This window comes from Hemitrygon akajei, chromosome 22, assembly GCF_048418815.1.
Source record: "Hemitrygon akajei chromosome 22, sHemAka1.3, whole genome shotgun sequence".
NCBI lineage: Eukaryota > Metazoa > Chordata > Chondrichthyes > Myliobatiformes > Dasyatidae > Hemitrygon > Hemitrygon akajei.
The window spans coordinates 41,038,724-41,280,177 of record NC_133145.1 but is presented as its reverse complement, the minus strand read 5'-3'; the positions used below and the strand labels follow the sequence as shown (position 1 = coordinate 41,280,177).

Genomic DNA, 241,454 nt, shown 5'->3' with positions numbered 1-241,454 from the left:
TAGCTAATACCATCGTTGAGTAGGTACGGGCTTGTCGGGTTTACGACAGAGGTTTGGGCGCAGTTTATCTGCCCGTCTGCTCTTCCACCCGTGGAGGGCGGTGTAGCAGAAAGTGCGTGAACAGCTTCGGTGCGATGAATTCTCTAACTTCCGGTAATCTCCCGCCCCTCCCACTTCACCGTTCCCTTTTCCCTGTCTCCTTATCTCCTTACCTGCCCATCATTTCCTCCCCCTTTTCTTTCTTCCATGGACTTCTGTCCTCTCAATAGAATCCCCCTTCTCCAGCTCTGTATCTCTTTCACTAATCAACTTCCCAGCTCTTTACTTCACCCCCCCATTTCACCTGTCACCTTGTGTTTCTTACCCACCCCCCCCCGTCTAACTCTGACTCCTCATCGTTTTTTCTTCAGACCTGATGAAGGGTCTCGCGTGGAACATTGACTCTTCACTCTTTTCCATAGATGCTGCCTGGCCTGCAGAGTTCCTCCAGCATTTTGCTTGGATTTCCAGCATCTGCAGGTTTTCTCTTGTTTGTGGTACATATTTTGTCACTCATCACTCTTCCTGTATTTGATTGTGGAGATGGGAAACAACTATTGTGCTCAATGTTCACAAATGGTTATAAAAATGGGAGAAATGTAGTCAAGTCTGATTTGCATGCTTTGTTAATTATCTAGGATTTTAGTACTTGTTGGTTCCCCAGTTATCAGAATGGGGTTTATTAGTGAAGCACATGCTTAGATCGTCCTTGCCCCGTTTGAATATTCTGATAATAAATGAATTATTTCTGATCCATTACTTATCCACTACTGATGTAATTATGTGTAATTACAACACAATTAGTACATGTAGGGTAGATAAAGAGGGTGCAGTGGATGTTGTATATTTGGACTTCCAGAAGACCTTTAAAAAGGTGCCACACATGAGGTTGCCTACCAAGTTAAGAGTCCATGGTATTACAGGGATGTTACTACCATGGTTAGAGCATTGGCTGATTGGTAAGAGGCAGTGAGTAGGAATAAAAGGATCCTTTTTTTGGTTGGCTGCCAGTGACTAGTGGTTTTCCACAGGGATCGGTGTTGGGACCACTTCTTTTTATGCTGTACATCGATGATTTAGAGGATGGAATAGATGGCTTTGTTGCCACGTTTGCAGATGATATGAAGATCGGTGAAGGGACAGGTAGTGTTGAGGAAACAGGCTGCAGAAGGACTTAGATTAGGAGAATGGGCAAGAGAGTACAATGTTGGAAAAAGCATGGTCATGCACTTTGGTAGTAGAAGTAAATCTGCAGACTAATTTCTAAAGGGAGAGAAAATCCAAAAGTCTGAAATGCAAAGGGACTTGTGAGTGCTTGTCCAGAACACCCTGAAGGCTAGCTTGCAGGTTGAGTCAGTGGTGAGGAAGGCAAATGCAATGTTAGCATTCATTTCAAGAGGTCTAGAATACAAGAGCAAGGATGTGATGCTTTGACTTTTAAAGGCTCTAAGAAAAGATGTGCTGGCATTGAAGAGGGTTCAGAGGAGATTCACAAGGATGATTCCAGGAATGAAAGTGTTCTACAAAGAATGTTTGATAGCTCTGGGTCTGTACTCGCTGGAATTTAGAAGGGGAGATCTCATTGAAACCTTTTGAATGTTGAAAGGCTTAGACAGAGTAGATGTGGAAAGGATGTTTCCCATGGACGGGGAGTCTAGGGCAAGAGGGCACAGCCTCAGGATAGAGGGGCATCCATTTAAAACGGATGCGGAGAAATTTCTTTAGCCAGAGGGTGGTGAATTCGTGGAATTTATTACCACAGGCAGCTGTGGACGCCAGGTCATTGGGTGTACTTAAGGCAGAGCTTGATAGGTTCTTGTTTGGACATGGCACCAAAGGTATGGGGGAGAAGGCTGGGGAGTGGGGCTGAGGAGGGGAGAAAAGGATCAGCCATGATTGAATGATGGAGCAGATTCGATGGGTTAGATCTGCAAGGATGGGATACAGAACAGTACATAGGGCAATAAGAAACCAATTTACCATTAGTTTGAGATGATGAAAATTTGCCTGTTTTTTTCTTTTTTTTCCCTTACAGGTGGTTTATATGTTTATTTTTCCCTCAATCTCGGGTCCTCTACCAGAGGCCTGGGAGCTTGAAGGTTTGGTGAAGTATCCTTGCTGTTCCTAGTAGTGCGCTCTTCTGGACCGAGATCTCAGATGTTCTTCCTGGGATTTGTTGGAGCCACTCTCCTAGTCCAGGTGTCACAGCCCCAAGTGCTCCTATCAGCACCGGGATTACTCTGGCTTTAACTTTTCACATCCTTTCTATCTGTTATTTCAAGCCCCAGTATTTTTCTAGCCTCTCATATTCTTTTGTCCTGATCTTGCTGATATTTGGGATTGCCACATCTATTACTATTGCTTTCTTTTATTCCTTGTCCAGAATAACTACGTCTGGTTGGTTGGCTGGTATCTGCTTATCAGTCTGTATTTGGAAGTCCTACAGGTTCTTAGCTCTGTTATTCTCCACTGCCTTCTTGGGTGTTTACCATTTGGATTTGAGAGTGTCCAATCCATACTCTGCACAGATGTTCCTGTACACAATTCCTGCAACTTGGTTGTGCCGTTCAGTGTATGCTGATCCTGCCTGCATCTTACACCTTTCTACTATGTGCTGGATGATTTCAATGGATTCCTTGTACAGTCTGCATCTGGTGTGATAGACCCCTGCTTCTATTGTTCTTGTGCTCAGCGCCTGTTCTTGTGCAGCCATGATCAGTGCCTCTGTGCTGTCCCTCAGCCCCGCCTTTCCAGCCATTGGTATGGCTTTCTTATGTCAGCCATCTCTGATATCTGGCGATGGTACATCCCATACAATGGCCTGTCCTGCCATGGTCTCTGGTCCTCTGGCTCTGCTTCACCCACTGCCATTTCCATATTCCCTGCCTGCTGTCTGAGTTATTCTCCTAGCAGGTAGTCCTTTGGGACCATCGTCCTGACGTACTCATGGATGTTTTGTATTTCTTCCAGGACTTTGGCCTTGACACTTCTAGGTCTTATGCTGGTAGAGTGGGGGGAGTGGTTAATGGGTTGTTTAACAGAAATATATATATATCCTCCCTTTTAAAGCCCTTTCTGCAATCAAGTACTTTTTGAAGCTTAGTTACCATAAAGTCAAACTGACTACCAATAGGAAGATCTATTAGAGTATCCAAAATTAGAAGTAATAATAATTTAATATCTATAAAGCAGAATACAATCTACCAATTAATAAATTGTACATATAATTAAAAATAAGAACTTTATCTTATGCAGACACAAGGAAATCTGCAGATGCTGGAAATTCAAGTAACACACAGAAAGTGCTGGTGGAACACAGCAGGCCAGGCAGCATCTATAGGATGAAGTACAGTCGATAGCTCGGCCCAAAATGTCGACTGTACTTCTTCCTATAGATATTGCCTGGCTTGCTGTGTTCCACCAGCATTTTGTGTGTGTTATTTTATCTTATGTACTGCTGTGCGAACTTCCTCAAGAAAAAGTTTAACTTTTGAAGACTAGCTTTATTTAATTATTGCAACAAGCAATCTATTGAAGGAACTCAACAGTTCAGGGAGCATCTGTGGAGGGGAGGAAGGAATTGTCATTTAGGGTTGAAGCCCATTAGGTCCTGGTACAGGGTCTTGACCTGAAACATTGATCATTCCTTCCCTCCCACACCCATAGACACTGCTCAGCTCAGAGTTCCTCCAGCAGACTGTTTGTGGCTCCAGATTTCAGCATCTGGAGTCTTGTGTTTCTTATTTAATTATTGCTCTCCACTCTTTAAAGTATCAAGAGATTAATTCAGTACATTTGCTGTTTAAACAATATAATCTTTTCCCCATCTCAACTCTATAAATGCATATAGCTTGGGATTCACCAGTGCCAGGATCTTTTGGAGTTATCCAAGTAAACCTGCAATGCAAAACACTGAGTTTTCCTGCTGTAGTCCCTATCTATTGCCGCCAGCTATGTCAATCATCCTGAGTCGTAGAAAGATCAATGACAAATCTATCATCATAGATATAGTCATATTGCACAGAACTAGGCTCTTTGTCTGTCTATCAAGCATCTTTCAGACTCTACTGCTTACCCACATGCTATGGACAATTTATCATGGGCAATTAACTAAAGAACCAGCATAGCTGTGGATTGTTGGAGGAAACAAAATCTGGATGTGAAAACTCCACTTAGGCAGTACCTGAGACCAGGAGGGAAACCAGTTATTGGAGCTGTAAGGAATCAATAAATAATTTTAATAGTCAGCCAAGAGAGTTAATCATTCATTACCCCAGTACTACCGACAAATAGCATCTGGAAAAATAAGCTTTAAATATGGTAAAAATATTGGTGCTTCATAGGAGGGTTATAATACAAAGTTAAATAAGTATGTCAAATTTTAAAATCAATTTCTGGTGCAGATCAGTAGATATTGGATGACAGATAAACCAGTTTTGGGTTTGAGCTTGGACTTGCGGGAGAGGTCATTCCTTTAAGTGTACAGAGTATTGTATATAGTAGGTTGAGTAACAACCCAAAATGCAGGATGAACTCAGCTGGCAGCAGCTGGGGAGGGAAATGTACAGCTGATGTTTTGGACCATTCATGAGGATAGTATTTTTAGAAATATAGTAGGTTTGTATCTTTGCCTAATCAAATCTAGATGTTACATGGATAAAACTAGCGGTAAGAAATGATTGTTTTGTTAGCAGATGAGCAGAGGCAGTAGAGTCAGGAGAACTGCATTGGTGGAAATGGCAGATTTAGTGATGGGGGAGATTTATGTTCTAAACTCAGCGGAAATATTACATCAGTGTAACAAACAACCTAGTTCAGCCTCCTTTTTTTGTATTATAGTGAATGTTCAATATCTTGCTTGGTATCAAGGTCCAGTTCTGGAAGTTAATCAATATCCTGCTTAACTGGAATAAGGATGCACCATACATCATCATGCGCCCCGTGTTGTATGACGTGGATGATAATAATCTTCTATCTGTCTTTAACCTGAGAAATACTAAAAGATTTTCAAAACTTTTGCTGGTCCATCCCTTGATGTAACTCATGAATATCATGCGCTGTCGACCGCGACTTTTTCCTCTATCAATTTTTCCTGTTACTGCAAGATATTTGAGCTTCTCTTTCCTCAGTACCCAGAAATTCCAGCTGTCATTTCCTGATTGATAATATCGGCTCTCTTCTTCTTCTTCTTCTTCTTCTTCTAGCTTTTTGCAGCACTTCCTCATTTGTTACTCTGTCCTTCAACAATATTTTCATGGTTCTTCTCAAAAACCACATTTCTGCAGTCTCAAGTCTTCCTTCATTTTGCTTTGCTATTGTTCAACATTGCCTTCCATATGTTAGTGAGAAATGGATGTAACACTGCAACACTCTTAAGCTTTGTACCCATAGAAATTATATTATTCTTTAGTATCTTGCTCAAACACTCGAACATACATTTAGCATTACCAATACTCCTCCTAATTTCAACATCAGCCCTCTGTCATTGTTGAATTTCCATGTTTGTTTAATTGTTTCATGGCCCACTTTCAGTTCGCATTTCTGTATTTCTTTCTTCTTTGTGACAACCATACATTTGTTCTTCTTGCAGCTGATGGCCAATCCTCTCTTTGCACTTTGTTCAACTTCCAGTATTTTTTGGAGATTCTCTTTAGAACTAGCTGTCAGCACTGTGTCGTCTGTGTATCTTAGGCTGTTCAAATTGTATCAACCAATTATGCCTGGAGTACTGCAAATTTCTCTTAGAATTGTCTCGCTATAGAGGTTGAATAAGTCAAATGAGAGAACACAACCCTGTCTAACTTATCTCTTATTTTGGACAAAGTACTTCCTTGCACCTTGGGCTCTTAGCTCTCAGTGGAGCATTGGCCATCGATGACCTCCCGTCTCCATCATCCTTTGTTCTGATGCAGTATCTCGAGGGTGGACTGGGAGTGTCCCCATCATTTAATTTCAGCCTCAATGTCTCTCCTCTGTGTGTTCTTTGAACGTCCCTTTTTCCTCTTTCTTTGTGGATTCCATTTGAATGCCTGCCTGGTGATGTTGATTGGCTTCCTTAAGATGTGGCCAATCCATCTCCATTTCTATTTATGTACTTGTATCCCTATGGATTTGTGGTTGGTTTTTTCCCACAGAGTCTGGTTGGTTACTTTCAATCCATCTAATGTTTAGGATTCTTCTCAGGCACTGGCTGATGAAAGCCTACTGTTTTTGCAGAGTCTTTGTTGTTCTCAAGGTTTCAGAGCAATACAAGAACATAAGAGATAGGAGCAGGAGTAGGCCATCTGGCCCATTGAGCCTGCTCCTCCATTCAATAAGATCATGGCTGATCTGACCACGGACTCATCTCCACCTACCTGCCGTTTCCCCATAACCCTTAAATCCCCTACTATGCAAAAATCTATCCAACCTTTCTTTAAATGTATTTACTGAAGCAGCCTCCACTGCTTCATTGGACAGAGAATTCCACAGATTCACCACTCTTTGGGAAAAGCAGTTCCTCCTCATTTTTGTCCTAAATTTACTTCCCTGAATCTTGAGGCTGTAGAAGCAGTGTTTTAACATTTGAGTTGAAGATTCTGATTTCGGTTTTCCTTAACTTGAGAATGGATGGTCACAATTTCTTCAAGATGTTGAATACTGGTCTGGCTTTGCTATCCTCATCCGTTCACCATAAATACTGGACATAATTGCTTGCCTCATTTTCAAAACTCATTCTTGCTCTTTGTTCCCATTACAAGTTTCTGATGATTCTGGTATCTTCCTCATCAATGTCCAAGTCCTGAAGACTTTTTATAAGCTCTTCATGTCTCACCTTATCAGAAGTTTTGGTATAATCAATGAAACGTAGGTATAGGTCTTTCTGGTCCTCTACGGCACACTCACATATCACTCTAAGGATGAAGATTACATTTTGCATTCCACTATCTTCAATGAAACCATACACTCTTGTGTGATCTCTGGTTTTATGCTTTTTCATGATGGTACTCAGGAGGACTTTCACAACATGACTCATCAAAGTAATCATGTGGTGTAACTTGCATTCAATGGCTCTAAGTTTTTCCGCAGTGCAATAAATATTGACCTGTTCATTTCCTCAGGTATTTCCCCACTATCATACATTTCATTCAGTAAATCTGTCAACCTTGTACCATACAGTTCTATAATATCTCTGCAAATTTAAGTTAACTGCATTATATTTGTCTTCCAAAACATCCCAAGAAAAGAACCTGTATTCAACAAAAAAAATCCCAAATGGCAAGAACCTTCAGTAAATCTAAAGGACAGTACTGTTTTATATTATAATTTATGGTTTTGTGCCATACCATAAGGATAAAAGATCAACTTTTTTGCCATATACATTTACATGTACCAGGAAATTGCTGCGGTGTGTTGGTCAAGGTGCAATATGTAACTAATAACTAACATTCAACAATCATAAAGAATTATTTAAAAATAAAGTTAGAGGTCAATTACACCAATTGGATCTTTAGTACTTATTTATTGCCTTTTGATAATAGTTCAAAGTAAATCTATTATCAAAGTACATATATGTCACCTGAGATCCATTTTTTGTGGGCATACTCAATAAATCTATAGAATAAATCTAAATCTTTTAGAGGGATCAGAAGTGGAGAGAGTGAGCAGTTTCAAGTTCCTGGGTGTCAAGATCTCTGAGGATCTAACCTGGTCCCAACACATCGATGCAGTTAAAAAGAAGGCAAGACAGCGACTATACTTCATTAGGAGTTTGAAGAGATTTGGCATGTCAACAAATACACTCATAAACTTCTATAGATGTACCATGGAGAACATTCTGACAGGCTGCATCACTGTCTGGTAGAATGGTGGGGGGGGGGGGGGGGCTACTGCACAGGACTGAATGAAGCTGCAGAGGGCTGTAAATTTAGTCGGCTCCATCTTGGGTACTAGCCTACAAAGTACCCAGGACATCTTCAAGGAGCAGTGTCTCAGAAAGGCAGCGTCCATTATTAAGGACTTCTAGCACCCAGGGCATGCCCTTTTGTCATGGTTACCATCAGGTAGGAGGTAGAGAAGCCTGAAGGCACACACTCTGCAATTCAGGAACAGCTTCTTCCCCTCTGCCGTCCGATTCCTAAATGGACATTGAAACCTTGAACACTATCTCACTTTTTAAAATATTTGTTTTTTGCATGGTTTTTAATCTATTCAATATTTGTATACTGCAATTTATTTATTATTATTTTATGTATTTATTTTTCTTATATATTATGTATTGCATTGAACTGCTGCTGCTAAGTTAACAAATTTCACAACACATGCCGGTGATAATAAACCTGATTCTGATTCATAACTATAAAAGAATCAATGAAAGATCAACCAACTAGGGTGTTCAACCAGAGTACTGTCATCTACCTGTGAGATGCCTGAAATATAGTGTTATCACTTTAACTGCACTCTGTAAATTCTGTAGGAAATGTTACATTAAATGCCTAAGAATGTATGTATTGGACTTTAAATTTTGTATTTTCCTACTGATTTTATTCACTTTCTGTTGATGGCTATGGTCATAAATGTGTTATATTAACCATAAAAATGTAATTTTATTTCTGCAAAGCTGGAGGATTTAACACCTTTCTCTTACTCTTTTGAGTACTTAATATTTGCTGACTAAATCAGATGAACAAGAAATGGTACAATGATTGTGTCTAATCCATACGGTAACACATACATTTGGGGAAAGTTTGATTCTCTCTTGTTCTGTTATTTTGGGGGAGGGGGGAGTCCTCATTTGGAAATCGGACTATGTAGCAACAGCTTTTTATGTGCTACACAAAACCATTTCTATAAGTAGAGGAATGTAATTGTGAAGTGTGCTTAAAGATCTTGTTTTCAAAGTCCATGATATTCAGTTTGAGTCCTGGGTACTTTGACATCCTGTGCATGCACAGCACCATCTTCAGTGTGTAATTCATGCCTGGACACCACATCCAAGATTTTATTGATGCATATGTGCTCTGTGACTTCCATGGGTCAATCTTTCAACAGCTTACATTGCAGCACCACGAGGACCTGCTTGACCAGTACTGATTCCCAGCGTTAGAAAGCCGACTAGGGAATTCCTCCATAAGCTGGGAACTTCCTTGACTCTCTGTACACAATTCCCTTTCCTATCACTGCTGACTAATTTCCCCTTTCTCTTCACTTTCCAGGAATCACTCACCCGTTACCAGGTTCATGATCCTCTCATGTTCATAAACTCACTGGCTTAACATGATCCTGATTATATGTCTTTATAAATGCTGACTAATTTCAAACAGGAAAAAAATCTGCAGATGCTGGAAATCCAAGCGACGCACACAAAATGCTGGAGAAACTCATCAGGCCAGGCAGCATCTATGGGGGAAAAAAGTACAGTTGATGTTTTGGGCCGAGACCCCTCGGCAGGTCTGGAGGGGAAAAAAAGCTGAGGAGTAGATTTAAAACGTTGCGGAGGGAAGAGTGAAGCACCAAATGATAGGTGAAACGTGAAGGGGGAGGGTGAAGTAACGAGCTGGGAAATTGGTGAAAGAGATACAGGACAGGCCATGGAAGAAAGAAAAGGGGGAGGAGCACCAGGGGGAAGGTGAGGGAGGGAAACGGGATGTCAAGTGGGTTGTATATGAGCATGCGCGTATTTTACAAGTTCACCAGCATGCACATGTGGTGGAAGGGCAGTTTAACTTCAGGGATATGTGCACACATGCGCGTAGATGCACCATTCCCTTAAATATTTTGTTCGCGCATCCTCTTCTTACTAGTAGTTATACAGCATAGGAGACTCTCGCCCAACTGGTCAATGGCGACCAAGATACCAAACGGAGCAGGCGTTATTTACTCGCGGACAGCCCCTATCCCATTACGCCCTTCCTACCCACAAACCTTTACCGCCGTAAAACAGAAATGGGAATCGGGCAACGATTTTCTTTTCATACCTAATCCACACTTGCCTTTCCACCGTCAGTGATATCAACTGCCCTGCCTTTGCAGGTGCGTCTATGAAAGTAAACCTGTTCGGTTCACAGTAAACCCGACCCCAGGTCGCGCACCCCTGAATAAGTCCAAATTAGGGATCTTCAGTGAATAGGGAATATCAGGAGCAAATTCCCCTTTCAGCTTTCTCTCTCTCTCTCTCGTTTCTAAAGTCAGTAATAAAAAGAAACAAGTAGAATAAATCAGATTTTTAAAAGACGAGGTTATAAAGCCTAAAAAATGACAGAGCACTTTCAAGCATCGATATAAGAAAATGTAACCGGGTGCCATTAATCTATGAAAAAGCGGAGTCAATTATGTAACAAGCAGCCATTTAGAGGAGGCGGGTGTGGAAGTATGATGACTCTGTCCAATCCGGTCTGACGAGTTGCTGCAATGCAACGATGGGCTGATGTGGTGTTATTGTTTAAAGGGGAAGGGCTTAAAGGGCCGGGCCGGGTGTTACAGGAATTAGTCAATATGTTGTGAACGGAAATTTACTCTCGGTCATTGACCCTGGAACACGCTGATTCAGGATAAAAAACTGTAGGGTTACTAAAAAGCATTTACACCAATAGTTGCAAAGCTTGACAAAAAAGCTGTATTATAAAAGGACATCCCCCCCCCCCCCGAAATAACAGCTATTTAACATGCACTTACTTGTAAAAGGAGCAATTTACAACATTAATGGCAAATACTTGAAGGTTTAATATTGGTTTTCTTTTGGATCTCTGGGAATGGCTCGTTATAATTGGAGAGGCAGGAGTCTGTTTATTGATTCCTTACTATTCCTGCACTGCAGTGCTTTAGGTTTGAGACATGAACTATGTTATTTTATTTGATAGGTTTACAAAATTTGTACTGGTAGAGTACCTGATCATGAAAGTATACATTTCTGCTTCTAAAAGTTCCAGACTGGGAGAAATAGGCTGGGAAAGTGACTAAGTGGTTGTGGTTTGCTAGTCAGTCCTGTGCTTCTGACAAATGTAAGTAAGTCCTGGAAGTAAACTTGATCCAGGCCAGTTGGGTTCAGTGTGGTAATTCAAGTTATCAAACCCTTTCTAATCAAATGTCATTGAGGCTTACAATACTGAAATAGTCATCTTCCTGCTTCAGATGCTCATTTTAACAATGTTGTGAGGGTATTGCCTCCACTATCCCCTCAGAACCCAACACCCTCTAAGTCAGAGACCCCTTTCTTAATGGTATTGGGCCTTGGCATAAAAGTGTTTGGGAACATCTGCATCTAGGTAAAAGACAAAAATTGTTCCTCAATCACCTCTAAACCTCCAATCCCTTACCATAAACCCATGCCCTCTCGACATCGATGTTATTGGGAAATCTGACCTAACCATGGCCCTGACAATTTAGTACCTTTGACTTCTCTGACTAGTCTATAAAAACACCTGTTCATAATGTATCAAGTCCACTAATAAGTCCCAATAAAACCTCAGGGGATAGAAGCCTTGGCCAGTTTCCTGATTTGATTCTGGAAGAGGCCTAGCTCTCTTTAGCTTACCATCAAAATAAGAAACGCATTGCTATATTCTTAAAAAAAAAACAGAAAACATGTTTTGGCCAACAAACCCCATGAGATTTTAGATCCTGCACTGAGAGAATCTGATATGTCAATCATGGTGACTTACACATTAGTGTTTACGACTTCTAACACTTGAGTTGGGAAGCTCTTGCCTCTGTTTTGTGCTATGACATCTGTCAGGGCTGGGTATTTGCTTCATTGTTGACTTTGTTTTGCATTTTGGCTTCTGTATGCTTGGGTAACCACACACGATGTGTTTATAATTGGGATTCTTATTCCTATTGCTTCTTGCAAGAGTGGTTGTGGGTTCAGATTTTTATGAATTGAAAAGCAACTTGAATATAGAAGTTGCAGATTCTCTTTGCAATTTCAAGGAAAAGCTCCCTGGACTAAAAGATCAACTATCTCAATTTCAATGAGCAATTCTTCATAGCATTGGATCAGATGTGGACTAACTAAATTTGAAAACACAAGAGATTCTGCAGATGCAGAAAGTTTTGGGCAACACAGGTGCTGGTGGAATTCAACAAGTCAGGTAGCATAAGACAAGGAGGCATTCTCCAGCTTTCTCCCATACCTTTGACACCCTTACTAATTAAGAACTTATCAATTCCCACTTTAAATATATCCAATGACTTGGCATCTACAGTGGCAACGCATTCCACAGATTCATCAACCTCCGGCTAAAGAAATTCCTCCTTATGTTGTTTCTAAGAGACATAGTTCTGTTCTGATGCTTTTCCTTCCGGTCCACTTTGAGGAACATTCGCTCCATGTCCATTCTATCATGGCCTTTCAATATTCAATGAATTTTAATGAGATCCCTACTCATTCTTCTAAGTTCCAGTGAGTACAGGCCCAGAGCCATCAAACATTCCTCATACGTTAACACTATCCATAAGACCATAAGATATAGGAGCAGAGTTAGGCCATTTGGCCCATCATCCCCTCTGCCATTTCCTTCTCAGCCCCAATCTCCTGCCTTCTCCCCTGTAACCCTTCATGCCCTGCCTAATCAAGAACCTATCAACCTCTGCCATAGATATAATGATATGGCCTCCACAACCACCTATGGTAACAAATTCCACAGATTCACCATTCTCTGGCTAAAAAAATTCCTCATCTCTGTTCTAAGTGGATGTCCCTCTTTTCTGATGCTGTGCCCTTTGGTCCTAAAATCCCCCCACCAGGAAACATCCTCTCCACACCCACTCTTTCAAAGTGTTCAACATTTGATAGGTTTCAATGAGATTCTCCCCTCATTCTTCTGAATTCCAGTGAATACAGGCCCAAGCCATCAAATGGTCCTCATAAGATAACTATTTCATTCTGAAGAACCTCCTCTGAATCCTCTCTAATGTAGACACACACTTTCTTAAAATAAAGTGCCTAAATTACTCACAATACTCCATGAGGCCTTACTAGTGTTTTATAAAGCCACAACATTACATTCTTGCTTTTAAATTCTAGTCATCTTGAAATGAATGCTAGCTTTGTATTTGCCTTCCTTACCACTGACTCAACCTGCAAACAAACACTCCCAAGTTCCTTTGCACCTCAGAGTTTTGAATTTTCTCTCCATTTAGAAAATAATCTACCCTTTTATTTCTTCCATGGAAGTGCATGACCATACACTTCTCAACAGTGTATTCCATTCTTTGCTCATTCTCCTAATCTAAGTCATTCTGCAGCCTCTCTACTTCCTCAACTCTACCTGCCCCTCCATTTCTTCATATCATCCACAAACTTAGCCGCAAAGCCGTCAATTCTGTCATCCAAGTCATTGACATATAATGTAAAAAGAAGCTATCACATCTCAGACCCCCGCCGAACACTACTAGTTACCGGCAGCCAATCAGAAAAGGTGCCCTTTATTCCTAGTCTTTGCCTCCTGCCAATCAACCATTCCTTTTTTGATTTGTCAGGCAAAAATTTCCCTTAAGGAAGCCATGCTGACTTTGGCCTATTTTATCATGTGCCTCCAAGTACCCCGAAACCACATTCTTGGGCAGCACAGTGGCAAAGTGGTTAGCACAGCACTTTATAGTACCAGCATGTGTTGAATTCCCACCACTGCCTGTAAAGACTTTGTATATTCTTCCCCGTGAACTCATGGGTTTCCTCAGGTACTCCAGTTTCCTCCCACATTGGAAAGATGTTACAGTTGGCAGGTTAATTTAGTGATTAGACTAGGGTTAAATTGGGGGAGTCTGGGCAGTGTGGTTCAAAAGGCCAAAAGGGCCTATTCTGCGCTGTATCTCAATTTAAAAGAATTAACAGTCGACTCCAATATCTTCCCAACCACTGACGTCAGACTATCTGGCTGATAGTTTTGTTTCTTCGGCCTCTCTCCCTTCCTGAAGAGGGGAGTGACATTTGCAATTTTCCAGCCCTCCAGAACCATGCCAGAATCTATTGATTCTTGAAAGGTCATTACTAATGTGCCCACAATCTCTTCAGACACCTCTTTCAGAACCATGGAGTGTAGATCTTCTGGTCCAGATGATATGTCTATCTACAGGCCTTTCAGTTTTCCAAGCAGCTTCTCCCTAGCAACGGCAACTTCATTCACTTCTGCCCTCTGACACTTTTGAATTCCAGCATACTGCTAGAGACTTCCACGGTGAAGACTGGTGCAAAATACTTATTCAGTTCATCCGCATTTCTTTGTCCCCCATTACTACCTCTCCAGCATCATTTTCCAGTGGTCTGATATCTACTTTTGCTTCTCTTTTACTCTTAATATATCTGAAGAATTTTTTTGTATCATCTTTAATATTACTTGCTAGCTTAACTTTGTATTCTATCTTTTCTGTCTTTATGACTTCTTTATTTATCATATGTTGGCTTTGACTTCCCTTATCAGCCACAGTTGTGTCATCCCACCTTTAGAATTTTTTTCTTTGGGATGTATCTATCTTGCGACTTCCAAGTTTCTCCCAGAAGTTCCAATCATTGCTGCTCTGCTGTCATCCCTGCTAGTGATCCCTTACAATAAACTTTGGCCAGCTCCTCTCTCATGCCTCTATAATTCCCTTTACTCCAGTATTATACTGATATACTGGCATTAGCTTCTCCGTCTCAAATTGCAGGGTGAATTCTATTATATTATGATATCTGCTTCCTAAGGGTTCCTTCAACTTAAGCTCTCCAATCAATTCTGATTCATTGCAGAAAACGCAATCCAGAATAGCTGATCCAGTCGTGGGCTCAACCACGAGTTGCTCTAAAAAGTTCCCCCTCTGGTGATCTAGCACCAAGGTGATTTTCCCAGTCTACCTGCATCACGTCTTAATAAGCTGGTAAGGAAGGCGGGCTCTGTCGTGGGCAAAGTACTGGAGAGTTTAACATCGGTAGCTGAGCGAAGGGTGCTGAGTAGGCTACGGTCAATTATGGAAAACTCGGAACATCCTCTACATAGCACCATCCAGAGACAGAGAAGCAGTTTCAGCGACAGGTTACTATCGATGCAATGCTCCTCAGACAGGATGAAGAGGTCAATACTCCCCAATGCCATTAGGCTTTACAATTCTACCGCCAGGACTTAAGAACTTTTTAAAAGCTATTATTAATGCTTTTTGAGATAGTGATTTAGATGCATATCATATTTTTTACTGAGTTAAGTATTGTATGTAATTAGTTCTGCTACAACAAGTGTATGGGACATTGGAAAAAAAGTTGAATTTCCCCATGGGGAAGAATAAAGTATCTATCTATCTATCTATTGAAATCCCCCATGACTATCATAACACTACCCCTTTGACATGCCTTTTCTATCTCTTGTCGTAATTTTTAGCGCATATCCAGGCTACTGCTTGGAGGCCTGTATATAACTCCCATCAAGGTCTTTTTACCCTTGCAGTTTCTTCACTCTACTGACAAAGGTTCTACATCTTTTGATCCTATGTCAATCTTTCTGAAGATTTGATTTCATTTTTTACCAACAGAGCTACCCCACCTCCTCTGCCTATCTGCCTGTCTTTTTGATACAATGTCTAGCCTTGATGTTAATCTCCCAGCTATAATCTTCCCTCAGCCATGACTCAGTGATACCCACAATGTCACACCTGCCGATTTCTGACTGTATTACAAGTTCATCTGCCTTACTCTGTATACTGTGTGCATTCAAATATAACACCTTCAGTCCTGTATTCATCTCGATTTTGTCCCCTTTTCACATTGGAACTCATCCTGCTAACTTGTAATCTTACTGTGCTTGCTGGCAGTCTTGCTACTCTGTTTGTAAACCAACTGCCCCATCCTCAGCCCTGCGGTTCCCATCCCCCTGCCAAATTAGTTTAAACCCTCCCAAGCAACTCCAGCAAACCTGCCCACAAAGTTATTGGTTCCCCTTGGGTTCAGCTGTAGCGCATCCCTTTTTTGTACAGGTCATACCTTCCCCAGAAGAGATCACAGTGAAACAGAAATCTGAACTCCTGCACCCTGCACCAGTTCCAAGGCCATACATTTATCTATCAGAGGCTCCTATTCTTACCCTCACTGGTGCATGACACAGGCAGAAATCCAGAGATCACTATCCTCACATTCTGCTTTTAAGCTTTCTACCTAGCTCCATAAAATCTCTCTTTAGGACCTCCTTGCCTTCCCTACCTACGTTATTGGTGCCAATATGAACCAAGGCTGCTTATTCTCTTCCTTTAGAATGCCATGGATCCAATCTGAGACATCCCTGACCCCGGCACCATACCATCTGGGTATCTCTATCCAATAGTCTATTGCGTCCACAGAATCTTGTCTATTCCTCTAACTATGGAACCTCCTATCACGACTGCAGTCCTCTTCACCCCTCTACTCTTCTGAGCCACAGTGTCAGTCTCTATGTCAGAGACCCAGTTGCTGCAGCTCCCCCTGGTAGTAGTTTCCTTTCAACAATATCCAAAATGGTATATTTGTAGGCCACAGGGGTGCTCTGTACTGGCTGCCCACTTCCTTTCTTGTCCTGACAGTCACCCAGTTACCTGTGGCTGACTACCTCTCTTTAGCTCTTATCTATCAGTTCCTCAGTCTCCCATAAGAGCTGAAGGCCATTGAGCTTCAGCTCCAGTTCCTTAACGCATTCTCTGAGAGCTTCAGCTCGACATTCCCGAGTTCATTCTTGTGTGCTTCTTCTGGACCCTCTCCAATGCAGCATATCCTTCCTTCAATAAGGGGCCCAAAACTGCTCATAAAAGTCCAGTGCAGTCTGACCAATGCATTATAAAGCTCAGCATTACATCCTGCTTGTATATTCTAGTCCTCGCATTTGCCTTCCTTTCTACGCACTCAACCTGCAAGTGAACATTTGGGGAATTCTGCATGAAGACTCCCATGTCTCTTTGCACTTCTAATTTCTGAACTTTCTTCCCGCTTATAAAATAGTCTACAACTTTATTCCTCCTACCAAAGTGCATCTCCCTATACTATATTCCATCTGCCACTTCTTTGCCCGTTCTCCTAATCTGTCTTAATTTCTTCTGCTGACTCCCTATTTCCTCAACAATGCCTTCATATCATCCGAAGCGTGGCCACAAAGCCATCATTTCCATGATCCAACTTGTTGATATTTAACGTGAAAAGAAGTGGTCCCAACATCGACCTCTGCAAAACACCACTAGTCACCAGCAGCCAAACAGAAAAGGCCCCCTCCAATTGCACTCTGCCTCCTGCCAATCAGTCAATCTTCTGTCTACTGTGGGAATAAACAGCCGACATTTCAGGCTCTGATGAAGGGTCTTGGCCCAAATCATCAGCTGTTGCTTCCCCTCCATAGATGCTGGCTGACTTGCTGAGTTCCTTCAGCATGTTGTGTGTGTGTTGCTATCTAACATTCAGCTGCGCTTGTAGATTCTGTGTTTTCTCACCTAAAAGTCATTTTACATTCTGCAGCAGTAATTGTGGAATTGCTGTCATTTCACATATTCTCACCAGGACAGTGTCACGGTTTTAGTTTTTACCTCTCTTTTAGCAAGAAGAGCAATCTTGCTTAAATGGAAGGAGTCTACCCCTCCTACACATCTTCAATGGCTACGTGATATTATGTTGTATTTAAATTTAGAAAAGATCCACTGCTCAGTCTTAAATTCAAAACAATCTTTTTATGATATTTGGGGACCTTTCCTAAATTACTTTTCCAATTTATAAAGTTTAACAGTGCACAGACTTTTATGTATATTTTTATCTTCTCTTCTTAAGTGAATGTTTTTTTTTCTAATTATCCATTGTCATCCATCAGCTTTTTTCTTTGGTAGTTGGTAGGGGGTTGACTTTTTATATATATAAAAAATTTCTTTTATGATGTATGACCTATCTTTAAATTTTTGATTACAGAGTGGTATACCTTTATGTGTTATGCTATAACATTTTGATCAATTTTATTACAATATATGAATGTACACAAGTTATGTTGAGATGTATCTATGTATTGCACTCTGTAAATCTTTTTTTTCTTCTGAATAAAAATATTGTAAAAAGAAAGGACAGTGTCACTTATCAAAATTATCACATGCAATATCTCATCTGTTTAAACGTCTGCTTATTTTCAAGCTCAGCAGCCATATTTGCAGTGTGTGCCTCTATACTGTTTTATTGTTCTGTTTTCAATTTAAATGCTTTTTATATTTCACTTTTTTCCTGACATGACTGATGTTAATATGTAACTCAATTAATTACCATATTTAATTTCTGCACTGAAGGTCTGTTTTTGATTCTAATTTCGAGAACTGGAGTTGCTTTATCTTAAATTCAGTGGTTTCTTGTCTCAGAGCCAAGGTGTCAAACTACTTCGACCGTCTCAGCTAGATAATAAATTTGACTATGACTTTGCTGAGACAATGTTCAGATTAGGGCTCAACAGTGAGTAGTAACATTGTAGTGTAATATCTGAAATTAAAATAGGGTTGTCCTCCAACAGTCCCCCAGTCTAAGCAAGCAAGTTCAGTTGGAAAACAAGCAAATCATGAGGCAGTCGGACATGTAACAGTAAAACGTTTAGTGATGTAGTAAGATAAGATAAACTTGTTTGTGACAGGAAGGCAGCTCAGTACTGGTGAAGTAAATAGCTTTGTTTCTGTGTTAGGGAGGAAAAGTGGAACCGTCCCTTTGGGCCCCTGAGTCCATACCCGACAATTTGCATCCATTTGCACTAATCCTTTGTATTCTTCCAATATTCCCATAAGTATCATCAAATGCTCTTCTAAACTCCGGGGCCAATTAATGTATGAAACTGCAGATTTAGACATGGAAGCAAGCCAGAGCATCTGGAGAAAACTAATGCTTTCATAGGCAGGACATGCAAACTCCATCTAGCACTGAAGATTTGGGTTGAATGCAGATCAGAGGGACCATGAGGCAGCAGCTGTACTTTGTTGCGTTGGCCCAACTCCACACATATTCTGGCAAAGCCCACAATAATTTGTTTGCATTCATCGAGATCACTTCCTATTTTATACTCAGGATCATGTGTTTCTTCTGTTGAATCTCAGATGCTGAGCCCATCATCACAAGAATCCATCTAGCACGCTCCCTCAACTGTGTCCATCTTTCCTTTGGTAGGAGATCAATATCCAAACAGGGCTCTGCATAAAAATAACAAGATATATCAACTACTGTGCTCAATTTAGAAAAAGCCTACCTCATACCTGTACCTCAACCCTTTGCCATCAGGCTTCTGAATGGTCCATGAACTCATAAACTCTACCTCATTCATCCTATTTCACACTGTTTATCTATATTTAAAATTGCAATTTATATATTTTTTGCTTTGCACTGTTGGCGATCATGGTCTAAAGACCATGATTGTTCCTGGCAAATTTTTCTTCATAAGTGGTTTGCCATTGCCTTCTTCTGGGCAGTACCTTTACAAGACGGGTGACTCCAGCCATTATCAATACTCCTCAGAGACTGTCTGCCTGGCGTCAGCGGTCACATAACCAGTACTTGTGATTTGCACCGGCTGCACGAACAACCATCCAGCACCAGCTCCCATGGCTTCACGTGACCTTGATTGAGGGGAATAGCAGGTGCAGGAGCGACCTGCAGGCTAGCGAACAGAAGGAGCTCTTAGACCTCCTTTGGTAGAGATGTCTCCCGATTAGTCTCCTATAATTTAAAAAAAAAAGTATTCTATCTTGCCCTTTCTTTACCAAAAATCACCTTCTAGCATTTGGTCCACTGGTCCTGCAGTTGATGGCTCTTCACGTATACAATATGTCCAAGTATGTTATAACTGTGCTAAAGTTTCCTGATGCAACCATCCCTTTAGACGTGAGGTTTTGACCTCCAGCACTTCCTGGGTGCAAATTATGTTTCCTCTTCTCTCTGATTCTTCTTCTAAACATTTCAAATTCATGCCTACTGGTTTTTGACCCCTCTTGTAAGGTAATCAAGCCCATCCTGTTTTGTCTAGGCACATCAATGTTATCCCCCAACCCCTCCCCAGTGAGACTCTCCTCAGCCTCCTCTGTTCGAAAGAAAGAAACAGCTCTAGCTTATCTAATGATTTCCCCATTGCTGTAACTTTCCATTCCTGGCAACATACCCAAACCTCCTCTGTACGCTCATATTTTGCCAGAAATCTGGTGACAATATGAACTGTAGCAGTATTCAAGTTGTGGTTCCACTAGTCTTGTAAATCTTCCTGCATAACTTCCCCATCCCAGTATTTTACAAATTTGGTCTGTGTTTTAACCACCTTTAGTGATCTGTTCTAATACCTTTTATCTGTTGACATATATATTCCAAAGTGCCTTTGCTTCTCCACACCATTCAATTACACCCTCTTTATTTCCTGGTATCTTTGCATCTCCTCAAATCCATTAATCACACCACATCTCCAGATTACACCAATTTGCCACATTTTCTGCCACATATATTTTTCTGTAGAACTTAACTTCATAGGGTTTCTAGTCAACTTGTCAACCAACTGTTTTCTAATTAGACGGAAACATTAATACCGTTTCCTTCCTCCCAGATGCTGCTCAATTATTTGAGTGTTTCCAGTGTGCTGTATTTCTCTGCCATTGCCTGGCCTAGAAAACAATAAGAAACAGTTCATCAAATGCAAAATAGTGCAGGTGCTAAGAAACTGAAACAAGAATGGAAAATGGACTGGGAAACCAATCTAATGTTTCATAGCAATTATCTTTAGGCAAAACTGGAAAGTGTTGAGATAATAGCTGTTACACAAATATAGAACTTAAGTAAAGATAGGAAAAAAACCAGAGGGAACGGTCTTGTAGGGAGGAGGGAAAGAGAGTTCAACTAACAAAATGATATTGTCTTATAGTCCAAAGGCTGAAAACTGAGGGAAAAAATAGGTGGTTAAACATAGTAAGGTACAAATGGTTACACAATAGCAGAGTAGCATGTAAATTTGGCAAAAGATAGGGAGAGCCCTGGGTATAGATTCACTCTCTCTCCTCAGGGACTATTGTCAACAACAATCTGGATACAAGAAAGAATGGGCACAACCATTTTCTTTCTCTGCTTGAAAAAACTTATGTAAGTATAGTCTTCAGAGCTTTTTTCTGTGAATGTCATTAACTATAAACTTCGTATTCTCATCCACAATTTTCCCCACTGTGAGTGATATTTTCACAAGGTCATCCTGTGTTACACAATGTTCTTCAGAAATACTTATTAATGTTGGGAAAAATGTACATACTTTAGATGGTGCAAAGATCTGTGTTCTAAAAGGCCTTTTTCAAATCAAGGTCAGTCATAGAAAATTCATGATTAGTTTGTATGGATACATCCTTGTGTCTTTACTACTTTTGTACATTTTAGAAGTCAGTAGTTTACATTATGTCATTATGTTCTTACCTTATTTTAAAATTGCTTTGATTTTCCTAAAAAGTGTTTTGATTGGAATGGTAGTTAATGGCGAATATATGTTTATAATTGAGTTACAAAGTTAAAGTTTCACTAGAATTTCTGTGTTAAGTAAGTTTATTAAGAAAAAATAAAATGCTGTTATAATGAACAAATAAAGTAACAAATAGGAATATTAAGTAATGTTTCTTACCTGGAACTTGGTTTTTAAGCATTGGAATTCTTTTCCCACCTCATGTTTTCCCTTTTATGATGTTCCTTAACAAAGCTCCTGGACATCTGCCCAAATATTTCCTGATGGATCAGGGTTACATTTTAATTGATAAATGAATGTTCCAATGAATTGTCTTGGGATATTTTGCTGTGCTGACAGAGGTGTACAAATTTAGAGTATGTTGTCGGTGTTTGCCACTTATTGCCATAGACACATAGAATATTGCAGGCCCTTCATCCCATCCAGTCCATACTGGCCTGGTTCTTCTGCATAGTCCCATCAACATACACCTGGACCATATGCCTCCAATCCCCTCCCATCCATGTATCAATCCAAATTTCTCTTAAACGTTACAACTGAACCCACATCCACCACTTCTGCCTTTGCACCACCCTCTGAGTGAAGTTCCCCTTCAGATTCCCTTTAACCTATGACCTCTAGTTCCAGTCTCACCCTATTTATACCCCTCATAAATCTGTATACTTTTAACAGTTCACCCCTCATTCTCTTAGTCTATTCACCCTTTCCCTATAGCTCAGGTCAAGTCCTGGCAACATCTTGTAAATTTTCAAAATTCAAGATTCAGAATCAGGTTTATTATCATCAGCATGTGCCGTGAAATTTGTTAACTCAACAGCAGCTGTTCAATGCAATACATAATAGAGAAGAAAATAAATAAATAAACAACAACAACAAATAAATAAATAAAGCAATTTATAGTATATGTTGTTACGAATGAGGAGCAAATCTGATGGACAGAAGGGTCCAGAATTGCCAATGCCCGCCCCCCCCCCCCCCTTTTGAGGATCGCAAGATCGCTATTATTTCGGGTCTGAGACCCAGGAAATGAGAGAGATACACAGCATGTCGGTAATGAGAGAGACACCAGAACAGCAAAGGCAGTTGTTATAGACACCGCAGAATACACAAAGTTTGGAATGTCTCCTAACAAACGCGGAACGGAACCACTGATTACTGCTATTGTCTCTTGGAGAAGGAATTGTGTATTGAGTACTGTACTATTCATTGAAACCCCTCAAGGGACAACCAGAGTGGTCTGGTTGAGGGATTGCATCATCCCAACCTGATTGACATCTGAGACCCCGTGAGTGAGGATAAAAGGAGGGTCTGGGGAAACACCCCTCAGACGCACCAGGAGAAACGTACGAGACCGGTGGGGGGCTTGTGTGTGTGTCCATCCTTGCCTGGGTAACGAGTCCTCCACGGAATGGTCTAGCTAAAGGACGGATACGGATCAAGATTGTAACCAGGAAAGCCAGCAAGTTTTTCTATTTCTCTCTCTCTCTCCAACAATTGCAACACAGCGACAAACAAACAACGGCTGCAGCCTGTATGAACTGAAATGAACTTTAGATTTCCATTGGGCAATTCATTATCCCCTAGACAACGATAGAGCTTGTTTCTTATTGATTATTATTATACCCGCACTTTTAGGTTTAGTATTGACGACGTATATTATTTGTATATTTGTATTGATACTATTTTTGTGTATGTTTGCTAATAAATACTGTTAAAAATAGTATCATTAGACTCCAATGGATGTCTCTATCTTTGCTGGTAAGTAACCCAGTTACGGGGTTCGTAACAATGTATATTGAATAGATTAAAATTGTGCAAAAACAGAAATAATATATATTAAATAAGTGAGGTACTGCTCATGGATTCAATGTCCATTTAATAATCGGATGGCAGGGGGAAGAAGCTGTTCTTGAATCACTGAATGTGTACTTTCAGGCTTCTGTACCTCCTACCTGATGGTAACAGTGAGAAAAGGGCATGCCCTGGGTGCTGGAGGTCCTTAATAATGGACACTACTCCTAAAAGATGTCCTGGGTACTTTGTAAGCTAGTACCCAAGCTGGAGACAACTAAATTCAGAACCCTCTGCAGCTTTTTTCGGTCCTGTGCAGTAGCCCCCCCCCATACCAGACAGTGAAGCAGCCTGTCAGAATGCTCTCCACGGTACGTCTATAGAAGTTTTTGAGTGTATTTGTTGACATAACAAATTTCTTCAACCTCTTAATGAAGTATTGCCACTGTCTTGCCTTCTTTTAACTGCATCGATATGTTAGGATCAGGTTAGGTACTCAGAGATCTTGACACCCAGGAACTTGAAACTGTTCACTCTCTCCGCTTCTGATCCCTCTATGAGGATTGGTGTGCATTCCTTTGTCTTACCCTTCTTGGTCCACAATCAGCTCTTTCATCTTATTGACGTTGAGTGCAAGTTATTGCTGCGGCACCATTCCACTAGTTGGCATATCCCACTCCTGTTGAATCCTATCATGATTCAAGTTGTCACATGTACAATGAAACATGCAGTGAGAGGGATCAACCAACACACACAATGGTGTGCTGGAAGGCAACCTGCAGGTGTTGCCACACATTCCAGCGCCAACCCACAATACCTGGCAGAACAACATCGAACACAAGAAGCGATAAGCAATGACAGCAAGAAACAAGCTCCCTTTTGCCCTCCCACCCATATACGTACACAGTCCTTTAACACCAGGACAGGCCCCCAGCTTCAGTCCCCAGCAAACACGATCTCCCAGCACACTAACGCACTATGAGAAAACTCATACTGCAGACTATAGGAACTTCTCAAACACTGAGTGTTCTACAAGTCATGGTGAAACTTTCTCCAATGTACATTGTAAATACATACAGGTATTTATGTACTAATGCACTTTTTATGCCATGTCTGTACTTTAACCTCTAACTTATTTTCATGTAGATTTTTATTTTTTATAATGGTCGAATATTGTTTTGAATTGAATGTCACACCAAAACACCACAGCAAAATTCCTAATGCATGTAAAATGTATACGTATAGTGAATAAAGTTTCAGATGGCGCTACCTAAGATATGTGACAGCTTACTGGTACATCATAAGGTAACAGATTTGACAAAAAACATTACTTATAACATCTTTTCTGAAGCAAATTGTGGTCAACTATCACCACAGACAGTGAGGAGGCAGGTGGAAGCGAGTTTGGTTCGAGGGATGAACCGTGCTGCGGCATTGCAAGGCGCAAGGTATTCTAGCCAGGGAGCAGATGGAGTTTGTATCACTGTTGGAGATGGAGTGAAACTGCTGATGGAGTGATTTGGAGAGGAAGTGAGAAATGGGCTGATTTCACTCACACTCCTGTGAATGTTTATTCCTTTCTCTGCAGCACCGAGGCTGTGAACTAATCTGGTTGCTGTGCGTTTCCGCCCCGCTGCTGTGATGAACTGGGGACTGAGGCTCAGGCCTACTCCAGCTACTCCAGGAATGGATCTGGGATTCATTCTGTTTTGGGATGCTGTTGGATTGCTTTTATTGTTTGCATGATGTGTGTTCCACACTGCCCTCCCCACCCCCCGTGCAGTGGTTTTAGGTCTGTTTTTAAAATTTTTCTGATTTCTTGCTTAGTGGCTGCCTGTAAGCAGACTAATTTCAAGGTGTATAATTTATACATCTTTGATAATATATGTGCTTTGAATCTTTGAAGTTGTTCCTTGGTGTTCTGAATACCTCGGCAGAACATTTCAATATTTAGCAATGTATTGCTTATTTTTGCAGTGTAAATACTTTATAAAGTTGTGGTTGACTTCTTCCATACTTCCTACACATAGATTCACAAGGTCTAGTTAAGGATGATTATTTATTCTCCTCTACCTCCATCCATCATTCCTCTATCACCATTGCCTTTTGAGGAACAGCTCCTCCAAGTCCCTTGTTCCTCAGATTCACTCAACGCTTCCCTCTTGATGCTCCAATGAAGCACAATGTAAAGGTTAACTTTTCAATTTTGCTATGAGAGCTCACTGCAGTATTGGTCCACTCTTCATACAAAAAAATTTGTGGCACTTCACAAATATGAGAAGAAAATTCTCCCAAGTGTCCCAACCAACATTTATCATTCAATGAGCCCTAGCAACTACAAATGATTGGGCATTTATCTCTGCTTTCTTGTGTTTGCAAGATTCTGTAGGACCTTGTTAATGCAAAATACTGTGAGTATGATGAAGGGTCTCGGCCTGAAACATCAACTGTACTCTTTTCCATAGATGCCTCCTGAATTCCTCTAGCATTTTGTGCGTGTTGCTTGGATTTCCAGCATCTGCAGGTTTTCTCTTGTTTGCAATTAATATGATTTTGTCCTTGATACTATGTATGCTTTACCTAGTGTTGAAACTAAAATGGTTGAAAGCATGTAACTGCAGTCAGCATTTTGTTGAAATTGTTCTTGCTAATAGATGAATATGGCTTTTTATTTTTCCCTTTGGAAAGTAAGTTAACAGCAGAAAATCATCTTGTCATTTCATTCTCTGGTGACATTTCTTTATGCTGAACATCATTCAGCCATCTGAAGATATGAATTGTAAAATGAGTAACAAATATTTTCGAGGGAGTTTTAACTTTCCCACTAACTCACTTGCCAAGTACTATCTTTCACTCTATCTTGTTTCTCACTCAGTAGAGAAAATGGAATTGTAACTGACTTCAGGTTATCCCTGTTTGTAAAAGTTTTTAAAGTATCAAATTGAACAGCAGTTTATTAGAAGTCATATTTTAATTGGGCTAAATAGAGAATTTACTAAAAGTTGAAAGATCTAAACTGCATTGTGAAATTAAACCTGCCAGGATTCTAAAATGTGCACAGTAAAACACTTGGGACTTTGAGGTTGACCAACAGATATTCTGGATTTCTGAATTTTATCACAATTAATACTCCCAACAGACTTTTAATTCACTTTTATCTAATGCTACATAGTAGTGTAACAAATTTTCCAATGAGTTTAGTTACTTTAAAAGGAGTGTGCAAAAGAGAACTCCATTGAGTGAAAAAAAAAGAACCAGATGAGTTTAAAGGGACTGCAAAACAGAGAACAGCAGACTGCGACATATAACTAGGCTTCCCAGTTCTGTAACACAAAACTGTTTAAAAGAGGGTGCAGAAATCAGGGTGCCATGGAATCATCAGACTTCTACTGTTACTGCTGTATGGAATGGTAGTTTGCATTTTTGTGATAATTGGCATGAAACCAATCCTTGTTAGGTCTTTGTAACACTTCTCCAGTTTGCAGAGATTTCAGTTCATGTGAGTTTTAGTTATGGATATTGTAATACATGAAGTTTCCAATTTATCATTGAATGTTTTAGATTTGTTCCAGAATCAGTAGTATATATGATTTTTGATATCCATCATGAGGTTATATTTTCCCAGTACTAACTTCTGACCTGAGGTTTAATTTTTAGCTATTGAGGAAACATCTTCACATAATGGAATAGTTTGAAATGTGTGCAGATGATTACAGGAAATTCTCACAAAATATGAAGAATGACCAGTAAATGCATCTTATTTCACTGTTGATGGTGAGGGAGGAATGCTGGCCACAATACTAGGGCAGTTCCTGCAAATCGTCTACTAATGTCAGTTGAATTCTCAGCTGAATCTTTGGAATAGAGCATTTTTAAAAATTCTCATTCAATAATTGGAACCCCTCAAAGTGCTGCACCCTTCATCTGGTATGTCTGCCATTATTACATGGAAATAGAATCTCAAGTTACAAACCTCTGATTCAGAAGTGATGCTGATTCTAATTTTACCATATGAAGGTACTCAGTTCCAATCTTGAAGAAGTACGCCCATACAGATCTGGTCGTTTCTGCTATGAGCTCTAAGTAGTCTGATGTTACCAGTTTCAGGTGGTCCAAGGTATTCCTGAAACTTGGCAATAATTCTATCACAGCAAACTACCAATCACATTGAAAAATTCTCACAGATTGGAATTTAAAAGATTTGTTTTTAACTGACATTTAAAGTAGTCTACCAATTTTCATGAAGATTTTAACATAAATAAAATTAAAGTGAATTCTGAAATATTAACATTTTCATAAATAAAACTTAAAATCTATTGTATTTAGATTAGTTATCAGGGGAATTACAATTCACACACAAAATTATTTCTTTCAGACTGAGCAGTTATTCAGCATTTCTCTAGTTTGGTGAAGAATAAAAACACACATACTGTACATCTCATGTAACAATTTGTAAAATTTTCTAAGTTTTTAAGCAGCAGAAGTATGATAAACTAAACCAGAAGCTGCTGGAAACATGCAACGGTCAGTCAGGTAGCATCTTGGCAAAGAGAAATAGGATAAACATGACAAATTAACGATTAAGTTGCATCTCTAGTGGGGACAGAAAAATGGACAGGACAAAATGAATACTTCTGAAAGGATGAGGCCAAGGACACCTACATGATCTTAATGACTCCCAAACTGTCTGTTTAACACTGGGTTCCCAACATTTTTTATCTCATGAACCCCTATTGAGGGGTCCATGGATTCTTAACAGATTGTAATTGCAATTTACAACCCCAGACTCATCCTATAATATATTCCCACCCTCTCTGTAACTTTAACTGATTTGATATCTCATTTTACTAGTCCCATTGAAGGGTCTTCAACTTGTAATGTTAATCCCTTTCCTCTTCGTACTGATGCAAATGGCTAGCAATTTCAAGTTTTTATAATTTTAGCATTTATAGGTGTTTTGTTTTTCAATCATTTCAGAATATGGTAAAACACTGGTTATCTGGAACATGCTGGATTTGAGAGGTAGCATTTAAACAAAATTGCCAGTTAACCTGATGTTGCCTTGGGTACTTCCTCAGTAATGTCCACGTTTTGTCACTGCACTTTCCAAACAGCTAATTACTGGAACATTTCACTGGTAACGCTTGTAAAAGACAATGTTAGTGTATGTATATAAGAATTACATTAATAGCTGTTAACGTAATTCATATATACCTTAAGTTGTCTTTTACAAGCGTTACCAGTGTAATCTTAAGAAAAGCAGTATCCCCTGTAGAGTAGCAAGGCCTCAATGAGAGCAATGTCTGGAGTTCCCTGTTTAACTGTACATGTCTACTGCAGAAACCACAGGTGGTTTTATATTGAAAAGACAGGAAATGCTACCCATTTTGCTCTTAACTGCAAAATGTTGATCTTTATATTAATATGCCAATTTAATTTTATAGAGTTGTTGACATGCTTGAATCTGTGCAAGGGGAAGACAGAAGAGAGGCTTTCTTAAGGCTGAAGGTGTTCCAAGTAGAGTTTTACACATACAATTCCTATAATGTAGCAAACCAGCAGATTTTTTTAAAAGTTATGGAACTTGGTCACATTTATTGCCCTAATTGCACTTGAATGTGGTGCTGAGCATCCACCTTGAACAACTGTAATCCTTCAGGTGAATGTGGTCCCATTGTGTTGAGATTACAGTCTTACAGGTGAGCTGAGATGGCTGCATGTGCTGCTGAGTTTATATCTCATACATTCTGCATCCTGTTTTGCAGTGAAAGAAATCATACTTACTGCATTCTTGCATATAGTAGAGCAATGAACATAATTTTAATAACCAGTGTTCACAAAAATAGTACTTTTGATGGAGGGGTGTTATTTTTGCAATCTACTCAATTGTTTTACATTTTTTTAAAAAATTGCCTTTATCTACATTCTTAGTGATACATCCATCATGTACTTTACAGTTAAAGCTGTATTTCTAAATACACATCCTCAATTACTGAAGTTAGAATCATTTTACAATGTTCAGTATGAGTAAACTACCCAATCCGGTATTTGTAACACCTTATACTTTTTGCTTCAGAATTTAGTTCACACTGTCTTTAATCACGTAGATTATAATTTCTAATCTTTGCAGTTTTTGTTGAATGTTTCTGTTTTGTTCCTGTACCTTTTACACAATAAGGTTTTGTCTTGATCTGTACTTCAGCTTTAGACCCTCGAACGGTGAACCTTGGGTCCATTCCAGCCTTTTTTATGGCAACATTATCTTGCAGAGACTGCATTGATATTGATCTTATACCACCATCAGCATTATCATCTAGGAGAGAAAAAATATACATTTCAAAATGAATAACTTGAGGATGGTTTGAATTAAGTAATTTCTTAAATTAGACAAGGATGTCCCTTGGTGTTATATAGCAGAGATGAAAATCCAATAAATCATGAAATAATGAAGCTCATTTCAAAGTGCCATTAGCTTCCTGCATTAACTCTATCACACATCTGTCTGCAGAAAACTTTTTAATGTAGAGTTTGTAATTTGAAGCCATTTAGATATAATATGCTGTAGTTGTAAGGGTGAGGTGTATCATAATTGTAGATAAAGTCAATCAATCACAACTAAATAATATAATTTTTTAAATGAGAATTGCGAATAACTGGGGTACAATTACTTCTGTTTGGTAATATTATTTAATGATAAGAAAATGTATTTTCTCCAGTTCTCTGGGGGTTTAACATTGAATTCACTCATTTTCCAGATTGCAACTGAGGGTAAGGATGATATTTCATGCCAGTCTTTAATTGTCCTGAGAAAATTATAGAGATTTTCTTTCTTAAACAGCTATTTTTTTTTTTGCAGTAGTTTGATTTAAACAAGAGCAGCTTGCTGACATAACAGTTATGTCAGAGTCAAACAAAAACTCCAGGTGTGTTTTTACAACAACTCAACAAGTAAATAACCACTTTTCATTTTCACTTATAATAATATTTTATTTCCAGATCTCATCATAGAAATTTGAGTTCTTTCCTTAAGATTACTGGATTGGATCTCTGTCTCAATCACACTACACCATGTTCCTAATATTAGCAATGTATTAAAATAGTATTATTGTATTATTCTACTTTTATTAATGTATTAATACAATAAAATAATATAGTATTAATGTATTATTCTACTTTTGCCACATCTTCCCTTCTCCTTAACTGTCCAGTCAAAATTTCCCCAGAGGTTCCTATTGTGATAAACATAATTCTCAAGAACTTCTGCCATCTCCAACAGGATCCCACCACCAAGCACATCTTTCCCTCGCCTCCACTTTCCACAGGGATCGCTCCCTACGTGACTCCCTTGACCATTTGTTCCTCCCCACTGATCTCCCTCCTGGCACCTTTCCTTGCAAGCATATTGTGATACGCCTGCCCCCTACACCTCCTCCCTCACTATCATTCAGGGCCCTAAAGTCCTCCCAAGTGTGGTGGCACTTCACTTGTTGGGGTCATATACTGTATCTGGTGTTCCCAGTGTGGCCTCCTGTATATCGGTGAGACCCGACACAGATTGGGCGACTGCGTTGCCAAGCACCTACGCTCTGTCCGCCAGAAGAAGCAGGATCACCCAGTGGCCGCCCATTTTAATTTCATTTCCCATTCCAATATGTCAATTCACGGCCTCCTCTACTGTCATGATGAGGCCAGACTCAGGTTGGAGAAACAACACCTTATATTCCATCTGGGGGGCCTCCAACCTGATGGCATGAACATTGATGTATCGATTTCTCAAACTTCTAGTAATGCCCCCCTTCACCATTCCCCATCCCCTTTTCCCTCTCTCACCTTATCTGCTTGCCTACCCATCGCCTCCATCTGGTGCTCACCCTCCCTTTTCTTTCTTCCATGGCTTTCTGCCCTCTCCTATTAGGTCCACTTCTCCAACCCTGTATCTCTTTCACCAATCAACTTCCCAGCTCTTCACTTCACTCTCCCCCTCCCAGTTTCACCTATCACCTTGTGTTTCTCTCTCCTCTCCCCCCACCTTTAAAATCTATTCCTCATCTTTTTTTCTCCAGTTCTGCTGAAGGGTCTCGGCCCGAAACATCGACTGCATTCTTTTCCACAGATACTGCCTGGCCTGCTGAGTTCCTCCAGCATTTTCTGTGCATTGCTTGGATTTCCAGCATCTGCAGATTTTCTCTTGTTTGTGATCAATCATTCTCTAGTTTCTTTCTCATATCGTCAATGCTGCAGGCTCATTTTGTCCATTGCACACCTCTTGATTTTTATTCCATCTAAATTAATGATCACTTGGCTTCTCTCCTCCTTCCCCACCAATCTTGTCCATTATAGCTGATATTACTTAAACAACCCTTAAATGTATTGTTTTAGCAAGCTACACTGTGTAACCTTAACCTCCCTTCTTCCTGAAACCCTTGTGGATGCTGCCAACTTTCTAATCTACATTCATCTTTTCTGTAATCCATTCGCTCCAGTCAGAATTCTGCTTCAGCCAGGTTAACATCAATTTCCTGTAAATGGATCTATCCTTGGCCCAGTTTGATTTCTCATCTTTATGCTGCCCCTTCTTGACAATATCTAAAATCCTGTCAGGTTCTAAGTGTAACATACAAGAAATGCTGGAGGAACTCCCTAGATCAGGCAGCATCTATGAGACAAATGAACAATTTACGTTTTGGGTCGAGACCCTTCATCAGGACTGGAAAGGGAAAAAAAAACAAAAGTCATAATAAAAAGGTGAGGGGAGGGGGAGGAGAATGAAATGGTGGGTGATAGGTGGATCCAGATGGGAGGAAGAGAAAAATTGGGAATACTGTGAGAAGCTGGGAGATGATAGGTGGAAGAGGAAAAGTCCTGAAGAAGAAGAAATCTGATAGGAGATAACAGTAGACTATGTTTCTGTGTGCATAGCAATGATACTCAACTACATCTCAATATTGCCACTCTTGACTCCTCCAATTGTCAGCCTTTGATGGTTGACATCCAGCCAGGTGAGGCACTATAAACTTTCAGTGAAACATTGTGAAGACAAATGACATTGCTTTTGGGCAGAATCTGAATACTGCACAATGGTGTTTTATTTAACCTTGAGCTGAGCTTTCAAGTCTTCCATCTTTATGATATTCAAAGTCTATTCTTGCTTCCTGACCATGCTTTTATTTCTAATAGAATCAATTACTGCAATGCTCTTCTGATCTCCATCACCTTATAAAATGGAAACTGTCCAATACTCTACTCACACATCCTAATTCAGAATGCAGATCATTCACCATCTCAATGATTATGAATTTACATCAATTATCAGCCCCTAAAATTCAAGTTTCTCTGTTAGCTTTACCATACCTCCTCAGCCATCCTCTATTTCCTTTACCATACCACTGAGCAGCCATACCTCATTACCCAGGTCGTAATAATAAAGTTCTATCCTTAGAACTTTCTACTTCTCTCTCTCTCTACATTTTGTTTTAACACTTGCCTTCTGACATTGCTTTTTTGGTTCACTAATTTAACATGCAATCTTTTTAATATGTATCCTTATGAATAACTATGTTACCAGCACTATAAATGCCAACTACTATTTCATTAACAAATGCTCGGGTTGCCAGGTAACTCTTCTTCCAGGTAAAAGCCAAATTGGATTGGTTGCTTTTAAGTCATTTACCACTTTTTCTTGCTAGAATCAATTAAAAAGGATACTCTAGTTGGAAGAGGTAAAAACACCAGCAATTCTGCACACACCTCTAATTACTTTTATTACTTCAGTCTCTGAAAACAACTTTTTTCTCATTTATTATCACTAATGTACATGTCATGAAATTAGTGGTCTTGCAGCAGCAGTACATTGCAAGCACAAGGTTACTATAAATTACAAAATAAATAGTGCAAAAAAAAAGTACTGATCATCGGTTCATGAATCAATCAGAAATGTGATGGTGGAGGGGAAGGAGGAAGCTGTTCCTAAATTATTGGGTGGGTCTTTATGCTCCTGTACCTCCTCCCTGGTGGTAGTAACAAAAAGAGGACATGAACTGAATGGTGTGGGTCTTTAGTATCAGATTCCAGGCTATGATACAACCAGAATGTTCTACACTGTATATCTATAGAAATTTACAAGAGGTTTTGGTGCCAAACCAAATCTCCTCAAACTCCTAATGAAGTATAGTTGCAGGCCTGTTTTCTTGATTGAATCAATGTGTTGGGCCCAGCATAGATTCTCTGAGATACTCATGCCCTTTCAACCACTGACCCCTCAATGAGAACTGATGTGTGTTCTCCCTGCTGACAATTATCATATTCAACTAACTTAAGTTAGGTAAATAAGACCATAAGTTATAGGAGCAGATTTAGGCCATTTGGCTCATTGAGCTTGCTGCTTCATTTCATCATGGCTGATCCATTTTCCCTCTCAGCCCCAATATCCTGTCTTCTTCCTATATCTCTCTTCATGCTGTAACTAACCAAGGATCTATCAACCTCTGCCTTAAGTAAACCCAATGACATGGCCTTCACAGCTGTCTGTGGCAACGAATTCCACTGATTTAGATTAGATTAGATTCAACTTTATTGTCATTGTGCCGAGTACAGATACAAAGCCAAATGAAATGCAGTTAGCATCTAACCAGAAATGCAAAGAATAGTGTAATTTACAAAATAACTGCAAATAAAAAGTACTACAGCACACAAATATAAAAGTACTGAGACAGTACAATATGGGTGCAATACTGTTTAGTGCTGTGATGTGAGGTTCAGCAGGGTCACAGCCTCAGGGAAGAAGCTTTACCTGGATGGGAGGAGAGTAAAAAGTCCATGGTTAGGGTGAGATGCATCCTTGATAATGCTTTTCGCCCTGCCCAGGCAGCCTTTATGGTAGATGCTCTTAATAGTGGGCAATTGGGTGCCGATAATCCGCTGGGCAGTTTTCACCACATGCTGGAGTGCTTTGCAGTCCGATACGGGACAATTGCCATACCACACTGAGATGCAGTTGGTGAGTACGCTCTCAATAGTACAGCAGTCAGTATCCTGGGACAGAGGTGAGCTTTCTTGATACTCCGCAGGAAATAAAGGCGCTGTTGCGCCTTTTTGATCAGGATGGAGGAGTTCAGGGACCAGGTGAGATCCTCGGAAATGTGGACACCAAGGAACTTGAAGCTTGATACAGCTCCATTGATGTAGATGGGGATGTGCATGTGGCTCCTCGCATGCCTGAAGTCCACAATGATCTCCTTGGTCTTCTGGATGTTAAGGGCCAGGTTGTTGTTGGCACACCACGCAGCCAGGTTCTGGACCTCATCCCTGTAGGCCGTCTCATCATCCTCTCTGATCAGGCCAATCACCGTGGTGTCGTCTGCGAACTTGATTATGGAGTTAGAACCATGTACAGGAACGCAGTCATAGGTGAAAAGGGAGTACGGAAGAGGGCTCAGCACACAGCCTTGAGGGACACCAGTGTTCAGGTTGAGAGTGGAGGAGGGGAGGTTGTCTAACTTAACAGATTGGGGTCTGTTAGTCAGAAAGTCCAAGGCCCAATTGAAGAGGGATGAGCTGACACCAAGCTGGCGAAGTTTGACAATCAGCTTGGGGGGGGGGGGGTGTCACAGTATTGAATGCTGAACTAAAGTCAATGAACAGCATTCTGATTTAAGAGTTGGGCTGTCCAGGTGGGTCAGGGCAGAGTGAAGTGTCGTGGAGATGACATCTTCTGTTGACCAGTTGGTGCGATAGGCAAATTGATGGGGGTCCAGGGTAGTGGGCAGACAGGATTTCAGATGTGATAGAATCAGTCTCTCAAAGCACTTTGCAATGATGGGGGTAAGTGCAACTGGACGGAAGTCATTCAGGCCCGTGGCAGTGGAATGCTTCGGCACTGGCACGATGGTGGCAATCTTGAAGCTTGTGGGGACAACTGCCTGGGCCAGGGACAGATTGAAAATGTCCATGAAGACCCCGGCCAACTGCCCTGCACAGACTCTGAGCACACGGCCAGGTATTCCATCCAGACCAGCTGCCTTCCGTACATTCACCCTGCTCAGGGTGGTGCAAACATCAGAGGTGGAAATTGAGAGAGGCAGTTCACCAGGTGGAAAATCTGCTTTGAGGGTGACCTCCTTGTTCTCTTAGTCAAAGCGAGCGTAGAAGTAATTGAGCTCATCAGGGAGTGAAGCAGAGCTGGAAGGGGGCACAGTAATAGGTGATTTGAAGTCTGTAATGACCTGTATGCCATGCCACATGCGCCGGGGGTCTGAGGAGCTGAAATGCTCCTCAATTCTCTGTTTGTATATGTGTTTAGACTGAAAGATTCCCCTCTTCAGGTTGGCCCTGGCTGTGCTGTAAGCCTCCCGGTCTCCAGACCTGAAGGCCGAATCTCTGGCTTTGAGCAGGAAGTGAACCTCTCTGTTCATCCATGGTTTTTGATTGGGGAAAACTTTTGTTTTTGTGATGTCACTCTATCTACACACTTGTTGATGTGCTCAAGGACAGAGTTGGTATATAAGTCAATGTTAATCTGAGAGTCTGTGGTGGCATGGGCCGCTAATGTGCTCCAGTCTGTGTGCTGGAATTGGTGCTGAAGAGCAGAGTCAGCACCCTCCAGCCAGATCTTAATAGTCTTCATTGTGGGTTTCACACGTTTAATGACCGGGCTATACTTGGGAAGCAGAAACAATGAAAGGTGGTCGTCCTGTCCCAGGTGGGGGAGGGTAGTGGCTTTGTAAGCATCAGCCACATTTGTGTAGACATAACCTTCCAGCATCTGCAGATTTCCTAGTGTTTGCTCTTTTTATTTCCCCTTGTGGTGCATGATACATTTTGGTAAAATCTTGGAAGGTTATAATGATTAAAGTCCCCAGCGACAATTAAGACTCCGTCTGGATGCAATGTCTGCAGCTTGCTAATAGTGGCACTGAGGGCTTTCATGGCTACTTTAGCATTAGCATCCAGTGGTACATAAACTGCAACAGCAATGATGCATGTAAACTGTCGCGGTTGATAAAAAAGGTCTGCACTTAATAATCAGGTATTCCAGATCAGCAGAGCAATAAGTGTCAGCAATGGTAGAGTTAGTACACCACGATCTATTCACATAGATGCATAAACCATCTCCCCTACTTTTACCTGTCACTGTTGCAGCTCTGTCAGCCCTGAAGACCAAGCGCCCTTCCAGTTCCACCACGTTGTTTGGGACATCACTGTTTAGCCATGTCTCCGTAAAAAACATGACGGAATTTCTGTGGCTAAAGAAATTCCTCCTCATCTCAGTTCTAAAAGGAAGACCCCCTATTTGGAGGCTGTGTCCTCTGGTCTTAGACTCCCCCACCATAGAAAACTTCCTTCTTACATCCACTCTACTGTGGCCTTTCAACATTTGATAGGTTCGTTGAGGTCATCCCTCATTCTTCTGAATTCCAATGAGTAGAGGTCCAGGGCCATCAAACGCTCTTAATATGATGAGCCTTTCAATCCCAGAATCATTTTCATGAACCTCCTCTGAAGCCTCTCCAATGTCAGCACATCCTTTCTAAGATAAGGGGCCCAAAACTGTTCACAATACTCTAAGTGATATCTCACCAATGCTTTATAAAGCCTCAACATTATATCATTGTTTTTATATTCTAGTCCTCTTGAAATGAATGCTAACATCACATCTGCCTTCCTCGCCACAGACTCAACCTGCAAACTAACCTTTAGGGAATCCTGCACAAGGACTCCCAAGTCCCTTTGCACCTGGATTTTTGAGTTTTCTCTCCATGTAGAAAATAGTCTATCTTTTTATTTTTTCTACCAAAGTGCATGACCATACACTTTCCAACACTGTATACCATCTGTCACTTCTTTGCCCATTCTCCTAATCTATCGAAGTCCTTCTGTAGCCTCTTTATTTCCTCAAAACTATCTGCCCCTCCACCTATCTTTGTATAATGCACAAACCTGGACACAAAGCCATTAATTCCATCATCTAAGTCATTGACATCTGATGTAAAAAGAAGCGGTACCAACACCAGAGAAGGCTCCCTTTATTCCCATTCTTTGCTTCCTGCCAATTAGCCAGTGTTTTATCCATGTACACAACATCAACCAATTCTCCTTTGTCTGTACTGATTGTTATTTTTTCCAAAGAATTCCAATAGATTTGCCAGGCAAGATTTTCCCTTGGGGAAACCATGCTGACTATGGCCTATTTTATCACTTGCCTCCAAGTACTCAGAAACCTCACCCTGAACAATCAACTCCCAACACCTTCCCAACCACTAAGGTCCGACTAGCTGGTCTATAAATTCCTTTCTTCTGCCTCTCTCCCTTCTTGAAGAGTGGAGTGACATTTGCAATTTTCCATTCCTCTGGAACCACGCCAGAATCAATTGATTCTTGACAGATCATTACTAATGCCTCCACAATCTCTTCAGCCACCTCTTTCAGACTCTGAGGTGTATACCATCTGGTCCAGGTGACTAATCTACCTTCAGGCTTTTCAGTTTCCCCAAGAACCTTCTCCCTGGTAATGGCAACTTCACATACTTCTGCCCCCGATGCTATTAAACTTTGTTATACTGCTAGTGCTTTCCACACAAACCTTATTACACAAAACCTGACCACAAAAAACCTTATTGATTCAAGCTACTTGCAAGTTTATTGTATCAACTTTGTTGCATCAATGCAAATATTCACACAAGCTATGTTGACCCTGCACCAACAATTTCTTAATACATTTGGTCTTTTGTACCAGTACTCACTCAAACCACTTCTACTTAAAACACAAAATAAGAGATCTCCTGTTGGCCAAATGATTTATTCTTCTTCTCCAACCCCAGGAATGGAAGTCTTCCTTATGATAGTTACACTCTGGAGTTCTCATTGCTCCACCTCTGAAAATTCAATATTATTATTTTTTTCTCTATCAGTTCTGCACCATTATACTGCAATTCTGTTGGTTCTGATTTATCAGGCTAGCCTGCATCCACTTTTTTTGTCTCTGTCCCAAAGCTACAGCTATTAGCTCACTACTCTTTTCACAAATAAGGAAATGCCTCTGCTATCATTCCTTTGATTTTCCACCTTCTATTAGCCCATTTAACACCAATTACATCCAGCTGAAGTCAAACACTGGACTCAGGTTATTTCAGTTCATGGACACAAATTATTCTTGTCATAAACCTGTGCTGATTCTTCCACCTTATCAAAGGGCATCTCACAAATACCTTCTTATTTATCTGGTTATCGTTCTGACCACTTTTGAATGCTTCAATCCAGTTCACAAGAAGGTGGTTGCAAGAACAGTTCCAACAAAAGGACAGCCTGCATTCTTTCACCACATGGCAAAAACAAAGATGTTTGTTAGGTCTATTCATCCACTGCCCTTGGACTTCTTACAGCTAGTTGTTTTGCATATTTTAAATTTCTTTAGGCGAACATTCAATGTGAGAGCATACGTCAGGAGGGTGAAACCATGGAAGGTATCTGGTCCAGATGGAGTAAGATACTAAAGGTCTGTGCTGACCAACTGGCTGCAGCGTTCACCGATATCTTTAAACTCTCACTTTGATATTCTGAGGTACCCACCTGCTTCAAGCAGGCTTCAATTATACCAGTGCTAAGAAGTAAATTTATTATCAAAGTACATATATGTCACCATATACAACCCTGAGATTAATTTTATTGCAGTGAATATTCAATAAATCTATTAACCACTGTAGAATCAATGAAAGATTGCACAAACGGTGAACAACCAGTGTGCAAAAGACATCAAACTGTATAAAAACAAAAAGAAAGAAAATACCAAATAATAATAATAATAAACAAATGAATAATAAATATTGAGAACATGAGATGAAGAGTACTTGAAAGACAGAACATAGGTTGTGAAAACAGTTCAGTGATGGAGGCAAGTGAAGTTGAGTGAAGTTATCCTCTCTGGTTCAAAAGCCCGATGGTTGAAGGGTAATAACTGTTCCAGAACCTGGTGGTGTGAGTCCTGAGACTCCTGTACCTCCTTCCAGATGGCAGCAGTGAGAATAGAGCATGATCTGGGTGGTGGGAATCCCTTATGATGGATGCATATTATAATGAAAAACGTGGTAACCTGCCTCAATGACTATTGTCCAGTAGCACGTACACCCTCTGTGTGAAGTGTTTTGACAGATTGGTGATGAAACACATCAATTCCTGCCTGAGAAGAAACTTGGATCTGTTCCAATTTGCTTTTTATCGCTATTTCATTGTTTCTTCACTCAACCCTAGATCATCAGGACAGCAAAGATGCATAGATCAGTATGCTCTTTATCAACTATAACTCGACATTCAACTCTATCACCATCTCAGACTTAATCAATAAGCTTCAAGACCTTGCCCTTAATTTGTCCTTGTGGAACTGGATCCCTAATTTCCTCATTTGCTGATCCCAGTCAGTTCAGATTGGCAACAACATCCCTTTCACAATATCCATCAGCACTGGCTTTGTGATTAGACTCCTACTCTACTCACCTTACACTTATGGCTGTGTGGCTAAGCACAGCTCCAATTCCATATTTATGTTTGCAGATGTCACCACCGTCATTGGCCAAATCAAAGGTGGTGACAAATCAGCATATAGGAGGGAGTTTGAAAATCTGACTGAGTGGTGTCACAAAAACCTCTCAAGACTAAGGAGCTGATTATTGACCTCAAGAGGAGGAAACCTGAGGTGGATGAGTCAGTCCTTATCGGGATATCAGAGGCAGAGAGGGTCAGCAACTTTGGTGTTATCAATTCAGAGGACCTGTCCTGGGCCCACCCCATGTAGAATTTTGAGGAAAGCACGGCAGCACCTCTACTTCCTACTTTTCTGCCAGATGCTCCAGATCACAGGAACAGGACTAAGGCAGAAATATCACACATGCGCCTTTGCTTTTAAGATACTATCCATGCTTATTGTTAATATTATTCAACTACATATACTGTAGATCATATCACTGTTAAAAATTAATAATGGTGTTTTAAAGAAGATTTAAGATTTGCCATTAGCTCAGTATCTGCAGAATAAATAAATATCCAATTCTCGATCCTACTGAGGTAATACACATCTGCTTGAACACCAAGGGAAACCTAGTTTATTTACATTTGATTAAACAACCTGAACAGCATGTACCTAGGGGAAGGATCAGGCTGGATTGTAAGTGCTTTGATTAGTGATACTATATACAGTCACTGTAAAAGATCACAAATTAATAAAGGAATCTCAGCATGAACTATCAAAATCTGGCAGGATCGGCTGAATTGTACACTAAGGTGAACTAATTCCTCTCAGAGTAGAAGGTAAGAAAATTGCTCATAAGAGCAATTCTATCAAAAGTGCTATAAATAAATAAAACTCTAAGAATTTTATAGGTGGCATGGTAGCATAGCGTAATACATGTTCCTGAGACCCGGGTTCAATTCTGCCATTGTTTGTAAGGAGTCTGTATGTTTTCTCCATGAGTGTGTGTGTGTGTTTCCTCTTACATTCCTACGGGTCAGTAGGTTAATTGGTAACATGGGTGTAATTGGGAGCCATGGGCTCATTAGGCTGGCAGAGCCTGTTACAATGCTGTATCTCTGAATAAAAATAATAAATAAATTAAAAGAAAACTTAAATAGAAATTGGTCATTCAATTTCTCGGGTCTGCTCTGCTATTCAATTAACTCACAACCTATTCAATTATTCACAACTTCCCTGCATTAAGCTTCTTTGATTTTCTTGGTATTACAAAAATCTGTTTTTCTTTATCTTCAATATACTAATTAAAAAAATTATTTAGCAATACAGCGTGGAAAAGTTCCTTCTGACCCTTTGAGTCACTCAGCTCAGTAACCCTTAATTTAAACACCGTCTAATCATGGAAAATTTACAATGACCAATTAACCTACTAACCAGTATATCTCTGGATTGGAAGGAAACCAGATTGTGAATACAAAGGAGCTGGTTAAAAAGCCTCGGGAAGACATGGATGAATGGAGTGAGTGGGTGAAAATGTAGCAAGATGTGCTGAAAACAGAAAAACAGAGCAGTTTTAAAATAATAAAGGTTGGGTAGCAAATTCTGGTCCTGCTCATTGATCTAAAGCATTTCTCTCTGCTGATGCCGCTTGACTTGCTGACTATTCCAAACGTTTTCTGTTTTTAGTTCAGATTTGCAGTAACTTTAGTAATTTACTTTTGGTTCACTTTTTTGTACTTTACTTGAAATTATAGTGAGAATGTGGGATCCATTGATATTATTATGAACAATTGGGTATCTACCTCTGCATATTTTCTACATATCTTGTATACTACAATTCACTGACTATTACCAGATCCCACCAATTTATTTACTCAGGAGAACTCCATTTTCATAATTTCTAATTACTTAATCATTAAGCATGTAATTTTATTCATTTCTGAGTTAGTTCTGTTTTCAGCTGCATTGGAACATAAAACTGACAGATGCAACAGCTTCACTTCCAAATAACGGATTTCAATCCAACTGTCAGTTTTATTATGTCCTATTTCATTTTACTTCCCTTTGCCATATATGATCTTACTCAAAAGGAAACACTTTTTAAATTGAAATTTAAAAAACTACAGATAACACAAAATCCAAAATGAAAGCAGGAACTGCTGGAAATATTCAGCGGTTCAGGTTGCACGTGTGGGAAGCCAGAGTAAATATTTCAGGTCAAGGACCCTTTCTCTTCCTTATCTCATATGGCACCTACTGGAAATTTCTAACCCAAACCAGACAGATTTTTTCCAGACAGGACATTTTTTTCAGACTAGGTTCATTCCTATTAGTAGAAAGTGCAGAATTTCAGAATTTACATGTAATTGTAATCATCTTTCAATTTTTTTTTAGTTAAAGATTTGTATCTTAAAATTGCTGAGCTTACAGAAATAAATAATGTATATTTTGACTGGGATAGTGCTGTGTGGGAATTTGGAGAATAATATAGTGTCTTTCTTTTAAGTTGTTAAATTGAAATGGTTTGGTGTTTTAATAAAGGACAAAACTGGAATACAAAAGCCAATACTTACAAAACAACAGTCTTGGAAATGAGTGGTGATTGCTTCTGACAAGATTACTTATGCAGTTACAAAATGGTTTAGTTTGGATTTGCAGTGTGGTATTTCTTTCATCAGTAATCTTACATTGTTACATAATCTACCTAGTGTAAACAAGCATATACCCAGATTGCTAATAGCTAGTGTATTGAACCTGAATTCTGCTCATCCCACATTTTTGATTAATGATTTATTAATTTGGGTTGTCTGCTGATATGGCAATGTAAATTGCTACCTGATTACTTCAGATGGTCTACAAAATAGATAACCTCTCCACCCAAAGAAAAATATTGAGTAATCAAACTGTCCCTGATTCAGAAGTCCCTGAAGATCTAAAACAAACATGCTACAAAGTAAAATTCAAACCATTCCCAGGGATAATGCTGTAATTTTGTTGCAAAATTTTCAAGTTTTGCACATTCATGCATGAAAATCAAAGTACTTTCCAGTGGGGTAATGAATCACTCTGGACTAAGGAGAACTTGTGTGCCATTCAGTAAGGAAGCAATCTTGGCAAGGAATTTTGTGGGATTTCTCCAATGATCGATGAAATAGTACTAAAAGGAGTAACCATGCATGTGGCTTTGCCTGCGGACACCTGCAAAGCTCAGGTATGATTTCCCCTACAGTCAAACTGTCCTCATTGTGCACACTCATGCTTGAGCACGCACATGGGTTGGAGGCAGGGAAATGTGTGCACCTCTTCAGAAAGTAGTACTAATGATGGCTAGGAACAGAAACCAGCAAATTGTCAACAAACCCATCAGAATGTTTTTTCTGACATGGATCAAATGATCATCATCCTATATGGCAATATGATTTCAATCCTACATCAACCATGCACCTTATCTATGTCTCTCATAATTTTAAACATTTGTATAAAGTTTCCCCTTATTCTCTGATGTTCCGATGAATAAAGACCTAACCTGGCCAACCTCTTCCTACAACTCTGTCATTTTAGTCCTGCTAACATCCTTGTAAATCCTCTCTGAAGTCTTACCAGTTTAAGCATAACTTTCTACAATATGGCGAAGATCAAGAGGAAAGAAGTGTCCTCAAGAGTGAAGGCACAATTGTTGGTGAATGTAGGGTCCAATTCTGCATCTGCAGACTCTGGAGCTGAGACTAATGCAGAACAAATGGTGGACTGCCGTAGCAGAATGAACGCAGCACCATGCAGACACTTGCAACACTTGAGCCTTCTATGAATTGCTACACGTAGTGTATGGTCCGACTCGTCAGATTCAAACCCCTCTATGCTCATCCGACAGCTCCAGCCTGCTGTCGGTGCTGCACACTGCTCTGTATTCTGCCTTGGCTGCTTGGCCAAGACAGCACCACTTGATGAGAGGAGTATTTCTTCTGGAGCAAGTTATGGATTTCAACATCACTTTCATCAAACCAACCCTTGTTTCTTCTTGAGGAATACCCAACTACATCAAGAGCCACATCTTGGATGGCAGTCTTTAGGTGCTCCAATTTCTTTCCTGTGTTGGAGTCTGCACTTGGGGTGCCATTGCTGTTCAGTTTCTCCCTTGGCTTGATCTGGAATACATCTCAGAGTCCAAAGAGCTTATCCAACAGGAGTCTCTTTGACTGTGGTCCCTTTTTCTTATTGCTGGCTTGGCAGCCGGTTTGACTTTTGCCCCGACCAGTCTGTGATTCATATAAAAGGCTCCACTCCGCATGATCCTGATGTGTAGAACGTCCTTTTGGCACACCAGGATGTAGTCCAGGAGGTCCCAGTGTTTGGATTGGGGATGCCTTCAGGTCGTCCTGAATCTAGCTTTCTGTTGAAATAGTGTAGTTGTTACAATCTGGCCTAATTCTTTGCAGAACTCCAGAAGTATCCTCCCATTGTCATTGAAGTTTCCGTCACCCTGATGATCTAAGACTTCCAGCCATACTTTAACATCTCTACACACCTTGGCGTTGAAGGTGCCTAGGATGATGATCTTGTCTGCCTTATATGTTTCTAATAAGAGGGACTTCAGCTCTCCTATGAATGCCTCTTTGACAGTAGGGTCTGCTGGCAGTGTGGGGGTGAAGACGCTTACAAGGGTGATGAATTGGGTGTCTGCAGCAGGAAGACCCTGGGACTTAAGTCGATCTGAGTGTCCGACTGGTAGACTTTGAAGCTTATTGATGATGGTGTTTTTGATCATGAAGCCCACCTGAGAGTCTGTTCTCATTGCTGCTTATGCCTGACCAGAAGATGAGTGTAGCCTGCAACGTGCTCTACTAAAAATTCTTGATTAGTAAATTGTACTTTGTTTATAGCTGCGATATCAATGTCCAGCTGAGCTAGATCTCATGCCACAAGCACTGAGTATCTTTGGGGTTGGTCACCTTTTGTAGAATCCTGCGTTGTGCATACATTCCAGCACACAATTTTGAGGTACGTTGACTTCTTTGATATATCTCCCTTTTTCTTACTGCTTCAGTGGGAGGCCCATTGGCCACAGCAAACCAACCAGGTGGTGATGAGGCAAGTTTTCTCTTGGACCACCTTTTCTAGGTCCGGTTCCATTCAGAGTAAGCAGTGCTATCCTTGAAGAGGGCTGCCAAATGCTGTTGTTGCCTCAGGTCAACAGACGACCCATGAGTCTGAGCCGCCTACATGCAGAGTTGTGGCTGTGACTTTCAGAGTCACACTGAACCTGTTGTTTTGCTCCTTCTCCATCACTGGAGGATTTTTCTTCCTGCCAACACTCCTAGGCTAGGTTTATAGTAAGGAATGGTGCACATGGACTGATTCCACTCTTTAGGACGGGGGATGTTCCCCAATGCGATGACTAAAGCAACCACAACGCTGTAGGTTGAGTATTGGAGTTTTCCTTCTCCTAGGCAAACTGTCTGGCACGGCTAACGACACCTGCCCAGGTTTGGAATCAGAGTTGTCCTTCTCCTAGGCTGGCTGCCAGCCAAGGTTGTTGAGACCAGCCTGCCTGCCCAGTTATACTGCTAGACACTTGGTCAGTAAGAAAAGGGATGCCACATGAAAGCACTGCTATGGGCACAGTAGCATAGGAAGGCCATATGCGAGTGACCTCCTGTATGGCAAGCCAAACAGTGGTCCTGCAGTGATCACTACACCTGGAAAGGACAGACTATGGGAGATACTTCACCTTTCTTAAGTGAGCAGGACGTCCAGCCCATGAATCACCCGTCCCCACTCTACGTGCAGCCCAACAACAATTTATCCAACTGTAACATAATGTCCCAATGCCTATACTCAATGCTTTGAAAGATGAATATGTTTTTCACCACTCTACCTACCTGTGACACTGCTTTCAACAAGTTATGAACTTGTACTCCTGGGTTCCTATATTCCATTATACCCCATCGTGCCCTATCATTCATAGTGTCAGTTCTATGCTTTCCACAGTGCATCACATCGCATTTATAGTTATTGAAATCCATTTGCCATTCCTCAGCCAACTTCCCTAACTGATCAACCTTCTTCACTATCAGTAACACCTCATTATTTCATGTCATGTGCAAACTTACTATTCAAACTTTACATATTTGCATCCAAATCATATATAACAAAGGTCCCAACATCACTAGTCATGGACCTTCATTCTGAGAAACAATTCTGTTTCCTATATCTGAACCAACTAGCTTTCCCTGGATTCCATGAGAGGTAACTTTCCAGACCAGTTACCAAGCAAGACCATGTTGAAGGCTTTCTTAAACTCCATTGTCCACCCTCATCTACCTTTTAGGCTAACTTCTCAAAAAACTCTAGGAGATTAGTGAAGTGTGACTTTCCATGCACAAAGCCATGCTTATGCCATCTCATTAAACATCGTCTGTCCAAATGCTAGATGATGCTGTCCCTCAGAATTCCTTCAAGTAACTTCCCCATCTCTGATGTCAGGATGACTGGGCTGTAGTATGGCTCGTCCTTACTACAGTTCTTAAAAAACAGAATGACTTAAGTCACCTTCCAGTCTTCTGTAAGTTCACCAGTGGCTAATATTGATGTTAATATCTCCTCAGTTTCTTGATAACCTCCCACAATGTCTGAGGATGTACCTGGTCAACTCTTGGAGATTTAGTAGTATGAAATTTATCCAAAACATCTCTACTTGTTTTCCTTGAACAACCATGATTTTCTCTTCAGTAAATACCAAGTAGAAATATTCCTGGAAAAGCCCACCAATCTTCTGCAGCTCAAGACAAAGGCAGCTCTGCTGATCTACGCTCTCCCTAGCCATCCTTTTACTCTTAGTATAGTTATAGATCCTCTGACCTGCCAGATCTGTCTCATACCCTATCTTTGCCATCCCGATTTCCTTCTCAATTGTGTTCTTAATCAAGGGATTTATTCATCCCTAATCTCCTAAACCAAAAGGTATCCTTCCTTCCTTCCTTTAGGTATTTTCTTCATCAGAACCTCAATATGTCTCATCAGCCAGGGGTAGGTCACTTTAGAGATCAGCAGAAGCATCTTTCTCCCAAGCTGCAGAAGATGGGTGGGCTTTTCCCCAAACTTGCTAAGTTTGCCCTTCATCCTAACAGGAATATGCTGTCCTATACTCTTAATACCACATGTTTATAGGCCACCCCCCGCTTAACATCTATTTCTTTTCTTTCAAACAGTTCACCCAATTGACTTCTACGGAAAATCCTACAGAAAGTAGTGGCTATGGCCCAGTCCATCACAGGTAAAGCTCTCCCAACCATTGAGCACATCTACGTGAAACGCTATTGTGGAAAAGCAGCATCTATCATCAGGGAACCCGATCACCCAGGACATACTCTCTTTTGGCTGCTGCCCCTCAGAATTCCTTAAAGTAACTTCCCAGTTTCTGATGTCAGGATGACTGGGCTGTAGTATGGTTTGCCCTTACTACAGTTTTTAAACAGTGGAATGGCTGTTGCTATCAGGAAGAAGATACAGGAGCCTCAGGACTCACAACACCAGGTTCAACAACAGTTATTACCCCTCAACCATCAAGCTCTTGAACCAGTGGGGATAACACTACTCAACTTCACTGAACGTCATTGAAATGTTCCCACAACCAATTGACTTGCTTTCAAGGTCTCTTCATCTCATGTTCTTCCTTCCTTCCCTTCTATTTATTTTTGTATTTGCACAGTTTTTTTGTCTTCTGCAGTCGGATTGAATGCCCAAGTGAGGCAGTCTTTCATTAATTCTGTTATGGTTATTATCTATAGATTTATTAAGTATGCCAACAAGAAAATGAATCTCAGGATTGTATATTGGGACATGTAGGTATTCTGATAATAAACTTGGTTTGAACTTTGAACTTTAGATCTTGCTTAATTCCCCCAAAATTAGCTCTGATCCCTTTTAGGACACTAAACTGTGGACCCATCCTATCCTTTTCCATCACTATCTCAAAACTAAGGACAGAATTCTGATCACAGCATCTTAAGTATGCACTGACATACAAATCTGCCAGTTGCCCTACCTCATTCCCTAGGAAAAGGCCCAGTTTCACACTTTTTCTAGTAGGTCCCTCTATATATATTGACTCAGGAAACTTTGTTGGACACATTTCACAAATTCCACCCCATCCAGGCCCTTAACACTGGGTGGCCCAGTCAATATCAGTAAAATTAAAATCTCCCAATATACATCCCTATTATTCTTACAACTATGAGCAATTTGTCAACACCTCTGTTCCTCAAGTTCCCACTAACCGCTGCAGCATCCAAACAAATGTGTAAAACTGTCCAGTTCTGGCTTACAGGAAAGCAGGAAAAAGACCACAAGACATAGGAGAAGAATTATGCCATTCCACCATGGCTGCTTTATTACCCTTTTCAATCCCATTCTCTTGCCTTCTCCCTGTAACCTTTGATGCCCTGACTAATCAAGAACCTATCAACCTCTGGTTTAAATATACCCAATGAGTGGGCCTCCACAGCCATCTGTGGCAATGAATTCCAAAGATTCACTACCCTCTTGCTAAAGAAATTTCTCCTCATCTCTATTCCAAATGGACATCCTTCTATTCTAAGGCTATGCCCTCTGGTCCTAGACTCAGCCAATATTGGAAGCATCCTCTTCGCATCCACTCTATCTCGGCCTTTCAATATTCAATAGGTTTCAATGAGATTCCCCCCATCATTCCCTTAAGCTGCAGCGAGTTCAGGCCCAGAGCCATCAAATGCTCATCACTCTTTAACCCTTTTATTCCTGAAATAATTCTTGTGAATCTCCTCTAGACCCTCTCTAATGCCAGCACATCCTTTCTTTCCTAGATTGGGGGCCCAAAACTGCTCATAATACTCCAAGTGCAGTCTTACCAATGCCTTATAAAGCCTCAGCATTACACCTTTGTTTTTACATATATTCTAGTGCTCTCAAAATGAATGCTAACATTGCATTTGCCTTCCTTACCATTGACTTAACCAGCAAGTTAACCTTTAGGAAATCCTACACAAGGACTCCCAAGTCCCTTTGCACCTCTGGCTTTTGAATTTTCTCCTGTTTAGACAATAGTCTATGCCTTTATTCCATTCTACCAAAGTGTATGACCATACACTTCCCCCTACAATATATTCCATCTGCCACTTCTTTGCCCATTCTCCCAATCTGTCTAAGTTTTTCTGCACCCTCAACACTACCTGCCTCTCCACCTATCTTCATATTGTCCGCAAATTTGGCTACAAGGCCATAAATTCCATCATCCAAATCACTGACACATGCACTACATGAAAATAAGCGATCCCAACAACGATCCCTGCTGGAACACCACTAGTCACTGCAGCCAACAAGAAAAGACCCCTGTTATTTGCACACTTTACCCCCTGCCAGTCAGACAATCTATCCATGCTAATATCTTTCCTGTAATACTATGGGCTCTCATCTTATTAAGCAGCCTCATTTTTGAAAATCCAAGTAAACACCATTCACTGATTCTCCTTTGTCTATCCTGCTTGTTACTTCCTCAAAGAATTCCAACAGATTGGTCAGGCAAGATTTCCACGACAGGAAACCATTCTGATTTCAGGCTATTTTATCATGCACCTCAAAGTACTCTGAAACCTCATCTTTAATAATGGACTCCAACAGCTTGCCAACCACTGAAATCAGGGTATCTGGCCTATAATTTTCTTTCTTCTGTATTCCTCCCTTTTTAAAGAGTGGAGTGAGATTTACAATTTTCCAATAAGCTGGAACCATTCCAGAATCTAGTGATTCTTTAAAGATCTAATCCCTCACAATCTCTTCAGCCACCTTTTTCAGAACCCTGGGGTGTAGTTCATCTGGTCTGAATGGCTTAACTGCCTTCAGATCTTTCAGCTTTCCAAGCATCTTCTCCTTAATAATGGAAAATGCACTCATTTCTGCTCCCTGACTCTCAAATTTCTGACATACTGTTAAAGTGAAGTCTGACACAAAATACTTACAACACACACAAAATGCTGGTGGAACACAGCAAGCCAGGCAGCATCTATAGGGAGAAGCAATGTCGACGTTTCGGGCTGAGACCCTTTGTCAGGACTAACTGAAAGGAAAGATAGTAAGAGATTAGAAAGTAGTGGGGTGAGGGGGAAATGTGAAATGATAGGAGAAGACTGGAGGGGGTGGGATGAAGCTAACAGCTGGAAAGGTGATTGATGAAGGTGATACAGAGCTGGAGAAGGGAAAGGATCATGGGACGGGAGGCCTCAGGAGAAATAAGGGGGGGGGGGGGGGAAGCACCAGAGGGAGATGGAGAACAGGCAGAGTGATGGGCAGAGAAAGAGAAAAAAAAATAAACAACTAAATATGTCAGGGATGGGGTAAGAAGGGGAGGAGAGGCATTAACAGAAGTTAGAGAAGTCAATGTTCATGCCATCAGGTTGGAGGCTACCCAGCTGGTATATAAGGTGTTGTTCCTCCAACCTGAGTTTGGATTCATTTTGACAGTAGAGGAGGTCATGGATAGACATATCAGAATGGGAATGGGACATGGAATTAAAATGTGTGGCCACTGAGAGATCCTGCTTTCTCTGGCGGACCAAGCGTAGGTGTTCAGTGAAACGGTCTCCCAGTCTGCGTCGGGTCTCATCAATATATAAAAGGCCACACCGGGAGCACCGGACGCAGTATACCACACCAGCCGACTCACAGGTGAAGTGTCGCCTCACCTGGAAGGATTGTCTGGGGCCCTGAATGGTGGTGAGGGAGGAAGTGTAAGGGCAAGTGTAGCACTTGTTCTGTTTACAAGGATAAGTGCCAGGAGGGAGATCGGTGGGAAGGGATGGGGGGGGGATGAGTGGACAAGGGAGTTGCGTAGGGAGCGATCCCTGCTGAAAGCAGAAAGAAGAGGGGAGGGAAAGATGTGTTTGGTAGTGGGATCCCGTTGGAGGTGGCGGAAGTTACGGAGAATTACACATTGGACCTGGAGGCTGGTGGGGTGGTAGGTGAGGACAAGGGGAACCCTATCCCGAGTGGGGTGGCGGGTGGATGGGGTAAGGGCAGATGTGCAGAAATGGGAGAGATGCATTTGAGAGCAGAGTTGATGGTGGAAGAAGGGAAGCCCCTTTGTTTGAGAGCAGAGTTGATGGTCTTCCCACCCTGTCTCTTGCAAAAATGCTATCCCCTTCTCACAATTCCTCCGTCTCCGTCACATCTGCTCTCAGGATGAGGCTTTTCATTCCAGGACGAAGGAGATGTCTTCCTTTTTTAAACAAAGGGGCTTCACTTCTCTCTCATGCCTCTGTAATTCCCTTTACTCCACTGTAATACTGATACATCTGACTTTAGTTTCTTCCTCTGAAACTGCAGGGTGAATTCTATCATATTATTTGAAATATTGTGGAATATTATCATATTATGATCATTGCTTCCAAAGGGTTTCTTTACTTTTAGCTCCCTAATCCAATCTGGCTCATAACTCAATGCCCAATGCAGAATTGCCTTCCCCCTAGTGGGCTTAAAAACAAGCTGCTCTAAAAAAGCACTTTTTGGAATGTCTAGTAGGCATTCTAAAAATCCCCTCTTTGGAACCAGCACCAACCTGATTTTCCCAATCTACCTGCATATTTAAATCCCCCATGATTATTGCAACATTGCCCTTTTTACATGCCTTTTCTATCTCCTGTTGTAAGTTGTAGCCCACATCCTGGCTACTGTTCGGAGGCATGTATATAATTCCCATCAGTGTCTTTTTACCCTTGCATTTCTTAACTCTACCCACAAGGATCCTACACAATCCCCTTCTATGTCATCTCTTTCTAAGGATTTAAATTTTTTTTTCATTTTTTTTTTACCAATGAAGCCATCTGCCTGTCCTTTTGATAAAGCATGCATCTTTGGATGTTAAGCTCCCAACTATGATCTTCTTTCAGTCACGACTCAGTGAAGCCTTTGACATCATACCTGCCAATCTCTAATTGAACTACAAGATCATTTACCTTATTCAGTGTACTGCATGCATTCAAATATAACACCTTCAGTCCTGTATACATCACCCTTTTCAACTTTGCCACTATGTTTCACTTTATCTCATCCCACTGACAGCAATTTTGTCAGATATTCTGCCTGTCCTTCCTCACAATTCTCACTGCATCTACTTGTATGCCAACTGCCCCATCCTCAGTCCTGTCACTCTGGTTCCCATCCCCCTGCCAAGTTCATTGAAACCCTCCCAACAGTTCGAACAAACCTGCCTACAAGGATATTGGTCCCCCCCCCCCCCCACCCTTCCAGGTTCAGGTGTAACCCATCTTTTTTGTACCTTCTTTTGTGCCTTCAACAAAAGAGATCCCAATGATCCAGAAATCTGAAACCTATCCCCTTGACAAATCATCCTATTCTTACCCTTGCTGGTGCAAGGCATAGGTAGCAATCCAGAGTTTACTACCCTGGAGGTTCTACATTTCAGCTTAGTATCTTCAGGATCTCCTTGCTTTTCATACCTATGTCGTTGGTACCAAAAGGTACCATGACTTCTGGCTGTTTACCCACCCCCTTTGGAATGCCGTGGACTCAAACTGAGACATCCCTGACCCTGGCACCCAGGAGGTAAATTTACCATTCTGGTGTCTCTTTCACATCCACAGAATCTCCTGTCTGCTCCTCTAACTACTGTACTCCTCTTCTCCCCCTTTCCTTCTGAGCCACAGAGCCAGACTCAGTGCCAGAGACCCAGTCACTGAAGCTTCCCCTGGTTAGGTCATCCCCACCAACAGTATCCAAAGCAGTGCACTTATTACTGAAGGGAATGGCCACAGAGCTACTGTGCACTGGTTGGCTATCCTCTTTCCTTCTCCTGACAGTCACCAAAGTACCTGCCTCCTGCAATTCAGGGGTGACCACTTCTCTGTGGCTCCTATCAATTGCCTTTTTATTCTCCTTTATGAGCCGAAGGTCAATGAGTTGCAGCTCCAGTTGCTCTAAGGAGCTGTCACTCAATGTACTTCATGCAGAAGTGATTATCAGGGATTCTGGGGGTCTTCCAAAATTCCCACATCTCACACAAAGAACATACCACTAACCCTGGACCCATTCTCACTTCACTAGCTACGTACTAATATAGAAAAAGAGAGGGGGAAAAAACCAATTAACAACTTACTTCAAGCCTATGCCTGTTCTCGGCCTATATTCACCCAAGCCTGTTAAGCCAGGGCCTATCCATTCTAACTCCAGCAATGATCTTTGCTGAGTGTCTAATAAAATCATTATGATTGCAGACTGCCAAAAGGCCCGAGCTCTTTTTAAACCTTGCACCACCTCAGCAAAACAAGAGACTGCTTGTGATGACTATATCCCGCCAAAGATAATTTGGCTAATTAAAGTATAGACCATCAGGCTCAAAGATAGCTTCTATCACGTTCTATCACTATTGAATTGTCCCTTAATATGATAAGGTGGTCTCTTGACCTCATAATCTACCTCATTATGATCTTGTACTTTATAACTAACACTTCATTCAGCATTCTGTTATCGGTTTCCCTTGTACTACCTCAATACTCTGCTGTTATGAAAGTATCTGTATGGATGGCAGTTAACACAAAGTTTTTCACTGTTTTGTGTGAGAATAATAAACAAATTTATCTTATCAATCTGCTGAGTTATCGGTAAAATGATTACAAGGCATCATCGATAGTCCTGTAAAATGATTATTACTTAACAAAAACCTGTCAATCAAAACTCAGCTTTGGTTCTGCTGGGAACTCTCATGAATCAAAGTACATTTGTTATCAAACTACATTTGAAATACACAACCCTAAAATTTGTCATCCCACAGACAGCCACAAAACAAATAAAACCATACAACCCATTCAAAGAAAGACATCAGCCTCCACTCCCCAACATGCAAAAATAAACAAATCATGCAAACGGCAAAAAAAGAACGAGAAATACAGAACGTAAAACACAAAATAGAAAATGTCGAGGCATATTCAGTTCAGCTCATTTCAATCTAGCACTGTGTCGTTCATTATCTGTAGGCTGCCCCAATCAAAATCACTCAAAAGATCAATAAAAAAGATGTGACCACGAACCAGAAACACATCATAATGTGAACCACAGAGTCCAATCCACAAACTGCGTCGATTAAACCTTGTCCAAGACTCAGGACTTATATTTTTCTCTCCTTACTGGAGGAATCTAGTGCTTTTGTAGTGTGAAGTGGGGAGTGTAACAAAAAGACTGTTTTCAAATCTGTACTGCTACAAACAATATATTGAGTGGTTCTCCAAGACTGCCTCAGCATACAGCCTAATAGAATCTTTGAAAACTGAAAAATGCAATGTTGGACTAAGTGTGACATAGCTGTGTCTGATATTGACATAGCTGTGTCTGATATTGACATGAGCCTGATAAAACAAATTCTAAAGTTAAAAATTCAAAGAGAATTTATTATCAAAGTACATATTGGTCACCATATACAACCCTGAGATTCATATCCTAAGAACCATAATTGAGTCAATGAAAGCCCCCACTCAAAAGGGCAGACAAACAACCAATGTGCAAAAGACAACAGGCTGTGCAACTACAAAAAAAACAAGAAAGAATAATAACAAATAAATAAGCAATAATATCAAGAACATGAGATGAAAGGTCCTTGAAAGTGAGTCCATAGGTTGTGGGAACTGTTTAGTAATGGGACAAGTGAAGCTGAGTGACGTTATCCCCACTGGTTCAAGAGGCTGATGGTTGAGTGGTTAACAACGGTTCCTGAACCTGGTGGTATGAGTCCTGAGGCCCCTGTACCTTCTTCCTGATTGCAGCAATGAGAAAAGAGTATGGCCTGGGTGGTGGGGGTCCCTGATGATGGATTCTGCTTTCATGCAACAGTGCTCTGTGTAGATGTGCACAATGGTGGGGAGGCTTTACCCATGTTGGACTGGGCTGTATCCACTACTTTTTGTAGGATTTTCCATTCAAGGGCATCGGTGTTTCCACACCAGGCTGCGAAGCAATATACTCTTCACTATACGTCTATAGAGGTTCGTCAAAGTGTTAGATGTCATGCCAAATTTTTGCAAACTTCTAAAGAAGTAAATGCTCTCCTGTGCTTTCTTCATAATTGCATTTATGTGCTGGGCCCAGGACAAGCCCTCTGAAATGATAACACTGAGGAATTTAAAGCTGCTGACCCTCTCCACCTCTGATCCCCTGATGAGGACTGGCTCGTGGACCTCCAGTATCCTCCTTCTGAAGTCAATAATCAGCTCCTTGGTCTTACTGACAGTGAGTGAGAGGTTGTTGTTGTGACAGCACTCAGCCAGATTTTCAATTTCCTTACTATGTGCTGATTCTTCACCATCTTTGATCTGGCCAATGAAAATGGTGTCATCAGTGAACTTCAATATGGCATTGGAGCTATACGTAACCACACAGTCATTAGTGTAAAGTGAGTAGAGCAGGGGTCACACAGCCTTGTGGTGATGGAGGTTGTGGAAGAGATGTTGCCAATCCAAACCTTCTAGTCAATGTATACACAACTTTTAGTGATTACCTTCAAAGTTCAGAGTTCTAATATATTATGAAAATACAGTACTGTGTAAAAGGCTTAGGGGCATATATATAGTTAGATATCCTGAGACTTTTGCATAGTACTGTAAATTAAGTCTTTCCAGTTACCAAATAATATTACTAAACTAATACAAAGCAAAACATTCTTATTTGTTTGCCATCCACCATCCTGTTTTAACCAATATACTGTGTTGTTCAAATCTTAGGTAGCCTAGCTATATATATGTGTCTAAGAATTTTGTATCAATATACAATCTTGATATTCATCTTGTTGCAGGCACTCACAAAACAAAGAATCACAATGGAATTCATGCAAAACCACATATAATGAAGAACGCCACATATCCAATGTGCCAAAGAGGCCAAATTTTGCAAATAGTTTAAAAAAAGTACACAAATAACAAATGGAACATGAGCTGCAGAGTCAGTTCAATGTAAATGCCAATGTAACCAAATTGATTGTGGTTATATCTGCAAAAGCAAACATCACTGAATTTCAGGTATAATTGAACTTTGTGAAAATAAAAGACAAATGTCCCATTTGTAACTAACGAAGATGCAGGAATCTCCATCAAGGGCAAGTTGTCTCCTTCCTTGATTTGAGTAATGTGGGATAGATCTTATCCAGGGGATCTTAAATCTCGAGGATTATACATCCCACCACATCTATCACCTCCTTAATAGGGACTTGGTCCTGTAAAGGAAGATATTTTCCAAAGAACAGTGTGGGCTAAAGGAGAAAGACTGTAAGATCATGAAAAACAGAGTGAGAAATTCAGAATTTGGGGCAGCTGTTTATGGAGAATCAGAATCACATTTAATATCATCGGCATATGTCCTAAAATTTGTTAACTTTATAGCTTGCAGGACAATAAAATGCATGTAAATAAATAGAAACAAAAGACTGAATTTCAGTAAGTATATATAAGTCTATAAAACAGTTAAGTTAAAATAAGTAGTGCAAAAAATAGAAATATAAAAGTAGTAATGTAGTGTTCATAGGTTCAATATTCCTTTAGAGATTAGATGGCAGAGGGGAAGAAGCTGTTCCTGAATAGCTGAGTACGAGCCTACAGGCTTCTGTACCTCCTTCTCAAAGGTTAACAGTGTGAAGAGGGCATGTTCTGGGTGGTGAGCACCCTTAATGATGGACACTGCCTTCCAAAGGCACTGCTCCTTGACGATGTCTTGGATACTACAGAGACTAGTACTCATGATGGAGTTGACTAATTTTACAAGTTTCTGCAATTTATTTTGATCCTGCACAGTTGATAGGGACTGGTAAGGACCAATATACATAGGGATAGCTAGGTGATATTCTTGCATATGACTTCCAAAAAAGCTGATTGGAAGAGGTAGGATCGAGCAAAACTAGGAACATAGAACAACTAGTAGGACAGATTATTTTCTGTGATCAATGATTGGTCAATGTGTGTTGTAAAACATGAAAATACATAAATCAGACTCCCAAGGTTGTGTTCCAATAGTATTAGATGAGCTCTCTCATAAGGGCAATGACCACAATTTTTCCCTTCCTCTTCCTTCTTCCTCTAGTCACCACTCTGGTCTTTTACCTCTTCTCATCTGCCTGTTACTCCCCCCTGGGTCCCTATCCCTTTCCCTTTCTCCTATGGTCCACTCTCCTTCAGATCCCTTCCTCTCCAGCCCTTTACCTTTCCCATCCACCTGGCTTCACCTATCACCTTCCAGTTAGCCTCCTTCCCTTCCTCCCACCATTTAATTCTGGGGTTTCTCCCTCTTCCTTTCCAGTCCTGAAGAAGGGTCTCGGCCTGAAACGTTGACTGTTTACTCACTTCCATAGATGCTGCCTGAACCTGCTGAGTTCCTCCAGCATTTAGTATGTGTTGCACCACAACTAATAAACAGTTTTATGTGCACCCGTATTTTGCTGACATTTTCTATTGAAAAAATATTTTCTTAAATAACTACTGAGCTTTATTATTTTTCACATTCACCACTGGGCACAGAATTAAGCTAATGCTCTACACATTCATTCCTCACTGTTCACCTAGTTCAGCGTTGCTCTGTGGCGTAGATACAGAAGGACTCAGCCCTCCCTCCAACATCTTCCAGACATCTTGAATAGAACTGTCAGCTCCATAGGATGACATTAGTTGTTCAGACTGGTTGTGTGAATTTTGCATCAAGGGTTGTGACTGGCTGTGTTCTGATGTAAGTGAATGTGACTGACCAGCTTCCAAGAATTCACATTCCTTTGCTTTATCAAGTGTAATTTTCGCTATACCTACAGCTCGGCCCTGTGGAGAAAATAAGAAAAATAGAAAATAAGAAAATTAGATTTAGAAAATGCAGATGAAAGATTTAACTCACCTTTTCTTTTTATACCTTATCTATGTTTCCTATTCTATTTCTTCGCTATCGAACATGGTGTCTCTTTGCTGACGGATAGCTCCTTAAGTAACAAACACCTTGCCTAAAGAGCTACCCATGTGATTTGACAGGATATTTGATTATTGGAAATAATAAAGCAAGAAATGATGGAAGTCCTGAATGAACTTCACCAGTCTTTGAGACTAATTAGAGTTCCTAAAACCTCAATCAAGAACTAATTAACTCAGCAGAGACTTGGATATGAACCTCGTGTTTCTTCTGATCTGAGTGGCTCAGCTGCTCTTTGAATAAATGTGATCAGAGGCAATGTCGTAGAATCAGAATCAGGTTAACACTGACATACAGTTATGTTGTGAAACGTTGTTTGGTGGTAGAAGTACAGTGCAAGATATTAGAAATTACTACAAGAAATTAATAAATAAATGATACAAAGGAGGAATCATAAAAACATAGAAAACATACAGCACAATACAGGCCCTTCGGCCCACAATGTTGTGCCAAACATGTACTTACTTTAGAAATTACTTAGGGTTACCCATAGCCCTCTATCTTTCTAAGCTCCATGTCCCTATCCAGGAGTGTCTTAAAAGACCCTATCGTATCCGCTTCCACCACTGTCGCCGGTAGGCCATTCCACGCACTCACCACTCTCTGTGTAAAAAACTTAACCCTGACATCTCCACTGTAGCTACTTCCAAGCACCTTAAAACTGCGCCCTCTTGTGTTAGCCATTTCAGCCCGGGGGAAAAGCCTCTGACTATCCACATAATCAATGCCTCTCATCATCTTATACACATCCTGAGGAAGTGTTCAGGGGTTCATAGAAATCTCTTGGCTGAGTGTGCATTTTTAGACTGCTGTACCTCCTCCTTGATGGTAGTAATGAGAAAAAGGCATGGCCCAGATGGTGAGTGCCCTTAATGACGGATGCCACCTTCTTGAGGCATCACCTTTTGAAGATGTCCTTGATGGTGGGGTGGCTTGTGCCCATGGTGGAGCTGAGTCTACAACATCTACAGTCTATTACAATCATGTGCACTGGAGCCTCAATATCAGGCAGCAATGCAACCAGTCAGAATTCTCTGCATGGTATTTCTGTAGAAATTTGCAAGAGTTTTGATGAAGTTTAGCTGCTGATATGCCTTTTTTTGTGATTGCATTAGTATTCTAGGCAGAGGATAGATCCTCTAAGATGTTGACACCAGGAACTTGAACCTCGTCACACTTTCAACTGTTGACCCTTCAATCAGGACTGGTGTAGGTTCTCCTGACTACCCCTTCCTGAAATCCTCAATCAGTTCCTTGGTCTTACTGACTTTGAGGGCAAGGCTGTTGTTGCAAAAACACTCAACCAGCCAATCTATCTCACTCCTGTATGCCTTTGTTGTCATCTGAGAATCTGCCACCTAAAATGGTGTCACTGGCAAATTTATAATTGGTGTTTGAGATATGCCTAGCCACACAAAGTGTAAAGAGAGTAGAGTAGTCGGCTAGGCACACCTCCTTGTCCGTGTCTGTACTGACTGTCAGCGAGGATATGTTATTTCCAATCCACGCTGATTATGGTCTCTTGATGAGGAAGTTGAGGATCCAGTTGCAAGTACAGAAGCCCAGGTTTCGAAGCTTGTTGATCATTCCCAAATGCAAAAGGAATACTGTCCTTCCCAGGAAATCATTCAACCATGATGGTGTATCAGAATCAGGACTATTATCACTAGCAACACACACAAAATGCTGGAGGAACTCAGCAGGCCAGGCAGCATCTAAGGAAAAGAGAAAAGGATTTCCTGCAGCATTTTGTGAGAGTTGCTTGGATTTCCAGCATCTGCAGATTTTCTCTTGTTTGTTAATATCACTGGTGTATTTTGAGAAATTTGTTGTTTTGTGGCAGTGGTACAGTGCAAAACATTATAATAAAATAAATATAAATTACAATAAGAAATATATAATAAAATTTAAGTAGTGCAAAACGAAAGCAAAACTCAAAAAAAATTGTGAGGCTGTGCTCATGGATACATTGTCCATTCAGAAATCAGATGGTGGAAGCAAAGACCTGTACCTAAAACGTTGAATATGTGTCTTCAGGCTCCTGTACCTCCTCTTCGATGGTAGCAATGAGAAGAGGGCATGCCTTGGGTAATGAGGGTCCTTAATGATGGATGCTGCCTTTCTGAGGCTTTTGAAGATGTCCTTGATGCTGGTGAGGCTAGAACCAATGATGGAGCTGGCTGAGTTCACAACTTTTTCCAGTCTTTTGTAGTGGCCCCTCCATACCAGATGGTGACGCAACCAGTTACAATGCCCTCCATGGTAGAAATATGCGAGTGTCTTTGGTGTCATACCATGTCTCCTCAAGATGTTGACACCCAGAAATTGAAACTGCTCACTCTTTCCACTGCTGCTCTCTGGATGAGGACTAATCAGATTCAGATTCAGTTTATTGTCTTTTAGAAACCACAAATGCAATGCAGTTAAAAAATGAGACAACGTTCCCCCAGAATGATATCACAAAAGTATATGACAAAACAGACTACACCAGAAAATCCACGTAACGTTTGGCAATCCCCAATCCAGAGTCCGGAGAGGCTGCTGCGTATTAATATCACGCTACCCTCTAGCGCGTTCCCTGGAAAGGAGCTCCAAATCCACCAGACAAAAACAAGACCAAAAACTAAAGCTATAAGACCTGCACAAAACCACATAATTACAACATTTAGTTACAACAGTGCAAACAATAGCATAATTGATAAAAAACAGACTATGGGCACAGTAAAAATAGTTCAAGATGTTAAAGGACTGTAAGTTCAAAAGAAATCACCACAGTTTCCACAAGTCCCCAGGGTCCCGACAGACTTGCCATCCCACGCCGGCAGCAGAAGGGAATACCCCCGCTATGGACTTCCAAGGCGCCGCCCTACTCAGCCTCGCAGACGCAGCACACAATAGAAGCACCGTCGAAACCAGCCTCGCAGATGCAGCACACACTGAAAGCGACCTGAGTCCGTCGAACCTCCGAGCCGACCATCCCCTCCGGCACAGCTTCTCCGAGCACCATCCTCTGCCGAGCGTATTAAGACGGCCATTGGCAACGCGACCCCGAGGACTGGGGGCCTGTTCTTCCAGCAGAGTCCCGGACCTCACAGCAGCAGCAGCAACGAAGAAGGTCTTCCTGGAATTTCCCGATGTTTCTCCATGCTTCCACGTCCGTTTTCAATCGATTATGATTGCGCACGGCACCCCTTGTGTTCCCTTGACTTCCTTTCCTTAAGTCCACAATCAATTTCCTGGTCTTACTGATATAGAGTGCAAGGTTGTTGATGCGACACCACTCATTCAACTGCTCTATCTGACTCCTATACACATCCTCATCACCATCTGAATTTCTGCCAACACTCTTTGGCCGATTTATAGATGCCATTTCAGATGTGTCCAACCTCATAGACGTGGTTGTAGAGAAAGCAGTGAGCAAAGCACGCATACCTGAGGCATGCTAGTTTTGATTGTCAATAAGGAGGAGATGTTATTTCCAATCCTCACTGTCCGTAGTCTCCTGATGAGGAAGTCAAGGATCCAGTTACAGAGGGAAGTATCCATACAGGCACCAGCTACAAAATTTAATGTCTCCAAAAGAGTTGTTTCTAATAATTCTAGTAACTTTCTTAAACACAGTCAATTTTTAAAAAAATGTGTTGGGTTCCTCCATCTTCTTCATTCTCTCTCAAGTTACCAATTAGGGTGCTATTCTGTATTTCAAAAGACAAAATGTTGATTAAATATCAAAATTGTCTTATTTACATATATGTTTAGACAAATACCAGTTGATTTATCCCATCCCTAACCAAAGAGACACAGAGGTCAAAAACTGTCTGCTTAGATTCACTGAAACGTGGCATGCCATTTTAATAGCTTGGAATAAAGTCATTCTATGTTGTAAGGAAATTTTATGCAGTTATTTTAAAGATCAGAAAAATGGAAGTGATAAGAATTATTGAAGCAAAATCCCTGAAAGTTTTAGAAAACAATGGTAGCTGTTAGAAGCACCAACAGCATCCACATTTGATCTGCTGAGTACTTCCACCATATTTTGTTGCTGCAACCAGAAGAATACATATTTTATATTCTTGAATCTTCAAGCATTATTGATTAGTTTGATAGGGTAGCAATTCCCTGAGAGAAATCACTTATAGGCCATTTCACCGGGCAAGCATCTTGACAATCTTGAAGGAGCAAAATAAAAGTGAGTGGTAATTTGGCATTTTAATCCTTCCAGTGTGGAACCCTGCCAATTTGCTGTGCACAATGGTAATCCCAAAGCACACTAATAATTCTCTAATTTAAAAGGTTGTGTGTATTACCAGTCTTGGAAAAAGATACTTACGTTTTTAGCTCAATTCTGATCCACTATCTGGAATTTCATCAGGTTCAAACTCAACTAGAAAGGCTATTTGGCACCACCTGCTGGCTAAAGTAGTGACTACATCTGAAAACTACACGACCGATCATAAAATGTATCCTTTGCCAATCCATACAAAATGGACTAACTGCGTTTAAAATAATTAAAAATTTTTGAAGTTCATATGAAAGTATACCTTGTCATTCAAGTTCATGGCTTATTTGTCTGTGATGCATTTTCCTATCTTGTCCGTTAAACTGTTAATTTACGCAGAATTTCAAAAATCTATCCCAGCTTTGAGTATATTCAAATGGATGAGACAGTGCTTGACTGATTGCCTTTTCATTCTTACTTTTTAATCACAGTGGAAAACCAGGTGAGGTGACCAAGATTGTTTTGCAAGGTAGAGGGAATGCAAAGCAACCATCAGGCCTTAGGTGGTGAACCAACAGACCTTGCTCTCAGAATATCCTGACACCTTACATGTTACTGTCAAGAGCTTTTGAACTGTTTTAAAATACTCATCAGTTTTTAAAATAATTTTTAAAGATTTTATTTTTATATGTTATGTAATGCCTTTTAACTATTTGCTGTTTTAAAATGAAGTAATGCAATCTTCTTCGATAAATTCCTTATTAGTCTTTTCTGCCATAAAGTACCTGACTGCTCTCTTCAGCATGTTAGTAGATTTTTGAGTTATAGGAAAAGGCTCAATACTGCAACAATAATGACCATCATGCCTATTTCTACTCACACCATTACTCTGCAAAAATTCCATATATTTGTGTTTATATTCACCAATTTCCATATCCATACAATACAGCTTATACTAGGGCTTGCAAGTAATTAATTTTATGATGTTTTTTCTCCACATTGCAGAAAAGCAAATATGGTTTTGGTCAACAATGTTAAAGAGCTGATTTTTGGCTATAGGAGAAAAAGCTGGAAGTCCATGAACAAGTCCTCATTGGGAATCAGGGGTGGAGAGGGTCAGTAGCTTTAAATTCTTTGGTATTATCAAATCAGAGGATTTGTCCTGGAATCCACTTGCAAATGCCATCAGCAAGTGGACACGGCAGTGCCTATACTTTCTTACAAGTTCCTGATGAATTACCTGGTAAGGTTCTGAAAACCTATGCCGACCAACTAGCTGGAGTATTCAAGGACATTTTCAACCTCTGACTGCTACGGGCAGAAGTTCCTACTTGCTTCAAAAGGGCAATAATTATACTAGTGCCTAAGAATAATAATGTGGGCTGCCTTAATGATTATTGCCCGGCAGCACTCAGATCAACAGTGATGAAATGCTTTCAGAGGTTGGTCATGACTAGGCTGAACTCCTGCCTCAGCAAGGACCTGTGCCCATTGCAATTTGCCTATCGCCACAATACATCAATGGCAGACGCAATCTCAGTGGCTCTCCACACAGCTTTAGACCCCTTGGACAACACAAACACCCACATTAGGATGCTGTTCATCGACTATAGCTCAGCATTTAATACCATCATCCCCACAATCCTGATTGAGAAGTTGCAGAACCTGGGCCTCTGTACCTCACTCTGAAACTGGATTCTCGACTTCCTAACCAAAAGACTACAATCTGGGCAGATTGGTGATAACATATCCTCCTTGCTGATGATCAACACTGGCGCACCTCGGGGTATGTGCTTAGCCCACTGCTCTGCTCTCTATATACACATGACTGTGTGGCTAGGCATAGCTCAGATACCATCTATAAATTTGTTGATGATACAACAATCTTTAGTAGAATCTTAGGTGGTGCCAAGAGGGCATACAGGAGTGAGATAAGCCAACTAGTGGAATGGTGCCACAGCAACAACCTGGCACTCAATGTCAATAAGACGAAAGAGCTGATTGTGGACTTCAGGAAGGGTAAGAAGAAAGAACACATACCAATCCTCATAGAGGGATCAGAAGTGGAGAGAGTGGAGAAGTTCAAGTTCCATGGTGTCAACATCTCTGAGGATCTAACCTGGTCCCAACATATTAATGTAGTTATAAAGAAGGCAAGACAGTGGCGATACTTTATTAGGAGTTCGAAGAGATTTGGTATGACAGTCTTTGTTTACCTTATCTGCAGTTTGTTCTTCACTTCCAGTTTTCCCGTTGATAGTATTCTGGCCATTTTCACTTTCTGATGAACTCTGCTGCACAGTGATGGGAACTTTTTTGAAACGTGTCAGCTGTGCATATTGCAATTCCTGAAAACAAACAGCATTCTTTTTTAATTGAAATATTATAATAGCTACATGCCAAACTAAATTCAAATTTCAAATAAAGGAGTAAAACTTAATTGCAAAGGTACTTGACAAAGGATACCAAAGGAATAGTATATGGCTAAGGGAATCTGAAGGTTAAACAAAAACTGTAATAATGAAGTAAATAAGTTTAAAAGCAAGCAAATTTATGATAAAAAGCATTCTGGGATTTGGAGAGGAACTTTGAATATGAAATACTACATGCACAGTGAATATTATTACCTGGGTAGTGAGTTGGTATTGTAGGTGTTCCAAAGCAGACAGGCGATTCTGAGCTTCCTCTGCCAGCTCTCTCGGTAACTGAGTAGGTAGGTCCAAATGGCTCACTGTGACAGATGGCTGAGAAACTGTGAGAGAAAGGCATGATTACTGATGGCATAACCATATCTGTGAGTAATCACAGTAGGTACACAACAGGGAACAGTTACACGTTATGTGGCTGGATGTGGAAATGGATTGTGGACTTCATGTCCAGTGCAATGATGGAATTTCCTACTACCCTGTAGATTACTTGCTTTGTAATCTAAAAAAGGATTTGTGTAGTAACTGGCCACATACCACTTAATCCAGATTTAACCAGTTCCGCACGGAGTCGATTGCCTATCTCAATCAGCTGCTGTTTGTCACGGGATAGCTGACTGATGTAGTGAGCAGCCTGCTTTAGTTTGGATCGCAAAACCAATACTTTAGAGCTTTGCTGTTGTGAGGGGTGGTTACTTGACTGTGAATGAATCAGTTGTTTTCGCAGTTGAAGAATTTCTCCTTGAAGTTCTTTGACAAGTTCATCCTGAGTAAAAGAGAAACAAGATAGAATTCACCATCTACTTCCTAAAAATAACATTTCAGAGCATTTGATAATTGAAGCCAATATCACTAGCCACATTGCTTGACGTAGTTGCTTCCAAATTATTTCAGAAAAGAAGGTTAAAACTGATTTCACTTCTCTGGAGAGTTACCATAACATCCTCACCACTGTACAAGTTGTGCCCCAATTTTTAAAAATATTTTTTTTTTATTGAGATACAGTGTAGAATAAGCCCTTCTGGGCCTTCAAACCAATCTGCTCAGCAATCCCCCGATTTAATCTGAGCCTAATCATAGGTCAATTTACAATAACCTATTAATGTACCAACTGGTACATCTTTGAACAGTAGAAGGAAACCAGAGCACCCAGAGGAATCCCCCACAGTCACGGGGAGAACATACAAACTTCTTATAGGCAATGGTGGAACTGAACCTGGGCCGTCTGTACTGTAAAGCACTATGCTAACCACTACGCCTCCATGCCTTTATGGATGTCAATTTTAATAAAAAATACTTAAATCCCCAGTAGCTTTTGACAAACTTCTCGCTGTCCATGAAACTCAGAGCTACTCACTCTGAAAACCTACATCCCTTTCTGCTCTTCACAGATGGTGGCAGAGTAAGCAAGCAAGGTACACCTTCATTATCAAGGCAGTGAGAATGGAGACACCACAGGAAATTGCAGAAAGATTCAAAATTACTCACAGAATAAAATTAAAATATCAGAAAATTCTTTAATTTATTATTACAAATTACATTAAATAGAACAAGATCTGAAATTTCTTTACAATTACAAAACATATTATAGAACTGCAGAAACCCAGACTTTAACATTTTTCCTGTAAATACATGTTAACTCTCTTTTTTCAGATGATCAAATTTAATTTCTCATACTTGACTCAGAATGCATTGATGGATTACCCCATCCAATCAGATAGGTTAAGTGGACTTCCCGTGTTATAGAAGGTAAGTTAGTTAATGAGGTCTTAACTGTAGTGCTTGAGCTTGTGTGGTACAATGTTGCTGTAGTTAGCATTACTGCTACAAAGTTCTAGCAGTCAGGTATTATCCTAAGCTTGGATGCTATCTGTATGAAGTTTGCATATTCTTCCTTTGACAACATGGGTTTCATCTAGTTTTTATTGGATGTTGTGTTGAATAATAACAGTGAAATAACTACATACCTGTTCAACAACCACTGGGACACGGCCACTCGCCAAGTCCAGTTTCAGAGCTGAAACCTGCAAAAATGATTCATTTCTTGAAATGTACTTTGTAACCTTATCCTTTTAAAAACAATAGGTTGCTGCACACAGATGTGGCAAGCAATCTCCTTCTTTGCTTTCAATAGCCATTTACAAACCATGATATGCCCTTTTGGGGCATTGCGACTTCTTGAGGAGACAAATTTGATTTGCATTAGAACAATTAGAACAATTACTAACCAAGGTCCGTAACTTGCCTAGAGGTGAACTGACCCTCTGAAATTACAACAGCAGTATGTAATAAAACAACTAAGAGAAAGCTACTTCTGAAACAAAAAAAATCTTGAAGATTTTTAGGGATGCATTTTGACAGATCCAAAGAATGGGGAAAAAAACACACACACACACTTGGATAGGTGTATTTTTTCTTCAACTCAAGGCAGCAACAACTTGCAGTTATAGCAAATTTTTAACACAAGGATGGGCAGGAACTCACTGGCAAACCTCTGTGTCAAAAACCCAGTATCTACCCTTGTGAATGCCAGGGAATATGGGACCCCCATGCAAATTCTCAAAATCCTAACTCACTTCCTGGCTGCACTCCAACAACAGACTCCATATCAAATCCAGTGAACTGTGGCAACTCCACACCTGTTATAGAGGGATATCTGTCCCACCATGTGAGCTGCTGCTTTACTGAGGCAGACCGTTTAACAGCAATTCACTTGAACTTCTAATTCAGTACATTGGCTCTTCAATGCAATGAGGAAACCCAAGTGCAGATTGAATAACTGCTTTTCAAAACACTTGCGTCCTGTCCGCAAGATTGCACCTTGTGCCTTCAGTTGCCCGCTCCAATCCTCCATTCCACTTTTATTCTGCCTTTGTCTTTGGCATTCAACATTATTCCAGTGAAGCCCAATATAAATTCAATGATAGCACATCACCATTTAGAACAGCACAGCCCCAAGGATTTATTATTGCATTCAACAATTTCAGATAACCATCTTTGGCGTCAGAGCTGGTCGGTTCTTTTGTAAGGTCATCCAGCTGTTACATTAACTCAGTCCTCTCTCTCTCTCTAATAGCAGTACCTGACCTGCTGAAACATTTCTGGCACTCTCTTTTACTTCTGATTTCTAAATACAGCTGTGTTCTGCATCTTATGGCTCCAGTATGTTTGTTGTCTCTCTCCCTACACCCCACATTCCTCTTCCTCTATTTGTCTTCATCCCGAGTGATCAAATTGGATTATCATCATTCATTTCTTCTGAGATAGTATCAGAAGCAATTACATCACCTTGACCTATACCCTATGACAAATGTTTTTGTTCCTTTCATCTCTCACCTTCTCTGCAACTTAAGACACATTCATTTTTTACGCTTTTCTAGTTCTGATGAATAGTCATTAACCAAAATAGTAACAATTTCTCTCTCCATGGATACTACCTAGTATAACTCAACATTTTCTTTTTCAAGCAAATGTAGCTCTTATCTCTTTGAGGGATTTCAGAACATTGCAGGAGTGATTCAGGCTGGGCTCCAGCTGTTGGTAAGTTTGGAAATCAGGAAGCAAAGTTAAAAATTGAAGCACAGCCAAATCAGGAACTAATAAATGTCAGCAAGCTGAGGGAAGAATTAGAAGAATTTTCAGTGTGTTTAAGCTATGGAAGAAAGAAGCTAGGAAAGCATGCCAATAATTGACAGGAGCAAAGACAAGGAGGAGGTGCTCAGTATCAGATGCACTGAGGTAAGCAATGTTATATAAATGGAATTAGCCAAAAAACTCAGGGACAAGTAGGATGTCAAGAGTGTGAGAGGTTCAGTTCAGCCTTAAGCAGTCACCAGAAAGAAGGATGGTGTCACAGAGTTAGGAACAAGGTGATTTTTTTTTAGAAGGTTTCAAAAACAAGGGCAATCAGTCTACTCACTTGTTTCTATTTTTCCAGGACTGGTTGCTTCACAAGAGGCAAACTAGTTCAAACACAGTGTAAGATTTGAGAGATGGTGATGAAGTAGAGCTCAACATTGTCAATGTGTACATTTAGTCATTTCTTCTGTTTTAGATTATTTTGCCATGAGGCAGTTTGCAGATAAGAAATATAAAGAGATCAGAGGTTAGGGGATAAATTTGCAGGAGAAGGAAGTGAAGTCGTTGAAGATAATCCCCTTTTTACAAATCACCTTATTGAACAATGAAGGAGAGTCACGAGATTCATAAAATAAAATAAAAAGTCTCAAAGGACAATATATTTATTTTGAGGATTATTCAAATTAGTGAGTAATGGGCTTACCTCATTGCCTAAAGCAACAGTTTCTAAGTTTTGTTGAAGGTTACCCTTAAAATACTCATCTGCTTCTTTGTGTGCTTCAGTCAACTGTAACTCCAGTTCAGCAATACGTTCATTTAGTCTTAACATTTCTGAACCAGTTCTCTGTTGCTGACTGGTTAATTCATATCGTAATTGATTAGTTTCAACCTGTTTCTGGCGTGTCTGTGAAGGAAGAGAAACAGTATAGAATTCTACATTTTGATATGTAGCAGATGTAAGAAAGTTTCAGAACACCAACTGACTTGGTGTTTATGAAACTAGACATTACAAGGTTCCCTTATAATCTGAATGGCAGTTAATAGTGAGTATTCTGCACTGTGCACTGGATTAAATGACACGTAACAAGGTTAGACTATTTGGAGCCTTGCGCCTGCTTCACCATTCAATAAGACTGTAGTGCCTGTTTCCTGCAGCAAGACCATAAGGCATACAATAGAAGCAAATTTAGGCCTCTCAGCCGATTGAGTCTGCTTTGCCATTCCATCATGGCTGATTTATTATTCCTCTCAACCTTATTCTCCTGCCTTTTCCCCATAACCTTTGTCCCTCTGACTAACCAAGAACCTATCAACCTCTGCTTTAAATATACTCAAAGACTCCACAGCCATCCATGGCAATTAATTCCACATTTTTGCCATCCTCTGGCTAAAGAAATTCTTTCTCATCTCTGTTCAAAATGGACATCCCTCTGTTCTAAGGTTGTACCCTCTGGTCTGAGACTCGCCCTAAGAGTGTGGAAATATCTTCTCCACATCCACTATATCTAGGCCTTTCAATATCTGATAGGCTTCAATGAAATGCCCCTGCCCCTTCGTTCTTCCAAACTCCAGAGGGTACAGGCCCAGAGACATCAAACACTCATATGTTAACCCTTCATGGCCAGAATTATTTTCATTAACCTCCTCTGGACCATCCGTAATGCCAGCACTGGAAGGGCCCAAAACTGCTCAAAATACTCCAACTGCGGTCTGACTAATGCCTTATAAAGCCGCAGCATCATATCCTTGCTTTTATGTTCTTGCTCTTTCTAAATGAATGCTAATATTCTATTTGTCTTCCTTACCACCGTCTCTACCTGTAAGTTAACATTTAGAAAATCCTGTACAAGGACTTCCAAGTCCCTCTCCACCTCTGACTTTTGAATTTTCTCCCCATTTACAAAACAGTTCACACCTTTTTTCCTTCTAGCAAAGTGCATGACCAGACACCATATTTCACCTGCTAATTCTTTGCCCATTCTCCTAATCTGTCCAAGTGCTTCTTCAGACTCACTGCTTCCTCAACACTACCTGCTCATCCATCTATCTTCATATCATCTGCAAACTTGGCCATAATTCCATTATGCAAATCGTTAACATTTAACCATGAAAAAAAGCTGTCCCAATACCAACTGTTGTAGAACACCTCCGCCAATGAGAATAGACCCCCATTATTCAGATACTATGCTGCTGCCAGTCTGCCAATCTTCTATCCTTGCTAGTATCTTTCCTCTAACACTATGGGCTCTTATCTTGCTAAGCAGCCTCGTGTGTGGCACTTTGTCAAAGGCTATCTGAAAATCCAAGTAAACAACATCCACTAACTCTCCTTTGTCAATCCCTCCTGTTATTTCCTCAAAGAATTCCAACAGATCTGTCAATCAAGATTTCCCCTTAAGGAAACATTGCTGACTTTGGCCCACTTTATCATGCACCTCCAAGTACACTGAAACCTCATCCTAAATAATGGACTCCAACATCTTCCCAACCACTGAAGTCAGGCTAATTGATCTATAATTTCCTTTCTCCTATCTTTTTAAAGAGTGAAGTGATATTTACAATTTCCAGTCTTCCAGAACAATTCCAGAATCTAGTGATTCTTGAAAGATCATTACTAACGCCTCCAGGATCTTTTCAGCTACCTCCTTTAGACCCTGGGGCGTAGTCTATCTGTTTTAGGTGACTTATCTACCTTCAAACCTTTTAGCTTCCCAAGTACGAGGGGTGATTGATATGTTCGTGACCTAAGGTAGAAAGAGTCAATATTAGAAAACCTAGAACATTTATTTTTCAACATGGTCCCTTCCTACATTTAACACTTAGTCCAGCAGTTGTGGAGCATACAGATCTTGGACCTCCAGAAAGTGTCCACAGATGGGTGATTGATAAGTTTGTGGCCTAAGGTAGAAGGAGATGAGTTATACAGCTCTCGTTACATGCACATGTAGGTCAACTCTTTGATTATGCAGAAAGTTTGAAGTTAATAACTCATCTCCTTCTACCTTAGGCCACAAACTTATCAATCACCCATCTGTGGACACTTCCTTGAGGTCCAAGATCCCTATGCTCCACGACCGCTGGACTAAGTGTGTAAATGTAGGAGAGGCCTATGTTGAAAAATAGATGTGGTAGGTTTTCTAAAATTGACTCCTTCTACCTTAGGCCACGAATATATCAATATTATATCAATACCTTCACCTAGTAATAGCAACACATCAGTAAATATGTCTGCATCAGATGATATCCTTAACATCTAAGAAACCTTTTGATCTTTGTCTTGGATATATTTGATGACTGAGCCTCCATAATTGGGTGGGAAGATAAGTCTTATGATTCACTATTCCCTGACTGAAGAAGTGTGTTTTCACCTCTGTCCTAAAAGGCTGATTCCCCATTTTCAAATTATGATTCCTGGTTATTGACATCCGGACAGGGAAAACAATACTCCCATGTGAAACTTATCAAAAAAAGTTAAAATTCTGTGTTTCAATGAGATCATCTCTCATTCTACTAAATTCAAGGGTCTCAACCCAGATTTTTAACCTCTCCTCACTTATGTCAAATCCACCATTCCAGGAATCAATTTGATGAACCTTTGCTGAATATTTTTCACAAGTATATTCCTTCCTGAGGCTGGGGACCAGACCTGTACTCAATATTTCATATACACTCTCAGCAGAGCAATGTATAAATGGAGCATCATTGTCTCTTGTCCTCAAATACAGCTGTATAAGGACCATTTGCCTTCCTTTACCTGCTATAACTTGTTAACTCCCAGTGATTTGTTTTGAAGGACACCCAGGTCCCTTTGAACATTTCTCAACATTTATAAAACACTGTATGTTTCCATTTTTTAGAATATTCCACCTTAAAGGTGTTTGCCCATTCCCTTAGCCTGTGTGTGTTCTCCAACTGACATCAGCAAATATTGATATTTTACACTTAATCCCTTTATCCAAATCATTGACGAAGATTGAGAACAGCCTGGATCCCAACACCGATCCCATGCAGTATCTCACAAGTCACTATCAACCTGAAGATGATCATTCATTCTCAATGGGCGTATTCTGTTTATTTAAGCAAGACTGAATCCACCGATGCACTAGTTTTCCCCATCTATGCTACTTATTACACTCTCAAAGTTCCAACAGGATTTGTCAATTGTGAGTTCCCTTTTATTTATCCACATTGAATTTGCCTAATCTTATTATAAATTTATGTGTCCTGTAATCACTTCCTTAATAATAGATTGTTGTGTGGTATTTATGTCAGCCTAACTGGACAATAATTTTTCTGTTTCCTCTCTTCCTCCGTTCTTAAAAAGTGGGATTAACATTTGCTATCTTCCAACCTGTGGTAACAGTTCTAGAATCTATGCAATTTTGGAAGATGACAAATAGCTAAGTCTTTGAAAAATTTTACCTTGATCTGGGACTATATCAGCTTTCAGTGTCATTAATTTCTTCAATACTTTTTAAAACTAATGTCAGCTTCTTTGTCAAAACCTATAGTTCTCCATTATTTCTAGGAGGTTTCTTTGTGTGTCTTCCATGATTTTTTAAATTCATTTATGGGTTATGGGTGTTGCCAGCTAAGCCAGCATTTATTGCCCATCCCTAACTGCCCTTGAGAAGGTGGTCATGAGCTACTTTTTTGAACCACTGCAGTCCCTGAGGTGTAGGTACACCCACAGTGCTGTTAGGGAAGGAATTCCATTATTTTGACCCAGTGACAATGAAGGTAAGGCAATATGTTTCCAAGTCAGGATGGTAAGTGACTTGGAGGGGGATTTCCAAGTGGTAGTGTTCCCAGGTATCTGCTGTTCTTATCTTTCTAGATGGTAGTGGTCATGGGTTTGGAAGGTGCTACCTTAGAACTTTGGAGTTTTGATGCAGTCCATCTTGTAGATAGCACACACTGCTGTAACTGTACTTTCAACAGTGGAGGGATTGGATGCTTGTAGAAGGGGTACCAATCAAGTGGGCTGCCTTGTACTGGATGACATTAAGCTTCTTGAGTGTTGATGGAGCTGCACTTATCCAGGTGAGTGGCAAGTATTCCATTACACTCCTGACCTGAGCCTTGCAGATGGTGGACAGGCTCTGGGGAGTCAAAAGATAAGTTACACACCTCAGGATTCCTAGCTTTTGACCTGCTCTGTAGCCATGGTGTTTATATAGCTAGACCATTCAGTTTCCTGTCAATGGTAATCCTCAAGATGTTGATAATAGGTGATTCAGTAATGGTGATGCCACTGAATGTCAAGAAACGATGGTTAGAGCCTCTCTTGTTGGAGATGGTCACTGCATGGCACTTGCGTGTCTCGAATGTTACTTGCCACTTGTCAGCCCAAGCCTGGATATTGTCCAGGTCCTGCTGCATTTGAGTATGAATTGCTTCACTATCTGAGGAGTCACGAATGGTGCAGAACATTGTGCAGTCATCTGCGAACATCCCTATTTCTGACCTTATGACAGAAGGAAGGTCATTGATGAAGCCGCTGAAGTTGAAGAATCCATTTTCAAAATATGTGTTTGGCTTCTCTACCATTTCATCAGTCTGTAGCATAACTTCTCCAATCTCAGTCTCTAAGATATCCACATTAACATTTGTTAATTTTTTCTTTTCTTTCCTATCTGCAAGATCTCTTACAACCTGTTTTAATGTTTCTCACTTCTCTATCCTCATATTCTGCATTATCTTTCCTTATCAATGACCTAGTCCTCTTCTGCTGAAGTTCTCCCAAACCTCGCCTTTCCTGCTTTTTGACAAAGCTACAAGCCTTTACCTTGATTTAGTATTTTGCTTAACCTCGATACCTACAGCTGGAGTTCTCTTCCAGTTGTTTTGCCTTAAGATAACACATAGTACTTGTAAATTATAGTTTAAGTTTTTAAATTGTTAGCCACTGCTTCCTTTGCTGTCACAATTATCCAATTTATCATAGCCTTTGTGGTTGGCATTGTTCTGATCTAAGACTCAAGATTCAGACTGAACTAAGGCACATTATAAGGATGATGCCAGACTGTGATGTTACATCTCTGTGGCCTGCCAACATCCATTAAGACTTTGAAATACGGGCCACTTGAAACTATACCCCAGTATGTTGTTGATGCCTCAGGAAAAGGAAAAGAAACCAACTTTTCCCAGTTGTGTGTTAATCCAAATAATGGGCAAAATTTACAGGTATTACAATAAGAGTATGATGAGTATTTGGTGTTGATAAACAGCAATGTGCACAGCCATTTTATAAGTATGATCATGCACAACTAAGGACGGAAGTAGCAAAGCTGCACTCAATAATTCCTTGCTTCTACAGAGGGTGCACTGCTTTACAACACTCACTAGCACATCATTGAGAAATCAGAATCAGATTTAATATCACCGGCATTTGTTGTGAAATTTGTTGTTTTGTGCCAGCAGTACATTGCAATAGATAATAATTACAATGGTAAGTATATATAAAAAATAAAGCAGTGCAAAAAGGGAATAAAAAAAGAGTGAGGTAGTGTTCATGGGTTCATTGTTCATTTTGAAAACTAATGGCGGAGGGGAAGAAGCTGCACCTGAAACACTGAGTGAATATCTTCAGACTCCTGTACCTCCTCGATGGGAAGAGGGCATGAACTGGATGATGGCGGCCCACAATGATACCGCCTTTTTGAGGCATGTATTTTTGAACGTGTCTATGATGCTGGGAAGGTTAGTGCCCATAATAGATCTGGCCGAATTTACAATTTTCTGTAGCTTTTTCCAATTCTGTGCAGTCGCTCCTCCATACCAGATGGTGAGGCAACTAGTTAGAATGTTGTCCCTCGTACATCTGTAGAAATTTGTGAACATCTTTGATGATGTATCAGGCTAGTGTTATGCCTTATTTGTAATTGTGTGAATATATTGGGCCAAGGATAGATCTTCAGAGCTGTTTATACCCAGGAACTTGAAACTGCTCACCCTTTCCACTGCTGTGTATTCCCTCGACTTCCTCTTCCTGTGGTCCAGAATCAATTCCCTGGTCTTACTGATGTTGAGTGCAAGGTTGTTATTGCAACACCACTCAACCAGCTGATCAATCTCACTCCTGTACACTTCCTGATCACCATCTGAAATTCTGCCAACATTAGTTATGTCACTGGCAAATTTACTGATGCTGTTTGAGCTGTGTTCAGCTACTTAATCATGTGTGTAGAGATGGTAGAACAGTGCACTAATCATGCATCCTTGAGGTATGCCACATTGATTGTCATCGAGGAAGAAATTTTATTTCTGATCCACACTGACTGTGGTCTTCCAGTGATGAAGTCAAGGATCCAGTTGCAAAGGGAGGTACAGAGGCCCAGGTTTTGGAGCATGTTGATTAGAACTGATGGTATAATTGTGTTGAATGCTGAGCTGTAATCTTTAAACAGCTGCCTGATATATGTATTGCTATAGTCCAGGTAACCCAAGGCTAAGTGGAGAGCCAGTGAGATTGCATCTGCTGTAGATCTATTGTGACAATGGGTAAATTGCAACGGGTCCAAGTTCTTGCTTAGGCAGGAGTTGATTCTGGCCATGAACAACCTCGCAAAGCGCTTTGCCACAGTAGATGTGAGTGCTACTCAATGACAGTCATTGAGGCAACTCATGCCTGCTCTTCTTGGGCAATGGTATGATTGTTGCTCTTTTGAAGCAGGTGGGAAACTGAAGATGTTCTTGAACATCCTGCTAGTTCATTGGCACAGGTTTTATGAGGGTTCACCCTCTTGACAGATGCTCTGATGCTGGCCTCTTAGAGAGATCACAGGGTCACCAAATGCTGCAGGGACCCGCACACACATAGTTTCAGTCTTCATTTCAAAGCATGCATAAAAGATGTTGAGCTCATTTGGAATGAAGCATCACAGCCATTCATGTTGTTAGGTTTCGCTTTGTTGGAAGTAATGGCCTACAAACTCTGCGAGAGTTGACGTGCATCAGATTCTGTTGCTAACCTCAATCACAATCAAAGCAGTGTGTAAAAAGAGCTACTTTTCAGTCAGATCTGAACAGAATCTTTTCAGTTCACGATTTAAAAAGCTTTTTCTCTGAGTTGGACAATCAACATGATGGCTGTGTAAAAAGAGCTACCTTTTAATCAGGAGGGCAATCGAGATTTAAAAAGCAGAGCTTCATGGCATTTTTCTCTAAGCTGGACAATAAACTTCAGGGCTGTTAAAAGGAGCTAACTTTTAATCAGGATAGCGATCAAGATTTTAAAGACAGAATTTTGCAGCATTTTCTCTGAGTTAAGGAGCAACCAATCAGCAAGAGGGATTCATTAGAAAGGACGGAGCAGCCATTCTTGTGAGTGTGCCAGTCTTTAGAGTCTCCTTGGCTCATCAGGTTTAGCGAGATCAGGTTCAGGTGAGGTAAAGTATCTCGTAAGTTACTCTCTCTCTCTGTTCTTATTTGTTCATTCCTCATATGTTAGGACATAGTAATTTCGAGAGAATGGCTCCAGGGGCCGTGTTTTGTACTCTGTGTGGGATGCAGGAAGTCTGGGAGACATCCAGTCTCCCAGATAAACACATCTGTACCAGGTGCACCAAGTTGCAGCTCCTGAGAGAACGTATTAAGGAACTGGAGATGCAGCTCGATGACCTTTGACTCACATGGGAGAACGATGAGATGACCGGCAGGAATTACAGGAAGGTAGTCACCCAGAGATTGCAAAGGACAGGTAGCTGGGTGACTGTCAGGAGAAGGAGGGGAAATGCACAGCCAGTACAGAGTACACCTGTGACCATTCCCCTCAATAATAATTATACAACTTTAGATACTATTGAGAGGGACGACCTACTATGGGGGAGCTACACAGACTGGGTCTTTGGCACTGAGTCTGGTGCTGTGGCTCAGAAGAGCAGAGAGATGAAGAGACCAGCAGTGTTAATAGGGGATTCCTTAGTCAGAGGAACAGAAACGAGGTTCTGTGGGCACGATAGAGGTACCCAGATGGCATGTCGTCTTCCTGGTGCCAGGATGAGGGATGTCTCAAATTGGGTCCATAGCATACTTAAGGGCGAAGGTGAGCAACCAGAAGTCTTGGTACATATTGGCACCAGTGATATAATGATGAGGAGGTCCTGAAGAGAGATTTTAGGGAGCTAGGTAGAAAGGTGAGAAAAAGGACCACCAGGGTAGTAATCTCTGGATGCTGCCTGTGCTACGTGCCAGTGAGGGTAAGAATAGAATGATTTGGCAGGTGAATGGAAGGCTGAGGAGCTGGGGCAGGGGTTTAGATTTATGGATCATTGGGATCTCTTCTGGGGAAGTTATTACCTGTACAAAAGGGGCAGGTTACACCTGAATCCAATATCCCTGTGGGCAGATTGGCTAGAGTTGTTTGGCAGGGAATAAACTAATTTGGCAGGGGGATGGGAACCAGAGCAAGAGTGCTGAAGATCAGGTAGTTGGTTTACAAACAGAGCCAATGTGTCATGAGACTTCTAGCAAGGAGAGGCTAATGATAAGGCAAAATTGTTGTGAACAGGATGAGTTGCGATATAAAGGGCGGGCAAAATTGAAAAGGGAGAATACAGAACTAAAGGTGTTATATTTGAATACACGCAATATATGGAATAAGGTAGATGAACTTGCAGCACAGCTACAAATTGGCATGTATGATGTTGTAGGCATCACTGAATCATGGCTGAAAGAAGATTATAGCTAGGAGCTTAATGTCCAAGGATACACATTGTATTAAATGGACAGGCAGGAAAGCAGAGTGGGTGGCATTGCTCTGTTGTTAAAAAAATTAAATCAAATCATTAGGAAGAGATGACATAGGGTCGGAAGGTGTTGAATCATTGTGGATAGAGCTAAGGATCTGCAAGGGTAAAAAGACCGTGATGGAAGTTATATAGAGACCCCCAAATAGTAGTAAGGATATGTTCTAAAGATTGCAATGGGTGATCGACAATGCATGCTAAAAGGGCAATGTTACAATAGTCATGGGGAATTTCAATATGCAGGTAAATTGGGAATATCAGGTTGGTGTTGGATTTCAAGAGGGGGGATTTGTAGAATGCCTACAAGTTGGCTTTTTGAAGCAGCTCGTGGTTGAGCCCACTAGATGATCAGCTGTTCTGGATTGGGTATTGAGCAATGAACTGAAATTGATTAATGAGCTTAAGGTAAAAGAACTCTTAGAGTGTATAACTTAAGAGTAGAACTCTTAAAACTGCTCTCAATACTCCAAGATAGACATAACCAGTCCTTTCTAGAGTCTCAACATTACATCCTTGCTTTTATATTCTAGTCCACTTGAAATGAATACTAACACTACATTTGCCTTCCATACCATAGACTCAACTTGTAAGTTAACCTTTAGGGTGTTCTGCATAAGGACTCCCAAGTCCCTCCGCATCTCATATTCCTGGATTTTCTCTCCATTTAGAAAATGGTCCGCACATTTATTTATACTACCAAAGTGCATGACCATGCATTTTCCAACATTGTATTTCATTTGCCATTCTCTTGCCCATTCCCCTAATCTGTCTAAGTCCTTCTGCAGCCTACCTGTTTCCTCAACACTACCTGCCCCTCCACCAATCTTCATATCATCTGCAAACTTGGCAATATAGCCATCTATTCTATCATCAAAATCATTGAAACACAGCATAAAAAGAAGCGCTCCCAACACCAACTCCTGTGGAACACCAGGTGCATAAAAGCTATCAAATGCTAAAGGCCTTGATAGAGTGGATATGGAGAAGTTACTTCCTATGGTGGGAGAGTCTAAGACTAGAGGACACAGCCTCAGAATAGAGGGGTGTCATTTTAGAATGGGGATGAGGAGGAATTTCTTTATGCAGAGAGTGGGGAATCCATGGAATTCGTTGCCACAGGCAGCTGTGGAGGAGAAGTCTTTATGTATATTTAAGGCAGAGGTAGATAGATTCTTGAATTTTTAGTGCATGAAGGTATTCGAGGGGAAGGCAGGATGTTGGGGCTGTGAGGGAAAATACATTAGTCAGAATTAATTGGCGGAGCAAACTTGCAGGACCAAACAGCCTAATTCTGCTGCTTTATCTTACGGTGTTATGGAATTGTTTTTATGCTCTAAAAATAGCCTATGATAGGTTGTACTTGAATTCCTTTATAGTTTTGGTCACCAGTCTTGAATGCAGTAGATCTAGCCCTCAGCAGACTATGAATATCTTGGCTCATCCATGGCTTTTGGTTTGGGTACAGTATGTCCGGTATGTTTTTGAAAGCACACACTAATCCACACAGGTCTTGATGAAGTCAGTGACAACTGTGGTGTATTTTTTCAGATTCAAAGATGATTCCCTGAAATCATGACTTAATGAGAACTCTGGACATCTAAGAACATTCTTGCCATAAAAGACACTTAAAAATTGTTTTGTTATGGGAAGAGTAAGTAAATGCATAGTGTTATACCAAGTTATTTCGCTTTCGGTGTGTGCTGCGTCTGCGAGGCTGAGTCGGGCGGCGCCTTGGAAGTCCATAACGGGGGTACTCCCTTCTGCCGCCGGCGTGGGATGGCGAGTCTGAGGGGACCCTGGGGACTTGTGGAAACTGTGGTGATTTCTTTTGAACTTATAGTCCTTTAACATCTTGGACTATTTTTACTGTGCCCATAGTCTGTTTTTTATCAATTATGCTATTGTTTGCACTGTTGTAACTAAATGTTGTAATTATGTGGTTTTGTGCAGGTCTTGTAGCATTAGTTTTTGGTCTTGTTTGTCTGGTGGATTTGGAGCTCCTTTCCGGGGAACGCGATAAGATGGTAGCGTGATATTAATATGCAGCAGCCTCTCCGGACTCTGGATTGGGGATTGCCAAACGTTACGTGGATTTTCTGGTGTAGTCTGTTTTGTCATATGCTTTTGTGATATCATTCTGGGGGAACGTTGTCTCATTTTTTAACTGCATTGCATTTATGGTTTCTAAATGACAATAAACTGAATCTGAATCTAACCATCTTTGTGACACTAGAAGACTAATTCCTTATAATTCTTTCAATTTTCTGTGTGCTTGCTCTTCAAAAGGATGACTCACTGATTGTAAAATACTTTGAGCTAATTGTGAACAAAGCTATATTAATTCAGGCATTTATTTCTTCTTACTGTTACTATTCAGGATTGCTAGAAATTTTGAAACTATGGCCTAGCAGATAGAAGGAGCTCTGAATATACTTGGACATAGGTTCATATAAAATATAAATATTTAGGAGTTGGGATGTAATGTTAAAATTGTACAAGGCATTGGTAAGGCCAAATTTGGAGTACTGTGTACAGTTCTGGTCACCGAATTATAGGAAAGATGTCAACAAAATAGAGAGAGTACAGAGAAGATTTACTAGAATGTTACCTGGGTTTCAGCACCTAAGTTACAGGGAAAGGTTGAGCAAGTTAGGTCTTTATTCTTTGGAACGCAGAAGGTTGAGGGGGGACTTGATAGAGGTATTTAAAATTATGAGGGGGATAGATAGAGTTGATGTGGATAGGCTTTTTCCATTGAAAACAGGGGAGATTCAAACAAGAGGACATGAGTTGAGAGTTAGGGGGCAAAAGTTTAAGGGTAACACGAAGGGGAATTTCTTTACTCAGAGAGTGGTAGCTGTGTGGAACGAGCTTCCAGTAGAAGTAGTAGAGGCAGGTTTAGTATTATCATTTAAAGTAAAATTGGATAGGTATATGAACAGGATAGGAATAGAGGGTTATGGGCTGAGTGCGGGTCAGTGGGACTAGGTGAGAATAAGAGTTCGGCACGGACTAGAAGGGCCGAGATGGCCTGTTTCCGTGCTGTAATTGTTATATGGTTATAAAATATGAAATTTTCCAAAAATCTTCACCTGCTGTGTGAGCTGTGTTACCAGAGAATCTAAATGCACAATCCTGGCTTCATACTTCTTGGCAGTTGCAGCTGTTGAGATCTTTTCAGCACGGAGACCAGCTACAATAAGGAAAGGAAGTGAAGGATGAAAGGAACATTGCAATTTTGGAAGAAATAGTATGTTTTGTCTGATTAAGACATTAATTTTAGTTTTCAAAACAAGAATAAATCACATCTTATAAGAATGTATTTGTTTTAAATATATGAAGGACAAAGAACGGGAATAAAAATAATATGGGTAATAATGCTGAAAACTGTTTCCTGCAATTGATTAACAGCATCATAGTGCATTGTGGTGTGCATCTTCACAGTAGTTTACTTTAAAAATGTACTAATAAACTTATTAAGGAAATCTGAAAATGCATACATATATCGTCAGAACAGAGGGTCTTTGTCATTTTTGAAATCTGGAGAACTGACGCGTCTATGATCTAATGGTTAAGTAATTTAACCATTAATTGTTGGGGAGGAAGCATTAAGAAGAGGGACGCCTCACGTCTTAATAAGCTGGTAAGGAAGGCGGGCTCTGTCGTGGGCAAAGTACTGGAGAGTTTAACATCGGTAGCTGAGCGACGGGCGCTGAGTAGGCTACGGTCAATTATGGATAACTCTGAACATCCTCTACATAGCACCATCCAGAGACAGAGAAGCAGTTTCAGCGACAGGTTGCTATCGATGCAATGCTCCTCAGACAGGATGAAGAGGTCAATACTCCCCAATGCCATTAGGCTTTACAATTCTACCGCCAGGACTTAAGAACTTTTTAAAAGCTATTATTAATGCTTTTTGAGATAGTGATTTAGATGCATATCATATTTTTTACTGAGTTAAGTATTGTATGTAATTAGTTTTGCTACAACAAGTGTATGGGACATTGGAAAAAAAGTTGAATTTCCCCATGGGGATGAATAAAGTATCTATCTATCTATCTATCTATCTATCTATCTATTTAACTTTGGACATTAATGAGAATATGGGCACTGTTTGCACATGACTCTGAATATTTGATTCCACTAACTTCAATGGAATGAAAGGTGCCAAGATGATGATTGATATTTTTGCATGTTTTTCTAGTTGAACTCAGATGAAATTTTATCCCCAATTTTCCAAAAGGACCCATTTCCCCTTTATTACAGCATTCTCACCTATAGTCTCATTCAAGGTCCGTGTGTGATTCTGGAGATAGGCATTATCTGCAGTCACTGAAAAGCCTGAAGGTTGAATCTTGATCTTGGTTGAATCTTTTGACATGTCCTCCAGCTGTTCTTCCAACTTCCTGCACTTCTGTTTAAGTTCATGAACTTCATCTTCCAAAGATTTAGTATATTCTGGAATAAAACACTCATTTCAGTGCAGACATTTTTTTCAGGCTTATAGTTTTCATATTCTGTGTTTTCGCCCATTCTTTATTCTTTTTTTTGTGCAGGGAGAGGGGGATTTGGGGGTCAATGCTCCTGTTGCATTGTTAGTTTTCTGTGCAGGGAGAGGGGGATTTGGAGACCAATGTTCTTGTTGTGCTTTGTGCGGGGAGGGGGTTTTGGTGGTGGTGGGGTTAATAATCATGTTGCCATTCTTTTTTGTGCAGGAGATGGGTTTGCTGTTTCTTTCTAAACTGCCCTCCATTGTTTTTCTTCATTTTGTGGCTATCTGGAGAAGAATAATCTCAGAGTTTTAGACTACACACATACTTTGATAATAAGTGAACCTTTGGACCTTTGAAGTACATAGTAGTTTCTCTTTCAAAAGAACATTGCATCACTTTGTGGAAATTTGTGGAACCACAAAAAAAAATCATAATAATAATATTCAGAAAATCAGGAGGCAGCTGGGAAGAGAAGCAGAGCTAACATTTTAGGTCACTGATTTTTTTTCCAGAGTACTGATGATGCTTGACCTGAGTACTTCTACCAGTTTGGGTTTTCATTTTGCATATATATTGTCTTTAAGCAAAATAAAGACCCTCAGATCCAGATGTGGTTCTCAGCCTGTTGTAAAAGCCCTACATTCAATACCTGATCTTTGCAGAAGAAGAAGAATTCAATGAATTTCCCAAATTAGAACAAGCCAAATATGAAGTCAATTGGCTAATGTTTCATTTCTTGCTCTAAGGAGCTCCAAGAAACATATAGGACTGCCAGTCTGGTTAAGGCCATTTAACTAAAATCAGGCTAAGAATCAAAATGTGTACTTAACATTTGGTTGTATGTTAATTTAATTTAAAGAGCTTTCTTTTCTTTATCAGACTGCATGAAAAAAATGGAAGTAATACTTAACTACCTAGGGCTGGAAAGTCTTTAGACGACTCCTGGGGGCTCTTGAGTGATCCTGTGTCATCAAATAATTTGCCCGTGGATTGATTGGCAGGAATTTGCTCGCTCAGGATTTCCATTTCTTTCCTCATTTGGGTGATAACTGTTCTCAGGTTTATATTCTGCTGTTGGAGGTTCTGTATAATATCTGAAGGGAATTCGGCATCACCCATAGCTCCTTTCATAGGTTTTGCAAGCTGAGAGGATGAAATCAAAATATAATGATTACACATTTAGATAAATATACTAACTCCTTGACTAACGCACATTTGATTTACAAGTTTTTGCTACAATCTCAATGCAACTTTGGTGTCTTCAATTCACTAAACTATTTTTCACTATCAACCAATGGTGTGCCACTCTTTGTCCACAGGAGTACACTGTAGCAAAATGCACATAATGCATATTGTCCAGCCTTTGCTATTTGTGAAAATTTGCTTATGAAAGGTTTTCTAGGAATGCATTTCTTTTGCAAAAATTGAGACACACCTGCAGGCCAAACCCTATGTAAATAAATTAATAAATCAAATGCATATACAAAGAAACATAGCCTCAAAGTGGTGTTAAAGTTACAGTTGTCTATGAATAGCTGCTACATTTTCTGAGTTTCATAAAGAATTCCAGCAAATTCTTAAGTATTCTGTGACATCTTTTTGAGAAGCAGTCCAGCATAGCTTGCCATAGTTGTGAATGACATAAAATGATACGACAGATAAGCACTTAAGCCCATCTGAAATCTTTTTAAAGTTGGAAAGAAAAGTAGGCAATAACAATGCTAAAAGAGACAGGATAAAAAAAGACTTTATGTAAGAATGACCGAAGAATTAAAAGACACAATAATACAGAAAAAGTGTGATATTATATCATTGAGCAATGCTCATGTTAACTTTATTCCTCCTTGTATACTACATTTCCTCCTTTGAAAGGTCAACCCTGCGCTGTAATTGCTTGATGGCCAGCACGAGACTATGCATGAATAGTTTGGGATATCACTGGCGGCCCAGGTTTTGCTGACTGCGGCGCACTCCTGCCTTTGCCACTGAACTACAGTGACATTTTGTACTGACCTTGTCTGCAACTTGAAAAGTAATCTTCCTCACCAAGATGATCTGGCACCAACAGGTGAGGCCCCACATGGTGCCAAATCTCGTTAAATGTAATCGAGAAATACGGTACAGATGGACCAGAAAATGGCCCATCTACATAACCCCTATGGTAAAACTTCTCTTTGTGACAAAGTTACATCTCTCCAACTTTGCTATGTGTCAAAACTAAATGTTTAACAATGATTTTGAATGTATTAACACTCCGAAACATAAAATAATTTAAAAAAAATCTTCATATAAATGAAATAAAATCTCTTCATAGTTAAAATATTATTGGAAGCACTGACAATTAAAATACAAATGATTCTGCAGATGCAAAAAATCTTGAGCAACATACACCAAGTGCTGGAGGAACTCAGCTGGCCAGGCAGCATCTTTGGAAGGGAATAAACAATTGACGTTTTGGGCTGAGACTCTTATCAAGACTGGAGAGGAGGCGGGCAGAAGACAGAGTAAGAAGGTGTGGGTGGGAAGGGGTACAAGCCGACAGATCATAGGTAAAACAAGGTGAGAGAGAAGGTGGGAGGGGTGAGAGATGAAGTAGGAAGCTGGAAGGTGATTGGTGGAAGAGGTAAAGGAGTGAAGGGGAAGAAATTGAATAGGAAAGCTCAGTGGACCATTAGAAAAAGGGAAGGAGGAGGGGAACCAGAGGAAGGTGATGAGTAGGTCGGGAAAAGAAAAGGGGTGAGAGGGTAACTAGAATGGAGGGGGAGGAGTAATTACTGGAAGTTAAGAGAAATCGATGTTCGTGCCATCAAATTGGAGGCTATCTAGATGGAATATGAAGCATTACTCCTCTAACCTGAGCTTGGTCTCATTGTGGCAGTACAGAAATGGCAGTATATGTTTTTTATAGAAAGCAATTCCTAAGTCTTCCATTGGGCTTTGGGACAACTCCAAGACATTTTGAACTATTTTTATTTTGTATCCTGGGAAAAATACACACTCAGGCCAACAAATACTTTTCCGGGTTTTTAATTCCTTTTTCCGTTTTAGATGCTTCAATGCAAAGAGGTATCAAAATAAAAACAACAAAATAAATTTTAAAAAACAGCTCCTACTGTGACAACCTCAGCTTAATTTTGCTCCTCACACTTGTGTGTCAACTAGTTATGTATGCAGTATGAAAATAAATAAAACTAAATATACAAATATACCGTATAAGCTGACTTGGCCTCCGCAGCCACTCGTCGCAACAAATTCCACAGATTTGCCACCCTCTGACTAAAGTAATTTCTCTGCATCTCTGTTCTAAATGGACGTCCTTCAATCCTGAAGTTGTGTCCTCTTGTCCATGGGAAATAAACTTTGCCATATCTAATCTGTTCAGGCCTTTTAACATTTGGAATGTTTCTATGAGACCCCCCCTCATTCTCCTGAACTCCAGAGAATACAGTCCAAGAACTGCCAGATGTTCCTCATATGATAACCCTTTTATTCCTGGAATCATTCTCGTGAATCTTCTCTGAACCCTCTCCAGTATCAGTACAACCTTTCTAAAACAAGGAGCCCAAAACTGCACAGAATACTCCAAGTGTGGTCTCACAGGTGCCTATAGAGCCTCAACATCATGTCCCTGCTCTTATATTCTATACCTCTAGAAATGAATGCCAACATTGTATTTGCCTTTGTCACTACCTACTCCACCTGGAGATTAACCTTTAGGGTATCCTGCACAAAGTCTCCCAAGTCCCTTTGCATTTCTGCATTTTATTCTCTCCCCATCTAAATAATAGTCTGCCCATTTATTTCTTCCACCAAAGTGCATGACCATACACTTTCCAACATTGTATTTCATTTGCCACTTCTTTGCCCAATTCCCTAAACTACCTAAGTCACTCTGCAGGTCCTCTGTTTCCTCAACACTACCCGCTCCTCCACCTATCTTTGTATCATCAGCAAATTTAGCCACAAATCCATTAATCCCATGGTCCAAATCATTAATATATATCATAAAAAGCAGTGGTCCTAACAGCAACCCCTGTGAAACTCCACTGGTAACCAGCAGCCAGCCAGAATAGGATCCCTTTACTCTCACTCGTGCTTTCTGTTGATCACCCTTGCTAGTGTTACGAACCCCGTAACTGGGTCACTTACCAGCAAAGATAGAGACGTCCGTTGAAGTCTGATGATACTATTTTTAACAGTATTTATTAGCAAAAATACACAAAAATAATATCAATGCAAATGTACAGATAACATACGTCATCAATACAAAACCTAAAAGTGCGGGTATAATAATAATCAATAAGAAATAAGCTCTATCGTTGTCTAGGGGATAATGAATTGTCCGATGGAAATATAAAGTTTGTTCAGTTCATACAGGCTGCAGCCGTTGGGGACCGCTGTGTTGCAATTGTTGGAGAGAGAGAGAGAATGGGAACATTTACCGCTACGGGTTCTGCCAACCTTCCTTTTATGATTTTGATCCGTCAGGTGTCTTGTTGTCGTGGCCGTTCAATTGTGACCTCTCCTTTAGCTAAACTGTTCTTCCATGATGAGCCCGCCACCCAGGCAAGGGAGGACGCACACGAACTCTCACCGGCTTTGGCTATAAAATGCTGTCCCTGGATCTCTAGCGTTTCTCCTGATGCGTCTGAAGGGGTGTTCCCCAGACCCCTCTTTTATCCTTACTCACGGGGTCTCAGATGTCAATCAGGTTGGGATGATGCAATCCCTCAACCAGACCACTCTGGTTGTCCCCTGAGGGGTTTCAATGAATAGTACAGTAATCAATACACAATTCCTTCTCCAAGAGACAATGGCAGTAACCAGTGGTTCCGTTCCGCTGATGTCAGGAGACATTCCAAACCTTGTGTATTCTGCGTCTCTCTCCCTCATGATGTGTATCTCTCTCATTTCCTGGGTCTCAGACCCGAAATAATAGCGATCTTGCGATTCTCAAAAAGGAGGGGGCGACTTTGTACCCTTCGGCCCCTCAGAGTTGCTTCACCTTCGTAACACTAGTAACTCCCCTGTAATTCCATGGGATTTTATGTTGCTAAGCAGCCTCTTGTGTGGCACCTTGTCAAAGGCCTTCTGAAAATCTAAGTACACCACATCAACTACATCTCCTTTGTCTACCCTGCTTCTAATTTCCTCAAAAAATTGCAGAAGATTAGTCAGGCAGGATTTTTCTTTCAGGAAACCATGCTGGTTTTGGCCTATCTTGTCATGTGCCTCCAGGTGCAAGGTAATCTCATCCCTAATGATCGATTCCAACAACTTCCCAACCATTGATGTCAGGCTGACAAGTCTATAGTTTCCTTTCTGCTGCCTCCCACTCTTCTTAAATAGTGGAGTAACATTTGCAATTTTCCAGTCATCTGGTACAAGGCTGGAATCTATCAATTCTTGAAATATCATTGTGAATGCCTCCACAATGTCTCCAGCTACTTCCTTCAGAACCCGAGGGTACACTCCATCAGGTCCAGGAGATTCATCCACCCTCAAACCATTAAGCTTCCTGAATACCTTCTCCATTGTAATTTTTACTGAATGTACTTCACTACCCTGACACTCTTGAATGTCCAGTATACTGCAGATGTCTTCTACTGTGAAGAATGATGCAAAATATGAATTCAATTCCTCTGCCATCTCTACATCTCTCATTACAATATCTCCAGTGTAATTTTTATTGGTCCTATATCTACCCTCAATTCTCTTTTACTCTTTATATACTTAATAACATCACTTCTGACTGCAGAAAATGATGTTTTTCCAATTTCACCTTCAGACCAGTCTCCTTGAGACGCTGAAACACCGTGTCCAGTCTCTCTAAGTGTTCCTGGAAAATCTGTGAACACGCCCAAATATCATCCAAACATAATTTGGAAGGCTAAGTCATTCACGGTTGTCTGTATATATCCTTGAAAAGTTGCAGGCCCATTGCAGACCCCAAATGTCATGTGAAGATATTCATATAGATCAAGCAGGTCACAAAAGCAGTCTTATACCTATCACACTCCTCTATCACCACATGGTGGTAACCACTCACAAGGTCTATTGTTGAGAAAAACTGTCCACTCCCCAGAGCATCAAAACTCTCATCAATATGTGGGAGTAGCAACACGTCCTTTTTGGTCTTAAGATTGAGTCGCCGATAATCTACACACAATGTTATGAAACCATCAGCCTTCTGTACCAACCCTACAGATGAGTCATATGCACTATTGCCCTCTTGAGTCACACCCTTCTTCAACAACTTTGAGATGTGCTCTTTCACGTCATGGTACTGTTTGGGTGGAACACAACAATATGGCTATGAAACGGGCTTGTCATCAATTAACTGAATTTCATGCTTGACTTTGTCGGGGTACCCAAGGTCTTCATCTTCTACTACAAAGATATCCAGGTACGTAGCCAGAAAAGCTCTTAGCTGAGCTTGTTGTTCTTCACTATCCCCAACGTCGAGTCTGTCTAGAATTGACTTTAAATTGTGGTTACTGCATTCCTCCTTTACACCAACCGTCACTTGTTCAATGCCAGCTGAGATCCACTGAGATCTTATAGCACATTGGTGACCACTATCTATGCACTCTACTTTTGACAGTATACCCAGCCAGGTTCTAGGTGAGAGCCATACATCTTCTAGACAGAGGTTTAAAACCTGTACGACAAGAGCCAATGAGCATGGCCTCCTCTTGCACTTCTATTATTGAGGACTCAGCGTTGTTCTGCGCGTAACTGTGGAACTCCTTTCTAAGAGAAGGATCTCTGATCCCCTCTATAAATTGATCTCTGAGCACCACCCTCTCATTGGCCACAGCATCAGCAGAACGGTTCAGTAGCAAGTTAAGAGCTTGTGCTAGGGCATGTGAAGACTCACTTATGTTTTCAGCGTCATGCTGTTTGCGATTATAGAAGCTATGTAACAGCTGGGATGCACTATGCTTGTCTCTAAAAGCTTCCCTGAGATAGGTGAACGAGTCATCAGCCTGGTCTTCCCCAGCATCACTGCGCAGACTTGCTTCTTCTAGGGCTGCACCCATGAGTGACATAACAAAATCATACTGATCCTGGTCAGACTGATTTCTAGCACAAAGCACGCATTTGGCTTCTTCAATAAAGTCATCAATAGACCTCCCATATTTTTCAACATCACCCGTAAATGGAGCAATGTGTCTTTCCCTTGACCTTTTGCTTAATTTATCTAATTACCATGGGTTCCTCATGCCTACTACGCAAGTCTCTAATTTGTTCATTCAAATCAGGTTCAGTTTGTTCATCCTCTGAATGTAACCTTGTGAATGCTCAAGTTCTTAAGGTCTCTACAACAAGCCTGGAAAATGAGTTGCCACACATCTCCTGCAGAAAACATGATGATTTCATGGCCACAGTTGCTCTGTATCACCGTCACAGTTCTACACCTTGGCATCAGTCCCTGATGTCCCAACTCAGTCTCAAGGCAACCATGGTCCATGCAACACCAGGCTCCCCTTCTGTCTCATGGGAACAGTTGTCCTGTTCTTCACCACTACTGTATTATGTATTAAATATTGTTCTGCATACAAAAATCAAAAACTCTCTAAACTGGCTTGGAATTACCCCAGTCCTGGTACCAAATTTTGTAGCCTGGGGAAAATACACACTTGGGAGAACAAATACTTTTTCGGGTTTTTAATTCCTTTATCTGTTTTAGATGTTTTAATGCAGAAAGAGGGTATCAAAATAAAAACAACAATAAATATTAAAAAACAGTTCCTGCTGATACAAGCAACACACACAAAATACTGTCCTGACAAGCGGTCTCGGCCCGAAACGTCAACAATGCTTCTCCCTATAGATGCTGCCTGGCCTGCTGCGTTCCATCAGCATTTTGTGTGTGTTGCTTGAATTTCCAACATCTGCAGATTTCCTCATCCCTGCTGATACAATCTGAGCTTAACTTCGGTCCACACACTTGTGTGTCAACTAGTTACATATGCAGTGTGAAAATAAATAAAGCAAAATATATAAAACCAATATGGTGGTGGCAATTTTTGGCATATATGTGCTTAACTTCCAAACACATATGGCTAGACCCTGAAACAAACACTCCTCGCTCATGCTACTAGGCCAATAAGGAACTCACACGGCCATGCCATTCAGCGGCAATAACTTACTCGCAAAAATCTTCCCTCACCATGCGACCAGTACTCCTGGGGGAAAAGCAGTCCCAGTTCTTGATGTTTATCTTTCTAGAACATTATAACTCTTTTTTTCTCTAAGCCGCACATGCATAATGACGTCACTGTTTTCTCTTAAAGGCACAGGCAGCTATTTTAGCATTAGCAGGGTGAATACATAAGTGAACTTTCAACAATAAAAAACATGATATTCATCGGTCATCTGGCTGCATTTGAAAAGGTGTCTAATAAACTAACTTCCTCTCAAGCTGTTGTAAATACTTGAAGGGCTTATCTTCAGCTAGAAACTGGCTTGCCTCGAGTTCTTCACTGATATCGCATATGGCCTTTATGTATGTCAGCATGCTTCATTATTAACTGCACAAGGTCATCTGAGTTTTGTCAAGCACCATTTTGGAATAAGAATTGGTTTATTATTGTCACATACACCAAGACACAATGAACAGCTTGTCTTGTATTCTGTTTCATTCATAGTCACTGACTGATGAAGCAGTACTTGCATCTGAAACAAGTCTCAGTCCTGAACACAAGTAAATAACCTTCTGTACTAACATATCGTTACATTACTTATGGCTGGAGTAGATTTAGGAGCACATTAATATGGGAGCACTTAAGGGACCAGCGGATTACCATGTCATCAGACACTGAGGCAGTAGACAGCTTTAGTCATTAATCAGCTATCCAGGAATGTGCTTTTGACTTATGAATAGCCTTGACATATGTGACCGTCTTAAAACAAAAGAATAACAGCAGCTGTCTGAATACTGTTCACTCACAAGCACTAGATGCTTTGTACCTACCAGCTGTGTATTAACACAATTATATTCCTGTTTAGCACAAAATCAGTACTCTCAAAATGGTGAGTGTATTTTATGTAAGTCTTGTTAACAGCATCTGCCAATATAAAGAGTAAATTAAATAAGTTGAGCAAACACAAGAGGCTGTAAAAATGCAGGTCATGACTACTCTGACAGGAGGTCATTTGCTTCATGTAGTATTGAAAACTGATTATAAATGCAACTACTATGGAAAACATGGGGCATAGAAAATAATGTTGCAGTGACTTCTAATGTCATAGCAATGCTAAGCTTCTGATAGCAGATGCCCTAAAGAGGACTAATAAGCTAAAGACTAGAGATTTAAAGATGAGCTTTATTTGTCACATCTACATTGAAACAAACAGTGAAACATATTGTTTGCATGAACGACCAACAGTCTGAATGTGCACTGGGGGCAGCCCATAAGTGCCACTATCCTTCCAGAGCCAACATAGCATACCCGCAACTAACTAACCCTTACAAATGCACATGGCTTTGGACGTTGGGAGGAAACCAGAGCACCTGGAGGAAACCCATGCAGTTGTGGGGAGAATATACAAACCCCTTACAGACAGTGGGAGGAATTGAACCCTGATTGTTGGCACTGTAAAAGTATTACACTAATCCCTACGCTACTGAGCTTCTCCTCACGCTACCAAGCCACCCCTACACTACACTACTGCGCTGGCTCTGCACATTATAGAAACATAGAAAACCTACAGCACAATACAGGCCCTTCGGCCCACAAAGCTGTGCTGAACATGTCCTTACCTTAGATCCCTCTGATCCTCCACACTGCCAAGAGTCTTACCATTAATACTATATTCTGTCATCATATTTGACCCTACCGAAATGAGCCACCTCACACTTACCTGGGTTGAACTCCATCTGCCACTTCTCAGGCCAGTTTAGCATCCTATCAATGTCCTGCTGTCACCTCTATCCACAACACACCCACCCTTTGTGTCATCAGCAAATTTACTAACCCATCCTTCCACATCTTCATCCAGGTCATTTATAAAAATCACGAAGAGTGGGGGTCCCAGAACAGATCCCTGAGGCACACCACTGGTCACCAACCTCCATGCAGAATATGATCTGTCTACAACCACTCTTTGCCTTATGTGGGCAAGCCAGTTCTGGATCCACAAAGCAATGTCCCCTTGGATCCCATGCCTCCTTACTTTCTTAATAAGCCTTGCATGGGATACCTTATCAAATGCCTTGCTGAAATCCATATACACTACATCTACCGCTTTACCTTCATCAATGTGTTTAGTCACATCCTCAAAAGATTCAATCAGGCTCGTAAGGCACGACCTACCTTTGACAAAGCCATGCTGACTATTCCTAATCATATTATGCCTCTCCAAATGTTCATAAGTCCTGCTTCTCAGGATCTTCTCCATCAACTTACCAACCACTGAAGTAAGACTCACTGGTCTATAATTTCCTGGGCTATCTCTACTCCCCTTCTTGGATAATGGAACAAGATCCACACCCCTCCAATCCTCCAGAACCTCTCCCAACCCCATTGATGATACAAAGATCATCGCCAGAGGCTCAGCAATCTCCTCCCTTGCCTCCCACAGTAGCCTGGGGTACATCTCTTCCGGTCCTGGTGACTTTTCCAACTTGACGTACCGTTCATGCACTTTAAAATGCAGATGTAGTTGAATGTCTAAGAGAAAAGGTTATAGTTATTCTAATACTTATGGCTGAAGAAAACTGCCTAACAACTGCTGCAGAGAAAGAATTAGCTTAGTAAAATCCCCAGACATGCTTCAAGTATCTTTTAGTGGCAAAGTTTGAACTAAACATTATTAGAGAGTCTTAGTAATTTTTTGCATCTCTCTTCCTATACCCAACAACATTTTTATTATAAACACAAAAAAATCTGCAGATACTGGAAATTCATCCAGCATCTTAACATTTTTTATTAGTTGCAAAAGTTTAGAATATTTTCAGGAAGGTTGCAGAGATCGCAGGGAATCCAGTGGTGTCATTTATATATTTAAATCCGATTTGCAGAGAAGATGGAAAAGCCTTAGAGGTATATGGGCTAAATACAAGCTAATGCAACTAACATCTTGGCCCAAAGGTCCTTTTTCTGTGATGTATAAGTCTATGATTTTATGATTTAAGATTTTGCTAGGAGTCATTCACAGGCGATTCAAAAGATGATTTTCATTTAAACTGCCAGGGAATAATGCCTGCTTGTGTTAAACATTTCCACCCTTGTACATTCTGAATTTGCCACAAAGTGGATAAAATTATTGGAGGAATGTTTCGGTCTATATCCAAGCTCAAAAGTTTTAGGTAAATCACTCCACCAGAGGGTACTGTCATTCTATATGCTTAAAAGTACAAGGACAAGATGGCCCACAATTCAATAGAGAGAAGACAAAATGCTGTACTTGGTTTTCTTTGTATTTATTTTATTTATTTAATTTGTTTTGGAATTCATATCTTCCCTTACTAATTTTCACTTCTTTTTGAAACACATTGGCCATCTTGGCAATTTACATGACTTACACCTACCCTGAACTATCCTGGTGGTTGTCCAAGCTGCAAAAATACTTGTGATCTTTAATTCCTGCATAGATGCACTATGTGACAAGGTGTCTCACATCTGAGTTTGTTTGAATTTCAACATAAAGTTTGATCTTGTCAGTTCAAAGCTTCATTCATGTTATTCTTATTTCTTCTCATGTGCTAAGTTATCACGGACATACGACTTTATTAAAATTATTTGATAATTCAAATCTTTGTAGTCAAGTTGGTCATTAGTCAGAGAAAGAGTGCATATGAACATTTCTACCAAGGGATATCCAATGAACAAAGAGATCAATTGAATCTGTATTGAGACACAATTTCCTGATAGCATTTCCTCACACCGTTTCTCTTTGTCATACTACAGAGCATGCATATTAAAATAATGAAACCAAGAACAATGCTGTCTAAATTAAGTCAATCACCTCTGTCTGCTCCCGTAGTTAAGTCAATCACCCCATCAATATCTTAACTTTTCACTGTATCTCTGTCTAATAAATGAATAAAGTATCTATCTATCTATCTATATTTATCTTATCAGCTGCAGAATCTAATAACAAATCACCTTAGCATCTGCTCCATGATTTAGACACCCTGGACCTGTTAGACCAGTCTACCTATTTTAGTCCTGATTGGCATCTTTCCCCAGGGTGTACTTAATGTCTTTCCCAGAGTAAGTTTTTTCATAATTTCTGATGACTTTTGATCTTCAGCTGTTCTAGGCTTTTGTTAACTTGCACTATCACTTCTTTGACGTTTAATCTCTTCTTTTATCCCCCCCATACTTTGACAGAAATTCTTAATTATTATTTAGTCCCAGTGTTTCCACCCCTTTTTTCTTGATTTCCCTAAATCTATATTCCACCATCAATTCCTATTTCAAATGAATCTCCCCGCAATCCCAATTCTGATGCAACATTCAAATATAAAATAATAGAGGCCAGAAATGTAAAATAAGTACATAAAACTCTGGAAATATTTTGCAAATCAGACAGCATCTATGCAAAGAAAATCAGAATTAACTTCTCTGGTTGCTGAACTTTTACCAGATTTGGAGAAAGTTCGAAGCAATGCAAATTTTAGCTTGCATTGAAGGTTGGTAAGGGCTTGAAGAGAAATATAGATAATAAGAATTCAGATGAAATAGAATGACACGGCTGGTCATAGTGCCAGCTAAAAGAGATTGGTAAAGATATGCCTGGAGGAGATGCAAAAAGAAGTCCAATTAAATCTAAACTATCATAAGAGGAGAAAAATAGTCTGAATGGCAGAAGTAGGACAGGATAAAGTTATGGACCGTCTGATTGTTTGCAAGTGTTTAATTTATCGTTGAATCTTGAAGTGAATGTGTACAGTATAATTGCAGTGCTGTTGCTTGAACTACAGTGAACTTCATTGGAATAGATGGGAGGCCAAGCAGTGTGGTCAGATTTAATAGTGAATCAAAATGAAAAGCACATGAAAGTGGGGAACTATCTGCTGCCTGTGAGGAGTTTGTACGTCCTCCCTGTAATCATGAGTTTTCTCCGGTTGTTTTAGTTTCTTTCACAGTCCAAGGATGTACCGCTTGGTAGGTCATTGTAAATTGTCCCATGAATATACCAGGATTAAATTGGGGGATTGCTGGTCGGTGTGACTCGACAGGCGAGAAGTGCCTATTCCATGCTGTGTCTTAATAAATAAATAAAATAAATCTCTGGTACTAGATTACATCAAATATAAACAATTTTACCTGAGAATCCCGTTCTGGAATAACACCATGCTTCTGCAGTGCAGCTATTGCTTGGTCTCTTTCTAGGGTCAAAGCCTGGACCAATGTTTCCACCTCCTGTAATTTGCGCTCTTTTTCTTGTAGTTCTGCTGTAACCTGCAGAAAATCATGCGGCCAAAGAATCACTTTGGATTTGGATTTTCAGCATCGGCAGACTTTGTTGTGTTTAACATTTAGTTTTGATTGTTTTTGAAAATACTTTCATCTGGTAGATTTACTATATATTTTGCTTGTAATTTTCATACGATTATTTGTTAATATCCCATTACCAGCTTTAAGCAAAGAAGGCAAGACAATGGCTATACTTCATTAGGAGTCTGAAGCGATTTGGCTTGTCAACAAGTACACTCAGAAACTTCTATAGTTGTTTTGTGGAGAGCATTCTGACAGGCTGCATCACTGTCTGGTATGGAGGGACTACTGTACAGGACCAAAAGAAACCGCAGAAATTTGAAAATCTAGTCAGCTCCATCTTGGGTACTGGCCTCCAAAGTACCCAGGACACCTTTAGGGAGTGGTGTCTCAGAAAGGCAGTGTCCATTATTGAGGACCTACAGCACCCAGGTCATGCCCTTTTCTCACTGGTACCACCAGTTAGGAGGTACAGAAGCCTGAAGGCACACACTCAGTGATTCAGGAACAGCTTCTTCCCCTCTGCCATCCGATTCCAAAATGGACATTGAATCTCTGGACACTACCTCACTTTTTTTTTAATATACAGTATTTCTGTTTTGCAAGTTCTATTCAATATACGTAATTGATTTACCTGTTTATTTATTATTATTTTCTTCTCTCTGCTAGATTTTGCATTGCATTGATCTGCTGCTGCTAAGTTAACAAATTTCACGTCACATGCCAGTGATAATAAACCTGATTCTGATACTTCTTGTACCATTATGTCTTTTGTCATTAAATTTCTTAATATCTTCCTTTTGCAGTCTTTCTTATTGTTATCTTCTCCTTTATCCCAACCTCTTCAACACACAACATTTTTATCTCTAACTTTACCCTACGCCAAAAATTTACTAAGTAACATTAACTCCAAGTCTCCTTCCATAGATTGTACACGATCCGTTGAGTAGTTCTCGGATTTTGTGTTCATAATTCAGATTTTCATCATCCACAGTAATTTGCCTTGATATTACCATCAGCCTAATATTCATGTATATATTACAGAGCTGGCTTCTGAAATTTTTCTTGCCAATCAGTCCTTGTGACCTACTCCTCAAAGGCAAAGAGAATCATGCAATGTCCATTTAAGTAATAACATTTTTGCTAAAAATAGGTTACTAGTTTGAAAACATTACCAAATTTAGTTGAATTTTCTGTAAATGGCAATATTCCAGTAAAGCACATTAAATTCAAAGCCTCTCAACACAACATTACTACACTGCAGTAAATCACAATATCCTGGATTAAGAACAAAACTTCAATCTCAAATACCCTCTCCCCATCCCTACAGTGGGACCATAACCTGAAAGCTAATTATAGATCTGCCTCTAATTCCCTGAGCTTTATTTGTTTCCTTGACAGTACACAATACACAAGGCTTCGAGAATGAGACATGGAACTTGATTATGAGGTACAGAGATCTTGTAGCTGTATAGTTAATTCGATATCATTCTTCACGTGTTCTTCATCTAAAAAAATCTGTATCTTGATAGCAAATTCACAATATAGAGACTGTGACAAAACAATGCACCTTTACTTAAATCTTGTTTCCTTTGCACACAACAGGGGCCAAATACTTTCTCCTCTTGACAGAGGGACTGATAAGGCAAACTTTTGGGTAAATTACCATTTGCTAAACAAATAAAGCCTCATCACCTGAACCTTTTGTGGGAGGACACACACTAGCATTTTCAAGATGTTAGTCTAACCATATTTCCTTACTTTCTTTAAGCAAGAATAGTGTGAGTTGGATGATTAGATGTAAAAGTGGCAATAATTCACTCAGTGCAGGAGAGAAAGTAATGAAAGCCTATCAGAATTTAAAAACAATCATGAGGCAAATGCAGATTGTATATTATTGCTATGCATTTCAGAAGCATATTTTGCTTTACACCCTCAATGAATTTCTAGGCATTTAGAGATACTTGCTTGACCCTTTATTAAGTGAATGTGTGTATTTAGTGATTGGTTGAGCCATAGCAAATGGAGAGATCTCATGTTTAATTCTCCAGTTTATGTAGAATTAATTGATTTCTACCAGAACAGAGGCTGAGTTGGTGGTCAAGTTTCTGGATGTACAAGAGGGTGCACAATAACACAGTCTGAAAATTATAAACACTGGGTCAAATGTGATGCTTCCCATTAAATCAATTGACAAAAGTCACCAGTGAAATATAAATAGACAACTTGAATAGTCTTTATATCCAGGGCCAACAGCAAGGGAGAGGAGGAGCATAACATCATGAAAATTATATCTACAAAACTTCCAAAATATCACTATGACAACAAAATATTAACACATATTTCCAAAAATATTTGTCAAAATTAGAAAGAAATGAAACAACTTCTTGAGAATAATAGTGAGAACTGAATTGCTTATTTTACCTTAGTGAAACTCTGTAGTTCCCTTTCAAACCCAGACCTTCCTCAATTCTTGAACAACTTACAACCAAACCCCTTCCCCCAGAATTTCTTTGTAGTCCACTTGGCCTCCACTGTTCTCTCTGCGTGCTTATCATTATTCCACCAGAAGAATATTCTTCCCTTTCATTGTAGTTTTTCTTGAAATATTTACGAGTTGATGAACAACAAATTACAGTTCACACTTAAAAATACATATATCCTAAAATAACCTGGAACTGGTTCAAATATTTCAAATGAAAAGAAATTTTGAAGTGAAAAAGTACTGAATTTCATTTTCTTTGCCTTACCTGGTCTCGGGCTTGACTCAGGCTTTGAATAAGTTCTTCTGATTTTAGGTACTGTCTTCTTTCTATTTCCTCACAGCGTTGTTGCCAGTCCAGCTCTGCCTGTACTTTCATTTGCTCGAGACCCCTCTCCCTCTCTACTGCTTGGACAAGCTGATGTTTATATCTAAATAAGAGCAGAAGCAGGATATCCACCTTCTTTGTTATCTATAACTCCACCAATTTTCAAGTTGTCTGCAAATTTACTAATCATACCGTTTACATTCTCAGCCAAGTTATTTAAATATCTTACCAAGAGCAAAGGTCTCAGCACTGATCCTTTCACTGCACTTGTTACCTGTTTCAGTCAGAAAAACACCCATCCACCATTACCCTGCGCCTGCTTTCAGCCAGACAGTGTTGTGTCCAGTTTGTCAACATGCCTTGCCTGCACTTAAATGTTCTGGAACCATTTCAAAACACGCACGACCATGTCAATGTAAAATCACATCTACTACTTTGCCCTCATCAATTTTCCAACTCATCCTAACCAGTCCTTAGCTCTGCAGAAGGACTAGGGCTGATTAAGAGAATGGGCAAAGAAGTGGGAGATGGAATGCAGTGTAGTCAAGTGTATGGTTGTGTACATTGGTAGAACGAATAAAGACATAGACTACCTTCTACATGGGGAACAAATCTGGAAATCGGAGGTGCAAAGGGACTTGGGAGTTCTCATGCAAGCGCTCCTAAAAGTAAACTCGCAGGTTGAGTCAGCAGTAAGGAAGGCAAATGCGATGTTACCATTAATTTTCATAGGACTAGAAAGGACTCGAATATAAAAGCAAGGATGTGATGCTGAGGCTTTATAAAGCACTGGTCAGATAACATTTGGAGTATAGTGAACAGTTTTGTACCACATTTCAAAGAAAGGATCTGTTGGCATTGGAAAGGGTCCAGAGGATGTTTATGAGACAGATCCGGAAATGAAAGGGTTAACATATGAGTAGTGTTTGATGGCTCTGGGCCTTTACTCACAGGAGTTTAGAAGAAATGGGGGAGGGGATTTCAATGAAACCTCCCCCAATATTGAAAGGCCTAGAAAGTGGATGTGAACATTCTCCAATCACAGAGAAGGTAGGCTGAGGGCACAGCCTCAGAATAAAAGGACCTCCCTTTTGAACAGCAATGAGGAGGAATTTCTTTAAACAGAGGGGTTTGTATCTGTGGATTTCACTGCCACAGATGGCTGTGGAGTTCCATGCTGTATGTCTAAATAAATAAATACAATAAATGGGAGTTAGAGGAAAAATAGATCTGCAATGATCAAATAGCAGAGAAGGTTTAATGGGCCAAATGGCCCAATTCTGCTGCTATGTCTTATGGTCTTAATATCCATTTTCTGTCAGTTACTGATTCTCAACTCACATCAGCAGTAGTACTGCATATCCATGCACTTTGAATTTCTTTAATAATCTAATAGTATCTTATGGAATACCTTTACATAGAAATACACCACATCAGCTGATTTACCTTTTCTTCTCTGTTAGTTACAACAGCAAAATTCAGAAAATTTTCAGTGCAAGGGAAGTAATAGCTTTTGATTAATCTTTTAAGAGCTATAACTGACAGCTAGCTCTCGTAAAAAAGAAATTGAATTTCATGGGAAATACTTATAACAGTGAATATCTGAAACCTCAAAGTTGTTTTCCTGACAGATTTCACACCTCTTCCACCCCTCTACTATTATCTCTGTTGGAGAAATCAGTTAGTGGGGAGGTCTTGAAGTAAGCCAACATTTTTTCAATACCTGCCACATCCCTCCTTGTAGAGTTCTGCAATTTGAATTAAAAAATGCAAAAGACTCTAAATGCATGTGGAATCAAAGCAAAAGTTAGGAGAAACCTTTGGCAATAGAAAGTTTGGCATTGAAAGATAATACCTTAATAAACAACATGGATATGGTAGGTGAAAGGGTGGTTTTCAGTCCTTTATGACTATGAAATGAAGAAACAAATCAAAGCAAATGTTTAATTATCCTTTAAACACAGCTGGGGGTGTGGGGATGTGTGGTGGGTTGGAGTTACTCTGCTGATGAATGTCGGCTCAGCTATAATTGGTTAACAGAAGTATGCTCTCTGCTAAGAAATTTGAATTACATAACAATTGACATCACATTCTTTATTTAGTGAGAGAGCGTGTGTAGACCCTTCCATCCCTGCGAGCCACATTGCCCTTGCAACCCCACAATTCTGATTAACCCTAACGTAATCATGTGACAATTTACAATTAATAATTAACCTACCCAGTATGTCTTTGGACTATGGGAGGAAGGAAACCGGAGCACCCGAGGAAAACCCACACATTCCACGAGGAAGACATACAGAGACTCTCTACTTAGCAGCGCCAGACTTGAACTTCGAACTCCAGAACATCCCGAGCTTGTAATAGTGTCACACAACGGTACGGTGGTGCCAACTTCTGAAATAAACCTCACTTCTTTACTTCTAAATAAGGCTCACCTTGCATATGCCTTTAAAAAATGTGTTTCTGGCTTAATGTGCTCCAAAAATTATATTCAGTCTGGGTAGCCTCCAATCTGATGGCATGAATATTGATTTCTCGAACTTCTGGTTATGCTTGCCCCCCCCCCCCCCACAACATTCCCCATTCCCATTTCCCTCTCTCACTTTATCTCACCTGCTCATCACCTCCCTATGGTGCTCCTCCCCCTTTTCTTTAACTTTCATGGCCTTCTGTCCTCTCCCAGCAGATTCCCCCTTCTCCAGTCCAGTATCCCTTTCACCAATCAACTTCCCAGCTCTTTACTTCACCCCTCCTGGTTTAATCTATCACCTTGTATTTCTTTCCTCTCCTGCCCCCCCCCCCCCCACCTTCTTACCCTGACTCTTCATCTTTTTTTCCTCCAGTCTTGATGAAGGGTCTTGGCCTGAAACATCAACTGTACTCTTTTCTATAGATGCTGCCCGCCCTGCTGATTTTCTCCAGCATTGTGTGTGTGCGTTACTGGGAAAATGTGATGTTCTACTTCTAAGGATACTTGCATTGCCTCAAGCATAGGATCTAATGTTCCCGAATTTTCCCTATAATGTTCCAACTGACTGCATTTCCTTGCTACCTAGATTTACTGTTTTATTATTAAACTGTTAATAAAAAATCTCATTGTTACCATGCACACCCAGGCTACACAGTTGTCATGCAGCGTATAAATACAGCCATTGACAGATATGTAGCAGAATGCTTATACCAGTGCAGCAGGTATTACCACTGCCTCCAGTGACCCAAGTCTATGATGGCTGTGTGGAATTTACATATGCTCCCTGTGAATGCATTGGTTTCTGTCAAGTTCTGTGGCTTCCTCCCACACCCTCCAGAAGTTTAATTGGCTGCTGTAAATTACCTGTGACGTAGATGGGTGGGGATTTGATGTGTATGTGAGGGATGTTACAAGAAAATAAGTGGGAAATGAGAATGACTGATTGCTCTTTCAGCTGGCATAGGTTCAATAAGCTGAATTGGTCTTTTTGTTTGGTGGTATACATGTGTATGATTGAATGACAATAATCTGAACTTGAATTTGAACTTTTATGTCAAAATGAACCAAGAGAAATAAAAAAGCTTGTCTCCCACAATGTGTTCACATCATTCTAGATTACATGTCCGTTTCACCAATTTCAGTTTCATTGTTGTCACTCCATAAGTAAGAGAAAGGCTGTTCATATTTTCCACATTTTATGATGCAACATATCCCAACTCTGTGGCACTTAACTAACAGTCTCAGAGCTCTTAAAAATAAAATCTCCAACTGTGATATGCAAGTTGTCCTGAAAATTGTGATAACTTTGATCAGTTTATTCTTTACAAAAGAAGCATCAATTTCATATTCCAATTAGTCCTTAATGGAATAGAAATTCTAATTCCAATGTTTCAACTGGAACTGCGAGTATTTCAAAAAGCTAAGCATCCTTCATTTCAAGTGAGGAAGATGTAGCATATTACAGCTGAAACACAACACAGCTTACTTTTCCACGTCCTCTTTGTGCCGTGCCATCTCAGCCCTCAACTTTGAATCCTGCTCCTGTAACATTTTAATTTGTATGTCCTTAGCAACGGTCTCTTTGGAGATCTGTGCAATGTGACCATCCCACCCGACTTTCATTGTAGAAAGCTCGGCACGCAATCTGGAGAAACAAAAAGCCAAAACCCAGAATATTTCGCAGGCCTGTTACAAAACAAATCAATCAGGCCACCTTCAAGCCACTGTGAGATGAAATGCATAATGATGCATTAATAAATGTTCTACAGTGCTCTTTCAGTGGCAACAACAATTATACCACTAAACGGATTTTGTTTTAATACTGTTCTGCCCTGATTTTCTTTTCACTGATTATGTGCACTTAGAAGGAATCCTAACTTGATTAAAATTAATGAATGCTCATTTTGTTCTATTTCACCCTGTGATAGCATGTCCTGGTTTTATTAATAACTGGACAGTTCTGTTGTTCAGCAAACTGCTCACTAATCTAAACAATCATTACATTTATTAGAATGTGCTCTCCTAATTACGATCCTGAATACAGATTTACACAAAGGTCTTCAGAAAACTTTTTTGTACGTGAAAAATTAGTCTCAGCAGCTTCCAACCGAAACTGACATCTATTGTACCGAGTTTGCATAATCGTAAGCTGCGTGTGTGTGGGGGGGAGGAGGTGGGAGAGGAAGGGTTGAGGTGAACGTAGATATAAAGTTGTTTTTTTAAAAAATGTCATTAATTTTGGTTTTAAATATTATTTTTGACAGAATGAAGTTAAGTGCAAAGGGTCTGTGAGTAATCCACACACAAAGTGCCAAAAACAAGTGATTCAAGATGTTAGAGATAAATGGATTGTAAATGATTTGCTTAGAATTTCTATCATCTCTTCTTAACACAAACACATACTGGTGGGATTCCACACACTCTAATGATCAGGGAGTTTGTCTTCATAGAGTATCAAGTATTTGAAAATATACACCTAATATTCATCTGTTTACTGTCACTTTGCAACAAGGACTACTGGATTCCCCTCCCAGGAACAAAGAAAATAAATATGATGTTGTTTATGCAATCTTACATTAAGTCATATACGTTCCCACAGAAATAGAAAATTGGGGAGGGATCCCTCTATAGGGTGAGGTCAGGTTGTTGAAGTACTTTTATGTTTATGGAATTGTCTGGTTAAAAGATTAATAAGGGTACTTGCAGAGTGACTAGTACAAACTAGTACTCATGTTATATCTGTTATATGCACATTCAACTTGTTGATGAACCTGAAACTGGAAATAAAATGATTCAAATACTCACCTGAAGTCTGATGCTAAGAGAAAAAAAGTTCCTTAAAATTGATGAACCTTGTGGTTCTACTGTAGTCATCTAAATGTAGTACTTACTCAATTAATTCCCTTTCTGCAAGCATTGCCTGATTTATTGGCCATTTCCAGCTTTCTTCCTTTGATTTTTAGGTTCCCTTTGTCCTATCCAGCCCTCCCTAAAGCTCATTATAAATTTGGTTTTCTCGTTGCCTGGTTATGATGAAAATTTAAGCCTAAATATTAATTCAGATTCTCTTGCCACAGATTTTGCCTGACATGTTGAACACAAGCATTTTTATCAAGCATTTCACATAGGTGCATGTAGAATAAACCATCCCTGAACAACTACTCAATTTGTTTCTAATAATAGAGTATCCAATAATAGACTTCTACTGTTTTAGGAAATATAAGCCACATTGTAATTGGCATTACAATCATTCATAGGTCAAATTCAGGCATACATCTGAGGTTTAAGCAGCAATGACTTGTTCAGCAATTGCACCTGATAAAAATTAGCTTTCAATTCTGGACCCGATTGTTTATAGGACCTAGTTTGGCAATTTGTTTAGCTTTGAGATTCATTATCCCGGATCCATTATATCACAGTGCAATCTGCATTTCATACTATAAAACCTGCCACTTAATTCTTTTGCAAGAGTTTTATTGCCATATAGAGCTTCAATGAAAAATCAGCAATCAATTTAGTACTGTCAATTGAACATGGGAAAGAAAAACACAGCTGGGCATGCAGTGTGACTGAAACCTAAATAATAGCAAGAAATTTGCAATGTAATAATGGAAAACTATTAATGCCATTATAAATGTGAAGAAACTGATAGGAATTTGTGGCATCTAGGTGTGCCATTCCAGGTAAAATTCTATAAGGCAGGGGCCTGGCCCAGTATGATTCAGCTTAATGTAACTTACTTCTCAATAACATCCTCCTTCTCTTTTGTGGCATCTATATGGCTCCATTCCATTCGCCGTTTTTCCATTTCAACCGTCTCCAAGCTGATCTGTAAATCGCGTATCTTATTGTTCAGTTCCCTTATCTGTTCTGTGTGTACTTGCTTTACAGTAGCAAGTTTTGCATCTCTCTCACGAGCAAGACGATCCAGTTCAGAATGTCTAAAGAAAGATGTGACCTTTTAAATATAATGAACTAATCATTAAATTACTCAATTATGAATAATCAAAAATATCTTCCAATTTGTCCAGTGATAAGAGGAACTCTGCATGAGAAAAACACAATCCAAAGCTTTCCTAAAGTCACTGGAATACTGCATCCCAACAACTATCACAGAAAAGACGACTTTTGTCATGGAGAATAGCTGCTAAATTAGCATCTCCAAAACCTTCTCCAAATTCTTGAATGAATCTCCACACTTCTCAAGTTTCAACACTTTTCATCCCTTATTTTAATGAATAGTGAATGTGACTATGATGACCATAATTTTAAACTTCAATCTGCTTTCTATCCTTTAAGATGTTCCTTAATAGCTATCTCTTACATCAATATCTTGTTAGTATGTCCTTTTGTGGTTTAGTGTATTTCTTGAATTTTTTAGCTACGTTAAATATTCTATGCAAATAAAAGTTCTAGTTATTTACTTATTGATCCATTATGGAAATTAATATAGGAGAGTTTGAAAAATAACCTGGAAACACTATTCAGTTACATTATCCTGTGATATACTTGATTTTACTTGATGCCAATTACATATATCATTCTCCTCACTGATTGATCTCAAAGTATACATGACAGCGTGTAAACACTTGCACATGGAGATTACTCTGACAGAAACAAATGACTAAACCCAGCAGTTCTGTTTAAGCCTCACTTCTGAAAATACAAAATTCTCTTCTCAAGTTTTATGATTTGTATAGTAAGAAGAGCCAAGCATTCCACTACTTCAAGATGGTGGGCTTCACAGATGAGTGATAATAGATGAGTTGTTTGGGGTTGGGATGTTGAATGTATTGATGGGGGTGAGAACTGGAAGAACGGCCCCACTATTTGAGATTCTATATTCAGGTTGCCCTTTACAGATTGTTCATTTAATTTCTATAACACCAAGTGCATCTGAACTTGAATCTTAAGCTTCTTGGCTTATGTGGGAGGCCTGATGCTTGGTTCAAAAATATCATCTCATTTCTTTAGTCTGCTATTCTGGGAAAAAAGTGTACATGCACATCTGGTTTTTAATTTTATGACTAATGGTGTTGCACCATAGCATGGTTCTATTTTTAGAACAATGGTAAAACTAAGGTCTAAAGGAAGAGACCTGAATGTTACAGAAGAATGGCTTCCTAGCAGTACATGACTGCAATTCCTCTGGGAGGACTAAGTAAGTACATTGCTTGATATTTTAAACTCTAATGTTTTAGAACATAGAATATAGAAACCTTCGGCCCACTATGTTGTGCCAACCATGAAACCTACTCTAGAAACTGCCTAGTATTTCCCTACCGGATAGCCCTCCGTTTTTCTAAGCTCCATGTACCTATCTAAGAGGCTCTTAAGAAACCCTTTTGTATTTGTTTCCACCACCGCTGCCAGCAGTGCATTCCACATACTCACCAATCTCAGTGTGAAAAACTTACCCCTGACATCCCCTTGGTATCTATTTCCAAGCACCTTGAAACTATGGCCCCTCATGTTAGCTATTTCAGCCCTGGGAAAAAGCCTCTGGCTATCCACACAATCAATGCCCCTCATTTTATACACCTCTATTAAGTCATCTCTCATCCTCTGTCTCTCCAAGAAGAAAAGGCCAAGTTCATTCAACCTCCAATCCAGGCAACATCCTTGCCAATCTCCTCTGCACTCTCTCTATAGTATCCACATTCTTGCTGTAGTGAGGTGACCAAAACTGAACACAGTACTCCAAGTGGGGTCTGACCAAGGTCTTATATAGCTGTAACATTACCTCACGGCTCTTGAACACAATCCCACAGCTGATGAATGTCAACACACCATATGCCTTCTTAACAACACTGTCAACCTGCACAGCAGCTTTGAGAGTCCTGTAGACACGATAGACACGGACCCCAAGATCTCTCAGATCCTCCACACTGCCAAGAGTCTTACCATTAATATTATATTTTGTCTTCAAATTTGATCTACCAAAATAAACCACTTCATGCTTATCTGAGTTGAAGTTCATCTGCCACTTCTCAGCTCAGTTCTGCATCCTATCGAATGTCCTGCTGTAACCTCTAACAACCCAGACTATCCACACGTTCCCAACCTTTGTGTCATCAGCAAACTTACTAACCCATCCTTCTACTTCTTCATCCAGGTCACTTATAAAAGTCACAAAGAGGAGGGGTCCCAGAACAGATCCCTTCAGAACACCACTGGTCACCAACCTCCATGCAGAATTCAAACCAACTACAACCAGCCTTTGCCTTCTATGGGCGAGCCAATTTTGGATCCACAAAGCAAGGTCTCCTTGAATCCCATGCCTCCTTACTTTCTGAAGGAGCCTTGTATGGGGAACCTTATCAAATGCCTTACTGAAATCCATATACATTACATCCACTGCTTTTCCTTCATCAATGCGACTTGTTACATCCTCAAAGAATTCAATCAGGCTTATAAGGCACGACCTGCCCTTGACAAAGCCAAGTTGACTATCCCTAATCAGATTATGTCTCTCCAAATGCTTATAATTCCTGCCTCTCAGGATCTTCTCCAACAACTTGCCCACCACTGAAGTCAGACTCATTGAGTTATCTCTACTCCCTTTCTTGCACAAGGGAATAACATTTGCAACCCTCCAATCCTCTGGTACTTCTCCCGTCCCTATTGATGATGCAAAGAGCATCGCAAGAGGCTTAGCAATCTCCTCCCTCGCTTCCCACAGTAGCCTGGGGTATATCTCATTCAGTACCGGTGACTTATCTAACTTAATGCTTTTCAAAAGCTCCAGCACATCCTCTTTCTTAATGTCTATATGCTCAAACATTTCAGTCCACTATAAGTCATTTTAGTCAGAATATTGGTTCCTGTATTCTTGCCATGCTACCACACTAGCAAATGCACTATAAATCTCATTTATAAACACACAGAACAACTCAGACTATCCAGTAATAAATGCAGTCATCAAATTTTAAAATAGGAAGGGTATGTGAGTCCATAACAGAAGCCAGTGTCCACAAGGATGGCATCTAATCTCTGCTGGTAAAGGAAAAAATAAACATCTAGCAGAGCATTATCATGTTAAGATTCAGAAATCACTAATAAGGTAGGCAACAAGCCAATTAATTTAAATATCATCTACTTCAATGTGCTTTTCCATATCTTTTCTAATATCAAAACTTCAAAACCAATACCTTTTGTCAGGACAAAATATTTTGTAAAACTTCAGATGTACAAGTTGTAAGAGTTTATTTAATGTCAAATTTGTAGTGTAAATGCCCATACTCTGCTTGCAAGCACAGATGGAAGAAGTGTAATGAATGTAGAAACACTACACAAGGTAGATGACCTGAGCATTATTTACTTGTACCTGATGGAAAGTTGCTGGTATATTTTTACAGCTTATATTTCCTGAATTACAACAGTGACCACAATTCAAAAGTATTCATTAAGTTGTACAAGGCTTTGATATCTTTAAAATTGCAGGTACCATAAAAATCAGAATTTCTTTAGCTTCTTCTGAAACAACTTACTAATTATATCATTACTTACATTTTGATATTTGACAGTTTTTAACAATTTGGTCAAAGTTCCTTAGTTGAAGAGGGTAACAGGGAGATACTGGGTCTCTATGAATGTGCCAGTGCTTGCACAGGGTCTCTCAAAGAAAGACTATTGCTGGGTCAAAGAAACCTGAAAAGTTGTAATCCAGGCCTTCTATTGAATTGCAGTACCTTCAGTTTCAGAAGTTAATTTGAAGATATATGTGTTATCATGTAATATAACCTACTTGATTTTGCTCTTTCTCCTTGTACTTTTGTATCAACTTGCTGAAAGTAAAAAAAATAGCTTTGCTTAAAAAATACCATAACAGATCATTCAAGTGCAGCAATGTAATTGTGGTCTGAAAGAAAAGTTCCTGATAAATGTAGCATGCAGTATTTACAGTCCAATATCGAGCTACAGGATTTAAAGCTGCGTAAGCTTTCGTTAAAGTGTTTCTGAAGATCAGCAATGTTTACTTATACAACTGAGGTCATTATTTACTGCCTGTAAACAGAAAACAAAGTTTATATTATATTTTTATATGCAGCTCTTGTACTTTGTTTATTTACACTTAACAAGTTTCCAAGCAATAACATTGTTAGCTGTGCTGAACACAGCTGCCAACAACAGAAGTATTTTTGAACCATCAACGGTGAAAATAAAGCTTTTATATCTTAGCATTATATAGAAGTTATATTAAATTTGTTAATGCATTTTTTTCTGAACAGAGCTTTTTAAAGTTGTATGCTTGAGTATTAACCTACTGAATCTCATAAAGCTCACCAATTCTTTGGTTAATACTCATGACATTAAAAGGAATTAGGGATGATGACTGAATACTACCCCACTTATCCAACTGATACACATGATATAAATGTCTGCAACAAAATACCAAAGGTCAAATAAAAAATTATTGTCATAATACCATTAAGTACATTCTTCATGAACCTCAAATTTGATAAAATGCTTACTGCATAACAATAAAAGTACAACTCACTACCATAATCCAACCAAATCCAGGGGATACTAATTATTGTTTCCATGCTATATTAAAGTGGATCACTGAAAACTGACCTAGCTTTTACAGGCCTCACAAGCAAGAATATCACTACAGTCACATCAAGTCGAACACTGGATTTCTCCTCCATTTCAATTTTTTTCTACCCATTCTCTTTACAAATTTTTACATAGTAGGTTGAGTTGATAACTTTAGTCAATGACTTCAATGCGAGCATCATTTTGAGCACAACTGAGGAGCTGATTTTTCCTATTATGAGATGAAACACTAAACAACACATCAGACCAGCAATACTGCTGAAAGCCGAGCATTGCAGCTTGCACGTAGCACCAATACATTGAGAAAATACATTTTATTAAGACACAAAAAGCTATATTTACTTCACATTAAAGGATGGTTGATGGTATCAACTCCACTCTCAGACAGCAAATTCTGGGGCATTTTGAGCAAAGAATCTGGCCTGACACTGCAATGTCAGGAGCTTGCTTGTCCAAAGTATGTTTTTTCTAATGAAATGTTAAATGCACACACTGCTTTTCAGGTGAATGTAAAATATCCCAAGGTACTATTTACAAAGGAACATTAAAATCCTTCCCATGCATGGCTATCACAGTTTCCTTAAACCAAAACAAGTTATCTTTGATTTAATATTGAAACAGGTTTGGATAAAACATGACTGACCTAAAACATCATTTCAATTTCTGTCTCCACTGATGCTGCCTGTGCTGTTGAGCAAGACCAGCACTTTCAATTTTTATATTTAAATATTTATCTGTATCCGGGCCATGACCTAAATAAGCTGTGAAATATTTGAACCTATTTTTAAGGATATGAGGATCAGGATATAATTCTCCTTATTTCTTCCAAAATAATATGTAAGAAAGTTAAACTGACATCCATTGAAATAATCTACATAGCTCTGGTGTGATAACTATATCTTACAAATAAATGGATATGTATACATTATGAGGTTGATAAGTATTTTGAAGATTTTCTTTACTCTTTAAGTCTCTACATAAAAGTACCTTTCAATACTTAAAGGGAGATAGTAAAGTTGCCAGCTAATGGAAATACAGAATTCACGTTGACCTTGGAACTGCGTGAAATACCTCCATATATATAAAATCACTTCAGGTTTGATTTCTCTCATTTTGACAAGCACTTCATTTTCTCTCTTGGTGTCTTAAATAGTGATCACTAAGATTCTTCCAATTTTTGTTGGCAACAAATTATTTATAATTGGAGCCCTCCAAGTAGTTCAGTTGGTTAAGCCATAAATAGCTGAGCCATAAATATTTAGAAGGCTTCATGGTCAATATAGAGGTTATAATAAATTTACAAGAATACAGGGGAGCAGTAATAACAGTATGGAATTTAAAAATAATGAATATATCTAAAAAGGAAAGTACTAGAAAAATAGGAAGAATGAAAGCCAGTCAGTAACTTGAATCTCTTAGCCTGCATCAGAGGGTACTCTACTGCTGGTGGACATATTAGTGATAATGCTTCAAAACTTCCGTTGTTTTGAAACTGTCCCGACAGATTGGAATGTGACAAGTATTTCAGTTATTTAACAAAGAAGGAAGAAAGAAAATAGGGAACTGCTGGTCATTTAACTGGATATCAGTTGCTGGTAAAACACTAGAATTTATTACTGAGGAAATGAAACAGGTACTCAATACTAAAATATTAATCCAGCTAGTTGAGTGGTATTGCAGCAACACTCGTACTCAATGTCAGTAAGACAAAAGAGCTGATTGTGGACTTCAGGAAGGGTAAGACGATGGAACACAAACCAATCCTCATAGAGGGATCAGAAGTGAAGAGAGTGATCAACTTCAAGTTCCTGGGTATCAAGATCTCTGAGGATCTAACCTGGTCCCAATATATCGATGCAGCTATAAAGAAGGCAAGACAATGGCCTTACTTCATTGGGAATTTGAAGAGATTTGGTTTGTCAACTATAACACTCAAAAACTTCTATAGATGTACTGTGAAAGGCATTGTGTTAAGCTGCATCACTGTCTGGTATGGGGAGGGAGGGGGGCACTGCACAGGACCAAAAAGAGCTACAAAAAATTGTAAAGTTAGTCAACTCTATCTTGTGTACTAGCCTCCACAGTACCCAAGGTATCTTCAAGGAGAGGTGCCTCAGAAAGGCGACGTCCATTATTAAGGACCTCCATCACCTAGGGAATGCCCCTTTGCATTGCTGCCATCAGGACGGAGGTACAGAAGCCTGAAGGCACACACTCAGTGAATGATGAACAGCTTCTTTTCCTTTGCCATCTGATTCATAAATGGACATTGAACCCATGAACACTACCTCACATTTTTTAAATATATATTATTTCTGTTTTTGCACTATTTTAATCCATCCAATATACACAAACACACACACATATATTTATATATTTACTGTAACTGATTTACTTATTTATTTATGTTATTTTTCTTTCTATATTATCATGTATTGCATTGTACTGCTGCTGCTAAGTTAACAAATTTCACGACACATGCCGGTAATAATAAACCTGATTCTGATTCTGAATAATTAATCTGTTCTTTATGAAGTATTTGTATTTGTATTTGTATTTCATAGGTCACTGGATAAGATATCACAAAAAAAGTGAGAAAAGCAACACACACAAAATGCTGGAGGAACTCAGCAGATTAGGCAGCATCTATGGAAATGAACAAACAGTCGATGTTTTGGGCCGACACCCTTCTTCAGGGCTGAAAAGGAAGGGGGAAGATGCCAGAATTAAAAGGTAGCAAGAGGGGAAGGAAAGTAGCTTGAAGGTGATAGGAGAAACCAGGTGGGTTGGAAAGATCAAGACTGGAGAAGGAGGAATCTGATGAGAGAGGGGAGTGGACCATAGGAGAGAGGGAAGGAGGAGGGGACCCAGGGGGAGTTGATAGGCAGGTAAGAAGAGGTAAGAACCCAGAGGGGAGAATATAGTAAGAGGGGAGAGTGAAGATTTTTTTTACCAGAAGGAGAAATCGATATTCATGCCATTAGGTTGTAGGCTACCGAAACAGAATATAAGGCATTGCTCCTCCACCCTGACGGTGGCCACACCTTGGCATAAGAGGAAGCCATGGACCGGCATGTCACAGTGGAAATGGGAATTGGAATTAAAATCTTTGGCCACCAGAAAGTTCCACTTTTGGTGGATGGAGCAGAGGAGCTCGACGACACGATTCCCCAATTTCTGATGGGTCTCACCAATGTCGAGGAGGGCGCATCAGGCGTACCAGACACTATGGACAACCCCAGCAGATTCACCGGTGAAGTGTTGCCTCACGTGGAAGGACTGTTTAGGGCCCTGAATGGAGGTGAGTGAGGAAGTGAATGGGCAGGTGTCACACTTTGGCCACTTGCAGGGATAAGTGCCAGAAGGGAGATTAATGGGAAAGGATGAAAGGACAAGGGAGTCACAGAGGGAGCGATCCCTCTGGAAAGCAGAGAGAAGGAGTGACATAACGATGTGTTGCTGGTGGGATCCCTTTGGAGGTGGAAGTTAAGGAGGATGATGTGTTGGATGGGGAGGCTCATGGGTTGTTAGGTAAAGGCATGGGGAACTCTATCACTGTTAAGGCGGCATGAAGATGGGGGTGAGCATAAACATTCAGGAAATGAAGGAGATGCGGATGAAGGCAGCATCGATAGTGAAGGAAAGGAGATTCATTGTTTGAAGGAGGAGGAAATCTCTGATATTCTGGAAAGGAAAGCCGCATTCTGGGAACACATGCAGCGAAGACGAAGAAACTGAGAAAAGGGAATAACATTTTTACAGAAGACAGGGTGGGAAGAGTATAGTCAATTAGTGTCAAAGGTTTCATGGGATAGAAATTGGTAATGACAGAAACAAATGTACCTTTATCAGGTTGGCAGCCTGTTACTAGCGGGATCTGTGTCAGTATTGGGCATTCAAGGGTGCAGTATCTACATTTAATGACTTACTGTAGACTTACTTACCAATGTATTTGAATTAAATTTCCAACTTGTTGATTAAAAAAAGGCCCTATTAATGTGTTGCCTCAACATGCTGACTTTCTTAAATTACAGGGTACTTAAACAGAATATTTGAAGTTTTAATTGAAATAGAGAAAGTTTTCTAACAATTTTGGAATATTCAAAAACGCAGTCTCTTATCTTGTGAATGCTTCTGAGCTATTCTGATAACGTTCTGACCTAATGTTAAAGTATATTTTAGGAAAATTTACTTTTAATAAATTTACTTACTTTCGTTGGAACATTTCCTCTTCATTTTCCAAGCTAACTTTCATTCTGTTTATTTTGTCCTCAAGTTCCTTTATCCTGATAAACAGATAATGAGAAACTCAGAATTTACAATATTCCGCACTAACTCGGAGGTATCTTCAACTTCCAGTTTACAAGAAAATCAGAACATTTGTTTCTACCTTGTCAGAGAATAACAAAATAAAAATTGTAGTTTGTGTTACCTGGGCTACTCCTTGCAACATTTTCAACTCTGTATACAGATTACATAACATGTATCTACAAAATATACAACAACTAGCCAAAAGATTAAATGTAATTGAAAAAAGGTAATTGAAGTCAAACCTGAAGCAAATAAATGTTTAATTATACCAACAAAGGACAAGAAGCCATATATTAAGGCAACTGTTCGTTCTAAACACACAAAAGTAGCCAAACCTTACCATTCCAGCTTGATGCAAAGATTCAAAGAATTCTGCAATGTATTTCTAAAGTGCAAATTGTGAGTTGAAGTGAATGCAGAAGGGTGGGAGTGTATTTGCTTAACTTTAATTATATATATATATACTTATCTCTAATCCTTTGTGGTTTTATTGTATATAAGACTCAAGATATTCACAGTAAAGTCACAAATTTGGCTCCTGAAAGTCTAGATTGATCCAACAAAAGCCTTTGGAAGTCTTAATGCTTAACTCATTCGTCTGCTTTGTATATCTCAGAACTCATCCCTTAAAAAAGATCTTTGCATCAAACACAAACAGATTAATATTTCCTAATAACTGCAAGCTGGTTCTCTCGTGGATTTCCAACTAGTGAACAGGATTGAGATAAAGTATAGAAAGGATTAACAGGAGCAAAATGGGATGTTTGTAGACAGACAAGCAGTCACCTGACGTATTTCATGACAAGGAGTGTAACTTCTGTGCAGTTCTGTCATAATGTAAGGCTGACACAAGATAAATAAAGATGATAAAGACCATATAACCATATAACAATTACAGCACAGAAGCAGGCTATCTCGGCCTTTCTAGTCCCTGCTGAACGCTTGCTTTCACCTAGTCCCACTGGCCTGCACTCAGCCTATAACCCTCTATTCCTTTCCTGTCCATATACCTATCCAATTTTACTTTAAATGACAATACCGAACCTGCCTCTACCACTTCTACTGGAAGCTCGTTCCACACAGCTACCACTCTCTGAGTAAAGAAATTCCCCTTCATGTTACCCTTAAACTTTTGCCCCCTAAGACAGAACTACATTCTTGCATAAGGGGATGATGGGACAAGCAGTATTTGCAGCCTGTGGCTACATTGGAAAGTTAGTTGGACTCTGCAGACCCTGCTTGGAGATCAATATGTCAAAGTAGAGACTGAAGACAATGAAAGGAGCAGGCAAAGCTTGGCCATAAAAGACAGCCTGTCAGCAAAGTCACTGAAGTCAGGCAGGGATGACCCAGACAGTCACCAGAAGGTGTTTACTGACTGGCCTCTGAGAGAGGGACTATAGTTAGGAAGGGATTACCTGGCTAGTTCCACAGGATTGGAAAATTGCAAATGTCAGTCCACTCCTTAAGAAGCAAGGGAGACAAAAGACAGGAAGTTGTAGGCAGCCAGCATTGAAACATGTTGGAGTCCATTACTAAGAATGAGGTCTTGGGCTCCTTTAAGGCATATGATAAAATAGGCTGAAGTCAGCATGATTTCTTTAAGGGAAACTCTTGCCCGACAAATCTGTTGGAATTCTTTGAAGAAACACAGGCAGGATAGATAAAGGAGAGTAAGTGGATGTTATTTATTTGGATTTTCAGAAGGCTGACATTATAGAGGGTCCAGAGGAGGTTCACAAGAATGATCTCAGGAATGAAAGGATTAACAAATGAGGAGCCTTTAATGAATCTGGGACTGTAGTCACAGGAGCTTAGAAAAATCAAGGGGGGAATCTTCTTGAAACCTATCTAATATTGAAACACCCAGATGGAATGAACATGGAGAAGATGTTTCCTGCAGTGTGAGAGTTTAAGACCAGTGTGCTAAGACCCTGTATCAGAATATAAGGACATCTCTTTAGAACGGAGATGAGAAGAAATTTCTTTACCCAGAGGGTGGTAAATCTGTGAAATTCATTACCACAGATGGCTTGGAGACCAAGTCACTGAATATATTTAAAGCAGAGATTGATAGGTTCTTGATTAGTAAGGGTGTCAAACTAGGAGAATGGGGTTATGGGGGATAAAAATCAGCCATGATGGATTAGCAGAGCCAGTTTAATTGTTGAATGGCCTAATTCTACTCCTGTGTCTTATGGTCTTAGTAACCAGAAATTCCTTAGTGGATCATCAGCTTATAGATTATTGATATGGCTGGAAATATGTGGAATTAAGCTTGTAAATTACACAGTGATGTCAGGTTGCATTATACTTCTAAACACTGAAATCAAAATAATAAATATTCTTGCATTGTCATTAATAAATCCCTGGGCTGTATTATTGCAGAGTGATAGCAGTTTAATCTCCACCAGTAGACAATCTAATTAGGCTTAGTAGACAGACTCCTCCTACAAATGAATTAATAAGTTATTTTAATGTTGTCTTATTAATTAAGATCAGCAGACTTGGCATTAGTTCAGAAAAACTGCATTTAAGGAGGGTGAATGATTAAGTCAGCACTGAAGGAAGCTGATTGCAAAAAAAGACTTTATGTAAGTGTAATGTGGTCCAGTTCTATGGCTTGTTTCCATTTTAAAGAAAACAACTAATGATCTGCTCATTGTTTGATGAGTGTGGTTTATTGGGCACTGAACTCCTAGACCAAAGTCACTCCATTCCACAGCATCTGTAAATACAGTAATCAGTAAATGCACTGCACAGTCCCACAGGATTCTATGGCATTTGGCCTGGTAAGCCACTCAGTTGAACCACTACAGCAACGTTCAGACAATGATTTGCAGCAGTTCCATGCAGTAATTCACCACCAGCTTTTTATGAGCATTTGGGAATGGGCAAAAAAATCTTGCCTTGTAAGCCCTGGAAAATGAATGTTTTCAAAATTCACTCCCACTCGGCCCAGTAAAACACATCAATAAAAAGATTCTGTTAATCTAATTCTAAATTGAACCTTAGCATACTGATTTAATTCCCCAGGAATTTTAGGAATATCAGTGTCAGGGATGTTAGGATGTGGAACATTTTTATGCTCTATGTTACCATCAAGTCTACTATGTCTCATTAATGTGTACACTTCTGAAACACAACAAACATGCTCTGACCTCTCTAAATGAGGTTCCCAATTCCAGTTAAGTATGGAAAAGATGTAAATCTATTCCCATCGGAAGCTCATCAAAAATGTCTGAACCTATTGAATCTTTTAAGCTTTAATTTTATTTGACTACAGCTACAGGTGAAAGGCCAGTGTTAATCTTCTTACATCACATATATCACCCATTTTGCGAAATAAACTTTTTAGATATAACCAAGTACCAAAATTCAGCAAACTACTGTACATCCACTATACTACAACTATACATCAATAAGACATTTTATAAGGATACAGAGATACCTAAAATGTTTTTTTATGAGATTAGGTTTCCATTGCTTACACTATGCATCCATACACAGTAGCTTTGATTTAAACACTACTTCTTCTGACAATGTGGATTAGTGATTCAATGGAACTGTATTTCACTATATATGTGCACTAAGCTCAAAGGTTCAGGAATGAAGTCCTTCCCCCCCCCCCCCCCACCCCATCCCCACATAAGAGTCGTATCTCAAAGATTTTCTAAAACAAAACTAAAGAAGCATTTTCACCAATGCATTACCTGGCATCTTTTAAGGCAATTACATTTTTTAATTCAAATTCTTTTCTTTGAAGTTGTTTTGCCATTTGGTGGTTTGTTTTCTCTGCTGTCTGAAGTGATTCTGCAGCCTTTGTTCCTGTTTCTTGGAGCAGCTCCAACTCTTTTGACAAAAGTTTCACCTGTGATAGTCAATTATAACAGTTAACACAGAAATATTATTTTCGAGTTAAACTATAGCTATTTCTATTTGAACAGTAAGAGTTACTAAATAGAGCTTGCGACTAGTTAGGTATAATTTAAATTCCTATTGCCAAACCCCAAAACTTACATTTCTCTGAACACTGGATTTTTACACAAATTGGCTTTCAAATGCTAAGCTTCTCCAGACCAAGTACTGCCCTGGACTACACCATAGGAATCAGCTTGTGGTATCCCTGATCTGTTGTGTAGTAGATTCAACTGTGACAACTTACTATGTTTGGCTTGTTACTATTTAAACTTTTCTTTCAGCTACAATCAGGGTTTACAGACACCTTTGTTTTCTATTTTCCCTGCATCTTATGGAAACCACCAACTTCACCATTTGAACTTTTACTTCCCTCTTCTTTTAGAAGCACATCTTTCAACACATCCTCTGATTGTACTAACTACCCTTCAAATATTATATTCACTTCCCTGCCATACTTAACAAGGCAACAAAACCTTCATTCAATACACCAAACTTTTCCAAATATTATCTGAACTTTTTTTAAAGATCATAAAAGCTCAACAATTTAGAAATAATTTCAGAATGTACAGGTAATTCAATGATAGTTCACATACAGAATGAAAAACTCAGAATACCATCAAAATGGCAATGAAAATTCTCAACAAACCTTCAATTTATTGCTAAGTACCACATTATTCATTTCATCTCTTCGGAGTGTAAAGTCATGTTCTCGATGTCTCATCTCAGCATCAAATTCTGCTAACAACTCCTGGAAGTAAACAAAGAGTAGAAATAGATATTGAAATAGAAATAAGCCCATAAGACCTAGATGCAGATTAAGAAATTCCGCCCATTGAGTCCGCTCCACCAGTCCAACGTGGCTTATTTATTATCCCTCTCAACCCCATTTTTCAGCCTTCTCCCCATAACCTTTGACTCCTTGCTTAATCAAGAGTCTATCAACCTCCACCATAAAGATACCCAATGACTTGGCCTGCACAGCTGGCTGTGGCAACAGGTGAGGTATCAGAAGATAGTCAGAGGATAGTCAATGTTGTTCCACTGTTTAAGAAAGACTCTAAAAATTACCCATGAAATTACAGGCTGGTGAAGGTAAAGTTATTGGACTGGATATATGAGCATTTGGATAGACATGGACTGATTACGGATAGTCAGCTTTGTATGTGGTAAGTCATACCTAACCAATCTTGTAGAGATAGTTGAGGAGTTCAAGGGTCAAAGGTTCATTTATTATCAAAGGATACAACTCTGAAGTTCTTCTTTTCCAGGTAGCCATGAAACCAAGAAAGAAAAGAAAGGCAGTACAATCATCAAACGGCACGATTGTGTGTAGTTTTGGTCACTTATCTACAGAAGAGATGTAAATAAGGTTGAAAGAATAGAGAGGAAATTTACAAGGATGTTTCCGAGTCTGGAGGAAGTGAGTTATATGAAGAGACTGAATAGGTTTGGACTTAATTCCTTGAAACGTAGAAGGTTGATAGGAGATTTGATAGAGTATACAAAATTATGAGGGTTATTGATAGAGTATCTATAGATAGCTCGAGGCAAACATGAGGGGAAATTTCTTCACTCAGAAGTTTATGAGAGTGTGGGATGAACTACCAGTGCAAGTGAAGCATGTGAGCTGGATTTCAATGTTTAAGAGAAGATTGGATAGGTACATGGATGGTAGGGTATGGAAGGCTATTTTCATGGTGTAGGTCGATGGGAGTAGGCAGTTTAAATGGTTCAGCACGAACTAGATCAGCTGAAGGGCCTGTTTCTGTGCTGCATATCTCTACGACTCTTTAACTGTCTATCCTGCCTGTTATTTCCTCAAAGAATTTCAACAGATTGGTCAGGCAAGATTTTGCCTTTAGAAAACCATGCAATTTTGCCTATTTTATCATGTGCTTCCAAATACCCCGAAATGTTATCCTTAATAATAGACTCTAACATCTTTCCAACCACTGAAGTCAGGCTAACAGATCTATAATTTCCTTTCTTCTGCCTCCCTCCCTTCATAAAGACTGGAGTTTCTCAAAGACATTCGCAATTTTCCAGTCCTCAGGAACCATTCCAGAATCAAGTGATTCTTCTAAGACCATTATTAATTCCTCTATAATCTCTTCAGCTACCCCCTTCAGAACCCTGCATTGCAGTGCATTTGATCCAGGTGAGTTATCTACAGTGGTGCTAGAAAGTTAGTGAACCCTGTAGAATGTTCTCTATTTTTGCATAAATATGACCAAAAATGTGAGCAAATCTTCACGCAAGTCGTTAAAATAGATAAGTCGAACCCAATTAATTAAATTAAAGTTTAAAGTCTGTCCCGAGTCTTACAGGCTCATCAGGTCGGTGCCTATGCCGGTTTCCATGGCGACTGAGAGTACGAGACTCCACCCCCCTACCCACCCCCCCCCCCCCCGGATAGGAAGCCAGTCTGTCACGAGGGTAACCCCCCAGCATTTTGCCAGTACCCATTTTCAGCTGGATGGACTGGAGCAATGTGTGGTTAAGTGCCTTGCTCAGGGACACAACACACTGCCTCGGCTGGCCTCGAACTCATGACCTTCAGATCGCTCGTCGTCGTGCCTATCCCTCGAGGTCGAGGATAATGGTCTTCATTCTGTTGATCTATTTATGGGCTTTCAAGTGGCTTATGAGTCCAATCTTGGCTTTGAAAGTTCTTCCGCATTCAGGACAGGTAGTTCCAGATGTCAGATCGGGGTTTGGTTGTTGCTGCCTCTCTTTCCATTTTCTTCTCTTTTCTTCCAATTCTGCACATCTGTTGGCTTCGAAAGTTTCTGTTCCTTCTCAGATGATGGCTTGCCAGAGTTTCCTGCCCTTGGCATTGGTTTCCCAATTGTTGATGTTGATGTTACATTTCTTCATATTGGCTTTTAAGACGTCTTTGAATCTCTTCTGTTGTCCGCCTCTTTTACGTTTGCCTTCTTTAAGCTGGGAGTAGAAGAGTTGTTTCGGCAGATGTTCGTGTTTCATCTGAGCAACATGGCTGCTCCATCTTAGTTGGTTCTTGATGACATAGGCTTCAATGCTTGTTGTTTTTGCTTCATTTAGCACACTGACGTTGGTTCTTCTATCTTCCCAGCTGATACTTAAGATGTTTCGAAGACAGCGTTGATGGAACTTTCCAAGTGCCTTCAGATGTTGTCGGTATGTTGTCCAGGTTTCTGATGCATACGGGAGCATTGGGATTACCACTGCTTTGTACACTAACATTTTGGTGTCTGTTTGGATGTCACAATCATGAAAGACTCTTGTTTGGAGACGTCCAAAAGCTGTTCCAACGCATTTAAGACAATGTTGGATCTCGTCATTAAGGTCAACATTGGAGGAGAGGTGACTTCCAAGATATGGAAAGTGGTCCACATTTTCCAGGGTTATTTCGCCAAGTTGAATTGATGGTTCTATCCAATTTGTCTCAGTTGGTGATGGTTGGTAGATGATCTGAGTCTTGATCACTAGTCCAATGCCTTAACTGCTTGGCCATGCACCACAATTAATTAAATAAATAACACAAAAACATTATACTTGTTCATTTATTTATTGAGAACAATGTTCCATTCTTGAAAACAGTAGGCTCTGTCAGTAACCTGAATTTGTGTGTTTTTTATTATAGGGCAGGGCACCTCTAACACCCACATCTCCAATCTCATCTCATTGATTAGAACACATGACTCCAAATAGCTTTTGTAGGAGGCAAAATCCCAAAGGTTCACATACTTGGTCCAACAAATACATATAATATTGGATCATTTTTCTCATTAAATAAATGAACAAGTATAATGTTTTTGTGTTATTTATTTTATTAGGTTTTCTTTGTCTTGTTTTAGGACTTCCGTGAAGATCAGATTACATTTTAGGTCATATTTATGCAGAAATATAGAAAATTCTACAGAGTTCACAAACTTTTTAGTACTACTGTACTTTCAGACTTTTCAGCTTCCCAAGCTCCTTCTCCTTATTAAAAGCGACAGCACTCACTTCTGCCCCAACACTCTTGAATTTCTGACATTTTGCTAGTCTCTTGCATAGTGAAGACTGATGCAAAATACTTACTAAGTTCCTCCGCCATTTTTCATCCCCCATTACTATCTCTCTAGTGTCAATTTCCAGTGGTCTTGTCTCTGTTTAGCTCCTCACAGATTTGAAAATTTTTTTTGTATCGTCTTTTATATTATTGGCTGTCTTACGCTCATATTTCATTTTTCCCTTTGTGTAGCTTTTTTGATTTACTTGTTGGTTCTAAAAGCTTCCCAATCCTCTATCTTCCCACTAGATTTTCCTATATTACATGCCATCTCTTTTGCTTTTATGCTGCCTTTGACTCTCCTTGTCAGCTACAGTTGCCTCAGCCTCCCTTCAGAACTCTTCTTCATCTTTGGGATGCTTCCTTGCCTATGCTTCTCCAGAAACATTAGCCATTGCTTTTCTGCCATCATCCCTGCCAGTGTCCGCTTCCAATCAACTTTGGCCAGCTCCTCTCTCTTGCCTGTGTAATTTCCTTTACTCCACTGTAACACTGATACATCTGATTTTAGCTTCTTCTTCTCATAAACTGCAGGATGAATTCTATCATACTATGATCACCGACTCATGAGGTTTTCTTCAATGTGCCTTTAACTAAAACAGATGCTGTTGCGCATGCAAAAGACATTATAAACATTAATTTTACTGCATATTCTTTTTAGTATGTTTCCCCTAATTGGCGATGCCTTCCATTCACTAGAGTTCTGTGAATTTTGGGTTGACTAATGTATCCTCTGCACGACTGGAAGATTCTGCTACAGAAGGGAAGTTGGTTTTAGAGGTAGGAACTAGTGGATGGATAATTTGCATTGTTGTTGTCTACTTGCACTAATGAGTTTGGCTTCACATGCTCCCTGAGAAGTAAGTATTGTTCAGTCCTTTCCCAAATGCCTCTCTAGTAGATCTTCCTCGTAGGCTAGGGTCTGAAATTCTCACAAATGATGAGGCTGTTACACATTTCTAATTTGAGAGCATGCTTGAAGCATTTCATTATACCCCTGGAAACCTTTTGATGTCATTGTGTCGCTTGTAGCTGATTGTAGCCAGTACACTCGTTTGCAATCAGAGGCTCCAAGCTAATGATACTGGTAGATACGACGGTAACAACGTCCATTTGGTTCCCCTATCAGATTTGATGAGTTTTACAGAAGCAGCTTTAATGGTAGTTATCTGATTCTTTGGGAAGTTTACTCTAATTTGCCCATCCAATGTTTACTCTCACTCTCACGGAAGTCAGAGAAGTCAATGTTCATGCCATCAGGTTGGAGGCTACCCAGCCGATATATAAAGTGTTGTTCCTCCAACCTGAGTGTGGCTTCATCTTGACAGTAGAGGAGGCCATGGATAGACATATCAGAATGGGAATGGGACGTGGAATTAAAATGTGTGGCCACTGGGAGATCCTGCTTTCTCTGGTGGACAGAGCGTAGGTGTTCAGCAAAACGGTCTCCCAGTCTGCGTCGGGTCTCACCAATATATAAAAGACCACACCGGGAGCACCGGACGCAGTATACCACACCAGCTGACTCACAGGTGAAGTGTCGCCTCACCTGGAAGGACTGTCTGGGGCCCTGAATGGTGGTGAGGGAGGAAGTGTAAGGGAAGGTGTAGCACTTGTTCCACTTACAAGGATAAGTGCCAGGAGGGAGATCGGTGGGAAGGGATGGGGGGGACGAGTGGACAAGGGAGTCGAGTAGGGAGCGATCCCTGCAGAAAGCAGAAAGGGGGGGGAGGGAAAGATGTGCTTGGTAGTGGGATCCCGTTGGAGGTGGCGGAAGTTACGGAGAACTATATGTTGGACCTGGAGGCTGGTGGGGTGGTAGGTGAGGACAAGGGGAACCCTATCCCGAGTGGGGTGGCGGGCGGATGGGGTGAGTGCAGATGTGCGGGAAATGGGAGAGATGCGTTTGAGAGCAGAGTTTTTGGTGGAAGAAGGGAAGCCCCTTTGTTTAAAAAAGGAAGACATCTCCTTCATCCTGGAATGAAAAACCTCATCCTGAGAGCAGATGCGGCAGAGACTGAGGAATTGTGAGAAGGGGATAGCATTTTTGCAAGAGACGGTGGGAAGAGGAATAGTCCAGGTAGCTGTGAGAGTCTGTATAGGCTTATAGTAGATATCAGTAGATAAGCAGTCTCCAGAGATGGAGACAGAAAGATCAAGAAAGGGGAGGGAGGTGTCGGAAATGGACCAGGTAAATTTGAGGGCAGGGCGAAAGTTGGAGGCAAACTTAATGAAGTCAACAAGCTCAGCATGTGTGCAGGAGGCAGCGCCAATGCAGTTCTCGATGTAGCGAAGGAAAAGAGGGGGACGGATACCCGTATAAACTTGGAACATGGACTGTTCCACAAAGCCAACAAAAAGGCAGGCATAACTGGGACCCATGCGGGTGCCCATGGCTACACCTTTGGTTTGGAGGAAGTGGGAGGAGCCAAAGGAGAAACTATTGAGAGTAAGAACTAATTCCGCCAGACGTAGGAGCGTGGTGGTAGAGGGGAATTGGTTAGGTCTGGATGGCATGAACATTGACTTCTCTAACTTCCGTTAATGCCCCTCCTCCCCTTCTTACCCCATCCCTGACATATTTAGTTGTTTTTTTTTCTCTCTCTCTGCCCATCACTCTGCCTGTTCTCCATTTCCCTCTGGTGCTCCCCCCCTCCCCCTTTCTTTCTCCCGAGGCCTCCTGTCCCATGATCCTTTCCCTGCTCCAGCTCTGTATCACTCTCGCCAATCACCTTTCCAGCTCTTAGCTTCATCCCACCCCCTCCGGTCTTCTCCTATCATTTCGCATTTCCCCCTCCCCCCTCTACTTTCAAATCTCTTACTATCTTTCCTTTCGGTTAGTCCTGACGAAGGGTCTCGGCCCGAAACGTCGACAGTGCTTCTCCTTATAGATGCTGCCTGGCCTGCTGTGTTCCACCAGCATTTTGTGTGTGTTGTTTGAATTTCCAGCATTTGAAGATTTCCTCGTATTTGCAATGTTTACTCTGTCTTTTTTACAGCTGTGGATCAACCATTGCTCTGAGTAGGAAATATTTTTTTTCTTACACGACCTGAGAGCTGGACAACAATTTAAATGCTTTTTTTGTAATATGCATACAATGAATTTTTTTTAAAAAATCACACTTTTGATCTTATTTATTAATTGAAGTGTATAGTGAAATACAGTACAAGTAAAATCTTTCATATTTCATTAACTTTTTCTCATCTGTCTTTAATATAAACCCATTTATAAACACTGTCCAGATTAATTTTGCATTCAGATGAAAGACACATCTCAGTCCTCATTAGATCATCCAGATGTTGTACTTCTAGTCTGTTTCTGCATTTACATTTGATTGAATCCACATTCACAGTCAGCACTAGAAGCTTGGAATATTCTAACAATGTCAACAAGAATTGACAGCTCTTCAAATTCATTGTTTCTAAGCGTGTAGTTCAACACATCAGTGAACGTCTTAAGTGAACAAATCTCAGCTTCCTCGGAAATAGCAAATCTGAAAACACAGCATTGCTGCAATATTTCTTGAGGCAATGCTTTCATCATAGTTCTTAATAGTAGTTGAGTATTTTTTTTGTCAGTCGTATAACTTGTTCTTTTCCATATTTAAAATAGACTGTGTTTGCAATACCAACAGGGTGGTTTTGCAAAAGCTTGCCAATCTCTTAACTCTACGTCAGGAAATCTGTTATCAAAGAGATTACACACATGATAAATGAATTGAACAATAGGTACAGCATCAGTCAGAACTTATAGACACAAGCAGATCTTTCATTTTCTCACTCCAATGCATAGTATTGCCAAGCCCTACCGACTTCTATTCAATATCAGAGAATGTATACAATAAAAAACCGGTTCTTGCTCCTCACAGACATCCACAAAAACAGCAGAGTATCCCAAAGAATTAGTGACGGGTAAAATGTTAGAACCTCAAAGCCATTCTTGTGTTTATTGTTACAATTTCTAAGTGTTGTATGGAAACACTGATAATGTTCAAAGTTCAAAGTAAATATATGTCATCATATAGATAGTTGAGATTCATTTTCTTGTGGGTGTACTAAATAAATCCATAGTAGAATAATAACCATAATAGAATCAATGAATGACCACAAGATACAAACGAGCAAACACAAAAAGAAAATAATGGTAATAATAAATGAAACAAAAATAAATATCAGGAACATGAGATAAAAAGTCCTTGAAAGTGAGTCCATAGGTTGTGGGAACATTTCAGTGATGGGACAAGTGAAGTTGAGTGAAGTTATCCCCTCTGGGTAATAACTGTTCCTGAATCTTGTGGTGAGTGTCCTGGAGTTCCTGTACCTTCTTCCTGATGGCAGCAATGAGAAGAGCGCATGACCTGGATGGTGCGGTCCCTGATGATGGATGCTGCTTTTCTGTGACAATGCTGTGTGTAGATGTGCTCAGTAATGGGGAGGGCTTTACCATTGATGTATTGGGCTGTATCTACTACTTTTTGTACAATTTTCCATTCAAAACCATTGGTGTTTCCATACCAGGCTGTGATGCAGCCAGTCAATATACTCTCCACCACACAGCTATAGAAGTTTCTCAAACTTTTAGATAACATGCTAAACCTTCACAAACTCCTAATGCTGGGGAAGACTGAATGAGTTTGTGGGAGGACACTTGTCTACAACTGTTTTTATAAAGTCTGTGACAACTATAGATGGGTCCTTGAATATGGCCCAGTCCAGCGACTTGAAGCAATCCCACAGCCACCCCTCTTTGCTGTCCTAATTTCTGGAGACTTGCCCTTTTGCCTCTGCCTGTATTCAGACAGGAAAAGGACAACCATGTGATCAGATTTCCTAAAATGTTGTATTGGCATGGAACAATAGGCATTATTTTTCCTAATGGTTGGGACCTCTGGTATAACAGGTTACATGCTGATGGTAATTTGACAGGGAATTCTTCAAACAAGCCTGATTGAAGTCCTCAACCATGATTTGAAATGCATCGGGATGGGCAGTTTCTTTTTTGGTGGCGGCATCATGCAGTATCTCAAGCGCTTGATAAATTGGTAGTATGTAAACTGCGGTCAGAATCATGGATGAGAACTCTCTAGGTAAATAGAATGGATGGTATTGATTATTTGGTGTTCAAAGTCAGGGGATTACGAGTTCAATTAAATCACCACAGCGGAGCACCACCAAGAGTTTATCATGAAACATACACCTCTACCTTTTGCCTTTTTCAAATCAGCAGTTTGGTCTATCCTATGAATTGAAAAGAGTTTGGGTCTGATCACCATATCTGGCATGCTGAGTGTAAGCCATTCTCAGTTAAAATAGTACATAACAATCTCTCATTTCCTTTCAAATCTTGCCCTCAGGTCTTCAGTTTTGTCCTTCAGTGACTACATATCTGCTAACAAGATGTGGGATAGAAGGGGTGTCATTCTTCTGTGTTTCAGCCTGGCTTGGATTCCCCCACTCCACCCTCCCTTTATACCATGAAAATGAACCTTCATCTGTTTTATAGGTGCTGTACCTGCTTGTTTGAGAGTTAAGTCTGCCTAGTCCTCCAGAAGATCATGAAATCTGTAGTTCATTGCGTCAATTTAAAAATACATTGCTTAAAAGAAAATTACATGCTGCATATTGCAGTGAGAGTAATTCAGAAAAGGTATATTTAGAAGTATTGTAAGTAACAGCAGAGCATTGCTATGGTTCACCAGAGCCATCTTGAACACTAATGTAAATATGTTGAAGCTCTAAAATGTTTCAAAGTAAAGGCTGTGGTAGTTCGTTATTTATAAAATATATGGATTATATTCATTAACACATAATACAATTGTGAAATACCCTGTAATGAACGTAGATTTTAAATTATCTTAGCATAATTGCAGAATTATATTAACATTATACAAAAGAAAATTCCAGCTGTGCGGCAACAAGGCTGTGTGTGTGGGAGTGCTTTAGTTACTGCATGACTGTGCAGCTTAGAGGACACAGTGCCCATTGACAATGGGACATTTCAGGAGGGCAGGGATCAGTGATGTTCAAGTCCTTGAATTCAGTGTGGGATCTGGGGTCCTGGCCTTTGAAAATGCTTTTCCCCTAGCAGCTGAGTCTATGCAGGTAACTGAAGACACTGATAGAGCCATTAGCATCTATCCTTACTGAATGAAACTTCCTAAGATATAGAAAATAAAGTAAGATGTTCACTGCTTTGTCATGGATCTTGATTATTCAGAAATGTAATGTGCGACAGGGCAGTTAGGTAGGAAGCTACGTCTATCACACTTAACTTTGATGAAAAGTTAGAGTGACTTTGGTTCTGGAAAGAATGTAGGTTAAAAAGTTTGTCATTAATTCTATAATCATCATAGATAGGTAAACGTAAGAAATAGAAGCATGAGGAGGGTATTGGCCTTTCATACTTGCTCTTCCTTTGAATGGAACTATGACTGATCTTTTACCTCGGTATATCTTCTTTGCACTAACTACATTTCTCTCCATTCTCTAAATAAATATATCTATCAAACTCTGCCTTGAATACACTTTGTAATTGAGTCTTCACAGCTTGAAAATTCTCAGATTCATTGCCACCTGTGTGAAGAAATTTCTTTTCATCTCAGTCCTAAGACTGAAGCGACTGAGATGGCATGAGAGCAAAGTAGTTAGCGAAACACTATTAGTGTCAGTTACTGCAGGTTCAATTCTGCCACTGTTTGTACGTTCTCGCCACAGCCAAATGGGATTTTTCTGGGTGCTCCAGTTTCCTCCCACAGTCCAAAGATGTATGGGTTAGTAGGTTAATTAGTCACATGGTGTAACTGGGTGCTGCGAGCTTGTTAAGCCTTTAAGGTCTTTTACTGTGCTGTATCTCTAAATAAAATAAATAATCATAAATAATTGGCAGACACCTTATTTTTTAACTGTTAAACTGGATCAAGTGAATTGACACCCTACATCTACCCAATCAAACAATTTTAGAACCTGTTTCAATGACATTGCCTCTCAATCTTCTGAACTCAACAGAGTATAGACCCAGTCTGTACATTATTCCTGCATAAGAAAAACCCCAAATTCCAGGAATCAATCTGGTCACCTTTGCTGCACCATGTCATAATTTGATCCAAGAAGTTCAGGTACGACCTACAGAAGGCGATCATAAGAACAGAAAAGCAATTCCGATTGAAGTTAGAGACAAAATTGGATGCATGAAACCTGTGGCAGGATTTGCATATAATTACTTCCAATAAGGTAAAAACTTACATCATAAATGGCTGTATTTCCTCACTCCAGATAAATTCAATGTCTTTTATGCACGCTTTGAAATGAAGAATAAAAATAATCTCCCTGCAGCATTTAGTGGTCCTGTGATATCTGTTTCAGAGACCAATGTCAGAACATCTTTCAAGAGGGTAAACTTGGTGATAAGACATCAGGCCCCAGTGGTGTTCTTGGCAAGACACTGAAAACCTGTGCTAACCTACTGGCTGTAGTGTTCACGAACATCTGCAATCTCACACTGCTGCAGTCAGTGTTTCCACCCGATTCAAAGGGCATCAATTGGTCCATAAGCTGAGCAGAGTGAGCTGCCTCAAAAACTACTGTCCAGCAGCACTCACATTCACTGTGATAAAGTGCTTAGAGAGGTTGGTCGTGGCCAGAATTAATTCCTGCCTGAGACCCACTGCAATTCACCTACAGCTGACAGCAAAAGATCTACAGCAGATGCAATCTCACTGGCTCTCCAAGCAGCCTTGATCACCTGGAAAACAGTAATACTTTCATCATGCTGCTGACTATTGTTCACAGCTCAGCATTCAACACTATCATCCCCTCAGTACTAAACAAGAAGCTTCAAAACCTGCGCCTCTATGTCCCGCTGCAACCGGATCCTTGGTTTCCTCATAAGTCAGTAAGTACTGAAAAATAAGGTCATGCCTTTCTTGGTACAGTATTGAAAAGCAAAAGAAAACCTGCAAATGCTAAAAAGCTAAATAAGAATAGAAAATGTTGGAAATACTCTACAGATCATGCACCACCTGTGGAGAGATTCACTGACGTAAAAGGTGAATGCCCTTTTATTGAAAGTTTATCACAATGATGCATTAACCATATTACCAGTGTTTTCCATTTTTATTTCATCCATTCCTGCACTGAAGTTATCTGGAATTCCAAAATGTTTTTGTGTTTGGACATCTTTCAGTATAGATCAAAGTTTGCCAGCTGCCTCAAGAAAAGTAACTATCATAGCAATAAATAATCTGCTGGATGAATTCAGTGTGTCAAGCAGTATCTGTGGAATGTATCCGTCGACATAAAGATACAGGGTTTCAATCCAAAATGTCAACAATTCCTTTCCACTCTCAGATGCTACTTGACCCACTGAGTTCTTTCAGCAGGTTGTGTATTCCTCCAGATTTCAGCATCTACAGTTCTCTTATGTCTTCAAATAAGTATCCCATTTGAGTTTTAAGGACCTTGCTAATGATCTGATTGAACCTTCCAAGCCATAAGTCAGACTTCTGAGATACTGCCATTCCGAGATACTGTCATGTCCAGTAAGGTGGCACCTCTTGGGGGCCAACTAGAAGTGTTTTTGTCTTTTTAAAATGTCTTTTTTATGATTGCAAGACAATGCTAGACATTGAAAATTTTGGGTACTGCAGGTGTACCCCATCAACAAGCTGCTCATTGCTGGAGGAGCTGGACTTGGTGCAGACCATGTTGCTGCCTGCTACAGGAAGGCATCAAATGCAGTGAAATTGGTGCACGAAGGTGGTGTGCAGTGTAACAGCAAGTAATTGTCTTGGATATTTCTCTTGTGATTGCAAGACCCTCTTCGACATCAATAACATAAGATGCTGCAGGCCCGTTTTCCTTGTTTGTTGGCGCTACGGACAGTGGGGAAGCTGCGTAATCTTGGTTGCAGCAAGGACTAGACCTCAAGCCTCAGGCTGCCTGTTGTTGCAGTCCAGGAGAGGAGATGCTGGAGGTGGTGTAATATGGTGTCCATGCTCAGCTGGGGCTGGCCTCTCCCATTAATACTGCCCTCCAATGTTCAACTGATGGATTGCACGCATGTGTGGGTTCATCTGTAGACAGCCGGGAACTGGTTTTTCTTGCCAATGGCACCCTTGCACCATCAATTGGCAGAACATGTTACTCAGGGACTTGGGCTGTACACATTTTTTAAAAAAAAAACACATGACTGTATGTTTGCTTGCTATCTTGTACATGCTGTGTGTTTCTTATGCTGTGTATGTTTTCTACTATGGTCCTGAAGGAACGCTGTTTCGTTCAGCTGTATTCATGTATGGTTGAATGATAACTACACTTGAACTTGAAATCATTAATAATATTCTATGTATAACCAATGATATTGCAATAACCTTAAATGCTGAAGTTGAGATATCAATTGTTATGATCCAGCAACAATGAATATATAATTGAGACAGGGTTTTTACAACAAATAAAACATTTATTAAACACTGCTAAAAACCCCCAAAAGTAAACAAACGATTAACTTAACCAGAAGTGGACTCCTATACGGCAGCTCGAACAGTTCTTAAAGTGATAAATGCGAACTCAGTTCTTTAAAGTAGTAGATGCAAAAGTCCAAATGATTTATACAGTCAGTTAGGAGAGACTTCCTTTGAAGTAATAAATTCTCTTTCGTGATGTTATTGCTGATCCCAGCCGAAGTATGCCTTGCCCCAAAGGATTTATGATGTAGGAAATAAAACTGCTTAAAGGCAATGACCTTTCGTTGGCGAAACTCTGCATCCAACTCTTTCTGCTCTCTTAGTAGGAGCTATCTCAGATTGCAGGTTACGAACTCCTTGTATGAAGATTAAATAAGGTTGAACCTGTTCTACCACTAACATTAACTTTCCTCGATCCCAAACTTCGATAATTCTTCACTCTCCGACTGGACTTTAACTGGCAGCGATTTTCAGAACTGCCGGCACAACGATTCTTACAGTACAAATTAAAATTCCACTTTTAAAATGAAACTGCATCATAAAATCAAATAAGCAGCAGAACGGAGTCACTGATGACTTAAGCCACGAAACTGACCTGCGTCACAGGGAGGGGTTCTCCTTTTATACCCTGTTGAAAAAACCATCACATGACCTCTCACTGGCGGGAAAATTACATCACTCCACCATCACAAGACCATTACATCATGACCAGCAGAGCCTCAATTACATCATGGTCATGTGACAGTCACAGGATACCCATAGGTATGTAACACAATGATTAAAAACAATTAGCACTAGAGGTTCTGTAGTGAATTTAATTTTTCATCTACAGAGTAAATGTCTCTTCTAATATCAGATAAACGTAATTAACTTATATGGGTATCAAATCTTTAAAAATCATTTTCATCAATGAATAGTAAGAGAGGCTGGTCCATTGGTCATACAAATAAAGTGAAAATGAAGGGTTATTTGATTCTTATAGTAGCCAGAATCAAAGCAATGAAAAACTTATTGTGGTGGGGAGGATGATTATTTAATTTCAGAGCAATTCATTTCCAATTTACGCCACACACATTTATCATGGGCTCAAAACTGAAAGTGTTTCACACAATCTAAATACATTTTGTAGGCTTTCTTTTTGCTTGAGTTCTTAGGTAAGGTCTCTGACCTGCTGCAACCTTTTGAATGTTTCCAGCATATCCTGTTTTTACTTCAGATTTCCTCCATTAGGATTTTTTTTAAAAACTGATTTTCATGAATTCTGCATAAATCTGTCATAAAGCATTTACTCCATAAGCATTCTACTGGTACTGTGACAATGTGCAATACTACTTGGACAGCAAGTTAAAAAAAAACTATTCTTAAATAAAATGAAACTTTCTACTTGATTCCAAAATTCAACTGCTGGTCCAAAATATCCACCAAGTGGCTTATAAAAATTTGGCCAATGAATAACCATCCAGACCATAAATGTTCCACATTTGCCTGCAGTACATTACCTGGTATCAGATGCATTCAGAGGTAATCATTGGCAATGTCAGCAAAACCAAAGAGCAGATTATTGACAACAGGAACTTTAAATTCCTGGGCATTATCATTTCAGAGAATCTATCCTGGATATAGCACCCAAATCCTATTATAAGGACGTCAAGGCAGCTCCTCTACTTTCTTAGAAGTTTGCAAAGCTTCGACATGTCATCTGAAATTTGACATACCTCTATAGATGCACAGTGGAGAGTATACTGACTGGTTGCATCACGCTTGATATAGAAACAGCAATGCCCTTGAATGGAAAAACCTACAAAAAGTAATGGATACAATCTATTCCATCATAGGTAAAGCCGTCCCACTATTGAGCACATGTACATGAAGCACTGTCACAGGAAAGCACCATCCAGGGTACGCTCTCTTCTAAATGTTACCATTAGGAAGGAGGTACAGGAGCCTTAAATCCCACACCACCAGGTTCAGGAACAATTACTATCCCTTACCCATCAGGTTCCTGAACCAAAGTGGGTATCTTCACTCACCCTGATACTGAACAGATTCCACAACCTATGTACTCACTATCAAGGACTCTACAATTCATGTTTTCAATAATACTTATATATTGATTTGTTATTATTATTTTGATATTCCTTTTTGTATTTGCATCATTTGTTGTCTTTTGCACATAGGTTGTTGGTTCATCTTTGTGTATAGTTTTTCATTGATTCTATTGTTACGAATGTGGAGCAACTCTGATGGGCAGAAGGGTACAGAATCGCCAATGCCCGCCCCCCCCCCCCTTTTGAGAATTGCAAGATCGCTATTATTTCGGGTCTGATACCCAGGAAATGAGAGAGATACACAGCATGTCAGTAATGAGAGAGAGACAACGCCAGAATACACAAGGTGGAATGTCTCCTATTGACAAAGAGAGAGATTACTGCTATTGTCTCTTGAAGAAGGAATTGTGTATTGAGTACTGTACTATTCATTGAAACCCGTCAGGGGGCAGCCAGAGTGGTCTGGTTGAGGGATTGCATCATCCCAACCTGACTGACACCTGAGACCCCGTGAGTGAGGATAAAAGTAGGGTCTGGGGATCACCCCTCAGACGCACCAGGAGAGACGCTACGAGACCGGTGGGGGCTTGTGTGTGTGTCCACCCTTGCCTGGGTGATGAGTCCTCCACGGAACGGTCTAGCTAAAGGACGGATACGGATCAAGATCGTACAAGGAAAGTCGGCAAGTTTTTCTCTCTCTCTCTCCAACAATTGCAACACAGTGATCAACAACGACTGCAGCCTGTATGAACTGAACTGAACTGAACTTTATATTTCCATCGGACAATTCATTATCCCCTAGACAATGATAGAGTTCATTTCTTATTGATTATTATTATACCCGCACTTTTAGGTTTAGTATTGATGACGTATATTATCTGTATATTTGCATTGGTATTATTTTTGTGTATTTTTACTAATAAATATTGTTAAAAATAGTATCATCAGACTTCAATGGCTACTCCTATCTTTGCTGGTAAGACTCCCAGTTACGGGGTTCGTAACACTATTGTGTTTCTTTGTATGTACTGTGAATACCACAATAAAATGAATCTTAAGGTAGTACATGGTGTACTTTGATAATAAATTTACTGTGACTTTGACCTTTGTGTTAGGGAAATTGTAAATCAGACAAAGACTGTACTCCTTACTGCGATTCACCAAAGTTCCTTACAGCAAGTTTGGCTATGATATCTCTGAACTGGAATCACCTGTCAACCCTCCCTGACAGCTAAAATGAGATGCTTACTTGTCTTTTGTTCAACCTCAGCTGCATCTGCTCAGTGCACAAGCAGCTTGGAAGGTTCTTTGCTCAACTTTATACAAGGTCTATGCAGTCGCAAATCTGCCAAACTTGCTTTGAACATTATCACAGTGGCCTGAGACACTACAGATACTAGAACATGGAGTAACAAACAATCTCTTGTGACAGTTTATTGAACATTGTTACACAAATTTCTTCCGCCCATTGGGAAATTCAATTCTTTAAACAGTATGATTAATGTCTGTCCTGCTACCTTTTACCTGCAGAAAACAAAATGACAAAAAGTCTCAGCTTCTTGGCTTCATTATCATTCCAAGTTGTTTCTGAATGCTGCAGTAAAAATCTCACTTAAGCTCCATATTCAAGAAAAAATTATCTACTTCATCCATAAAAAGCAGAAAGGGCACAGAAATTTGTCTACAATGCAGGGATCTGAGTGCAGATTCAGAGACCATTCTAACACACACCTGACACACATTCCTGTCAAACTCTTGACAGTCGTGCCTGCCAGTAACCCACAACTTACATGTACAAGAATTTGTCTCCCATTCAAATGATTTTCATCAGCCTGACGAGGTCCCAACTGAGCCCCACACAACATTCTCCCACCAAACCCCCTATCTTAATTGCAACACCCATTCTCTAACTAGCAACACTGCAGTGGCATTTCCTCTAAATACAAAAACTAATCTCTGCACCAGACGACATCAAATTACTTACCTGTGTTCTGATTTGATGCTTTGTTGCTTAAACTATAGTCGTGTCAACAGGCCTCCAGCTCTTAACCCACTGCTGCATTACCTACTCAGTCTACGATCGGTTTAATTTTTCCTTTAAGCTCTGATCTGTTCCTCAAGTTTTCAAACTTCTGGGCTACAGAAAAATTTTCTACTGGTTCTAGTCCTTATGTCACCTTCTATCACTGGATCTTTAATGTCACTACCACTTTTTCTCTTGCCAATCAATACCGCACACCTGAAATCTCTATTGCACAAAAATATCCTATCAGTAGGTCATCTGACAAGCTACCTTAAACTATCTTCTGTATGTTACTTGCCTGAACATCTTTCTCTTAACATAAAGAACTCAAATTTAAACATGCTGAGCCCTGTACACCCACTTCAAGCCTGACCACTATGGGACCATTAACTTTAACTCTGAACTTCACTTACCTCTCATTTACTTGTAAGGACTTTATTCAACTAAATAGCCATCCTAGTTAGGGGTGAAAAAAAAATTAATTGCTGGTAGAGTCCACAAGGCTAAGACTGGGAGGGATGAGTTGCATGGGAAGATAGCAGTCTCAGAGGCTGATGTATGAACATCCTTCCAAGAGGTTGAACCTGGCCAAGTGCTTAAAAATTTGTATTAATCAACTGGCTGGGGTATTCAGGGGTATCCTCAAACCTTTTCTTCTTTGGTCTGAGGTTTCCACCTGCCTCAAGATGGCATCAATTGTATCAGTGCCTAAGAACAGGATAGTCTGCTTCATTGACTACTGCTCAGTAGTATCCATCATAACAAAGTGTCCTGAGAAGTTGGTTATGGCTCAATTTAACCCCTGCCTCAGCTAGACCTGGACCACAATTAATTTGTGTATCACCACAAGAGATCTATAGCAGATGTCATCTTGCTGGCTCTCCACTCTGCTCTAGACCACCTAGACAACCAGAACACATAATCAGGCTGTCGTTTAACATCACTGAAGGGTCTGCAGTGGAAAGAGTTAGCAGCTTCAAGTTCCTTAGTGTCAACAGCAACATCTAGGAGCATCTATCGTGGGCCCAGTGCATTGATGCCACCATGAAGAAGGCATGCCAGTGCTTCTACTTTCTTAGAAGTTTAAAGAGATTTCGCATGTTATTAAAGACTCTGACAAACTTCTTCAGATGTATGTGGAAAAGCTTTCTGACTGATTACCACATGGCCTAAGATGTAAATTCTAAGAGACAGGATTGCAAGAAGCTATAGACAGTGCTGGACTTAACCAATTTCATCACAGATATAGCTCTCCCCACCATTGATGACATCTGCAAGAGGTGATGTCTTAGGATGCTGACATCCATCATTAAAGACACCACCATCCAGTCCATGCTCTGGATCAGGGAGGAGGTACAAATGCCTATTGACTCACAACTCAAGGTTTAACAGCAGTTACTTCCCCAATGCCATCAAGTTCTTCAACAGACTGGAAAGCATTTATACTCTAGGCATGTATTCTCATGACAATAAAACTCAAACTGAACATTTCCAAAAGCATGAAAATCCTGTCCCTAAAAATTTTAATGTTATAGAATCATTCAGTATAGAAACAGGCCATTTGGGCCAACTTTTGAAATGAACTTTTGAATTTTTGAAACTATAAAGAAAAAGTTCACACTTTTAAACAGTATACCCTACTAATTATTTCGCAAACATAACTTGCTCTTCTAACTTTGACACTTCTTTTGTCTCTAGTAAATTCCTCAGTCAATTACACTAAGGTAGCTTTAAGATTTAATGAGGTCTTTGTTTTTACTGAAGCTAATTGAAAATCTAGACTGACAATTCAACTAAGATTAGCTAACTCAGCATTTGAGCCTGAACTCTTCTGATTTATCCACCTTTAAGGCTGGACATTACACAAGCTCGTAATATATTGTACACCTTTTTAAAAACTAGTGAATAATCAAAACGACAGCATACTAATAGTGATACAGTGCATTTCTGGTGCTTTAATAAAGTTTGTTCTGTAGCAAACCATTTACCTATTTCATAGCTAACAGAACAGAACTAACTCAGATTACTTATTAGTAAATACTCACACGAAGTAAACTTTTAGTAACACAAAAATGCAGTAACTGCAGATGCTGGAAATTCAAGCAACACACACAAAATGCTGGTGGAATGCAGCAGGCCAGGCAGCATCTATAGGAAACACAAAGTACACTGCAGATGCTGTGGTCAAATCAACACGTACAAACAAGCTGGATGAACTCAGCAGGTCGGGCAGCATCTGTTGAAATGAGCAGTCAATGTTTCGGGCCGAGACCCTTCGTCAGGACCCTTAAATATATTACCTTTTACCCTAAGCCTATGACCTCCAGTTCTAGTCTCACATATCCTGAGAGGGATTCACCCTACCTATGTCACTCTATAAGATTCCACCTTATTCTCCTTTTTCCAGTGAATAAAATCCTAATGTATTCAAATTATCTCTGTAACTCAGGTCCTCAAATCCTAACAACATCTAAGTGAATTTTCTCTGCACACCTTCAACTTGTTGATACCTTTCCTGTAGGGAGACGACCAGAAGTACATACTGTATACTCTAAATTTGGCCTCACCGATTCTTCTGGGTTAATACTGGATTACTGTATATCCAGTAAAATGGTGAAGATTATGCACTTAACACTCATTAATAAAGATATACAATAGCATTCAAATGATTCTGTCATTTGAAGGGTTTAAATCTTGAGCAATTAATTATCTCCAGTACTTCTTTTTGTAAGTTGTGGTAGATGTATTGACAATTTAAATGGCCTGAGGTTCATACAATTTTTGTAAAAAAGTTTTATTGTTACAACCAGCTTTTAAAGACTCTGTAACCTTTCAATAATTCCTTGAATCTCCTGGTGAGGTCCTAAAGGGGTCTTTTTAATATTTTGCAGCTGATCCTAAGCATGGAACTGCAGTTCAAATCAGAGGCAGGCAGAAATATTTATATATATGTCTGACATTGATAGGAATACAAAGAAGAATTGAGGATTATGTGCCTCTATCAATAGTGAAACAAAGTAAAATTGCATTTTTTTTGTGAAAAAAGCAAACAATCCTTACATTTTCTTCCATTTCCAATTGTTTTGGTATACTGTACGTACATAAATAGTGTTGCTCCCTGCCACCTTCCTGAGTTTACAATGATAGCACTGAGCTGACAGTGATAAAAATCTGTTTGGGTACATATTAGGCTCCTGCCAGGCCCAGCCTTTCTACAACTTGCTTGGACCTGAGCCAAGGAGTTATAGCCATCACCATTCCACATGCTTGCCCATGCACTAACCCCACAAGCTATCTTTCATTCTCTCTCTCTCTCTTTCTTCATCAAACTTTGCAACTCCTCCCTCGGAGTGTCAGACACTCTGAGCCAATAGGCTGGTCCTGGGCTTATTTCCACTTGGCATAATTTACTTAATATTTTTAATTATTTCTGGTTTTATTTTGGTATATTTTTACTCTATTCTTGGTTGGTGGAACTGTAATGAAACCCAATTTCCCTCGGGATCAATAAGCAAATGATCATGTTGTGTTGAACTCAGATTGGGTAACCAGGCTCCAGAAAATGGTCACTGTTAAACTCGATTCTTCCAGCAAGAACAGGTATTTTTTAAAAAAAACCTCTACAGACTATGCAATCAATAAGGGTGCAAAGCATCTCTGGATTCCCAGGGTCATCTCTTCATTTAGTTGCTTAACTGTCCCACATTACAAACTGTTCCAAGTTTTGTCTCAATTTGAGTGACTGCACCATAAATTGAACTAGTCATGCACGAAAACAGAGGTTTGTCCTAGCTAGCCTGGTCTCAAGAGGACAATACTTCAGATAAAGTGCGTCCTAAAAAAAAAGTGAAAGGACTTTTATTCTGGCATGAGTCTCCCAGAATTGGATTTTCAAATTTATAATGCCCAAGATGCAAATTCATGCATAAAGCATGAAGATATGGCTCCACATAAAATAAATTTGCATTAAGTGAACATACATATCAAGAAAAAAGGTCAATAAATGTTCCAGACAACAACATTTTAGCAGATCTGACCAAAACTTAATCAGCCTTGCACTTCCTTATTTTAAAAAAGCATAGTTTTTAGTTATTAAAAGATGAAAAATACAAATATAACAAGTACTTGGCATGGACAGGTTAGGCCAAAAGGCCTGTTTCCATGCTACATTTCTCCATGACTCTAGTACACTCGGAAGGAGGATTTCCCTTAAAGTTTATTGTTTAAGAATGGGACAACAAAATATTTCAGAAGGTCAAAATAAAATTTTCATAGCCATCTTCAAAATTAACACAATCGCCTGGATTTTGTTGGTGCCCTGGTTAATTGAATTAAATTGACTTTACTTCACAACCTTTACATACATGAGAAGTAAAAATATTTATGTCTCCATCTGAATGTGCAAATTATAGTAACTTGTAATAATTAATATGTACAGTAAGATATACAACAGAACAGTCAATATAGCTTGGAAATACAATTGTGTCAGCGTAAGTTAATCATTCTGATGGCCTGGTGGAAGAAGCTGTCCCAGAGCCTGGTGGTCCTGGCTTTAATGCTGCAGTACCATTTCCTGGACGGCAGCAGCTGGAACAAGTTGTGGTTGAGGTGACTCATCAGGTCCCCAATGATCCTTTGGGCCCTTTTTATGCACCTATCGTTGTAAAGGTCCTGAATAGTGGGAAGTTCACATCCAGAGATACACTATGCTGTCTGCACCACCCTCTGCAGAGTCCTGTGATTAAGGGAAGTACAGTCCCCATACCAAGCAGGGATGCAGCCAGTCAGGATGCTCTCAATTGTGCCCCTGTAGAAAGTCCTTAGGATTTGGGGACTCATGCCAAACTTCTTCAACCATCTGAGGTGAAAGAAGCACTGATGTGCTTTTTTCACCCCACAGCTGATATGTTCAGACCAAGTCCTCGGTGATGTATATACCAAGGAATTTAAAGCTATTCACCCTTTCAATCCCAGATCCATTGTCAATAAGGGTTAGCCTGTCTCTGTTCCTCCTGTAGTCCACAACCAGCTCCTTTGTTTTTGCGACATTGAGGGAGAGACTGTTTACTTGATAACACTGTGGCAGGGTGATGACTTCTCTGTAGGCTGCCTCATTATTATTTGAGATAAGGCCAATCAATGTAGTATCATCTGCAAATTTAATTTGCAGATTGGAGCTGTGGGTGATGACGCATTCATGGGTATATAGTGAGTAAAGGAGGGGGCTTAGGTACAGCCCTTGGGGGCTCCTGTGTTGAGGGGCAGAGGTGAGGGAGCCCACTCTGCATACATTTTCCACTTTTCATTGTTATACACATACCTGTATGGGAATATCAATAGCTACAACACTTTTACAAAATGCTTGAATTTTAGTACTTGCCTTAATGAAGGAGGAGCAACACTAAAAAGTGATAGGCATATTCTTCCATGTTGTTGGGCCTTTGTGGAACTAAGTATATTTAATTCCCTTTGAAACATTATCTTAACAAAACAGGATTTAAGATTTAATGAAACAAAAACTTCCTCATGAAAATTTTGCACTGTTATGCTATTTGCAAACACACAGCAATTAGCATTTTAAAATAATAATATCATTGGGATCTCTTCTGGGTGAGGTATGACCTGTACAAAAGAGACTGATTGCACCTGAACCCCAGGGGGACCAATATTCTCACGGGCAGATTCGTTAGAGCTTTTGGGGAGTTGTTTGAGCTGCAGGGGGATAGGAACCAGAATGAAGGGACTCAAGGTAAGATGGATGGTATAAAAGCAAAGATAGCGTGCAGTCACATGGTCAGGACGGGCAGGCAGATGATAGGACAAAATTGCAGCCAGCAGGGTATCAGTGCGTAAGGAATACAGAATCAAAAAGGGTAGCAAATACTCAACGTGTTATATCTCAATGCATGGAGTATAAGAAATACGGTGGATGATCTTGTTGCACTTCTTCAGATTGTCGGGTATGAGGTTGGGGCCATTACCGACTTGTGGCTGAAGGATGGTAGTAATTGGGAGCTGGATGTCCAAGGTTACATTCATTATATCAGAGGGATAGGAAGGTAGACAGAGGGGGTAGCATGGCTCTGCTGATAAAGAATGGCATCGAATCATTAGAAAGATATGACATAGGATTGGAAGATGTTCAACCCTTAGAGGTTGAGTTAAGAAACTGCAAGGGTAGAAGGACCCTGATAGTAGTTATATACAGGCCTCCAGTGGATGGATGTGGACTACAGATTACAACAGGAAGTAGAAAAGGTATGTCAAAAGGGCACTGTTATGATAGTCATGGGAGATTTTAACATGCAGGTAGATTGGGAAAATCAGGTTGGTAATGGATCCCAAGAGAATGAATATGAATATAGCAATGGGATTGGAGGTGTGCTTAGCCAAACAGTTATAAGTGTAAAGCAAGTAGAGCTAAGCACACAGCCTTGTGGTGCATTTGTGCTGATGCAGATCATGGAGGTGATGTTGTTCCCAATCTAAACTGAATGGGGTCTGCAAGTGAGAAGACTGAGGATCCAATAGCATAAGGAGTAATTGAGGCCAAGCTCTTGAAGCTTATTGATTAGTTTTGAGTGAATGTTGGTCTTGAATGCTGAACTGCAGTTGACAAAGAGCATCCTTATGTTTGTATCTGTGTTGTCTAGATGTTCTGCTCACCCAGGGAAAGTGCATCGCCTCTCCCTTCCCGGTGTAGTGATTGCCACGTGATCACTGTCTGGCTTGCTAGGCAGGAGGCCATTACAAATGGCCTCTCCTACACTACTGAGTCCGTAGCAACACCTTCCCGTCGGTGCCCTCAGTTTCCATCGAGCTTGCTATGTCATGGCGCGACCGAGTGTCCAGCGGTATAACTGGATAGGTTGTCTGGGCTCGTCAGCCTTGGTTGGCAGCCACCCTAAGAGAAGGACAACTCTGACTCCAAACCTGGGCAGGTGGGGCTCGTCAGCCTTGTCAGGCTATTCACCTAGGAGAAGGACTAGGAGAGAACTCCTATGACTTGAGGACCTTGCTGTCACCGTCCCAGCTTGCTAGGCTATGGCAGATGAACTCCGGGTGTAAAAGGTGGGGCCACTACCACGCATACTGCACTCCAACAAAAAAAAAACCATTGTGCAGGCTGAGGGACACGCCCACGTCTTTCCCTTGCAACCACTGTGGCTGGGTCTGCCTGTCCCATATTTGCCTCATCAGTCACCAGTGAGCCTGCAGCAGATGTGGGCAGCCCCCTTCCTAAATCTTCATTCACGAAGCCAAGCCATGATGATGAGATGTTCCAAGGTTGACTGAAGAGCCAATGAGATAGCATCTGTTGTTGACCTTTTGATCCAGTAGGGAAAATGGAGCTGATCCAAGTGACTTCTCAGGCAGGAGTTGATATATTTTACCATCAATCTCTCGAAACATTTCATCACTGTGAATATAAGTGGTACTGGACAACAGTTCATTGAAGCAGGTTACCACTTGGCTCACTTAGCTGTTCCTCTCCTCCCTACAAACAAGCAGAGATTAAAGAACAAAACTCAAGAGATTAGCACAACAAACAGGCGGTCATGGGAGGAAGAGGTGTGGTTATGGGATTGCTTTGGATCGGTGGACTAGGTTGTGTACAAGGACTCATCTGTGGATCTGAATGAATACACCATGGCTGTCACAGACTTTATAAAAACCATTGCAGATGAGTGTGTCCTCAAAATCATTCAATCTTCCCCAACCAGAAGCCCTGGATGAACCATGAGATCTGCAATCTGCTGAGGGCCAAATCAGAGGCATTCAGGTCTGGTGACCACGAAATTTACAAGAGGTTCAGGTATGATCTCCGGAAAGCCATCCCACGGGCAGAGTAGCAATTCTGGACTAAACTTGAATCAATGAAGGATGCTCAACAGTTCTGCCAGGGCTTGAATACTAGTACCTCTTATAGAGTCAAATCAAACAACACAGGAGATAACAGGGCTTTGCTTCCAAAAGAGCTTAATGCCTTCTATGCTTGCTCTGATTGTCAAAACTTGGAGGAACCATCATGAACTCCTACAGCCCATGATGATTGTGTGATTTCAGGCTGAGGCCAACGTGTAGGCAGCCGTCAGGAAGATGAATCCATGAAGTGCACCTGGCTCCACTGGGATACCTGGCCAAGTACAAAAAACCTGTGCTGATCAACTGGCTGGAATGTTCACTGAGAAATTTATCCTCTCATTTTGGCAGTCTGAGGTACCCACCTGGTTCAAGCACACTTCAATTATATGGCAAAGGACAGCCAAGTGATCTGATTTACTGAAATATCATAATCAAGATGGTGCTGTGTACATCAGCCGTGTTGCGAGCTCCATTCCAAATCTACAGTATACTTTTGATTACTGTGATTTCCTTGGCATTTCTTGTTCAAGCAGCTGATAGTCACATCAGATACGATAGACTGACTCTCCTGAACACAGTATTTACCCACTACGTGCCATCTTTTCTACACTGGGATCCCTGCTTGCACAATCAATGGGAGATTCACCTCCTACACTGCTGCCACCTTGGAAGTGGAGTCGGAGGCAAGGGAGAAGGGCCAGCATCCTGGTGAGGTTGAGACAGCATGCCAGTTGGCCGCCACTGCCTAGCATACCCCTGGCTAACATTCAGCTGGACAATAAGCTGTGTGAACTGAAAGCCATAATCTCCTATCAGCTGGAAACAAAGGAATGTAACATTCTGTGCTTTGTGGAGACCTGGCTGATAGAGGAGATGCCGGATCATGCCATTGAGCCCTCTGGATTCTCCCTGTTCCAGGTGGACAGGTATGAAAACCGGGAAGAGTAAAGGAGGTGGGGTATCCTTCATGGTCAATAATGCCTGGTACAACCCTTGGAACATGTATGCACTCAAATCCTATTGATCCTTGGATCTGGAGTACCTGGAGCAGCTGTGTAGACCTTTCTGCTGTCTAGAGAGTTCACAGCTGTTATTATCACAGGCTGCAGGCTGATACCAACCTGGATCTTAAGGAACTGTATGAGACCATCAGCACCCTGGAGATTGCACACTTGGAGGCTGCCTTCATCGTCGCCGGTGACATTAATAGAGCATTGCCGGAAGTCTCTTTGAAGTTTTGCCAACACATCCAGGTGAGCACTTGGGAGATAGCATACTTAACCACTGCTACTCTACCTTCCGCAACACTTACAAAACGCTCCTTCATTCTCCATTTGGAAAATCAGATCACTCCTCCATTTTTCTGGTGCCAAAGTACAGGGAGAAGCTGAAACAAGAGGCAGCCATAGTTAAAACTGTCTACTGTTGGTCTGACCAATTGGCCTCCATGCTGCAGGACTGCTTTGATGATGTCAACTGCAATGTCTTCCATAATGAGGATGTCTCTGAGTTCATGGATGGGGTCATGAATTTCATCCAGAAGTGCATTGAGGATGTTGTCCCCCAGAAATCAGTCAAGGTCTTCCCGAATCAGAAACCCTGGATCAACAGTTCCATATGAGCAGCACTTACTGTGCAAGATAGAGCTTACATTACCGGTAATCAATAAGAGCTCAAGAAATGTAGCTCCAATCTGCGAAATTCATCAAGGCAATAAAACAACAATACAGAGACAAGGTTCAGACTTAACTTTCCATCAACAACACACGCAGTTTATGGCAAAGTCAAAGCTAAATGCAGTGGAGTTTCCAACATCGATGCCTCTCTCCCAGATGAGCAGAATCTTTCTTTTACGCTCAATTCGATTCCGCCAATACTGAGCTCCTGAGGAGACCTGCAAATGATGCGACTGGCAGGTTGGTCATCTCTGAGGCTGAAGTACGTAGGTGTTTCCAAAGGATGGACAGTTGCAAGGCTGTGGGACCGGATGGCATCCCTGGGCAAATAATAAGGATGTTTGTGGCACAACTGGGTGGTGTGTTTACAGACATTTTTAAACTCTCCCTCTCCCAGTGTAGTGTGCCCTCCTGCTTCAAAACATCCACCACTGTCCCTGTACCTAAAACTACCAAGCTAACATGTCTGAATGACCGGCATTCTGCCACACTCACCTCAATAATAAGCAAGTGCTTTGAGAGGCTGGTCAAGGACTACATCTGCAGCTTGCTGCCTTCCACACTGGACCCCCTACAGTTCGCCTACTGACACAACCGATCGACAGATGACGCATTAGCCACAGCTCTACACACAGTCCTTACACATTTGGAGAAGAGGGATGCTTATGTGAGAATGCTGTTCTTGGATTACAGTTCAGCATTCAACAAACTAATCCCCTCCAGGCTCGACAAGAAGCTCAGAGACCTCAGACTTAACCCTGCCTTGTGTAACTAGATCCTGGACTTTCTGTTAGATCGCTGGCCGGTGTTAAGAGCGTGCTCCCTCACCTCTGTCCCAGGGTTGAAATGGCTAGCACAAGAGGGCACAGTTTTAAGGTGCTTGGAAGCAGGTAAAGAGGAGAGGTCAGGGGTAAGTATTTTTTTAAGCAGAGAGTGGTGAGAGTGTGGAATGGGCTGCTAGCAACGGTGGTGGAGGTGAAAATGATAGGGTCATTTAAGAGACTCCTAGATAGGTACATGGAACTGAGAAATATAGAGGACTATGGGTAACCTTAGGTACTTTGTAAGGTAAGGACATGCTCGGCACAGATTTGTGGGCCGAAGGGCCTGTATGGTGCTGTAGGTTTTCTATATTTCTATGTAAAGATCTTTACTCCTCATGTACATGAAGGATGTAAGTAATAAAGTCAATCCAATTCAAGATATGCAACATTATGCTGCTCACACTTAAGATTTCTCAAGTGTCCATAGTCCAGATGGAATGTCTTCCCATTTATCTTACATTTTTTCCAGTTGCTCTAGAAATACTCAGTTAGATAATAACCTCTATTGTTTGGCATCTGCATCTTTCAAAACAGCTTCTCCACCAATATGCTAATCTTCATCTCCTAAATTAAATACCCAAACCAGGTAGTTCAAGCTACTGCTGAAGATTAATAAACAAATCCAGCTCACTGATGTGAAAGGCAAGTGCACAGGTTCTTCTCACATTAATGCCTTATTGATATGGGTTCCTGACATACTACAGGTTATTCCTGACAGCAACAGCATCAGTACTCAGGATTTCTGCCCAAAATATTGACAGTTCCTTCTTCCCTTCCCCGCACAGATACTGGTGAACCCGTAGAGTTCCTGCAGCAGACTGTTGGTCCAGATTCAGTCATCTCGTGTCTCCTGTGGAATCTTGACAAGATAGATGTGGATAAGATATTTACTCTTATGAGAGAATCTAAAACCATGGCTACTCTTTAAAAATATGAGACCACTCACTTAAAATGGAGATGATTTTAGAACTCTCCCTTAAAAGGGCAGTGGATGCAGAGAATTTGAATTTCTTTAATGGATACCTCTTAATAAGTACATGGTAAATGGTTACCAGAAGCAGGCAGAAATGCCAAGCAGGTGAGTCACAATGCTGGAGCAAGATGGACAGGCCAAATAGCCTATTCCTCCTCTTAATTCCTCTGTTTCCAAGTATGTTCATTAAAACCTATTAATTTCATATTTAAAATCAACAAATGATCATGTATTTATTGACATTCACAAAAGCATTCTAAATTTCTACTAACTTCTATATTCTTAATTTCAGGTTAGATAAGTCTGCACTTAATTGATAAAAAATGACTCTTCATCCCAGATTCCTGAGATAGCACCCAGATCACTCATAAATACTCTCTTACCTGATAAAAAAAAACACTACCTATCTGCACAGTCCCAGCCAATCAATAACAATAAAAAGAAAGGTGCACTTCTACAGTGATTTCTACAACTTTTGGGTTTCCAAAGTACTTTGCAGCCAAAAAAAGCATTTTTTGAATTGTTTACCATAGTAAATTGTGGTAGTCAATTTAAGCATGACAAGACATCATAAGCAGCAATGCAATACTAATTAGCAATACGTTTTAGTAAAGTTGATTAAATAGTAAGCATCAACCAGGATACAAGGGAGAACTTAAATTTTAGTTCAGAATATCACCATTGTTACTTTTAAGTATTTTTCCAAAGCAGCACATGAATTTCAGTTTAACCTCATCCGAGGAACAGCAGCTCTGACAATACATTACAGGCTGTCACTAGTTACAAAGAGATTCCTTTCCCAGAGGACCATAAGTTTGAAATTACACAAAACCACCTGATATGGTAACTATACCTCCAAAGTATTGTAATGATGACCTTGATACTTCCACAGAATTGTAGTGAATGGTACCAAAGCCATATAAGATTGCTGAAAAAGCAATTACTAAAAGTGGAGAGAGAGAGGGAAGTAGTTCTGGCAATCATGAAAATGAAGGTAAGTACTTAATGTTGGACATTTGAATTTAATAATATTGTGAAAGCTTATTCATATATATAGATATCCATAAATTGAGTGTTTAGAACCTGGGTGCCAAAGTAGAATTTTGCACTCAAATCTTGAGTGGAAAATAGACCACAGATTTTGAACTATGAAGAGGAGTACCTTCAACTGACCCTCTGAATGAATGAATAATTGCAGGAGATCAATTACAATAGCTGCCACAGTAAAGGGAAGAATTTTCCAAGGTGGTAGCTGTAGGTATGATCAAAGCAGTTATTAAGAAAGGACTGGCTGCAAAAACCACCAGGACTGCCAAAAAAAATATTAAACTAGAAGTGAATATCAACATTGGCTATCAAGATTTAGCAAGCCCCTGCACCCACACCAAAGTGACAGATATCACATCTTGCTGGTAATCACATTTCCATACAATGTAAAAAGCAGGCCGTTTTTTGTTCACTGATGCTGACTCATAGAGCAGTCCTATTCTCCACTAATTTTCCCTATAAAGTCCCTACATTTCCATTAACTGACCACTGATTTTACCACTCACCCACATACTTCAGACAATTTATAGTGGCCAATTAACCTATTAACCCATACATCAATATAACAATACATGCAATAATTAATGTTTTAAGCCTTAAAAAGGTTTAATTGTAAATGCTGCTTGCCATACCTGTTTTTGCAAAGCAAGCTGTCCCTCCACTTCTTGTACTTTGCGCTCAAGCTCCTGTTTTAGTTTTGCATACTCTTCCTGCTGACCATTAATTTTAGAGTCTTTTGAACTCCATTGGAAATAGAGAAAACACCAGTTAAGACTGACAAATTATGTTTTTTTTTTAAGTACACAGCCTAATCATGTTAAACAAATTCTGAAAGCTAATGTCAAACACATAGATTTTGTAGTTGTGCAGGTTAAAAATGTCACCCAGTTCAATGTGTGAACTCTGACTGCATTTTTAAAATCAAAACCTGGATCAGAAATATATATTGCCATCCAGAGACAAATAATTAAAATGTTTACTGGACAAGTCATATTTGACCTGCTGAGCAGTTAGTAGGTCAAATATGATTAAGGCCCTAAATTCAATCCACAATTTAAGCTGACTAATTTTAGCTGAGACATTGTCCCAAAATTATGGGGGGAGGGGGAAGAAACTCATTTAGATAATTCACTTTACACAAAGTGCTCATATTGTGTTCTGTAGACACTCAAAAGGCAGTCAAGGTCACTTGTGCATTCTGGAGAGCAATAAATATCCACACAACCTAATCTTAGAAAGTAATCAATATTTTCACTAATGTAGTGAAGAAAATTGATGAGAAAAAAAAGCTGTATTAGCAGTTGAAAGCAGTATTTTCCTTAAACACCACTATTCATTTAAGCATAGTGTTAATTAAAGAGTCAGCTAAGAAAAGCTTCCAAGATGTTGCTTTGCACATTACACAAAGAAACACAATTAGAAGGGTCTAGGCCAGAAACATCGATAGTGCTTCTTTCTTTAGATGCTGCCCGGCCTGCTGCGTTCCGCCAGCATTTTGTGTGTGTTGCTAGACATTATTGTTGCTTTCTGTAATTCCATAACAGATTTCCATTCCTACTTAAGATTACATTAGTGATTTTAAATGTCTGTCCTTCAGCTTCTATTATGTCATAGAGAGGTCTATACAATTATTAATATCATGTTGTGGATCCAACCTATCTGTTATAAGCAAAACGTACTGTTGACACCTGTTCATATTTTGTGTTATAATTGTTCCTTGGCATTTATCATCCAAGTTGACAGCACTAATGAAGTAAAGAGAAGTCTGTGGCACTACAATTTCAAGTAGAAGGGTAGGGTGAACATTTAAATAATATAGTAGATTAATCATTTCAAACAGGAGCATTTGGTGAACCATAACATTTTAATTTCAATTTTGCTAACAGGTGCTTTAGATACATTTATTTAGTAGCAACCCCCAAATAACACAAATAGTAATTTCCATTCTGTATGAAATCTGTTAAACTAATACTTCTCCTGCATCATCAGTAAACAAACCTTACAACTTACAGCTTTCATTCCACTGACCATACCTGCGAATTTTCTCTATTTCCAGTTGATGAGCCTTTAATTGCTGCTGGTACTGGAACTGTAGTTCTTCCCGTGTTTTCATCTCTTTTGCAACAATATTTTGCAACTTGTCAATTTCAATTTGTAGCTCACTGATCTCTGCTTGTTTGCAACTTTCAGTTACTTTTAACTGAGCAAACACGGCATCATAACGTTCCAGATCTCGGTCCCGCTCCTCAAGTACTCTTAGGTTGAACATAAAATCTTCTTTCAGTATGTTAAATTTTTCTTGTTCTTCTTTGAGTTTTACTTGTGTGTCTTGAAGTGTAGTAACCAATGATTGGATACGTTGTGTTTGTAAGCTCTTCCATTCTTGTTCCTTCCGAGCAAGAAGTTCATCAAAATTATCATTCTCCTGAAGCATTTCAGCAGTTGCACCTTGTAAATTTAACACAATAGGTTACTCGTATGCACTTTAATATTAGATAGATAGATAGATAGATAGATACTTTATTCATCCCCATGGGGAAATTCAACATTTTTTCCAATGTCCCATACACTTGTTGTAGCAAAAACTCATTACATACAATACTTAACTCAGTCATAATATGATATGCATCTAAATCACTAACTCAAAAAGCATTAATAATAGCTTTTAAAAAAAAGTTCTTAAGAATTAGAATTAGAGATTCTGTTGTCCACACCTACCACCCCATGAGCCTCCACATCAAACACACAATTCCCCACAACTTCTGCCATCTTCAATGGGATCCTACCACCAAACACACCTTTACTGCCCCCCTCCACCCCAACTCTTTCTGCAGGGATTGCACTGTTCATTCGTTCCTCCCCACTAACCTCCTCCTATCACATTTCCCTGCAAGCAGGAAAAATGTTACATCTGAACCAACATTCAAGGCCCCATGCAGTCCTTCCAGGTGAGGCAACATTTCACTTGCAAATCTGTCGGGGTGGTCTATTGTATCCAGTGCTCCCAATGTGGCCTCCTCTACATTGGTGAGACCAGGCGTAAATTAGGGGACTGCTTTGTTGAGCACCTCTGCTCCATCCGCCAAAAGCAAAATTTTCTAGTGGGCAACCATTTAAAATCGTATCACCATTCCCATTCCGACATGTCAGTCCTCTTCAATCATGATGAGGCCACTCTCAGGGTGGAGGAGCAACAGCTCACATTTCTGAAGGCATGAACACGATATTTTTTTCTCTTATTTTTTCTTTACCCCCTCCCCTTTCCCCATTCTGGCCTACCTCTTCTCTTCACCTCCTTGTCACCTCCCCCTGGTGGCCCTCCTTCTTCTCTTTCTCCCATGGTCCACTCCTTTCTGCAATCAGATATAGTCTTCTCCAGCCCTTTACCTTTCCCACACCTTCAAGCCATCCTCCTACCTTTCCTTTTCAGCCCTGATGAAGGTCTTGGCTCAAAACGTCAACTGTTTATTCATTTTCATAGATGCTGCCTGAACTACTGAGTTCCGCCAGCATTTTGTGTGTGTTGACTGAACAATATTTATTATGGTTTCCACTGTATACAACAGATAGGTTTCAAACAACAAGTTTCTCTGACAAAAATGGTACTCTATCCCACTTCAGGCATTGACTGATCTGCTTAAATGTATTTCCAGAATTTCGGAACAAATAAACAATAAATGGGATTAGTTAATTGTTGTCTGAAATGCCAATTTATGCAACACTCCACTGGGCACAATGGCTTGTGGTGTAGAAAAGAGAAATTGCTCGCCAAGATGTGTAAACTCAAATTACAGTATATGCATGGGATTATGTACTTCTCTCCTCAATCTTGAGCTGAACATATTTAAAAGAATGTAATTTGCAGTCCCAGTGTTAAGATAAATGAGGAGTGGCAGCCATTACTAAAATCAGAACCTCAGGTCACTCAATTATAACACCTACAAGCAATACATAAATACAAGGAAGTCTGCAGATGCTTGAAGTCCAAAGCAACACACACAAAATGCTAGAGGAACTCAGCAGGTCAGGCAGCATCTCTGGAAATGAATAAACAGTTGATATTCCAGGCCAAGACCTTTCTTTGGGACTGAAATGGAAGAGAGAAGACACCAGAATAAAAAGGTGGGGGGAGGAGGGGAAGGAGGCTAGCTAGACAGTGATAGGTGAAGTCAAGTGGGTGGGAAAGGTGAGGAGCTGGAGAAGAAGGAATCAGATAGGAGTGATAGACAAGTGAGAAGAGGTAAAAGGCCAGAGTGGAGAATAGAAGATGAGGGGAAGGGGAGGGAAAAATACCGGAAAGAGAATTTGATATTTTTTACCATCAGATTAGAGGCTACCTACATGGAATTTAAGGTGTTGCTCCTCCACCCTGAGGGTGGCCTCATCTTGGCACAAGAGGAGGCCATGGAACAACATGTCAGAATGAGAATGGGAATTGGAATTAAAATGTTTGGCTACCGGGAAGTTCTGCTTTTGGCAGATGGAGCAGAGGTTCTCGACGAAGCGGTTCCCTATTTATGACAAGTTTCATCAATGTAGAGGAGGCCACATGAGAGCACCAGACACAAAAGATGACCCCAGCTGATTTGCAGGTGAAGTGTTGTCTGAAATGGAAGGTCTTTTTAGGCCCCGATTAGAGAGGGGGAGGAGGTGAATAGACAGGTGTAGTACTTAGGCCACTTGCAGGGATAAGTCAGGTGTACATGCAGTAATCAGTTCTGAAATTACAATGACACATGCATGAATAAACACCAATGTCTGTCTAGAGAGCAGGCTGCTGTCTCACAGCAGATTACAAGAGATATTGTATGGAAAGTGACATGACCATGAGACATCCTATTTTGCATTGACCCAGCTACATAAAGCTAAGATAACTGGTCTACATCAAACCAGGCACATTGTGTCTTCAGCTAAAATATTTTGCATCATTGTGACAGAAATCATGGAAAGCTTGTGGCAGGCTATTTTGCCATTTAGCACATCATAAATGGTTATAAGCATATTTGTTCTGTCAATCAGTGGTGGGGTGTTTACGTAGCTAGTGATTCAGCCCTTAATATATTGTGATAAAATACGTGTATTTTGAGTTCTGGCCTTTTCCACTCAAAAATTTATGACCATTCATGTGATCTGTTTGTCACACGAATGATCTTGTCAGTTCAGATATGTTCCTATTCTAAATACGTAATTCTATGGAACCATTCGCCTACACAAGATGTTGAAGGATTATGCCAAACATTTTCTTGAGAGTGTTTTATGGTCTCTGTGTATATAGCCTATGAGAAACAGAGCCACAGAGATTGGATACTGTCTGATTTTATCTCCTTAGTTAGAGAGAGGAACTCAGAGAGAGTGGAGATGAAAGCAGTCAAGTTGCCAATGTATGATTGTTAATGCAGCTAAAAATATGAGTTGATGAATTCACAGCTTTGATGACCCTCACAGTCAAATGCTTCAACAAAAGATTATAGTAATATAGGCAATGTGGTATAGGATGCCTTTGACTCCAAACTGTTGAATAAGATGTCTATTTTTAAGAGTGCGTGGGTTTATTATCAGAGGGAAAAAGATCAGCTTTTTATATTTTCTGGTTAGCATCTAACCTTAAGACTTTCCTTTATTATAAATGATGTAAAGACAAAAACCTCTTTAAGCAATCTCTACATTATGTAATTTACATAGTCTGGTAACAAAATTGCTATAATTTCATAATTGTTCTGTTAAAATTTGTGCATACAAAGAAGAATTTCTCTTTGACCAAAAAAAACACAGAATACCACTTCAAATGAGTGCTTAGACACACGTATTTTCTCCCCACAAAACATTCTGAATTTGGTCTCACAGTAAACTTTAGTTAATGAAAGATTATATAACTTCATTGTCAATCTAATACAATGAACTAGATTTTAAAATAAGCAATAAATATTTTATGAACGTAAATAATCCACTTACTGCAATTTTTTTCTGCAGTTTATATTATGAGAGATTGCTGTTTCTATTCACTCTGCTAATAAACTGATTCCTAAGTAATTTACTGCTATACAGTAGAATGGAATGTCATTCCACACTCACTTCCAACTCACTACACTTACAACCAGTGGCCACTTTATGAGATACGCTAGCTCATTAATGCAAATCATGTGATAACAACTCAATGTATAAAAGCATGCAGACATGGTTAAAAGGTTCAGTTGTTCTTCAGACCAAACATTAGAAAGAGGAAGAATGTGATCTAAATGACTGACCATAGAATAATTGGTGCCAGAGGAGGTGTTTTAGTATCTCAGAAACTGCTGATATATATCCTTCATCAGGACTGGAAAGGAAGGGGGAGGATGCTAGAATAAGAAGGTGGGATGGGGAGGGGAAGAAGGATAAGCTTGAAGATGAAGACAGATGGGTGGGAAAGGTAAAGGACTGGAGAAGGAATCTAATAAATAAATGCCTTTTTGAATGAGGCGTATTTGTTAAGACATTTAAGAGTCAATTCTGTTGATTTGGTGACATAAGAGACTGCAGACGCTGGAACCTGGAGTAACACACAAGCTGCAGGAATCAGCAGATCTAAAAACATCTGGAAATGGATAGTTGATGTTTTGGGTTGAAAGCCTTCATCTACCTAAACTGCCTGTTCCTCAACGTAGATGTTGCCTGACCTGCTAAGCATGTCTACATGAAGCGCCATCGCAAGAAAGCAGCATCCATCATCAGGGACCCCCAACCGCCCAGGTCATGCTCTCTTCTTGCTGTTCCCATCAGATAGGTGGAACAGGAACCTCAGGACTCACACCACCAGGTTCAGGAACAATTATTACCTGTCAACCATCAGGCTCTTGAACCAAAGGGGATAACATCATTCAACTTCACTTGCCCCAACACTGAAATGTTCCCACAATCTATGGACTCACTTTAAATGACTCGTCATCTCATGTCGCAATACTTATTGTTTATTTACTTATTATTTCCTTCATTTTGCATTTCACAGTTTGTTGTCTTTTGCATACTGGTAGAACACCCAGTTGCTGTTTTTCATTGATTCTATTATGGTTATTAATCTACTATGGATTTATTGAGTATGCCTGCAAGAAAATGAATCTCAGGGTTGTCTATGGTGACATATATAATATTTAGCTTGAACTTTGAACTTTTTCCTCCTCCATCCCAAAGATCCCCTGGTAGATTAACTGCTATTTTAGTTACCCTTCACTGTAGACCCAAGCAAAAATAATAATTGGGATTTCATGGATATGAGAGAATAAACTGCAAGGTTTATTCTTGATTATTGTGTTTGCGTCAGCACTAGAACTTATTCAGTTTTTATCATTGATGGTATTGACACTGTTTATACCATTTGTTTGAGTAACCTCCAGAAGGAATTTTCAGGGTCCAACTGTCAGGTTGACCAATCTATTCAGGGCATTGCTTAAAATATACTTCCTTCTGCATTTTACATGATGAAAGTACAGCTGATAATCTATACATTGTTATGCTGGTGGGACCAAGGTTTCTAAATATATATGGTGAAACCTTATGACAATCTCCACAAGGTTTTGTAAACAGGTTGCTATTGGAAGTTCATAATGAAACCATCCTAGATGTGTTACATCTGAATCGTTGTTGTCCAAAGTGGTGCAACAGGTTGAACAGGCATCTCCAGTGCACAGCATATGAAAATGAATACCAGATTTTCAGCAAAATGAAAACTTTTTTTTCAGTCAGACCTTCTGGTGCCGTCATCCCTTAGTTTAAAAGAATATTAAATTAACAGTCTCTAAATAAAAGCATCAAGTCCAAAATTACTAAGATTCAACATAAAGCGGTGAAAATTTTAAAAAACTCACTGATCAACAGAACTCACCTGGCCCATCTTTGTGGAGTCTGCGGGTCGAGGACCTATGAAGTGTAGGATGCCAAAATCTAATTTTCAAGATCATCTTGCTAAAAGCAAATAACTTCAACTAGAGGTACCATCTTGTAATCTGATGGAGAATGTCTGGCAACGTTGGATCCAAAGCAGGTTGATTAATTGGATCTAAAGTTGCCTTGGTGAAAGAAGACAGAGCAGAGGTGGCAGGATGCTTCCTTTGATTGGAAATATATGACAAGTGATATACCTCAGGGATTGGTGCTGGGACATTTGTTGTTTGTGATATATATGAATGTAGGAAATACAATCAGTAAATCTGCAGATGACATGAAAATTACTGATGTGGATAGTGAGATACATTGTCTATGGCCACAGCAGAATATAGATCAGGTGGAAAGGAGGGCAGAGCATTGACAGAAGGAATTTAATCATGATAAGTACAAAGTGCTGCATCTTGGGAAATAATAGAAGTAGGGAATATACTTTAAATGGGAAGGGACTAAGGAATGTTGATGAACAGGAAGATCTAGAGATCCAAACGCACAGAACACTGGAAGCGGCAAAACAGATAGATAGGATGATGAAGGCATACAGCATGCTTACCTTCATAGGTCAAGGCAGAGGTCATGAGAATGGTATTATGTTGCAACTTTACTAGACTCTGAATAAGCCACACTTAAGAGTAATGAAAATACTGTTTTACACTCAACACCAGTATAGGAAGGGCATGATTGCACTCAAGAAAGTGCAGAGCAGATGCACCAGGATACTGCCTGAATTGGAGGACTTTAGTTATGGGGAGTGATTGAATAAACCAGGTTGGTTCTCCCTGGAGTGGAGGAAGCTGAGGAGTAACGACAGAAATACTTCAGATTATGACAGGCATAGTCAATGTTTCCACCCATGGTATGTGTATCAAAAAAGGTGATGTTACGGAATTAAGGTGAGAGGAAGGAGCTTTAAAAGGAATTTGAGTTTTTCTTTAGACAGAGTGATTGATATCTGGAACTTGGCATTGGTGGATTTGATAAATTAACCCTGTTTAAGAGGCACTTATACACTTAAATAGAACATAGAGCATTACACCACAGTATAGGCCCTTTGACCCATGATGTTGTGCCAACGTTTTAACCTTCTCTAAGATCATTCTAACTCTTACATAGTTTTCCATTTTTCTATCATCTGTGTGCCTATCTAAGAATTTCTTAAATGTTCCTAATGTATCTGCCTCTACCACCACCCCCAGTTCCACGCACTCACAACTCTGTGTAAAGAACTTGCCTCTGACATTTCCTCTATACTTTCCTCCAATCACCTTAAAATGTTATCCCCTTGTATTAGCCAGTTCCACCCTGGGAAAAAGTCTCTGGCTACCCACTCTATCTATACCTCTTATCATTTTGTACACCTCTATCAGGTCACCTCTCATGTTCCTTCACGCCAAAGAAAAAAGCCTTAGCTCATTCATCTTAACTTCATAAGACATGCCCTCTAGTTCAGGCCATTTCTCGGTAATTCTCCTCCGTACCCTCTCTGAAACTTCCACATCCTTGTCCCCTCTATGCCATAAGAGATTACCAAGAGTAATAAGTCCTAACGAGGGCAAATAGGATTATGTACATGGGCAAAAGCACAGACAGACTGCACCAAAGACCACATTTCTGTGCTGTACGACTCTATAAAATCAAGTTGGCCAGTTTGCAAATGGTATCAAACTAAAATGAGTACTAGAATGAATGCGATTAGCCTTACATTTCAGCAGCACTGGTATTCAGGGTCAGAAGCTTCTGACCTTAAGGGCCACTCCAAAGACTTGAGTATATATTCTAAACTTGCACTTTAGTCAACTGAGTGAAGTGCACTTCGCAGTCGGAAGTTCCAAGTTTCATAAGATGTTAAAGTATGTGGACACAAAAAAAAAATTCAGATATGCTTTTTAAAAACCCAGTATGTTTTCTGAGAAATCATTATTACTATTTATCCTTCAGTTAACATGAAAAGATTCTGTGGAATTTTGTGCACAGATGACTTCTTTATTCCCCACATTGTAACAGAGATTGCACTTCAAAAGAACTTGAAGTTTGTGAATGCTTTGCGACATCCTGTTTATGAAAGATGTTCTATACATGCAAATTCTCTCTTTAGTTTTATGGAAGGTTAAATAAATTAAAAGAAAGTTAGAATTTACCAATGTATAGCATTAAACACATAAAAAGAATCTAAATTAATATGTTAATCTATGTTAATATGTAGTCCCAAACTAATGGCAAAATAACCAAGAGTGAAGCAGCTGTCGTGGTTTTTCGTGCTTTTCAAATGACCAGGAGATGCAGAAGATTCTTCAAGAAGGGTTAAACTTTAATTTGCAAATCAAAGCTGAGACAGTCATTGAGCTGGTCGCTGACTGCCTCCCGATTCTCGGATACAGCCGCTTTTTAAAGCAAACCTGGTTTAGCTGCATTAACATATCCAAGCGGTGCATATCTATGTGCATAAACAGTTACTATTGTTTTTACCTATTGACTTATTCGGTCTAATCGACTATACAGTTTTAATTACACAGCAGACCTGTTCAAAGCAAAATATCCCTACATATTGTCTCTACATTGCTTTATTACGCAGTCGACAAGTTCAAAGCAAAATATCCCTGAGTTACTTTTCATTAACACATATTGTCTCTACATTGCTTTATTACGCAGTCGACAAGTTCAAAGCAAAATATCCCTGAGTTACTTTTCATTAACACATATTGTCTCTACATTCAATTGGATACCTGATTAGCATATATTGACACATCATTGCCCTTTAGCATTTCACACAGTTTTGGTTACACAGCAACTTCACAGCTGGCGACCGCTTTCAGCCACCTCTCCCTAGCATATACCAACACACCATAGTTTTTAGCATTAAGTTTTATACTCCATAATATTCATATTCTCCAATACTCCATAATATTCATATTCTCCAATATTCCATAATATTCATATTCTCCACACATGCCCTTGCTGGGAAAGGAAAGAGGCCAGCAGAAAGATAAAAGGTTAGATGAGTTGCCGCCTATTCTGTGGTCACAGCATGACGCGGACGTAGGGAAAATAAAAACAGCTAGTCCGGTGGAAATAAAGCTAAAGAGAGGAGCAATTCCACCCAGGAGACCACGATACCCACTAAGACCAGAAAATAAAGAAGGAATAGCGTCGACAGTGCAGGGGTTGCTTAAATAGGAGTGCTTAGTATTTGTTTGCATTTACCTACAGAGGCGCCCAGTATACCTATACCAGAATGCCGCAAGGATTTAAACATTCACCACACATTTTTAATCAGGTATTGAAGGCAGACCTAGAGGGCATACCATTGGAAAGTACATTGTTACAATATGTGGATGACCTGTTGATTTGCTCCCACAGCGAGGAACAGTGTAAGCAAGACACTGTAACTCTGTTAGAGAAGCTAGCGCACGGAGGACATAAAGTATCCAAAAAGAAACTGCAATTCTGCACGCAGCAAGTGGAGTACTTAGGCAGGGTAATATCCAAGGGAGTGAAGGCGATAGCACCAGATCAGATTGAGGCAACAGCTAAGGCCCCAAAACCCCAGACTGTAGGGCAGATGATGACATTTTTGGGAATGGCAGGGTACAGCTCAGATTGGATAGGAGAATATGCTGAGATTGTGGCACCTTTAAGAAAGATCATGAAAGAAGCAGGACATACTAATTTAAAGAACGGCTTACAGTGGAATGGAGAGGCGGAGATAGCTTTCAGTACTATTAAGCAGGAATTGCAGTCAGCACCACAAAGTAGCAGAACTGCTGGAAAAAGGGAAATTTGTGTTGACACCAGCCAGGATAGCAGCGTATCAGATGCTATTGACATTTCCTGACATAACTATACAGAGATGCACTTCCAGTAATATAGCCGATTTTGTCCCTTTAGACTATGAAGGAGAACCCCATGATTGTGTAGGGAAGACGATGGCATTTGCCAAATTGAGAGCAGACTTACGGTCAGAACCACTAGAGGAGATAGATAAACAGGTTCTGTTCGTAGACGGCTCTTGTTATAGGGACTATGATGGAAATCACGCAGGATTCTCAGTAGTGCAACAGGATCAGTCGAGCTATAAGATTATTCAGATGGAGTCCTGTCCCCAACCGTGTTCCGCCCAACTAGCAGAACTCAAAGCTTTGACAGCTGCGTGTGAAATGATGGAAGGTGAGAAAGTGGACATCTATACTGATTCGGCATATGCTCACGGAGTATGCCATTTGTTCGGGGCAGTGTGGACGCAGAGAGGTTTTTAAAAAAAAAGTAGCGGAGCTCCCATACAACATTGTCAGCAAATTCTAGACTTAATAAAAGCCATAATGAAACCTAAAGCATTGGCTGTGGTCAAATGCCAGGCACATAAAAAGGGAAACGATGTAATAACAAAGGGAAATCAAGCTGCAGATGAGGCAGCTAGAAAAGCGTCTGGATGTATGTCAGCCGTCATTGCCCCCCAGGTAAGCCTAACTCCAGAACCTGACGTGGAGGACCTAATTGAAATACAAGGTAAGGCAACTTTGGCAGAACAGACAACGTGGAGAAAAAGGGGGGCCAAGCAGAACCCGGAAGGCTTGTGGAGCATGGAAGACGGCTTGTTGGTAGCGCCCACCCCTCTACTGACGATTCTGATTTCAGATGCGCATGGGATTGACCATTGTGCAAAGGGGGAAGTGATAAGGAAAATAAAGAAGGATGGTTTTTGGTCACCTTATTTACAGGCTTCAGTGGACTTTGTCTTATCACGGTGTGAGGTATGTGCACAAAATAATGTTCGGAAGGGAATTACAACCCCAATAGGCCACATTCCCGTACCTGAAGGACCATTTAAACACTTAATGATCGATTACGTAGACATGATAAAGACAGTGGTGAAATTCCTGACAAATGAAGTAATCCCCAGGTTTGGAATACCTACAGAAGTTAGCTCAGACAATGGTTCAGCTTTTATCCAGAAAGTGGTCAAACTGGTACTACAGGTGCTGAGGATAAAGCAAAGGTTTGGATGTGTATACCACCCTCAGTCGCAGGGCATGGTAGAGAGAATTAATGGAACCCTGAAAGCCAAATTAAACAAAATTTGTGCAGATACTAAACTTAATTGGTTCGATGCTTTACCGTTAGCATTGATGAGTTACCGCATGCAAACCAATCGAATAACATGCCTGACACCGCACGAGATGCTCACTGGGAAGCTATCATACCTGTGATAGGGGTAAGCAAAAATGTTGAATGGATAAACTATATATACTATAATCAACAGAGGTTCATCAACTACACCGATGATGCACTGGAGGCCTTAAGGCAACAGCTAGCTGCAACTAGCAGGGTGGCGTGGCAAAACAGGTACTGGTTTGGCTTTTGGCAGAGAAAGGGGGTGTGTGTGTAATGTTTGGAGACCAATGCTGCACTTTCATACCGAACAATACTAGCCCAGAAGGGTCTTTCACCCGAGCAATGGATAAGTTAAGGAATCTGCGGACGGAGGTCCAACAGAATGCAGGGTTCGGACATCAGTTCTTTGATTGGTTAGAAAGTAGACTCGGAGGATGGGGAGCATGGATGACTAAAGTAGCAATAACTGTCAGTATTGTGTTGTTGAGCTGTGTGCTTGTGCTGTGCTGTTTTCTTCCTTGTCTCAAATCTCTTGTAGTGCGTGCTGCAACCAAACAATTTCCGATGCTCGTGACAATTGCTGAAGCTGGCGTAGTGGAGACAGAAACACCGGAAATGTATCGTTACAGCCTACAACACCTGCAGGATGAACAGGAGCAGAACGACAGTGTGGGAGTAGATTGTAAGGGCTTTTGAGTCTTTTTCCCTGTCTCAGGTACAAAGGGACAGGTTTTTGGCTCAACGGCCCAGGGTGGCAGGGAGAGAATACTTTGAGGTCTCGGCGCAGGAAATTTTAGTTTAACCCGGAACTTGGGAATAAGTGCTTGAGCTCATTAGGGCTTTTGTGCGCAGACTCTTAGTCTTCTCTCCGTGTGAGTGTGAGACCCGGAGGGGTCTCAAAGGGGGGATATATTGGAGAATATGAATATTATGGAATATTGGAGAATATGAATATTATGGAGTATTGGAGAATATGAATATTATGGAGTATAAAACTTAATGCTAAAAACTATGGTGTGTTGGTATATGCTAGGGAGAGGTGGCTGAAAGCGGTCCCTACCATATCTACACTTACCATTATTTTAATACAATTGTTGTCTTCTGATATCCACACCTCTGGCGTGATTTTCCTCCACACTGTTACGGTTTCAGCACTCTTAACTAAAGGTCCTAAGTCTTTAGACTGATATCCCTTATTTATCACCAACGTTACGTGGGGCGCAGCCTCCGGTATCCTGTACCATTTTTCTAAAAAGGTGTTCCACTTAACTTGTAGAGCTGCCCCTTGCTTTCCAATCATCACAGCCTCCCCTTCCAGGTGCTGCTGGGTACATACCTCTAGGTGCCATCTCTCCTCTAACTCCCTGTTCTGAGTCTCATCAAAAATCACTGTACAATGTAGCTCAGATTTGGGCACTACAGCCCTAGGTAATACAGCCTGCACGCCCTTTTTCCATTTTTCCCAGGTTTCCTGAATCTGATCTGCAATGTCTCCTATCCAAAAGGCATTAGCCTTCTTGTCTTCTTGCACTATCAATTGAACCCCTGCTCTTTTCACACTCAGTCCATTTCTGGTGCATTCTAATTTTAATTCCAGTTTCAACAAGGCATCTCTGCCTAACAAATTAATCGGAGTTCCTTTAAGTACTAGCACCGGCGAAACAATTTCTTTACTTCCCATTCTCAACCGCACTGGAGCCGTGCACTGTGTTAACTGTGTTTTCCCGATAACCCTACCGTCTTAATAAACTTTCCTGACATGGGAAGGTGAAGGGCATACTGTGGCTGGCTGATTACATTCCCAGCACAATCTCTCTACCTCTCTTTCCCACTGTCTTCTCACTGGTCTCCTTTGCCCATAGCTCCTCTGTCCCCCTCCTTGGGACTTCCAGTCCTGTCTGGGCTGTTTGAATTTAGTTTGTTCCTGATAGAACATTTGTGGGGATGCTCCCTCAAAGTTAATTATTGGCATGGGGTTTTCCAGCCCTTGTCTTACAGTATGATCGGCCCCTCCATATAGCAGTGTTTTGTCCAGTTCGATGGCTGTACTCGAACCGGTGGTTGTTGGCAGCATCTTTTTATTTTTCTCTTTTTCCTTCTTTTTGAGTTCTTCGAGCTGCATTTGTGTTAACTTTCTTTGCACCTCTTCCTGCTGCTCAGTCAACCTTCGTTTGTCTTTCCGGTATTTCTCAACGGCATGGACTACGTGGTCTCTAAATTCTTGTGGGGTCTTTGACGTTAGCCCAACCACCTCCTCCAGTTTGGATTTTACTTGTGGCGGCATTGCATCCAAAATGCTATGTCGGAACAGTGAGGTCATAAATAAGCTATTCTCCACCTCTTGCTCAGTCTCCAGTCCCCACCTTTTCAACTGGTTTTCTACGTAGGCTGCTGGGTTTTCAGTGTCTCCCAGTGGATCCCCTTTTAAGGCTTTGGGGTCCACTTTGGGCGGATAAAGCTTTCTGAGGGCCTGCCATACCCTCTGCCTCCTTCTGTCCTTCTAGGCTTCTGCCCTCTACCTCTTCCCCATAAATTCTCACACCCTCTCTCTCTCTCCACTTAACTCTTGCTCCTCAAATGAGTCACCTTCTCTAGTCTGTTTATTCCTATGGTATAATCGGTACTCCTCATATTCCTTCGCCTCCCTCAAGTATATCATCCGTTCAATCTGTTCTTGCATTTCTCTCTGTACCTGTTCTATCTTTATCTTTTCTGCCTGCATCTCCTGCCATATCGCCGCTTTTTCCTTCTCATATTGTTTTTTTCTCCTCCTCATTATCCCAAACCTGTACTTCTCCCTGCATGTTTACTGTTCCCGTTAGCAGGGGGCACTGCTTAGGGGTTCCTTCCTCATTATAGGGAGGGGGGTTTTCTGTTGCCAGCCTCTCACTGTCACACACACACACACACACACACACACACACACACACACACACACACACACACACACACACACACACACACACACACACACACACACACACACACACACACACACACACACACACACACACACACACACACACACACACACACACACACACACACACACACACACACACACAGTTTCTCCAGCACCTCTGTATCTTTCTCACTTGCAATCAATATTCTACCTGTCCTCCTCAGCCTTTCTCCCTCCGTTCTAAAGAGTTTTAGCACTTCCATTTCTTGTTCTCTTTTTTGCTCCCTTTTCTTAGATTTATCTTTTGATTTGTACTTTTTAGTTAGTTCCTCCATTTCTTCGCACAAACTTACATCAAATGTTCCTTCTTTTGGCCACTTTGTGACCAGGTTTTTGGTTCTTTTTTCCCATTTTTCTGAAGTTTTTGTGATCTCATTTTGAAAAAATGGGAATTGTTTGCTCAGAATCTCTACTGCTGTTCCTTTACCTGTCATGTTATTCTCTCTTGTTAATGTACTTTTTTCCCTTAATTCTATTCTAACACCTCGCCCGAGCAGACCCTTCTCTCAAGGCGGTAACCGCGAGGACTTTTTTCCCTAATTCTATTCTAACACCTCGCCCGAGCAGACCCTTCTCTTAAGGCGGTAACCGCGAGGACTTTTTTCCCTAATTCTATTCTAACACCTCGCCCGAGCAGACCCTTCTTTCAAGGCGGTAACCGCGAGGACTTTTTTCCCTAATTCTATTCTAACACCTCGCCCGAGCAGACCCTTCTCTTAAGGCGGTAACCGCGAGGACTTTTTTCCCTAATTCTATTCTAACACCTCGCCCGAGCAGACCCTTCTCTCAAGGCGGTAACCGCGAGGACTTTTTTCCCTAACTCTATTCTAACACCTCGCCCGAGCAGACCCTTCTCTCAAAGGCGGTAACCGCGAGGACTTTTTTCCCTAATTCTATTCTAACACCTCGCCCGAGCAGACCCTTCTCTCAAGGCGGTAACCGCGAGGACTTTTTTCCCTAATTCTATTCTAACACCTCGCCCGAGCAGACCCTTCTCTCAAGGCGGTAACCGCGAGGACTTTTTTCCCTAACTCTATTCTAACACCTCGCCCGAGCAGACCCTTCTTCTCTTAAGGCGGTAACCGCGAGGACTTTTTTCCCTAATTCTATTCTAACACCTCGCCCGAGCAGACCCTTCTTTCAAGGCGGTAACCGCGAGGACTTTTTTCCCTAACTCTATTCTTACACCTCGCCCGAGCAGACCCTTCTCTCAAGGCGGTAACCGCGAGGACTTTTTTCCCTAATTCTATTCTAACACCTCGCCCGAGCAGACCCTTCTTTCAAGGCGGTAACCGCGAGGACTTTTTTCCCTAATTCTATTCTAACACCTCGCCCGAGCAGACCCTTCTGTCTTAAGGCGGTAACCGCGAGGACTTTTTCTTAACGTATTAACTTATTTGTACTTACCCTCACTGCAGTGTTCTTGAGCAATCCTCTGAGCCTCCTCCGTTAACCCCCAATTCTGCCAGATTCTTTGGACCGGAGAGACCCTTTGGCAGCGGTTCCACACTTCCGAGACTCCAAGACCTCCTCAAAGCCAACAGAATTCTTAGTCCAAATTGTCGCAAAAAAGCGCTTTCCTTTTGTTTTGGGTGCACCCACAATTCTGTTAGTCTTGTGGGGGTCCCTAGAGGACCGGGAAGTGTTCCCAATCTGCCGTTTCCCTTCCGCGGGTCTCTACCCGATCCTGTTCGTGACGCCAATTATGTCGTGGTTTTTCGTGCTTTTCAAATGACCAGGAGACGCAGAAGATTCTTCAAGAAGGGTTAAACTTTAATTTGCAAATCAAAGCTGAGACAGTCATTGAGCTGGTCGCTGACTGCCTCCCGATTCTCGGATACAGCCGCTTTTTAAAGCAAACCTGGTTTAGCTGCATTAACATATCCAAGCGGTGCATATCACAGTTACTATTGTTTTTACCTATTGACTTATTCGGTCTAATCGACTATATAGTTTTAATTACACAGCAGACCTGTTCAAAGCAAAATATCCCTACATATTGTCTCTACATTGCTTTATTACGCAGTCGACAAGTTCAAAGCAAAATATCCCTGAGTTACTTTTCATTAACACATATTGTCTCTACATTCAATTGGATACCTGATTAGCATATATTGACACATCATTGCCCTTTAGCATTTCACACAGTTTTGGTTACACAGCAACTTCACAGCTGGCGACCGCTTTCAGCCACCTCTCCCTAGCATATACCAACACACCATAGTTTTTAGCATTAAGTTTTATACTCCATAATATTCATATTCTCCAATACTCCACAATATTCATATTCTCCAATATTCCATAATATTCATATTCTCCAATACAGCCAGAATCAAAGATATGAACATATTCAGGCAGAAGCAACCAACAAGATCTAAGGAAAACTGAACGACACAACCTAGAAAGTAAAATACAAGACAGAAGTCACAATTAGACTGTTAAATATGTTCTAATCCTACCAGATCTAATTTTATCATATAACTTAGCCCAAGATCATACCAAAGGACCACATTTATTCATGGGTGGATATAATGTCGTTTATGGTTATTTTTCCAATCTTTTTGAAAACAGGCATTTAGCAACAAATGTTCTAAACCAGCATCACATCAGGCAGTAGGTAAACGTGTATTATACAATACAATTAAGTAAATTCATACAATCTCTCACAATCCAAAAGAAAAGGGAATATAAACCAAATAGGTTAATTCTTATATGGGAGAACAGCTGATTTTTGGCATCACAATCTAAGCACCCAGCTCCACATCCTGACCCAGACCCAGACCAAAGGCTATGTTTCACAATATATTATTCAAATCATCACAACCTACTCACTTTTCAGTTAAGGTACTCAACTTCTCTCCCTAGAGACCAAACTTTGTGGATGAAACCAGTTACCTGTCCTTCACCATTTGGATGTCTAAGTTTGAAAATACATGTCCTTTTGCTCTTAAGATGATTGGGTAGTCAGGGTACTAACAATAATCTTCTTTGTAGCAGCTGCGAGTCCATAAAGTAATTCGGAAAGGTTCAACAGATAAAGTCTGCTCTTAAAGCCAAAAAATCTAATGCAAATTTACTTTGTTTTCAAGCCCAACATTAAAAAAATATAATAAATAATTTAATCTTAAAAATCCAACCTGAACCAAATACTGAATGTTTATCCAGATATGTGTTAATTAAGCATAAATAGCCTCCTTCATTCTTAGCATTTATAAGCTTAAGTTATTTCACCCAAAAAACACACCATGGTAACAAAGGACAACAGACTTTACATAATATGATCAATATATCCTGCACCTAAGCAGAGTAAAAAAAACTTTTAGATTTTCTGTAAGAAGAAAATAATTCAAACCCTATAAACACAAAATATATACAGAGGCTGGAAATCCAGAGCAACATACACAAAATGTGTTTGATGGTAGGGTTCTGTTGGATAGCGGCAGTTGCAGAGAATGATGTGTTGGATGTGGAGGCTTATAGGGTGGTAGGTGAGGACAAGAAGAACTCTATCCCTGTTAAAGTCGCAGGAAGGTAGAGTGAGGGCAGACATCTAGGAAATGGAGGAGATGTGGGTGAGGCAGCATCAATAGTGGAGGACATCTCTGATGTCTTGGAAAGGAAAGCTTTATTCTGGGAATAAATGCAGCAGAAACAAAGGAACCAAGAAGAGCAGACAGGATGGGAAGAGGTATAGTCAAACAACTTCCATCATCTTCAATGGGGCTCTACTACCAAACACACCTTTACCTTCCCCCACTCTTCACTTTCTGCAGGGGTCATTCCATCCATAATTCTCTTGACCATCTAGCTCACCCCACTAATCTCTTTCCCGGCACATCCCTGCAAGCGGAAGAAGCGCTACTCTTGCCCATTCACCTCCTCCTTCACCTCCATTCAGGGCCCCAAACAGTCCTTCCACTTGACCTGCAAATCTGTTATGGTCATCTACTGTATCCAGTGCTCATGATGCAGACTCCTCTGCATTGGAGAAACCTGACGTAGACTGAGGGCCTTGCTTTATTAAGCACCTTCACTCCATCTATAAAAAGCAGAATTACCCAGTGGCCAACCATATTAATTCCAGTAATCCATTCCCATTCTGACATGTCAGTCCATGACCTCCTCTTCTGCCACAATGCAGCTACTCTCAGGTTGGAGGAGCAACACCTCATATTCCATCTAGGTAGCTTCCAACCTCATGACATGAACAATTTCGCCATCTTCTGGTAATTTTTCTCCCTGCCCTTTGCATCTTCAATTGACCATGATGCAACCAGTCAAGCTACTCTCCACCACAGATCTATAAAAATTTATCAAACTTTTAGATGACATGACAATCTTCACAAACTTCTAAGAAAGTAGAGGTACTGATGTGCTTTCTTCATAATAGCATGCACGTGCTGGACCCCGAACAGAATCTCTGAAATGGTAACACTGAGGAATTTAAAGTTGCGACCCTCTCCACCTCTGATCCCTCAATGAGGACTAGCTCATGGACCTCCAGTTTCCTCCTCCTGAAGTCAATAACCGTCTCCTTGGTCTTGGTGACATTGAGTGAGAGGTGGTTGCTGTTTTTCAATTTCCCTCCTATATGCAGATTTGTCACCACCTTTGATTTGGCCAATGACAGTGACGTCATTGGTGAAGTATGCCAAATGGAGCTGTGCTTAGCCTCACTGTCATAAGTATAAAACATCAGACAGGGCAGCATGAGATTTGGTGTAAATGTTAAAAAGGCTTGCAACTGAGACCTTGAGATGGCCATGATAGATAAAGCACAAATGCTCTCCGAGTCAATGCTTGGGCACCCTGATATACAAATGGTCATACTGACAGCACCAAATGCAATAGATGAGGTTTGTGACTTTAAACCTCCATTTTCACCAATTCTTGGAACTTCATAAATAATATGGCAGATGTCATTGTCTTAATAATAGCAAGACCCTCAGTATTTGACATTATTGCAGGACAGATTTGATAGCAATTTCTGCTTTCTAGACGTACACAACTTAACACGGAAATCCAAATATTGAATTTAGTAGTACTGTAGGGGGAGTGCTATTGCAGTTCTTGAAGGTTTACTTGGTACTGAAATAATTACAATGATATGAACATGAGGTGCTTATTCATTTAAACAGTGCTGGAAAAAAGCTGAAAAATTGGGGTTCTTTTATTTAAGAGTATAATGGCTTAATAACTGACAATTACAGCTCAATGACCTGTTTTGGTACGATCAAGTAATTTTACAAGTGTTTTGTTTTATTTACTCAAAAGAAATTTGAGATATAAACATTTTTCCCAAAAGGTTTTGTTGTCTGGCCCATTATCAAAGGCTGTTTATCAAATGCCTGTATATTTTCTAATCCTTACATTATTTTATATTATTCATAATTAATAATATCTGCTTTATACTTTCTGGTCTGGGCTCTGCATTCTCCAATCCTTAATCTAATTGAAAAAAGAAAAGCAATGTTTTACAAGCAACCTGAAGACACACCACTGTGAATCAGGCGCTGGATTAGTTTATCATAAATACGCAGAACTCTACAGATGCTGGAAATCCAGAGCAACACACACAAAATGCTGGAGGAACTCAGCAGGTCAGACAGCATCTATGGAAATGAATAGATAGTTGACATTTCCTTCTTCAGGACTGAGAAGGAAGGGGCAAGATGTCAGAATAAAAGGTCTCAGCAATTTAGAGGAGGCCACATTGGGAGCACCGTACACAACAAACAACCCCAGCAGATTCGCAGGGGCAGTGCCCCCTCACCTGAAAGACCGCCGGGGGCTCTGAACAGGAATGAGGGAAGAGGTGTATGGGCAGGTGTAGCACTTAGGCCACTTGCAGGGATAAGTGCCGGGATGGACATTAGTAGGGAGAGATGAACGGACGAGAGAATCGCGAAGGGAATGATCCCTGCAGAAAGCGGAGGGGGAGGAGGTTAAAATAGTGGTAGGGTCCCTTTGGAGACAGCGGGAGTTGCATAGGATAATGCATTGGATGGGGAGGCTCGTGGGATGGTAATTAAGGACAAGAGGAATTCTTTCACTGTTTAAGGCAGGCAGTGTTCGGTAAGGGAATTATGAGTTAAGTGACAGTTTTAGTTTATGATATGTTGTTACTTTTGCATCATAATGTAAGAAATCAATTTATTTAAGTTAAGCAAATGTCACTATTTATGAGAGCAAATTTTTGGCACTTGAATGATGTCTGAACTCAAATCAAAATATATTTTCATCACTTTAATTATTTTATGAAAATTTTTGTTTTATGATGCATCTTTGGCTGACTTCAGAGATCAGAAAGAGAAACTTCCTCATAGTGCCTGGCCTGCTGAGTTCCTCCAGCATCTTGTGTGTATTGCTGGTGTAAACAAACTATGCTCAAAATGATCAGCAAGTCAGGCAGCATCCACGGACAGTGAAACAGATCTAGTATTCCAGATCAAAGGTCTTTCATCAGAACTGATGAAAGATCAATGATCTTCAACATGTATACCATTTTTCTCTTTCTGCATATTTTCTGGTAAGTTGGCGGCATGCTCAGACACAGCAGCCACTGCAGGTTCCTCTTATATGTCTTCCTTTTTACAATTGCAAATCACTCCTGGATACCAAGAACATCAAGTACTGCAGAACTATCCCACAGCGAGTTGCTCATTAGCGACGGAGCTGGACTTATTATGTATCATTGTTTTGTTGTCACCCAGACTTGCTGTTTACTGTTGGACAGTGCAAGTGATTGTCTTGGATGTTTTTATAGTGATTGCAAGACCCTGTTGGACACTGGTAATGTAGAATACTGCAAGTCCAGTTCACTAGTTCATTGGCAAGACCAACTGTGGAGGAGCTGCGTTGCCTGGGTTGTGGCAAAGACTAGGCCTAGGCCTTGGAGTCACTATCACATCCGCAAAGGGAAGGAGATGCTGAGGTGGTGTGGGAAAAAGCAGTGGCCTCTGTGGATGTGCTGGAATTTGTACTGGGTTGGATGCTGGCCCTACCTATCAGTGCTGCTCTCTGGTGTTCACTCGATGGAAGGACAAGCTGGACCAGGACAACTTACCATCAATCTAGTCATGCCACACAGCGTCTTGGGCTGTATTATTTTTTGTGACTGTATGCTTTTCTGAAAACAATCATACACTATATGTTATTTGTGCTAAGTGCTGTAGGTATTGTGCATTGCACCTTGGCCGCAGAGGAATGCTGTTTCCTTTGGCTATATTCATGTATGGATGAATGCCAATTAAACTTTAACTGAGTACAGTACTGTGCAAAAGTCTCAGGCACATGTAAAAAAAAATGTAAAATGAAAAGTTTCCAAATATCAAATAAAGTTACTATAAAGAGCAGTGAACAGTAAAAACCAAATCAAATCAATATTTGGTGTGACCATCCTTTGCCTTTAAAACTGCATCAATTCTCTTAGGTACAATCATGCAGTTTTATTAAAAAGTTGGCTGATAGGTTGTTCCAAGCATCTTCCACACACTTTAACTGTCTTGCTTGCTTCTGTCTTTCCGGGTAATCCCAGACAATCTCGATGATGTTGAGATCAGGACTCTGTATAGTCCATACCACCTGCTGCAGAACTCCTTGTTCTTCATTTCACTGAAGATAGTTCTTTACGATCTTGGCCATGTGCTTGAAGTCATTGTCCTGCTGCAGAATGAAGTTGGGGCTGATCAGACGCCTCCCTGATGGTATTGCTTGATGGATGAGAATATGCTTGTAATTCTCAGTATTGAGGATTCTATTAATGCTAACCAGATTACCAACTCCACTGCAGAAGCGCAGCCACAAACCTGCATTGAACCTCTGCAGTGCTTCCCGACACTCAACCGTGTAGCGCTCTCCAGCTCTTCTATGGACTAACTGCATCCCTTGATTGAGCCAAAAATTTCAAATTTTGACTTGTTAGTCCAGAGCACTTGCTGCCATTGTTCAGCACCCCAGTCCTTGTGTTTTTGCGCATAGGTGAGTCTCTTAGCTTTGTTTCCACTTTGGAGCAATGGCTTTTTGGCAGCACTCACTTATTAAGATCACTTCTGACTTCTCTGGACTGTGGAGGCATGTACTTAGGTTCCAGTGGTTTCTGTGAATTCAGAGTTGATAGCAGTGCTGGACATCTTATTTAGAAGGGACATCAGTTTGATGTAACACTTGTCTCCTACGCTCAGTTTCTGTGGCCGACCAGAGCAAATCTGGCCCTCAAGCTTCTTCCCCTTTTCTTTGTGATTCTTCAGAAGAGCTTGGACAGCACATCTTGAAACTCCTGTCAGCTGTGAAATTTCAGCATAGAAAAGACACTGCTGATGCAGGATGATCTGCTTGTGTCTTGTCGCCATACTCACTCTTGCTGTAGTGTAAGAATTAATGATTTTAAAGTTAAATTGTCACATCTGTATCAGCCTCAACTTTTAGTTTGGTCGTCCTTCATCCAGCTTGATTCTTCTACACCCATTTCTGATTATGTTAATCAGTTTAGTTCATTCAACTCATTATGTCATTGATCATTAGCATCCTGTTTATTATCTTTGTTTAATCTTGTTCTAGGCTATATACTGACAAAATAATCAAGATTTTCCTTGAAAAGTGGCCTACTACTTAATATGCTACTGTCTTTAATGAAACAAAAAATTCTCTGTAACATTTAATATTTTGGAATATGAATGTTTGGAAATCTCAAATTTGCTCTTTTCTACTGACACACAAATGCCGAAGACTAAATAAACATCTAAAACAAAACTGATATTAAAAATCTATAATGCCCAAGGCTTTTGCACTGTACTGTATGTCCAGTATTATTTATTTATAGATTGATTGAGATACAGCACAGAATAGGCCCTTCAAACTGTGCCCCCCAGCAACCCATGATTTAACCCTAGCCTAACCAAGGGACAATTTACAATGACAAATTAACCTACCATACAGTATGTCTTTGGACAGTGGAAGGAAACCAGAGCACCCGGAGGAACCTCACATAGTCACAGGGAGAACGCACAAACTCCCTACAGACAGTGTATTTTTATAGAATACAGACAGGAATTTTATTTTAGATATTTTAGCTAAATATTGTGAATTGGTATCCAATAGTGCACAGGCTAATTAAGTAAGATAAAGAGTAATAATGTACAGAGGTGGCCAGTTAGTTCATCACACCCAGGCTCTAAACCCACCCTTCACAATTTTTCTCCCCTTTATACAGTTATTCAATTCTTTTCTGTTAACCTAGTATTGAATATATTTCCATCACTTTTTTTCCGCACAGTATTCCAAATGAGCTTGTCGCAAATAGCCAAGACCCAAAAGATGACCTCCGCAATAAAAATTCTATTTGATGTGATTATGGCAATGCAAAATTAATTTAACTAGGAAATGTCAACAGTCCTGTCAATGTAATACCCGAATTGGTCTTTCTGAATCTTCCATATTTAGGACTCCACACTACATAGAAAGAATACCTCCTAAAAAAAAAAAGAAAAACTATTATGGGTCTAGCTTTTAGAGTAGCGTGACCCTAAAAAGCATGCTAAAGGTTTGGGATTCCGATTGGAGCCTGTTGTATCGCTTTAAATTAGGTAAACTGAGGGCTTTTATCCAAATGAACTGCATTGTAACATTTAAAACACTCTCTCCAGACAAATAAGGAAATGCTGAGGATTAAACACAAAGGAAAACTAACATAGCAAGAAACCATGAATATTTCCAAATTGGTGTACAAAAAAGTCAAAATATTATTATCTTCTGAAGCTAAATTTTTCTTCCATTAATAAGATTATTTTGAACAATATTTTCATCTGTAATCTTTTCTTTCAAAGAATGTTATTGATGCACCATCAATAACTCTAGAAGACTGGAAGTGAACAATAGGCTTTCATTAACAGTGAAAAAGGGAGCACGACCACGTCGAAGACTGAGGGGAGAGCAGTGCCCCAATCGCCTTTATACAGGGGTCTGTGGGAGGAGCCACAGGAGCAGTCAGCAGGAGCGTGTCCATAGTTTATACATAGGTATACATAGTTTACAACATTCATAACAGGGAGCAGATGGAGTGGAGTGCCTCGGGGAGGACCTCCTGCCAGCGAGAGACCGGCAGTCCCTTTGACCTAAGGGCTAAGAGTGTGGCCTTCCACACCATGGCATTCTCCCTCTCCACCTGTCCATTCCCCCGGCGATCATAGCTCGTGGTCCTACTAGTAGCAATACCCCTAGCCAGCAGGTATTGGCGCAGCTCGTCTCTCATAAACGAGGACTCTCTGTCACTGTGGATATAGCAGGGATATCTGAACAGAGTGAAGAGCTGGCGCAGGGCCTTTATGATGAACGTGGCAGTGGTATTGGGGCAGAGGATGGCAAAAGGGAACCGTGAATACTCGTTGATTATGTTAAGAAAGTACACATTGCGGTCCGTGGAGGGAAGGGGGCCCCTTAAAGTTGACACTCAGTCGCTCAAAGGGGCGGGTGGCCTTGATAAGTTGTGCCTTTTCAGGACGGTAGAAGTGCGGTTTGCACTCAGCACAGACTTGGCAGTCCCTGGTCATCGTCCTGATTTCCTCAAGGGAGTAAGGCAGGCTCTGGGCTTTCACGAAATGGAAAAGCCAGGTGACCCCCGGGGTGGCAAAGATCTACATGGAGGGCGTATAGCCGGTTGAGCTGTGCGCTGGCACATGTTCCCCGAGATAGGGCATCGGGGGCTCCTCGTTTATGAGTGACGAGCTGCGCCAATAATTGATGCACCATCAATAACTCTAGGAGACTGGAAGTGAACGATAGGCTTTTATTAACAGCGAAAAAGGGAGCACGACCATGTCGAAGACTGAGGGAGCGGCAATGCCGCAAACACCTTTATACAGGGGTCTCTGGTAGGAGCCACAGGAGCAGTCAGCAGGGGTGTGTCCAGACAGGTATACATAGTTTACCACAGTTATGCTGCCCACAATTTACTGCACTTAATTCTAAAAGATAATCAGTATTAAACTACACCAGTCACAGATGGCCATTAATCACAATGGTGAAAACATAACTGCAGCCCCGGAAAGAAATATCTCTTAGAAGTTTATACTTGATCACACTTTTCCATTAGATTCAATGAACATGAAATTCTGGAAGATTTACTCTTTTTCTGCAGGCTTTGTTCAGCTACAATGGATGCTGATACTCTTAAATATATGGGGGAGGGAGCTTCCTTGTAAGTCGAATCACAAACACAAGAAAATCTGCAGATGCTGAAAGTCCAAGCAACACACAGAAAATGCTAGGGGAACTCAGCAGGTCCAGCAGCATCTATAGAAAAGAGTAAACAGTCAACAACCTAAAATGTCGACTGTTTACTCTTTTCCACAGATACTGCCTGGTCTACTAAATTCCTCCAGAATTTTGTGGCTTCCTTGTAAGTAAATGCATTGTGAACTGCCACTGTACTTCGACCTTCTCCTGAGAAGACCCCAATTTCAACTGCCAAGCCCATCTCCAACTGTCACAGAACCAGAATGTTGCTGTCTTCTTCCATTCATTGTTCTACTCATTACACTTTGATTGTTACATTGAGGACCGCGTCGATGCAAGGAAACTAAATTTGAAAGTCTACAGGTAAGAAAATTTTCATTTCAGATGATGAATACAAAATTTTAAAGTAACATTTCAACTAATTTGTTAAAAACTACCATTTGTTTAATGTGCAGATGACATTTTTGTTTGTGAATTAAGGGTTATGGGGAAAAGGCAAGTAGATAGAGCTGAGTTTACGGACAGATCAGCCATGATCTTATTGAATGGTGGGGCAGGCTCGATGGGCCGGATGGCCTACTCCTGCTCCTATTTCTTATGTTCATATAAATATAATATAGCTTTCACTTGGTCCAGGTGTTTTTTTTAAACTTACATCAGAAGTTTTTTTGTCTAACCACCAGGCTGATTTGTCTCTTAATCTTTAGTCCTTTACCTCTCAATATTAATTTCTAGGTCTAATTTTCCTTACCAATAATAGTATCCCATTCCTATTCTTCGCTCCCCTTTTTCAAAGAGTCTTGATTTCATACTAAAATACAGTTCTACAAGGTTCTGAAAATCTCTTGTTCCTGGGAGACTTTTAAATTTGAAAACTGGTAGTCAGTTTTGCAACATGGATATGCTTAATGGTATCTTAACTTCAATTTTTTGAATAATTGAGTGATCTGTATAAACGTTGGTTACATTTTTGTCCTCTTTTCCATAAATGCTGCCTGGCCTATTGAATTCCTCCAGCATTTTGTGTGTCTTCCGTGTATGTAAATAATGTATTATCAAGGTGTATATATATATATGTCACTGTATACAACCCTGAGATTTATTTTCTTGCAGACATACTCAATAAATCCATATAAGAATAATAGCAAATACAGAATCAATGAAAGACTGCACGAACTGGGTGTTCAACCAGTGGGCAAGGACAACAGTGCAAATACATAAGAAATAATAAGTAGCAATAAACATCAAGAACATAAGCTTGAGATAGTGACGACAGTAACTTGTGGAGTTTAGTGCCAGTTTTTAAAAAAACAAGCAGGGTCTGTCAAGACTTTCTGTGGAGATTGTTTGGATTATTGGGCACTTGTCAAGGGCCAATAAAAAAGTTAGATTTAAGGTGAGACTTTGGCTCAAAAGGCTTTTGTAAAAAGAGGCAGAGGCTAAGGTAAGTTCTGGTAAATTTCTGGTAAGTTTCCTTCTTTCATTCTTTCTTATTGCACAGTTAGAGCAGTGGGAATGACAGAACAGTGAGTGCTACTTTTGCAAGATATAGAGAAGACCTCCAATACTGGTGCAACTACAGCTGCAAGAAATGCATCCAGCTGCAGCTTCTTGCAGACTATGTTGGGGAACTGGAGCTGGAGCTAGATGATCATTTGGAAGATGGAGAGGATGATTGAATTGAATGGTTAAGGAGGTAGTTATGCCTAATGTGCAGGACACAAGTAACTGGGTTACCATCGGGAGAGGTTAAGTAGATAGGCAGCCAGTGCAGGGTACCCCTGTGGTCATTCCACTCAATATCAAGAACAACCTAGCAGAGGAAAGCCAACAGAAGTCAGGACTCTGGCACTGAATCTGGTTTTGTGACTCAGAAGGAAAGGAAGGAGATAGGGGATTCTTTGGTTAGGGGAACAGGTTCTGTGGAAAAAGCAAGATTACTGGATGGTCAGGAATAACTCAGACTGAGTCCATAGCATACTTAAGGGAAAGAGTGAATAGCCGGAGGTAATAGTCCACATCAGTACCAATGACATAGGCAGGAAGGGTGATAAGGTTCTGCAAAGTGAATAATCTAGTGCTTTCCCGGCGTATGTGACAAATAGACTCTTCTTGGACTTCTAGCCAGGTACAAGTATCGATTATAACCAACGTTTCAATGACAAACTCAGCCATCTTCTTCAGGGATAATGCCATGCAAAGTGAATTCAGGGAGTTAGGTGCTGAGTTAAAGCAACAGACCTCCAAGGTAGTTATCTCAGGATTGCTACTCATGCCACATGCTAGTAAGACTAGAAATAGGAAGATAATTCAATTTAACATGTGGCTAAGGTGATGGAGCAGGAGAGAGGCTTCAGATTTTTGAATCATTGGGATTTCTTCTATGGAAGGTAGGACTTGCACAAAAGGGACGGATGGCTTGCACCTGAAGTGGAGGGGGACTGATATCCTTGTGGGAATATTTGCTACTGCTGCTCCAAGGGGGTTGGAGAAAGGGGGAAGAAATTAGAGTTGAAGGGGGATGGGAACCTGAGTGCCAAAGCAGATAGTGGAGCAGGGAAAGTAGATGTTACGCCTACTTACAAAGACAGGAACTGGAATGGTGAGCTTGATGGGACTAATGTTCTCAGTTTTGTCTATTTCAATGCAACAAGCATTGTAGGTAAGGCAAATTAGCTTGAATCATGGATCAATGCATAGAATTATGATATTGTATTCATTAGTCAGACTTGGTTGCAGAGGCACAGTACGGGCAGCTCAATATTCCAGAGTTCCAATTCAGACATAATAGAAGTGGGAGGGGTGGAATTACTTGTTAAGGAAAATGTCACAGCAGTGCTCACCCAGGACAGACTAGAGGGCTCATCTACTGAGTTAATACGAGTAGAACTGAGGAGTAAGAAAGTGATAACCATGTTAATGGCATTATATTTTAGACCTCACAGTAGTCAGTAGGATTTAGAGGAGCAAATTTGTACAGAGGCTGCAGACAGCTGCAAGAAAAATAAGGTTGTGATAATAGGTGTTTTTAACTTCCCAAATACTGACTGGGACTCCCATGCTGTAAAAGGACCAGATGGGTTAGAGTTTGTCAAATGTTTTTAGAAAAGCTTCCTGAATCAATATATACAAGTCTCACATAGAAAGAGTGCGATACTGGATCTCCTATTGGGGAACAAGACAGGGCAATGATAGACGTGTGTGTAGTGGAACCTTTTAAATTGGTTGATCACAAAGCCACTAGTTTCAAGATAAATATGGAGAAGAATAGACTGGTCCTCAGATTGAGATTCTGAAATGGAGAAGGGCCAGTTTTCATGGATTCAAAAAGGGTCTGGCAGATGTAGATTGAGATAGGGTTTTTTCTACCAGAAAGAAGCTCTTGGTAAATGGAAGGCCTTCAAAGAGTACGGATTATATATGTGCCTGTTAGAATAAAGGGCAAGGCTAATAGATTTAGAGAACCTTGATTTTCGAAGGATTTTGAGGCTCTGTTTAAGAAAAAGGAGATACAGAGCAGGTATAGGTAGCAAAGAAAAATGAGATGCTTGAGGAGTATAAGAAATCCAAGGGAACACTTAAGATGGAAATCAGAAGGGCTAAAAAAAGGTATGAAGTTGCTCTGGCAGACAAGGTGAAGGACAATTCCCAAGAGCTTCTAGATATGTATTAAGAGCGAAAGGATAGCAAGGAACTAAATTGGACAACTTGAAGATCAGTGAGGTCATCTATGCATGAATCTGAAAAAGATGGGGGGGGGGGGGGAATCTTAAATGGATTTTTGCACCATATTTACTTGGGAGATGAACATATGGTCTATAAAATGTGAGATAAAACAGTAGCGAGATCATGGACTGTATTCAAATTACAGAAGAGAAGGTGCTTGCTGTCTTTAGTCATATTGAGGTGGATAAGTCCCCAGACAAGGTGTCTTCTTAGATCTTGTAGGAAGCTAGTGCAGAAATTGCAGGGTTCCTGGCAGCTGAAAAAAATGGGAGCTGAAAATGGCAGATGGAATTTAATGCCGACAAATATGAAGTGTTTCATTTTGGGAAGACAAACCAGGGTAGGATTTATACAATCCTACACTGGGACACAGAGGAGTGCAGTAGAACAGAGGGACCTGGGAATATAGATTCTTAATTCCTTGAAAATGGTATCACAGATAGATAGGTTCATAAAGAGATCTTTTGGCACACTGGCCTTCATAAATCAAGATACTGAGTACAGAAGTTGGGATGTTACATCAAAGAAATTGGTGAGGCCTAATTTGGAGTATTCTAAACAAGAGAACATCTACAGATGTTGGAAATCCAAGCAACACACTCAGAATGCTGGAAGAGCTCAACAGGCGTCTAAGGAAAAGAGTATAGTCAAAGTTTTGGGCCAAGACCTTTCCTCAGGACTGGAGAAAAAAACGAGGGTCAGAGTTAGAAGGTGAGGGGACAGGAGGAAGAAACTGGGAGGGGGACAGGTGCTGGGAAGTTGATTGGTGAAAGATGTAAGGGCTGGAGAAGGGGAAATCTAATAGGAGAGACCAGAAGGCCATAGAAGAAAGAAAAGGGGGAGGAGCACCAGACAGTGCAAGCAGGGAGATAAAGTGAGAGAGGGGAAAGGGATTGGGGAATGGGGAAGGGGGTGGGATTGGGGTGGTAGCCATTACTGTAAGTTCATGCCATCAGGTTGGAGGCTACCCAGATGGACTATAAGGTGTTGCTCTGCCAACCTGAGTGTGGCCTCATCGTGCCAGTAGAGGAGGCCATGGATGGACATATCGGAATGGGAATGGGCTGTGGAATTAAAATGGGTGGCCACTGGGAAATCCTGCTTTTTCTGATGGACAGAGTGTAGACGTTCAGTGAAGCAGTCTCCCAATCTGCATCGGATCTCACTGATTTACAGGAGGTCACACCAGGGCATTGTATGTAGTTTTGGTCACCTACCAAGAGGAAAGATATGAATAACATTGAAAGAGTACAGAGAAAATTTACAAGGATGTTGCTGGGACTTGAGGAATTAGGCTAAACAGGTTAGGTCTTCTTTTTCTCTGGAATGTGTGATAATGAGGGCAGTTTTTATAGTTATACAAAATTATGGGGAGAATAGATAATATAAAAGCAAGCAGGCTTTTTGCACTAAAATTAGGTGAGATTACATCTAGAAGTCATAGTTTATAGCTGAAAGGTGAAATATTTCATGGGATTCTGAGGGGGAACTTCTTCATTCAGAGGGTGTTATGACTGTGGAATGAGCTGTCAGAGGAAGTGGGGGATGTGGTTTAGATTGCAATATTTAGAAATAGTTTAGATAAATACATGAATGGGATGGGGTGAGGGTCAATGGGATTAGTCAGAACTAGCATGGACTAGCTGAGTCAAAGGGCCTGCACTGTGCTGTAGTGTTTTGACTCTAAATCTGATTTCAAGTCACTTTGTCCTAATCCACTTGCTCATGTTGTTCAGATATAAATTAGAACATACAGTGGTCACAACCAGTATTGTCAACTTGTATTCCACAGCAGTAAACAAAGACGACGAGTTTAAATTACCATCTTCTTCACAGTCCAACTATCCTGGACATTTTGCTTAATGTTATATTGAAGCATAGATAAAGAGAAAGGAAAATAAAATGATTGTTAAGGAACCTGATTATTTTCAAATGTTAAGCAAAACATTATTCCATTTTAGATTTTTAAAAATCTCAAAACACAACTTCAAGGAACGGCAGGGAAATTGTGCCATAACTTGCCCTCAAATTAACAACATTAAATGCATGATGTCAGACATCCCACTGCTCCTGGAAGTTCCAGGAGTTTCCTGCATATTGATAGTGGCTCCCTGACACCCGCAAATTATATGCAATATCCCGGAAATCAATTTTTTTGAGAGGGAGGGGGGGAGAGAGGGGAGGGGGGAGAGAATCCTGACTGGTCTCTCTTTATGCTAAGTCATATATGTCAAACTCAAGGCCCGCGGTGGAATTATCTTTGGCCCGCGAGATAATATCTAATTACTATTAAAGCTGGCCCCAGTAATCAAAGCGCCTATGGCGTATGATATGGCTAATGCTGAGTTTATTCAGGTACCAGGTTTTCAGGGTTTTTAGTGTTTATTCGGCAGTCTTGCTCGGCAGTCTTCTTCATAAGAAACGGAATTTGTAAAGTGAAACACTTTGTAGTTATAGCAGAGACTGAGACACATGAGAGCAGGCTGAAAAAACGGAGGCAACGAAAGCTGCGTTTGCACGCGTCCGACTGATCTGGCCTGCATGAAGCTGCATTTTGCTCAATCCAGCCCGTGACCTAAATTGAGTTTGACACCCCTGTGCTAAGTAGACCTATCAGTTTTCTCTGTGGGCGGGCTGTACAGTCGACCTCTCTCTCTCTCTCTCTCTCTCTCTCTCTCTCTCTCTCTCTCTCTCTCTTTCATTGTCCATCAGTTCAGTTTAGCATCCTGCAGCACCATGGCAGAGTGTTCCAAAAAATATATAAAACGTACTTCACCCCAGACTAAAGTGTACTCCTGCCTAATAAGGGTCAAAAATAATCACACAGTTGCTCGCTGCACTGTTTGCAACAGTGATTTTTCTATTGCCCCAGTGGGTTAAATGACTGTAAAAGACAGGTTGAAGTAAGTTTAACAGGTGTCATTCGTTCATTAGCATAACTAACGTTATTTAAACTAGCTGGCTAATTGTACAAGGCATTGGTAAGGCCAAATTTGGAATATTGTGTACAGTTCTGGTCACCAAATTATAGGAAAGATATCAATAAATTAGAGAGAGTGCAGAGACGATTTACTAGGATGTTACCTGGGTTTCAGCACTTAAGTTACAGAGAAAGGTTGAATAAGTTAGGTCTCTATTCATTGGAGCGTAGAAGGTTGAGGGGGTATTTGATCAAGGTATTTAAAATTTTGAGAGGGATAGATAGAGTTGACATGAATAGGCTGTTTCCATTGAGAGTAGGGGAGATTCAAACGAGAGGACATGATTTGAGAGTTAGGGGGCAAAAGTTTAAGGGAAACACGAGGGGGTATTTCTTTACTCAGAGAGTGATAGCTGTGTGGAATGAGCTTCCTGTAGAAGTAGTAGAGGCCAGTTCAGTTGTGTCATTTAAGGTAAAAGTGGATAGGTATATGGACAGGAAAGGAGTGGAGGGTTATGGGCTGAGTGCGGGTAGGTGGGACTAGGTGAGATTAAGAGTTCGGCACGGACTAAGAGAGCCGGAATGGCCTGTTTCCGTGCTGTGATTGTTATATGTTATATGGTTATATGGCTAGCTGCTAAGGAGCTACTCTATTGATGTTCTACGTGATGAGGCCAAACTCCCTCTACACTTGCTTAAAGTTGCGATAGAACAAAAAAAAACGACTCCATAATAATGTCCTGTATACATACACTCTTGGGGGTCGACCGGGATTGGGGGGGGGGGGGGTGATGGTGCTACCTCCTGAAATGAGTTTTTGCAGGGTGGGATGTCTGTGATGTGTTCATAAGGGCGTTGAAATTTGTGGGTTCTTTCTGCATAAGAAAGTGCGTGGCCCCAGATCGCAGTGCTCCAGCAAAGTACTTCATTGGCCTAAAAATGCCTAGAGAACCCTTGAAAACGACGTGAAAGATACTAAACAGACACAAGTCTCCATCTAGCACCAGTTTTGGGGCCAGGAAGTGTTCCACCCATTCCCGCCGAAACACCAACGACTCAGGTTAATATCTGCAAACACCGCAATAAAACATTTTGAACTCACCTTTTTTCTTCACTCTCAAATTAGTTTGAAGCCGGTTTAAACAGGCCGCCGATGCCTGCCGTTGCTATGGATACTGCGGTATTGCACCTCATGGGCGTCGAGCCCATTCCGCCCAGAGGTCGCGGCGGTGAAATGCAGTTCCAGGTTATTTCGCATCGCAATGTCTCGGGCGATGCTACGTTTTATTTGCCAATTTAAAATCAGAGCTATGGCATAGAGAAATCGAAACAGAATGGAAATAAATTGTCGCGAGGAGATCAGGGCGCAATTTCCTGCACTGAGTGATGATTTTTACTCATTCTTGTGGTTTAGTTTCTCTTATTAAATATCTTCTTGTTGTGTTTGATCACCAGAAGCCGGAAAAAAAAACAAAACTGAGGGGAAGCGGCTGGGTTGCTCCCGAATTCGTGCAAACATGTCCGCAAGGGCAGCTTGTCCTGGAGGGGAAGGGGAGGAAAGTCCTAGTTTTCTCCCAGAATCTTCGCCTCCGCTCCACCCATTTATAATGAACCACAAAGAACATATTCAGGATGTGATATCCAATCTCTGTAAAATTAAAATGGTGGATGATCTTAGAATTCAAATAAAACAGGAAGGGCTGCGTGATGGAAGAGTTTTGTAACCCAGTTTCCCCGTAATGAACCCGATCACCTAACTCGGAAAACTTGGTTGTGAATGCGTGAACCAAAAGTATTTGCATTCCCGAGTCCCTTCTGTTTATAGAGCTAGGCTTATTAGTACAGAAAAAATGTTAACATTACAGTCACAACGATAAAGCTGTCGGGAAATAAAAGTACATTCTAATGCCTTCTAAATGTTCATTCAAAATCAGTCTAAATCATCTATTATTTAGGGCCAGGCATTAAACAAGGGATCCTGAGGCAGAGACATTCAAATCGCGCTGATGAATATGGAAATTATTCTGTAGTGTGAGGGTTTCGTTTTATTTATCACGTACGAAATGAACGGGTGTCTTGTTTTAACCAGTCTAGGCAAATTTTAAGTGAAGGGGGGAAATAGTGAATTGACGTACGTTTCGGATGAGACACGGCCCTCTGGCTTTATTTGTACATGACAGAAAATGCGATGCTATCTATAGCTGTGGAATATCTCCTTCTTTACACTTTATGGATATCCCGCACACATTGTCATTATAGTTTCATAAGTACAGGAAGGCGGAACTGAAGCGGGAATGGAACGGTAAACATGTAATTAAGGATATTAATTTACATTCGAGAGATTCGGTTATACGAGTTAAAACAAAACAAAATGAGATTGAACAGAAACGAGGAAGATTTAAGTCAAATACCAACAGAGGCAGAAAAACATGTAGAGAGGAGAATGACATATGAGAAAGAAATAATTGCTCTGAATGTGAGGAACACAATTTCAGTGAGTATTTTGAATAGATTGGTTGTGTTTAATATTTGCGAACTATGGACCCAACAAAAGGCCACAGAATTCCTTGATGACAATTTTCTATTCAAATTGCTCATCGTGATTACAACTAACTGGCTAAAACATAATATTGTACATCATTCCACCCAGACAGAAAGAACAAAGATACATAAATTTATATTTGCATTAACAGGTGTATTTCAGAGATTGAAAATATAGATGGTATAACAAAAGATAAACCAATATGTTGGTGGTACTTCTTGCCATTGAATTGGGAGTTGATTCCCTCATTCTCATAGTGTCAATATAGAAATTGTGGCAGCCAATGTATTACAGGGAGGGGGCAGGAGAATAAGGTTAAAATGATAATAAATCAGCCATGATGGAATGGCCCTGACAAAAATCTAGTGGAAATTGTAAATAAAACTTGAAAACATTGGAAATACTCGGCAGACCAGGCAGCATCCACAGAGAAAGTCAGTTTGTTTTAGCTCCAGTTTCCAGCATTAAACAAAGAACAGTACAACACCAGAAAAGACCCTTCCGCCCAGACTGTCTGTGCTGAACACAATGCCAAATTAAATTATCTTTAGCCTGCAAATGATCCATTATTCACCATACCCTACATTTTCACGTGCCTGCCAAACATCTCTATCATAGCTACTTCCACTACCTCTGACATCCCATTCTAGATACTTACACTCTGTGTAAAAAAAACCTGCCGACACATCTCCTTTAAACTTCCCCTCTCACCTTAAATGCACATCTTCTAGATCTTGGGAAGATTCTGGTTGTCTACTCTATTTTCATAAACTTCTATCAGGCCTCTCCTCAACTTCTGACACTCTAGAGAACACACCCATTTGTCCAACCTCTCCTTGTAGCTCAAACCATCTAATCCAGCATCTTGGTAAACCTCTTCTGCAGCCTTTCCAAAGGCTCCTTTAGGACTGCATTGCCTGTAACCTGAGAGAATGAGGGAAGATTTGATATAGGTATACATAATGATGAGGGGGTATAGATAGGGTAAATGCAAGCAGGCTTTTTCTCCGCCCCCCCCCCCCCAGAAAACTACTAGAAGTCATACTGTAGGTTAGGGTGAAAAGTGAAATGTTTTAGGGGGATCTGAGGGGGAGTTTCTTCACTCGGAGTGTAATGAGAGTGTGGAACAAGCTGCCAGCAGAAGTGATAGATGCTGGTTCAGTTTCAACATCTACATGAAATTTGGATGAGTAGGCAGATAGGGGGAGGTCTGGAAGGCTGGTGTCCAGGAGTGAGTTAATGGGATGAAGCAGAATAATAGTTTGGCATGGACTAGATGAACTGAAGAGTCTGTGTTACTCTGTGGCTCAATGCTCCACGAGCCACATTAGCACCCTGCCACCACTATCTACTGTTATCTATGAGCAGGCAAATTCTAAATCCAAACTACCAAGTCTCTCTCAGTGGATCCCCTGCACCATAACCTTTCAGGTCAGCCTACCATGAGGGATCTTGTAAAGTGCCTTACTAAAATCCAGGTAGACCAAATCCACTGATCTACTCTCATCAGTCGCCTTTGTGTCACAGTCTGGTCTGTGGACTCCTCATTCCAGTTATTTCCCTTTCCCCGTGTTCTGTTGGGCTCCTTGATTAAGGCACCTGATCTTCATTTTGAACCGGCAGCATAAAAGGTCCTGGGTTACAGCTATTCATGGCTGGACCATCATCAGAAGTTTGTCACCAGAAGCCAGTCATCTCAGCAAGGTGGCTATGTCTGTCTCAGGGCCGCCGAGAATCGTGGACTCCAGTTGCTTCAGTGCCATGGCTGTTTAGTGAATTCAGTCGTTTTCGTGTCCAGCTGAGTTGCTGGCTGTTTTGCCGCTACTCCAAGAAAGATACAAATTCTGTCGTTTTCATGGCTGGCTGAGACTGGGTCGAGTCGGTAGCCTGACGTCCGCTGTTCCTGGGTCGAGTTGAGAGCCTGACGTCTGCAGTTCCTGGGTTGAGTTAAAAGTCTGCTGTTTAAGTCCTTCCAGCTGAGTAAGTCCGACTGTTTGCCATTACTCCAAGTTGGGTATTCAGTCTCCTCATTGTCCAAGTCCTTCCAGCTGAGTAGGTCTGGCCATTTGCCGCTACTCCGAGTTGGGTAGTCTGTCTCCTTGTTGTCCAAGTCCAGGCTCCAAGCCATGTTCCAGTTCCAGGCTCCATGTTCCAATTCTAGGCTCCGAGTCTGAGTCAAGATCCAGGTTCTGAGTCTGAGTCCTAGTCCAAGTCAAGTCCGAGTCGAAGTCCTAGTCCAGGTTTTACCGGTTTGTTATCCAATGTTTACGTCCAGGTTGACATTTTTGTCCTCGCTCCCTGGCCTTCCTAGTAATTATCAATAAATACTGTTCTGTTTATACTACCTCTGTGTCTGTGTCCTGCACTTGGGTCTGCTCCCAACACCCCCTTGTAACACTTTGACACCTCCTGAGAATATTCATATTTGTAGGACATGACCTGCCCTGCAAAAGCCTCATTGACCGTCCCTAATCAGGACCTGTTTTTTTTCCCCAAATGTGTGTAAATCCTGTCCCTAAGAATCCTCTTCCCTACCACTGATGTGAGGTTCTCTCACCTATAATTTCCCGGATTATCCTAATTTCTCTTCTTGAACAAAGGAACTATGTTGGTTACAAAGCAGTCCCTTAAGACTTCAGCTGTTGCTAATAAGGCTACAAAAGACTGTCAAGTTCCCAGCAATTTGCTCTCTTTCTTTCAGTAATCTTGGATATATCCCATCAGCCCCTGTGGACTTAATCACCTTGATGCTCTTCAAAAGGTAGTGCTACCTTCCTGATCTAAAGTGTACCACTACATTTGAATGCTCCCACATGTTACAACTATCCTCCATTTCCTAACTCCCTAATGAAGACCAACACAAAGTATTCATTTAGCACCTCGCCCGCATCCTCTGGCTGCAAGCATAAATTATCCTCGAGTAGTCCTACTCTCTCCCGAGTTATCCATTTGTTTTTAATGTAAATATAGAATGAATAGGGATTATAAAATTTAGGATTATGACTTGGGAGTATAAAATGATCAACACTGGCGCACCCCAGGGATGTGTGCTTAGCCCACTGCTTTACTCTCACTACACCCATGACTGTGTGGCTAGGAATACTCGAAAACTTCTATACACATACCGTGAGCAGTATTCTCACAGGCCGCATCACAGTCTGATATGGTCGGGGAAGGGGGTGCATGAGGGGAGGGGGCTACTGCACAGGACCAAAAGAAGCTACAGAGATTTGTAAAATTAGTCATCTCTATTCTGGGTACTAGCCTCCATAGTATCCAGGACATTTTCAAGGAGTGGTGCCACAGAAAGGCAGCGTCCATTATTACTGACTGCCATCACACAGGACATGCCCTATTCTCATTGTTACCTACAAGGAAGAGGTACAGAAGCCTGAAGGAACACACTCAGCAATTCAGAAACAGCTTCTGCCATCCGATTCCTAAATGGGCATCGAACCCATGAACACTATACTTACTGTAATTGATTTATTTCTTTATTTTTCCTTCTATATTATCATGTACTGCACTGTACTACTGCTGCTAAGTTAACAAATTTCATGACACATGCCAGTGATAATAAACCTGATCCTGATTCTCTTTAATCCTCAAATCTGCAGTACTCTGACACAATTGTCACCATTGTGGACTGAACGTAGGTGTTCTGTGTAGTGTTTACACAAGCTGTATCTATAGGAAAGTTAGAGGAGACGGGGTAGTACTATACATTGCAGGAAGTGAAACTAGATCCAGGAATAGTTGGCTCTTGGGGGGGGGGGGGGGGGGGAGAAAGTGAGTAGGCTTTTTCGACTGAGTGAGACTCATGGGTCAATGTTGAAAGGTGAAATGTATAAGGGCAACAAGAAGGGTAACTTCTTCACTCAGAGGGTGGTGAGAGTGTGGAATGAGCTACCAGTGCAAGTGGTGGATGCGGGTTTGATATCAACATTTAAGAGAAATTTGGATAGGTACATGGATTGGAGGGGTATGGAAGGCCCTGGTGTAGATGGATGGAAATAGACAGATTAATGGTTCAGTATGAATGAATGGGCTGTTTCTGTGTGGTACTGTTCTATGACTCCAAGTGTTACATAATTTGTGTTTGCTTGGGATGGAGGTGGAAAGGGTCAATAACAAATTTCTGGGTGATATCTTATCAGAGGATCTGTCCTGGGACTAGCATGTAAATGCTTATTCAAAAAAAAAAGCACAGCAGTGCTTCTCCTTTCTCAGAAGCTTGCGTAGATGCAGCGTGTTATCTAAAACTGACCGATTTCTGCAGCTGCACTATAGACGGTATCATTACTGGTTGCGTCACGATCAAATACAAATGGCCAAGAACAGAATAGCCCAATTCATCATGGAAAAGGGCCTCTCCACCACTAGACACATTTACAAAGAGCACTGCCACAAGAAAACAACACTATCATCAAGGACCACCAGTGTCCCAGCCATGCTCTCTTCTCAATGTTTTCCATTGATTCCTTTGTCCTTCTTTATTCCACTGCGGATGCCTGCAAGAAAATTAATCTCAAGATAGTATTTAGTGATATATAGGCACTTTGATTATAAATTTATTTTGAACTTTGAGAAGAGGTTAGTGTATTGGCGGAGACTGAACCGGGAAGTTGCAGATTGGATCCCTTTGGAATGCTGAAAGACATGGGAAAGATTTAGCTGGTGGTATTGTGGCTTGGGAAAAGAAAGAACATGAAAATTGAGTGCACTGCTGGTCCTAATGACTATCTAAATTTATTACTAAATTATAAATCTGGAGATCCAAACAAAGTTCGTGTAAAACTAATTTATCCTAGGACGCAACGCAGTTAGGGGTCGGGGCTGATATTCCTGAAATTCGACAGATAGAGAGTTTACTTTGCAGTAACAGTTTATTTTTCCGTCATTCCATTCCTGTCTCGGAAGTCTTAGATTATTTAAAATCCGAAGTATCCTCTCGCTTGTTCGGAATTCTTACTGTGTTAACACAATATGTAAACATCCGTTGTTCTTAGATTAGGTAGCTATAGCACTTACTTCCTGCTTCCTTATTGAAGGATGAACCATTTGATTGCTAGTAACATATCTGAACTGCAGTGCTGGGCTCATACACAGCATGGTGAGGAAGTAACAGGCGGTCATCGGGACCTCGCGGAGCTGTTTCGGGGAACAACGGCTGACGTATAGACAGCTATTCAATAAGAGCAAAGCATCGCACGCCTGTGCTCAATTTCGTCGTGGTGATATAAGACGACCGTGAAGGTAAGGACCTACAGTCTTGTAACTTGTATAGTGTAGTTAAATTGTGAGCACCTTTGTATAATTCCAAGCATCATGACGTGAGAGATGATTAACATAATTTTTACGAATTTTTTTTCAGAATATAAAATTGTATTTTAAGTCTTATAGGAAACCAATTTTGTACAATTTGATGAGATGTTGAATTTAATCAGCCCTCAGTATTAATTAAGATGCTTGGCATAGCATTGCATTTAGTTATGGTAGAGAATTAGGTAACATTGCCCGGATGCTCTGTTCGAGTATCAATCTAAGACTGGGTTCAGGAAACAAAAATAACCCACTGAGCATATGATTATACTCATGTGTGCTTTAACAAAAATACCAAAAAGTATATGATCCTTGAGGAATGAAGGTGATAACGTGCGCACGAACAACAAATGCCGATGGGCTGTGGGAGGAAAGGTGTTTGTGAAAACTCCGCACGTTTACAATAGTCTTCCTGTTTTAAAGTGAAAAGTCTAAATGCTTAATAAAAATGTCTGATGTTGAAAAAATAAACTAACACGAAGGAGCAATTGTCCCGAACCGTCTATTTCACTTCATTTCATCATCCCCCACGCGGTATTACATACCGTATATCCTGTCTTTTGGAGTTCCCCGCTTCAAACCAGCATGGCTCACTTTGCTAACTTCTTTACCCACCCTCAGTACACTCACGTATTTCCCTTTCCCTTCAATGATGCACGAAAAATTCATAAGCAGAACCAATCTGAATAAATCTAATTGTGTCGACGGCAGTAGCCTGGATTCTGAAACGCAAAAGAAACATTTCAGATTAAATTTGTAAAATGCTTGACCTTCACTTATATACCCGATCCATTCTATTACAGAGAATGCCCTGTCTAGCGATGCCGTAGAGTTATATGCTGGCGTGCATAGGCGATAGGGTAACGTTGTATGGGCTCAACCAATGTTGTCTTTACCTCAAAGATAACTCGGTCCCCCACCTGCTGATAATTGGGGCAAAGAACTCGTTAATCAACTTGTTTTCCCGACGTTAACTGTTCTGAACAGATTAAGATCCGACGCGTGTGTGCTGAGCTGGACCACTACGTTGGAAGGCTTCCTTTAAAAATAATCCAGTGTGTTTTCCTCGCTGATTTGAGAGGTGTATATTTCTGAATGTTAGCAATTGATTACACCCCCCACCCCAGCTACCTACTAACCAGTCTCGTCGGACGCCCTTCAGAGTCCTTGACCACTCTTGTCTATTAATCCTCATTGTGTTGCGTACTGGGTGCTCCCGTATTCTTGGGTCACGTCTCTCACGTCCTCCTGCAGTGGCTTGATGCTATGTTACACCTACTTCCTCTTTCAGCCGCACCAGGTCCAGTGCACTATTCCCCAGGCTCCAACACCGAATACTTGCAGGGATGACGAAATATAATAAATAATTGTGCCTTGAGTCTGTTGATGCCGGACATACCTGGGGGAAAACTGGATGGGAGGGAAGCGAGAGGTTGCCGAGCAGCCGAGTAAATTTTCTTAAGCCTGCATGTCGCGCTCCAATTTGACTGTGACTGTTCACATGCGAACAGGAGTTCTATATCTAAAGTTACACCAGTATAACTTGTTGATCAATTATAAGGAAAACGTGTCTTGTAACAATCAGGCGATATTTGCATCATTAAGTTTAATTGGCTGAAGGATTGTGAGACTGAGACAGACCTCGTGGCTACGCTGTGTAAACGGTCTCTAGTGTTTAGTTGAGGATTGGCTTGATTCTATAGCGATCACGGAGTACGTGTGTGCTGACTTGACAGTTGGAGGATAGTTTGGGTAACTTGCATTCTTGACCTTGTCCTTTTGTCTAAATCTGAGGTTAGCTGAGAGGCGAGCCCTACAGGGTTTTTTTTGTCTGCTCTGCTCCAGTTCTAACCACCCGGCAAAAATACGAAACCGGATGCAGCAGATTGTGTGTGAAGTTGCACTGACAGGTTGAAGTTTAAATTATGTGAACCAGTGTAACTGGACAGCATGAAAGGCGTACTTAAGTACTAAGCAGGTGCAGCTTTGTTAATTTTCCCCGAAAAGGATAAGCTTTTTAATTGCTAGCCATGGGTAATCTGATTTCAAGATACTGAATTGAAACATTGTCCTTTAATGGGCAGATTTGTCATAAACATATCAAGCTTGTTATTTCAATCAGATCTCGGCAGCTTTGTAGGTGGGCGCCGTGTTAGGCAGATTGAAGTTCGTATCCGGGAGACGCAATTTGCATATGACGTAAAATGTGCACGAGCTCCGATACAGGTTCAGCATATCACCCAGGATGCAATGAACTAACGTAAACATTTTTGTTGGATTACCAGTTTTACAGGACAAGAAGCTTACGAAAGCTAACTTGCTTCACAGCTTTACAAACTTCAATGACTAAAATGTGTTGCAGTAGAGTAGAAATATGGTGATCCTGGCATTTTTCATTGTCGTGAAGGATAAGCTATAGCAATTGCATGAGGAGATGAGGGGGGAAAAAAAGATTTCCCCCTCTCTCGTCTGAGGTTATGCAAATGTATTTTAAAAGGGAAAAAAATACCTGCTGGGGGGTACACAGTAGATTCTGCTTCATTGTCTGGTGATGGGAGAAGTGGTGCGGTTAAGTTTGCCACCTTCAAATAATTAAGACTCTTTCTTTTACTTTATTGGGGGCAAATGGATTCCATTTTGACCAAAAGCCGTGGGAGCAGAATTAGTCCATTTGGCCCGTCGAGCATTCTCTGTCATTCCATCATGGTTGATTTATTTTGCCTCTCAACCACATTCCCCTAACCTTTGATGCCCTTACTAATCAAGAACCTATCAAACTCTACTTTAAGTATATCCAATGACTTGGCCTTCATAGCCATCTCTGACAATTTCCAGATTCACCACCGTCTGGCTAAAGAAATTCCTCCTCACCTCTGTTCTAAAAGGATGTCTTATTCTGTGGTTGCGCTTTCTGGCCTCAGACTTTCCTCCCACAATTGGCAACATCCTCGCCATGTATTCTAGATTGGCCTTGAGTTTCATTCTTCTAAACTCCAGGGATACCAGCCTCAGAACCATCAAATGCTCCTCATGCCTTCAGTCCCGGGATCATTCTCATAAACTGTCTCCAGTGCCTGCATATTCTTTACTTGGATATGGGGTCCAAAACTAAATGACCCGGTCCAGTATAGTGGGTTTTTTTATTTCAAAGATGAAGTGTGAGATGGAAGGGGAAGATTCTAGGCCTGGGCCTACGGACAATTCTGATAAAGGTTAGTGATGAAGAGTTCCAATCTTCTGAGTCATTTCACTGCACTAGTGGACCAACGGACACAAAGAAAAAGTCCATCTTTACAATGAAAGCTACTTATCAATGGGTTTTATGTGGACTGGTGATCCAAGTTGTCCTATTCCATTGTGCATAGTTTGTGGCAAACAACTTACAAATGTAGCAATGGCTCCGGCAAAACTGAAAAGACACTAAACTACAAATCACAGCCATATGACAAGTAACAGTGCTGATTATTTTAAACAACTATTGGAATCTCAAAACAAACAGATTAAAGCTTTTGAAAAACAAAGTCTCAGTCAGTAAAAGGATTCAGGAAGCAAGTTATTTAGTAGCTTAAGACTCATTCACTTGAGAATGTTTTTTAAAAAATAAACCGTGAAAACCTGGACAAAGAGCACACCAATCTCCTGCTACATACAGAAATCTGGTGGCTTAGCGGAGGAAGAGTTCTTAACAGGGTGTTTGATCTGAAAGGTGAATTGTAGGAGTACTTTCAAGAAAATAGGCTAGATTTTGCTGAGTGCTTTGAAGATGAAGAATTCCTTTAGAAACTAGCCTACTTAACAGCCATTTTTCGTAATATATAATCAGTTGAACAAGGTCTCTGCAAGGTCCTGGAGAAAATGCTGTGACTTCAAGTGACAGATTCTTGGATTTAAAAGGAAACTGAATCTTTGGAGAAATCATGTTGCAAAAGGAAATCTTGAAATGTTTCCATTGCTGCTTGGGCTTGAAACTGAGGAAGGATTTCAGAAAGTCTTGAGTCTTGTTGAAAACTACCTGGAAGAACTGCAGAACAAAATGAAACAACATCTTTCCTCCCTTCAACACAAGTGTGTGACTGGGTAAGGGACCCTTTCTCTGAATATACTGCTCAGCCTGAGAACTCCTCTTTGAGAGAAGAGAAAGAACTTTGTAAGCTGCTCTCTGATTATGCACTCAAGATGAGATTTACTGACCTGCCCCTGGACAAGTTCTAGATTTCTGTGAAAGAAGAGTATCCTACCATTCATAGGAAAACAGAACATTTTGCTGCATTGTTCAACTTGTACTACGAGAAAGCTTTTTATTGTTTAACAAATATGAAGAGCAAGGACCTAAATTGTCTCATTTCAATTAAAGGTGAAAACCTCAAGTTTGACCCAGAAGTAAGAAATTTATCATGCTTACTTTGTGACTTTTTTGAAATTCGTGAAAGGGAAAGAAAGATAAATTTCAAGAAAGGTAAAATAAAAGTCATTCTCTACTCAAAAGAGCATTAACAATTATTTTTAGATGATCATATCTGCAACAACTTTTATGTACCGTGCGCTTATAGATATACCGTAGATTCCGGATTTTAAGCCGCTACTTTTTTCCCACATTTTGAACAGCTTTGAACTTTGCGGCCTTTAATACGGAGCGGCTAATGCATTATTTTTTTTCATGCCGCCTCGTAAACATTTTGCCTCGTAACAGTAGACCAATAAAATTGATGAGTAGTTCACAGAGGTCCAATGAAATTGTACGATAAATCAAGCGCACTTTCACAATTAAATTATTGTAAATCAGTCATTTGTACTCACCCTCATCAACATGGAAAACACTCGAAGCATTGTGCTGCCTTATGGCAGTTATTTAGTTTATAATATTTTCGCTTAGTAATTCATTTTCTAGTTAAAGTTAGAAGAGTTTTAACTATATTTGTTTTCTGTACTACATCGCGGGATGCTATGACGTCACACCCGGTTTCGCCGCGTCTTGTGGGAAAAATGCCGTTTGCGATAAACGGAAAGGAGGGGGTCGAGCGGCAGAGCGAAAACGCTGCTTTTAAGTTAAAGGCGATCAATAACTTTTCCTGGTAGGCTGCAGTATATATATTTTTTACCAGTCGTTAGGAGATATTGGAATGTTGTTCAGTAAAGAAGTATACGCAACGTATATTTAAAAGTAGCCGCATTACGGGCACGGTTCGAAAAAAAGCATTTGCAATATGTATTTGTTTTTGTTACCATATGGATTTAATTAAAAGTTTAAAAAATCCTCACGTGTAATATCTTTCTGTGTAAATATCTCATATTACAACGTGGGACACCTGCGGCCGAAAATCCGGTGCGGCCTTTACAAGTAAAAAATTGATTTTATTTCTAAAATTAGAGCCAGCGGCTTTTAATCAGGTGCGCTCTGTAGTCCGGAATCTACGGTAATAATTTTTATGCAGGTGTTCCCTGTGACCTGAAAATTATTTCAAGGGTTCCTCCATGGCAAAAAAGATTGAGAGGCTTGTCTACAAAGAATCATGTTGAATGTATGCAAAATCTTGGATAAGACTGATATTTTGAAAGCAAAACTTTTTTTTTGTTCTATATATGCTGGAAGGATTTCTTAATTGTGTACAAAAATGCTTCTTCCTGTTCTCCCAGGAATGTGAAAATGTTTAAATATCAATACTATATTCTTTATATTTCCATAATATATAATACTTGATTGGCAGAAAAAAGCTAAGGGCCAACTGTCATTCTACTCCACTTCTGTATATCATTTGGCTCAGCAGTGCCATTACTGGAAGGACATGGAAGTCAGATAGTGATTAAAGTCAATACGTGATTAAAAATTAAATTTTGGTACTGCAATACTTTTGTATTGGGAGATTACTTTGCCCCTGTTGGTTGCCCTTATTGTGTGGGTGAGTGGTAGAATCTGGTGAGAATCCATGAAAATAAGGGAAATAAAATGCAGGGTAAATGTAAGATCATTGTAAGTGGTTGATACAGACTTTGTGGCTGAATGGCCTATTTCCATACTGCATCTCTGACTCCATATCACAACTTTTTTTAAAAGCCAAGTGAGATTAAAGTGATGATCAAGGTTCATAAATTACAATTAAGTGGATTATCAAAAGTATAAGATATGAAGCATAGCGTGCAACTCATAAGTCAAGAAAAATTAAGTTTACTGTGCTACAACAGTGAGAGTTGAAAAGTAAATGGCAATCTTTGTCTCTTGTATTGTTCTAGAATTCATAACAAAATTTGCTTCCAGAATTTTTTAAATTTGCACTTAGTGGCCACTTTATTAGGTATACAGTATTCTGTATCTAATATAGCCATTTTATTATGTTCATGGTGTAACTCAACCACTTCAAGTTCAGAGATGCTCTTCTACACTCCACCTTTGTAATGCGTGGTTGTTTGAGTTGCGTTCATCTGGCTGTCGGTTTGAACCACTCTGGCCATTTCCCTTTGACCTCTATCATCAACAAGGCATTTTAGCCCATAGAACTGCCACTCATTGAATTTTTTTTGTTTATTGCACCATCCTGTATAAACTCTAGAGATTGTTGTGTGTTAAAATCCCAAGAAATCAGCAATTTCTGAGATACTCGAACCACCCCATCAACCACCAACAATCATTCCACAGTCTAAGTCACTTGGATCCCATTTCTTTTCCCATTCTGAGGTTTGGTGTGAATACCAACTGACTTTTACGCATTGAGTTACTGTCTGTCACAGGATTGGCGAGATCATATTGGTGAGACCCAATGCAGACTAGAAGACTGTTTTGCTGAACACCTACGCTCTGTCTGCCAGAGGAAGCAGGATCTCCCAGTGGCCATACATTTTAATTCCACATCCTATTCCCATTCCGATATGTCAATCCATGGTCTCCATTACTGTCGAGATGAAGCCACACTCAGGGTGGAGGAACAACACCTTGTATTCCATCTGGGTAGCCTCCAACCTGATGACATGAACATTGATTTCTCTAACTTCTGTTAATGCCCCTCCTCCCCTTACCCCATCCCTAATTTTTAGTAATTTTTTTCTCTTTCCCTCTCTCAATAACTCCTTGCCTGTTCTCCATCTCCCCCTGGTGCTCCCCTCACACTTTCTTTCTCCCTAGGCCTCCTATCCCGTGATCCATTCCCTTCTCCAGCTGTGTGTTCCTTTTGCCAATCATCTTTCCAGCTCTTAGCTTCATCCCTCCCCCTCCTGTCTTCTATCATTTCGGACCTCCCCCTCCCACTTTCAAATCTCTTACTATCTTTTCTTTAAGTTAGTCCTGACGAAGGGTCTCTGCCCGAAACGTCGACAGTGCTTCTCCTTATAGATGCTGCCTGGCCTGCTGTGTTCCACCAGCATTTTGTGTGTGTTGCTTGAATTTCCAGCATCTGCAGATTTCCTCGTGTTTGAGAAGCAACAATGTCCTCTTTTGGTACAGTACCTTTCTCGGATTCATTTGAAACACGATTTTAAAATACTAACACGTTGTGTACTGTTGTTAATGGGTGTAAGGACTGGAATTGCACTCAAAAGAGCTGTGGTTACTCTTGAGGTTTTGTGAACCACATTAAATTAAATTATTTGCTTTCCAGCTTTGCCTCCGGTTCAGTGAGGTTGGCACCTTACACTATGGATACATTTTGTTAGTTTAATCAATGTTAACGCACAGTCAAATCAGCATTTAAAGATGTAGGTGCTAAATCCCTAATTGGAGCTTTCTAGCGAGAAACAATATTAGGGCGAGCACAAATTGAGAAAATGTTGGCCCACAGACCTCGGTTTCGTAAAAAGCAAATGAACAGCAGATGGTAAAAGCTCAGGATGTCCAGCAGCATCTGTGTTGGGGGGGGGGCGGGGGGCGAACATAGTGTTCCAGGACTTTGAGTGGGGGAGGGAATGGTTGGGTTTAGTTGCAGAGAGAAGGAGAGTGGGGGATGGATTGGACAAATAGAATATCTCTTGACTAATACTGAGTGAGAGAGCACAGGCTATTCTAGGCCGTTGGAGAGTGAGAATACAAATGAACATAGAACACAGAATAGTACAGGCCCTTCGGCCCACAATGTTGTGCCGACCCTTGAACCCTGCCCCATATAACCCCCCCCCCACCTTAAATTCCTCCATATACCTGTCTAGTAGTCTTTTAAATTTCACTAGTATAGAAATGAAGGAACATAGATTTAGGAATGGCTAGATGTGCCAATGGAGAGAGGAAAAAACTGAGCCAGTATCACGGATCAATGATGCCACAGTAATGGCTGGCTCTGATGCAGATAAAGAAATGAAGTTACTGAAGTCGTACAATCAATATTGAGTATTGAAGACTGCAAAGTGCTAGACAGAAAATGAGGTCTTGTTCTTCTGTCTTGGGTTGAGTTTCATTATAATACAAGAAACTAAATAGGCTAGAGTGAAAGTGATTGAGTTCCTAGCCGCATCTTGTGGCAGCCTTGCATTTGTCTTTTTTTTAAAAATGAGGCCGAGTTGCTAGCTTGATGCTCAACCCAGCACGGATGGAAAGCATGCAGTGAACCAGTCGGATTTGAACCCTCAATCACTCGCCTCGAAGTCCAGTGTGGATGCCCTCTACACCATCAGCTGGCTAAAGTCAAAGTGAGATGGAGAAATAAAGTGGTAGTTTAACTTCAGTTGGCTTTTGCAGACTGAATACAGGTGATCTTCAAAGCAATCAACCAAAATGCATCTGTCAACTCCAATTTGGAAGTGATCACATTGTGAGCATCATGCAGTTCACTGGAAAATTTGAAATATCAGTAAATCTTTGCTTTGCCTGGAAGAACTGTTTGGGTACCTGAATTGTGAGAAGGGAAGAGATGATTTTTTTTTTTTTATTTTTTAAAAAGACCAGTATTGCATCACTTTTACTTTAATGGGAAATAGAGTAGTTGGTGGTGATGCAAGAGGACCAGGGTGTTTGGAAGGGAATGATTCTTGTGGAAAAGCTGATCATTGGGTGAAGGGAAGGTGGTAGAAGTTGCAAAGGTTTGATCCATCAAATGTGGAGGCTGGTGGAGTGTGAGGTGAGGACTAAGTGTACTGAACAGGAGGGGTGAGAGCAGATGTGGGAAATGGATCAGGGCCTTGCTGATTATGGGGGCGGGTGGGGAGAGGGTGGAGTGGGATAAGTCACAGCTTAGTGAGAGGTATCTGCGTGGAATATCTCAATCAGAACAAATATGACAGAGGCCGAGTAGCTGAGAATGGACTGGAGTTCTTAGAAATGGGTGGGGGGGGAGGGGAGGAGGTAGGTGGGGAAGAAGTACATTTGAGATGAATGTGTAGTTTGTAATGGGCTTTTGTCATAAGCTTTTGTCCTAGACAGCATCAGAACCAGGAAGCTAAGAGTCTGGTGGGCCACGTTGAGAGCAGGGTGGAAAATGGCAGCAGAAGTAACTTGATTTTAACATGCAGAAGGCAGCACCAATTCAGATGGAAAGGGCACTCAAGTACAGTGGTACTGAAGCAAAAATCTCATTGTTAGGAGTACAGCTGGGGTGAAATGACAAATCTTCTCCCAAGATGCCTGTTGTGTACTTAATATTTCAGTACTATTTGAGTCACCTTGTAAATCTTAAAGACAGCACAGTAGTGTAGAGGTGAGCATAATGCTTTACAGTACAGGTGATCTGGGTTCAATTCCTGCCGCTGCCTGTAAAGACTTTGTACGTTTTCCCCGTGATGGCGTACGCTTCCTCCCACAGTCCAAAGGCATATCGATTGGTAGGTTAATTGGCCTCTGTAAATTGTCCAGTGATTGCTGGGCAGTGTGGCTCAAAGGGCTGAATCTCACAAATAAAAATTAAATATATTCTTTGATTAAGCAATTTCACACTACCACATGATGTGTGTGCACCTTGCTTAAAGTAGACACCAAGTTAGATTCACATTTTGGACTCCTGTGTCTTCATTTGAATTAATTTAATGTTTTGAAGTTACAAAACATAACATTGGCAACAAGGTATTTTTAAAATGAGCCTGAGTTGGCTGCTGACCTATTGCAACACAGCGAGATGTTTAAGTTTTTTAAAAAAAAAAGCGAAGCAAAGAACAGCGAGTTTAAAAAAAAATGCAGTCCAGCACATACAGACAGGTGAGTTTTAAAATTTTTTTTTAAAAAGCAGTGCAGCACATATTCTTCAGAAGGGAATACACGATCAATTTCTTAAAAAAGAAAATGGAAGCATTCATGCGTTCATAAAGAATACCAGGTGATAATCATTTTTAAAAAAAAAGAGCAGAAGTGGATGGCTACATTGGAAAGATTGGTGCATTTGATTCCACATGATTCCAGGTATATTGATCAAATTCAACAGTATTTTGAAGCAAATGAAATGGCCAGTGAGAAGCGAGTACCAATTTTGCTATGTCTATTGGATTTAAAGGCATGCAATTTGCTCTGAACCAAACCATCTGGAATGAGGTTTGCTGATATTGTGAAAGTGATGTGGGAACATTTAGAACCGAGGCCATTGTTGATTGCAGGACGCTTTAGGATTCATAAGCAAAATCAAAAAGCAGGGGAATCCATTTCAGCGTACATAGCTGAATTGAAGAGATTGTCTGGCATTGTCAGTTTGGTAATGGGCTTAATGAGTCATGGAGAGATTGTTTAGTTTGTGGAATCTTAGAAGAAAGCATTAAAAAAGGCTGCTAACTGGAGTACAACTCAGATTTAAAGGAACAGTTGAAATTGCAATCGGGATGAAAGTGAGCGTGAACAAAATTGCAGTGTCCAGACGGAAGCCAGTCTGAACAATTTGTGTTATTGTTATGGCAGGGGCTCAATGCAGGTTTAAGGTTGAAACTTGCAGAAAATGCAGCAATGTAAGACATGTAGAGCATGTCCAGGAAACACAAATAAATGGACTGCACAGGGAAGAGAAAGCTTAAAAAGTCAAGTTGCAGTCTCAAAAAGAGCACTAATCTGCATTCTGTTGATGGAAAATCTGGTAATGATGAGAATGACACAGGACTGAGTAGCCTTGAGACTTACAATGTGAAAACTAATAATAGACAAGTAATATGGCTTGTACCAGAAGTGAATGACAAACTAATTAAAATTAAATTGGATACTGACTCAGCTGTTTCAATCATTCCACAAAATGAGTTTGAGTGGTACTTCAGAGATACTAACCTGAAGCTTGCCGATATCCAACGAAGAACTTGTGCTGGGGAAAAGATAACTCCTGCGGGAATGACATTCGTAACAGTGAAATGCAACAACCAACAAGTCACATTGGGCTTGTATGCAGTAAGAACAGCAGGAGCAGCATTGTGGGAATGTGATTGACTGAGATAACTACAATTTGATTGGAGATCCATCATTTGCATGCAACATCCCCTGCAACGAAGACAGCTGAAAACAAATTAGAAAGTTGCTGGATGATGCCAAAACTGTCTCCATACTGTACACCATGAACCATAGCCTAACAGAAGGCAAACAGGTGTTGGTGCCAATCTCTGCCTCTGGTTGGAAAGCCTAAATGGTCCAAAGAAGGAATCTGCTGCTCAGAGGAACCGTGAAAGTAACAAAAGCGGTTGTCGGACTACAACCGTTTTTGTAGGCAACACATCTGAGAAAGGTTCTGATACGTTTAGCAGGGAGTTACTTGTGAAATGTGTCTTGGTTTTAAACTGGAAGAGTTCAAGGAGCTTCAGGAAAATTGCAAGCATTCTGCTTTTCTAGGTATAAAGAACCAGAATTAGATTGCATGCATTAAGGCACTGTTTCCCAAACTACTTTAGCTCAACACCGCCCCCCACCCCTCAAAGCACCTTCATACTTGCCAACACCCCTTTTAGGCGTAATATACTTTCTGACCCCCCCCCCCCGTGTAAAACCATGTCTACCATATACTAACATGAAAAATATGATTCTGCTTTAAATTTTTATTTCTTTTAAACCTAGCTTACATAGTACCTGTACAGCTGCTTTGATTACAACGTCATCCTTGAAGTTGATGGTTTTCACCAAGAATTGAAATATCTGATTCAAGTTGTGACAGCAAAAGCCTTAAAGTCCCCAAATGTAACAATGTCCAAGAGGTTTGTTTTTTGTGAGTATGTGGTTCAGAGCACTGAAGCCTTTTTCAACAATGTGGGTGGATGGAAAAGCAATGAAGAGCAGCTTGGCTCTTCTCCAAAGACCAGGAAACTTTGTATGACAGCGTAACCACATAGCACAAAAGCCAACATTTTTGAAAAGGATTTTTGCTTCTTAATTATTGTGAATTTTGATCATTTCCTCTTGCAAGCTTTCTTCCTGTTCTTCAACTTTGCAAAGAAATGTGTTAATAACCCAGTCCGGAATTTCCAAATTGTTCAAATCCTTGAATCAATAAAAGCCAACACTGCACTTTTTGCCTGGATTACATTGAAATTCTCATCGTGTAGTTTCATATTTAGAATGTTCATTTTGTCATACAGATTGGCTATGCATGCCATATCTCCATTAGAAATTCAATCTTGTTTCCCAAGCTCTTGTTGACTTTGAGCAATAATTCAACTATAGTGCTTTTTTTAAAAAAAGCAAAGAAATATTTTAAGCAGCAGCCTTTTGACAGCCAATGCACTTCAGTGTGAAGAAGCAAATGTTTAAGTTCATCATCTTGACATAACTGGTGAAATATTCTATTTAATACATGAACCTTAATTTTGTTGATAGCAGATATTACAGGTGTCTGCTTGAAAACAGTTGCTGGCTGAGGTTTTTGGCCGTGAGATGTTGAAGGTGAATTACACAATGGATTGAACTAGCATGATGACCTGTTGTATGTGGTGCTCCATCTGTTGCACAAGAAATCATGATCCTAATTGGAATACTTTCATCCTCAATATACAATTTGAGTTCGTTGTAAATTGATTCTCTGATTTTTTTTTTTACTAAATAGAATCTCTTCATAAAGTATACAAATGCCATTAACAATGACTCATTGTCTTGCACAGTTGACTCATCCAGGTGTATCCCAAATTGTTTTTTATAGCTCTATGCATAATTGATACTCAATGTATTCACTCATTTCTTCAATATGACAAGCTATAGAGCTGTTATTCATAATTGATTTTTTAAAATACCAGTATCCATTTTGAGAATAGTGGTGAGCACTTCTGATACAGCAACATTATCAATCTTTCACCAATTGTTTCAGACTTTCCACACTTTGCTATAACCTTGAAAATGTTATAAGAAGCAATGAGACCAGTATCAGATCATTTTTTAGTTTTCTTGGCAAATGTTTCAAGTGTGCAACACTTTTCAAATGTTTCTTTCGTCTTCTGCAACTGAGTAATATACTAAGTAGGCTTTTCAGGGTGTCTTTCACGGAAGTGTTTCTGTAATAATGGTTTCATGGCTTCATTAGACAGTACAGTATTATAAAAGATGTTGCTGATCTGACAGGAACAGAATAAAAACATACCAGGTATGTAACATTATATTGACGCACTTTCTGTGGTTTCTGGTTCTTAGCTGGATTAGAATTCAAGGCTTCACCGCCTTTGGACTCGTAGAGATTGCACCTTACATATTTATCCATCATTAACGGGGTTAAATTAAAATCAAAAATTAACACAAACTGGGAACGCTCATCGGATATCGACGACCACAGTGTGTTAACATGGACCGATGGCTCTATTTTACTATTTGGTTCCGGCCAGCGCTGTATCATTGCGTGACCTATTTTCTGTAAAGAAAGTTGAAGGTGTACTTAACATCTGTTAAATTGCATGAACTCATTCCACACCACGGGTTAAGGGGAACTGGTTGCTAACGTATTCATCCCCAATGTCTGTTTGGTTGGATGAGATTGCTGAGTTTCAGACATGTTGTGATGGTGATTGCTCACCGCCTGCAGAGTTATGGCTCTTTCTGTGTTCCAGTGCCTTTTTTTTTCTGGAAGTGCCTGTCCTACTAACGGTTGGTGATGCCACTTGCCAAGCTGCCCCCTGCCCCCCCCCCCCATGACTTCTATTTCCCCTAACACCCTCTTAGGACAGGTAATTGCCCTCCGTTGGGAATCACTGCACTACAGTTATTGCATGAACTTCAAGTGGGAGACAAAAAGCTGCTTGTAGAAGTAGATGCAAAGACCAAAGCCCAGCTGGATGAATGGAAGGCCAAAAAGTAAGTAGTCTATGGAGATGCAAAAACAGGATTTCTCAGATGATATTGTGGATGTGGAAACCAAGAGGAGAGCAATGTAAGGATTAGTAAGGGAATACGCTGAAGTAAATGCACAAACTAGAAAAAGAAAATAGGAAGGAGAGGAAAGGTGTTCAGACCTGACACAAAACATAACAATGCCCTCTTACCAAACCCACTAGACATTGCTCTGGCCCAGCAGAGGAAAGCCTGCAAGGCCCGTCTTGAAATATGAAAGTTGAATAGAAATGAAATGGCTTTGACATTGAGGGACTGTGTCTGCAAAAGTGCAATACACACAAAATGCTGGAGGAACTCAGTGGGTCAGGCAACATCTATGGAGGGAAATAGAGAGTGGATGTTTCAGGCTGAGGCCCTTTATCAGGACTGGAGAGGAAGGGGCTTAAGCCAGAATAAGATGGTGGAAGGGGAAAGCGTACAGGCTGGGAGGTGATGAATTAAACTAGGTGAGATTGGGGCAGGGGAGGGAAATGAAGGAAGAAGTTGGAAGGGGATAGGGCTGGAGGAGGAGAAATCTAATAGAGGACAAATGGACCATGGAGTAAAGGAAAGACGTTGAACCAGAAGAATGTATTGGGCTGGTGAGGAAAAGTGGTGAGAGGCTAACCGGAATGGAATGGGGGGGGGGGGGGGAGAAATTACTGGAAGTTAGGGAAATCGATAGTCATGTCCATAGGGCCAGAGGCTACCCAAATAAAAAAACAAGGTGCTGATCTTAAAACAAAGTTAGTTAAGGTAAATAGGGTGGGGTAAAATAGATTAAAAGTTAAGATTGTACTAGAGAACAAATTAAATTCTCAAGAAGATATTTCTGAGTGAAAAATCTTAAGACTCTGAGAATATTTATCCATTCATAGTTGACGGGAGAAATGTTGAGTACCCTTTATCTGAAATGCTCGGGGCCAGAACTGTTTCAGGTTTTGGATTTTTACAAAATTTGGAATGCGCGATGGCATGTGATCACCATAATTTCTGACTCTGCACTTAAATGCTACTGGCAAGCTGTCTTTGTCTTGGACTTGTTTGTCACACACGTACTTAATAATGAAAATTATTACATACCATTAATATAATATGTGTAGGCCAACGAAAGCAGCATAGCAGCATTGGGGGAATCCCTGAATTAGCTGAACAATGACAAACAACAGTACGCTTTCACTCTCCGCCTACGCTGTAACTTTTCTTACATTTTTGTAACCAGCCTGCTGAATATTCACAATTACCTTTAATTTTCAGTTCACTGTGATAGATTTTTGCTTCTTTCATGATCAGCATACCATTAAGTGGCAGATGTTTGCTCCAATGCCTAGAAATCCATTCTTTTGATACATGATTAATTTCATCTTTTCATTATATGCAGTGTTTTTCTATTTGTCATTAACTTCTGCTCATTTTATGTGAGGTCACTTCTCAGAACTGTATGCGATGCACAAAGACTTGCACATCAGCTGGGAATTTTCAATTTGTGACGTCAGAACAAAAAAAAAAATCCAGATTTTTGGAGGTTTTTGGATTTTGGAATATTGGTTAAGAGCCCTGAATCAATGTCCATTCTGCCATCCATCTTCTGAAGAGAAAAAGCTATTCCTGAATTGCTGAGTGTGTGCATTCAGATTTCTCTACCTCTATCCTGATGGTAATAATGAGAAGAGGCCATCTCCTGGGTGGTGGGAGTCCTTCATGATGGACACCGCTTTTTTGGGGCACTACTCCTTGATGTCTTGGATAGTACAGTGGTTTATGGTTTTTTTTTAAAGATGTACGGTAGGTTAACTTGAATATATCTACCTAATGATGTACCATTCAAATGGGAAAAATACTTTAACACTTTTTTGTTGCTTTTCAGATTTCCTGAACAAACAAGTGGTACTCCTTCTCAGAGGTGATCTGGTTGCCTGCATCGACTGGTGTTTTTGCATTTCTGAGCTACTTTGAGGTAGGAGAGTCTTGGGAATTGCTCTACCATAGATCTTGAGAAGAGATGTATCTTCCATTCTTTACTTTCTCCAGATAATCTCTAGAGATTTGAGTCATCACCATGTGAGAAATGGATTTGAATGCTGTTTGTGCCTCCCACCTTTTCTCAATTGAGTATCTCAGCCTAACCGCACTTTTTCCTTTCAGTTTGTATTTGTCTAGCCTTCCCTTAAATTATCAGCCAGCCCTGATGAAGGGTCTTGTCCCAAAACAGTTGGGTGCCCATTTCCCTTTACAGGTGATGCCCAACCTGCTGAGTTTCTCCAGGTGCTTTGTGCATTGCTGCAGACTTCCAGCATCTGCGGCCTCGTGTCTCCCCTTTAATATATCTGAGCAATTTGTTTATCTCACTTCCTTTGGAAGCAAGTTCCCAAGAGCGGTGAGAATGTAAATAGAGGTTTCTTCAGAATTTGCTATTGCATTCTTTTGTGACTTGTATTTTACTGATGTGCTGTAGAAATGTTTTACTACAAATAGAATCCTTTCAAGTTCACTTTTTCAAAAAACCACATTATAAAGATCACTTGGATTACACTGCAGAGACTACTTTCTGTACTTTCCTGATGTATGGTGTCACAATCTGGTATCTTTCTGTAAGATCTATCTTTATGGAATGCATTGTATTGTCTAACCAAAGATTAATATAGGTTTAGTGTAATCTCCCTACTTCTCATTTTTAATCCCTCCTAAAAATGAACCTGTGATACTTGTTTGCTTTTTTGTACTGGACCTTGCTAATTTGTATCATGGACTGTGACATGGCTTTGTTTTGTGTTGTGTGCTGTGCTATGTTTCTTGATTCAAAAATTACTTGTCTGGGTTGAAACTTTTAAGCGACTGCCTTGTGTGTTCATTGCTTAATCAATAATATGAATTGGTGATAAGATGTACATCTTTAACATTAAAATGCTAACTTCATAGAAGTGAGTTTGACCCAAAATAATTGTGAATTCAATGGATGCAAATTCTTGATGCAAATTCTTAGCCATGTTTAGGTGTTAAAAAAAATTTAACTTGTAAAAAAAATTCCCAAGTTACTTTAGGAAACTTCTTGATACAATTATTCAAATGAGCTTGAAACTGTGTGACTACTGAATCCATTGCATTTCCCTTTCGCGGGCAGGCCTGTGAGATTTTAGTGTGAGTTTTGGAGATGAAGGCAACAGTAAAATGGATAGATTTCCCATAAAACAATGTGATTGCTGAGAGGACATGGATGCCTGTAGACCATTTATATTATTAGTGAAGTCCATGCTTTGGTTTTGTATTATTTCAGAGATTATGACAGGAAATTGCTTAACAAAGTTAAATTATTAGTGCTTACTGACATTACAAATTAAAATTGACAAATTTCTTGGCATTCATTCCATACGTGGTTAATCGTGCAAATGCCACCAGTTTCACCTTACTTCACAGGCTTTGCTGTTGCAATTTTCGCTTTTTTTGCTGTCTACAATGAATCAGTGATTTCATGCGTTTGGTATTAATCTGGATGTAAGAACCAATCAAAATTTTCAGTCACCTTGGGAAACATAGTAATCAAGTTATTTTTCTGTTGATGCATAAAATCTGAATTATTTGCGCAACCTGAAAATTATTTTGTTTAGTATGATCTTCAATTTGTTATTTAATTTGGGTTATGCTTAAAGTATTTTATCATTTTTGAATATTTAAATTTATAGCTGAATCCCATGTTTATCCTGATTTTTCGTTTCTACATAAAACAATAGTTATTAAAATGCTTTTTTTTCCCTCTTGCTTGTTTGCTCTTTATGCAGATTTATCAATCTAATTGAATCTACTTGGTCTTCATGTGCAGATTTCTTTGAGGCAGATCTGCACCATTCATTATGAATAATGCACATCCGCCATAAAGAAATCTGCAGTTAGACGGTCATGGTCTTGGCCTGTGATGATTAATGATATGTAAACTTAAGATGTGAAGCTAAAAAAGGTTGTCTTGCATCTTTCACCTTCGGTATCATAATGCAGTGTCAGAACGCCATTGTTGCATCTCTGGCTTTTGTTTGATTTCAATCTAAACTGGTATGGCAGTATTCTGTGATTTGAGTAAAAAGGTTAGCCCATTAAAAGCTCAAGTCCTTTTTGAATAGACTTTTTGTTTTTAAACAAAAAATGCAATATACTGCTTTCTCCCATGCACGTGAATTATCATGAATTATTCTCAACATAAATATTCATTTTTAATTGATGTATTTTGGTGCTAATTGCTTTATGCTGCAATTTAATAGGTTACAGGTTTATTTAAATGGAATCATCATTAACCTGGGATTATTTGGTGTCAAGTTAATGATAGTTCGCATTAAAATAAAAATTTCTGCTGTTACCTCTAAAAATGCCCTACAGCACTCTACTGCATGGATGAAATATTTGCATAAATTAATTACCCCGAGTTTAGTAAGGCACTTTTCTGGTGTTTGTTTCTTCATTGTGTGCTGTGTTGTATGATATAGGCGATGATGGTCTTTTCATGACTGATTGTTCTTGGCAAATTTTTCACCAGAAGTGGCTTCTTCTGCTAGTGTCTTTACAAGACAGGTGACCCCAGCCATTATCAATGCTCTTCAGAGATCTTGTTGGCCTGGTGTCGGTGGTCACATAGCCAAGACTTGATAAACACCAGCTGTCCACATGACCATCTACCACCTGCTGACAAGGCTTCATGTGACCCCGATTTGGGGTGGGGGGGGGGAGCTAAGCAGGTGATAGACCTTGCCCAAGGGTGACCTGCAGGCTAGTGGAGAAAAGGAGTGCCTTGCAGCTCCTTTGCTAGCGAGGCCTCCCCCATCTGGCCACTCATTTTAGGGTGTAGATTCTATATGAATGCTTGTATGCAATTGGTAATCAATTTGAAAGCAGTGAAGTATTTGAAACTACATTGCCAAACTGATTAATATTTTAACCTATATTTGGGTTGTTCAGTTATTGCTCTGACAATGAGGTCACACAAATGTCCTTGAGCCCTGCCAAGCCTTGAGAGTTAGAATGTCACTGGAAAGGTTAAATATTTCAAACAAGTTGGTTGCTGTTTCATCTAGTGCTTACAATCTATCTTGGGTTGGATGTAATGTTATCATGCTTTCAAATCCCTGGAGAAATGCCCCATTTGCTGCTTTTTAATTTTTAAAGGCAGTGATCTTGTAACTACTGTTGTAAGAGCCAAAGATTATAATAGAATGGGCTTGGTTCAATTCAATTCCTTCCTTTTTTTTAAATGACAGGAAAACTTTGTCATCAGAATTCATAGCACTTACAAAATTCAAAATAATAAAACTATTGGAACTTTGCAATAAAACTGAAGGTTAACAAATGTGACTTGGTGAATGAAAGGGGTTGACTTTTCTGGAGAAGTGAGACCTGACGTTAAGCAAGCATTCTTTTAAAATTGCTGAATAGTCTATTCTGAATTACCAGTGTGCTTTTAAGCTGCAGAAAACTTATCTGAAATATTTTGGAATGAAGCTTGCGAAATCACACTGCTAAAACTGCTTAAGGTATTTGTACTATCCTGTCATCTTTCAGATTAGTTTCTCCTGCAGCTACAAATTAATTGAGACAGCATCTCAAATCTTGTTAGCTATCTGGATTAGAGAGTGCTGTTCTCATATAGCTATAGGGATTAGTTGAAATATCAAACAAACAACTGAGGCTACAGTTAGGCTGCAATGATTCAACTTCTAATTACCTCTGTTCATGTTTTTTTTTAAACCCACTTTTGTGGGCTTCAAGATCTGTTGCTGAGATCAAACCATTCATTGGCTTCAAGCAGATTTGGTCATTTTTTTTCCCCCTGAAGGCAAGTTGTTCATGTATATTTAATAGTGTGTTAAGTTATTGCAATAGGAAACTGAGCTGGTGAAATTGCTTGTTGATTTTGAAAATTTCTAGTGTACTTTTTAAAGAGCACACGTTATTAATGAGCATAGATGGAGTAGATTTTTGATCCTGAAAAAACTGTAGTTTGGGAAGGTTCCTAAACCAATATTAGAGTATTTGATGTGATAATTGCTATCAGTTTTGTCTCCTAACTATGCAGATTTGGTTTTTAGAATCAATAGTTAATTCTAATTGATGCTTTTTTTATTGGAACTTTTTTGATAGTTATAAAGGTGATGTGTTGTTTGAATTCCCTCCAAAAAAAAAAGGGTGAGGTTCTGTACTGAACCATAACTTTTTAAATCTATTTGGGGAGTATTGACACGGAAGAGTTGAATCCATCAGCATGTTCTGTTTACACTTGTATCCACTTGATATTTCTAACATTACATATTGCTTCAAGGAATGTTCGTTGAAATGGGAATGTGTGTTTCTGGTCTTGGCCAGGTTGCCAATGATGGTACACAGGAATATTTGACAAACAAATTGTCTGATTTATTGTATTTACATCCTACCCAAGGAGTGAGAGAAATAAAACCTTTGGAATTTTTCTGCCCACTTCCATCTCCAGAATCAGAATCAGGTTTATTATCACCGGCATGTGACGTGAACTTTGTTAACTTAGCAGCAGAAGTATAAAGCAATACATAATAAAAACACAAAATATAATAATAAACTAAATCAATTACGGTATGCATGTATTAAAAATTATGCAAAAACCAGAAATACTACACATTTTAAAAAGTTTTTTTTCTGGCTCTCCTCCATTATGTCTTGTTTAAGCTTGGAGAAAATTAGAAGTCGGATGTTTGATATATCTTTCAAATTTGAGCAAACCTGGCGATCTTTTATTCAATATTTTCATATGATTTAATTTTTTTTTTCTTTTCTATTTTTAGGTAACTTTTTTCTTTTTTTCTTCTCCCTCCGTGAAGTTTCAGATTTGACTAGAAGAATATTGTTGTTTGGGGTTTTTTTTTGTAATTTTATCCTCAAATGGACTGCCCAGTCCCTTTTTTTGTTTTAGATTAGTTTAATGTGTTTTTTTCCTTCCTAAAAATAGAAAATTTCCAGTCTTTTTTGTATGAATTGTCAAGGAGAGTTGTGTTCTCTGTTTATATATACTAGTCTATTATTATACATGACTTTGACAGTGTATATCCTTTGTACATTTATTGTACTATGTATCTGATATAACTTCTCCTGATTTGTATCTATTCATATTTTTTTAATCAATAAAAAAAGATTGAAAATGGGGGAAAAAAGTGAGGTAGTGTCCAAGGGTTCAATATCCATTTGGGAATCGGATGGCAGAGGGGAAGAAGCTGTTCCTGAATCGCTGTGTGTGTGCCTTCAGGCCTCTGTACCTCCTACCTGATGGCAACAGTGAGAAAAGGTTATGTGCTGGGTGCTGGAGGTCCTTAATAATGGACGCTGCCCTTCTGAGCCATTGCTCCTTGAAGATGTCCTGGGTACTTTGTAGGCTAGTACCCAAGATGGAGCCGACTAAACCTATGACCCTCTGCAGCTACCTTTGGTCCTGTGCAGTAGCCTCCCATACCAGACAGTGATGCAGCTTGTCAGAATGCTCTCCACAGCACAACTATAGAAGTTTTTGAGCATATTTGTTGACATACCAAATCTCTTCAAGCTCCTAGTGAAGTATAACTGCTGTCCTGCCTTCTTTATAACTGCATTGATATGTTGGGACCAGCTTAGATCCTCAGAGATCTTGACACCCAGAACTTGAAACTGCTCACTCTCTCCACTTCTGATCCCTCTGAGGATTAATATGTATTCCTTCGTCTTACCCTTCCAGAAGTCCACAATCAGCTATTTCGTCTTACTGACGTTGCTGTGACACCACTCCACTAGTTGGCATATCTCACTCCTGTATGCCCTCTTGTCACCACCTGAGATTCTACCAACAATGGTTGTATCATCAGCAAATATATAGATGGTATTTGAGCTATGCCTAGCCACACAGTCATGTGTATATAGAGAGTACAGCTGTGGGCTAAACACACTGAGGTGCACCAGTGTTGATCATCAGTGAGGAGGAGATGTACCAATCTGCACAGATTGTGGTCTTCTGGTTAGGGAGTCAAGGATCCAGTTCCAGAAGGAGGTACAGAGGCCCAGGTTCTGCAACTTCTCAATCAGGATGGTGGGACTGATGTTGACATTGAAATTAAAGATGTGCGTATTGGAAATAGCTGTTTCAGCAGCATCTAATATGAAATGAGTTGGAATATTTGTTAAAATCGAACAGAGGAGAATGAAGCTGTGGATACAGAGATGAGGCATAACTCCAATATTTTCATTCACTGAAACTGAGGCCACAGTATGATGAAAGCTTCTGAAATATAATGCTCATTCTTCAACATTTTCAAGTCTAAAGTAGCAAAGCATCAAATTTCAATGGGGTTGGTGGACCTTCTTGTTAAGACAGGTTTGCAAGTCATTATTTTAAAGGCTGTAAAGAATTTACAGTCATGCTTTGGGCCTCTTCAGACACGTGTATGTTGGAGAACTTTATCTTGGGCTAAAATGGCCTTGAGAGCAATGGTAGTGGCAAACCATTGAAGCAAAGGATGTCTACTGCGCTTTTGAAGTCTGACCCATTTTGAAGTTGTTCTGTGACAGTGCTTTGTATGACAGGTTTGGCACACAAATGTACCATTGTATCATTTGGAAAAAAATAGTACCTACTCTTTTTAAAAGTCTACATTAATGTAGAATTAACCTACACTAACATGAAAACCTGCAGATGCTGGAAATCCAAAGCAACACACACAAAATGCTGAAGGCACTCGGCTGTCAGGCAGCATCTGTGGAAAAAAGTAAACAGTGGACGGTTTGGGCCAAGACTCTTTTTCAGGATGTCTCACCTGAAACATCGACTGTTTGCTCTTTTCCATTGTTGTTGCCTAACCTGCCAAGTTACTTCAGCACTTTTTGCATATCGTTTAACATGTACTACATATTTATGAAAAAAAATATTGACTGAAGTTTGGGTTCTGCTTTGTTGGTTAAAGCTTTTTTATCACAGGAATGACTATATAGCTGGAAAAACTGTTGGTCCAGTTAATGGGAATTTCAAAATCAATATTGTTTATTTTTGTCACATAACATCATCATGTCCAGTATTTAACATGCCCAAGTTGTTATCCTGAGCAAAACTCATTAAAGCACCCTGTAATAAGACCATAAGACATGAGAGCAGAATTAGGCCATCTGGCCCAACGTGTCTGCTCCACCATTCAATTATGGCTGATTTTTTTTTAAACCTCCTCCTCAACCCTGGTTCCTGACCTTCTCCCTGCAACCTTTGATGCCAAATTCAATCAAGAACCTAACAATCTTTTCCAACGACCTGGCCTCACCAGCTGCATGTGGCAACAAGTTCTTCAACTCACCACCCTTTGGCTAAAGAAATTTCTCTGCATCTCTGTTTTGAAAGGGCGCCCCCTCTATCCTGAAGCTGTTCCCTCTTGTCCTAGACTCTCCCACCATGGGAAACATCCTTTCCACATCTATTCTGTCTAGGCCTTTCAACATTTGGGAGTTTTCAATGAGATTTCCCCCCCACCCATCCTTCTGAATTCCAGTGAGTACAGACCCAGGGCCATCAACGTTCCTTGTATGATAACCCCATCATTCCTGTAATCATCCTTGTGAACCTCTGGACCCTCTCCATTGCCAGTATATCTTGTCTAAGATGAGGAGCCCAAAACTGTACACCATACTCAAGGTGAGGCCTCACCAGTGCCTTATAAAGCCTCAGCATCACACCCTTGCTCTTGTATTCTAGACCTCTTGAAATAAATGCTAATATGGGATTTGCCTTCTTCACCACTGACTCAACTTGTAAGTTAACCTTTAGGGTGTTCTGCACAAGGACTCCCAGGTCCCTCTGCATCTCATGTTCCTGGATTTTCTCTCCATTTAGAAAATAGTCTGCACATTTATTTCTACTACCAAAGTGCATGACCATGCATTTTCCAACATTGTATATCATTTGCCACTTTCTTGCCCATTCTCCTAATTTGTCTAAGTCCTTCTTCATCCTACCTGTTTCCTCAACACTACCTGCCCCTCCACCAATCTAAGTATCGTCTGCCAACTTGGCTATAAAGCCATCTATTCCGTCATCTAAATCATTTATATACAGCATAAAAAGAAGTGGTCCCAACACTGACCCTTGCGGAACACCACTAGTCACTGGCATACAACCAGAAAAGGATCCTTTTATTTCCACTTGCTGTCTCTTGCCAATCAGCCAGTGCTCTAACCATTGTTAGTAACTTTCCTGTAATACCATGGGCTCTTAACTTTGTAAGCAGCCTGTTGCATGGCACCTTGTCTAAGGCCTTCTGAAAGTCCAAATATACAACATCCACTGCATCCCCTTTATCTATCCTACTTGTAATCTCCTCAAAGAATTCCAACAGGGTTGTCAGGCAGGATTTTCCCAGAAGGAAACCATGCTGACTTTGTACTGTCTTGTCCTGTGTCACCAAGTATTCCATCACTGCATCCTTAACAATTGACTCTAACATTTTCCCAATGACCGAGGTCAGGATAAGTGGTCTATAATTTCCTTTCTGCTGCCTTACTCCTTTCTTAAAGAGTGGAGTGACATTTGCAATTTTCTAGTCCTCTGGCACTAGTCCAATGATTTTTGAAGGATCATTTCTAATGCCACCACAATCTCTAACACTACCTCTTTAAGAACCCTAGGGTGCAGTTCATTTAGTCTGGGTGACTTGTGGACCATTAGATTTTTTTTTTAGCTTTTCGAGCACCCTCTCTCTTATAATAGTAACTGTACCCATAATTTGGCAATGATTTTACTTTCCAACTTGGGGACATAATGAATGTTATCTTAATTCTAAATAATTCAGTTACACTGTTTTATTAAGTAAATATTGGGTTTGCTGTGATGGCTTAGTGAGTAATGTGCTTGAGTGCATTGCTGAAGACTCGCTGCATTCCTTGATTTTTCAGGTAACCAAACTTCAATTTAAATATTATTCAAAAGGGCTGCAAGATCTTATTCTTGACGGACAAGAGCTTGCTCTTTTTTTTAAACAAGTTATCAGTAACTGTGCTTGGGGACTAGAGACATCATCCCAAAATAGATCTGACCTCTTGCTGTTATGCATAAGAATTCCACCTCTGGCACTTCAGAGGACAGTGTAGTGACAAAAATCACTCCACAAAGCATATACACACCAAGGTAACTGAATTACTGTACAAACTAATGCATTGCCCCCCCCCCCCCCCCCCCATTTTGTGGTTAGCTTCATTAGAGCTATTTGTCTGCTGTTATTTTTGCTGCTTAAGATACGGTGAGATGCGTCTACTCCACAACCACCATTGATTCCATGACTTGCTCTCTTGAGAGGAGAATGATTTAAAGCCACATACCATTCTATTCCTGTAGAGTTCAGAATTAATGACACAAAACTAATGGCCCAAACCTACTTTTTGTTATTGCTTGGTTTCCTAACAAATGTATGCAAATAATAGCACTTGTATAGGGGGAAGATTTAGAATGGGGGGAAAAAATGTTTTACATGCATTCTAACATTGCCCTTCCTTTTAGAAGTTAGACAAGTGAAGAAAATGAAGAAATTCTACTGATGTCCTAAACTACAAAATCTAAATTCTTAGCTGTTACTACTTAATTAAAAGATACCTAATCCATTTTGATCACCATATTTTAACAGTTCAGTTAAATTGAAATTGTTGATGTAGAACCATAGAACATTACAGCATTTTAATTTTTTTAAAAAAGAAATGATCACTCTGGTTTTATTTCAAAGAGCTGTCAGTCACAATTAGCATAAGCTGCCCCCAGTGATTAACTGTGTCATACCCTTTAGTTATCTAGGCAAAAATAATTATCTAAAGTCATCAAAACAAAGACTGAATAATGAGATGAGGACATTTTTAAAAGTTTGTTCTTTATCCAATATTCTGTGCTGTCTGTGAAGAGTTTGCATGTTCTCCCCATGACTACATGGTTTTCCTCTGGGTGTTCTGACTGCCTTCCACTGTCCAAAGACCTACTGGTTGGTAGGTTAATTAGTCATTGTAAGTTCTCCTGTGGTTAGGCTAGGGTTAAATTGGGATTGCTAGGCAGCATGGCACGAAGGGCCCAACGGGCCTATTACGTGCTGTAGCTCAATAAATAAATCTCTTGAAGCAAACGGAGTTGTGGTCTCTCTGATGATAAAGCAAGATCTTTGTAAACTAAAATATCCTTTAATTTGGGATGACCATTAATATTTGTTTTCTAGAACCAAAATTGACAAGTTGATTTCTAGAACCAAAATTGGAGAAAAATGTTCCCAATTGTTAAGCCCAACAACTTGCACAAAATGGTGGAGGACCTCAGCAGGCCAGGCAGCATCGATGGAAAAGAGTACAGTCGAAGATTTAGGTCAAGACCCTTCCTCAGGATGAGAATATATGATTATTGTTATCAGTTGGCATACAGGCAGTGAAGAAAGGTAACATACATGAACATGAAATTTGTTCTAAAGTGCAGACTTAGAAGAGTTTGCACTCAGCTCTGAATGCAATGGTAAAATTCGAGTTAAATTGGTTAGAGCTTTATGAGAAAGAGTATACATGGACCAGGATATGTAATGTAATGCTAACAGAACTTCAAAGTGAGCATTTGGCATTTTAAAAATTTCATTTTATGTTCACATTTCTATTAATTAAGGCAAGTGAGTACATATGTAAAATGTGTACATTTGAAAGTCTTTCTGGAGGGAGACAGAATGATTTGTCTCAACTGATGGGAGATCAACAAACTCAGAAGGTAGTTTTCCAAGCTTATGTTCTGGGCAGGAGTCTGCAAGAACAGATGGAAATTCTATACAGTAATTTGTAGAAGTCCTAGTCTGAGCATTTGAATTAAGTGGAGAATGTATCATATTTTCTTTTTAAAAAGGAACCAGAGCTCCACTTTGGTTAAATTTGAGTGTGTGCAGAAGTGCCAATCAGTACCAGTGTTCTTGCTACAATACGTTTATAACCAGAGTACTTTTCAACTACCCAGCATTACACATCTTGACTAATAATCTTTTCATGAACTCAGTCTATTTTAGTGTTGTGGATTCAATGCATTGGCCAATAGATCCTGTATCATTTATTGATTTTTTTTTTTAATACATATGCTTTCACCAACTTTTGTTTTGTAGATCTTGTCCTAAACCATGGGTGTGGTCGTGGTAGATGATAAAAAGCAAGAAGTTACAGCCCCCGATGGAGGCTGGGGTTGGGCGATTCTCATTGGATGTTTTGTCATCACTGGATTCTCTTATGCCTTTCCTAAAGCTGTTAGTGTTTTCTTCAAGGAATTAATCAAGGAGTTCCATGTTGGGTACAGTGATACTGCTTGGATCTCTTCCATTGTTCTTGCCATGTTGTATGGAACAGGTAAGCATTTAAATTGAATTGACTTTATTTCTTGCATCCTTCACATACATGAGGAGTAAAAATCTTTACTAAATGTGTCTAAATGTGCAATTTATAGTAACTTGTAATAAATAGTATGTACAACAGGGAAGTCAATATAGCATAGAAATACAATTGTATCAATTATAGGGGAGAGGTTGGCCAGGATGAATCTTTGTTCCTAAGAACATAAGAGAATGAGGGGTGACTGTATAAACATATTTAACATTGAGAGGCATAGATAGGTGGATTTTTTTTCCAGGGTAGGGAGTCCAAAACTAGTGGGCAAAGATTTGGCGTGAGAGGGGAAAGAATTTAGAGACCTGAGGGGTAACTTTTTCACCCAGATGATGGTGTGTATATGGAATGAGGTGCCACACAAAGCAATTGAGAGAGATACTATAATCCCATCATTGTATAAAAAGCTCTTGAATAGGTCCATGGAGAGGAGGGGTTTTGGGGGGGAAATTGGCTGAATGCAGGAAATTGGGACTAGCTAAGTGAACAAACATGGTCAGCATTGACCAGTTGGACTGAAAAGCCTATATGGGTAATAGTCTCTCACGGTTAATTGTGGATGCCCAGTGTCTGTGGTCTGTTGGTAAATTTGAAACCAAGTGGCCCTAGCCTTGTTAAGGTCCAACAATGAATGCATTTCATGGTCATTTTTAGGCTGTGTTATTTTTAGATGTAGGAGGAACCAAAACTTGCTTTTGAAAATTCTAAAAATAAAAATTAATGTTTAAAATTTGATTAAATAAAAAATGAGTTATAGAAATACACATTTGAGATCAAGGAGCACATTTTCCTGATCAATTTGTCTTGATGTACAAGACCAGAAGCCTATAAGGGCTTCTTGCTAATCTATTTAGTTGTTGGTAAAAGCTTTTAGAATAACTCACTTGGAAGCAAATGAAGGGCCACTTCTATTCTTGTTTTGGTTCCATAGTAAGAAAATGTAGACTTTCAAAAAAATGAAGGCTTCATCAAGGGAACTAATTTCATCAAGCATGTACCTTGCAAGTACCAATAAAATGGAATGGCAGTTTGTTCAAATTTGTAAGGCAAAAGATCTCCAATTGAATGTTTTCCTTCATTTCCAAGTGAGCCTCAAAATTGATAAGTCAATATTCCTGTATTTGACTGGTAGGACATTATTACAGGAGCAAATGCTGCTGCCGAGCACAATTTCCAGATTCTAATGGACAGAATATGCAGCAAAAATCAAATGGGGCGGGATCACTAATTGCTAAGAAGATACTATAGCCAAATAACAACACTTCACATGTTGGAGTAGGTCAATCTTGACATCAATATCATGGATTTGAATCCTTTCTGGATGCACGAGAGACAAGTCTCTTGAATAATTCCACAGACTGGCTTCAAAACTATTTGCAGTTTATTCTCTGATTGCTGATGCTTCCCAAACCACCATCTTGAGCCTCTGAAATGCTGAGGGGCTGCCGAATTGCCTGGTCAACAGCTGTTGTTGTTTGATGGGCACTGGATCTTCACTAATATAATGTACATGCTGGCGAACTGAATAACCTGTTTGGACCTCCCCTTGATGGACTATTGTGTGTGCTTAACAACCACCCACCATCTGGTGGCAGAGTTCAAACAATTTGGCTGTACAATTCATTATACTACTTCTTGCCCCCAATTTAGCCAGAAACCGCAGCTGTCTTAACAACATATGGTAAATGAATATACATTACCTAGATTATAATTAGTAGCAAGTCTGCTTTATGTAAAATCCTAAAGTAAACTAGCATCTAATTATTTCTCAAAAGTTCTTGGATGCTATGACTGCCAGAAGATGCTTGTATGTAGTTTTATTTTGTACTTTGTTTGCAGCAGGTGAGGGAAGGTGGAAATATTTAGAATACAAAGAATAGAAAAAGCATTTTCTATATTTGTATGCATCTGCTTTTATTTAAACCAGCTATTTTTTAGTGGGAATGAACTATTGGATCAACTTTAGGGTTTTCAACACTTTTGGGTCACAAAGGGTTACAGCTGGATGAAATAATGAACTTTGCCTGCAGCTGTCTTCCTGTTTTTTAAAATAGTGAATTGCTGTTCACCATTGATAACAGTAACAGTGGGAAATAGTTAAGTTAAAGTCTGTCCCGAGCCTTATAGGCTCCTCAGGCTGGTGCTTATGCCGGTTTTCATGGCGACTGAGATGGTCAATGTCCCCAGATAGGACGCCAGTCTATCACGAGGTTAACCCCCAGCATTTTGCCGGTACCCATTTTCAGCTGGGTGGACTGGAGCAATGTGTGGTTAAGTGCCTTGCTGAAGGAAACAACACACTGCCTTGGCTGTGGCTCAAACTCACATCCTATAGATCGCCTTAACCAACGCCTTAACCACTTGACCACACACCACACAGTGGGAAATAGTACAAAGCCTTTTCCTCTTCATAGTACCACTACTTATCAGTAACTGCATACACCATTCATAAGGCATTTGGGGAAACATTGCAATAACACAGCATGGCTTAGTAATTTTCTAGGTTCATTCAAGTTTTTCCAAAAAAAAAGCCAGGAAGGAGGTCATCATATTTATTTAACTCCTTTTGAATAGGCTTTGCTTATCGGTTACTACTGAATTTACAAGAGCTTACAATTGGTTTTCCTAGTTTAGGGATGGAGAAAATTAATGAAGGTCACTTCTGATGGTCTTGCAGGAAGAGGGACATCCATAAACATCAAGTTCTAATGTAGCCAGTCTGACCATTAGTGTAACATTATCTTCGGGCCTGATGTGAATGGTGATCACTTGTAGTGTAGCATTTCCATTCTAAACGTAATGTCTAATTTGTTTTTATTTCAGAATGGTGAATAAGTGAGTTCTAAATACAGACTTGTAGTTGGTCTTATTCAATTTACCACTCTGAGCAATTGTAGATGTAACATTTATACTTGGGAATGAGCAAAATATTTCTCGGAACAACTGAACTATTTCCCTCCATTGAAGATTATCTATTTATTTGTATCAAATCATTTGAAAGTTCAACTATTTTGGTTCTTTAATCACCTTAAAACTTCAGATTGCTATTTGTGTTGGGTAATTACATGTAATTTACGGATTTAACACCAGGGCAGTGAGCAATTCTCTAAACATGGAACGGACCTCTGCTACTTTAGCTGCTTTGAGATTTCATCCATCATAAGTTTAATGGTGGGAGTGTTTGGTTGCATAGATATCCAGCTCTGTTTAGAATATTTGAATATATTAGAATAAACCAGTCATTGCCCATATAGCAAAACCGGGGTGATCAGAATTGGGTTTAATACCACTGGCATATCTTGAAGTTTGATGCTATGCAACAGAAGTACATTGCAATACACAATAATAAAAACTAAATCATAGTAAGAAGTATAGGTTTTTTTTTAAAAAAACTTAAAAAGAGGGGAAAAAATAGTGAGGTTCCTGGGTTCAATGTCCATTCGGGAATTTCAGGAATCTGATGACTGAGGGGAAGAAGCTGTTCCTGAATCGTTGTGTGTGTCTTCAGGCTTCTGTACCTTCTCCCTGATGGTGGTAATGAGAAGAGGGCTTGAGCTGTTGAGTGGTAAATGATGATTTCTGAAACTGGGGAGGCAAGAAATATACTTGGCAATACTTTATTACGTTCTCTACCGAAATTGTATAGTATTTCAAGCACTTTCTGCAACACATGCTGAAAGTATTATTGTGGGATGATCTGTGAGAAGAAAAAGTAATAAATTGGTCAAAAGAGTGAATGCATTTGTTTAAAAGTCTTTTTGAATAGAAATGTGACCATGTTTTCTTAGCTTTGCAGTAAGATTAAAGTGCTGATTGCTAATTAAGTGCAATTGATACAAGGACATTAGACAAATAGCAGAAATGTGATGCAATTCAAGTATCCAATGCTGGTGGTATGAGCTGGTCTTCAAACAGCTTTTGTACAAATCAAAATGCTAGACTGGTCAGTATTAATTTCAAATGTGGTATGGGATGCCTTTACATTTCAGTTGGCTGTTGGCAGCTTTTTGTCTTTGTCAATTTTTCCTTTGTCCTTCTGCTCTTTATCTTTCTGAACTTGATTTGATATGAAATTTTCTGAATTATTTTTGTTTTGTATCCTGGGGGAAAAATACTTCTCCAGGCCTTAAATTCCTTTATCTGTTTTAGATGTTTTACTGCAGAAAGAGGGTATTAAAATAAAACTGACAAAATAAACTAAAATAGTTCCCGCTATTACAATCCCAGTTTAACTTCAGACCGCACCCTTGTTATGTGTACAGTATGAAAATAACTAAAACAAGATGTACAGAACCAATATGGTAGTGGCCAATCTAAAAAGAACAATACAAACAATGTTAGAATCCCACCAACCCAGTACCTTATACACAACATCAAAAACATGAATAAATACGTCTCACCTCAACTAAGAGATATACTTGTGTTTGGAACACATATGCTTAACTTCTAAACACACGTAGGCTAGACCTTGAAATGAGTTCTCCTTGCTCACACTATGTGAACATAGAAACATAGAAAATAGGTGCAGGAGTAGGCCATTCGGCCCTTTGAGCCTGCACCGCCATTCAGTATGATCATGGCTGATCATCCAACTCAGAACCCATTCACGTTACTCTGTTACATTCGCTTTCGGTCATGAAACAATAAAGAAAGATAAATAAACTTTTACAATGTCTTGTAGTTGAATTACCAAAAAAAAACTAACCTGGTAGGCCGATTAAGGAACTTCGTAATCATGCTATCCAGCGCTGATCAATTTACTCGCAAAAATCTAAAGCATCCACATGTAAAACAAGTCAAGTTACCAATATTCTGGATTTATAAACAAGTATAAATGAATTTACATGGATTTTGTCAAATATTATTCACCTTTCTTCACCAAACCTGGGAAAAGCATTCAAACGTTGTCCTTTCTAGAACATGGCAGCTCTTCATTCTACTCCACCCATCCAAATGATGTCATCGTTTTCTCTTAAAAGCACAGACAGCTATTTTAGCATTACCAAGGTGAATATATAAGGGCACTTTAACAATAATAAAAAGATATTCAATGGTCACCTAGTTACATTTATTTCTTTCAGAATCAGGTTTAATATCACTAGCATATGTCATGAAATTTGTTGCTTTGCAGCAGCAATACATGGTAATACACAATAAAAACTACAAAATACAGTATGTGTGTGTGTATTATAAAATCCACACACCTCCCACCACATATACCCCACTACACCACCCACACCCCACGCAAAAAGTAGTGTGATCATGTTCATATATTCAATGTCCATTCAGAAATCTGATGGAGGGGATGAAGCTAATCCTGAAACATTGAATGTTAGTGTTTTTTCCAGTCCAGTGCTATTCGTATTATCAATAATATTGTTGTCCCATTTCCCTCACCGCATCATTCTTGGTTCAAGCACAACAACTGAAGCCTGTTCAATATTTTACGTAAAATATTTAAAGTCGAGTCTATTTAAAAATACATTGAAATCTGAAAATTGCATTTAGTTTTGTATTTTCTGATCTTTCACAACTTTACACATTAGCCATTTATTTAGCTGTAATCCTTTATCTATGTGCTGTGAATCCTCGTTCTTCACATTCTCTGCCTTATCCCTTTTCTCAAAACTGCAGACTTCCTCCCCTCTCTTCTATATATGGACTTGAAAACTATCACCATCGTACAATCAATTTTACAACACAGTTAGTTGTTGCCATTTCCCTAAGTTACTAAGTCCATTACTCATTTAATAGATGGAAACTGTGAGCAAAATGTCACTCATGAGCAAGAAACTAGTTGTAACTCAGTAATCACCTGCTTATCTTTTGATCTGAGTTTTGCAGTGGTTTCAAAAGCTTCCACACAAGACGAACTTGACTATCTGGAAGTGTTCATTTAGTTTAGCTCAAACCTGACAAACTCTTCCTTTTGTTTCCACTCCCCACCCCTGCCAGGACCTATATCCAGTGTACTTGTAAATCGCTTTGGTTGTCGCCCTGTTATGATGGTAGGAGGCTTTTTTGCATCGGCGGGTATGATATTGGCATCACTGTGCACCAGCATTATTCAAATCTACTTAACAGTTGGAGTTATTACTGGTAAGGAATTGTTAAAGCCAAAACAACTTTATTTTAAAGCGAAGTATATGAATATTGGAAGCCTAATATGGGGAATATGAGAAATTGGCAGATCTATAGAGAATTAATGAAGTAGAATTAATGTGATATTTTGCAAGTTCTTCAGTGATATGAAATGTTGATTGGCATACTGTCCATTACTTTGATAAACGCTAATTTTTTTTTTACCTTATTGGAAGATAAGTGAGCCATTCAGCTCAAAAACTCAGTCATTTGAGTCACCTGCACCAGTATGTGTATGCAGAGATATAATGGAAAAACTTGTGGCAGCTTCACAGGCCCATAACAAACTATATATTCCCACAATCCTGATTGAGAAGTAGCAGAACCTGGTGATGCACCATCAATAACTCACTCTGAGATGTAAGAAATGAGATATTGGCTTTTATTGACTGGAAGAATGAACAACACTACATCCTGGAGAATGAGGCCGGGCTCATTGTTTTAAATGAGCTCATTGTTTTACGTGGTCTTGCCTGATGGGCGGGAGGACACGGTCTCTGTCCGCGACCTGGCGCGCGCAGGAGCAGCAAGACCACTACCCCGTACACTCCACGGTAACTATGAACCCTGTACCCGAGGTGACACCGTGCACACCGTGCCCCACACAGACTCCTCACGACGCTCATGTACCAGGCATCTCGTACGCGTGAGGGATGCGTTTTAAAAAGAGTCCCCAGGTGGCGAAGTTTCTTACGAGTATATTTACAGGTTGTCTATCAGGTGGTTGAATCTGTCGCTGCGATCTACGTAGCTCCGGCTGCGATTGCACAGGTGCCGGAGGTGGTGATTGCACAGGAGACGGAGGTTGTGCTGGTTCTGGCCTAACTGGAGGTGTCAGGGATCCCTCACGCGTACGAGATGCCTGGTACATGAGCGTCGTGAGGAGTCTGTGTGGGGCACGGTGTGCACGGTGTCACCTCGGGTACAGGGTTCATAGTTACCGTGGAGTGTACGGGGTAGTGGTCTTGCTGCTCCTGCGCGCGCCAGGTCGCGGACAGAGACCGTGTCCTCCCGCCCATCAGGCAAGACCACGTAGGCATACTGGGGGTTAGCATGCAGAAGGTGAACCTTCTCTACCAGCGGGGAGTACTTATTGCTCCTCACATGTTCGGAGCAGCACTGGCCCCGGGGACGTCAGCCAAACTGGTAGGGTGGTCCCAGTGACAGACTTCCTGGGAAAAGAGAATAGGCGTTCGTGAGGGGTGGCATTGGTGGACGTACATAACAGGGAGCGGATAGAGTGGAGTGCCTCAGGGAGGACCTCCTGCCATCGAGAGACCGGCAACCCTTTTGACTTAAGGGCTAAAAGTGTGGCCTTCCACACTGTGGCATTCTCCCTCTCCACCTGTCCATTCCCCCGGGGATTGTAACTCGTGGTTCGACTAGTAGCAATGCCCCTAGCTAGCAGGTACCGGCGCAGCTCGTCACTCATAAAGGAGGACCCTCTATCACTGTGGATATAGCAGGGATATCCGAACAGAGTGAAGAGCTGGCGCAGGGCTTTTATGACGGACGTGGTAGTGGTGTCAGGGCAGGGAATGGCAAAGGGGAATCGCGAGTACTCGTCAATAATATTGAGAAAATAGACATTGCGGTCGGTGGAGGGAAGGGGGCCCTTAAAGTCAACACTCAGTCGCTCAAAAGGGCGGGTGGCCTTGACAAGTTGCGCCGTGTCAGGACGGTAGAAGTGCGGTTTGCACTCAGCGCAGATTTGGCAGTCCCTGGTCATCGTCCTGATGTCCTCCAGGGAGTACGGCAGGTTCCGGGCTTCAACGAAATGGTAAAATCGGGTGACCCCTGGATGGCAAAGATGTGCATGAAGGGTGTATAGCTGGTCGAGCTGTGCACTAGCACACGTTCCCCGGGATAGGGCATCAGGGGGCTCATTGAGTCTGCCAGGCCAGTACAGGATATCATAATTGTAGGTGGAGAGTTCTATTCTCCTCCGCAAAATTTTATCATTTTTGATTTTGCCCCGCTGTTGGTTGCTGAACATGAATGCAACCGAGCGCTGGTCGATCAGCAAGGTGAACCTTTTGCCGGCGAGATAGTGCCTCCAGTGCCTAATAGCTTCCACTATGGCCTGGGCTTCTTTCTCCACCGCGGAGTGCTGAAGTTCAGAGCCTTGAAGGGTACGAGAAATGAATGCTACTGGCCTGCCTTCCTGATTGAGGGTAGCGGCAAGCGCGAAATCGGAGGCGTCACTCTCTACTTGGAAGGGAATGGTCTTGTCCACCGCATGCATCGTTGCTTTGATAATGTCCCCTTTAATGCAGCTGAAGGCCGCGCAGGCCTCAGCAGAGAGGGGAAATGTGGTAGACTTGACCAGGGGGCGGGCCTTGTCTGCATAATGGGGGACCCATTGGGCGTAATAGGAAAAGAACCCAGGCACCGTCGGAGGGCTTTGAGAGTGGTGGGAAGAGGGAGTTCTAACAGGGGGCGCATATGGTCGGGGTCAGGGCCAATGACCCCATTTTCCACGAGATACCCAAGGATAGCGAGTCGGGTGGTTCTGAACACACACTTGTCCCTGTTATAAGTAAGGTTCAAAGCTTCGGCCACTTGGAAAAATCGTTGGAGGTTGGCGTCGTGATCCGACCAGTCGCGACCACAGATGGTGATGTTATCTAGATAGGGAAATGTGGCCTTCAGGTTGTACTGGTCCACCATCCAGTCCATTTCCCTCTGGAAGACTGAGACACCATTGGTGACACCAAATGGGACGCGCAGGAAGTGATAGAGCCTGCCGCCTGCCTCAAAGGCGGTGTAGGGGCAGTCCTCCAGACGGATGGGGAGCTGGTGATAAGCGGAATTCAGATCTATGGTCGAGTACACCTTGTACTGAGCTATCTGGTTGACCATATCCGCGATGCGGGGTGGGGGTACGTGTCAAGCTGCGTGAACCTATTGATGGTCTGACTATAGTCCACAACCATCCTATTTTTCTGCCCGGTCCGAACAACAACCACCTGGGACCGCCAAGGGCTTGTGCTTGGCTCAATGATCCCCTCCCCGAGCAGCCGCTGCACCTCTGACTGAATGAAGGCCCTGTCCCCTGCGCTGTACCTCCTGCTTTTAGTCGCCACCGGTTTACAGTCGGGGGTCAGGTTGGCGAACAGCGATGGGGGAGGGATCTTGAGGGTGGAGAGGCTGCAAGTAGTGTCAGTAGCACAGCTATCGGCATGGTGCTGGATGGGACGTGTGGTTCGGTGTGTATGTGTGTGCGGTAACGGGGTATATGGCGAAGTCCCACCAAACTGAGGATTCCTGACAGTGAGCGGTGGGAGGGGCCCGTCATATGCCATAGTCACACTTTCGAGATGGCTCTGGAAGTCCAGCCCCAATAGCACAGGTGCGCACAGTCGAGGCATGACCAGTAGCACAAAGTTCCGATATTCTGTGCCCTGCACCATCAATGTCGCTACACAACCCACCCGGATGTCTGTGGAATACGACCCAGAAGCCAAGGTGATCCTGTGACTTACCGGCCGTGTCACGAGTCCACAGCGTTGCACTGTGTCCGGGTCAATAAAACTCTCAGTGCTGCCCATGTCAAACAGGCAGCTAGTCCTGTGTCCTTCCACCAGGATGTCCATCATTGACCTTGCGAGCTGGTGCGGAGCGCTTTGGTCGAGGGTTACGGTGGCCAGAGTTGAAATGCCATCTTGGTGCCCGGTAAACACCGGCGAGTTGGGGGCGGGGCATGGTGACGCCGGCAAAGATGGCTGCCCACATCCGGGCATGCAAGATGGCGGCCCCCACGTCTCACACGGGTAGATAGGGGCGGGGCATGGTGACGCCGGCAAAGATGGCCGCCCACATCCGGGCATGGAAGATGGCGGCCCTCACGTCTCAAACGCAGTGCTGCTCGACCCTGCGCGCGGTTTAGACTTACAGGCTCTGGCGAAATGGCCCGGTTTTCCGCAGCTGGAGCAGGTTGCTTCTCGAGCTGGGCAACGGTTTCGAGGATGTTTCTCAAGCCCACAGAAATAACACAGCTTTCGCTTGGTCGGGTTCGGGGAGTGCGTGGAACTGCAACTGGCAGCGGCGTTGGCGAATTCGCTCACGGGAACCGGTGGCGACGGGGTCGGAGGTGTCCACGGAACCGGCGGAGAATCGCGTGGCTGGACAGCATCAGCGTTGTGCAGAGCAGCCTCCAGCGTGTCGGCCGTCTCGATCGCCGAGCGTAAGGTATGATCAGCATTTTCCAGCAGCCGCTGGCACACATACACTGACCTAATTCCGGTCACAAAGGCATCTCGTACCAAGAGTTCCGCATGCTGTTCCGCCGTGAGCGTTTTGCAGTCACAAGTCCGCACGAGTGCCTGTAGAGCTCGGAGAAATTCGGCGGATGACTCCGCAGGGCGCTGTCTGCGCGTGGCCAAGCGATGTCTGGCGTAGACGCCGTTCACCGGCCGCAGGTACTGTCTTTTGAGGGCGTCAAGCGCACCTTCGTAGGTCGAGAGGTCCCTGATGAATGAATAAACTTTTGGGGCGACTCTCGAGAGGAGAATTCTGTGCCTAACAGTGGGGTCAGTTGCACGAGCCTCCTCCAAGTATGATTGGAAGCATGCAAGCCAGAGTTCAAAGGCAAGAGCTGCTTCAGGGTCTTGGGGGTCCAAATCCAATCTTTCCGGACGTAAAACGGTTTCCATGTTTTAACTTCCAGTCAATAAAATTGATGCACCATCAATAACTCACTCTGAGACGTAAGAAGCGAGATATCGGCTTTTATTGACTGGAAGAATGAACAACACTACATCCTGGAGAATGAGGCCGGGCTCAGGCCTCAATCGCCTTTATACAGGGATCTGTGGGAGGAGCCACAGGAGCAGACCAGACAGGTATATGTAGTTCACCACACCTGGGCCTCTGTACCTCCCTCTGCAATTGGGTCCTCGACTTCCTAACCGGAAGACTGCAATCTGTGCACATTGATAACACAATTAATGAAACCTGTAACACATGTTATTGAGCTCCCAAAACCTATACCACAAAATGCAGAGGTGCCCTTGGCTTGTCAGAGATGTATTGATATGCTTATGGCCATGTTGTGATGCCAGGGGCATTGAGTGGAATACTCCCAATCTTGGTGGGCCTGTATAAACTGATCTGTCAAAATACGTTCAGGTTTACCCCTCTTATCTATGACAACAGTCTTTTCTCCCCCATTCCAAAATGCGGAGTTGGCCATTGTAAGGGTACCTAAGGGGATGTTGGTGTGAGTCATGGCGGAGGAAAACAAAAAAGGCGGAATGTAGGTCAACAGGTACCCAAGGGTGCTGATGGGAGGTAGGAATAGGTGAAAAGGAATTAAATTTATTGAGATATTGACCAGGCGGTCGTGGCATCAGGAGTCAATTCACCCGGCAGTCGTAACGGCTGCCTGTATACCAACTCGGCCATGGATGACTACAGGTCCTCCTTTGGAGCAGTTCTGAACCCCAGCAGGACCCGTGGGAGGTGATCACGCCAACACTCATCAGTCAGAGCAGCTTTTAAGGAGCGGTGAAGCCGCTCGTGTAGGCCATTGGACTAGCTGATACGCCATGATGTCACATAGCCTAACGCTGAGGTTCTAGGCCATCGCAGCCTACGTGTCTGAAATGAATTGGGGGTCGCAGTCAGAGGAAATATCAGATGGGGTGCCAAACTGAGCAGCCCAGGTGCTGATGAACATCCAAGCCATGTCTGTGGCCATTATCGATGCTAGAATGATGACCTCTGGCCACCTGGTGGTATAGTCCAATGGTAAGAAGGTGTGTGTCACTATGGAAGAAGGAAGTGGGCCAACAAGGTTCACATTGATGTGGTCAAACTGTCACTTAGGAGCCTCAGAAGATGCCAATGGTGCCTGAGCATGATGGTTAATTGTTGCCTGCTGGCACTCCTCACAAGCTGCACTCCAATCACACATATATGCTCTGTCTGAGGCTTTGCCAAACAAACTGTAGTGCAACAAGGTTCTGGCCCAGATGCAAGAGGCCAAGTATGGAGTCGTAAACAGTCATTCTCCGGTTTGCGGCACAATGAGGCAAAGACATCGCACAAGGGGAAAAATCCCAGCTGCCCCGGACTTAATGTCAGCCAACAACGGGCCCATGACTGCTGTTCGATAAGCCCAGACCTCTGGGTCAATAACTTGGCTGCCTTGCTGGCATGATCGATGGAGGCTTCAGTGGAGACCGGCAGAGGCAATCAGCCATGGCATTATTTTTTCCCCTTGATATGTTGTATTTCCGATGTGAACTCTGATATGTAGGTCAGGTAGTGCAGACCAAGGGTCTAATATTTTGGCCATTGTGTGTACGAAAGGTTTGTGGTCAACAAATGCTGTGAAATGGTGACCCTCTAGAAGGAAATGAAAATGGCAGACAGCCAAATAGAGACCGAAAAGCTCACAGTCAAACGTGTTGTACTTCCTTTTGGGGGAACGGAGCTGCCGACTGAAGAAGCCGAGCAGTTGCCACAAGCCCCTGTCCAGCTGTTCGTGCACAGGCCCCATAGCGAATCCTGAGGCGTCAGTTATAATGGCTATGGGTGCACTGGGGAGTGTGTGCTCCAGTAGGGTCACATTAGAAAGGGCTCTCTTGGTATCTTCAGTTGCCCTGGTCATGTCATGTCTGCTGAGCAGTCAAGCACTTGTATTGCCTTTAAGCACACCGTCCGGGGGGACATAAGTTCTGCAGCTCGGGGAATGAAGTGGTAATAGAAATTCACCATGCCCAGAAGCTCCTGTAGTTTTTAGTAGTGCAGGGAAGGGGTTCGCACCTTCTGCGAAGATGCGATGATCGAGAAAGCCGATGGTTAACAACCCCAAACTGTCACTTAACAGGGTTAGTAATCGACTAGTGTTGGCTTAATGTGTGTGGAGATGAGATGCGTGTTCAGATTTTAGATGCACAGGCAACAAGTATGTCATCCAAGTAAATAGAAAATCTGAGTATTTTAATACAGGGTCCATCAGCCATGGGGAAGTCTGTGCTGCAATTTTCAGCCCAAACAGTGTATGCAGAAACTCAAAAATCAAATGGGGTTATCACAGCTATTTTGGAAATGTCCTCTGAGCACTCCGGCACCTGACTGACTTGGGAAAAAATTAACTTTCCGGCTAAATGTGCCAAAAAGTCTTGAATGTGTGGGACCAGGTAATGTTTGGGGGTGCTGGCCTCATTAAGGTGTGGGTAACCACCATGTAGCTGGTAATCACCATCGCACTTGGGGACCGTATGGAGAGGTGAAGTCCAGGGGCTGTTTGATTGGTCTTTCGGTGTTGGCAAACTCTGCCTGGGTCCAGTCTGCGTGTGTGAGCATAGACTGACAGGCCATTTGTGGGACTGTGGTGCTGGACCCCAGGCTTTGCAACTGTGGGCTTGGAGAGATTTGGGAATCATCCAGCAGGCAAATAAATTCACATGCGGTGGTGCATGTGCTTGACTCTCATTGTGGGGAACTTACTGGAGGAGCAAGATAATGACCCCAAAGCCCTTGACATTGGCAAACTGGCAGTTCTCAAGATCGACTAACAATTGCTGGGCACACAGGAAATCTGTAGTGGGCAGAGGTCTAGCCACTTTATCCAGGACAAAGTCACAAATGCAATATCGGCCACTTGCAGTGGAGCATCGCCCATCGTGTTCTGTAAGTCTGGATCTTGCCACCATTGAGGACCTCCAGCGAGGTTTCATCGCTCTTTGCCTTTTCATCAGTAGGCCATGCTGACATCACACTAACTTGAGCACTCGAGTCATACAGGAAATGTTGCCCTGAAAGGGTGTCTGTGATGAACAGTAGATGACCCTGGCAGCTGGAACCCATGGTGTTCACTGACGTCCCGATGTGTTGCCACTGTCGAAGCTGCAATTTGGTTGGCATTTCTTAGCATTCCTACCAAAATGAGCATGGGAAAAGCATAGGGTTTGTGTCGTCTGTTTCACAGCCATGGGTGTCCTCGTGTTGGGGGCTTTGCTGACCGGGCTAATTTGAGGCAGAGAAAGGAGGAAGAAAGATGTACCACTGCCTATTGAGTACAGACTATCAGCCATCTTAGCAAGCTCCCTATAGTCTGTCTTAGGTGCATTAGTGAGGGCTCTATGAACTAGATCAGGCATTTGCTGCATGAAGTTCTTTTAAAGAAAAACGAGGAGGTTTCCCAGGAGAGACAGCATATGGTCCAGTAGCTCTGCAGGCTTACCATTGCCAAGACTGGGCAAGGAGAGCAATTGTTTGATGCGCTCAGACTCAGATAGTCCAAAAGTCTGTGAAAGGTGAGTTTTCAGCAATCGGTATTTATTGTGTTCATGAGTGTTCAAGCAGACTCCACACTCTCGCTGCTGTGGGATTGCTGAGTGATGCTGCCACATAGAAATATTTGGTGTTCCCGGTGGAGATTTCTCACAGAGCGAACTAGGCCTCAGCTTGTACGAACCAAGTGATGCCATTTTGCTCTCATAACTCGGGCAGTTTCAAAGCGACTGCATTGGCTGCCATTTTCAATAACTCCAGAATCGTCCTAGGGTATTGGGGTCACCAGTATAGGAATCTGCAAATAAAATGAAGTGTTTTATGTTTAACAAAACCCATAACACTCTTTCTTGAACTCCAAAACCTACACTACAAAGGTGGGTGCTAAAAACCTTTTGCATAATAACATCATCACATCAGACCAGCCTCTTGAGGTGAAATCCCAACTCAATGTCAGTGTTTGTGAATTGTGTTACCCTACAATACTTCTATAGTCAACTAAATTCTAGTCGTCTTTCCACTTGCCAGTATCCAACGAAAGGACCTTAGCAGATAAAATAGGGTTTGAATTTCTGGTTTAATGTGTCTGCGTTTATGCATATATTTTTTGGAATTAATTTGATTTTAATTAATTTGTGAATAATCCCTCTTAACTGAACAAAGCACTTTGTTTTATCCCTAGGTCTGGGACTAGCTTTGAACTTCCAACCATCACTTATTATGATAAACCGCTACTTTGACAAGCGGCGACCTTTAGCAAATGGCTTAACTGCGGCTGGGAGTCCTGTGTTCTTGTGTGGCCTCTCTCCATTAGGCCAGATCCTATCCAAGCACTATGGGTGGCGAGGCGGGTTCCTCATTGTTGGGGGTCTGCTGTTGAACTGCTGTGCGTGTGCGGCCCTGATGAGACCACTGAAAGCAAGTACGAAAGGAAAAGCAAAGTTAGAAGGAGGAAAGGACACACAGGTGGAGAATGCAAAGAAGAAGAAACCGAAGCTGCTGGATTTCTCAGTTTTTAAGGATCGCGGTTTTGTGGTCTATACGATAGCAGCTTCTGTCATGGTCTTTGGACTCTTTGTTCCTCCTGTTTTCGTAGTAAACTATGCAAAAGACTTGGGAGTACCAGATACCGATGCTGCTTTCTTGTTGTCCATCCTGGGTTTTGTTGATATTTTTGCCCGACCTCTTTGTGGTGTTATTGCTGGACTGAAGTCCATCCGGCCTCGATGTGTGTATTTATTCGGCTTTGCTATGATTTTCAATGGGATTACAGATCTCGGTGGCTCTTTTGCTAATGATTATGCTGGACTGACTGTCTTCTGCATTTTCTTTGGAATGTCCTATGGAATGGTGGGAGCTCTGCAGTTCGAAGTCTTGATGGCAGTTGTTGGAACCCAGAAGTTCTCCAGTGCTCTTGGCCTGGTATTGTTGGTTGAAGCCATGGCTGTCTTGGTAGGCCCACCAGGAGCTGGTAAGTGTGTTTATTCACCAATAATATTCAACTAGGGAACAACGGTGGAGGGTATGAACAAAATAAGTTGAATGCCATAAATATGGAAAAGAGGCACAACTTAGTTTTCAGTTGTATATTTCACCAGACCTATTAAGATCAGGAATGGAGTCCCTGTGGCATAAGGAGAAGTGATGATATCTACTCTGTCTCGTCATTTAGATCTATACACATGGACACACTTTATAAGTACCAGAAATGAATTTGGGACAAAAAAATATGGGCTTGTTTCTCCAATATTTCCCTTTCTCTGCAAGTTGGATTGGGATCTGAAGGCTTCCTTCTGATTGGTTAAGTGATTTTCTTGCCATTGGCAGGTTATAGAAGATTTGGTTCGGAATGTTGTTTTTCCTTCTGTTGTTTACATGATTTGTCTTTTCCCTCTTTCTCCGTGCATATTTGGGGGGGGGGGTGGCCTTTTTTTAAATTGGGTTCTTTCGGGTTCCTTGCTCTGCAACTGCCTGTAAGCAAACAAAACTCAAGGTAGTATAATTTATACATTCTTTGATAATAAATGTACTTTGATTCTTTGCAGCAGGGAGGGAAGGAGTACATTTTTAAAATTGTAAATTGTAGAGCACAGTTTGGGAGTTCCTGGTATTGCAATCTTAATATGTGCTTTAGCTGAACAGAGAAATGTTTCTTAATGTTGCCCTTTACTTGCATGAATGTTAGTTTACATGTGATATACTGATCTTTTCTTTTGTATTTGCCTGTATAGGGAAGTTGTTGGACTATACGAAAGCTTACAAGTACGTTTTTTACTTGGCTGGTTCTGAAGTGGTCCTCTCTGCCCTAATAATGGTTATTGGAAACATTTTCTGCATAAGTGGGAAAAAGAAATCATTTGATATTGTGCAAACGGAAAACGTAGAGGAAGGGGCGAAGCAACAGGAACAGGGACCAGGGGCAGTGGAATCCGTGGAGGTGGAGCAGTTCTTAAAAAATGAGACCGGAGAAAATGGTGAAATTTTACCAACACCTGAAACGAGTGTATGAAACTTGGAGGAAGAAGCTATGTTTACAGAGATCAGAGAAATGAGTTTGTATATTTATTTAGAAATGTGAGTTGAGTAGGTAACAAACACGTATTGTTGGGTAGGTTATTTAATTGTGCAGAATATTTTTGTGACATTTGTTTTAAATTGCTGCCTTGCATTTGTCATTGTGTGTCTTTCAGAAATGTAACAGTATTTTTCATAAGTTAAGAGATGCTTTAAAAGCATTTTGGAGGTGTGGAGGATGAAAATATCAAACCAATAGAACTGATTTCCTCAAAAGTGGGAGAAGAAATAGATGTACAACTTAAACCATGCTAATAGTATTGGTGACAACAGTACTCCACTTCACTGTGGGGGGCAAAAAACAGAGGCCAATTTATGTGGCAGAATCAACTTGTGGACCAGCATAAGTTAAGTATTCCTAGAGAAAGCAGAAAGGAACCAGATGAAAACTTGGCTTTGTCTGGAGTACTAACAGTGTTTTTTATTGTCAACTAAGTAGCCAAGATGTGCTAGTATATAGCGAACTTTCAAGGCAATAGCATAATGTTAGAACCTTTTTAAAGCCCCTTGTTGTTAATATTGGCTTGTTACCATTGAAAAATATTCTTGCTCTGATTCATACAGATTAATATTTACACTGTGCAGAAACATGAGACTGATAATGATTAAAGCTTCCAATAATTCTGCTACTGTATTTTCCATTTTTTTTTACTAGATTAGGAGTGTCTGACTAAATATTTGCTTTGTGAAACCTGGAATAAAAATTTCTATCCATGTTGACATTGAACATTGGTTAATTGACAGAGGGAGCACAAAGCAAAGTTTAATTTTTTTTGGAACTGGGTGATTGGAACTGCGTCCGTGGCAGCACGGTGCATTAGTCCGGCTTTAATGTAAGATACCCACTTAAGAAACACTCCTTTTAAGGACATAGCCACATTTACAGAGAAGTCGACTGCTTTTTAACTGTAGACCAGCATGGGTTGTGGGTATATTGATACTAGTAGGAGCATCCTCTGCAACATTATCCATACATGATCTTTCCCACGAGCATTTCAAATTCCTAAATTGCAAGAATAAAATCTAAAACTGAGAAACTAGCCTGTTGGTGGTTATTGCAAAGCCCCTATTCCTTAAAATTCTTAGTGATAGCGGAATCTGTACTTCTGATTTGGAAGTCCCAAACCACTATTGCCGTTCTTAAATGTAAGATTTCATTTTCAATACATTCATGGAGGTGTGAAAACAAATACCTTAACCCCACCAAGGTATTCTTGGGACTTCATTTTGAAAGAGCGAGTAATGTAAACGAGGAATTAATTCAACTGCCAAACAGGTATTAGAACACGGTTGTTTTGATTCACAAAATTGAATGCACTCATGATACTGAAAATCTGCCTGTAAGACTTGACACATTTTTTAAACGGCCTGTTTTAGTTCAGTAAAATGCATTCTGACACAAAGGTATAATAAATGGAGTTAATGTAAAATATTTGCATTTCATTTTTGTTGATGTTTTATGACTGGTCCAGCAACTCAATTCACTCTAACGTGAAATTCATGTAATCGGTTCAAATTCCATAGATAAACTCTTAATGCAGTAAAACTAGAGAAATTTAATGAAGTTAAAATTAGTTTTAAGATGGGGTTGAAGAAAGGCCCATGGCTATTCTCAATTGATGCCTCTCTATATTAAATGTCCATTCTATTCCTTGCACTTAAGCAGATTATCCCTTGTTTATATTTAAATTTGTGATTGTAGCAGCGCAACCTATTAGTCATGTGGCCTTAGTCCAAACAGTTCTATGTTGAATCAGCCCTTCAAATACTTTTCTATACAATGAAGTTCCAAGTTGTCCAGTGACTTGTGCTGCTATTTTAAAACCCCGAACAATTTTAAATGTACAGGCTGTACAGAAGATGGTGTATTAGATCCTTCAGTTAATGCAGCCATATTTAAAAAGAAGCTCGTTCCGTTCTCGTGTATGTCTTAGTTTGAGAAAGCACATTGTGTTCATTGTTAGTATTATCAAGACTCTTGGATCTTTTGCAATATTGCAGGTAATATTCTCAGAATTAGAGTGGTAGCCAGGTTATTCAGTGTCTGGCTGTGCAATAGCAGTCATCACAAGATGTTGCCTGATCGCTCTGTGCTTGCTTTGCCACCATTACTGAGTACAAGCTGATACTACATTGTTTGAGCTCTGCCTCAACCAGCAGTGAGATCATTGAAATTTGACCTTCTGGTTTAAAGACGTGTTGGGGATTAGTCAGTAACTTCACTGGTATGTATGTTACATATATGTTACATATGAAGGATGAATTGAAGAGGGTTGATGTGAAGCTTCATCATTGGCACTTAATTGTCATTTAGTCTACATTTTAAATCTAATCTTTAATTCTAAAATGCATCTATTCTTTCATAAATAATTTTTAAGCTGTTGTTGATCAATATTTCAAGGTTAATATTAAAACTGTAAGCAATCTCACATTTCTAATTTTGTTCTCTAGATCTTGGTAAGAGACTCAAGCCCCCAAATGGCAGAAATCTTAAAATGCCTTGTCCTCCACACCAGGGGGACTTTGTGCAGTTGGAATGGTGTCCTGGTGAGAGGGGGAGAGCTACAACTGCTTTCCCCTCTGCTGCAACAGATCAGTAAGCACCACTTTAATCCATAAATTTCCCTTGGCAAGGCCAGGAGGAATGGATTGTTCCTCTGGGCTATAGCAAAATCCCATATTTCTTCCTAAATCTCTTTTCTCCCCACTTGTCCAGAAGGTGACAACTGGTCAAGAGGTACCTACTGGAAAATGCTTGAAATCTTGTGCCTGTTTAGGGTGGCTAGCTGATAAAATGTCTGTTCGGCCAAAAATAAAATCAATCACTCCATCTCAATGTTTGGTTAAACTTTGCTAGAATTCAACTGTGCCAGAAATATGGCTGTACTTTTAAATCGCTGAGGAAGATTATCACAATATGACTACTCCATCTTAGGGAAGCTGAGTGTAACATGTCCATAGTTTAAATAAGTTTAGCAGTCATGCTTAAAATTTACATACCGGTAATTAAGTAGTAGCAAACAGGAGATGACAGATTAACAATTAAGGCAACAGGCAGAACCAAGCAGATGGTCTCGTCTGTTGGGGTGATGATGGGGCTCAGTAACTCTTGCTGGGTAGTTAAAATCTTGGAATGTTATTGATGCACCATCAATAACTCTCGGAGATGGGAGGTGAACGATAGGCTTTTATTAGCAGCAAAAGGGAGCCCGGCATCTCGGAGACTGAGGGAGGAGCAGTGCCTCCAATCACCTTTATACAGGGGTCTGTGGGAGGAGCCACAGGAGCAGTCAGCAGAGGGGCATGTCCAGACAGGTACACATAAGTTACCACAGTTATATGCAGCTGGATAATGTAAAAAGTGCTGGAGGAATTTAGTGGATTGATCATCTCTCAGGGTTAGTGTTAGGCCTATTTTTCTATTCCATTGAAGTTGATAATAAAAGGCATCAAAAGACTGTTTCATCCCCTCTCCAAAAAGAGCGTTCTCCCCAACAGCGTCAACTGCTGTGTCAGGGCATTTTGGTTTATGTACTGCATAAATCATGGAGTGAGTTTTCTTTAACACATTACAGAGCACATTAGTAAATAGATACCGACCAACTTGTTTCTTAAGGCACCACAGTCAAGATCTCTGGGCTGGCTTCTTCCCAGAAGCTTGTTTGGAGCAGAAATAGTATGTTTATTTATGCATGTACAGTACGTCATAAAACCAACTAAACTCAGCAATAGAGAAGTATGTTAGCAGCTTTTAGATTGTGGTCTCCTCGAATTGTTGTTCTCGCTGAAGATAGCATAATCGACTAATCTCAAGTGGGGTTTTGCAATATTTGTGTTTTTGAAAGATGGGTGGGATTTGGGCATTTCAGCTTTGAACAGCTGAAGGAAACTTTGTAAGAGAAGGGAAAATGAAATGAAAGTTAGTGGTCTGGTTTCATCTCAGAACATTCAGTTGGCTTCATTTTAAATGGATAGATATGATTTAACATTGGCAATTGCCCCATTAATTCAGCAATAATCACTTAGAAGTTAACCCTAGCTATCTGCTGATCAGCTAGGGGGTAAACTTAGAAAGGTTTAAAAATAAAACCAATAACCCCCTTTGTTGATCTTCGTACTGTGACCACTGTGCAACATGTAACTCTGCACATTACCCATTTATGGTCAAATATACTTTTGGTAATTGTTGCTTGGATTTCTAGATGCTAAATGAATCTATAGTGCTATAAACTCTAAATAAATCGAGCATCTTCAGGATGGCCATGTGATTTTTTTTGTATATAGGGATTAGAGGAGAGGAAACCATAGTTGGGCATTCAGTGGAATATTTCTTCTGTCATCTTTGTTCTTGCATCAAGAATTTTGCCCCATAAATGATGACTAAAGGAAACATCCCTTTGGTTTCCTCAGTAACTGTGCAGTTGCAAGCCTTGTATTCATTCTACTAATCCATCATTAACTGTAAACATTATATCGCTTAGGGTAGCTTTTTATCCCTAGTTTAAAAGTATTTGCAGATGTAGGAATTCACATATTAATGTTTATATATATATATATGGGACAATGGAAAACATAGATGTTTACAAAAGATTGTGGCTTTTAGTGGCTCAAAGCAACGCCTTAAATGCCGAAGAGTTTGATTATTGGGTTTTTGCATTATAGTCTGTTTTTATGATGTATTGTTTCACCATGTTGTGAGTAATTTAGCATAGATATTGGCAGCCTTTATAAACTTGACTATAAGTAACTAACCAAATATTTCAAAATTGTCTGTAAACTTTGTACTTCCTGTATGTTATTTTGTCCGATTGTCATTTGTTCCAGCTGGAAGATTCAGAATCTTAGTTTTTATCATATATATTTTCATGGTTAAAACTTGAGAATAATTTGCTATTTTTACTTCAAACAGTTTATAATTTTAATTAGATCACAAGTAGTCACTGCTTCAAACAGCAGTTTGATTGTGTCACTGTGGTAACTCCATCCCAGGCCTTTTTTATCAGTTGACCAATAAATGAAAAGGCCACATGAATTGTAGAAGTGCAAGCTGGGATTGGCAATTACGATGAACTAATACATATGTAAATGAAAATAAAGGACAACTTTTTTTCTAAATTTCTTAACACTTTATCTTATTCATGAACTTACCCGAATGATTCTGCAGCAAATATGGAATGCTGCATACACTGTCCTGGAATTTTTCAAACCAATGAAATGGTTTTTGGATATGATTATCATAACTGTAAAATCTAGAACTTAAGAATCTTCAGTGTGAGATCAAGTAGTGGCGTTGCTGTCCAGCAGTTATATATGGCTGACTACAGTTGGAAGCAGTGCTAATGATAATGTATTGTTTATATTGCAACTTCCTTCTATCACAAAGATTTGATTATTATTGAGATACCACTGTTATGTTTGGATTTATTATCTTTGCTAAAGTACTTAAGTTTGAAATGCCTTTGGGGTTCTTTGTAGTTGCATAAACATGATAGATATATTAAACCACATTTTTTCAATTTTTTTCATATATCTAGGATGAAGCACTGGGTACACTATACTATTCTAATAGGTTGATGGCACAGAGCCTAAAATAGTGAGTATGGAGCAAAATAATGGGCTAGGAATTGGATGAAATGAGTCCCTAGCCGTTAAATTGAGACCAGCCTGCTCCCCTAACGAGCTGTTTCAAGTAAACATTCATTTCAAATCTATCTAAAGGCAAATATGTTGATGAAAGTAAAACTTCCACCTTTTATTCTGTCTATTCACCATTGTTGCATCTCTTCCATTACCATGACTATTAGCAAAATGCTGAACAGGAGGCTTCCTGGTAGGTATGATGTGAGTGCTTCAGAGGAGGAGGTGAGAACTCCCATCAGTGCAACAGTCCCTGCAAACCAACAGCCAAGGACATGTATTTTGGTGTGTTCCTCCGGAAACTATGAACTCTGACCATCCATATCCAAGTAATGTTTGGACACTTGCGTCATTTTTTTCCCCTGAAAGCAAAGCAACCTATTACCAGCAATTCACTCAGAATCCCTTTCATTTAATGGCACTATTCCAGCAGGTCCACTTTGTGTCCTTGACCAGGTGGGCTTTTTCAGATTCTCTTAAAAGCATTAAATGGTTCTGATCTGGATGTCCTGGCCAACCACTCCACCAGTTTTGAGAGTAGAAGGCTAGTTCTACTATTCCACTCTCATCAATCACCCCTTTTGATCCCAGCATAACTTGTCTAGAACTGTTGGAAATGCAACACTACTGCAACTCCAGTTGCTTTGCTAATTCAAGATACGAATTTGTGTACTGGAAATGACATTACACAAGGTGTAAATGAGATCAATAATTATTACTCTAGATCCAATGCAGTACAAAAAGATTAAGATAATGAACAAAATTATAATAAAAAATAAAAATAAAAGCATAAGAGTTTTCACGTAGATTGTACATCCATCAAGTAATGCTGGGCAAAGGTGTGTCTGTACGTAAGGTAACGGTGGTGGTGGTGGGTGGGGTGTGGAGGTGAGTTAGTGGGTGGAGGTGTTGATCAGCCTTGCTCTCAGGGAAAGTAACTGTATTTGAGTCTGCTTGTTCTAGCTTTCTCCCTAATGGGAGTGGGAGAAACACTCCCTGAGCAGGGTGGCTGGGTACCTCCATGATGTTATTGGCTCTTTTCTGGTACCTTGTATGTTTTCAATGGCAGTTGGTATGTTACATTAGTTGTAATTATTCAGATTTATTGTTACAGGTATATATGGGTACAAATGCTCTGAAAGTGTAGCACTGTACATTATTACCAAGAATAACAAATTTAAAAATCACACTAGTGCAAAGGAAAAAAGAAATCAAGCCTGAGGTTTTCCCAGGTCTGTTCAAGAACCCGATGGCACTGGAAAAGAAGCTGTTGTTGAACCTTGAAATGTGGGTCTTCAGACTCCTGTACCTCCTGCCTGCTGTGAGAAAAGGTCATAGCCTGGATGGTGGAGATCCCTGATGATGAATATCGCCTTCCTGAGACATTACATACTGTAGATGTCCTCGATGGTAGGGAGAGCTGTACAACTTGTTGAATCTACCGGTCGCTGTCGCCCCTTGCTTTCCTATGCATTAGTGTTTCTGTGCCAGGGCTTTATTTAATGATACAGGGTGGAGTAGGTCCTCCTGACCATTCACACCACCCCAACAACCCTGACCGTAACCTGATGATGAAACTGGAGCACCCAGAGAAAATCCACACATTCCACAGGGAGCAGATACAGAACGGCACCGGTATTGAACATCAAATTCCAACCACCTAAGCTGTAATAGTGTCATGCAAAATGCTAAGCTACCATGGCACCCCATGATGCACCAGTCTGAATGTCTTCCACTGTGCAGCAGCATTTGTTTGTCAGTCTTTGATGACGTGCTAAATCTCCTTAACTTACCTGAGCTCCTGGTGCACAACCTTTGTAGTTGTATCAATGTGCTGAGACCGGGATCGTCTGCTGTAGACACCCAGGTACTTGAGTCTGTTCACTCTGTCCATTGCAGACCCTTCGGTGAGGACGGTCATCAAACACAAGTGCAGTAGATGCTTGGGAAGGCTAGTACCTATAAATGTCCCCTCTAAATCA

General features: G+C 40.5%; 2 protein-coding genes across 5 annotated transcripts; one reads left to right on the top strand and one right to left on the bottom strand.

The window, feature by feature from the left end:
* Positions 1 to 29,021: 29,021 nt before the first annotated feature.
* On the bottom strand, positions 29,022 to 190,913 carry ccdc57 (coiled-coil domain containing 57). 4 transcript variants are annotated; one of them, XM_073026074.1, is made up of 21 exons: positions 190,472 to 190,913; positions 189,878 to 190,054; positions 149,636 to 150,050; positions 148,235 to 148,343; positions 118,295 to 118,396; positions 117,441 to 117,598; positions 113,628 to 113,702; positions 104,598 to 104,798; positions 102,344 to 102,502; positions 98,328 to 98,490; positions 95,407 to 95,541; positions 83,035 to 83,266; positions 81,906 to 82,088; positions 80,720 to 80,820; positions 68,582 to 68,782; positions 66,267 to 66,323; positions 64,837 to 65,065; positions 64,501 to 64,625; positions 64,090 to 64,221; positions 57,263 to 57,512; positions 29,022 to 29,538 (listed from the first exon to the last, which is right to left on the bottom strand). In XM_073026074.1, the coding sequence occupies exons 2-21, from the start codon at positions 189,999 to 190,001 to the stop codon at positions 29,321 to 29,323; spliced, it is 3,369 nt and encodes a 1,122-aa protein (XP_072882175.1). In that variant the 5' UTR covers positions 190,002 to 190,054; positions 190,472 to 190,913; the 3' UTR covers positions 29,022 to 29,320. The 4 variants fall into 4 exon arrangements, with proteins under 4 accessions (XP_072882175.1, XP_072882176.1, XP_072882177.1 ...); XM_073026075.1 differs by having other exon boundaries at positions 83,038 to 83,266; XM_073026076.1 differs by lacking the exon at positions 189,878 to 190,054 and adding an exon at positions 182,571 to 182,776.
* On the top strand, positions 189,112 to 235,265 carry LOC140714654 (monocarboxylate transporter 4-like). The gene is made up of 6 exons (XM_073026078.1): positions 189,112 to 189,266; positions 205,355 to 205,444; positions 216,603 to 216,840; positions 222,832 to 222,975; positions 231,944 to 232,732; positions 233,493 to 235,265. Exons 3-6 carry the CDS (start codon positions 216,618 to 216,620, stop codon positions 233,768 to 233,770), a joined length of 1,434 nt encoding a protein of 477 aa, XP_072882179.1. The 5' UTR covers positions 189,112 to 189,266; positions 205,355 to 205,444; positions 216,603 to 216,617; the 3' UTR covers positions 233,771 to 235,265.
* The last annotated feature ends 6,189 nt before the right edge of the window (positions 235,266 to 241,454 follow it).

Coding starts and splice junctions, on each gene's coding strand:
- LOC140714654 (XM_073026078.1), top strand. CDS start 216,618: ATGGGTGTGGTCGTGGTAGATGATAAAAAGCAAGAAGTTACAGCCCCC. Junction 222,976..231,943: donor AACAGTTGGAGTTATTACTG/GTAAGGAATTGT, acceptor TTTTATCCCTAG/GTCTGGGACTAGCTTTGAAC. Junction 232,733..233,492: donor GGTAGGCCCACCAGGAGCTG/GTAAGTGTGTTT, acceptor TTGCCTGTATAG/GGAAGTTGTTGGACTATACG.
- ccdc57 (XM_073026074.1), bottom strand. CDS start 190,001: ATGAATTTTTCGTGCATCATTGAAGGGAAAGGGAAATACGTGAGTGTA. Junction 104,799..113,627: donor GAGGAAATGTTCCAACGAAA/GTAAGTAAATTT, acceptor ATCTTTCTTTAG/ACATTCTGAACTGGATCGTC. Junction 82,089..83,034: donor AGACTTTCCAGCCCTAGGTA/GTTAAGTATTAC, acceptor GTTTTATTCCAG/AATATACTAAATCTTTGGAA.